A 208,596-nucleotide genomic window follows, 5' to 3' on the forward strand; every position below is an offset into this window, starting at 1 on the left:
TCTCTCTCTCTCTCTTTCTTGCGCACGCCACTGCGTTGCAACCAGTGATACGGTTTTTGAAAATATTTTCGTTACGATGAAAAAACTCGTTGGCCAATATAGCTTCGATCTCGTAACGTAAAAAGTTTCGTAAACCTCATACGCCTGAATTCAAGGGTGTGACGTCCCCGGATGATCGTTTACACATGGTTCTTCTTCTGTTCAACATTGTTTCGTCGGAACGTAAGGTATGACGAAATGTACACATACACGAGGCCGTAGTCGTTATGAGTCGCGTAACACCGATTTTTTCAACAAGGTTCTATAGAACTTGGAGTCATTTTCCGGCAATTCTTCTTTTGGAGAAATAAACTTCCGTCTGGAAAGTGCTGTAGCCTTTTCTTCTTTAATTAAGGGTCGGTAAATCGCTGTCAATTTTAGTGTTTTATTACCACGATTCTCGGAAAAGCCCGTGTCGCGGGGGGAGGGGGATGACCCGCAGGCGTGTCACATTTACGATCACCTCCGATCCTAGGCTGTTTTATTGATCATATATCGCCTTAAATGCTCTTATTTGCTTATTCCTTCGTACGAACCATCTGTGTATGTGCTTATGTGTGTGTGTGCCCCTTCTCCCCTCTGTGCACCGTTTCATTTGAATACTTTCCCTGCTTTCTTTCGCGAGACCCCGCTTACGTTACACCACTGTTGTCGGGCTGGATGGCCCGCGTTCTGAATGTTTTTCGATTCCCTCTATTGCCACTTGATCTTTTTAACATACTTTTTAGCTTCACGTCGAACCCAATATTTTTCATACTACATATATATTATTCCCTTGCGTAATTATATCCAATCGGACGACGCGTTATCTAGGGTACACGGATAATAAATGGTGTTCCACGTATCATTTATAATATGCAATTCGATCCGGTCATCAATCTGAATTACGTCTATCCCACGCATCTCCAGGGTTCGAAGTTGGCGTCCCGAGCGCGCGAAACTATGTTTCGTACTGCGTATATGTATCTGAAAATTCATATTTTAGACCCGGGCAAAAACAACCGTGCTGACCGGAAAACTTTTCCGCGACATATTCGTGTTGTCGCGATTCGACGTCAACTCCGTTTTTATCGGGAATTAAAAATTCATGGTACACTACCGTGCTCCTCTCGGGGCCACCGTCCTCTTCAAAGGAACAAGGAGAAACGGAGGGAGACAGAAAGACAGAGATAGAGACCCCACGAGACCCCAGCGGCTCGTAATCGCCAAGAAAGAAGCCACTCGTCCATCTTCGTTCCCGACACTCTCATTTTCTTCCAGGCTCGCTATCTCTCGGTACACTGAAACACACAGAGGATTTATTATCTGTTACGTCGGTGCAACGTCTTTTGAGGCAGGTTAGGGTGCTTAAGCCGACATTAGGCCCCGTCCGAGGTCTTACCCCCTAGGGGCGGCCCCCAGCGTTTCTATCGCCCGTCCAGCCAAGAGAAATCGGTTGATGTCGCGACGCGCGAAATCCAACCATCTCGTGTACTGTCCGGTAAATCACTAATTGAGCATTAACTGTTCGCCAGTGTTCACTGCTAGGCTTCGATATACCCGTTTCATTACGTTTTCATACGTAAGGGAAGGTTGCCGAATTGGGACCATCGCCTAAGTTGGACCACTACTGTAACTTGTGTGTAAGTAATTCAGGCCTTGTGATATCACCACTGTCATACACATATTGTCTATCATAAGGCCCAAATTGCTTACGCATGACAAGTTACAGAAGTGGTCTAACCTAAACGATGGTAAAAAATCAGCAACCGTACCCTAACGCACAAAAGAACAAAGAACGTATAATCGCGTCGAATCCGCGCGCCACGGTTCCAAAACACAAAATTCAGCTACGCTGCGACGCGAACGTTTAGAGAAATCTCGGGAAAGGGTGGCGACACGCGCGAGCACGCGAACTGATATCGTTTTCAAGGTTGTGAATGGATGTTTTAAACGACCTACATGTGGGCCAGTGGGTCAAGTCGAGCACATTAGCGAGGACACGAAGTAGATCGACCGTGTCGAAATTGTACTCCGCGAGTACGCGCCTCGTGTTCAACGGGGCCCGGCCGCCCGATGTGTCGTACACACTTGGGCGCAGCAATTAAAAGTCCGATAAGACCGTGGTTTAGATGTCGAACCTCGGTTTTTTTTCCTCGCTATCGGCAGAGATAAGTCCACGGGACCCAGACATCAAGATTAGATTTACCCCGCTGCACCGATCATTATCGTTTCAGTGTCGTAGTCGCGAATTATATATGTATACCTAGATCACAAGACGGGACACACGCGATGTCTGAATATAGTGCGCCGTTCACTGTACGGTAGGTAGGTAGCTTTCCCTTTTACGGTCAGATCAGACGAGAAAAAAAAACAATCTACTTGCCCGGCACTTTCTTCCTAGCCTGGTTAAGTAATGACTATTAATGGGGATCAAGTATACCGGCGAATTAATACCGACTACTGATCGACGAATGGCTTGTTATTTCATCCATTAATTCGTAATTGGACGGGAAACGAATATACAAAAATGACTTATAAAAAAGTTTCTACGCGGCAGGGACGTCCCGATAGAAAACGAAACGAGTACCTACCACCCTTTCAATTTTTCCCACCGAAATGATAATGATCGATCGCAACGATACCAACGACGTGCGCACGTTGGATAGAATCACACGAAGCTGTAGGATAATCCCAACAGACGATTCCATTCCACCGTGAACGGGTAAGATTTATGCGTCTAATATGACCGGTATTAATTCATAAATCCGTACGGGGTATTACCATCTACGAAACTACGCGCGATTCATAAATCCCGAGATTTATGCGCGCAACACGCTAAGCACTCGAGATGGAAAACGCTCGCTTGCTGGCGCGCGCGCTCGGTCTGCACAAGTTAAATTAACCTTGAAGCGATTCAATTGCTCGAATAAAATTGCAAATCTTTCGTTACTTTTAACCCGTTGCCCGTTGTTATTAAATTCCGAGCCGTGCGCTTCGGCCGCGTCCCGATGAAATCGCGAAAAACGTATCGCGTTCGGACGGCAGGGGGATAGGGCCGGAACGTAAGATCGGTGAACGAGTTGGATGAAAAATTTTACCAGGGCAACCCGTCGTCAACGGTCACTCTCCTCCCTAACGGGCGAAGAGCGTATTCGGAGGAAGGAAAAGAAAGAAAAAAGAAAAGAAAAAGAAGAAAAAGAAAACAATTTGCAATTCCACTGTGACATCAGAGACGAAGATCTTTTAGCCGTGGAGGAGACCGGAGAGGTCGTCGCTAGAGGAGGAGGTGGCGGAGAAAGAGAAAGAGAGGAGGTGGAGGAGGAGGCACACACCACGGGTTCGCTTTTGCCTGAGCGTACCCGTTCGTTCACCCTAGCGGGGGCACCAACCTGGCTTTACTTCAGTTACACGCCGAGAGAGCCGGCCGCCTCTATATAGGTATATAATACATTCTCGCGTGTACTTACACCTAGTATAGGTAGGTATACGGAGTGTACAGAGAGTGTCCCGGTCGAGCATGATGCGGTTCCACGGCCCTTTACAAGCGAGGCGGGGTACCGACTTGCCCCGTTCTCCAAAGAGAAAGATCGAGACGCGCCCGGAGAGAAAGAGAGAGAGATAGAGAGAGAAAGGGACAAGGGGCAAGCCCTTGGTGTTCGATCGCTTTCGACGAGCAACGGATCGCTACTTTCGAAGGAAATTTTATATACCTCCTCACCATCCCCCTCACGCCTTCGATACCCCGCGACCATATGATATCGACCGCGCACGATGAGCAACAATTTCTTCATTAATATTTTCTTTTTCTTCGTGTTTTTTTGTTTAGGTTCGACTTCGGAGCCCCGATCAACAGCGATGGCCTGTTGAAACTATGGCGGGAACGCGCCACGTTTCATTTTTTGCATAATTTTCACGATGATGCAGAATTTTGCTGTATTCGGCTGCTTGTTCGTTTGTTCGTGCTTGTGGAAGGGGTCCTTGACCGAACCCGCGGCGATTCGAAAACGCTGACTACTCATAATAATGATGACGCTTACTTGTACTCGCGAGGGAATCGCTCGAGTGGCTGAATTCATTGGGTTTTCATCGTACGTATAATTATTTATTCATTTATATGTAGACTTAACTCTTTAACGTTGTATAAATAAATTATTAAACTTAAACGTCGATATATGTATGATATATCGGTTGCGAAGCATTTAATGTATATAGGGTTGAAAATCGGTAGTGATCGTATAAGATAGTTCAAGGGTATCGACCGGTATGTGTGCTGACCATTCTGATGGACACTGGTTCTGTCACTGTATCGGTTGGACTGGATCTCTGCTGCTGATGGGAGTAGCTCACTTCCATACCAATTTCGTCCAAATCTTCTTCCTCTTCTTCATGGGTATCCGATTCCTCCTCCTCCTCCCCTTCTCCCTCTTCTTCCTCCTCCTCTTCTTCCTCTTCCACGGATCCTCTGAACTGTTCATAATTGTTAATATGTACTTCGGTCCTTAATTTACTTCCGAGGATGCAATAATATAGGAAACTTATTTATCTCGTATCTTGTACAGCAATATTTTTCAACCGCACGGCTGTTTTCCAATCCGACAGTCGGTAACAACGTTATGCAGAAATTAACGATCACAGCATATGGTAAAAGTTATTTTTTCTCGAACACAATATTATTTTATAGTACAATGTGCTTTGTTTTACCGAAGAATGCATTAATTTGTAAGAATATGTCATAAAATATTATCAAATACATAAACAAAGAGTGAGATATATAACGAAAGCGGAAGTGAGGTTAACTTACGTCGCTGACTGTCTTGCCAATAGGAATATGATCGTATCCTTGTATTCGAACGTGTTCTCTCTAGAAACATTAAAATATAAGAAATACAGAAAATTATCCATTTAATATTTACAACTGATGCGTGTCAATTGACATGACACTAACCCATGCTTGGTGTTCTGCTTCGAGTGCAGCTACCTCGCTTTCATCGTCACATGGCCTATCGGCGTTAAACCACAACGGATCCGTGGCTCTGGGTTGTAAATGTGGCCATAATGGCATAATCGACATGTTGAAATTTAATATTACACGCAATATTTAACAATGCACGAAGGATCGATCTTTCACTTGCCAAATTACGAAACATACACAAACATTCTGGGCGTGCGCACGAACTTTGGCGCGTATCATTCAGACTTCAAATGCAGCCTTATTGCAACTAACGGAACATGTATTTATGCAACTGTTTCAGCTACAAACAATTGTATTTACTGTTCCGTACCATTCGTTAACTTTCATTGATTAAAACACAGACTTTACTTTATGTACTTCCATATTAACCACAAAACATTAAAGACAGGTTATAGTTCATTGTGGCGTCACTATCAACGTGTGTTCAAAGTACAAAGAACAAACAATCTGGGAATAGTAATGGCACTATTTGCGTTTAAATTAATAATATATAATATTCGCAATGTGTAGAAAAATGTTTGCGACAATGAAATTCAAAATATTCTACTAAACCGAGTAAACTAAAGGCGTATCACGCACTGTCACAATACCTTAAAGCTAGTCCATAAACCTAACTCGACTGTGGCGCTTCTCGTTGGTACACGCGTTCACTACATCGTCAGATCTACAGTGCCATCTGTTAGCGTATTTTGGAAATTATCCCACCACATTTTAGTGTTCCGTGTTTACCCGCGAAAACCATCATGCTTAGTCTTCGTCATTTTACGTCCACGGCGATGGAGGAAACCGAGAAAGTTGCGTGCAGTTTATTAATGGATCTCTGAGAGGTTGCTTGTTCCGTTCACGCAGAAAAATCTGCGAACGTGTTCATTTAATTTATCATAATCGCATTCGAGCAATCTCATTAGATAAAAACCGTATTCATCGCGTGACATAACCTCGCAAAGGTGAGCAAAGGTGAGTGATACAATTGATTATTTTGTGCGCGTCAGATTAAAAGAATGCGCTGTGAGATTATCTTAAATTGACAGAATTTTTCTTATATAGACGGTATTCTTTATACTTTATATTCTCTTGTTTATTCTCCTTTATGATTCTCGATGTAGAAATTAAAGGCAAAGTCGATCGACCTACATTGACAGCTGCAATCACGTTACTAGAATGCAGTAAGAAAGTCCTATGCGTCCTATGTAATAGAACTTTCACCTACTTTTATCTGAATGTAATCCCTTCACTTTTCGAAGATTCTTAATATGACGTCGATAATTTTTCATTCAGTGTTGTAATTTAGAAAGTGAATAGTCATCCGGGAGTTCTAAGACAATAAAAACCACAATATTCGTTCTTTAGAAATTTATATAAACGACATATGTTACGGGTACATGACGCAAAGATAGTTGAAACGATAAGAACTGAATGCATCGTTAAAGTCTACGTATACATATACTTTATCGCAACGTGTTCTGTCGAATCGAATTTTACATTCATAAATTCTCCACGTAAATCACGGGGTCGACGTTTCTATCTCGCGTTAATTACCCACAATTAAGTGTCATCGATTCAATTGAAACCAATATCGCCCGCTCCCGGTCATTCAATTTTGCATTACCTAACGGCACTTGCGATATCCACTGATTGTAGGATGCTCGAAGCAACAACACATTTCCGCGATTAACGCGACAAAAGCGTTCATAATGTTACTGGCATGCTCCTTTGTCTCGTTTTTAACAAGTCGATGTGTTCCTTCGTCTTCCGTGAATTAATCGATAATGGGAACATGTTCTTCCGGGAAAATTATAATACGTATTCTTTCTCGCGTGGAATCCTGGAATTTCAATATAAGAATTCCAGAGCAACGGCAAATTGTCGGTCGGCGTAGGACTTCGTAGGTCATCCTTCTCTATTTTTGTTAATTCATTTCGCACACGAAAGCGAATTATTAAAGCTGCTTAAATTCAAGTTATAAAACCATGATTGGTGTTCGAGACACGAGTTCCTGTTTTTCAACGGTGTCGCTCATCCCTATCATCACTTCTAATCGCGCGTGGTTAATGCGGTGAAATTGTTAACCGCGGGTAATAATCGTGTGTCATTTTATCACGCAAAAACCTACATTGCTTTGAATATTCTACTTCAGCAAGGTTTTTTTCAGCTAACGTTCCCGCGTGAACATTTCCAACTTTCGGAAATTGATCGATTTCTGTATTTTTTTTTTCTTTGTTACTGATCGAAGCGCGGACAATAGTGTTTGTTCAACTTCTCAAGGATATCAAACTACAAGGTGTAATTATCCGATACATACTAATCGTCGTTTCAAAATACGCAGAACAGCCGTATTTCCGTTACCGCTGAAATCGTTTCACCAGTAAAATAACGATACGCGCCGAGATGGTGTTTCTTCGCCGACAGAACTAGATGAATTGTTTGTAAACATTTCGTTGCATTCGACGTAACTATTATTCAACGGCTTAAGTGTATCGATTAGGCTAAACATAATCAGTCGACCGAGCAACAAAAAAAATGTTCATTCCGAAAAGATAAGTTAGGGCACACTTACGAGGCAGCGTCAGTCTAGTGTGTTGCACGATTATTTTTTCACCTTTACAAACAGAATTCATTATCAATTTTTTTTATCTGAACAGTACGCAAATAACCGCGATTTTTCTTGCAAATAGTCGAAGATAAACTTTTCACCAGTTGTTGTTTTCCGAAGCATATCTTCGCGAACGATACTGGTCTCGTATAAACATAATGCCACCCTGACGATTGTTGCGCGTGACGTATTTTCGCGAACTGTAGTTTCTTTTTTTCTCTTGAAACATATTATGTTTCATTTCCACGATACGCAAGTAGATAGAGTTCTGTTGTAGCGTCGCGTTCAAAACTACTTATGGCTTTTTTATCGATCTTTATTTATTTCGCCAAATCTGAACGCGCGGTTTGGCCAGACCATTCTTCGTTCCTGCAGATATTTATTTAACAGGCAGAGATATTTCCAAAGTAACTCGTCGGCATGTTTGCCATTCGCGCACCTGTAACGCCAAAACTTACGTTATTACATACGTATTTACTACTTTCATACGTAAACGGCGCTCATTGGTCCGGTGAATCTTTGGCCTTTTACTTATCAAGGTCCTGGGGTCTCATCGATACCGTTGCCGCTTGCAATGAATGTGAAAAGTAGACGCGTTATATTATCGTTCGCCGACACTTTTATATCAAGCTTTTGAAATTCGCAGAATCTGCGAGAACATAACGTACGAACGATTTTAGTTGATTCTACCTGAGAGCTTCTTGGTCCGTTGCTCGGGAAAGGATACGCCAAGGCCGGCTTAAGATCTTTAAACGCCCTAAGCATTTAGAAGATCGTGGTATCTCAAATTTAGAAGATTGTGGTATCTCTATATACGTATACTGGCTGCCAAATGTTTTCGGCCAAACTGTAATTTCCATCATACCTGTGTCATAACTTTTGTCAGTCCCGTATTTGTTAGAAACAGGAGAACAGATTATTTTTACAGAAAAAAATGTTGAGTATCACTAAATCTAAAGAAACAATGTATCCTCAATATGGGTGTATCAAGAGTTTATTCGTATTGTATATTTTTTTTTTTAAATACGTTGAAATTACTCCATGGTAAATCTAGCAATTGAATGTTTCTGTGGTGCCCCCCTTCCTTTGATGCCCTAGCAATGTGTTTAGTTTGCTTAATGTAATAAATTCAGCCCTGGGATAAACGCCCTCGGTGTACAAGTATGAACGCTAGTAAGGAACGTTAGTCGCGCTACATCGGCCCGCTGAATCTATACCCGAAGAAATCCGCTTTAGAAAGTCCGTCGACTCGTGTTTTTCTTTTTTTATTGTTGCTCTATCTCTTTGTTCTCTCGGGCCGACCGACAGTCATGAACTCATTTCTTCTGGTACTTACTTCTGTTCCAAACTCGTTCACGGCTAGCCTGGCAAGCTGCCGAACGGGAACGAATGACTTCACTAAAAACGACAATGTTAATTAAGAATGAGGCAAACAAAAACAGTGCACGATCGTCGGTAGGATTTTATGAATCGTATAAAAACCGAACGTGGTAACGGTTTTCCAAATAACCGGTGGAATATTCTGCGATCGCCTTCAAATTACGTAATAGATTCTCGTTCGGTAGCTGTACGGAGACGACGGTTTGCAGAGGAATCGAAGTGGTAGACATTTAAATTGAATGTAAATGTTCCTTGTAAGACTTTGCGGTCTTTCGCTGTTGGACAGTTATATTTTGATTCGCGGTGAATATCAGATTCTTCATTCTACTCGGCATCGATTACATCTCGCGCGCGCAAATACGGTAAAATACTGTGTATAGGTACGACACGTAATTCGAACGGGGCGATGAAGCGTGCAACAGGTGTCTTCCAGTACGGTAGCGAATTTCGTTCTGTTTGTCGGTACTGAAAAAACTTGATTCGCTGGTTAACGTGCTCGGAAACAATATTTTATCGCATCATGATCCCCCGTTCCTTTCCCACCGCTTATCGTGCCAATAATGATCAGTGGTAGTAGGCCTGTATATAAACGGGTACCTCGGTGGAATTGGAGAAGCGTCTGTCACCGATCACTGTTCGGTACTAGATATTTGTTCGACCTTCGAGCAGAACAACATGACATCGTCGTGTACCGAACACCCGGAAAAATGTTAATGTATACCGGCGTTGTGAGAATTGTTGTCCACGGAACAAGGACAAGCGCCGATAAGTTCTCGATGACGGTTAAAGCCTTACAATTATCCTCCGTCATTCACGAAGGTCTTTCAATTTCGTTGCCTTCGAGCGTTTTTAAAACGGAAGGGAATTTTCTTCTTTTTTTTTTTTTGTTGCGTAGATGTCTCATAATCACATGGCGCACATGATGAATAATGCTTCGGGGGGACATACGTCTCATGACGCTGACATGTCTCATGCAGGCATAGATCACTCGAACATGCACGGTGGTATGGGACACGATTCAATGGATCACGATCATATGTCGCATGGAACTATGGATCATAATGATCACGCTGGACACACTGTTGCCACCGCCACAGAAGCATGTGCAAACATGGGGATGCACGGTATGTCGGTACGTATCTCATCTATGGGCCGCCCATGGACACAAATTGCAGAGCATGAAACGATGGTCACATTCGCAGATGACATTCCACGGGGGATATTGCGAAAAAGTATTATTTGAATCCTGGAATATCTCCTCGGTCGGTGGCCTCGTTGGATCCATGATCGGTATCATGATCATGGCCGCGCTCTACGAGGGTTTGAAGTATTATCGGGAGTACCTATTTTGGAAGACGTATAATGCCCTACAATATAGAAGCGTCACGATGCCAGCAGAAAAGAATGTTGTGGCCGAGGATAATCGAGTCGTACAGTAAGTTTCGTACTCTTTCTCAGTCCATTCAAAAATTCGTTACATCCTCCAAGATCCGCAGAGACCTGGTACTCATTGTTCAACTTGATTTTATTTTTTCTTTTTTTAGTATGGTTGGAGAAGTAATTCACAAACAACCGTAAGTAAATGGAAACGAAAATTATATTTGTTTATTTAATGATTTTTTTTTATTTCAATAGAGCTTGTTTGTGAAACTATATTCTTTACGATTTTTATGTCTTTGTGCATGCGGAATATTGTACATTTCCTTTTTATAATTGGAAATCAATTTTATTCTTTCTTTATACATACATACTTTACATGCTTGTTCTTTTTGGGGCAACTCTTCTTTCCTGTTTATGCATTTTAACATGGCACAGTAGCTCTATATCTTATTATTTCAATGGATCCAAATTCGATTAGAAATTAATTGATTTCATATAAATTTGTGCAGGCCCACAATGTTGTCATGGATGCATACATTTCAAACATTCTTACACATAGTGCAAATCGTGCTGTCATATTTCCTCATGCTGATCTTCATGACTTACAATGTCTGGTTGGGCTTTGCTGTAGTACTTGGTGCAGCAATTGGTTACTTCTTGTTTGGATGGAAAAAATCTGTTATTGTAGATGTTACAGAACATTGTCATTAGCCGTTTATATAATTACAATGTAATATTGTATTATCATGTCAAAAATGTACATATCTGTACATTGTCATAAAGTTCATACTGATCAAAGGAACTGTGGAAGAATTAATTTTATGCAGTAAGCATCTACAAAAAGTATAATTCCTTCAAATTTATGATGTTTACAGAAATATACAAACGAAAAGTTTTTAGTTTAAGTTTATTCTCATGCATAAATATTTTATGCATACAGAATGCAATGTTCAGTTGTTTGTTGAAAAAGATAGTATTGTTTAATTATTATCGATTAGAAAATATCTATAAAAGGCAAATTCGTATACAAAAATACTGGAAGATTGATCTCTGATATGGACGACTGTAGCACATTTAATTTGTAAATACTGTTAAAAAATTTTAATAAGAAAAGTATCGTAAGATACGCGCATCCATTTCTCCAAACTTTAACACTCTTAATCCTAATTTTTTATAGTAACATTTTATACACGTTTATTATTCGATCGAGTGTAATGTTTGGAAAAAAGCGTGCAGTGGCATTTTGAATATTGCATACACCATGATGTATCATTACAATATAACATTATTGATGACTGTGTTATTAAAAATTAATTTAAAACTATTGTTATTCGTAAAATATAAAATAATATAAATACATATTCACTTGTGTGATTAAAAATCTAAGTGAGGTATCAAAGACACTTTTGCTAATATATTTTATCAATTTGAAATAAGCACAGAATATCTTTATTTTTTTCTTGCAAAATTGATTTTCAGGATATAAAATTTATAAAGTGTAAACGCACATTAAGTCATATTATTAAATTCTTGGAATAAATAATGTGTACTATAATAAATGCAACATATACTGTACAGAGGTGATTTTTGTAAAATTATTAATGAAATGTTTATAAAATTATTAATGAAATTCACAACGGATGATACAAAATGTATTTAGTTATTGCAGAATTTTCACCTTGATATGATTAAACTTCATATGTAGTTCGCATTTGAACCACCGCATTATTCAATATGATGCTAGAAATTTATATATCCCACATGTAGCTATACAAAAAGCACCAGCATGCACGTCACATATATAATTAATGCGAGCTTTGTCATTGGAAACCATCTTTAAATTACAATGACGTTACATACTCCTTATTGTTAGTATGTAAAGCATTACTAAAGCATTAGGTAGCTTTTAAATGAGTTACATTACTTTAGAAATGCATTTCATACATACAGTATTGTACAAAAAGCTTTGTCAGTTTTGTAACATTATTAATTTCGTAGGAAAATCTTTAAACACCAACTGCAGAACATTCCAAGAGCAGTAGAGTATGCTTTAGTGTATATATATATACATATATATATATTTCAAAATCATACATATATGATATAAACATAATAATTTAAAGGATTTTCTGGTAAATATATATTACACCACTGCCCTTAGTTTGCACTGCAAGGATAAGGCAAATTTAGATTACAAAGCTAAATTACAATTTATATCTATTCCTTATTTATAAAGCTGTTGATGATAATGATTATTACTATTGTTTTATCACAAGCCAATGGTGTACGAAACACTTAAAATACTGTCTGTAGCTCGTGAGCTGCACAAAGCGTGATACGAGTAGGACGTTCAATTTGACCTTACACTTTACAGTCGCATTCTGGAAAGATCAATCATAAAATATTATCTTTCCCGTACAATCTTGTAACTTTAATTCAAGTATTTTTAAAGAACTGAAAAAATTCAACTCAACAGAAGTAGACGAATCCGTCCAGTTTGTAAATGTATCGTATGGACGTTGTGTTCATTGGCAACATAAAAAGTACTGATTGCTACTAATAATTAAACACCATAAAGAAAAATATATGAATGCACAGACAGAAAATTATTTTTAATAATAAAAATCACCTTATTGTGATGAAAGTATTGCAGACAGGTAAGATATCTCTTCAAATTATTTTGTTAGACCTAGAAGAAGAACTGTGTTATGTGTAGAATTCCCACTCCCATGGTAATATTAAAGATTACCTTCATATCAAATTAATACATACATACATAGTTGTATATGTAAAGGGTTTAGATTTTTTCTAATAATGTTGCCAATGGTTCCACTTAGTTTTTAAGAAATAGTTAATTTGTTAAAACAGAAGCAAAATTTCATGTAGGTCAAAGAAAAGAGAATAAAATCCTTATACTTATGTAATGTAATGTCCATATCTGTCCTAAATACAATAATCACTTGCAAAAGTTGGTTCAATTTCTATCATAGTGTACTCTTTACAAGTATAAACAAATTTCATACGTCCATTCCAAGAATGCAAGTTTGCATTACAAGGATTATTTGTAGTGTTTATTTCCTTACCACACCTTTCAATTACCTGATCATAATTGGAATCTTTAGAATTGTATTTCATGCATTATGTTATGGAAACATAAAAAATATTTAAAATCTTTTATCTGTAACCTACTCAGCACCAGATATTGGCATACAACAACTCGAACGATGAGGAGACTGTTGCTTTGAAAGGTCAACTGTGTCTTCTACCAATGGACGTTCTAATCTAGCTTCTAGTTGTGCCCAAGCAGCAACAGCTACACCAAATGCAGCTTCAACATTGGTTGCATCTTTTGCAGATGTTTCTACCAATGGAGGATCTCCATTTTCTGTACACCAAGCTTTAGCTTCTTCTGTGGAGACTTGTTTCTCAGAATCTGGAACATCCACCTACAAAAGTTACTTCATTAAATATCACTATTAATTGTATTTATTCCTTCTTCAATAATTCTGCTTACTTTATTTCCAACAACTATGAAGGGAAATGTAGATTCTTCTTGAACATCAGCATAATAAAGAAATTCAGATCTCCAGAGGGCTAAATTTTTAAAGCTTGTCCTATCATCGACTGCATAAGTCAACAGACAAATATCAGAGCCTCTATAAAATGGGGTTCTAAGAGTTTTAAATCTCTCTTGTCCAGCTGTATCCCATATCTGAAGTGTGTATGCCTCTCCATTGATCTTAATGTCTTTGTTTAAAAATTCTACTCCAATGGTATGAAAACTATGTTCATCAAAGTGATTTGACACAAATCTGTTCATAAGGCATGACTTGCCTACACCACCATCACCCAGAATCACTACTTTTAAAAGTGTTGATCTTTGAGAATTACGATTTTGCAGATTTCCACCTCTTGGTGTACCTACTGTGTTCGAACTGTTTGCTGACATTTTTAATTCTTCACTTTTTTAATATAATACAAAGACTATACATTCAAAAATACAATATATGTTTGCCTTTCTCATATGTCAATATTCTTAATACTAAATAATCCAATCCTTCGTTTCTCGAACGTCGATCGTATTCGATGATTTCCTGTCAATGTAGAAATCAGCTGATTATGATGCTAAATAAATTAATTCACTTTCCTTACACCACATACATTTTGCGTCTGTAGACTGGCACTAACAATTCGTAAGCTTTTTGTTCTTCATACACGGTCAACAATCACACCATTTTAAGTATTTTAATACTGTGATCTTTGTTTCACAACGGAGCATAACCTTCTCATTTTATACTAGAACTTGAACGACTATTTAAAAATACAATTTTAATTTTGACCAATGAGATCGTAATTTAGAATTTTGCCGAGGCTGTGTACATTTTCTTCTTAGATTTTAATTTAACTAATCATACCAAGTCAAATACCTGATAAAGATGCCCTTTGATATCGAGTCACAATCATCGCCAAATTAAATTGCAGTTTCTCCGATTGGATATGTGTTGTTTGTTTACTCAAAAACATTTGATTATTGTAAATAATAGAACCGATCCTTTGATCTGTTCAAATAACTAAAATCTGTCACTGTCCCTGAACATTTTTGTTGAGCGCAAAGCATTTGACACTTTGCAGACGACGAAAGAAACGCCCATGTTGGATGTTGAATGCATAAGACAAAACATGGCTACCTGAAATTATAAATAATATCAATCTCGTGCACGTGGGACAATACTGCATACAACAACTGACTAATAATAACTTTCACGATAGTAACAGTAAATATAACATTCTACTGTCGCACATAATTTCAATCATGAATTGTCATAAACGTGGGGGTATACATTACTTGAATTATTTTTAAATGGTAATTCACAAAAGTATCTGGAAAATTATATCACCATTATAAAGTAGCACATACTACTTATAAAATTGGCATTCCTTGCCGAATAAAACACATAAAACAGAATTATTTCAGTAAGGAAAATGATTCTATATACATTTTAATCGATCGCATGTTACTGTTCACTATATTAATATATTTATTGAATTAGTAAAAACACTTTTTGCATAAAGTGTAGAATTACATGTGCCCTATGTGTGTAGAAATTATATATAATTATTTATTATTGGTTGACTATCTTTCAATAATTTGAATTATGTTTCACTTCAAATCGGAAGATGGCACTTTGGCGTTTCAAAGATTATTTCTCATACCTTTAGATGTCGTACCCGTCCATCGCGATGTAGAGTAATGTTCTAACAGGACCGTAATTTTAATTCTGAACAAATGTTTAAAAGTAGTTGGAGGACGATTACCTTTACGTTATTGTATTTATTTTCATAGTTAAATTTAATATCTAAATTCCATCACACTGAAGAAAATCGAACATTGTAAGAATACATATACATCCTTACAAAGCTTCATAAGCATTATGCATTTTGTTTTGTATTCGTATCAATAAATAATGGGAACGAATTTATTCCTTTCTTTATTTGATATACGATTTTCAGCTACAATATTTTTTATAGAAAATGGCAAATCCTCCTTCAAATGTTGACCAATCCTATTTTTGGAATTCAGGAGTTTCTCAACCACAAAACATGGGGTATTATTCTGTACCACCTCCAAATTTTCCACCTCCAAACTTTAGGCAACCTCCACCATCTTATAATATACCTATTCCCACTATACCTGAAAATAAACCAACCAATTTTATGTCTTCCTACCCACCTACGACAACATGTTACCAAAGTGAAGTTCCAAATTCTTACCCTGATGTATCTTATCAAAATCAAACCCAGCCACAATGTAGCAATCAGAGCTATGGATTTTCTGGTTATTCTCAACCAGTAGTGGAAAATGTTAATTCAAATTGGAATGATGGAACTGCATATCATAATAATACCAACAATGAATGGAATACGAACGTCTATTCGTGTGATTGGAGTAAGTCCCAAGATAATAAAAGTTCTTGGTATGAAACAAATAAAGTACAAGGAGATGACAGGAAGTCTACATCTGATAAATATAATGATGGCTCCAAAAATAAGAGATCTGAATGGAAGTACAGAGATAAGGCATCTTCCAATAGTCATACAAGCAGTAGAAAACGTTCTAGAAGCCCTGAGAATAGATCAAGATCCAGTAGATCACCATACAGATCAAGATATGATTCTCAGAGAGATAGACATTCAAAGTATCATAGAAATAAATCAACTTCTAGAGAGCGGTCGCACAATGAAGACTCTACTGATAGAAGATCATCCTACAGAAGAAATTCTGCACATGTGTCACGCTCTAAAAGATTATACACAAGTCACAGAAGCAGGAAGAGATCAAGATCTCAAGAATCTTACACATCTAGAGCTGCTACCCCAAATAATTGTTCCTCTAGTAAAAAAGACCCAACTGAAAGGGAATTGCTTCTTGAAAAATATAGGTAATATAGGCCTTTGAAGTTACTTTTATAAAAATACTAGTTGCTATCGTAGAATTCTTTACAGGCAGGATTATTGTGCAACCAGTAAAGATATGGAAAGGAAAATGGATGAATTGTCTGCAATGGGACCTGAAGGTATAATGGAAAATGCAAGAAAAGTTTGGACACGTACAGCACCAGCAGATTTATATTATAGTAGAGACGATATTAATCCAAAAGTAATGAGAGGCACACCAAAGTTGCATGAATTGTGTGAATTGTTCAGAAAAGTGTTGATGGATAGAGCTACAGCTGCAAGAGCCTTGCAGGTACATTTATTGTCATAAATATAACTAGAAATTCATGCAGATTCAAAATTGTTTCCAATTTCGTACGTGCAGCCTCCTTATGATCCACCTCCAAGAAAAACCAGAGCTCGTCTATGTAGACACAAATCAGAAGTCTGTAGCAGCAGCTCCTCTTCTGATAGTGATAGTTCAATGGATGAAGATGATAGAACAATGGAAGAACTAATGGCAAAGAAACAGCACCCACAAAGATTACATCCTGAAATGTGGTTCAATGATCCAGGAGAGGTAAGTACACCTCTTTTAATGTCAGATGATATTCAGTTGCATAAATAGTACATTATAATATTGAGGATTTTTCAGATGAATGATGGACCATTATGTAGATGTAGTGCAAAATCAAGGAGGTCTGGAATTCGTCACGGTATTTATGCTGGAGAAGGTGCAATAAACAAGTGTAACTTAAATTCAAACAATGCAGATAGTTTGTATCATTATCGAATAACTATTAGCCCACCAACGAATTTTCTTACTAAAACTCCGACAATTATCAAGCACGACGAACATGAATTTATATTTGAAGGATTTTCTATGCTCTCTCATTTTCCACTTGTAAAATTGCCAACGTGCAAAGTGATAAGATTTAATATAGAATATACAATTTTGTACATAGACGAAAAGTTACCAGAAAATTTTACCATTCAAGAACTGGATTTTTTTCGTAAGCCCCATTTTACTGTATTTGATCGATTATTTTCGATTGTGTTTATGTAGTTAGTAAAGATTATTTTAATTTTCAGAAACTTACTTATTTAAGGAAATATTAGAGCTTGTTGACTTCGACCTACAGGCAGCGCAAGATAAATCTGGCTGTGGACAGTTTCATTTTATGCCTCGATTCGTACGCGATTTAGCGGATAATGGACAAGAAATCTTATCCATGAATGAGGTTCTAAATTATTTAATAAAAAGTAGTAAATTGTTAATAGATCCAAATGATCTACCTAGGTTGGTAGAGGTGCCACAATATAAATGGCAAAATTTTGCTGACGAAGTGAAGGGTATGATTGTTACATACCCTGGAAAAAAGCCATGTAGCGTTCGTGTAGATCAATTGGACAGGAATCAAACTGATCAGTCTCCTAGTATAATCGCCTACCCTGAAATTGTTCATTTTGGAATCAGACCACCTCAGCTTAGCTATGCAGGAAATGCGGAGTAAGTAATGTTTCTTGTAAAATGATTTGTCAAATGAAACAGTGTCTAAATTTTTTTATTTCTTATTTCAGTTACCAAAAAGCATGGAGGGATTACGTAAAATTTCGTCACTTATTAGCCAACATGCCGAAACCATCGTTTGAGGATAAGCGAAAATTGGAGGCGAAAGAGAATAAACTCCAAGAATTGAGGACTCAAAGTAAAATGAAACGCGATGTTACCGTGGATGTTAGCTCTGAAGGATTTTACAGAACTGGAATAATGTGTGATATAGTGCAGCATGCTATGTTAATTCCTGTACTTGTTTGTCATCTACGGTTCCATAAATCTCTGGACAATTTAGAACATACATTAGGTTATGAATTTAAGAATAGATATCTTCTTCAACTAGCGTTAACGCATCCCAGTTACCGTGAAAACTTTGGTACAAATCCAGACCACGCCCGAAATTCTTTGACCAATTGTGGAATAAGACAGCCCGAGTACGGGGACCGGCGAATACATTACATGAACACACGTAAACGTGGTATTAATACATTGATCAATATAATGTCAAGATTCGGTGCGAGAACGGAAACGGAATCCTCGATAGCGCACAATGAAAGATTGGAATTCTTGGGAGATGCGGTCGTTGAGTTTCTTACATCCATTCACTTGTTTCATATGTTTCCTAATTTGGAAGAAGGAGGTTTAGCAACATATAGAGCAGCAATTGTTCAGAATCAACATCTCGCTGTACTAGCAAAGAAATTGAATTTAGAAGAATACATGCTCTATGCGCATGGTAGTGATCTTTGCCATGACTTGGAATTGAGACATGCGATGGCTAATTGTTTTGAGGCATTGATGGGTTCATTGTTCCTCGATGGGGGCATAGAAGTAGCTGATCGAGTATTTGGAGAAACGTTGTTTAAAGATGAGGAAGATCTTATGAAAGTTTGGGTGAATTATCCTAAACATCCTTTGCAAGAGCAAGAACCAACAGGTGACAGGCAATGGATACCGAGTTTTGAATTGTTACAGGTAGGTCTATATGCGATAAGTATTTGGCACTATCGGAATTCTATTATAAAATATTAACGTTTTATTTCTTCGTATAGAAATTAACAAAATTTGAAGAATCCATTGGCATTGAGTTCACTCACATTCGTCTTCTAGCAAGAGCTTTTACTGACCGTAGTATAGGATACACGAACTTAACGTTGGGTTCTAATCAACGCTTAGAATTTTTAGGGGATACTGTATTACAACTTATAGTTTCAGAATATTTATACAAATATTTCCCGGAACATCATGAGGGTCATTTATCTGTAAGTATTATAACGATATTTTTTTCATGAATTGTAACATAACTTTTTTTTTATATTTTACAGCTTTTACGAAGTTCTCTTGTAAATAATAAAACGCAAGCCGTTGTCTGTGATGACTTAGGAATGACTCAGTATGCACTTTACGGTAATCCAAAGGCCGAGTTGAAAACAAAAGACCGAGCTGACTTGCTCGAAGCATTTTTAGGAGCGCTTTATGTTGATAAAGGTTTAGAACATTGTCATGTGTTCTGCGACGTATGCTTCTTTCCACGTTTACAAGATTTTATCATGAATCAAGATTGGAATGATCCAAAGAGTAAACTACAACAGTGTTGTTTAACATTAAGAACAATGGATGGCGGGGAACCTGATATTCCTGTGTACAAGTAAGTTGTAGTAAGGTTTCAAATTAAAGTACAGTATCAAAAAATAATAATTGCTGTTTTATTACAGAGTAATTGAATGTAAAGGTCCGACAAATACGAGAGTATATACTGTTGCTGTATATTTCCAAGGAAAACGATTGGCAAAAGCGTCAGGTCATAGTATACAAGAAGCAGAAATGAATTCAGCCAAAGAAGCTTTAGAAAAATCACAAGGTACAAAGTTAATTAGTATCAAGACTGAAATTTGGAAATATAATTTATACTCGGCTAATATTCTCTTTACAGATTTGTTCCCACAGTTGGATCACCAAAAACGCGTTATAGCTAAAAGTATGAAAATGCAGCAGTGGCCAAACAAACACAAATCTCGGGGACGATCTATGAAACCCACAGATAAACACGATGATTCAGAGTTCAGTCAGCGGTCCAAACGAAGTCGTAGTGAAACGTAACTACTCATTAAAATGAATGTATCATAATATATTGTAATAGTGGATGCAATAAAGCTTGAACAATTATGTTACAATCATTTTATTTTTTTTAACTAAAAATTTGATATTGAGAAACATGTATATTCAAATTTGTGAAGACTCTTTTTTAAATGGTATGAATTTAGATGTAGAATCGTATTCTACTAATGTGGGACTCTGCTGATATAACAAATCTTTATTCTCTGCAAGAATCTTGTCACTTACTGAGATACTAGACAGAATAGACACCAGATCCCAGTGTTTCGTTAAGAGTGCATGGTCTAACGTAAATAAACCATCTTGAATGCAAAGTATTTGAGTACAAGTGGCTGTACTACGAAGTTGCATTCCTACATCATGAACAATGGTTTTTAGGTACATTTCGTACTCATTTATACAAACAATTTCTAAAAAAAAATTAAGTAAATGTATAAAAGTGTAACTGGTTACAGATTCTGTTATCAGACTTATGGTTACTAGAAATGCCTTACCCAATGTAAATTCTGGAGGAGAAAAATGTACACACCTAATTGTATATATCATAGGTATATTAGGATCTGATGGTCGTAATAGACCTTTTACTGCCAATTCATATGCAGCTTGACTTTGCATATCTATTCCACATAATCTGCAAATATGTAAAAGGATATTTGTTATTAAGTCCTGATGGTATCAAGCACTGTTAAATGCATATTAACGTCCCACATACTCAAACATTTTTCTTTGGTGAGAAGATTGCATTGAACTACACACTCTGTCAATGTGACCATGTTTCACATGCTTATAGGTAGATTTTTCTACTATTTTTCCAGTATAAAAATAATTATCTGTTGCTTGACCTAATATTCCTTTTACTTTGTAAAACCTTGTGCACTTGGCATTTCGTAGTTTAAAAGCCAATTTATTGCCATCATTAATGCCACAGACCATAACACCAGAAGTATCCATGCCTGTCAATTTTGTGGCTGATAATCTAAAGTCATTCGGTTGATATCTAGGTCCAACTACCAATGGATTATCTGCATAACTCTCGCGTACAACAACTTTCATAAACTGATTTGTTGGTCCTTCTATAGCTACATGTTGCATTGGAGGTCTCACACGTTGATTATTTAGATCTAGAGACACCAGTGTAAGTAATCAAAATATACTTGTATAGGACTTTATAGTGAAGATGGTAAATATTGTTACCTATGCATAACTTAGAAATCACTGTTGCTTTCATTTGTGAAAAGCTGGAACTTGTGGGCTTATAAAGGATAAATATTCCGTTTAATGCTTGGTACAACTTTCTTGCATCCTGTACGTATTTTTGCACTGTATTTGACATGTTAATATAATTTCTAGCATCCCTAGGAGGCCACTATATAATAATGATTGTATGTACAAATAAACTCAACTGTCCATGATGATATAACTTTAATATATAGTATACATAACGTAACGACAGCCTAGACACTTTGTATCAATATTATTAATATCAATTAATATTAATTAACATGTATTTAGTATTTAGTATTTAATGAATTGGATCTCAAAACATACCATGAGGATTCAGTTCCAGTTTCCACTACTAGGTGGTTACCATAATTTTGAACATTTTTCGAGTTCGCAATTTTTCTGCGCTATTTTAAAAACTTTCTGAATTTATTGTTTTTATTTAGCGAGAGTGGAAGAGCGAGCCGCTTATGTACTGTGATTTATTGCATTATAATTTATATGTATATATGTATATTCCAATAAACATTCGTCAGGTAATATAAGCTTCATTTCATCGAATTGTCTTAAATATAACTGAATAAATATTGTGCAATCCTATACTAATTACAGTTGTCTGGTTCAACAGGTTACTATAGAATATATTGTAAAATCATGTATGTAAGTAGTACTTAAGGCAATTGTTGTTAAATTTATAGAAAGTCATAAAACCTCTGGTGTAGGCGCCAGAGACCCCGTGTGGTGAGAACGTGGGGTCACAGAACCCCCGCAGGTGGCGCCAGTGACCCGTGTGGCGAGAACGTGGGGTCACAGAACCCCCGCAAGGCAGCGCGAGAGACCTGTGGGGTGAGATCGTGGGGTCACAGAACCCCGCAAAGGTGGCGCCACAGACCCGTGTGGTGCGAACGGGGGGTCACCGAACCCCCGCAAGGTGGCGCCACAGACACCGTGTGATGATAACGTGGGGTCACAGGACCCCCCTGCAGGAGGCGCAGTCATCCTAGTCCGCTTCAGCTTAGATACGCATATGTTGGCATGTATCAACAAACCCTGCCCTTTGAATTGTAAATTACGAGTTATAAAACTGATAATTGTTGCAGTTTTATTGAGTCTTTGTTAAAACACTTATCGAATTTCCATGATGACCTTTATGACGTTTGTAATACGGTATGTATATGTGAATACATACATATTTTGATAATGGTAACCTGTAATTGCATGTAGAATATTTTGTTTTGACTTTAAATCTGTGCATCGATAGAAGTAAATAGAAATATATGTAATAGAAAACGATAACTTTTACATTAATGCCACTTATAGTTTGGTATAATTACAATTGCAATCGCAACTTGTTTTTTGCGTACATGTTTCCGATAAATTGATGTCATAGATAATTAAAATTGAGAATATCTAATATAAAGTGTTCTGAACCAAGTAAGCTTGACCAAATAAATTAGAAAACTTGGTTTTTGTTAGTTCACAGTAACTTTTAATCTCTACTAAAATTAAAATAGAAACGATTTGAGTCAACGAAGATAAGTTGAAACTGTAGGGATCTTGCGAAATGAAATTGAAAAAGTATTATCACAATCACGATTTTTCTCTTCATTTAATTATCAATGCTTATTTATTATAGATCCTACATATGTTCTTTGAAAACAAGAGGAATGCAATTATAACACAAAGATAAACAACTAAAGTAAACAAAACAAGGAGAATAAAAACAAAAATAATTTTAAATAGTTAAAATTTATCAATCAATATGGTTAACCCAGATTTATTAGAGACTCCAGTACCTTTGAAAAACATACAACAATATTTGAAAATTGCAGCCACTCATGACCAACGAGATCCTGTTGTTAGCTACTGGTGTATGTAATTGGTCATGCGATAATATTCTTCAATATACATCAATGCAAATTATTGCATGTCACAACAATTTAATTGTGTATTACGATTATAGGTCGACTATATGCTCTTCAAACTGGATTAAAACTTTCAACCAAGACAAGCGAAGAAACTAATTTTCTGTTAAAATTAATGGACTGGTTGGAAACTACTAAAAAGGAATCACGAGAAAATGAAGCTATTACAAATGAAGTAGCTGCGCAAGCACATTTAGAAAATTGGGCACTCAAGCTTTTTCTTTATGCTGATAAAAATGATAGAGCTGCTAACTTTAACAAGAACATTGTTCAGAGTTATTTCACAGCAGGTCTCTTGTATGATGTCTTGACTGTATTTGGTGAACTAACCGAGGAGGCCACACAAAACAGGAAATATGCTAAATGGAGAGCAACCTATATTCATACTTGTTTAAAGAATGGAGAAACACCTGTACCTGGACCTGCAGAGGATAATGCTGAAGATATTGATAGTGGTAATAGTTTGGACATGGACGTATCAATTGTTATTACAAATATATAACTGTCAAAATAGTGATATTTCTTTCTTTTTTTTTTTAAGTCGAAGCAGATGATGATACTAGTACAGGAAAATCAAAAGAAGGAGAAGCAGCATTAAATTTAAACAGAGCAAGCGACGTGCCTAACACTGACTCGTTCGATGCAATGAAAAGTGCATCTAACAAAGAGAGTATTGGAGAATGGTCTTCCACAGTGAAAGATGACTACTGCCCGACGACGGGAACAGAAGGTAAAGCGCAAAAAACTAACTCGTTCAATTTGTGTGCGATTACTTGAACGTTAAGTATCCGTATGCTTTAGGAGGAGTTGAATTGTCGGTGGAGCAAATGAGCAAGGCACAGAAATGTATTAAGTGGGCTGGAAGCGCTTTAAATTACGATGATATACCTACAGCTGTGTTAAACCTGCGAAAAGCTATACATATTTTAACCACTGGACAAGAGCTCGAATAAACTGGATTAGTTGGTCTTCGCACTAGAATCGGCAATTGCTTTGATGTTGCAATCGTTATGTTGACAGTAATATAAACATATATGTTTACAGTTTAATTGCCACATAAGTAAAAATAATAAGTTATTTATTATTATTACATTAATACAACCATGCCGAATATGATGGTTGCTTCTCTCATTTTCTCTTTGGTTTAATATACTTATCCTTGTACACGTACGAAATCGTAAATTGAAATGATGGTGGCATTTAACTTGGTTATTATAAAATACGGTCAATCTAAGTGTTACGATGCACGGAATACGTTGATAATATTTCATATTGCGTCGTAAATATAAATCAATGAATTTCTTAATACCTTTTTCGTTTTCGTTCTCATGGGAGGAAAGGAAAGTATTGTAAAGGTTGGATTCCACTGAGGCAACATTCTGGCAACATTATGTATACTACATAGCTGTATAGGAGAGTCGCGTTCAAACTCGGTGGACATCGCAGCGGCAAACACATATTTGTGGAATAGAAAAAACGCCTTATAACATGTCACATGCAGCAACGGTGTTGCCGTATCGTATCGTCTCGTTAGAAATTGCATTAAACATTCGTGTCAAAAGTCTCGTCGGTCGCATACCACCAGCATATATGTTGCCATGCGTGTGCTCCGATCGAATCGAGCCTTAATGAATATCGGTAAAAACAGAAAGAACTGATATTGAGCAGATTTTTTCTTTGTAAATATGATACATTTACGCGTTTATACGTTGAGCTGTTTAACCCCGCGTCTGTGTGCTTTATAAGAAGTGTAAAATTCGTAAATAAAGTTACGTATGTATATAATACGATACCGTAATTATGGTTTTCTCGCATTGAAAATATTTTGTGCTGTTCTTACGCGCTAAAAAGTACTGATCATTTTCGAGAACAAACAGTATTCTTGATTAATTCAATATTTTTCTAGGGATTGTAAGATGCCGATGCATTAGTAATTACAGGACAAAACGTGCTGTACCCTTATTTTCACATTATTTCCTCGATGTAACCTCGAGTTGGAATATTAACAATATACACAATCTCAACGAAATCTGAAATCGAGAACACGCGTCGCCTTGGTTATCGTAGCAATGAATAACGATCCCGTGGTAACTGAACGCGTTTTATTTTGGTCGATCGTCATTTTCGCACTATTTAACAATAATTAGTTGGTGTTCGTTCATACGTTTCTATCAACTTGAAGGAGTTGCATAAACGGAAAAACAAGAAAACAATAGGTGCAATATATTGCCGACATTAATTCTCATTTAAGGACATTGTACATCTTAATACGATATCGCGAAGAACACATTAAGTCGAATGGCAGTTAAATACCTTGTGTTTGAGCTAATGTTTTGTGTCACACCCTTCGTGAGTAAATATATCAAAATCGGTGGTTGTGTGGTCATCAATCGAAACACGATACTTTTGCTCTTTCGAACTTGAAATTTCAGATTCCAAAATCGAATATTTCAGATAACGCGGGTTTCGCGGTCTTTAGGTGTTTGACACCTTTTTTTCTTCGGGAAAGGAACTTGCCAGAACAGAGGAAAGATGGGTGGTGTTAGCATAAGAATGCTTCGAAAGAGCATGCTTCGCGAGCCGAACGAATTACGCCGAAACACAATTGTTATCTCGTGTAGGCACTCGCAGAGAATCGATCGGTTTTCGTTCGGTTCACAGAAAATGGAAGATCGTCTGGCTCGCTCGCTTTCTCTGTTAACGATAATTTTTAACGCGACTGTCGAGATTATTGGTACCGTGCGCGTAATAAAACTGCCACGGTAACCAAAATTTCGCGTTGACGCGTACGCGTTAAACAATTCTCTGTGTTCAATCCTGCTTTTTGGTTTTATCGTCCACACCGTTGGCTGTTACGGACTGTGCATCCTCCCGCCTAAGTTGCCAATCTATCACTAGGCGTCCCGTCAGCATGAAGAAAAATACCTGTGAAAGAACGGTCAAATTATGAAAGTAACTTCGTCTATTTAATATTTAATAGTTGGAAATTTCACTGCATCTCTCTCTGCTCTTACCAAAGCTGGGGCGATCCTCTCGAATTTATCGTTGACCATGTAATGAGAATACACGGCCATTAACATCAATAAAAGCAACACCGCGTTCGATGCATTCTTTACCTTGTCTGAAAAGATCGGAATAAAAAGTGGGCGAAAATGGTATTTGAAAAAAATATTCCTAGTATGTTTATACAACACGTAACCTTCATATATAATATATACTTATATACAATAAAGGGGAAAAAGTAACGGACGCAGAGGGCGCGCGGTAAACAACGGAAGAGGAAAAGAAAATGTTTTCTTACGGCTAGGTACGATCGCCATTGCGAGGCCACAGATGATCTCGAGCGAACCGACAACTCTTCTGTACCATTTGCTCGGTACTTTGAAGTTCAGGGTCTCGGACAGAGGAAATACTTTCGCGTACTTGACGTACTCCTTCCTCTGGGAACATAGGAACGCAATCGGCTAATGAAACGCTGCAGCTGTAAAAAAAAAGAGGGCCAGCGGGCGAATACAAGGAGTAAGGTACTCGTCGAACGGTTTACGATGAAAATTATCACAATTGCTGGCTGGTAAACACCGAACTCTGGCACTTGCGATATTTGGCGCGTCACCAAAACGATCATGGTTTACTATAACTTTGGGCATTGAGTAACAACATGAGACGAAAATAATCTTTTCACGAGTCACACCCGAACAAGCCGAATTACATTAATATTTAATCGTGGATTTAAGAGAAATCAGATATTTAAATTTGAACGGGGACGACTTGCAGAAAGAAACAAAACTCAAAGCCTCGGAACAACCGTTTTAATTCCGATTATGTTTCTTTTTTCGTTTAGTATGGTCGGCTTCATATTTTTTTTCGCGTAGGTTTCCTTAAAGTATTTAACAGCATAGAAAAAGAGATGACTAACGAAAAGCGGAGCAGAGAATCGCATCGTAGAATATTTTTCTTTTTCAAACGAAATCAATGGTTCAACAACTCGTGGGAAACGCAATTACGATAAACAAAACAAAAATACGTGCAATGTGGTGAGAAATGCATTGTCGAAGCGACGTAAAAAAAGAAAGGAATGATTGACAAAATCGACGGCGCGCGATCGCGGATACATGCTTACGATAATAGACGTTTCGAGTAGGACGGAGAAGAGACAGAGCGGAATAGCCACAACAGTCGACTACGACGTGGGAAAAGGTAGAGAAGGAAGGACAGCCGGTGCGAGACGATGATAACAAGGCGAGGTCGACATTAATACATACAGAGAAACACGAACGAGGAGGGAATCGCGGTGAAACTGGCGGGGCCTCGTTATGATGGGGTGAATAACTGTTACATAATTATACTCCCAAGAGTGAGCTCTGACTCACCAGATCCTTGTGAAGATCCTTGCTGATGTGCGAGGTCAGCTTCATGGTGCCGACGAAAACAAAAAATATTCCAAGAAGAACCGAGAGCGATTTTACGACGATCGAGCCCATATTTCGGGAACGCGAGGCTGTTAGCGACACGAACGGTGGGTAGTACGGAAGAATCGATTCGGAATCTGGACTGGACGAACGACGAGATGCAGCCGCGATTCAGGGTAATGCGCGACGTAGGGACGCTCGGTAGACCTGACCGCCCCTTAGCTATACATATCGATGGATTTTCGAAACTTATTTTCACCAGCGCTCTGTAGAATTATTCAAATCTTACAAAACGACAGCTATGTACACGATATATCGGTGTTCATACTTCCTCCTGTCTCTTTTTCCCATTCTCTTTCTCTTTCTGTCTCGGTTTTGCTCGGTCTATTCCGACTGCGACAGCGCAGACCGCGCGCAACGCTAGGACGGTCTGCGTCGCGTTGCGTTACCTTGTTGCCCTGTAACCTAATTGGTGGGGTTTCTAGAGTCCGAGTTCATTGCACGCAAAGGTCTATTAAGTTTTGCCCGTAATGTGGATCTCGTTTACGTCGTGTTATTTTATTAATCTTTATTGCCTATTCTGGTAACGCATCAGCCGACCGCCCGTGAATTCATTTCAGAGGGTTCATTTAGAGAAACACACAATAGATCTAGGTGGTCGAGAGCGCACGTTTTGCCAAAAGCACGAGTCAGAAATTTATATTTCATTAACGGTTCAACAAAATACTGCTGTTGGTCGTTTTATTTTAAATAAACGATTTACACGCATGATCGCATCGCATCCAGTACGGTGCTATACCAATTTGCCCCTGAATACTATACATATACACAACGTATTTACAATATTTCATTAAAGTACTGATCAGCGCGAGCATTTTAGCGTGAGCAAGTAAGGTTTCATTCTAACGAATTGCAAATGCGAAAAATTCCAGTTCAAGGCATATCTCTGTTATTGCTGTTCTCGTAGAAACATAATAACATTGACGCGCGCCCTCCTCCTGCATCAACGAACCAGTATAGAGCGGCGTTCATCACGGTCGCCTGCACACATTTTTACATTATTATATTTACATTACAGAATTCCATTCCATTTTGTAACTAACGTCTGGTCAGCTATTATTAACACTGCGATTATTATTTATAAGAACAGTCATGTCCGCGTTACTGTTTGCTAAGCACACGGGTTTCCTGCGTCGTCGTGCAAACATAATTATTTTGCCCTGAACGTTCACAGACGTGGCCTTTCCGTTCGTACTATTCACTTTATCCGCCGACCTAATTGACTCATTTAGTAATTTCTGTTCTCTTACCGTACCTTTACCAAATTCGTTCTCATCCCCTGTTTTCTGATCTAAATTGCCTTTAACATTGTTTTCTTTCACCTTCTCTTCTTCACTAGCGATCTTACAGTCATTACTAATAGTTTTGCCGTCGATGTCGTCGCTATTACTCTTATTGTAATTATTGTGGTTACACCTACCATTAGTCTTATCACCATCTGAATCTTTGGAAGTGCTTACACTAAAGTTTTCATCGTTACCGTTACTTTCTTTTTCCCCAGACTGGATGGCATCACTTTGAGGAGTATTATCTGACTGGGTACTTCCTAAAAGACCTTCCGTTCTCAAGCTAACCGATGTTTTAGCGATTGCGAGATCAATCAAGAAATTATTTTCTAATACACTGACGTCAGTGTGCAATGCACAATTACTCTGCACCGCAAAGCCGTTCGTATTTTCCACGGCTGTTGTCACTGTTTGATTTTCGATACAATCGTTCCCGACAGAATCTTTGGGAACTTGTTGAAACGCATCCCTCAATTCGACTACTGTGTCCACCTTTTTATCTGCATGATGTACTTCAAGTGGCAAAGATTTCTCCACATTCGATTCGGTGAAGTTCGTCGAGCTAGGCTCCTCGAGTGTAATTTTGTACGTAAAATCATCATTTACTGATGTGTGTACCTTTGTACCGGCGAAGATGTGTTTTTTCTCTAGATCTTTGTCTAGATCTTCACTGCCAGGGGCGTAATCACGAATGAATTTTTCTATATTTTCTACGTTTTCCGTATTTTCGCTGTTTTCAATATTCGCAATATTCTCGACAATCTGGATATTCTCAACATTCTGGATATTCACGACATTCTCGACATTCGGGATATTCTCGACATTTTCGACATTCTCGATGTCCTCGATATTCTCAATGTTTTCATGACACTGTTCGCCCAACGATGTAACAACCGTGACCTGTTGTAAAACATCGCTATAAAGTGGCTGTAATTCATGAACCGATTCAGTTTTGACACTTTCGTCAATTTCCGAGTTCTTGTTTGCTATATCAAGCGAAACGGAGGATGCTGCTTCATCGATGCTCCTCCGAGAATCTTTTGATCTTCCGCGTTTCTTGTTTATGTTATTATTGCTGCTAATTGTATCGTCTCCTTCCTCGATCTTTTTCGAATCTTGTTTCTGGCGTTTCCGTAATTCACGATACACTTTCGAGGGGTTTTCGTTTTCCGTGAATTCGCGTTGATCCACTAGTCGGTCGATTTTCTTCAAGCAGTTGTTAGTTTCAGCGCTCCTTCCGCGTTTTGAGGTTTCCAAATGACGCGTACGTTCGGTGAGTTTTTCTGTGATAGAGTTTCGATGTGACGAGTACACATTGGACTCGTCTAACCTCTTGTCGCCCCGTTTCGTTAATTTATCCACAGGCTTAAATCTTCGAGATTCATAATTGTCGTACCGATCGCTGATGTATGCGTTGTCTGTGTTCCGCTCAGTCGTGGAACGTTTGGCTGAGACACGAGAATCGTACCATTCTTTCTTCATTGCTTTCGATTTGTCCACGCAATCGTAACGCTTCTCTATTTTTTCCCCGTGATCGGTGTACTTGTTGCATTTGTCTCTGGCGTACTTTTCCTCCCGGTATTTGGAGTACGAAGATTTATTTCCACGTGATCGATGATCCTTCGTTTCATTGACACGGCGATCCTCTTTTTGCTTGATTCGATGATATTCAATACTGCTAATCCGATAATCGTCTTTCCTCGATACCTCGGAGCTGCGATGGCTTGCATTCCTATCATCTAATGTACACGTTGAGCTTCCGGTCGGCTCGTAATGTCGTTTTGAGAAATATTCGTTAAGTTGCTTTTTATTGTAAAATGCATCGTTTTCGTCCTTTGTACTTCTTCTTTCACCGTTCTTAATTGGATCAATGGGACGACGGCTACGTTTCTCACTTTTTATACTAGAATTGTAAACATGTTCTCCATCTGAATGTGCAGTACGTCGCAACGCACAAGATTTATTGAAAGACTCAAATTTGTTATTGTTCGTGAAATCACGCTTTTCATTGGACATGTCAATAGTATCTTTACGAGTATCTACATCTTTTGACTCTGGTATATATTCCTCACTATCGGATTTAATGCGTTTCGCACCCACCCTTCCATTCTCGTTAACAATTTCATCGATTCTTCTCTTACCCGTGTAATTTCTATTGTCACATGGAAAATTTGTAGCAGTGTAATGTTCATCCTCAGAATATTGCTTTAGAGTGGGAGACTGCAGTTCTCTTGGAATGGGGGAATTAATCTTGCGTAGAGAACCATTTTCTTTATCACTTTCAGTTACGTATCCTTCAGTGGACACAACATTATTATTGTTACTGAATATGCTCGTTTGTTTATCTATTCTTTCCAAATTCTGCTCTTCCACCATTCTTTTACGCAGTCGTTCGCCAAACACTGTGAGGGGCTTTAAAGTGGGTGCGGTTATATTACAATCTTTGGGTAGATTATATGATACATCTGTTTCGAACAATGCATGATTATCTTGATTCAATGGTAAAGAAGTCTTGGCGGGCTTGCAACGAGTGCCTGCATTGATGTCACGAAATGTCGATTTACGGATAATGTGATCATTCGTTTTGATATACGCGCCCTTCCTGAATGTAAAATCGTCAACCCTGTAACAATTGTTTCAGGTTACGAAAATATCGTTAGGGTGACATAAGAAAAACTTCTTACTTACTTTCTTCTCAAATCATCGATCATCTTGTCCTTTCGTGCAATTTCTGCTTTTGCAGTCTTCAATAACGACGACAAATTGGTCTCCAAATTTTCGTTAACCTTTCGAAAATCTTCTAACTTTATTGTAAGTTCAGCAACGTGTTTCTTTAATTCTGCGTATTCGCGCGTAATATTTTCCTGTGTGCTTATTTCGGGTACGGACTATGGTGTCATATGAATTCAAGATGTGAAACATAACCTAACTTTAGAAAGAAAAGAAGAAAGTGCTGCACCTAGGATACTCACAGTTTCGTCAAACTTCGTATTGAAACTCGGTAAATCTTCATAAATATCTATATCATCCTCCATCTTTTTTTATTCTCCAATGCATGAAGTTGATCGAAAGGCATTCATCCTGCCGCTCCGGAATTATCGTCCATGCGAAGTATCGCGCCAATACTTCTATTCGTATGCACATGTGATGTACGTGAATACGAGCCACAAGCTTGTACAAAAGGACAAGGTATATTTATGTAGCATCATTCTTGACCTTTGTTGTAGTCGAATACGGCCGAGTACGTAAACTTATAATAAAGAATTATTTCGTTAATGTACGCCTTCTTACATAATTGTCGAGTATTTTAAAAATCATGTTTAAAAGTAACCAAAACGAATGAAACATACAGTAAATACATTAGATAACCATAGGTATTAACGTCCCATGAATATTATCAATACAATTGTATTAATCATTACAGTTGCTTTATACGTTTTTTTGTTCTACACCTTTATTTATTATCCTTCCCAGGATGGATAGAATCAACTATTGTAAGTAAAGAAATTTTTCCAAATGCAAAAATACGGGGAATATACACGGTGACCATCAACTATAAGAACAACAGATAGAGTTTCGTTGAACGATGCGACGAGTGTATACTCGATTACGGCATTACAGAGCATGGTAACGTTTTTCCTGGTAGAAGACACGTTCGCGCAGGCGCGTTTCGTATTTAGTCAGTGGTTCTCTGACCGGTTTCACTGAGCGTGACTGAGCGTGACAGTAAGCGACATGCAGTGGTTTTAACGGTACGTTTCAAGTGTGTCGCGTTGCAACATACAAATTGTTTCTAAGCCGGGTATGATATCAAGAAATAGATCAAGGCCCGCTTGCATGCAAGAATCGCGTGATTTGTGTATATTCGTAGATCGAAAACAATGAGATAGGAAACGCTGTAGTCGCTTACGGAAAGATGTTGACACGAGTGGTTTAAGATGGAACGACAGCGACCGACGCGACGGTATCGAGATGATCTGTGCTGTGGGTCCGGCTTGAGTAACTCAAGTATCTATACGTGTGAACGCGCGTGCGCTTGCGCGTGTGTGTAGGCTGGTATTCGCGCGAGCATAAGCGCGCTCGCGCTTGCGCGCACACTATGTACTCTGTACGGCCGTTGGATCGCGATGCTTACACATTTATGCTTAGATTATTGTGACCGAAATCTCGTGGTTTGTTAATTCTGTGATGATTTATATACGCTTGCACCGATGCAGTGATTGGTGATGCTAAATTCAGGATGCGTGATGTTTCTGGAATGGAAAGTGTAGAATGTGCGTCGTTGGAGCAGTTTTCCCCGATGTCAACTGAGTCGCGGCCACGAGGAGTGGAGTAGTCGCCAAAAGTGTGTCCCACATTCAAGAAAAAAAAGAACGACCAATTCTACAGAGGTTCGTACGTCTCGATGAACCGGTGATAATGAATATCTGTTTTAAATAAGCGTACTAAAAACGTAGGACAAAAGTAAATGGTCTTTGTTGTCTCTGCGATATAGTATATTGTGGTAAGCGCTCTCGCTTTGCTACACGTCTTTGATACGTGTATACGTAGGATATACACGTATGTACATACATTTATACATATACTTGTATCAACACCTGTGGTCAGTACGGTTTCTTAAACGTTCAGAACGTCAGCTTCCGAATTTTCTACGTGCATACTAATCTGCTAGTGATGGACGTTATCAGTAGCGCGTACATCTGCAGCTTTATGTTTTCGAAGATTTAGAAATTTGCGCATTATCTTTTGACGGGTTGACGCATCGAGTGAAAGTTGTAACCGAACGGCAAGGATTGGTTTTCATATCTGGTCGATCGAGACTATACTATAATTGCAAACGACCGAAAATCGTAACACAGTAATAGTTATGGATTAAACGTTATATCTCGTAAGCAAATAAAAGGAAAAAAGGCGAGACAATATCGCGCGTAAGAATGGTCTCGCTAAAGGCTTTCTGCGTCTTTTATAAATTTTTCGTGAGCTCATTCCCGCGATACTGCTCGAAGAAGAGCTCTTTTGAAAGATGTTCCAAAAGATTGCTGAATAATGAAACGAACCATCACGATTCATTTCTTTGACGTACGGGCTTGCGGGAAGAAGCTTGGGAGGAAAAAAGTGAAGGCTTTTCGAAAGAACGAACTGTGGGTACGTACAAACTTTGCAGTGGCTTATGCGTTCGTTCAACAAACTCGAACGAAGTAAGCAGGAAGCGGTTACTTAAGGGCAATAAACAGACTACCTCGTTCGAACATTTACTCTCGACTTGGATCTTCGGCAACTCGGATGCCGTAACTTTATTGTATATTTATAAATGCGATAAGCTTGCACGGTGATCATTTCTCACGGTTAAACTCACAATTTCCGTAGATCTCTACCAAATTGCTGTTTTGCCGCTCACCGGTTGCTTATACCGTGGAACACGAAGGGTCTGTTCGGTGTCTACGGTTGTAATGCCTAACGAAGTTACGGAAGAAGCCCTAAAATGAAAATGAGATTCGTTTCTCTAGTATTACGATGCCGTGACAACAAATGATATTTTATATTCATGTGAAAACTAGAGTAAAAACGTTTTTTGTGTTCTTGTAGATAATTCAAGTTGTAAGTATTATATAGTCGGTACTAATGGTAATAATAATCACAATAGGAGTAATAATGATCATAGTTTGCTATAAAAAATGTTGTTCATTAATTAGATGAACAAGCCGGGATTAGATAACAATCTGAACATTCGCTAATGATCCAAGAGAATTTCACTTTTTAATGCGACTGTACGGTAACGTAATAATCCGTGATGGATTGTCAAGGTTGTACCTCGGCTTGCTTTTTTATTTGTAATCATTCCGCGAAGGTATTTTGAGGTGATTTCGCAAAGACATTTTAATATCTATTAGAAACGTGTGTAAAACGACGACATTTACAAGGAACATTAAACCATATGATATACACGAGATGAAACGGAGAGTGAGGGAACGGATGAGATGAGACGAAACGGAACGAGACGAAACGGAGCGCAGCGAAGCTATCAGAGACGGCGGATCGGAGCAAACTATATCGTGCGGGATGACCAGAGGACAGGACAGAATAACCAGAGAATCGGAGGAAAAGAAAGAGAAGGGGAAAGAGAAAGTAGGGATAGAGAAGGAACGATGGGGGAAGGGGAACTACGGTGGGATTAAGAATGGTGGGGATACGGTGAAGCGAGAGAAGCGTGTTCTCCCACTCTTGAGGCCCAAGCATTTCCGAGTCCGTTCGCGTCGGCCAGTTGGTTGGTAATTACGCGACGAGAAATACGTTGGTAGTATTATGCGTAAAACTCGCTCGACTCGAAAGAGGACCGGAAAAATATTTCGTGTTTTTGGTAGAAAGAACAGATCGGGAAGGTATGGGATCGCGGGTCGATGGAAGTTCGCGAAATCGACGGTGTTTTCGGTAACAAGCCCCCACCCGTAACACCAAGCACGTTGAACGGTTACTATTTTCCCAAGGTAGAGAAAAATGTTCGCTCGCGACGATATTCAAGAGATATTTTTTCACGTTATCGAGTCGGTTCTACCAGATGATCGATCGACCTTATGGATCGTTCAGACGTGTATATTGTGTAAAAATTGCGCGTGGAGTGATCGTTGACGACTTCCATGAGTATAATATAGATTTAAAGCGCATTCGCAGTACATACGCGCAAAGATACTTTGGCGTTTCGCGATACGAATTACTGTCTTATTTTCAAGCTGAAAAATCTGTGCTTTCTTTCTTCGTTTCTTTTTTAATTATTATTATTATTCTTTCGCGGCATCAAGTTCAATTTGGATCAGCGTATTCGCATGTTTTGTGTCCACAGCGTTTACCTCGACCGCATTACGGGAATGACAGTCTCGGAAGAGTAAGTACGATGACGCACCTACCTGCTTTCCGTCTTTCTTCTTTCCTCTTTTTTTTTTTCCCTTGACGAAGCGTCTACCTAGAATCTTTGATCGCGTTCATTGCACAAATCTACCTCGTTTCACGCGTCTACGAATCTGCGTATATGTATTTTCTTGCATGCATGTTCGACTGCGCATAAATTGATTGTATATCTCTATTTTTCCCGTCGAATGCTACACGCTTTTTCGTGAACGTAAGTAACGGCTTGAGAACGTTCTCTGTCGAAAATTGTGCAGAGTAACAATCCTACACTTTCGTTCTCCCCGTTGATTATGCAAGTGTGACAGATAAGTAGCTGATTGCGAAGTTAGATATCGGGGGCTGATATTGGCGAGAAATTGGCACTTTAAAGAAATCGGAGGGAAAGGAGGACGTTCATTCTGGGAAATCGAAGAATCGAATGTAACGATGACCGTGAAATTATTATCGGTCAATGAATGGTTTAAGATCTGAAATATATTGTTTTTCAGAGAAGGGAGGGGGAATGTTTGTCTCGACGATAAAACGTAAGAAAATTATTGGATCGTCGTTGTCGGCATCGGCGGCGGCGGCGGCTCGTGAAAAAGTTCGCTCGTGGGAGATATTGGGTGGGGAGGAAAACGGGAATTGGTTCAGTCGGTGTTTGAAAGAATCGCGATCACGGTGCCGAGGGTGGTTCTACATGCTGCGTGGAGGGTACTCGAGCGTGTTCGAGTTACTCAAGCGCGCTTTTAAGGTTTTAAAACCGGGCACAGTCGGAGAAGAGATAGGAATGCATGGTATGCGGACTCGCTCGTGGACAGCGTACCGCTCCCGAGCTGGCCCGATTCGATTCGACGAGGATTCCCGAGGAACGTCGAGCCGGGTCGATCGTATCCGATCCGAACCGATTCCTTGCACCTCGGCACGTCTGTATATACCTCCGAGTGTCCCTTCGGCATCGCTTCTCCGTCGCTTTGGGTTAACTACATATACACTCAATCGTGGATTTTCGAACGGTTCGCGATTATCGATTTATCGAACGTTGCGAAAATGGGTTCACACCGGGGATTCACGACTTTTCTCCTTGTTTCAACCCTGATCCAAATAAGCGAATGCGCTTTGTCACGGTTCTTCTACCGATTAACGCCGGCAGTATCGGAAAGAGAAGGAAAAAGAGACAACAAGTAGTTGTGACGCTTGGACAAGATAACAGGTGGCGTAACGAGAAATATTAGTCATTTCGAAAAGTAGCTCTGACAACTCGCAAAACGAGAGATGCGAAACACGTGATTCTGTCCACGGTTTACGTACCAGAGAAACTGAATGTGGGCAACACTAGAATTGTACAAAAAGTATATGGATTTCTCTGTTGTTTTTTTCTTTTCGTTCGATAATTGATTCGCGGTTGTGTTTTGTTCTTTTCCGCAGGATGGCCACAGAGCTGGCGAATAAAAAAGCCGAGCGGGAGGCTCTGCGGGGCGTGATTCAACAGTGGAATGCGAATCGGTTGGATTTGTTCGAGCTTTCGGAACCGAACGAGGTGAGTATCCGATTATTTATGGAGGGTACAACATAGAAATCACACGTGTGCAAATTTTCGAACGTTCACCGGATGATTTTCTTCGCAGGACTTGGAGTTTCACGGGGTGATGCGATTTTACTTTCAAGATAGCGGTCAGAAGGTCGCGACCAAATGCATTAGAGTAGCATCGGACGCAACGAGTCAAGCGGTGATCGAAACGCTTATCGAGAAATTTCGACCGGACATGCGAATGCTCTCGGTTCCGGAGTACGCTCTGTATGAGATTCACGAGAACGGTGGTAAGTGTCTGTGTGATGTCGGCAGAAAACCCTTTTGCTTCATTCCCGTTCGACACACGTACCGATCGCAACATTACATATTCGCTTGTAGAGGAACGGAAGCTTGGCCTCGACGAGAAACCTTTACTGGTCCAATTGAACTGGCACATCGACGATCGCGAGGGACGTTTCCTTCTGCGACGAATCGACGACAAGACAAACGCCCAGGGCGTTGGTTTCTCGTCCGCGGACGGATCCAGCTTCCGTAGGAAACTAAGCAAACGTGAGAAGAAACAGATGAAGAAGCAAGAGAAGCTCAGCCGGCTGAAGAGCGTGGAACAGGACGAAAACGCGGCGCCTGCCGATCAGAACGGCGTGGCGGAGAAACTTTACACGGGTAAGCGGATAAAGTCAGGTTATTAGATTTTAGGGCGTTCGATTCTACGTACATATGTCGATGCGTCGTTGTAAACTTGTCGGTGATGTGTTAGCGGTCTTATTCTTGAGCCAGACTTATTTACGTCGATGCCAGTTATGCGCTTCGTTATTACCGTTCCAATATCGACGATCGGCGGCACCTTTCCGAGACAATCATGGTTCAGAAACATATACTAATTATTTAATATACATTCTATGTACGTGAAATACGCGGGAGGTTCACGAGCGATAAGGATTTAATGTGTATATATATGTGTGTAACACCGTCGAGTTGCACAAGTTTGTTCGATGAAACTATTTGAACGGGTATTACCGCCGGTGTACGTCTGCGAGCGATAGAACGTTATCGACGTGTCGATATCGTTGCGATTCCAACGTATATTTTATGACTTATTCGCACGATAAACTGTAAGGTCCGTGGGTGTTTTTAGAGAGGGAAGAGATGCGAAACAGGGTGAAACGGAACCAGGCACCAGCCGTCCGTCCGCGTGTGTGTATGTGTGTATACGTGTAACGATTTAAACATGGGTATCCTGGAAGGATAATAAGGACAGCTCCGTTGTCGTTTTCAGAATTGCCGGAAACAAGCTTTACGAGAAGCATCTCGAATCCGGAAGCGGTAATGCGAAGACGACGCCAGCAGAAACTGGAAAGAAAATTACAGCAGTTTCGCAGCAAAGACGGCGGCCCGGACACAGGCGGAACATTGAAGATATACGGGGAGGCGCTCTGCAAGGACGTCCCGTATAAAACGTTGCTTCTGAGCGTACGGGACTCGGCTGTTCAGGTTGTACGGGAGATGCTCTCCAAGTACGGATTGGAAAAGGTCGATCCGCAGCAGTATTGTCTGGTGCAGGTCAGCTAATAATTCGTTAATTAAGTTGCTTTTACGCTGCTCGAAACAATTAGGGGATCGCCTAACAAATAGAATTTCTAGAAAGAAACAAACGAAGAGAATGCTATACCTATATAATGCCAGTATGATTTAGTTTTGATTTTATAAACAATCATCCTAGAATTCTACGCCGTATATCTGCGATATACGATCCTCTAAATTCTTTCGACCAGTATACATATTTCTGTTCCGTAATCCGTTTCCATGATCGATCGTTCACATTTGACTTAATGGCTCAGGTGAACAGCGAGAACACCGGCGGTGGAACGCAACAGGAATATATTTTGGACGACGACGAATGCCCTCTCGCCATTCTTATGAATCATCCTTCGGCACGCGGTAAGCTGGATTTTATTATATCCGGAAAAATCTTTCACGGGACCGTTGACGACCAATGATTCCCGAGGATCGATTTGTCGATGTTTGGGTACTAATTTGAAAAAGTCTGGTAGCCGTCTGATAGTGGATTGCGATTCGAGATCGGATATTAAAAATACGGGGAAGAACCCTGATGAAAATCAATCAACGAAGGGAACGGAAGAAAACACCGTGTGACGGACGACGCCCGATACACACGGATACCTCGCGTTAGGTTGCTTTTATTAGTTCGTTTGTACCGAGTTGCGCTGGTCGGTGACGACTGACGGGGTCGACGAGTCGACGGACGAGAACGCATGCGCTTTGACCCTTCTCTCCGTTCGTTCGTTTGTTCGTGCGACGAACCAACGATCGCCCGCACACACACGATACACGCTTCGTCTCCACCAATGTTCAAGTTCAGTCGCGCTAAACGCTCACGCGGTTCAACTTCGTGTTCCGGTTTCGTCGTTCTCCTGGACGCCCCGGAACCATAGAGTGTCGGGACCAACCTCCGTGAACGACACGGAGAACGAACTGACGACGCTAAAGGATCCGTTCCCCCTCGAAAGGATCGATACACGATTTTCGTTTCCAAATATACACAAGTTTCGGTGGAACGTATAACATACACAAGTAACGATGAAACGAAATCGTTTGGCCGATGATACGCGACACCGTGCGTTATCGACCGCGAAGCAGTATCGTTGCGAGAAAGTTTGGACGGATGGTACGCGGTAAAGCCCGTCGAGAAACCGTGTGTTTTCGGTTCTCCGCACGATACGGAATACGCCACTACGAAAATGGGGTGATCGTGTGAACACCGCCGCGTCGATCCAAGTGCAACCTGCCCGGATGTGAAAACGCGCGCGGCGTGTGTGTATATGTGTACGTGTGTCTGTTATCGGAATCTTTTTTTTCCGGGAATCTGGAAGTTTACCTTTCGATCCGCGCCGATACTTATGACTTTGAATCGAAGCATGTAAGATAACGAAAGAAGAAGGGGGAGCGAGATAGCATTCCGGGTAGCGGCGGGGGGCCGCCGAAATTTCATGCGATAATCGTACAGAGACGAGAAATGAAGAAGGGACCTGATGAAACGTAGAGGACCAACATTTTAATAAATTATCGTCGACTGTTAAAAAGGGGACCAGGGAGGAAACTATTTAGGGACCATTGCACCTAGAATCGGTGCTATTTTTTACGCAACATGATGGATTGGGGAATTAGACGTAAGATTTATTACCTTGTTCTTACGGTTGCCCCTGTTTTCGTAATTGTAGACCAGACCTTCGTACACCAGTTGTGATCGATTTCTGTGTAACCTTTGCACGGAGTTTATCGACTTGATGCAGCCCCCAGCCACGTATATACCGTGTTCGTTTACGATAGAATCGAAGTTTCTATATCGCGTGAAAAATTCGCTCGTCACGATTGCGCCAACCTCGATCTGACTTCGATTAAGATACTTAAACATTATCCGTGAACAGATTTCCAAATTGATCTTTCGTTCGTATTGTAAATTCTTCGTTCTTGTCTTCGTCACGTTTCTCTAGGCATCAGTTCGATCCGTATTTGTTTTCGTGAAGCTTCCGATGTTTCAACAGTGACGTTGTTTTAACCGTGTCGACGCACGTGGACGAACTATGTAGGTCAGCTGGACACGCGACACCCAAAGACATCAGAAATCGGCGTCGATATTTAGCGACAACGATAAAACACGCACGATTCTTGTCGTTTCAATCCTGCGTGACTGAATTGCGTTTGTTTCGAGTATATCCTGTGGTGTCGAAGAACCATGGATGAGAATATCAGTCAGAAAAAACTTCTTTTTCATTTTCCGTTCCCGTTTTCGCATCCGATCGAGCGTCTCTTAAAATTTAGATGAAGAACAACTCGTGAAGCTACCATGTTACTTTCACGAATACAATTTGCGACATTTGATTCAAATTCCTGCCCAATCTTTGTTGTACAAACATAAAAATAGAATGTACAGTAAATCATTGATGAGTGTTCGAAGGTTCCACGGCACTGAACGTTTAGACATCATCCCCACCAATGGGAGCTTGACTGGTTCTACGGTACCTCCTCTCCCCAGTGGTGGGGATGTCGTTTGAAGATTCAGTGCCGTGGAGTCTTCGAACACTCGTTAATGATTTACTATAATGTCTTGTTTATCGATGTTCCATTCCCCTTGCTAGGTTAATTAGTCCCTTAACTCATAGGAGTTAACGTGTACACAGGAACACTGTATCTCGTATTTGTATACATATATATAGATGTACATAACAACGCGTTTTTTTTTCTGGCATGGTTTTTAGGTTCAATTATGTTCCATGTACGGAGAAGACCGGCGGATTACGTGCCCCGGAAGCGAAAGAAAAAACCTAACGGCAAATGGAACGAGCTCGATCACAGGTTCGTGAAAGGATAATACGCGTTAATGTACTCTCACGAGCAAACTCTGCCTCCTTTAGGGGAAAAAGCAATATAGGGATAAGGGCTACCTACCGCTTGATAAATTTATTTCAAATACTGAAATATTGGCATAAATTTCAGTAACTCCGAAACCAAGTGGTGGGACATCTTTCCCTTATGTCACTTTTTTCCTTTAGAGGAAACCGTGTTTGTTCGTCAGTGTATGTAGTGCACAGAGACCCGTCAGATTAAATATAAGAACAGAGGAGGACACAAGCGAGCGTTGTGTAGTAAATTTCCGGAATTCGACATCCGTAGGTACGAGGACGAGAGATTACCGTTCTTGTTGGAATTGAATCCGGACGGTAGCGATATTCCCCACGGGACCGGAGCCAGACACCGGTTGCAGCCCAACGTGACAGAGGTGGGTTCGGAAAGGCCGATAGGTCCGCAGGCGGTTCAAGCACAAACACTCACGTTGACTGGGCCCACTGTGATGCCGCGACACTGTGTCATAGCTTTCACCGAGAATATCGTCACTCTGACACCTTGCTCCAGAGACGCCCACACGTACGTTAACAATCAGAGGATCCATCAGACAACGATACTTCAGGTAATGTGTGTCACGTGATAATGTTTCGACGATTTTCTTTTTGCGTGTAGTGTTGTTCGTTTTCTCTAACAAAATAACACATCCACGTTCGTAGAATGGCGCGATCGTGAAATTCGGCAGACTACACACCTTTCGATTCATCGATCCAGCGCCCGAGGATCGTATCAGGCAACGTCATGATTCCGGAAGGCAGATCGAGTACGGCTACGAACGGTAAGGGATCATTGAAATCAACGAAACACGGTTGTGCTTGTTCCCCGTTGTTCCCCCGCTTGTAATCCGATATACACACGGACACGCGTGACTCGAGGCATGAGACAGAGAGAGAAAGAACGATGGTTACTGAACGAATAGACACGCAGTGAGTCTGGGTAAGTGAGTCGATACGGATGCGTACGGGATCGGGAAGAGCAAGCGAATTAGTCTTGGTCACGGCACACGAGATCACGTTCAAGAGGATACAAGGTGAGAGTAGATGTGAATGTAGTAGTCGAGTAGAGAGGAAAAGAACAAGTACAAGTTCAAACAGAGAAAAGAGTACTGGTGCCCCAGAGTGTGTTTTGTATATGTTGTTTTTTTTTTGTATAAACACGGAATGTTACTGTTCCTGTATTCGAGTCTTTTTTTTGTTGTTTTTCTTTTTTTTTTTTTTCACTTGGTTTCTTTTGTTGGACTTTCGCTTCTCCCCGTTGGGTTTTTCTTTTCCTGCACGCGGCCTGCTTTTGTACCGTAGACGATCCCCAGAGTTGACCATTCAAGAGACGAGCATGGAAAGATACGGTTCTTCTGTGCCCGGCACACCGAACGGCGGGCAACAGATGAACCAGGCGCAAGGCCAACGGAGCCAGGATCAAACTTCCCATATGTCTAGTCAGAGCAAGTCAACGCCCCTCACCGGCACTGTTGTTTGCCATCCCCGAAGCCCGAACCATGGTGCAGAATCCACGCACAATTACGAGACCACCTTCGATCTGGACGGGAATGTCGAGACTGCGAGTCTGACCAGCAGCAGGGATGGTAACAGGTAACAGGCTGCTTTACCATCAAGGGACCAAACAAAAAAATCAAAAAACATGAGAAAAAACTGTGGGTATAGGGATACGCAAGAGGGTGTGTGTATAGGTGTAGGTGGTAGAGCGGGCGCGCGTGCGTGGAAACCTTTTGTCGAGTTTCGATCATTCTTCCGCGGCTCTGTGTAACAAGAGAAACACCACCTCGGGAACTGCGCGCGACGACGACGACGACGACGGCGTCACGCGGTTACGACTTAAACATTGTTAACGGGGACACACTTTTCTGTCTCGACAGGACATTGCAAAACGATCGACAACAACCACGTGGAACGGATCCGATACTGCCGGCGGTGCTGGAGTTTCTCGAGGAAACAGAGGAGACGTTTTTCCACGCGGTGATCACGGACGTGGAACCGTCCGCGCCGCAGTTTAAGCTCGCCCCGACGTATACGCTCTATTTGGCGGCGCGATACCGCGCGAGCACCCATTACAGGCCGGAATTACAGCCCACGGAGAGAGCGCATAGATTAACGGTGATGTTAAGTAATGTCGCCGGTATGATACACCGGGTGATCCAGGTGAAAATTGCGCCAAATGGTTGGAAAACGCGCCAAATGGTAAATCACGGGTCTGATAACAATTGTTGTCTCGTCGACAGGAACGGTACATGGACGCGTCATCGCTGGCTCTGTGGTTAGCAAACGGTTCGGAGTTGTTGCACATGCTGAAGAACGATCGTCACGTCGGTGCGTTCTCGACCAGGGCCCAGGATATCCTGACGGAGGCGGTTCACGAGGCGTTCGCGTCGTTGGTACGTTGTATCTCGCTCGAGCTAGCGCCGGCGATGTCACAGTTCATGGCCGACGCCGACGAACCCGCCAAGGAGGCCGGCGTATTGCAGATCTTCTCGAGTACGATGGCACTGTTGAGGCGGTGCCGTGTGAACGCCGCCCTGACCATTCAGTTGTTCAGTCATCTATTTCACACGATAAACGCGACCGCATTCAATGCGCTGGTCTCGAACGCGAATCTGTGCGTGAGGTGGTTCGGTCGCCGACTGAAAGCCAGATTGAACGCTCTCGAGACATGGGCGGAGAGGCAGGGACTCGAGCTGGCGAGTCAATGTCATCTGGCGACGATCATGCAGGCCACCCATCTGCTGCAAGCGCCGAAATACAACGCGGAGGAATTGGCGACGTTGAGCTCGACCTGTTTCAAGCTAAATTCCCTTCAGGTTAGGGCGTTGTTGCAGAAATATCAGCCGGCCGCGGATGAGCCGAGACTTCCCGCGGAGCTGATCGAAAATGTAGTCAGAGTAAGTGGGGATCGATGAATGATGGTCGTTGACTGTCTTTTCCTCGACTCGTCCTGTTACATTGCGTTTGAATATTCAGGTGACGGAAGGTGTGGCCGACACGCTCGCGCGCGCCGATGGCAGGGAGATTCGACTCGAGGAAGAATCCACTCTCGGCCTGGCTCTTCTTCTTCCCGAGGATGGATACAGTTGCGAGGTGATCCGAGGTGTGCCGCCGGGCCTCGCGGAATTTTTAGCACCCTTACAACGGGACGGTTTGTGTCGAATGGCGGCGCAGCCGACGAGCAGCGGATACTGGACCATATATATGATAGATCATCATAACAACGTGAGTCCTTTCGTTCGATCCTTTCAGGGGAGACTCTGTCGATGATCGTCGACGGGACGCTTTAATGAAACATTTGAGTTTTTGTCGCAGTTTCGCAGTCCCAGCGCGATGAGCAACCGGTCTGGAAGCTATTCCTGTAACGTCGGACCTAATCCGGTTCAGCCGGAGATTCACGTGATAAAGTTACACAAATCAACCAACGGAATGGGCTTGAGTATCGTCGCGGCGAAAGTATGCTATCATTCATCTTGTCTCCCACACATGTTTGTCAGTGTTTCGCGTTATATATTTTATTAGAAAATATGATCGTGATTCTGATTGCGTTTTACAGGGTGCCGGTCAAGATAGACTCGGAATATACATCAAAAGCGTTGTCGCGGGCGGTGCCGCCGATGCTGTGAGTACCGATTAGTGCCATAATAATCACACGAATTAATTATAATATACCATAGCCAATATTCTCTGAACTTCCTTTCACGATTGTGTCGCGACGATATTCGCAGGACGGTAGATTAACGGCTGGCGATCAGTTGCTGAAGGTGGACGGTCAGAGCCTGGTTGGAATCACGCAAGAAAAGTGAGTGCAGATTATTCGCCGACGAGTCAACGATATATTTATTTTTTTTTGTCGTAATATGCAGCCACACTTTACATTTTCCTCAGAGCTGCCGAGTACTTGGTGCGTACCGGTCCCATAGTGACCCTCGAAGTTGCCAAACAAGGTGCCATATACCATGGACTGGCCACTCTGTTATCCCAACCCTCGCCAGTCATGACCAGAGGTACGAATGTTCATCCTCTTGTACGTCTTATTCCGCTTTTTCTCTCATGCATACCTACCCACCACACAGATATTCTACTTCATTCGACGAGACTTTGGCGGTTTCGGGTTTGCCTCTGCCAACAACTGTCCGTAATAACCTTCAAAGCTCCCATCGAGAAACGTAGTATCGCGAGGCGAGCAAACGGATCTCTTTTTGTCGTATCGATCGCGAATCAGCTTCGTTCCTCGATTGACCGTTATGGAAAAAATATTCCACGATGCTTTGACGCTTCACTAAACGACCGTGATTCTCGCCTCCGCGCGTTACGCGTCTCAACCCGGCTCGTGCGTTAAACTCTTAGCCCAGTAACGCAATTCCGAATAACGCTTCACTAACGCTTCACTAACTCATTATTCTCAAGCAGTGCACAAGGTTCGACCCAAGTCCGAGCACTTGGACGCTTCTTCGATGGTACAGGAAACGAACGGACAGCCATCCACGTCGCATTCGATGGGTAATTTGTTGACCGTGCCAAGACGCTCGATAGACTCAGGGACACGTACGATCCACGACCAAATACCACCAGCACCAGGTGCGAATCTATCTCCGAGTCCTCAGGGGCGAACTTCCTACGGTTACGATTCCGTGTGCGATCCTTCCCGCGTCTCGAACAGAACGGACGACCCGTGTCGTCGCGTTTCACTGAATGATTTTGAATTGTGTGTTCCACACGGCGATAAGTCGACGCCTCGATGTATCGACCCGACAATCGAGGCTGACGACCACGACGCCGCGACGATACACGTGAAATGTCCGTTGCGGATGGAAAGAGACGAAGCTGCTCTCGTCACGGTTCCGTGGTCCACGCAAGACACTCCGTCTTGGCGTGCACGAGGAGCCGGTCCTCCTCCGTTCTCACACGATAATTCGCAGGATTTGATCGATTCGAGCGTCCGTCAGCTCTGTCCGCCCGTTCACTCCCGGATCAGTGTTCCGAGCACGACGACCGCGACCAGCATGCCCGCGCGTGACACTCCGGAATTTTCCACCGCGGTGAACAACACTCTCGACAAAAGCTTGTCTCTCGACTCTATACCGTATATCGATCAAACCCCCGAAATTCTGCCGCACGAGCCGACGGTCGAATCTGACGAATTCGACGAATTAGTCGAACTGGACGAATTGAACATGTTGGACGAACTGGACGAACGTTTGTCGAACGGTCACGAGGGTGGCACCACAATCTCGCGAGTCTGTTCTATGGACTCGCTTCGCCGATTCGAGTCGATTGTCATCGGCGAGACTGAGAAAAAATGTAAATCAACAATGAAGAAAGACAGACAGCGATTAGCGAAGGAAGAATATCTCGAACCTGAATGTCCAATTGTACGAGAACGAAACGTCGATGGCAAGTCAGAGAACGATGACGGTGATAGGATGAAAAAATCGACAAATCGTGGAGCGAGAATTGGGAAACAAGTTGTGACTCCCAAGAAATTTACCACGATCCCGGAATTGAATCTCGACCTGTCCGGCCTAGACAGCGACACTTCGAGCGACGTGTCGAGCTTCGACAAGTGTTGGAAATCACCGGAAGATGTACGCCTCGGGTGCGGTAGAGTGGCGGCTCTGGCGAAACATTTTTCGAAGCTCGCCAACGCGAACACGATCGGGGCAGTCGGGCTGGCTGGTGCGTACCGGAAATGTGCGTCCGAACCGAACTTCGTCTCGCGTGAAGTGTACGAGATACGGTCGAGGCATCGTTTTCCGGCGGTCGACAAAGAGTATCTGTCCGAATTGAATTTAAGACGAAGGATGTCTTCGATTCGTGGTGACAACGACCGTGATTCACGGTCTGCTCGTCGTGGATCGGAGGAAAACCGAACGAGCAGCAGAGACAGGCTGTCGTTGTCGGAACAACGACGGATCATAGAACAGCTCGAGAAAATGTCGAATCTCGACGACGCGAGCGGTCCATGGCCATCTTGCCAATCGAGCGAAAACATCGTCGTGTCCTCGACTAACCTCGTCGGACTCGATTCGACGATCGACAGTAGATTGTCGAGGCAATTTTCTAGTTCCTATCCAGTAGCCCTGGAGAAGTCAGGCCTGCCACCAGACGGGACCAATTTACAACGACGTTCACAAAGTTCCTTCGCCCAGGATGCATCCTCACACGTAAACGTTAATAGCGCAGGGGATAAGATTCGTGCGGGATTTTCTTTGGTTGCTTGTCAATGGAACGACGCTTCAGTCGACGAATCAGGACGGAGTAAACGACAGAACGATAAAACTCGGCCACGTGTTGACGAAGAGGTAATTTCGTGTAAGGACATTGACGTCTCGCGACACCACCGCACCGAGGATACCTCAAGGTGTCTTGTTCTTGTCGACAACAATTTGTCACGGAGCACGAGACAAGGTGTTCCAGAAACGAACAATTGTCGATCGAATAATTTCAGCCGAATCGAAAATAAAATAACGAACAACGACGAGGACCAAGAGAACGCGTCGCCCGATCCGATCGACGAGACAAAGGCGAATGGGTCGAACTTGTATCGACGGAAGTTGAGCGATCGGACAATACGCACGAGACTAGATCGAAGCTCTGTGCAGGTCGATTTAATTTTACGTAAGCAACCGAAAGAATGCTCGAGTTTCTTGAATTTCTTTGACGTGCCTGCCGCGGAAATTTGAACGTCATAGACGGCCCACGCTTGTGAATATTCACCTATATACGTATAGAGAAACTGAGAAAGCTCGGTGCCGAGCTTTACACGCCAATTCGTCCAACTATTCACCACGCATGATAAAAAAATCCGTGTCGTTGAACGATGATTTCGTTTGTTTTCGTTAATTTTCCGTTGTTCCCGTGCGTAACAAGATTCGAGCGATAGAACGGCTGAATGCAAAGCAAAACTGCAAAAAATGCTGACCCGTTCACTGTTTCACCGTAGACGCTGTCTGTCGCCTATATACGTACTATTTATTTTCCTTTAAAGGTTATTTTTATCAATCTCACGAACGTATTATAGTTGGTTTTCTTGACTTTGTCGAGACGTTGTTCGAATGAATGCTGCACTATGCCAACAGACTAAACGTTGTCAATGCACGAGAATACCTCTCCACAGTGACGGGCTAATAACCAATTGGACAATACGAGAATGTGATCCAGCTTAATTTCGTGCACAATTGTGTCTTACTTATCGTTGTTCGTTTAACGCACTATCGCTTTCGTTTACGTCTATTCGGGCGGTTCACACGAGTGCTTTTGTCGTAGGTGCACGTCGCATGCTGCCCGTTTGCACATTCATGCTTGTTTTATCTGTCTGTCTGTTTTTCTTTCTATCGTCTCGTACGAGTTCGATCGCGGAGCTGAAACAAACGTATTTTCTGCATCTTGTGCTTATCGCAGGGCCTCGTCGCATGAGTGAACGAGACTTACCTTCACGGCTTGGACGCGACACAACTGCTCCGCAGCAACAAATTCATACCAGCAAGTCCGTGCCAGCGTTGCACAGTAAGTAATTTCACGGCGACCTAATCTCACCCAACCAACGTGTCCCCCTCTTTCTTTCTCGAACACTCTATCTCTTTTTATATCGCACTCTTCGTTACATTTGTATTCGATTGACGAATATGTTTAACTTGAACGTTTCGAAGCTATCATTTGATGATTAAACAGTTCCGTTATAAAATTACTCTGGGCGTCGATATTTAGATAACAGATTATGTTGTATTCTGTAGAGTAGAGCTGGGCAATTGCTGCCCCGAGAGCGGAATTCTCTCTCCCTGGTTACTCCCAGTGTGGTCCTCTGCCGCAACTCGAAGGAGCCACCGGAGGGACCATAGTGGAGATAACCCTAGAGGAGGAATTTTGCTCTCGGAGCAGTAATTGCCCAGTTCGCTGCTCTAGAGTATTTATTTGTTACTTCAAATAAAGAACAGGTAGAAGGAAGGGGAAAATCTTATGGATTAATTACTTGTATGCAGATGTGGGCACCGAAGGAAAGCAGCAACACGAGGTATTCAATCCTGGTTACAGTAGAACGTCGTCCAGTAACAGCGTCACTCCACCAGTTGCTCAACCGCCTTCAATATCAGCGATCAACGGCACGACATCGCTACGTTCTCGGTAAATATCGTTTTCATTTTTTTTTCTTCTAATTTGTTACACTTTCACTCTTGGACCGCATAACGATATTTCCTCGTCTTTGTTTCGCAATAGCTCGAGTCATAACCTGAATGACCCGATAAGAATCGGAACGTTGCCACCGAGCGGTCTCGTGAGTAGACAACAATCATCGCCAAATTTGAATCCCTGTCCTCCGACTACCGGGAGTAGCAACAGTACGAACGCGCTCGGAATCGCCCCTCCGAATGCTTTGCACACCAACGAAGCCGAGAGGTTTTACCAGAATCTGAGCGTGTACAGAAGTCAAGACGCATTGGCGAAACAACGATGCAGCCCGTCGCAACATTTGGAGGAAAGGTACTGAAATCTCGTTCACGTTCGTTTTGCTGCCGAAACTATGCGATTAATGATCTTTCAACAAGGCCGAACGTTTTTCTCGTTTTTCTAGAAACCCTTTGCAATTGCAAAAGAGTTCGAGGGGTTCTCAGAGTTCGTTGAATCGGCCAGGCACGTTCGAAACGAACCAGCCAAGAGACAGACCGATATCCGCCTATGTCTCTCAAGTCCAGCAACAGTCTTATCTCGGTAACCAATCGCAGCAGCAAGGCACCGGACCGCCTCCGAGGTCGCAGTCCTCGCGAGACATAATACGACAAGAGGCGAAGCTTCAGGAAATGCAAGAGGAGGTGAGAAGGCGGGAATTGCGTGGCAATGTACCAGCTCCGGTTCCGGTCTCGGTCCCGATGCCCGTCCCGAGTCTGGGCCCGACCGCTCAGTATCGTCCTGCTGCGTACAACGTAAAATCACCGGTTAACCCTCAGTCCACGAATTCGGTGGTGAGACCGATAAAATCGATCGGTTCTTCGCCGAACGCGGGAGCGAATCCATCGGTGACCGCATCCGCTGCGATCATAGCACCGACATCTGGCCATACAGCTAGACAAACGCCCGGTACGAATTACGGCTACATGGACTCGCAATATGGCCATTACGTGGTTCAGTACGGAAAGTCTCCGCCGTCCCATCAGCATCAGCATTTACATCAACACCAGTATCAGCATCAACACCAGCATCAGCATCAGCTACAGTCACCAGGTCAGCTTCAGCCTCAACATATGCATCAACACCAACACCAACATCAGCATCAGCATCAGAGCATGCAGCAACCGAGTCTGGGACACGTTCAATATAGCGCGCCACCGTCCAGGGGAAAAGCTGACACGACGCGTTTGCAGCCAAACGGCGGGATGCCGGAATACACGGATCCGAATCGACATTTTACCATCGGATCGCAATATTACTTGAATGGCAGCTCTGACCTACGAAACGATCAGTATTCCTGCGAAACTGGCATGAACAGAACGCAAACGATGCCGGAACCAGTCAATTCCGTTCAGCCCAATGAAATCACGCCGATACGACCAGCCCTCCCGGAAGAAACTTTCAGGGAGAGCCCTCCGCCACCACCCCCGAACACGTCCACGCATCCCCTTTACCAGAAGCAGTCGGACACGAGGTACAGTTCCTTGATACGCTTTTAGCCTTTGCGATCAGAGGAAAACGCCGGCACGTTTAATGACCAGTTGTTTTCTCGGCCAACAGGTACAACGCGAGTATGCAAGACCCACCCCGAGGGGGATACTATACAGCGAATGGAACCGCGGGAACGATGTTGCAGCCGCGACAGTATCAGTATAGCGCCACGAACCCATGGCAGCGAGAAGAAAAGGAGAAGGTACGATAGACTAGTAAGAATCACATAAAATAGAAACAGCTTCATTGATAAGCACAAAGAGAAAAACAAAACGGACGACACGCGTTGGTACGTGCGGCGAGCTTGTCAAACTTGTTGATACTGTACGTTTACGAACGGTCAAAGGTAAACAAAAAAAAATGTTATCTTTGTAAAATTATTTAGGAACAAGCGCTCAGAAGAGAAGCCGCGAGGCAGTGGCGGGATCAACAAATAGCCGATCTGAGCGCGTTACCTCACAGAACCTCGCAACAGGACGAGCAACTTCGGGCTCTTCAGTTAGAAAGAGATTTCCAAAAGAGAGCCGAGGAAGCTGCCAATCAACAGGACGACGACGAAGAAAGCAACGATCTGGATGCCGAGAGTCTACAGCGAGTTCACGGTTTGCTTCGCGCGGCGAACATTCAGGACCGGAATAATTTGCAGGAACAGCAGAATCCAAGTTTGTCCAGGGCGAATGTTACCAGTCAACCCGTACGAGGAACTCATGCTCTGCAAACACTTAACGTTGCGCCTCCCACTGGGACTCAGCAATCGTCCCAGAATGTTTCAAACATTCCCATGTCACAGCAAGAGAATTCGGCGGCGTTGCATCTGTCGCAAAATCTTCAACGCGAGCAACCTAACCAAATGCAAAACAACGTTGGACAAATGCCGATGTCCTCTTTGATTCACATGGCTGTTTCTCAGAAGTCCTCTTTGCCTGCTTCCTCTCAGTCTACACACGAGGACAAAGAAGCGCAGCGTAGACAAGATGAACTTAAACGAAAACAAATGGAATTTGACGAAACTCTGAAGAAGAAAGAAGAAGAAGCTAAACAGCAGCAGCAACAGCCACATCCACAAGCATATCAGCAACAGCAGCAGCCGCAATCCCAACACAAAAATCAACAGCAACCATTGCACCCTAGTATATTGCGATTAGAGAACTTGGTTATCAATGGGCCTAATGTATCTTGTAAGTAAAATCTACGATGCGATCGATGGAAATAAAAAGAAATAAAGGGAGACCTATTTATACATGTACTTTCTAGCAAGTCAAAATGGGAACAACGAAGCACCTTTGCCACCGGAACGGGGTTCCAGTTACGCGGTTATGTCGCAACAGGGTGCTCTCAGATCGAGTAACATAAATGCGTCTAGTATAATGCAATTGACCCATACCCAACAACCAACGTCCATTAAGAGGGTCTCATTCCACGACTCAAACGCAAACATGGAATCGATGCAGCGAAACGTTCCGTCTGGAAATTTAATCGGCACCGCTCCATCCACGATCATGGACATTATCGCAGAGGATCCAAATGTAAGATCCGCCGATTCTAATGTGTTCCTATTTTTACTGCGTCAAAAGATTCATTTCGTATGATTTCAATCCCATGGTTTTAGAATTTCATCAGCGATGCAGAAAGTTTACTGGCATCCCCAAAGACACCAGAGGGATCCAGCATGCCGCTTCAGGGTAACACGCCCGGTGTAATAGGCGCTCAGGAGGTTTACAAGTAACGTTATGTCGTTCCTATCGCATTGTCGCTTTTACCGTTTGTTGATTACTGTCCGATACACGATTGAAGGTCTTTATCGTTCAATTGGTCTGTTCAGGGATCCAAGACAGAGACGATTGGCAGAGAAGCAAAAACTACAGCAGAATGCCCCAGTTGGACCCGTCCCTGAAAAACTCAGTTTCAAAGAAAAAATGAAAATGTTTGCTATGGAAACCGGCGAGGATGGAACACCGCGGGACAAAGTAAAAATTTCCCGTGCTCAGCGCGAGATCGATAACATAGGAAACTCGACCACTTTAAACAGCAATAAGAATAATAACAACAACAATAACGGAGGCAGTAATCCTACGACCGTCAGTAACAACAACCACAACAATAGAAATTAAGACTGAAAATCTAAATCAGTTTTCGTCACGAATGCTTGGTTTTTATCATATACCACACCTGGTAGAGACAAAGCACGATCCACCTTCGAATATCAAACTGTCGAGGATGACATCAGAGAGCATTCACGTGTGTTTTGCCTTCCTCTACGATTACGTTACTCGACATGACACGCGAGGTTTCATGTATATACGTCGTTCCATATATCGTTCGCAACCGTCCTTAACTGCAACAAATTCCGGCCGAGAATGCGAACGAGACTAAATAGCGATAGAATTATTAAGGATAAAGGTGTTCGCACAGCTTAATCGTTCCTCGATTTCGCCAATGGTCGATACAACACTCGACGTACTCGATTTGTCTCGTTGTTTTCTACTTCTTCACGCTTTACTTCTTCTTGTTTGGACTATTGATTCCATGAACGTAACGAAGCTGTGCCCAACGAATGCAATTCATGCGAGAAAATATCGTTCTGAGGCTCAGAACTTTTGTGTACGTCCACTTTATCTATGGCAGCAAACAATAGAAAGAGAGTAGAGTATTTTACGAATGTACATAGGTAGTATTAACTTAACTTTTAAAACTACTTGTTGTTTACGATGTTGCTTCGTATTTATATTCGATACCGCATTTACCGTACCTAAGTGATACGGAGTTTCTTGGCGTTACGCATACATACATGTAGGTTTTTCGTTATCGAGTCACAAGGCAATATAGCTTTAACGCGATAGAACGTGCTTAAACGGACTCATCGAACCCGGCAGCTTTAAAGTAGAGAAAATATGTATGATGCGCGTCCAGTCTAAGGAAATGCACGTATCTATCTTTGAGTGCGGTCATATATTATTGCATTTATAGACCTAACTACTCGATAACTATACCTTTTCCATTTTCGTATCGTTTCGGTTCAGTTCACGCTGTCGGTGGTCGTGCGACATTCCATTTTGTGCCTTTTAATATTAACTACGAGTAACCAGACAAGTAATATTTTTCCTTCGAATGATTTAAGGAAAAATTATTCAAGCCTAGAAAACGACCAACTGTGACATTGTTTTCGGTACCCCTGTTCGTTAAATTGTTTTTCGCCAACAGAACGAGCATTTGGAGGATTGGAGAACTCGCGCATATAGTTTCGTCGAACCGTCGAGAAGACGACAAAACAAACATAGAATATATGTAGAAAGTAAAGAAAATTGTCCTTGTTGTGTATAGCAAACGTATAATATATCTGCACTATATTTTTTGCTAATGTGTATTTTCACGTTTCGTCGAGGCGAAATCAATTCGTTGATGACTTATAAAAGAAAGAAAAATGAAACGAGTACTCTACGATTGTAAATCCTTCGCAGGTATCGTTGCAATTTATTCTATACGTTACTGATAATGCGTTTAGAGATCGTATATTTTCTGATTATTGTAAACGAAAATAGGATGTGAATAAGAGATATGAAAAACAAGTCACTTGTAATTCTAATAGTAATCGTGAAAAAAAAATAATGCTAGGCAAAATTGAAACTTCAGAATGGAAAATATAATTTCTGTTATTAACTTAGAGAAGAAAAAAAAGTATTCCCGGCGTAGTTGATAAGCTACGAAAATTTGTGGAAAATATAGCGTACGAATAAATTTAATTTGTCTCTAGTAAAGTACTTATTCGAAGTTCTAAGGCTACCTCCTGTAGCTTCGCGACAATTGCTCGCTGGAAACTGAAGCATGTTCAAGAGATCGATTGGTGCCCTCCCCCCAAGAACATGTTGCCAATGAAACAATGTTTTTTCGGTATATGTATATACCTATATACTGACGTTTGTCGCGATAGCTGGAAGCGGTTCGCGTTCAATAGAGAGCGCAGACGCGCGTTACGGTTTAGCTGACATTGACTGGAAATTTGCCGAGGGAGGCGGCATCGTCGCGTCAGTCAGCACGAAGAATTTCTTAGTGTTCGCGGTGTTCCCTCGATTCGTGAGGTAGAATCTGCTGTCTTGATCCAAATTTAGTTAAGTCGCAGCAGTTGAGTCGACTGGATCGCAATCGGCTCCACAGTCTTCTTCGAACTTCTTACTTATTACAGTGCCGAACTCTGTTAGTCCGAATTCACTTTGAACAAGTTCACGGTACCGTTTCAGAAGAATCGATTCAGGTAAAGGAGGAATCGGCCGAAACGCGTGTGTCTACACACAACATTTCACGAAAGAAAGTAAAAGAATAATCGACCAAACGAAAACGGAAGAAAAAAGTTCACGTGCGATTTCCATCACCAATATACCACACAGAAAGACAGGTAAGTGGATTTCTCTCATTTGAATCGAGATGTTTGATTTTATGGTGGTCTTACTCAAAGAATTTCACATTCAATACGAATTGAACTTCAGCCAGTTTGAATTTTCTCGAAAATATTTAACTCGTAGATGCTACAACAGAAGGCAACGTTTGGGTTGCTTCGGAATTCTATTTTCACGATAGATAAAGAGTTTCTTAAGTCAATTTGTATTGGTCCGTCGTCGTCGTCGTCGAAGAGACGTGCAAGGAAAGTAACCATAGGTATATTCTGAACGCGTGTGTCTACGAACAAGCAAAGGAACGTACAGATTTCATTTGTACCGAATAGTTTTGCAAATGTTATATGCGACCACTGTATACGTGGCATCTACGTGGGTAGCTTGATCTTCTGTAATTTGGAGTTACGATGAATTTTACTTGACTCTTCGTGTGTGTTCCTCCTCTCTCTCTCTCTCTCTCTCTCTCTCTCTCTCTCTCTCTCTCTCGCATTCAACCAACCTATGCGATCGATACGTTCACATGGCTCGTTTGTTAAGCAACCATCTTTTTTGTGCATTGCAAATGCATAAGGCATGGTCCCAATTTTACCGTGACTTCGTGTTGTTAATTTAACAGAAATCATTAAATTCCAACACTCATAAATCCTGCTCTAGCCGAGACTCTGCCTCAATTAGTAGGAATGTAAGGTCCATTCATGTTTCGTGCATCGATCAAATTTTGGGAACGAATAGGCGAACACGAGCGGTATAATCATTCAATCAGTTCTCTATTACACCGATGTGTATCTTGAGGATTATACACTTTCCACCGGAATTCCCGTCTCCCGTTATCGGATCTTTATCGTTAAAATTAATATTCTTTAAGTGTTCCGAGATAATTACATTGTCAAAGGTCGTATGGCGATTGAAAATCTTTAAACGAATAAAGTTGTTTATATTTTACAAACGGGTAACTAAATGTTTTTAGTGATAAACGTGAACGTTGCATGGTATAGAGGCTCCACGTTTCAGAAGGAGAACACAAGTGTGTGCTTCTTTTCATAGTCGTAAGAAAGATTTATGCATTATTCTCAATGGTATGTAAACGCAACGGGTATTCTTGGTCTCTGCGTTTCTCAGCAGAACTGCATTCAAATTCCATGTCAGGCGGGGGGGGGACATCGGAAATGTCTGATACGGAGGAATCGACTAGACGGTATATTAACGCATTCCCCCGGCGCGGCATCGTTATCAATGACTTTCGTGTTGCCGAAATAGAAATGTATTTTAAGGGAAACCGAGTGTTTTCCAGGTCCTATTGGCGCTTTGGCATCGAACCAAATATTGTCGCCAGCGAAGCCTATGTACGAAGGCGAGTTGCCGAGCAGACGGAAAATATGTCCTATGTCCTATAAGAATCGATCGGTCCTTGAAATCTGCTGTTTTCAGCATACCAGTGTTTCTTTTTGAGCATCGAACAGTGTGGCTTCACTTGACCAAATCTCACGAAGCAAAATCAGTGTACCATTATTATTATTAATATTATTATTTTGTACATTAAGAAAATAAAACTATATGTTATTGTGTCGAATCACTCGTATCCTAAGATCGAGAAAAGAATGTTCGGTCCATGATTCGTCGCACTATAGGCATCCAGTGATCGAAAAACCTTTGTGTAGGTGGTTCTGGATTTGTGCAATGTAAAATTTCATTCTCCTAAAAAAAAAGTCACCAAATTCGTTCGTAATGGTTACATCGAGTCACGTAATTCGACGCGACGCGTATCAGTATGCATTTGCTAATTACTCTTATCGCATAACTGCAACCACAGATAAATCGTTTCCGCGGAAAACTAGATTCTCGGTCGCTAGATATAAAATGATAATTGGTCTGTCACGATTCAGTGGATATGTAAATTATGTATATATCAATCGTTCGAAAGTCCGAAACAAGAGTGTCTAGTAAACGTTCAACTTGTTTTATATTTATCGTTTCTGGTTTCGATATTTTTTTTACTTTTCTTTTTTTTTTTGCACGGCGGATGAATTATAAATTTTACTTGGTGCAATAACTGGTTATGCTCTTGGGTAGGTATTGCGTAATCTTCGATCTGATTTCGTATTTCGTCGCATACAGTTTATCATCGAAACGAAATTATACTCGTAGATAAGCACAGCGACACAACGTAGTCGATTCAAAACGGTCTGAACCCGTCAAAACAGAAAGTAATGAAACGGTTTTCCATCGATTAGTGGCGTATGACTCGCGGTTTGTTATTCTGTTGGATCCACTTTTTTTTCTTTACGAATTTGAATCGAGCAAAGCATTGGGAGATGAAATAGCGTGGTGTGATTGATAGAAACGGGTTGAAGGGATAGATGGCAGGTCAAAGAGACAGAGGGGAATCTAACGCATCATCCGGATAGGTACCATGAAACGCCGTGGGGGCAGGGCATTCGTACGGAGTTAAAACTCATTCCTCCGGTGATGCGTAGCTAACTGAACAAATTAAGGCGAGAAGTTGAGCACAGTCGGAACGGGAGAAGCGATACGACATGCCGCTGCCGCAACGAGACACGACGAGGGGACATGGATGTGCGTAGAGCCACAGTCAAGTTAACCAGTGGGGGGACAAACGCGATGCGAAACGTGAAAAAAAAATTGAACTGCGTGCAACAGTGTGCATGCAGGGAGTATGAAAACGGCAGAAGGGGAAGGGATGAGGAAGGACAGAAAGGGTAGGGTAAGGAGGGGTAAGGACGAGAAAACGATACGCGAACGAGAAGAAACGACGATTGCATGCCGGAAGAGCCTTCGTAGCCAAAGGGTTAGGAAGTCAGACAACGTTTGAGATTGCGGGCAAGAGCTGTCTTTCCAAAGGAGTTAACTTACAATCGAACAAACACCATTCAAACGAAAATAGACCGTACGTCGTTGCGCTTCAAGCATTTCTGGGGTAAGCACGCTCGATTATCATACCGTGACAGTCATATTTCCTGTCGAGACGGCGCGCCATCACGCAAAACGTGCTGCATTGTGAGCCTATTCTAAGAGAAAACTGACAGCCATCTTCCTAAAAACAAAAAATCGACGTCTTCATAAAAGATTTTCGATTCTTCACACGTTCTATCGATCTTGTTGGATCGAGCTTTTTTTCCTTTAGAAAACCGGTCTCAAACCAAAGACGGAAATATATCTGTAAAGAACGACGTGGAAAGACACGACACGTTACTTGTATCGGCAAAAGAGAAATTCGTTTATTCATTAAGAATAAGAATCTATAGCACACCACTGTTTGTAACGAGATTTGCTAGACGTAGTGTGCGAACGATAGTTTAACTGTGAAGGTATAGATGGCGCTGAGATATCTTATCTGTAAAATTCGAAACGTTCGAATAAAAGTAATGGTGGCTGTGTTTTTCGTTTCTAGTCCTACAGTTTTCATGAAGTAAAAGCTTTCTGAATCTCCTTTTATTTGAGTATGTTCGCAGACGTTTCGTCCTCGGTTTTTGTGTTAAGTCCTTTAACTATCTTACTAGTCGTCTGTGTTACGACGGTTTCATAATGGAGAGGGTGAAAGAAGTACACATGTGAAGGTAATACAGAATAAATGGGTAGATCATACATAGTTTTTATAATCGTGGAATGAGAAGCGATTCAAAGAATATAAGGGGCTTAATACAATACATATGACGAAGAATCTCATTCGATCGCTAAGTATGCATGTATACTTGACTGCGGTCGACCAATTCGACGGAGATTTTTCAACAGTGCTCGAAACGCGCAATATCTAAATGCAATCCTTCGCGTTTTCTTTTGTAAAGCATGTAATGTACACACGAGTGGGGCTACAGATTACTTGAAATTCGATCACAAAGGTGACCTCCGATGTCAACTATATCGATTGTTTTCCGGATCGTATTCGCGGTGCATCGTATTTCGCAGCACGCACTAAGCATAGAGAGAGAGAGAGAGAGAGAGAGTGATAGGTTAAGGCAAACAATAAAGTATATAATTGATTACAGGAAATCTGCAGTTCCCTCAAATTTTCTACGCAGTATTCAGTTTCTTGTCACAGTTTGTTTCCGAAGGCCGTTGCTTTGAAAAACGTGAAATCTCTATGTGAAATCGTGCTTAGAGCGTGATATGTAACCTACGCTACGTGACGTTTTAATTTGAGCCCCCCCCCCTTCCCAATTAGCTTCTTTGCGGTCTCCCTCTCCGTGGATATGGTTTATCTATTGCATTAAGCGTTCCAAGTATGCGTACAACTTTACGTAATGATCAACGATATATCTATATGCATATATACATATATATACCGGCGTTCAGTCGATCAATCGTCCCCTGCTCGCCGCGGCGATCTATAAAGCATATTATCTCGACCGTTGAGAACGATTTGCTGCGTATTGCTGTTTTGTGTGTTGCTCCGAACAGCGCCACGGTTGTTGTGTCTGGTGGAAACGGAACGGGACTACTGATTAGGAAGTCGGCCCGGTCAGCCCGGCTCGACTCGAACATCGGTTTTCAGATTGAAAGTATGAACGGAGCTGAGCCTTGGTCCTACCCTCCGAAACAAGCTTTGTACGACCCATCCCTCGAGAAAGATGCTTGCGGTGTTGGATTCATCGTGGCTATAGATGGAAAGAAATCGCACAAGGTAACTGTTTTTTTCGAGTACACTTTCTTGTCATGGTGTCTGCAAAGACAAAAGAGAAATTCCCGATAATGCCAAGTAAAAGAACGGTTGTTGTTCGTTGGGTCAAGTTTTACATTTTTTTTCTCTTGTTCTGTCGCGGCGTCGTTCACCATTTTGTTTAAGGTACCACAATCTAATTGGAGCAATCCTTTGCAATGTGTTTGCAGATCGTCCGCGATGCGGAGATTCTATCAGCGCGCATGAACCATCGCGGTGCGTGTGCCTGCGATAACGACACCGGAGACGGTGCCGGTGTACTTTGCGCAATTCCGCACGAGTATTACGCCGATGAAGTTCGGTAAGAGAGATAACTTGGATTCATGGTCCCCGATCCTTTTTTTTTTTTTTTTTATCGGTTTATCGCTGTCTGACGTGCATACCGCCATCACCAGCAGTCCACGGTTCAGTTTCATCATCGTCCGTCGCGAGTTCACGGCAGCGTAATTTGTAGGTTATCACCGCGTTACATCTATACATCGAAGGGGATTATTACGTGTTTACATTCTTATCCAATTACTGTGTGTTCGTCCATCGTTCCGCATCGTTACTGAACAATATCCGCCCCGACAAGACCATTATGTACACTCTGTTCTGTTCGTTTTCCATTTTCAATAATTTATTCATTCTTGTCGGATATGCGTCTCGTGTCTCGTTTTCTTGTGTCCATCTTGTATTTGCTGTCACGTTCACGGCCAACTTTGCTCGTTTAACGTATATCAGTGGGGTTCTTATTCGTAATAACTCTAATACTTTTCATTTTCTGAACAATATTGTTGGCCGACAAGCAAAAATGGAGAGTATACGGAAGAGATTACTTGACACGAGATGTACATATTATACATATGTATATTCCATACCGGATATCAATCTCATCGATAAGGAAGAGAACTGAGAACTACATGGTTGTTTCCACTTACCGCGATAATATTCCACCAATTCAAGATCTCTGCGCCGATAAACGATTCCGACTATCATTTATGTGCTGTTGCACACAGAAACGTCCGTTACTTTCGACGTTTACGGTGGATAAACCAATACCAAAAATAACATGTTATTCGCGACTGTACCCTTTGAATAAGAATCTGTTTGTTTCTTCCAGTGAAAAGGAAAATGTCGAGTTACCCCCGTTCGGCCGTTATGCCACTGGTATACTGTTTCTGGACAAAAATACCCACGAAGAAACGGAGGCAGCTTTTGAAAAGTTAACCGAAGAATGCGGTTTAAGGGTATGAAAATATTCAAGTTTCTGTACTTTATCCCGTTTGTGTTCGTACGTGCGTATATTACTCATCGAATGCTTCGTTCTCCAGGTAATTTCTTGGCGTGACGTTCCAACCGATAACTCACGGATTGGTCAAGTGGCCCGAAAATGCGAGCCGTATATGCGCCAAGTTTTTGTTACCGGTGATCAGGATGATAGTACCCTGGAACGTCAGGTAAAAAAAACAATTGTAAAATAATAAATTTCAGTTTTTTGTCACGAGTATGGCAGAGGTTGTTGTGTCATTAACGACGATGCTTTTAAGTAAGAAATCGCTCAGAAATAAATACTGTAGCATTTGCAAAGTTCGGTTGATTCTCCAAGAGACATAGATATAACCAGGTGTTCCTCTGAATTACAGGTTTTCATTCTGAGAAAAAGATCCTCTCATTCCATACCACGACCGGGAATTAGATATTACATATGCTCACTCTCTATACGAACGATTGTATACAAAGGCCAACTGACGGCCGATCAACTGTGGCTTTATTTTTTGGATTTGATGGTGAATATAAAGAGACATTATACGTGAACTATGGTTGCAATGGTATTCGTGAAATATTGATTTATTTGTTTCCATTTCAGTCCCCGAAATTCGAGACGTATTTAGCATTGGTTCACACAAGGTTCTCCACGAACACGTTTCCTAGTTGGGAAAGGGCCCATCCTCTTCGGTAAGCGATTACACCAATGAAACTTGTGTTCATATATCCTACCGGTTGCCATCGATCGAACGAACGAAGAAGTAACGCTTGTTTCGCGTTTCCCATAGATTGTTGGCGCACAACGGTGAAATCAACACGTTAAGGGGAAACGTAAACTTCATGAAGGCCCGAGAAGGAGTGATGAGTAGTAAGTTGTACGGTGAGCAATTGAAACAGCTGTATCCTGTGGTGGAACCGAATTTGTCGGATTCCGGAGCTGCTGATTGCGTTCTGGAATTCCTGGTGATGGTTGGGCAACGATCGTTGCCGGAGGTATGAAACAGACGCGTTACGTACACGTACATATTTGCGGTATCCAAGGATCGAGCTAACCGTGAGATAATATCGTCTTCAGGCTGTGATGACAATGGTCCCGGAAGCTTGGCAGAACGATCTGACGATGGCGACCGAGAAACGGGACTTTTATCATTGGGCTGCTTGCGCGATGGAACCTTGGGATGGACCTGCCCTCTTGACCTTCACCGACGGACGTTACGTCGGAGCTATTCTCGACAGGTAGAAACTAACGTTTTTTTTCACCACGATACGGTTCAAAGAGACATCCGCCTTCTGCGTATTTGCTTCACTCGGCTCGAGCACGCAGAACTCCTTGATCGGTGTTTTCTGCTGGAGCTTTATCGAAATGAAATCGTGAAATTGCTATGTTAAGCTCACCAGTGGTACAGGGAGCTGAAGGATGCGCCACCAACGCTATATACATATGTATATATGTACATATATATATATATTCGCATCGAAATTAACGCGCGCGATAATTTAATAGCGAGATGCCTTTAAGTCTCGACGACGAAACTGGAGAAAAGTAGAAGATATCATTGGGAAGGGATAAATAGGATAGATAGACGCGTGTTTATACATATATTGCGTAATATGTATACATATATTGATCATACATGTATACATAACATATAAACGAGTGCTAACAGGAAGGCAATGCGAGAAAACGAACAAGAATATAGTCACAGTCGATAGTAACACGCGACACTGAGGTGGTAATACAAAAGACTTTTTTGAATTTTTGTTTGGCAGAAACGGCCTGCGCCCGTCGCGCTTCTACGTCACTAAGGATAACATGATGGTGATGGCGTCCGAAGTGGGCGTCTATGATACTCCGCCCAGCAATGTAATCCTGAAGGTAAAACGAGGAAGTAAAACACGTGTCACACTGGACAGGCCTACATTCCGGAGAAGTTCTCCAGTCGAATTTTACTTGGCGAGCGTTCACATCCACGCGCTCTCTTATACATGTTCCTTCTCTATTCTGTACGACATACAACATATTTCAGCTTTAGGGGGAAGACCATGCAAGGAGGGAACGTTTCTTAACTTGCGGATCGATTTTGGATCGAGTCGCGGGGAACGCGTAATCGAAGGAAGCGGGGCTCGTCTGTTTTTAGATAACCGATACCAGAAAAACGACAATTTTTTGCTTATCTTATGATCTGTTTAACCGCCTCTAACACTACGGTCACGCACACCTCTTTGTTGTTCACGATCCTTTCCTCTTTCATCCCCCTCCCCCCTTGCTTTCATACCACCCTTCTTACCTTTTTAAGAAGTTCGCGCGCGCGACCGATTCGGCGCGTACAATGACGCAATTGTACGATCCAGAGGACAGTTGATCGTTCGTGAATAAATCAACAGCAAGATCTACCCATGAAAAATCGGTCTCGCGCGTATATCTGTCCACGTTTCACCTGCTTGTCGAATTAATCTTACAGGGGAGAAGTATACTGTCGGTAAATAACGGACGGATTCTCCTCACTGTTCAATTTAGCTACGTCCCCGGTCCGTCATGACTCGTTCTACATTATCGCTTTAGTATTTTCGCAATTAGAGGATCATATTGTATTTTATTTATTTTTTAAACATGTCATATTGTGATGTATAATTTGTCATTTAGGAAGTAGGTTTGTATAGTCCGTAGGGTCGTCATCGAGTGCCGTCGTTGTGACCATTGAATTCGTGTGGTACATGCTGTTCAACGATGAATTTATTTGCATCTCGTTTTATTTACAGAGCCGCTTGAAGCCCGGCCGTATGCTGTTGGTAGACACGCACGAGAAAAGGATCATACAAGACGTCGAACTGAAGCTGCATATCGCTAGAAACAGACCCCATTCGAAGTGGCTAAAAGAGCAGGTATACCCCAACATATGTTGTTTTCGTTTTGTTGTGCGATTAAAAATATTTCCTCGATTCAGACGAACCCATATTGAAGGCTGTGACGTTCCCTTTAATCGGTCTCTAACCTTCCCAACCCCCTTGTTCACAATCTGTTCCGATCACTCTAATACAAAAGGATATTCTTTGTGTTCTTTTTTACTGCAAACCTCCTTACACACGGCGAATTGTGCCACGTTAATGGCATGTAGATGGTAAGTTCCGTATTCATCACTTTCTTCGTTCACATTCATTGCATACGTAGCGTTCTTCTTCGTATAGATCAGCGGTTCTCAACGTCTTTCCACTTACGTACCACTTGGCAGCCAATTTCCTTAAATTGTACCCCATGATATTAGAAAAGGGATTGTATAATTTTGTGCATACTTCTGTGTTATTCAATTTGTGTTTTTCGTGTACCCCAGGTTGGGAACCGCTGGTATAGATGGTTGTTTACGATTGTTCGAACAAACGTTCTCCATGGAGCAGCATTATATATTTATATCGGTGAACTTTTTGTTTCCGTTCGCGGACAGATCACAATGGAGGAATTACGGGCGGCTGACGTGGTCGATGCGAACCTCGCAAAAGAAAAAGCGGCATTGGAGCAATCGATCGGAATAAACAACGCCACGAACGACGCGAATCCGATATCCGCTGTGAATCGTGTGTGGGGAGGCGACAAGAGGCTCTCCCTGTATGGATATACGCTAGAAACAATTAACATGCTACTGCTACCGATGATGCAATCCAAGTATGTAGTTTTTTTCTCTTATCGCGGAATTTTCTTCGTCGACCAAGAGATCTCTTGTACTCTTGTCGCGGATTTCGCCGCACATGTTAAGCAACCATGTTGACATTATTGTTCAGGAAAGAAGCATTGGGCTCGATGGGTAATGATGCGCCGCTCGCTTGTCTTTCGCAGTTTCAACCGCTCATTTACGAGTATTTCAAGCAACTGTTCGCCCAGGTATAATCGCCTCTTACTCGTTTCACGGCTTCATGTTGTTCGTTTCAACGTCGTCGATTTTATCATTATCATATAAAAAATCATCTCTTCAGGTTACGAATCCTCCCATCGATCCGTTCCGAGAGAAAATCGTTATGTCCATGCTCTGTCCGATCGGCCCCGAGAGCAACATCTTGGAACCGAACGAACGGCAAGTTCACAGGTTATTTTTGCCGCAACCGATACTGTCTTTGGCAGACTTAGAGGTAATCAAGCGAACCAAGTTTCGCGGATGGAAAAGCCGAACGATCGACACCACATACCCCGTGGAAGACGGCCCGTACGCCTTGCTCGGCACTTTGGACCGTATCAGCCGGGAAGCAGATCTGGCCGCGAAAGAAGGCTATCAGTTTCTCATTCTGTCCGATCGACAGGGAGGGCCGGACAGGTGAGCGAGAATTCAGGGTTTGGTGTGTACACGTGTACCCTGAGCAATTTCAAATATACAGGGTGAGGCACCTAAAACTGGACAGACACCTCGCCTAAATATCTTGGCTGTTTACTGGCGATAGACATAAATATGTTGGAGCAAACTTAAATGGTATCAAGGCGCACATAATTTGATGTAGATAATTTCTTGATAGGTGAACGCGTAGAGGTCATATGAAGGTCAACTTCGTTTTTTTAAATAGAAAGACATGTTGTTTTACGTACCATCTAATAGAGCGTTCTAAACTACGTAAAATGACTTTATTTATGAACTCAAATGTATTTATGACGTCTATACTAATGGTTAAGCATGCATCTACAATTCTCTGTTGTATAGCTGGCAGTAAAATAATTTGAGCTGATCATATTTCGTGGTTCACCCTGTATATATACATATGTATATGTTGATTTTGATTGGCATCGTGGGATGTATTCGCAGAGTGCCTGTGAGCAGCCTTCTGGCTCTAGGTGCGGTGCATCACCATTTAATCGAAGAACGACAGCGCATGAAGGTTGGCCTGATCCTCGAGACCGGCGAGGCGAGGGAAGTGCACCACGTTTGTTTGCTGCTCGGTTACGGAGCGGACGCGATCTGTCCATACGTTGTATTCGAAATGGCGAGAAATCTTCGAGCGGACGGTGTACTTGACTCGTCGTTAACCGACAATGCTTTAAGCGCGGTAAGCACCCAGAGTGTTTCCATTCTCGGTGTATTCATAGACACCCAGCCAACAGATGGTCGTTGTTTGCGTTGGACTTTGTTTGATCTTCTTTTAAAATTTCATTTGTAGAACTACGCGGAAGCGATGGAGAGAGGCATAGCGAAGGTAATGGCCAAAATGGGAATCTCCACGTTACAGTCGTACAAAGGAGCTCAAATCTTCGAAGCTGTCGGTCTGTCCGACGAGGTGATAGAGAAATGTTTCAAGGTAGGTTGATCCAGCTTCAAAAGAAATATCATTTATGTTCCGTTGAACCCGTAGTGATCGATGGAAAATACGATAAAAGGGTACATATGATTAGAAATTGGATCCAATTAATGAAAAATGGTTCGTGATTATAAATATTTTCGATGATGTTCAATGTTCGTCGTACCGGTTCGATTTCGACTCGACGAATAACGATCTGTTCTCTAAGCTACGTTTAATTTCTCACAGGGTACACAGTCTCGGATCGGTGGGGTCACCTTCGATATTTTGGCGAAAGAAGCGTTCGAGAGGCATCAGATTACATATTGCAAAAATCCAATGGATCTGCTTGTCATTCGAAATCCAGGAATTTATCATTGGCGATCCGGTGGAGAGAAACACATAAATGACCCGGACAGCATCGCCAATTTACAGGTACGTTTTGATTGGATGCGCGCATAGAATTAAGTGATTTAAGTTTTTCAATCCACACTCCACGTTCTTTTCGTTGGATTTTTTCTAGGATTATGTCAGTTCGAAGAATCAGAATGCTTATGGAAAATACAAAAGCACGACAATGGAAATGGTGAGGGCTTGCACGCTGCGTGGTCAGTTGGAATTCGTGGAAACGCCGGAAAACGTTATACCCATTGAACAAGTTGAACCCGCGTCCGAAATCGTGAAGCGATTCGCAACCGGTGCAATGAGCTTTGGTAGTATCTCAATAGAGGCGCATACAACACTGGCGATCGCGATGAATCGTATCGGTGGCAAATCGAATACCGGCGAAGGGGGCGAGAACGCCGACAGGTAAGAGAAAGCTTTAAACAACAGAATATAAATATACAGCGAGAGTCCAAACTAAGTATACACCTTTCAGAGGTGAGATTCGTATAATACTTCTGTAGTATCCTACTATTGCAAGATCATGGCAGTAATACAGTTGGTTATGATTTCCTTAACGTTTTCGGGATGAATAGGTAGCCAAAAAATTCGAAGATATGTTATGATTTGAGTTAGCAAGGCAGCAGATGGTTTTTATTCATAGAGCTATGGACAAATTTGGATGTTTAAATATTTTATAATCAAATTCAGCTGCGAGTGTATTCATGGGTCTTTTAGTAAGTCCTCCTTTACAGCCACCAGATCTCAATGTAACAGAGCATCTATGCGACATATTAGATTCTAAATAGAGAGGAATAAATATTAATTAATCAAATATTTTTAAAGTATATACTCACTTTTGACTCTCGCTGTACATGCACGTGAAATAAATAAGGGAAGAGGATCTGTGCCGCTTTCAGATACCTCGATCAAGATCCAAAATTCAATAAACGATCAGCCATTAAGCAAGTCGCCAGCGGTCGTTTCGGTGTAACCTCGAGCTATTTAGCGAACGCCGACGATCTCCAAATTAAAATGGCGCAAGGAGCGAAGCCGGGAGAAGGTGGTGAACTGCCTGGCTACAAGGTAAGGGAGAAGGATGGGTTGTAGTGAATGATACCGTGGAGACTGACCATATTAAGACAAGGGTTTCATGTATATCGAACTTGTTGCGCGCAGGTGACCGCTGAAATAGCTGCAACCAGACACTCGGTGCCCGGCGTGGGACTAATCTCGCCACCGCCTCATCACGATATCTATTCAATCGAGGATCTGGCAGAACTAATTTATGATTTGAAGTGCGCCAATCCTAAGGCTCGTATTTCCGTCAAGCTGGTATCCGAAGTAGGAGTGGGCGTTGTCGCAGCAGGCGTGGCAAAGGTAACATTGTCGGATATCCTCGACATCGAATTCTCTCGGTTACTATTTTCTTGCTTTACTTTTGTTACGTCTCTTTGTCAATTTTTTGGAATACCTCTGTATAATCTTCGTTGTCTTCTTCTGGTTGTGACGAAAATAGGGAAAAGCTGAACATATCGTAATATCCGGTCACGATGGTGGAACTGGTGCGAGCAGTTGGACAGGAATAAAATCCGCCGGTTTACCATGGGAATTAGGAGTCGCCGAAACCCATCAGGTCTTAACCTTGAACAATCTTCGCTCCCGAGTTGTCGTTCAAGCGGATGGACAGTTGCGCACAGGATTCGACATCGTGGTGGCGGCTCTGTTGGGCGCGGACGAGTTTGGTTTCAGCACGGCGCCATTGATCTCCATGGGTTGTACCATGATGAGGAAATGTCATCTGAACACATGCCCCGTGGGTATCGCGACGCAAGATCCCGTGCTCCGAAAGAAATTCGAGGGAAACCCGGAACATGTTATCAACTTTTTCTTTGCCTTGGCGGAAGAGGTATGGTATTAACTAAATTAAATCGTACGAGATTGAAGATATAAGGATTTCTTCAACGATAATCATAAAGCAGAATAAGAAAATTATTCCTTGTTCGTACGTGCCTAGGTACGCTCATACATGGCCAGCTTGGGAATTCGTAAGTTTCAAGATCTAATTGGACGTACAGATCTCTTGAGGGTTCGGAAAAATCTCACAATTGAGAAAGCTAAAACGCTAAATCTCGACAATATTCTGCGCAGTGCGCTTGAACTCCGACCAGGAGTCAACATTAAAGGCGGATCCGTGAAGCAAGACTTTCAGCTGGAAAACAGACTGGACAATCGTGTGATCCACTTGGCGAGGGACGTGTTGAGTGGAAAACAGAGTCACGTCGATATCGAGTTGACCATCAACAACGAAAGCCGGGCGTTCGCATCAACTTTAAGCTATCACATTTCAAAGTAAACAGGCTATTTCACTTCCACTAGATCCCGTTGTCCTCAACGATCACGAATAATTTGGGTATTATTAATCAGTGTCTCGGTCGTAGGTTGTACGGTGAGGATGGTCTTCCCAAGGGTAGTATAAACATAAAAATGAAGGGTTCTGCGGGACAGAGTTTTTGCGCTTTCATGACCAAAGGTGTCCACGTTACTCTAGAAGGGGACGCGAACGACTACGTTGGAAAGGTGAGACAATTCATTCCTCTCGAAACAATAATGTATGGCAAGTCCGTCGATCACACGGCAAGCGTAATTGCAACCTTTTTTTAGGGTCTTTGCGGGGGAGAAATCATCATATATCCACCAAAGGAATCGAGTTTTGCATCCGGGGGAAATGTAATCGTTGGCAATGTTTGCCTTTACGGTGCAACTTCCGGAAGAGCATATTTTCGGGGAATCGCTGCCGAGAGGTTTAGTGTTCGGAACAGTGGAGCGACAGTTGTGGTAGAGGGTGTGGGTGATCACGGATGCGAATATATGACCGGAGGGTGCGCGGTCATACTGGGGCTTACCGGAAGAAATTTCGCTGCCGGGATGTCCGGAGGAATAGCATACGTACTGGATGAGGATGGATCTTTCAGAAGGTATCCTCGTGGTCACTTAGATGAATTTGATTATCCTTCCCTATCTCGACTACGCTCAAGTTCTGCTGTTTTAGTAAATGCAATCCAGAAATGGTGGAGTTGGTTCCGTTGACTAAGCCAGAAGATATAAATTACGTAAAAGGTCTTCTCGAAGAATTTGTTGAAAAGACCGGTTCCCTGATCGCGAAGGATCTGTTAATAATGTGGCCCGAAACGACCGCGCGATTTGTCAAGGTGAGGTACACACGCTAGCTTTTGAAAACAATCCGTACGACAATGGTCACCATATGGGTAAGCGTTGCAAAACAGCTGTCATTGAATATTTTCTTTCCTCCCCAAGGTATTTCCCTACGAGTATCAACGTGCGTTGAAGCAACAACTTGAAGAAGAGAAAGAAACACAACCAATTATGAACGGAAATTCTCAGGTGTCGAAAACCCAAGTGAAGGATATAGAGGATGCCGTCGTGGATGTTGACATGGAGCAACGGAAATTAGACAAAATAAAGTAGGTGCACCGAGAAAGGGTTGAAATAGATCGACAAGAAACAAGAGATCGTTTTTTAGTAGATTTCCTATCCGATCGTACCATTGTGTGTGACTCTTGTAATATCATTCTTAGGGGATTTATGAAGTATAAGAGACACACGGGGATGTATCGACCCGTTGAAAGCCGATTAGTCGACTGGGACGAAATCTACAATTTCCCAGGAGTTCGCAAAGGGCTACGAGTTCAAGCAGCGAGATGCATGGAATGCGGGGTGCCATTCTGTCAGAGTAGTCACGGTTGCCCATTAGGAAACATTATTCCAAAATGGAACGATCTTATTTTCCAGTCGAACTGGAAGGAAGCTTTGAATCAGTTGCTACAGACCAATAACTTTCCAGGTTGGTGCGAAAAATGTATATTATTCTTCTGTTCGATATTGTTCGAACGATTTCGACAATATTAATTGACCGCGACGCGGTTGTTTTACCAAGGTGATCGAAAAAAAAAAACTAACGAATCGAAATGGCACTAGAATTCACAGGCAGAGTTTGCCCCGCTCCGTGCGAAGGTGCCTGCGTTCTGGGGATATCGGAACCGCCCGTCACTATAAAGAATATTGAGTGTGCGATAATTGATCATGCGTTCGAGCAAGGCTGGATTGTACCACATCCACCTAAAACGAGATCCGGCCGACGAGTTGCCGTGGTTGGTTCTGGTCCGGCTGGCTTAGCCGCAGCCCATCAGTTGAACAAGGCAGGCCATCTGGTAACAGTGTTCGAGAGGAACGATCGAATAGGTGGTCTATTGCAATATGGAATACCAACTATGAAGTTGTCGAAACAGGTAGTACAAAGAAGAGTGTCCCTTTTAGCCGCGGAGGGGATCACCTTCAAAACAGGCATCGATGTTGGAAAGGATATTTCCGCCAAGGTTAGACGAATTTAAATTTACCGTCGATTCAATCACAATCTAATATTATCTTCCCGCTTTTTTTTTATTGTGTCCATTTACCCGTTTGTAATATCGTTCATACTTTTGTTCACATCGCAGGAATTACGCGAACAGTATGACGCGTTGTTGCTCTGCACCGGCGCGACGTGGCCAAGAGACTTACCGATACCCGGTCGACAACTCGACGGTATTCACTTCGCCGTGAGCTTCTTGGAGCACTGGCAGAAAAAACAAATGGGAAACGATGCACCGCTTGATATGCGTCTAATGGCTAAAGAGAAAGACGTTATCATAATAGGTGGCGGTGACACCGGTTGCGACTGTATAGCCACGTCATTGCGACAGGTATGATTTTTGTCATATTTTGTAACCCTCGAAAATATAACAAAATGATCGATTAACTTGTCTCTCTCGTAGGGTGCCAAAACGATCACAACCTTTGAAATTTTACCGGAACCACCGAGTAAGAGAGCGTCAGATAATCCGTGGCCCCAGTTTCCTCGTGTGTTCAAGGTAGATTATGGCCATGAAGAGGTTTCACTCAAGTTCGGACGGGATCCGCGTCAATTCAGTACTTTAAGTAAAGTAAGTACAGAAGTAAGAGTAACAAAGAAATTTCTCGATCACGATGCAAATTCGCCACGAACGGAAATCGCGTTGTGTGTAAAAAATACGTTTCGCACATTTCCAACAGGAATTCCTAGACGATGGAAATGGCCACGTGAGTGGTATCAAGACAGTCTCAGTTTCGTGGACAATGGAAAACGGCCGTTGGAAGATGGAAGAGGTTGCTGGCACGGAAAAGGTAAAAATCGCTATGTCGAATTTATTCGACTCTTGACTCGAGAGTTCGATAATCTTCCATCTTCTTCTCATGTTCGTTCTCTTTTTTAATCGGGTCTCCTTTCTAGGTATATAAATGCGATTTAGTGTTACTTGCAATGGGATTTTTGGGCCCTGAAAAGTACGTCGCGACGGAACTAGAAACGTCTATGGACGAAAGGGGGAATTATAAAACACCGATTGGTAAATACGAAACAAATTCCCCTGGAACGTACGCAGCTGGAGGTAAGCTTCATCCGTTTTTTCTCGTGAGAATAGCTGACAATTCACTCGGTTAGGAAATGCTAATGTGAACTTCACGTTACGAATCCTACACAGATTGCCGACGTGGACAATCGTTGGTTGTTTGGGCAATCACAGAGGGCAGACATGCTGCGAGGGAGATAGATCTGGCCTTGATGGGGTCGACCGGGCTGCCCGTAGCTGGTGGCGTTATAACCAGCGTTGTGGCCTGAACGGGCTACTGCTTGTCACACGGACGATCAGAGTCTGTCATCTTGTTTCTCTTTCCATTCCTTCTTAACCCTCCGAATAACGACCCTCTGCGATTGCGATGCGGGCGGGTACCGTTGAACGAGCAAGGGAGAAAAACGGTCTACGCGGGAACCAGTCGAGATCAGTATTATCGTCGTATGTTATTCACGGATGTTCGAACGCGACATATCAGAGATGCTGCGGATATTAATTGTAACGATCATTCCGTTGACCGGTCGTTTATTATCGAAAGAAAAAAAAAAGAAATATATATATATATATGTACCGACTGTTTGCCGCTACGTTCGCCGTGTAATCGTATGTAATTAGCGTTCCAATCTGTCGAGAGGAAATACTCGTAGATGTATTACGAAATCTACCTCGTATCGTCGTTTACGTTGAATTATTTTCTTTCATGAGGTAACAGAAATTCCTCCAAGCTTAATAATATGGCCTTTCGTCGAGCTATGCGATCGTACGAAGAGTAATCGTTTTCATCGAGACGATCAATTTCTGCGAATCCACATTCGAAAAAAGTTCAAACGTTGTACTTTGAGGCTGACATCGAACTGCGTCACGCAAAACGCGAACGTTACCGTTTTCACGTGTCGCATTAGATCTTCTGATTTTTTTGTAATTTTTTGTAGTTTAGTACATCGGTAGTGTACTGTAACGCGGTATACGCGTACACTCACCCAGTTAAAACAAATCTCTGTCCTATGGTATTTATTTGTGAAAGCGCAATCACGCGCCCGTCTAGAGATTTTGTAACCGTGTACAAATGCTTCATGTACCAACGAAGTAACTAGATCCGTTTCTTGCGCGCATCATTGTAAAGTATACGCAACAGAAGAAACACATTATGACAATAAATTAAGTAAATAAATAAAGAAACGCTGCGATCAGAAAAAATTTCTCCATAGAGACATTCTCTAGGTCCTAGGTAGGTAAACACGGAACACTAACAATCCGAGTGAATTTGTCTAAATAATAGTTTTGTTTCGAAAGAGTTTGCTGATAATTTCAAATGAAACGAACGAGACGCGCGAAAAATGATTCGTCCGAGTTTTGAAGTAAACGCTATTACACGTTATGTTCCTTCGGGATTTCCACAATCTAAATGGAAAGAATTTGTATGGGAGGAGCAGATCGAGCACCTGATCACTTCGATTTGCGACGAAATAGTGAACAGAGCAGCGAGTGTGATCCGTGAACATAACCTACAAAGAACGTCGTTTAAATTTACAAGTAGATGCCTTCGTGTGCTTTGGCTGCGTATATTTGATGCAAGTATCGATCTAACAATAAATGAAATCACTAAACGCCGAAACACGATCCAGATTATTTTTCAACTCGAATATCCATTTATTTCATAGTGGTTGTCTCCGTTTTGTTTGGACCTTTATCCGAAACTAAACGATATCTCTGAAAAATCGTCGTATCTACTAGCTGCTGTTGACATTCAACCGCAACCATCCTCAATAGATTGCTGGATATTCGATGGAGCATCGAAACTTTCCCTCATTGAGTCATCGCATTTTCATAGAGACAGTGATATTCGAGTGTCATCCTCAACAACAGATACTAATGTTGTTCCTTTACGAAATGAATTTTACAAAGAAGCAAAGCAAACAAGTAATATTAAAAATACAAGATTGAGTTACTATGTGGCAAGAACATCCACCTCGAGGAGGAAGAGAAAGAAAAGTACGAAGGTTTAAAACGTTTTAAGAGACACAAGCATCAGATAATCCTGAAAAGAAAAAGTCAGTAAAAAGTTAATTTTAGAAGTTTTGTGATTTTCCTGTTCATACGTAAAATTTATGTACTCTTCGTGAAGAAATGGGAAAATTATGGATCGAATGGAAATTAATCGAATACATAGCGAAGTTATCCGTTGTATCATTTCTATTTTCTGTGAACGTTCACACAATTGAAACGATTACACATCTTGGTAAGAATCTCAGAAATATAGCGTTGCCATATATTAAAACTTTCGAAACTTTTTATTTCCTCTTATTTATTAGTAAGATCACAATTTAAAATCAACATCACATATAGGCGGCAAAGAGTTCAAGAAAAAAGCAAACACCTTGCAACATTAAATATTTGAACGAAGGTACGGTATAAACTGTATTACTCAATTCAAAATAGGACGTGAACAAAACTCCCTTTCAAAAAAAAAAAAAAAAAAAAATAGAAAGACGAATTACAGGTCATGAATAAGCAAGCATCTTCAAAAGTTGGCCCAACTCGCGATTTTTTTTCTGGTCACCTTTCCGCCTTGTTTCTAAGCAAGCACTACCTAACGATAATAACATATATATCGATATATATATATATATGTATATATATAAAAAAATTAAATATTCTATGCGATATATTTCTACTGTCTTTACGTTATTTCTAATTTGTTTTACCGAAGTACAAAATATACGTAACAGTATTTCGTATTCTGTTTCCTACGTAATCGATAATAACCATACAAACACTACTTATGTCTCTCTTTCTTGTTTCCCTCCAAATCAACTGAGAAAATCATTTCGCTCGACGACTTGAGATCCCCACGGTTCATAAAGCGATTAATTCGATTTTTCAGCACCTTATCGGTATTCTCGTTGTTTCAAAGATAAACGCACGCGCAACTCCTCCACTACGAAAACTTATTCTGCAATGTTCAATATTTTTATTATCTATCGCTGATCAGTCTTGTAAATTCATAAGAGCACACGTGTACGTGCGCCTGGACGCGACACGTGCACACTTACACACACAGACACACACACATAGAGATGTACATACAATTCATGTAATATAATTAAATTTTATCTCGTGCGCGCATTAACTGTATTTGTGGAAGACCACTGTAATTTTTCTTCGAATGCAACTTTCGATTTTCGAAAGAAATACTTTCACTCGAAACAATCAACTATATAATAGTCTGTTTAAACAGCAAATGCACGCAATATTTTCCGTACAAAACATTGTCCCGTCGATATTGTCGTAATACAAACGTAATTGCATTGAACAAAATTATCCATCGAGATGTCGGAACGACAAAGATAACGAAAAGCGCAGCACATGGTATAAGAACAACTTGGACGAATCGTACAAAGAAATTTTTCAGGGTTAAAATTTCGCGCGTCGTCTGTTCGTCGATCAACAATACAAGTTTCCCTGTTTAACGAGAATACGTTTTCACTTTGAGATTCCGAAAGCATCAAGTTACGTGAATATTCCGTTTCACCAAGCGAAACACTTGGGTATTAAATACTGAATTATTAATTCGTTAAGAATGAATTGATGGTTGACTACAGAGTAATTGCATTTCGAAATGATGCAACTGCTTCCAGCATGTGAAACCCCATTATTTTCAAAGTTCCGGCCGATGTACAAAGTAAAGAAATTGCGCGTTGAAACGGTTTTCACCTTGAACGTTTCTGAAATTCGTATTTCGTTTTACCTATCACAATAGTCGAAACGCGTAAGGTCTAGTCTCTTTAAACCGATTGCGACGTTAACGGCTAAAACCACAGCCAAATTGCACGATCCTCCTTCACAGGCATCGCAGGACAGAGAAATTGCGACGACGACGGTACAATTTCCAAACTTATTTCCCATCAATTTTATGTGCATTCATCGTGACTTACACACATTCTGGGATCCAGATCCAGATCCCCAGGACCCAGCCGCGCGCTAACCGGATGGTGGCCCTTAAAACGGCCTCGCTTGGTCACGATGTCCGGTGATTCGAAACCGCGTAACTGCGTTTAAAGCAAAAGCCATGGGCTTCAGTATAATCGTGTTTACCGATAGAAATTGAATGACACGGAATTACACGCCCGACGAATCGCTCATTGCGCTTGCTGGTATGATCTGTACAATTTCTTTTTTTCCAATGTAAAATCCCTACTGATCATAACGGTGCCCCCTCTGGTGAGATTTCTAGACAGAAAGACAGATTGAAATTGAGAATCGATTCGGTACAGAGAAATATCTGTGTACGTTTCTGAACATTTTTGTCACTCCTCTATTATTATCGTATCGGGGCGAGCCAAACTTACTTTAAAAATTGAGGTAAAAGGATATGCCAAGACGTGTGATCCTGTTTCAGCGTCAGGTAAAGTTCAAAAGTGGACACCGCGTTCGGATCGCATTGTATTTTCGATAGTTTCCGGCACACACTGTCCGTTTCGAAACTGATGAACAGGGTGCAGCCTCTGTGATGGACAAATACAAAAATTGAAAGTGACACGAAGTTAAATCGAGCGAAAAAAAAAAAATAGCAACCGCACGACGTACCTGAGGCCGCAAGGTTCATTCTCAGCCATACTGAGGACCTCTCTGGCTATCCTGGACAAGAGATCAGCAGGTAGAAGAACTTCTCCGCACGCCAGCTGAGCATGTTTTGCCCTTCTCAACTCGACTTCGAGTCGTTTCGCCAAAGCCTGGCAAGCTCCGTCCAATTCGTCGGTCGCTGTTTCAACTGCAATCGACCAATAAATAACCGATTACGATTTCCCGTGATTTATGATGTCCGTTAAAAGATTTCCATCGTCTAGCCTCAGGGGCGAGAGACTCCCTGTACACGCAGTGTAAGTTTGCAGTTTGTAGTCAGCCAAGGAACACTTACCACCGGCAAGGAAACTGTCAAGTAAGTAGTGTTACGTGAAAACAAAGGAAAAATCATAACACCCTGAATTGGAGTCGTAGGTCTCCATAACAACGGGGGAGAGCAGAGTGGGGGAGAAGCTGAACTACTCATGAGCGCTCGTGTGTGGACAGCCTACTGCTGATCTCTACTTAGTTAGTGCGCCTATGAGGAACGCACACTACATCACACTACACAGAATACAAGCAGGGACACAGCGACGTGTCTCTATACGGTGTATCTGTAGATAGAACCAGCGGTTAAGTGCTCCCTGCCGTGCTATTCGACATCACCCAACGCCGCGTATGTAACACGTATACATATATGTATACATGCCGGTGAATAGAATCGAGTTGCGCTCCACAAGAGACTATAGCTTTCGCGTTATTGCGCTACCGTACTCGTCGAAAATCCACTGACATTCTACCAGAAAGTTAGAATGCTCTGAACAAACATTTTTCTTTCCAGTTTGTACGTTTTCTTGACTATTGTTTTTCTTAACTCAATAAACTTTTCACAATTATGACTTTTCACCCTCGCCTGGGGGAAGTTTGGAAATCCTTATATTATTGGAATTTAAAGAAACGAACAGGACAATTATCAAAGCCTGATAACAAGAAACAAAAGCCGAACGAAATCGTGATTCTATCATCGTAGAAAATCAGCTGATACGAACGCAGTTCGCACCGGGAGACTATCGGTTACGGTTATATTATCCATCTTGTCGAATAACGCGCACGCAATTTGTCTTTCAGAAGAAAACGAAAAAAAGACAAACAAATGGAAATATTTATTTACCTCTTGTGTTGCTGAAATTTACGTTCACGGGACACGGCAGAACCTCCATATTCGAAAAACGTTACACGGAACACGATTAACGTCGATCTTTCTCGAGTACGACACAGAGAACACTGTTTCTCTCGAGGTTACGAGTTCGTTTCGGTTCTTTCCGCGATATCAGTTTTGCGGCAGACTTTGCAAAATTCTAACCGCAACAGAATCACTTTTTTCTAAACATTTAAATGCAAAGAATATCTTTTACCCTTCGACTTTCACTCTGATCATACACTTTCATTGAACGACACGGAAGCAGTAACCTTCGCGACTTTTATTCGAACAACTGATTCACCGGCTCCGATGACGCGTTATATATGGACAGTCCCCCACTCCCTAGATTTCTCCCTTCCACCGGCCTCCGACAAGCCGCCTAGCAACACCGGCTACGTGCTGTTTCTCACTACCTCCACTTCGGCTGTTTCCGCTTCTTCTCGTTCGGTTATCTTCGGCTCTTAATACCGTTTCCCCTTGCCATCACCAACCCAACAAGTTAGCTCGTTTCAATTTGACCGCAAGTTGCTTACTACCGGCGTTCTCGATTTTCGTTTACCTTTTTCCCATTTCCCCCCATTTTCCCATTTCTCTACTACGCTCGAGGACTTTCTCTTGTTGGTTCTAATTTACCAATTTGACGATCATTTTCGTTTAGTACAATCTTAAATGCACAGGTATACGAAACTTGACTAAAATGAACGATGACGTGAAACTCGAACTGTATTTCATATTCCTGCGAGTATTCGTGATCAATTAGTACGTTTCATACACTAGTCTGCTCTTATTGGTAGCTTCGTAAAATCATTTACAATTTCGTCGTGGAATATGTATGGTAAAAAACCATTTACGAGTTATGGTTTCTTTGTCTTGCCCTTCCCCCCCTCCTTTCCAGCGTTCCCCTCCATCCTCCGTGCTCTTTTCTTTACCTCACTCTCAACCTACTGTTTTCTCTGTCTCATCTTTATTCGTTGCTCTCTTTGCCGGATGACTTGTTCTTTACTTGTTCTGCCTTATTTTGTTCTCGGTCTGGTTTATCGGCGGTAGCTGGAATCAAGAACCACCAGCAAACATATATTGTGCATGTATATGTATATATATATCATCATGTTTATACACTGAGTGGATCCTTTGAAAGTAATATATGAAATCCATATTCGTACATTTAACAGTCTAGAAAACGTTGAAGCACTTTTTCTTGGGCTACTAAGTTTTCTAAATTATTGCTTCAATACGCACGGAGGAGTATGGGTAAATGAAAAGTTACTGAAGCTGAAATTACACAATTCAAGTAACGTAAGACCGTCCAAGGTACGAGTAACGTGTGAGGTGAATAATGTGTAACAATGAGTAAATGAAAATCGAGATTTATACGGTAAAACGGTTAGGTTAGGACACGACAATGGAAATAGAACGCGATAGATTGAGAAAGAATCGTGAAAGGAAATATTAAAATACACAGTCGAATCTCAATGTACGTAAATTCAGCCGGTCGTTTATCTTTGACAGCGTGTTTAGAAATATATACAGGGAAATGATTTTACCACCGCTAAAAATGAATGCATAGATATATTACATAAGTGGCCGATGAAAATTTACTTGTACTCGATATTACGCGACACTCATCCATATTTCCGAGCGTTTCGTTTCTCTCATTTCTTTAGTCCTTAAGCTGTTTACAAAAATAGAACTGACATCGGCGCGATACGACTGTTATTATCGCGTGCATTATTCTACTAATACACATTGTTTATGCATACGTTTATAGAAAAGAAACAACATCCCTTTTCAATGGTTACATTTGATATAATTAATTGTGTAGTTTATTCGTTGAGTGCAATCGATGCTTCGATGACACATTGGTTTAGTTAACGAATATGTAGATATATATGTCTATAAATGTAATACCGTCTACTCAGTTTTGTAACAATTTTTCGGTATTACGTATTGCTACTACAGTACTACATGTATTGCATATACGTACGTACACATATAAGTTTATTTTCACAACAGGTCAAATAAAAATTCAGTATTTTCTGTTCTTATGTATGATGCAATATTGGCAGAGGTTGATTGGGCTATTCCTTCGTTGAATACATCCAAACACATTGTTTTCGATTATTGCATCATTTTTATAGCTCCGTATACGTAAGCATGATTTTGTCTTTATGCATCTGCACTTGACGTAAAGTGCTTATTTTTACACTGTACTGTTGGATCAATTTTGGTATTATCTTTACAATGATATAAATAAGTGTGTATATGTATATGTGTAAGTAATACTGTCCTTCTAGCTGTAAAGTCAGATGTATGATTTGCTTGATTTTGCTTGATAACAAAGTTTACCACATTTTTTGTCGGAAGTAGATTTATTAAAGATTATGTTCAAAAGAAACCGGTTACGATTATACGGATATGTTTGGTTTGGTTCTTCGACTTATCAGGTTGAAGTGTACTTTTATCATGAAAAGACGATCGTATTTTGAAATATTCTTTGATGGACAGATTACAAATAAATGATTTCTTTATTGTAGTGTTACTACTCGTTATTGCAAAAATAAATGATAAACCAAAGAAATTCAATGACATAGATATCTTATTGAAACGTTGAAGATGCAATCGAGAGCAAAACTGTACGTAAACTGGTACGTAAACTGCCTCTTATGCGAAACGTTCGAGCGCGTTCGAGGTTGCATTATAAACTTTTGTTCTTACCGCGCCATCTACTAACCATCGATTATTGTGTTAACTTCGGATAACCGAAAATGTCGACGACAGCGTGTGACGTGTAGTTTACGGTTGTTAGATTGTTAACAAAATGGAATACTTTAAAAGTAGCTTAAAATCTGTTTTAGGCTCTACTCCCGTGGAAAATGAACCATCGGGCGCAGACACGGTATATTCGTTTTTTTAATCGATAATTGCTTTTATATTTTAATCTCGTAGGCGTATCGCATAAGAGTTTGAAATGATTAGATATCTAATAAAGAATGAAGTATTCGTTTGTTATTTGGTTGCAGTACTTTTAGAAAACGTTGAAATCTTTATTGTTTCTTTCCTTTTTTTTTCTCAGAACTCTTTATTTCATTTGGAACAATTGATGCAGGTGGAACGCTTGGTAGACAGGTTACAGTCTTCAACACTGTTAAACGACAGACGTGATGCTTGTCGAGCACTTAAAGCTCTTTCACGTACTTATCGTGTTGAGGTAGGAGCACAGGGCATGGATGCATTGAGACAAACATTAGAAGTTGATAGAACCGATTGTGAAATTATTGGTCTTGCATTGGATACACTTTGCAATATAACTAATCCCAGAACATTTGATGAAGAAGGTGATGAACATAATGGAAAAGATACATGTGTTTATATAAGTTACATTTCATTTCATAGTTGTCCTTTTCAGTGGACAAACATGGACCTACAAACAAAGTCGGGGAACAATTTACAGAAATATTTATCAAAAACTCTGACAGCATTGGATTAGTACTGACACTTTTAGAAGAATTCGACTTTAATGTTAGATGGCCAGCATTGAAGTTACTGATGCACTTGTTGACCAACAGACCAAAGGATATACAAGAAATAATTTTAGTCAGTCCTATGGGTGTTTCAAAATTAATGGATCTTCTGGGAGATAGCAGAGAAGTCATACGTAACGATGTATATTTTCATAAAACTAAAATATACAAAACATTTCTACATTTCCATAATTTGTCACATACATAAATGATAAGAAAGAAAATTGTTATAGGTATTACTGCTTCTCATTCAGTTAACAAAAGCCAATGCAAACATACAAAAAATTGTGGCTTTTGAGAATGCATTTGACAGAATTTTTGATGTTATTGCACAAGAGGGTAATGCAGAAGGTGGTATTGTAGTGGAAGATTGTTTGTTGCTGATGTTGAACCTTTTAAGGGGTAACGTCAGTAACCAAAATTTTTTTAAAGAAGGTAATACAAATAAAATGAAACGATACAACTGGTATATATTTGTTTGGTGTAAGTTTTTGTTAGTGCAAGCAATGACAGTATCCTTATTGTCTTATCATAGGTAGTTATATCCAGAAACTGATACCGATGTTTCAAATACCACCCGAAACAGAAGATAATCCTTTGGGTGGATGGAGTTCACAGAAGGTATCGAATGTTCATTGCATGGTACAAGTGGTTCGTGCATTGGTAGCACCAAGTGGACCTGCTCAGGTAGTTACCATAACCAGTATAAGTCTGTGCACATCCTTTTCATTTTCTTGGGAGTAATTCTTACCGCAAAATACGTTTGAAGGCGGTAGCAAGTTGTCAACGAATCATGAGAGCGTGCGGATTACTGCAAGCTTTATGCAACATATTGATGGCCAGTGGTGTGCCCGCGGACGTGTTAACAGAGACAATTAATACAGTCGCCGAAGTTATCCGAGGAAACGCCAGTAATCAAGAATTTCTAGCTGGAGTAATGGCACCTAGTAGTCCTCCCAGGTACAATTCTGCTGAAAGATGTGTCCGTATGCATCGTGTTAAGATTTTACGATTCTTTGTAAAGATGTCTCGATTTCTAGACCTGCGATCGTTGTTTTACTTATGTCGATGGTAAACGAGAAGCAACCGTTCGTGCTGAGATGTTCCGTTCTCTATTGTTTCCAGTGTTTTTTATATAAAAATGAGATGGGACAAAGTCAGTTGATTCAGACGTTATTGCCGCAGGGTAATGAGATGCCATCTTTGACAACAGGTTTGTCAGCAGCTACATTATTCCTGCTTACATATCGACTATTTTCGCTATAACGCATAACAGATGTGAAATATTTGATGAATTTAATATTGCTAGGACAGTTGTTGTGCGGAGGTTTATTCTCCCCCGATTCTTTGTCAAATTGGTTTTCCGCCGTGGCGTTATCGCATGCATTGATCGACGATGGCACGCAGAAGGAACAGTTACTCCGTGTACTTCTTGCGACTAATATCGGAAAGCCACCAGTGACCCTAATGCAACAATGCGTCATGTTGCTGCAACAAGGCAACAAAACGCAATGCAAATTAGGGCTTTTAATGCTACTTTGCAGGTGGACCGCGCACTGTCCAGCAGCGGTGAAATCATTTTTACTTATCGATTCTTCTGTAGCTTATTTAACTGCGTTATTGTCGTCACAGGAGAATAACGATGATTTACAAGAAACATTGTTGCAAAGTATGTGCGCCATATTGATTGGATTGTGCATACATTTTAATGATAACAGTGTTTCGAATTACACAAAGGTATTATCACATAAAATTTCAAAGTACGTAATAAAAATGTGGTAGTTGGACATGTATAACTTAATGTTGTATTTTCAGGAAAAACTGTGCGATTTAGTTGAAAATCGAATTGGATTAGAAAGGTTTCAGGATGCAATCGGTGGCCTGGCTAGACACGAGGTATATTCAAGAACGTTAAAACATCCTCAACCTTCGGCGAAAAATCCTTCGGAACTTTTATTGGACCATGAATTCTGTAGACTGTCGAAAGCATTAGAAGGTAGTTACCATTAACTTCCACCGGATTCAGAAAATAACTTTGTTTTCCTTGGATCCAACCGCATGATGTATTTTTTAGGTATGATAACAAAGTCAGTTGTAGATACGAGCAGTTTGCATCATAGAAATCAAATTACAACACCGCTACCGCCAGACTCTGTACTGGTAGCTCAGTATAAGGAAGTTATTCGAGAACAAGATTTACAAATACAAAAACTGAATCACATTACGGAATCACTTGCCAAGGAAAAGCACGAACTCGAAGTACGGTACAGTAACTTTTTGCAACACAGCACTCACATATGAAATTTCAATAAATGTGAACCAATTTTGTAACAGTTCGATCACTTCCTACCTTTACAGTTACAAATACATGATCTTCGGTCTACCATTCATCACTTGAAAGATCAAAATTTAGTGTTGCGAGTAGCACAAACTAACATGTTGTCGGAAGGAACAGAATCTACCGACGCAGTGGCTAATGTAGATTCCGCGAAGGAGCTAGAGAAAAGCAGAAACGTTATTAAAGAGTTGGAAAATCACTTGACAGAGTATGCTTCTACGATAAAGGACTATAAACAGAGACTCGAAGAAAAAGACGAGACTGGTATTGAACAGAAATTAAAAGAAAAATCTGAAGAATTGGAGAAGTTGAAAAAGGATCAAGAAGATCTTTTCGAACTTTTAACGGATCAAGATAGTAAAATTACGCTATACAAGGAAAGGTTGATCGCATTAGGAGAAAAGGTATCTTTACTAAAACACATTTTCTTAACTATTTTCAGCATTTCATGCAACTTTTCATATTAATGTACTTTTTGTTAGGTTGATACAGATGAAAGTTCAGTAGAACTTGATACTGACGATCAACCAGAATCAACCAATTCGATAGATCGAATCAATTAATATGATCCTGAGAATTCACACTTATTATAATAATAATGGAAATGAACAGATTTTTATTTCAGTGGTACCGTTTTATCTCTCATTCTCCTAATTTTCCTGATTACTCTAGAAAGGTTATTTTGTTGTTGCGCTATGATAATAACGCCAAATGACAAGCATTAAAAATAGAATATGTACATGTATTGATGGTCAAAATAGGTGTCCACTAGAGTAACGTTACGGGCGGGTTTGATCAGTCTTTTTCCATTCCTTAGCTGGCTATTTTATACCATGATATTGAATTATATTATATCGAAAAATACAGAACATTGGCACAAATTACAACCACATTACATTTTTTCCTATCAGTGGTTGCAGTGTTTGTGATGAATATACATATAATTTTACAATATGTAATTACAAGTGTTAGATCATTAATATAATGTCCATATACATTATATTAACAAATCTAAAAGCAGTAACGAGCATGTAATTATATATCTATAGATTAATTTTGTCATTCACATGTCCACTTATTTTTATTGATACTAAGAGATGTTATTAATACTGGTAGTTTACTGTGATAAAATGTAGGACTTCAGATCGGGATAAAGATCTGTAGCCTAATAATGATAAATTATAAGTATGGAAGTATTTTTACCTACATAGGTATTAGCAAAGATTTCCTCTCTGGTATTGCTAATTACATGTATTAGTGAAATGGTATCACGTTTCCGCGACACGGCGCCACTGTACTAGTTAAATTACCCCTCCATTTTTATGAATTCAATGTTTACTTACACTTTACAGAACAAACATTTTCCCGTAGAAGTTTTTAAGTACCGCGTTATTAATTATTGACGGACTAATAACAACAACAAAACAGTGTCAGGAGTGTATACGTTGTACAAAAATCTAGAATTTCATTTCGAGTCGGATGGACAATAATTTTGTAACCTATTTCGTACGATGAGAAATGGGTTCATTTAAGCGATCCAAATTAAAAAGTAAATCAAAGTTAGTTGAGAAATCACGTAAGATAATTCGTAAAGAGAGTAGGAGGCAAAAGAAAATTAATAAAGCAAGTTATTTCAATAAGAAAAAAGAGTCACGTAGTGAACGTTCACATACTAACGAACGTGTAAACGATGATAATGTTGTCGACAAGATCAACATCGATTCACAGACGAAATCTCCGAAAGAGCAAAAACAACTGAAACTTGAGCGCAAAAAGAAGAATCAGAAAAAGAAACTACTTAAAGAAGCAAACCTAAGTGAAGATAAAGTCATTAAAAGATTAGAAAAACAATTAAAGCTGAATAAAAAAAAGAAGGAATCAATCCCCAAATCTTTTGCAGCAGACGGTTTAGATTGTATCCTTTTTTATTTCGTTTCATAAGTTACTTTGTATTTTATATGTTTTAAAATCAGTCTTTATATTTTATTCCTTTTATAATCTTAATCATTACTCCTAGCTAAAGTGGTATCTATCTAATCCTTAATATGTATATAGATCTTTTGGATTTTTGCTTACAAAAGGATAGAAAATGTATGGTGGAAACAGAGAAACATCTTTTAGAAGATGAATTTGATAATGATTTTAAAACAGATTTGTCTGTTGTTCTTGAGGAAAGGACCAAGGAAAATGTTCACAAAAATGAGGAGGAAAGCGATCTAGAAAATGAAAATGAAAACACAAGAGAACATTGTTCACTAAATACAGAAGATTTAGAAATATTTGATACTAATAAACCAGAGTTTGAAGTTAGGCAGAATAAAAAGTATAACAATGTTAGCAATAAAAATGATAATGCTTGGGAAGATATTTATGGTAGGAAAAGAGATAGCGAAGGTAATGTTATACATGAGTCAACTAAGTATATACCTCCTGCTGCACGAGTTAATGCAGATAATGCAGTTAGGGATGATGAAAAATTACTTTCTTTAAAGAGGAAGTTAAAAGGCTGTTTGAATAGAGTAGCAGAACATAATATGCATACTATAGCTAATCAGGTAATAGTACATTTGAACACAAAATATAAATGTTAAAACAGCAACTTTGTTCTGTAATAAAATTATAATGTTTTACAGATAGAAGAAATGTATATGACTAACAGTCGCAATAATATGAACTATTTGTTTACGAATCTAACGTTTGAAGCTGTAGTTACAGAAACACTTGCTCCAAATCGTCTAGTTTGTGAACATATGATGTTAATTGCCATTTTACATGCTAATATCGGAGTTGAAATTGGTGCTCATTTCTTGGAAAACCTTGTAAAAAGATTCATTGAAATGACGAATGCGCCACAGGATGTAGAAAACAAAAAATTGGATAATGTGACATTAATGATTTCACATCTATATAATTTTAAAGTACAGAAACTGTGCAGATTAATTATCAACTAAAACCGACATGATACTAAAACTATACTTAAATGAATACTTCTGACTTGTTTAATTTTAATGCAGGTGTATGGACACAAGCTTCTCTATCAGATACTCGATAGACTTACAACTAAATTTACAGAGAAAGAGATCGAGTTGATATTGCTTATTTTGAAAACTGTAGGGTTTGCACTTAGGAAAGATGATCCAATTGCTCTAAAAGAATTCATACAAAGTTTACAACAAACAGCTAGTCATAGACATGAACAGAGGTAAGTTTTATATGATGATCGATTTGAAATTGTACAAACATTTAATTGAAAGCACATTGTCACTTCACAGTTCAAGAGTTAGATTTATGTTGGACGTTTTGTTAGCGATAAAGAATAATAACGTTAGTAAAATACCCCAATACGATCCTTCGCATGTGGAGCATTTAAAAAAGGTTATAAAAAATGTAATACGCAAAGGCAATACTATATCGCAATTCAATGTTTCGTTGGAGGATTTGTTGAACGGTAATCTTGTTTATTTCTTCATAATTACGATAGTATGGACAAAAAAACAATTTCAGAAAAGTTTTACTTATGTGGTTTTTACTGTAGCCCATGAAAACGGAAAATGGTGGGTTGTTGGTTCTGCATGGTCTGGATCAAATAGTACAGCTAATCAAAAAATTATAAAAAGTCAAAAACAGCTTCGTTTTGGTAAAAAAATACTAGAATTGGCAGAAAAACAAAGAATGAACACGGATACAAGAAGAAATATCTTTTGTATTCTTATGACAGCCGAAGACTACTTAGATGCTTTTGAAAAGCTTCATCATCTTGGCTTGAAAGATCAAGAAGAAGACGAAATTGTACACGTTTTAATACATTGTTGCTTACAAGAAAACAAATTTAATCCCTACTATGCTGTATTAGCGCAAAAATTTTGTGAATATAATCGAAAATATCAGGTACAGTGTTACTATTTATACACATAGATATAGAATATAGAAATATTTAACTTAGTTATAATGTTTTAGCTCACGATACAATACGCTGTATGGGATAAACTGAAAATTCTAGAAACACACGAAGCAAAACAGTTAAGCAATCTGGCCCGATTCTTAACTCATTTATTGATTGAAAAGTCTCTTGCTTTATCAGTTTTAAAAGTAATTATTGTGCATTACATTACATCTTATTTACACTGCGGAATACAAAGTGATATTTGTAATTTGATTTTTTGCAGATTGTACAGTTCACAGAATTAGACAAACATACCATGAAACTACTCAGACAAATAGTACTAGGCGTTCTTCTACACAAAAATGAACAAACTTGTCTAGAAGTGTTCGAAAAAATATCAATCTCCCCTCGATTACAACCTTTCAGAGAAGGCCTTCGTTTATTCATAAATTATTTTGTAATAAAAAACATAGATTCAGCAAGCATGTTAGAAGAGAAGAAAATAATATTAAAAAGAAGAGTTGAAATGGCAGATAAAATACTGAGTTTACACGGATCAAAAGTGAAATTTTGAAATAATTACTTAATAAATCAATAACATAATAAATCTTCTCTATAAAGTAAATATCGTAAAACCGTATTTGGAACTTGCATTGGTATGTATGCGTGTGCGTTCGCGTGCAACACGAGTGTTCGTATGATAATACTATGTCAATAAGTAAAATATTAGATGTTACTAAGCACTTTATTATGTTATTTTGAAAATTTAATTTTTAATAATATAAATTCATGGAGTACAGTTTTAGAATAGAATTTTCACATTGCATCGTTTATGAATCGAGGTTCCTAAGCGTTTCCTTGCAACGTTTGAACGTGTCCTCGTATTTCGCATCCAAAGGACCAGTACATCCGTAGCCACCCAACCGATGAATACGAAGATAGTCGTCGCAATTAATCACACCATCTCCGTTGCAATCCTATGAATGAAAAAAAAACGGTCAATGGAAATAACGGATGCTTGTGCACTAATTGCGTATCCTATTTACTTTTCTCGAGAAAATACCTGAGCAAATTTATCCATATAGCCTTGTACTGTGCGAACCGCACAGTGTGGATTGTTTACGCATTGAGGGTATGCTGTACAAAAAAATGTGATTTAATCGTATTGAGTGTTGTATAAAAATTATTCCGATTACGTGAATCGACGGTATGTATTTTGTACCAACCCTCACTGTCCGGACTTCCATCGAGTTTTAGCTTGCCCCCATCGGCCCAATAGCTCCACGTTATGCGATATGGTCCACAGACAGGACCATCGCAACCTGATGTAAGATTACATCCCGAAGCAGCTTCACATATACATCTGAAGCAATTGTCGAAGATTACAACACCTTGTGCTTCTGAAACCTGTTGTCCTAATGAAAGATAATCGTGTTATTTAAAACTTCCAATCGTGATACTTATTGAATATTGTATGAGTACAAGAGAAAGAGAACAAGAAAGAAATAATGAAACATTGCAAATTTAGCAAGGATTATGAATAATCAAAGGTATGCCAATGTTTATAAGAAAACAAATATGATTATTTTTAGGATTTCGTGTGTATTAACTTGAACTTGTCGGAAGTTACACCTTACAAGAATCGGTTGGAAGTAATGCTGGCCGTAATGTAATGCATACATATACATATATACATACATGTATACGGAACCGGATTCCAACCCAACAAAATTCTATATTCCATAAAAGGTAAAGTTTGACTTAAATTTTGTTATGCTCTTAATGTTCTTTTCTTGAAAATTGACAACGTTTTTTCAGCTGTTTAGAGCATTTAAAGAATTCAAATATTTTTATAGAAAATGTCGAAAATTATTAAATGTTTACGTCTTAAAATATAGTGTTTCAAAATACAAACGATGTGTTAGGCAAACATATACAATGACCAAAAAATCTTAACGATGAATCGGTGGATTGATCACTTGTAAATCGAACTATTCGAACGAATACTGTCATAGCGAAATTTTGTTTTTTACGTTCTAATTGTCAAAAATACTTGATATTCACTTACCATAAATTAGTAATACAGACAAAATTGTTGCAATCGACATACTAGATGAGGGTACCATTTTTCTAGGACGTTCGTTTCGTCGCTCTTTGTCAGAGTTAAAGAATATCCTTGACACCGTATGTATTTCGAAATTCCCTGTCAATGTTTGAAACAGCACTGACGTGATACTACGTCGTTCCGTTCTTTTATATACAACAGAGTTGTAGCGGATGGCGGCAAGCCGGCGGTGAACGTATGTTAACGACTGCAGAAGTGGGGACTTGAACAGAGGTCAGTGGCAAGGACTGCTGTCCTCTGGGAACGATTGTCACTGAAAAACGAGGATTGGTACCTTTTGGAATTCAAGTCGTCGCGGCATCGAGGTACAAGAGAAAGAACAAAAATGAAACTGGTATCCATCTAGTTGCGTACAGGTTTCAAATCGGCGAGAAAGAAGGAACGGCCAACATTTCTAATTTCGTCGTACATCCTCATTCCGTGATTCCGTAACAAAGAACTGCTGCTTGCTCATTTTGTTTCTGAAACTAGAAGTCATGTGTGTACGTATATCCGTAGGCAGCCTAATACATATGAGTCATCTTAGAATCATTCAGTAAAAATCATCACTTCATCCGTAGATGACTAATCACGAATCCTTTCCGATTTGCGCCTTTGCAATTTTTTGTTTTTAGATAGAAATATTTCCAAAATGTTGCGCATTAAACAGATACGATTTCATTTTACAATACTCCAATGAATATTCTTCACGCCCATCTCGGTTGCGTCCTCCCTATATGTATATACACATATTCATACATACATATATAGGGATAGGGACTATATATGGGCTGATATAAGCATGTTGCTCGGGTCGGAGAACTCAGAGAACCTATGTTAAAACCGGATTTTGAGTTCGAGCAAGGTAATACTGTCGAATGCACGAAGAAGTTCATCGATTCTACAACGCTTCGCTTAAACCCCCTATGTTCGTGCCTCATCTCTATTCAACACAGTGGTGCAAAATGTTTTTCTTTTTGTTTTCGGTGTAGCGAACACGTATGGAACACAAACGATATGGAAGTATATAGTAAATTTCGGGTATTCACATGGAAAATATTAATACTTTCGGCTGTATGTAATAAGATCGTAGAACGTATAAACATAATAAATTATGTCGTGGATATTTTCTCAATTTGTATGGTCGTTGTTTCATTTTGTTAGAATCCAATCTCAATTTTCTATTTTTTCAAAAAGTTTTTATTATGAATTGTTTATATCGTACCGCTGTTGATCGCGTAATGGAAAACACATATCTCGAGCATGTAATTGTAAAAATAATAAATAAATAATTGCATGACAATGACGTGTTTACGCTTATACGCATTGGTTCTGCAGGAAGTAATTAAAATTCTGATGAAAATAGTCTATACGCTTTCCAACACAGAATAAGTACAAATATTAGTAGTTCATACAGCTACTGCACCACTACTAATTCGTGTACTATTATTGACAGTAAGCACTTATACATTTTGAAACAGATACAACATATATATGTAAATTTGAAACAGGTTTGTAATGTCGATATTAACCCTCGCCCAGCCGATATCGGGTCATTTTGGCCCAGGTTTACGTCTTCAGTGTAACAGAGAGAATTCACAAAATGATAACAATGATGTATCATTGGATGGAGATACTATATCAGGTCGTGATACATAATTTTACGTAAACAATGTATATAAATAAATGATATTTATAAAATATTTACATAGCTTAACACATTCCCTAAAGTATGTATAATGAAAGTTCTGCTATGGACCAAAATGACTCGGTATCAGCCTGCCGCGTCGCTGTTTCGATCGGCCGTTCGAGGGTTAAGGTAGTAGAATTCAAATAAACACTCCATTTAAAGCTTTGTTAATATATTACCATTGAAGTAGCATTAGCAGTTCTTCAGGATCATTCAATAACAAATTATATATACAAACAATGGTTATTATTTATTAAGTTTATATTAAAAGTAACGGACACAAATAGTTGCTTATATTTTATTGAATGACTCAATGTCGACGGATTGAACTAAATCTTCAAAACTTTCGATTTGTTCTACCAGTAAATCCACAGACACCTTGTCATCCTCAATGACGCACATTATTCTGAATTTATGAATACCATAACCCACAGCGACTAGTTTAGCTGAAAACACAAAATCATAATAGGCATGGGAAGAGCTAATGAAAGTACTACAATTAAATTCAAATCAAGAGGCATCAACTCACAAGCTCCCCAAACTAGCCCATCCATCTGTATAGATCTAACAGCATCCTCCATGGCTTTCATGTCTGTATCATCTCCCCATGGTTTTACATCCAACACGAGACTAGATTTGGCAATTAATGCTGGTTTCTTTGACTTTTTTTCCGCATATGCTTTTAATCTTTCTTCTCTAATTCTCACAGCTTCCGCATCTTCTTCGTCATCCGAACCAAAGAGGTCTACATCATCTTCATTCTTAGCTGTTGTCGTATTACTAACATTACTGCTACTTGAGAGAATAGATGCTTTCTTTTCTCCAGGAAGTACTTTCAAGTCATAGGACTTTATGTGGTTGTACCATCGTAGAACATGCGGATTTGAAGATGTCGGAGTCTTTCCTAGAGCTTCTAAAACTGCTACATCAGCCTGAGTAGGTTGCCACCTTCATACAATGTAATACAATGCTCTATAGTTGACATATTAGGTTACTTTAAATGGTCGTTACTTTAAGTAGAAGATAGGAACGAAATCTGTGACAGACGAGATAATAAAAAAAAAACGACTCGCAATCGTAAGAATATCTATAGTGCAAAACCATAGTCAAAGTTTTACACGAATACAAATAGATAATGATCCTTTTAAACTGTAAATACCTTTGTATGCTGGAAATACAGAAGTTTGACAACATTTAAAAACACAGAAACTAAACACTAAGAAAAAAATTAATCGGACATATTAAGCATAAAACAATGAAAGAGATCACACTAAGTGATATTGATACTATTACATTCGAGAGTATACTTTGTCAAACTGTTATGCAGAAGAGAAAGCAAAAAAAGATGTGCGGCTTTAAAATGCCGACAAGTGGAACACGTGTACTGCGATAAAATCCTATAATGATAAAAGTAGACTTACCCTTCGATATAGCTGTGATCCGCTAAGTAAGAATTTAAATCTTTAACACCCTTATCAGTTTTGAGATCACCAACAGCCATCGCGAAAATTTAGGTAACTAGAAAGTACTTGATAGAAGCCGACAGTAACGAAGCACTTTACTTGCTTACCGGAAGAGAAAGCTACACGCGGTGAAAAGTTGATGATCCGTTGCGTCGATGCAAGGTGACGTCATTCCGGTACATTATTCTTGGGAAATAAAAAAGTAACTACACGCATAGTGACTACTTAAAAATCTACCACAATTAACGTATGTAGTAAAGTCTGATGAAATGAATTATCTATCAAAATTTAATTGTCCACTTTTTTGGTTTCATTATCTCATTAATATTTCATTGTTTATTACTGTTAAGAAATGTATTGTACTGAGACTTTGCACGTATTATATGCTTTTCTCAACGTTATTGCATTTTGCTATAACAATATTTAATTTGTTCGTTTCTTTATGAAATATATCTACGATTCATTTTCGATAATATATTCAAGATGTTGTGTCTATTCATTATATCGGTTCAAAATATGTATTTAAATGTATCCGTGTGCATTTCCTACGTAAATATTTGTATAAGACATTTGTAATTACGCGATTAATTTATTCTTAGCAAAGTTTATAAAAAGTGTGTTCAAAAATAAACCGTTACTGTAAGAGCTGTCCAATGTTTAAAATTAAGTAAGAGTAGAGTCCTATTTCGGATCATTTGCGTCGTCCGTTTGCTCTAGGCATTCTTTAGAGTTTGGGAGGAATTAGGGCGACGAAACATTGTTTTGGTAATTGTTGCCCAGATACAGTTAATTTTATCATTCTGAAACAGTAGTGTTTCATTGTATAAATTCGTGTCACTGTATTATCTGCTTTTTTCGAGAAATCTAGATCTATCCGTTGACGTAGAATTATATAGGTTAGTACAACCGACTCAATGATCAAAGCTTCAACTATGACTTTTTCTTACATAACAGCGTAATATCGACGTGTGAAGAGTGTTTGAGCCAAAATGTTACGGCTCCCAGTAATAAGATTGTCTACGGGGTTACAAAATGGTAGGCCCTTTGTCTTGGGATTGCATACAACATCCTCAAAGTTGCAGCAAGAATTAGTTGAAGTGTTCATTGATGATAAGCCTGTCCATGTTCCACCTGGTACAACTGTTCTCCAGGTAAAGTAATCACTTCTACGTTACTTAATAGATTTTAGATAACTGATCATTTTTTTACAATCTTACAAAACTTTACAAAATCACAATAATGGGTTACTACTTCTATTTACATCTAATTGTATTTGTTAGGCAGCTGCAAAAGTTGGAGTAGAAATTCCCAGATTTTGTTATCATGAACGTTTAGCTGTAGCAGGAAATTGTAGGATGTGTCTTGTGGAAATTGAAAAACAGGTCAAGGTATTTGGTATCCTTTTTCATTACTAAAAATCCTATGATTCATGTAATAAAAACCAGTTATTAATTACATCTTTGTGTGAATGTGTTTAGCCTGTTGCTGCTTGTGCCATGCCCGTAATGAAAGGTTGGAGAGTGAAAACTAATTCAGATTTAACTCGTAAAGCCCGTGAAGGTGTTATGGAATTTCTATTGGTGAATCATCCTTTGGATTGTCCTATTTGTGATCAAGGAGGCGAATGTGATTTGCAAGATCAAAGTATGGCATTTGGTAGTGACCGAAGTCGGTTTATCGATATTGATTATAGTGGCAAGAGAGCAGTAGAGGACAAGGATATTGGACCTCTAGTTAAAACAGTTATGACACGTTGCATCCATTGTACAAGATGTATTCGTTTTGCCTCTGAAGTAGCTGGTGTTGACGATTTAGGGACCACAGGTCGTGGAAATGATATGCAAGTATGTTAAGTAGTTGCAAATCTGTTTTTTTTGTAGTCAGTATCGTTGACATATGTTTATGCTAAAATTATTTCTAATTAATTGTAACAGGTTGGAACTTATGTAGAAAAAATGTTCCTGTCAGAGTTATCTGGTAATATCATCGATCTATGTCCTGTCGGTGCATTAACCAGTAAGCCGTATGCTTTCGTTGCTCGTCCGTGGGAAACACGTCGTACAGACAGCATCGATGTTTTAGATGCTGTCGGTAGTAATATAGTGATTTCGCATAGAACAGGTGAAGTTTTGAGAATTCTACCAAGGGTAAACGAAGTTAGTATCGTTTTCCATAATTATTGCTTAAAGAGTACTTATAACTTTTAATTACACAATACTGTGTAGGAAATAAATGAAGAGTGGCTATCCGATAAGGCACGTTTCTCTTACGACGGACTTAAGCGCCAGAGACTCATTACTCCTATGATGAAAATCAATGGAAAATTGGAAGCTGTGGAATGGGAAGATGCTCTAGTAGCAGGTATATCGTAGTTGTACTTTAATCGTAGTTGCACTTCTAAGAAGGATGTACGTATATAGTGTAGCTATGCTTGAATTTTTTAATATATTGTTTAATTTAAACCGTTGTACTCATTTTCAGTTGGCCAAGTTATACAAAATATACCTCCGAATACATGTGCAGCAATCGCTGGAAAACTGGCTGACGCTGAGTCTCTTGTAGCGTTAAAGGATCTGGTAAATAGGCTTGGTGGTGAAACTTTAGCAACGGAGCAAAGTTTTCCAAAACATGGCGCCGGTATTGATATAAGAAGCAATTACTTACTGAATAATACGATCGCTGCAATCGAGGAGGCTGATGTAGTACTGTTAATTGGGACTAATCCGAGGTACGAAGCACCATTGGTAAACACACGTTTAAGGAAAGGATATATTCATGGTGAACAAACTATTGCTTTGATTGGTCCGAAAGTAGATTTAACATATGATTATGAAGTAAGTGCTACAATATGTTACAATACATAGCTACAAATTTGTTATTACTTTGATCTTAACCGTTCTCAAGAACTAAAATTTCACTCGCATTTTAGCATTTGGGTCAATCTCCTGAAATTATAACACAATTAAGAAATGGTACTCATCCATTTTCTAACACCTTGAAAACTGCTAAAAAACCTCTAGTCATTTTGGGTGTCGATCAATTAACCAGGAAAGATGGAGAGAAAATCTTATCTGAAACGCAATTACTAGCGCAATCTTTAGGAGGAAAATCGAAAGTGAGAAAGACTTGTTTTAAAATGGTCATATACATACACAGAGTAATTCTTAGCAAATCTCAAATTTCAAATTCCGCCAGTTTTAGGAATTTCATGATGAATCAATCATCTGAACGGAATGTTTGGAGATTTTTCGAGGGAATACTGTACAATAGATACATTGTATCATTATACTTGTTTCTAGGCTCCTGAAGAATGGAAAGTTCTAAATATCCTACATACGAATGCGTCACAAGTAGCTGCATTGGATGTAGGTTATTCTGCGTCTGTAGAGGAAGTTAAGCAGCTAAAATTAAAAATTCTTTTCTTATTGGGCGCTGATGATGCGAATATAAAGAAAGAAGACTTTGCAGATACCTTTATTGTATACATAGGTACGTGCGAGAATATATTTTGTGCGCAATATTAACTCGCAAAATGTCACTTATTTACGATTAAATTTTTGTAGGTAGCCATGGCGATGAAGGAGCCTCGATTGCGGACGTTATACTTCCTGGAGCTGCATACACCGAGAAAGTTGCGACCTACGTGAATACAGAAGGCCGCGCTCAACAGACTTGTGCCGCAATTACACCACCGGGCATGGCACGTCCGGATTGGAAGATAATACGAGCTCTTTCCGAGGTAACTTTTAACGTCTTTACATATTTACGTAAAACTTTAAAAATTAACCTAATGAAATGCTTCCCCAGATTTGCGGCGTTTGCTTGCCTTATGATAACTTGATGGATGTTAGGTCTAGACTCGAAGAAATGGCACCACATTTAGTTAAATACGGCATCGTGGAAGCAGCTAATTATTTTGTTCAAGCATCGGAATTATCAAAGGTATTTAAATAACAGTTAAATATCAATAAATTACATCGGTAGAAGAAAATTATATCAACATGAACGCTTGCTAATGTAGGAGTCTAGCAAATCTTTGTCCACGGAACCACTGGAAGTTAAACAAAAGGCACTGGATCAGTTTTTCATGACAGATACGGTATCTCGTTCTTCACCTACTATGGCAAAGTGTGTGCAGGCAGTTCTGAGGCAACGAGAGAGTACTTCGTAAACGGTTAATCATAATATGAAAATAGGAACTCATGATAGATGTGTAATAGTACTGAAAAAATATTCCAAATATGGTGCTTTTATTAGGAGCGCGTAAAAATGAAAATATCCCTTGTAACTGCTGCGTTAAATGACGCGGCAGATTTTATTCAACAGAATACAAACATTAACTCCATAGTGATACAGTGAAAATTCAATCTACTTGTCTAATCATTTCATGTATATTATAATGTTCTGTATTGATATATTAATGCTTTCTATTATATTCAACCCATGTTTTTTTTTTAAACAAATTATAAGTTCGCAGCCATTAGCTCGGTATTACCTTCAGGTTGCAATACTTTACCGAAGATAATACCAATTGCCCGGATCTCACCACGAGGAGGTTGCTGCGAGTGGAGACCCAAGGAAGATAGATGGAAACACAAGTTCCATCTATCCAACTTTCACGATAATCTTACAACCAACTTTGATATCTAAATACGCTTATACTATAAATATCGAAATCCCTCGGCGGATGGCTTCTTTCTTAAGTTTATTGCATTAAAATAAATCAAAATAAAGCACAATTAATTAGAATAAATCAAAATAAAACATAGTTAATTAAAACGAATCATAATGAAACTCAAGTAATTAAAATAGATGAAAATAAAACACAGTTAATTAAAATAAATCAAAATGAAACACAGTTAATTAAAATAAATTAAAATAAATCACAATAAAAAAAAAAACGAACCCCTGAGTCGAGTTCGGATAATAGAGAGGACCCCTTGAACCCCCTTGGCCAGTGTCCGCCAGTGGTCAACAATCGTCGGAAGACCTCGACAAGGTCCGCGGACGCGAGTGAACTGAGGATTTTTCATTACGCGCTCGTATTTAGAGGTCACAGCGACCGCGAGCTTGCGCGGACAGGTGCGCAAACATTGAGTGTACTGGAAACTCGAGCGCGCCACAAATTATTTCTCGATTAATTTATTATATCTAATCAGGTAATTGTTATAACAATTACCTCTCTGAGGAATATTGTTAAACATTCTGTCAGCTGTCTTATAAGCAAATTGTTATTGTTTATAACAAATATAAATCGAAATATACAGAAACTTTCAAGATATGAACCGTGTAATGAACTTTTACGTGTAATAAATTTTACTTCATTGCAAACTATTAAACAATGATTATATCTTAATGTTGATGGCAACTGTTAACTAAATAGTAGAGTTTTATGTGAGAATATCGTAAAAATTTGTCGAAAATGGGAATTCTTCGATCGACGGTTGACTGTTTTTGTCCTTGACAATAATTGTTACAGCTTTTGGAATAGAATTTTTGGCTAACATTAATTCGCAAAAAATTATTTTGCACAAATTAAATATTTTTGATAACATCTTCCATTAATTACAAGAACATTGTTAAAATCACAATTGTTTGTAACGGTTGACACTGTACCTCGTCATGCGTACCCCGTTTAGTTTACTTTGAACAACTTATCCAACGTTATGCTGATAGCTTTCGTCTTGACCAAGCATTCAGTTTGAAGCTGAAAGAACGTAGATTAATCTCCTATCATTAACAATAACAATAAACGACTAGAACACTGTTAAAATCGCATTTAATCGCGGAATACCACTATTTTTTCGACCGGTGGCGCCGCCGGTGGCAATTCGTTCAAACTGATAGCCAAATCATACCGACAGGTGAGTGAAAATTCCTAGTGATGGAAAAATGCGAATATCGCAGTAATTAAGCGCTCAAAGTGAACGTCGTTAGTCACAAACTATTCCTGAGGGATTAATGCATCGACCCAATAGTGCAGAACCCCAGAATTAGTAAAATTATTTATGCCTGTATTACCGCAGCCCCTTATGGAACGGCAACCCTAATTACACAGAGTTCGATTGCATTTACACCGCTGAACGGGCATCATTTTCCTCGTCACGCATTAAATTCGAAGTTTTAAGAACGTAGATTAGTCCTTTCTAGCGGCTGTGAACCAGTAATTACAAGAACATTATTAAAATCACATTTATTTGCAACGGTTGACACTGTACCTCGTCATGTGTACCGGGGATAGTTCACTTTGAACAACTTATCCAACGTTATGTTGACAACGTTCGTCTTGACCAAGCACTCAATTTGAAGCTGAAAGAACGTAGATTAATCCCCTGTCATTGACAATAACAATAAATGACTAGAACACTGTTAAAATCGCATTTAATCACGGAATACCACTATTTTTTCGACCGGTGGCGCCAAAGGTGGCAATTCGCTCAAACTGCTAGCCAAATTATACCGACAGGTGAGTGAAAATTCCTAGTGATGGAAAAATGCGAATATCTCAGTAATTAAACGCTCAAAAAGAACGGCGTTAGTCTCAAATTATTCCTAAGGACTTACTGCAACGACCCAATACTGCAGAACCTGAGAATTAGGAAAATTATTTATGCCTTCATTACCGCAGATCCTTATGGAGCAGCAAACCTAATGTCAACAGATTACGGTCGCATTAACATTGCTGAACGGGCATCATTTTTCTTCGTCACGCATTAGATTCGAAGTCCAAAGAACGTTCATTAGTACTCTCTAACGATTGGGATCCAGAAATTACAATGACATTGTTAAAATCACAATTATTTGTAACGGTTGACACTCTTTCTCATCAAGCGTACCCCGGTTAGTTCACTTTGGACAGCACGTACACCGTTATACGGACAGCTTTTGTTTAGCTGAAGCACTCAATTTGTAGCTGAAAGTACGTAGATTAATCTCCTGTCATTGAAAATAACAATAAACGACCAGAACACTGTTAAAATCGCATTTAATTGCGGAATACCACTATTTTTTTGACCGCTGGCGCCACCCGTGGCGAACAGCTGAAACTGCTAGCCAATTATATGGCTAGTAGTTTCAGGGATTCGCCACGGGTGGCGCCACCGTTTAAAAAAATAGTGGTATTCCGCAATTAAATGTGATTTTAACAGTGTTCTGGTCGTTTATTGTTATTTTCAATGACAGGAAATTAATCTACATTCTTTCAGCTTCAAACTGAATGCTTGATCAAGACGTAACTTGTCCATAGAACGTTGGAAGAGCTATTTAAAGTGAACTAAACGGGGTACGCATCGCGAGATAGAGTGTCAACCGTTGCAAACAATTGAGATTTTAACAATGTTCTTGTAATTATTGGTTCCCAGGCGCTAGGGAGTACTTATCTACGTTCTTAAAACTTCAAATTTAAAGCGTGATGAGGAAAAATGATGCCCGTTCAGCAGTGAAAATGCAATCGAAATTTGTTACAATTAGGATTGCCGCTCCATAAGGGTCAGCGTTAATACAGACATAAATAATTTTACTTATTCTGGGGTTCTGGACTATTGGATCGATGTATTAAGTGCTGAGGAACAATTTGAGACCAATGACGTTCATTTTAAGCGCTTAATTACTGAGATATTCGCATTTTTCCATCACTCGGAATTTTCACTCACCTGTCGGTATAATTTGGCTAGCAGTTTGAGCGAATTGCCACCCGTGGCGCCACCGGTCGAAAAAATAGTGGTATTCCGTGATTAAATGCGATTTTAGCAGTGTTCTAGTCGTTTATTGTTATTGTCAATGACAGGGGATTAATCTACGTACTTTCAGCTTTAAATTGAGTGCTCGGTCAAGACCAACGTTGTCAACATAACGTTGGATAAGTTGTTCAAAGTGAACTATCCCCGGTACACATGACGAGGTACAGTGTCAACCGTTGCAAATAAATGTGATTTTAATAATGTTCTTGTAATTACTGGTTCACAGCCGCTAGAAAGGACTAATCTACGTTCTTAAAACTTCGAATTTAATGCGTGACGAGGAAAATGATGCCCGTTCAGCGGTGTAAATGCGATCGAACTCTGTGTAATTAGGGTTGCCGCTCCATAAGGGGCTGCGGTAATACAGGCATAAATAATTTTACTAATTCTGGGGTTCTGCACTATTGGGTCGATGCATTAATCCCTCAGGAATAGTTTGTGACTAACGACGTTCACTTTGAGCGCTTAATTACTGCGATATTCGCATTTTTCCATCACTAGGAATTTTCACTCACCTGTCGGTATGTTTTGGCTAGCAGTTTGAGCGAATTGCCACCGGTGGCGCCACCGGTCGAAAAAATAGTGGTATTCCGCGATTAAATGCGATTTTAACAGTGTTCTAGTCGTTTATTGTTATTGTTAATGATAGGAGATTAATCTACGTTCTTTCAGCTTCAAACTGAATGCTTGGTCAAGACGGAAGCTGTCGGCATAACGTTGGTAGAGTTGTTCAAAGTGAATTAAACGGGGTACGCATAGCGAGATACAGTCTATGCATTCAGTATACCATTGAATATAGCGACTTTAGAGGGAATTCTGATTTCCGTTGTAGTCCACCCAGTTGTGGAGCGTGCTGGCGGTAGGAGCGTGGATCTGGTGGATATTGGTGGATATCTATTTTGACTGTCCGATGTATCTATATTCGCAAGTATTTAAAGAAAGGTGAGTTATTAAAGGTGTTTTTAGATCATCATTTTTCACATTGGAACCGTGGAAGGTGAAAAGTGAATTTAAATGTTGGAAAATTTTGTGAACCGCTAACATGCTGTTGAAAGTGTCACAAAGTTTCATGGTAGTTGCCATTAGGAAGAGGTAACTATTGTTGTATATTTGATTTAAATTAATCGTTTATAATTATAACCTTATACAATTCGTTATTTTGTGAAACTGCGTGTGAATAACGTACGTGGTTTTATGTTATTAAGCGCAAACAACATTTGTTACAGTGCAATGCAAAGGCAGACTGTGTCTTTCTTGAGTAGACGCAGTTTTTCGTCTCAAAAGATTTTTAATCCTAATATAACACGCAAATCAATTGTTACACCGTTTCCTCCACTGACCGAACCTATTCCTAACTTACCTAAGGCAGTTTATGCTACTACAAAAGAGGAACATCAAATCACTAAAGTCACAACTTTGTCCAATGGTCTGAGAGTTGCTTCTGAAAATCGGTTTGGCCAGTTTTGCACAGTTGGTGGTGAGTGTGGAAGACTTTTCAACAAACTTTACCCAATCTTATTCTCTCTGTTACATAGTATTGCTTTACAGTATTACTTGAGTCTGGCCCTAGATATGAAGTTGCATTTCCTAGCGGTATCTCTCATTTTTTAGAAAAATTAGCATTTGGAGTAAGTTTTCTAATATACAGTAGGGAATTGGCATTTGAGGAATAAAAAATTAACAACCTACTTTTGCAGTCAACAAAAACATATGAAAGTAAGGATCAAATAATGCTGGCAATGGAAAAACATGGTGGAATATGCGATTGTCAAGCATCTAGGGATACACTTGTATATGCTGCTTCAGCAGAACGTCAAGGACTGGATACAGTTGTAGAAATACTAGGCGATGTCGCTTTGAGACCGAACATAACACAGGAAGAAGTAAGAAATTCTCATGTATTAAACTGTCTTAAAAATTACACAGTAATATAAAACAGTCTCTGTACATTCAAACTGATTATAAAAAGGTGACAATGTTGATGTTAAGCTGTTATTTCTAGTTAACCACTGCAAAAAAAATGATCCGATTTGAACTGGAATCTTTACTAACAAGGCCAGAACAAGAACCGATACTTATGGATATGATCCATGCAGTAAGTAAAAGAATTGAATTTATGGAGCAATAAAACAGCAGATTAGATAAAGGTCAGAAACTAAGGTTTAAATAAACTTATTTTCCAGGCTGCATATAGAAACAACACACTTGGTCTTCCAAAAATATGCCCAGAAGAAAACATTGACCATATAGATAGGAAGGTATTGTTTGAGTATTTGAAACACCATTTCACACCAAACAGAATGGTTGTAGCTGGAGTAGGTGTGGAACATGAACATCTTGTTTCAGCAGTTCAAAAGTAATGATAAGTAAATGTTTTAGGTATTCGTCAGTATGAATTATAATATCATTACAGCAATTTTGGTCAATTGGAAATCTGTAAATTAGTTTATTTATTTTATGAAGCCTAAGGTATATCATTTTGCTTCAGTGCAAACAGAGATTTTCAAATCAGGATGACGTTCCTACTGTTCTAGACATTTCGTTGAAAAACAAACTATTTGGGAAGAAGAAGAAAGGAAAAAGGAGAGTAACTTGATATCTTCGGAAAAAGAAAGGCTATTAATTGCAGTTGATGCGTCTATTGCTCAATATACCGGAGGCTACATACTAGTAGTTATCTCTTTCAGTCAAACACAAAAGTAACTGACTATATGGGCTAATACTTAAAAATTGAAAACTGTACAATTCTACAGGAGGAATGTAACGTACCCGTATACGCAGGACCAAGCGGTTTACCAGAATTGTCCCACGTAGTAATAGGCTTGGAAGGTTGTTCTCATCAGGATCCCGATTTTGTAGCGATGTGCGTTTTAAATATGATGATGGGTGGAGGTGGCAGCTTTAGCGCCGGTGGACCAGGCAAGGGCATGTACACTCGTTTGTATACAAACGTGCTCAACAGGTGCAGTTTAGAATATATTTCATTGATGTAAGAATAACGTAAGTTAAGACAAAATCACAGTAGAATATCGTACCGCAGATATCATTGGTTATACAGTGCAACTGCATACAATCATGCATACAGTGACACAGGACTTTTTTGTATTCATGCATCTTGTACACCGTCTCACGTCAAGGAAATGGTCGAAGTGATTGTGCACGAAATGGTCGCTATGATTAGTAATATTACAGACAGCGAGCTCGAAGTATGGTTCCATTACTATAAATTTTCATTCGTATATCTTAATGGTTGCATTTATCGATAATTGAAATTTGTTTACTTTTTATAAATCAGAGAGCGAAAAAGCAACTACAGTCTATGTTGCTCATGAATCTAGAACAAAGACCCGTTGTCTTTGAAGATATTGGCAGACAAGTTTTAGCCACTGGATCTAGAAAACGACCGGAGTATTTTATACAAGCAATCGGTGAGTCGAACGCAAACGAAATAAAGTAACGTGTGAACTGTAGAGTTCTTTTATAGACTTTTCTGTTTGACAATATTGGGTAAACTGTAACAGAACTTTTATATTTAGCGATTTGAGGCATATGTAAAATCATTGTGTTCGCTTAATTTCTAAGTAGTACACTAACCCTTGTTTTGTTTTGTAAACCGGTTTCTTTGCATTCAACGAAGGTTTCATGAAAATGATTTCTTGACTTTGAAATCTCCGATGATATGCCTCTATTTAGAACAAAAACGAATTTATCGTAAGATACTTCATTCGACATAGATCAACTGTGGTCTAAAATACTTTTTCAACGGCTTCTAATTTTCGAGATATTTTTGTAGTACGATTAAAATGGAAGATCTTATATATATTTATATTCTGTATCGCAATTGACGCCTTGAGTAGAATATGCAACATGAAACTCTTCATTCGTATTGTTTGTAGATGGAATATCAAAAGACGACATAAGTAATATAGCACGACGTCTACTCAAATCACCTCCTAGTGTAGCAGCTCGAGGAGAAGTGAGAACAGTTCCTTCTATCGGAGATATTCAGACTGGATTGACTGATGAGCAAGGACGATTACCCGGTTCTCGTAACAGACTGTCACTTTTTCGTTAGAAAATAATTTCTCTGAGATTCATATGTTTCTGCTAGGTGATTATTTGAAAATACTGTGTGAATGATGCTCGAAGTATGCTTCTTTATATTGAAATACAAACTAAAGTACAGTTCACCTAATTATCAAAACTGAAAGTTTCATAAGTTTGACTTGTCCAACATAAAAATTATAATTTATTTGTGTTGTGCACTTTATTTGTGAATTCAACCCTGTTGTTAACGTAGCAGGAACATTACGTGTATATACTATTTAGACGATGTATCGTGTGTATTATAATACATGATTGTAAGATCGATGAACGATGTACTACAAAGTGAAATATATGCGGAGCGAATTCGTAAGTAAGAATAAACAACTTTACAGTTTTCAATACAGTTTCATGCCCAAAGCGGTCACGTTTACAATTGTTTAATGAAGAGGTTTTTAAATAAAACGAACTTCAGAATTAACGATTACTGTAATAAAAATAAAAAAATTTTCATCCGACATTCTTTATTTGTGTTCGATTTTCATTGTATGCGTTTTGTTTTCACGCATGAAATAAATATGCGTGGTGGAATTGATCGACATTGAAGTTAAGCTTCAGTTTCTTCCAATGTTTTCAAGAAGGAGGCTTTCTTTTGTGCCACACGATTCTTTCTTTCCGACAGGGATAATTTTGCACGATTCCATCGTTTCTTTACAGGGGCTTCTTTCCTCGCTACCTTCGTGTGTTCCGGATTTGCACGTATCTCTTCGTGGGCACGTTTATAGATACCTTCGATCTGTTAACAGAAACAATTGTTATTGAGTTATTAACAAAAATAATTATGCTAATAATAATGTTACACTGGTCGATGGGGAAAATGCGATTATATACACATTTATCTCGTGTAACCATTGCAGTTGTTTTAGTCCAACTGCGACACTGTCGAGATCATAAAGCCTGACAGTAATTATTAGTTGGACGAATTCAATATACGTGAAGCCGCGAAAACACTTACATTGTCAGCAGCGATGCCATTTTTAATGTAATGCGAAAATTGCCGTTTGAATAGTTGATCATCACTTTCCTCTAACAATTTCATATAATTTGCAACGTGTTGCCCAAAAATGTGTTGCCGATGAACATCGGCATTGAACGATTTCGACTCGCTGTCGTATCCAGGAAATCTCTTGGTGCTAATCATGAAAGGAAAATAAAGAAAGAAAGGTAATTTAATAACGATGCCTAGTTATCTTTTTCACGTTTATTAATTCAATTTTACATTATCAGAGACACGTTTTCTAATCCCTTTTTGTCTATGCAATGATTGGATACTGTATTGTAGAACACAAAACAGTATCACAACTTGCTATGACTCAGATGACGCGCATGTGTCTTAAAATCATCACAACTTTATATACCTGTATTATTTAATATAGTGCTCGCCAGATGTAACTTGGTCGTAAAATCAGTCGGGTGCTAAAGTAAACATTTTATTGCTGTACAATGTTAATTCAGGTGAGATACTGTTGACTTTTTTTTTTATTATTGACTACAGCCTATGAAAAATTAAAGTTCATTCAAATATTCTAAATAAATAGAATTTACAATGACCCTAGTAGTAAATTAACTGTAGTTACAATTAGCAGATACACTTTTCTGTTTTATTGCTAGGATCCCTACCACCTGTAAGTCGCATAAGGTCTCGAGTGCCGCGGTATCAATCGATCCCGTTACTCCATGTGTTAGTTTACGACCACGCTACATTTTGGCGGACTATATATTTTCAATACTCTGTAAAGAATTTTAAATAAAATTTTGTAAACCATACCTGTGTGGAATGTTTAGGCCACCATCGACAGCACCTTTCATGGCACCAAAAACTCTAGCACCTGTGGTAGTTCGCATAAGGCCAGTGTCTAAATAACACCTGAATGCCCCAGGTCCATCATTCAATTCTTCAACATTATATTCGTCACCAGTTACTTCTGTTGTACCAGCATATAATGTGTCTAAGCCCAACTTTTTTAACAGCTACAGAAGAAATATTCAATGATATCAGTTCAACTGCACATGTATGTTATTTTAATAGTTCAATTTTATGTACTTATACTTTCAGAATTAAACAATAGGGAACAATTGTGTTTTCTTCAGTTATGCATCAAAGCGAGCTGAGTGTTTCATCATTGAATAGATGTTGTTTAAGTAAATAGAAATTAATAATATGTAAGAAGCTTACTCTGCGAGCCAAGAGAAGACCAGTGCAATATGCAGAGGCATAATTGGTAAGGCCAACTTTAATACCATACTTTGGAAGTTCATGGCTATAAGCTGCACATACTATTCTGTCCCCTTCAATTCTTGAATATGCCACCTATTGAAACATCTTTATACAATACACTCTGTATCAATAAACAAATATGTTGAAATATGTACAAAAAAAAAACAAATTAAATATATTTACCTGGCATGTTATGTCTTTATTTGATAGACGTACAATTAGTCTATATTTTGGTGTATTGTATTTATTTTTATCCTGAATTGTTAATCGTTTACGGGCATAATAATCAGTCTTTCCCTCACGTCGCCTTTTGAATTTTACTTGATAACGTTTGAAATACTGCTTGTTTTTCACAACTTTTACAAAGCCCTAAAATGTAATAGAAAGAACTTAATACCACAAAATGATATCTATATTTTGCTTTCTACTTATACACAATATTCAGTGCCATAAGGAAAAAATATTTTCATTACTTTGTCAAAGTGAGCTAAGGTAGTCATCATGTGAAATTTCTACTATTGACAACTAAACCTACTAAAAGTTTGTTACATCACCGAGTCGTATAATGCTTATGCGGGTGAAAAAGAATCGGCTGATCGCGATTTATATAGAGCCAAAAATCAAATCCAAGTCTTTTATTTTCCGGGCGACTGGCACAACTAAGCTATCGCCATCTGCGATTCTTTTCTCCCTATCCATGTAACGTACAGAAAGATAACTGCCATCGTGTTGTACAACTTATACTCAGATAAAATTTATATAAATAAATATACTTTGTACTGAACATTACAATATAAGCGTTAATTAGACAATAATAAGCAATAATTAGACTTTGTAATACTACTTCACGGTTACTCTACAAATGTAGGATCCGTTTGCATCTTTGTACACGTTACAAATTGTGCATAATATGTAAGGCATAATAAATAATATAATAGCATTATACATAACGTACAATCATATGATTAAAATATAAGTACATGTACGTTGCAATGAAGAAGAACAAGATTTGTTCACCTTTAATTTACAAGTATAATAATTGTTTGGCTTGGCCATATATCGTAATAACTATTAAAAGAAAAAGTATATTCTTAATGATAAAAAATTGAATCATGAAGAAAATTATAATGATAGAAATATGAAATTTCTACGTGTAGATCAAAATATGTTTCGTGGTCACCATGCGTTCGGACGCTGAACCTTTGTAGAGTTAGACAATCTCTCTTTGAATCCTACTGAATTGCAGTCATCCAACATTTTTAACGTTACTCAATGACTTATTTCGATGACAAAGAATCTTATTTATTGAACTACATGAATCTTGAGCACATTTTACTTACCATTTTTATACAAAATACGGACACAACAGTGCGTGGAACAAAACCTCCCAAGGTTCCACGTCGAAGAAGGAAGTGCCGCCTGGTGCCCTGATGCTTCTGCGTTTTCACGAAAGAGCCATCTATGAATTGGTTTCGATTATCATTAGATACAAATGTCCCTAGCTAGCTCATAATCTCTAGACTAAATTCCAGGAATTGTACCATAAACGAGCGCCAATCACTGACGAGCTTTCTCCATCAATCGTCCGTTCACTTGGCGAGTTTATATTTATGTACTCCAATAGTTAAAATAACGGTAACATCTAATTGTAAGAATACTTTTTGTATATATAACAGAATACGTATGTATATAATATAAAATTTAAATATTGAAGAGGAAACAATTTATTTCCTTCTTATTAAATGTCTCGCAAATTAATATTTTTCAAGTTGTTATTTTACTGAGAGGTTACAAAGTGAAATTATAAAATAATTAAATATAAAAAGTAAAACCACCAGAGTGGGATTCGAATGGGGTCTCCCGACTGTTGCTCACACGTTTAGGTTGCCGGACATCGCGTCGGAAACGTGAATTTTCGGCCCAGTGAGATTCCCGAACAGGGTCTCCAAAGTTTCCTCATTCTTTACGTTGCCGGGTGACAGGTAGTCGGCGGAAACGCTCGACGGCCAGCTCACACAAATAGAAGCAAAGTATGTTTGTGTAGCAGAAAACGTGGTGGTGAAACCAAATTCCACAATTTTGGCATCACTGGGCTGGATATAGGTACACACTTTTTGATCACCTTACTATCTCCGTTATTTTTAGAGATATTAAAAAAGTTTATAAGCGGAAGTTATTGAGTATTGAAACATTTTACTAAAACAATATTACATACACCGCATTTTTTGTGATAAAAATATGAGAGTCAAATACGACACCTTCCTTGCTGGGCGGCGGCAACAGAGGTGAATATTCAGTACACACACATGTATGAGAAATACGTGTGAGCGAGGGGAGTTGCCAATATGCAATAAAAGGGACTCCTTTTAGCCATGGTTGTATGACCGTGAATTTAACGAATGTCTACTATACATACATCCGAATACTGAATCTGATATATTAAAAAATTTGTTGCTTTTTTTTTATTAATTTCTGCACATTTTCATTGTACATTGGGATCATGCTTTGGATGCCGGTACTTTTTATTCCAATTAACATTATGCAATGTCAATAATTGTTATTCGAGCGTGCAGGATAAAAAAGGTGTCTGTCAAAAATTTGTCACAAAATGCACCCTGACTTTAAAAAATTGAAGAAAGAAAATTCATGTGAAAAGAGTCGTCTGACCATAAGAATTCATTTGTAGTACAACATGTGTACCTTTCATCTGCTTTATCAAGTAGCATACATAAAAGACAGAACAAAAACTTCATCTTGAATTTGAAAGTTCACATTCATTTAGTACTTTTTTAATAGCTCCAAATGTGTAAGTTCACTTTTGAAAGCTGTGAATAGGTATCTCTTTTATATCCTGTATAACATACATGATTAAAAACTGCATACTTTCTCAAATTCGTAATTCTTGAGCATCATTCATTCCCCAGTCACTTAAATCCTCATCCCAACCACTGTTTTCTTCGTTCATATCTAGTCCAGTTAATACATGAATGTCAAATACACTTTTTGATGCTGTCTGTGGTTGTTGTATATGCAAGACCTGTGTCTTTTTAATTACAGGCTCCATATCTGTGAAGAAATCATATTCTTCCTTGGTCGAATTTATCAATTTTGAGTTCTTGATATCAAGCTCTGAAATATCAGATAAAATGGTCGGTTTCTTTGAAAACTTAGGGTCAAGTGTGTTAGTGATGTTTACATCTGATGCTGAATTAGCTTCAACTGTTAACGTTGAACTAACGGCCGAAGTATCATTAGACTCGCCAATTGTATCGGAAGATGATGAAATATGATGACGAATATTTCCAGGAACAGTTTCTTGTGTGTCCCAATCAGACCATGTGTATTCTTCCTCTGTTATCAAAGAAACGATCTCCTTTTTATCCTCACCTCCATCTGGCGATGGTCTCTCTGGTAAATCAACTGTGCTCTCGCTATTACCCGCGGCAGCTGCAAATTCAACGATATTTGTAAAAGGCGAAATAATTTGATTATTTTGCCCGTTTTCGGTAATTTTATTTGGCCGACCGTCCGTAAATAATTTTCCTCTGTTTCCACCAACTACAGTGGCCGCGCCGAGGATTGGAACTATATCGGCTAATGCTTTTAAAGTTTCAGATACAAGATGATCATTTGTGTCTTTAATTCCAACAAGCAATTCAGGTAGTACTTGCGATTTTAATTCGTCCACTTGAAATGTGTGAACAAAGGAATTCAAATGTGACAGCAGTACCAAACGTATAGATGCATCTCTTATACAGAACATCTGCAGCAGTTTGGGTACTAAGTATGCTTTGAATGTTGAAACTGTAAACAGATTATTGTCCATATCGTCCTTCCCATCTACAAGCAAATACATCTTGGTAATAATAATTACTAACAATAAGCTCTGCGTTTCTTTAAAAACTTGTTACCTCTTGGTTTTAAGATGAATGGCAAAAGCTTTTCTTGAGCAGTCGAATCTAATAAGACCATTCTTGAGAGTAGCAATCGACCCAGTTGTTCCGCGACAATACTTTCAGGAAATGTTCTTAATTGTGCTATTAAATTTCTGTCATACAATTAGATATTTTTAATATATATCTACAGCTTTGTTCACTTTCATTAATAATATTTACCCAAAAAATATTTCTTTTTCTTGATTACTTTTTAATGGTAATTCCTCTAAAAATGCATGTATTCTCATAAAGTCATGAGTGAAAAAGGGATGTTGGAGAACACTTGATAATTCACTCCTTAAACATGGATCTGAATTCTGTAGATTCTCTTTACAAAACTGCTTAAACTCTAGGAGGCTTGGCACATCTTCTGCAATAATATGAAACATTTACTGTAACAGACATCTGATTAATTATTCAAAGAGTTGCTTACCTGAATTCTTTAATCTAAGAATGTCTTCAGCTAAAATACCAAATGCATATGCATCAATTGCTGTACAATTGTTCGATGAGATAGTTGTATCTTCATCGGATGATACTGCTTTCTCGTATCTATAACTTCTTATTTTCTTTAAATAAGTAGATGTTAATTCTTTGAATTTACATAGACATTCTAATCCACCAAGTTTCCAACATCCTTCAGATGTTACATAGATAACACTTCCACAAATATTGTTGTGTGATGCAAATGCCTTTTCATGAAGGAATACAAGTGCACGTAAAATGCTATACAAACCCATGCATATTTGCAATGTATTTTGTGTTTCTATCATTTGAATCAGAGGTTTAACTTGTTCAGTTGTAAGAAAAAATTTGTTGCCTTTGGACCACGATGAAATATACTTAAGTATACAAGGATGCCTGTATAACATTAGATTCTGAAAAATATATTTATTACTACTACGTATGTTGTTTAGATAGCTAAATCTTATATGTGATTGGTCACATTTGGTCTAATAAAATTTAAGATAATCGATAAACTAATGATAACCTTTGAAGCTTTCTCTAACGGAGAAGGATTTCCGAAATTCGGACTATAATGCAAAGACGGTTCGCTGACAAATAAAGAAACTGTTCGAATACCATGGTCATTCACGCGGGCAGTATAGTGCACCCAAAAGTCTGTTATTTCCACTGATTTCTCGTCAATTTCTAGCCCGTTGCGGGCACTTATTTCATTCCCCATTAACTTTGTTAATCCTCCAAAAGGAAGGAAACCTCTGTTACCAAACAACAATAAAAACCATCAAATTAACAATACGAATGTCATTTTTATTAGAGAGAATTATCAAAATTTTGTTACTTGTTTCACAATCATCGAAACCTGGTACTAGTTCACGAACTCTTAACCATTGTGAATAAGAGTTGAATATTTTTGATAATTTTGCTATGATACACAACACTTATGTAGGTGGGAAACACTACTTCTCCAACAGTTGTTTCGTCATTGTATTTACAGCAGGCGTATATACTTACTGACAGATAGTGTCACACGCACAATTTGCGATTTTAGCGCCGTCAATAACATTTTCAGAAGTAGGTCAAATTTGGTGTAATATTTAAAAAAAAGGTGTATTATTTGTACAATTTTAGCACAATACTGTTATAGAATAATAAAATTTATATTTTCGGGAGGGAAGAATTATAAAATAGTAACAAATTCAAATCAAACGTGTTTCAACGTTTTTCGAATACTTTTTAGTAATACATACTTTTAACAGTAGTTGTTTTATTAAGTGTTAGCAGATACTTCAATAAATTAACTTATTAATTATAAATACGTAAAATTATACATACTTTATAACTTACAGATAGGTAGGAGGGTCTGTCATACACTTATTATTACATATACTTTGAAAATTTTCAAATGGTACCGATTGTATCGTAATATGTATTCATTTTATTATTTTTATAACGCAAATCCTAATAGCTTGTTTTTGCACTGTTCGAAAAGGTAATATTCATTTTTAAAAGAAAATACGCAGCGATACATATGTATTTTGTCAAAAATAATAATGATTATCACCACCCAGATACCACATGACGCCTCGAAGACATCCATTTTACGGCTATTTTAAGCCTAAGGCGTTTTTAATCCGTTTTTAAGACGTTGAGGGCGTTTTGTGCTATCTGGGCATACAACCAACATTCATACATTCAATTTTTGTACTAATCATATGCACACTTTCGCATAAGTATAACATTTATACCATGAGGCATTTCTAAACCACAGAAATCATGAGTCACTGAAAATACTTATTGACAAAACAGTATGTACTTTCTCTATGCTTGAATGTCAAAATATATTACAATTTTATATTAAATCCTTCAATATCATTATTTAGTTACAGTATAATCAGGACAGACCTTAGAGACTGTGCTCAATTCAGTACTTTTCACATGCACTTTAGCAAAAAGATCATGTCGCATACAAGCGATTAGGTATACAAGCAATTCCTGAATAGATTATATTCGAATCTATGATGAAATCTGATTTGGTACATCTTACTTACGCATCTCTCTTTCTTCATTTTGCGTAGTTAATCATTGAATATGCACTTGTAAGAATAATGTTCAATCATTTATGAATGACAATTTCGACAGTAATGATGTTATTCTCCAGGTGATAATATCAATAATAAATACAACAATGATTATAATTGTACAAGAGGTCTTATACAGTGTATGAATATTGTGTAACTGTTATATAAAATTCGCATAGAATTTTGTACTGTACGATAATAACAAAAAGAAAAGGAAGAGAGGAAGGGACGGTAACGACGACGTTAATGATGACGATATAACGATGACACCGACGACGACGACGATGATGACGATGATGACGACGACGACGACGACGACGACAACGAAGACGATTATGATGATGACGACGTCGAAATCGATTGAATATTCTAATCACATTGTACGTAATAAGAATATTAATAAAATATAGTAATAAGAATAAACTGAAATAATATCTTTGAAAATGCAGGTGATACAGATTTCTGTCAAAACAAACCATTAATATATGTAAGTAGGAATACAATTCCGATGGAAAAATATTGCTGTAGTAATAAATAACTTGCAATAATAAAAATAATAGTAGTAGTAGTACTTAATGAAAAAATCCTAATAACAATAACTAAAGCAAGTGTAATAACACCTAATACCTATTGATCAGCGGTTGTGACTCCAATAATTGTAGTAGCAATAACAGCTATACTAATAGTTTATTCAATCTTCCTATTACTACTTTTGCTACAATTAATACTATTTCTATTACTTCTACTGGTATTGCTGCTATAATTACTACTATTACTGCTGATATAGCAATTACTTCTGCTACTACTATTACTACTATTAAGTGTTAGTGTTATGGACGTTCAGAATGCTGACATATGATGTGAAGAAATGAAAGATAGGAAATATATTACTGAAACGTATCCTTATTCTTTTTATTAGCATTAATCTTATTATTAAAAATGTCGTTACTTTTCCCCGAAAATATTACATTTTTTTAAATTATTTGAAACTATCCAAAAAGATGCATATTTGTGTGGCAGTATGTCGAAGGCACCATGTCTTGTGTTTTTTAATTAAAGGTGAGCTACAGTATCATAGTTCGCGTTTAAATATCGTCAAGGCCATTGAAATTCTTTCTGAGTCACGTACGGTAAAAATAAATTATTTAACAAATCATTTTCTGTAACAGTCACATTAAAAAATGGTTAAAACTATTGCCTCCGTATAGTTCGTATCATCTTGACGTTTTTTTTTACGCAATACGTGCATTACTGTTTATATTCAAAGTCGAGAATAACAACCGACAATAATAATTGGCAGTATATCAAATTTTTCATTCCTCATACTTCGATAATATGTTTTTGTATCTAACATCTTCTAAATGAATATTCGTGTTAATTAATGAAACTAGTAAATATGAATTCTTATAAATACTACTGTCTACATTGATTGGTTTAATGATTATAATAGTAGTAATAGTAGCAATAACAATGTTGTTGCCGACAACGACGAAGATGAAGGCGACGACGACGACGGCGGCGGCAACGGCAACGACGGGAATGGTGACGGCTGCAACGACGACAGCAATTGCAACGGCGTTAATTGCAAGAGTAACCATCATAATAATGACACCAATACTAGCATTCATTGTAATGAAATAATAGCGATGATCATGGTAATAGGTGGTAATAGTAGCAGTGACAGTTGTAATGACAATGACAATATCATATTATGTACTGCAATATAGAAATATAGTAGAAATAATAATGATAATGATGATAATAACGATCATATTAAAAATAAAATATAATGATAGTGACAATAATAATAGTTATGATGAGGATGATTATTGGTGATTTGATGATGAATGACGACGACAATAATTGAACCGCAACTAAAGTAGAAAATCTACAATTCTCTTTCTACGACCTGTACCATGAAACACTGTTGCGACCTAATGGAACATTATGCACGGAAAACCGACTTTGTTTCAAATTTTTTCAAGCGATATGATATATTATTACATTTTTAGTTATTGATAGTGTTTCTGAGCGTGTCTAGGTCATGATAACATATTCAGTAACTATAAACAATTGTTGCACTATTTATTTTTCACAAGCTTCGTCATGACCGCACATTATATTAATAAACGATTAATGTACACGAACTTTTTTACTTGTCACACTGTATGAGGGACAACGTCATGCAGATCTATACGACCATCGCATGGGCAATTTGAAATTTCGATATACATAAAACAGTCTTCTTTATCGACGTTTGTTTTTCGTTTCCCCACTTTAATGGTGCTCTACAAAATGTAGCAACGGTCGTGCTATATCTTTGTCGAACTACATTTCCGAAAAATTGGCTTTTACATTATCGTATACCACAGACCGCCGTCGTGTCCATATACAGAAATACGAGTCTTGTGCACATTTATTATCTTCATATTCAATGTAATTAATTGGTAGGGTGATCGATTAACACCAAGAAGCGATACGTTGTGCGTACCAGTCCAACTGTGTTGCTTCTCTGACTTCCATTTCCCATTGAATCGAGCAACGCATTAGAATTCCTTTCGTTTCCAGAGTAATCCGTAGACTGCGTTTAGACAATGTCAAGTATGTCTTTGATGTATCGATTAGGTTTATTTTCTCGAGCTATGTTTTTTTTTCTCTCCATGTTTCTAATGTTCATTGCAGCGTTTCGGGTCGTACGCACTACTTTCTCGAACAAAAAGGGAATGTTCGATGACGTGATTTGTTCGTAGAATTTATGACACGCAACTTCGTAATAATTAATTCGAAGAAGCATTGGCGTGTGTACAATGACAATACCGCCCACTTTTTTTTTCTTCGATGCGCCAAAGTTAAATACTTCTAACTAGATATATAGCCAAGTATCGAATACGTCTCCTGATCGCGCGAGCTTCTTTAAAATGGCAAATACAATATCATTTGGAGCATCGTCTTTTCCATGTACAAAAACAACTTAATCGTTATAATTTACCTTTCAATCGACGTCATGTCATTATGTAATTATAAATAATATTTCTCAAGCGGCAGAATAAACAGCCTGTTTCACATTCACTCATTTTGTTGGTTCACTTCTTCTTTATTGTCATTGTCCTGTTGATTTACGTTTGCTTTAGTGCTTCCTTGTTGAGCACTAGATCCGTTGTCGCTGATTTTATCATTGTGAGAATCCGTTTTCTCGTTCGTATCCATTTTCACGTTCCCTAAAGAACCAAAAAATAAAAACATAAGCGATGTTGCTTCAAGACGCTGTTTAACTTTCAAGATTAATACATCGTAAAGTTGTATCGAAAACGAACCTTGAGTAGAATAGTATTGTTGTTGCATTTTCATGTTACGTTGTTGCTGTTGTTGCTGTTGATGCAAATTCGGTCTGTGACGATTAATTTGAGATTGCGGTGGCTGTTGCTGTTGTTGTGACGGCATGCAATTAGGTTGTTGTTGAGTTGGATTGTTTGGATTTGGGCCGGGTGTAAACGGGACAACTGGTCTCTGAATAGGCGGTGGATATCGTTGTTGCGACGGCTGAATACCGGCGCGTGGTGGCATTCCCATGCCACGTACGTTTTGCTGTAAAACCTGCAATTTCGTTGACGTTGCTAATTTCGTTACAAGGACACACTTACAAATTCTATAATTATATTATAAATATATTGATTCTACGAAATTTAAATATAATTTAGCCTTCGTTTTATTAATAATAGCTTCGAATTAGATAACTGGTTAATGATAATTGAGATAAGCGTAAGAGCGATACATACGTAGTTATTGTAACTGCTTACCAAAGCAGATTGACTAACACCCTGATACTGTTGGTACTTGTGGTGTTGCGTCGGGCTTGGTTGCGGTTGTTGGGACGAAGATTGTTGTTTACAGTTTCTCGATTTAGGGGATGGTATTTGTGGCGCTGTTGTGTGGCAAAGAATTAATATTACCGCACACTCGAAAAATATACATAGCTTTCGAATATAACAAGGAACAGGAATGAAACTTACTGGAACTGAAAACCGACGCAAGAACATCTTGTTGATTTCCCGATGGACTCTTTAATTGTCTAGGTTGTTCCTGTGGTTGATGTTTGCTGAGAAAAGTAGGACCAGCGTTGGCTGGTCCTGGAAGTCCGCCCGTAGGATTGCGAAACTGCTGAGCAGCCGCAGCTGCGGCGATCTGTAAACCGGAACTGGATAAAAAGCCAGAGCCGAAGTTTTGTAGTCCAACGGGTGTGGCGCTACCAGTTGCTAAACTTTGGCTATGCTGACCGAATCCTTGCAGCCCGTAATGGGTGCCGGTTTGTTGCGTAGCGCCTCCCGGTTGATAAAAACCTGTCTGCGAGCCCGGGAATACATCTGAAAGCGTGCATATGGAATCACCGTATAGGATCACTTAAACGATGATATTTTGTTGTACTGCAAAAAGTTAGTCGTGAGACTAGGCATATTTAATATTTACCAGCCGAAGTGGCGCTATAATAGCTATTGGCTGAAGCTTGTACGTTCGGACCGGGTCTCTGCACCAATTGGGAATTGCCCATGTAACTGCCACTTACTCCCAGTACTTGATTTGGATCGTACGGTATGTACGTTAACTGAAGGACGCACAAAAGAAAAAGGTAGAAAGATGAAATATAAAACAATATATAGACATCTTTCGTAGAAAATGCGTTAAATGTTTTTGTACCAACAGTTAGTTAGTCTCGATTAGATCATTAAATACGAAGTCAAACATACTGGATTTGGTTGAGGGGCAGATGGCGCTTGAAAATGTGGAGCTTTCGTTCCAATAGCGCCAATGGGCTGCGACGACGGTTTCACACTTGCCGACATCAAAGAATTCGAAGAGGAACTGATAAGAACTGTATTTGGATTGTTACTGAGCTGTTGATTTTGTCCAAACGGTGGAGCAGCAGCTGCAGTCTACAAAAAGAATGCATGTTATCGTTACAAGCAACCTTTCTCGAAACACTATCCACGAAACAGAATACATTATATTATGCTACTTACGATGCGATACTGAGAAAGATTGCTTTGATACATCTCCGGAGTAGGTGCATTTGGCGCGTGCGGAGGCGGTGGCGGAGGTTGTTGCAAGTAGACGTTTTGCTGGCTAAATGAGTTCTGAAGAGACGGTGCATACGGTGGATACTGAGTGAACGGAGATCGGCTCTGATCCAACTGAAAGGCTCCGTATAGACCTCCTGCCTGAGCCGGAAGTTGACCAGAACCTGTGTTAAACAATACGGCTGGTGGGGAGGGTATAGCAGACATGCTGCCGTATTGCGCAGCTTGTGAGCCTGGGTATTGTGGGAACTCCTGAATGGAAAAAAAAAACAGAAAGAAAAAGAAAACTATGGTTAATCAGGTCACGTGAAAGTACGTTTGGCGAACAATTTCTTTCTTATCAAACATTATGCTATTTTTTTCTTTATTTTCAACAGCAACAAAAAATGCACCTGATAGTTTATGTGAGAGGGTTGTCCTGTGGAGTTGAACGGAGGTGGACTCAACGGTCCTTGCAGACTGACAGGAGGATGACCGATAGGACTCTGACCTGCTCCGATTGGGCTTGGCCCGGGAACTGTCGAACCAGATTGACCGCTACTGCTCCCCGAGGATTGTTGCTGCGGCTTCACCTGCGGGGGAACCAGCTGCGCATCAGGCAAAGAGTCAGCATCTTCCCACAGGGGACATGGTATTTCGTTATTTAATTTTTTTTTTCTATTTACATCACTATCAACTGCCGTTTTAATTGATGATGACCGAATCACGCGGATTTCGGGAAGCAACATTTTCTTCTTTAATCTGCTTCCGAACTGTGGTGAAAATAGTTAGGTTCATCGCTAACTGCGTAAGCTTGACGATACAGAGGGTATATGTAACTTGACAGAGAGAAAGGATAAAAAATATTAGGGGAGAAAAATGTATAATCGAAATGACGGTGACAGAAACGGGGTAACGGTGAAACTGACAAGTTAACGCCTTATTAATGGCAATTAGTGTTATTAGAAACAATATTTGCATCGCGACTACTACCTGCATATGTTATACAACCAAGTGTTACGGAACTGTTTGTGTTAGAAAATTGGCCGTTCTCTGGATTAACCCTCGCCGAACGATACACGAGCCCCGTTGGGACCCCGTTACCGACTCTACTAAGCATTTAAATTTCCGGCCAAGACGTTCGGTACTTGACGACATATTAGGAAAGCGTCCTATTGACGGGACTATCCTCGGTGGATTAAAAACCGTTAGTCGAGATCGGTCGGGCTGATGGTATGAACACGAGTTTGAAATATTTAGGCGACTGAATCAGTATTTGCAAGGGTTAGGAAAGAAACAGATCCAATTCTATGCGCGTCAGCCACTTACCTTTCTGATTTTCACCATGATAACTACTTAAGGGAATTTTTTTTTCGTTTGAATACGCATCAGGAAATTTTCATTTCCGGATAAGGTGACAAAAAAAATATATGAACAAACAAGAAAATATAATTACTCGAAATTCTGTCGAGCATCGAGTCAATTTCTAGTGATGTAATAGCTCAGATACGCATGCATGATAACTATGACAATTAATGTGCGCGAAATGATTTCTCACCTTGCACACGTTCGTCGAAGTGGTTATTTCGTTTTTCATGTTATTTTGATTGTATTGTTGATGAGGACTGTAACTATCGTCGACGTCCGTACTTTCGAACGCTTGCGGGAACGTGTTTGCGCTACTGACGACATTGCCATCCTCGTGCTCTACCACCGTTGGCATCGGTGGCGCGTTCTCCCAGACTTTCTTTACCGATGCGATTTTCAAGTTCAACTCGGCGGTGGAGGGAGAAATGGTATTCTGACCGGTGGCCATATGCATAGACCGAGGCATTCCCAAGCTTTTGTTCTTATCCTCGGTCAGCTGCGAGAGATCCGAATCGAACGTGAAGTCGAGCTTCATGTCGGCGTTATCTTCGTTTTTATTGAAGGACAGAGGCATTTGAATCGGTTCTTGATTCTTGTCTTTCATCAAATCGTTTGGTTTGTTCGAGAACGCGACAGGTAGGCTCTGCTGTTGTTGTTGTTGCTGTTGCTGCTGCTGTTGCATTCCAGCCGTGTTACCGCCATCCTCTTCCATATCACTGCGTTTCTCCACGCGTTGCTGTTGATTCTTTATATGATTCGGAAATTTCGTCTTCACGGCGAGATCGGAAGGAGCCGCCTTCGTGGTCTTCGAGTAATTTGTATTCTCGAATATCAACGTTTGTACCGGAGGCGAGGAAACGTCGGAGACGGAGTTCTTTTCTGAAAGTTGTTCCTTCAAAGACTTGCTGGGTTTCTCGCCGTTCGGCGAATTTCTTTGACTGCTGTTCCCAGAATTCGTTTGCTCGTTGATCTCATGGCCGTGAATATGACCGTGATCGTTTTGCGTTGACATACCGGGTATCAATTGTATATCGGTGACGACCGACGACGGTGAATTCGATCGCAATTGACTGGTCGTGAACGGTTTGTCCCAAGCGTTAACGGACGGTGGAGGAGCTGGTCCACTCGAGGAGTCTTTACCGTAACTGTTACCCGAATTGTTACTTTTATTTGACTCGTTCGACTCGGATGGGCACATCTGTTGTTGTTTCGCTAAACGTTGCTTCTGGAATCTCGGGGCAAGACTTCTCGTTCTGTCGTGTTGCTTCTGTAACATATTTACCGGTTGCGGAATGGTCTGACCCAACAGAGGTGGTATATTTTGCACCTGCTGCAACGAAGAAGACGTTTGCGAACCGCCGCCGCCACCGCCGCCACCACCACCACCGCCGTTTGCCTTACATTTCGAACGGTCACGCTCTCTGTCCTTTTCTTTTTCCCGTTTTATAGGTTTCGTCGTTTCTTCTTTCTGACCATGTCTAGAGTCCTTTACGTTTTTCTTGGAACGAACCTCTTGGAAACCGTCAGAATCAATCTTGTCCTCGACACCGTTCGACCCATCCTCTATGCAATTGCCTGTCTCTATTTCATAATCGACGGTTTTCTTATCCTTTAGCTGGGACTTCTTGTGGATATCGTTCAGGGCCTGGCTAACCAAATTCGGATCGCTCAATTTTATTTCATCTATGCGATTCACCGTGCTATCTTTTGCGGTGGATTTATTCAATATCGTCGCGTTGCTACCGGATGTCTGACTTCTCGAACGTCCGTTCTGAACTTGAGCGGATTGCATCAATGGTGGAATGCTGATCGAGTGATTCTTCTGATTGACAAAACCGAGATTCTGTAACTTTCGCTTTTCCGCGCCTGGCGCCCGTGACGTTGAATTGGAAGACTTCGCGGTTTTCTCACGTTGCTCGCGGTTACCGCCGCCGTGCTCGTTTCTGCGCGAGTGCACGTTTGATCCCATGATATTTTGGTTGCCACCAGAATTAACACGTGTGCCGAATTGTTTACGACTGCTTCGCATCTCCTTATGCTCCTCCACGTGTTCCTCGCTGTTCTCCGAAGTGGTCTCCCAATCCTCGTTCCCTACATCGGACGAGTTTTGTTTCGACACGTTACTATTGCTTCCACGATATCGTAATTCCCGATTGTCTCTTCCCTGCAACAAACAGAATCAAGTTGAATCGAGTCGCGATCAACGACATCCGAATATAGTTTGGCGAGACTAATATCTTCACAGAATAAGAAAAAAAAAAAAAGGTTTCGTTAAGAATCGAATTTCTAACTTTTTCACTTACCCTTCTGCTCCCGCTTCGATTTCTCTTCGAGCGTGGTTCTTCTTTACGACCGTGTACCTTCTGGGGGACAGCATTATTGCTCATATGATTCACGTCCTGTTTATTGCAAACTTGTTGATTCTGTTGGGGCTGCTGCTGCTGCTGCTGCTGCTGGGATTGCTGGATCGGGGACTTAGCACGCTTTCCGGTTATTCCAGCTGTAAGCGCCTGTTGCTTCGCGATTATTTTATCGTCGGTCGACTCGAGCTGCGAGGACACAATGGAATTCGATTCTTTTTCCGCGGCGAGCGCCGTCGGATTCTGACGCACTGTGGTCTGTTTCTCGTCGGCGGTCCGATCGCATGAAAAAGGGCTTTTACTGGACGGTGGCCCGTAATTTTCTATTCGATTCCCGGCACCCGTTGCGCTCCGATGTCGAAAACCGCCACGGCCGCGACGAGAAGGTTCGCCAGACGGGGCGAAGCCTTCGTGGCTCAATTTACCATCGTATCCCCGTTTCTCGGTACGTTGTTGCGACTGCGGATAATCGGTTCGTTTCTCGTCCCGACTGGACACCTCTCGATTCCGTTCTTCTTTTTCCGCTTTTTGACTGGGCTTCGGCGATCTGGCCGATTTCTTCTCGTCCTTTCCCGACTCGGTCGAACAGGATATCTCATCGGCGCTGTTCTCAGAGTCGGTGTGCCCGCACGAGCCACTTCTAGCGGAGGCTGGCCTGCCGGTCGGTTTGGGTCCGCTTCTTCGTCCCCTTGGTTCGGAACCACGCCAAGGTCGTGTGTACATACTGTACGTTCCAGTCCATTGGCGTCCACCTCGGGATTCACGAACTCTCGAATTCGAGCCGCCGCTACTGGTTCGGTTTCGAATACCCTTCTCTCGTTTTTCCTCTTTCATCTGCTGTTCCGTCATATCCTCGTTCAAAACGTCCTCCCTCTTGTCCAAGCTTAATTTCTCGAAATTCTGCTTCAAGTCGTCCGCCTCTTTATCGTTCTTGATCGCCTCCAAGCTTTTCTCTTCTTCCTTCTCGAATGTCGGGGAAACAGCATCGGCCCACGCTTTAGGTGAATTGTCACCCCTTTCCAATGTTCGATTGCTGTCGTTTATACGCTCCACTTTCCAGCTCCATACGTCCGCGTCCTTCTTCGCATCGACGAGCGATTCCTTTGTCTGATCCTTTTTGTCTTGCTCGGAACTCGTTCGTTTCAATTGGGTTAAATTACGTTTCTCACTTTTCAATTCGTCGGCCTCGATTCTTTCTTTAGTCACAGGCCCGAGTGGTTGTCTTCTATCACGTTCTCTTTCCCGAGCGTCCTCGTGATATGTTTCGCGTTTAGTTTCCTCATAATCGGCGACCTCATTCACCCAAGGACTGCAATCACGTAGCTTGTGCGAATCATCCTCGCGCAAAGATGTCTTTGATTCGCGGGAGGTACGACTATCGCGAGAATCCGGTCTTTGTGGACGCTCGTTGCGTTCCACACGATCGTCCCTTTGCGGTTCACGACGATTATCGATTGATCTATCTTGCGGGAGACGTTCTTCTCGCCATTCGGCGCTCTCCGATCGTTCTCTTGGATCTCGATCCCGTTCACGTTCACGGTCGCGATCACGATCACGATCACGATCCCGCTGCTCGCGTTCACGGTCGCGATCACGGTCACGATCGCGATCACGATCCCGTTCACGCTCACGCTCGCGTTCACGTTCGCGATCACGATCGCGATCTCGCTCGCGATCACGGTCGCGGTCTTCGAAAGAATCCTGTTGACGATAATACAGATTTCACTTTAGCACTATACAAACAGAATGGTTATGAATGAGATTTCTATCAATAAATTAAGAATAAAAAAATATTAAATACCTTTCCATAATTATCGTAATCTTTTTTAAGTTTGTTATCTCTTTCTCGAGTCTCCCTTATATCTCTGGTTGCTCGACCATCGCGACCGTCTCTAGTTTCTCTAGTTTCTCGAGTTTCTCTGATATCTCTCACCTCCAGATTGTCTTTTGGATCCCGATCTTTATTTTCGTCGAAATACCGTTCACGTTCCCACGAGTCACGAGAATGTCTATCGTCGTAATCATGATCTCTGTAGTTACGGGCGTACTCGTCATTATAACCGCCAGATTTCCGAGTATCGTACGGTCGATGCGGTGGATGCCGATATCGATCATCACGGAGAAGGGAACCACGGTAATCGCGGGACGGTGGTCGTTCGTCGTCCATTGAAATAGAAATGTCAGAATCCGTTCTGCTACGACGTTGCGGTGGTGCGCTGCCGTGCGACTGCTTCAAGTTGTTATCTACTAAGGCAAATTTCATCGAAATGTTATACGCATTATTATTCAACAGAGTATGTATTAAGGAAGTATTTTTATATTGGTAGCCACTTACTTAAAGAACTGTGATTATGAAGCCATCTGCCAGGATCGTATTGTTGGGAGAATGGAACAGGCTGAGCAGATGATCTTTCGGTATTCGGGGAAATTCGATTGAATCCGGCACCACTTCTCTCCGCCTGCTGCTTTTGAAATCGAGGTGGTAAATTCGTTTGAAAAAGACGGGAAAATGACGGCAAGTGCTCACGATCCCTTGTATCGCGTTGATCGCGATCACGATCTCTTGTATCTCTTTGATCACGATCACGTTCACGATCGCGATCGCGATCGCGATCGCGATCACGTTCACGTTCACGTTCACGTTCACGTTCACGATCGCGATCACGTTCACGCTCGCGATCACGCTCACGATCCCGATCCCGATCACGTTCCCTTTCTCTCTCCCTTTCGCGTTCACTACGCACACTGTCCTGTTGTCTCATGAAACCCGGGCGGTCGACTTGTCGAAAATCTGATATTAACTGATCACGAGAATCTCTGTTGTATTTCGAACCGTCTCGGTTTTCACGTGATTCACGGATCGAGGATTTCTCATCTTTCATCTCGGACGGCACGACGCAAGACCGGTCTCGATCTCTGGTCTCCCTTTCGCGCTCCCAATCGGGTACCGGGATTTGAACGGGTGGAACACTTATTAAACTTTTCGCTTCGTTCGACTGTTTTTCTTTTAATTTTTGCTCGACATCTTGTTGTTTCTTAGCTGCCGCTTGTCTACTTGACTCTTCGTACAGTTTCTCCGCCTCTTCTTTACGTTGTTGTGCACGCTCGGTAACAGATGCCACTTCGACTCTCACTACTCGCCGTTTCTCGTTCCACCCTTCGTCGTCTTCCACACCTGTTTAAAGCGCAAGAAATTTAAATGGGAATAAATAAATACACGTGTGCTGCCGCAATCAGTGTTACACGGAACTGGATCGTGTGACAATAAGGAAATGGCAAGTTGTCACCGCAACCATTAGCATCTCATTTTATAATATTATTCGACGAGGCATGAATGAAGTACTTCGACAGGGAGTAAGCAGGTAGATAAGGCAAGTGTGCAGATAAAATTACTTAACGTTTACCGTACAAGTAACACGTAGTCGCACCGATACTTTTGTAAGTACGAGCTGCCGATTTGTTTCATCGTCGTTTATTCTACAACTTATTTAGAACTTGTCAATGCGCAGATTCAAATCAAAGGTACTTGTTCGCATTGTTCATGCCGACAAATTATTTCGATAGCTTGTACTTACAAAAGTATCGGTTTCGACATTACTTAGGTTTGAGCCTCCTTACTACTGCATTCGCCTAAATGTTCTTACCTCTCAAAGAATGCACAATGTGCAATTGTGACGGACCGCCGTAACTACCAGATCCATTGGATCCACGATAGTCACGTGGTAAGGAGTTCTGAGTCCATGAACGATGAGCCGGTTGATCGCGAGATTCTTTTGGCTCTCGATTATCGTGAATATCACGTGTCTTATCTTCTGCCGAAATTTCTTCAATTTTTTCCTCTATAATATCCTTTTTCTCGTCTTTCTTCAGTGGTTCATTATCGCCTTCGTCATCGCTAAAAGTAAGCTTTTTATTATAATCGATGTCATCTTGTTCTGCCCAACCGGCATCGCGAGAAATGTCATCCATTCGGGTAAGGTCTTCTTCTTTGATAATTGGTCGGGTAACAATTTCTTCCTCTGGAAGGCGTTCGCGTTCACGTTCGCGTTCGCGTTCACGTTCGCGTTCACGTTCGCGTTCGCGTTCTTGTTGACGCTGAGGTGGGGCAGGGAATCGTTCTGCGGGGTAATTAAATCGTGGCCTGGGTCCCGTTGGGCCAGCGTTCGGTGGAAACTGCGGGGGGAATCCACCAGTAAAATTTCCTCTATACATCTGTAATTTTTTTTTTATGTAAACATGTAACAGAAATGGCAAGACTCAGGTTAGACAACCGAAGTCACTACACGTGTGACTTACTAGTTTTGCATAATACTGATAATAACGGGGACTTACAAATGGAGGAATAAGTCCTCTATAGTGATGTAAATTTGGACCGACTTGATGAGAGCCAGAGTTCAAAGCGGTCTGACTGTTCGGGGCACTGTGAGGGCCTGCCTGGGCCATGGCCATGTTGGGAGACTGGACCAAGTTCTGTCGTCCGCCAGATACGTCGGCATGTCCTCCCGATCCAGTGATGTTCAACGGGGGGCCCTGGACTCCCGAAGTGGTCCCACTTCCGGGACCAGCCGTCGCCAACCCTGCACCACTGGCTGTACGACTTCCACCTTGTATCCAACTTCCTTCCGCTAGTAAAGAAACATGTATACATATATATATTATGGTCTTTCACATATCTTGTTTAGTAATATCTACTATGCTACATGTTTCTGTGGGCGCAATATTCTATTTTCAAATGAATAAATTAATTACTTTGTGGTCGTAAGCTTGGCCCGGGTCCGTATTGAGCATTTAATTCTCGATTTGTTTGTTGCTGTTGTTGTAAATGTTGTTGACCTCCCGGTGCACCGCCTAAATATTGGTGAAAAAACTGAACGTGAATAGAAGTGAAATGGAAATAGAATAAATTTAAAACTGAGTTAAGTTTTATACCGTCTCCTGATCTGCTCATTATCGCGCTCCATGATGATTTGATGTTCGCATCGGAACTGTACGAAGCCTGCGAAACGTTTTGTTGTCCTGGCAGTAAAGGATGCAGTGACGCTGTTACAGTTGTCCCCACTACACATTGTGCCGGTGAAGAATTTGACTGACAATGAAAACAGTAATGTCAGTACTTGACATTGTTTTATGAAATGGTACATTCAGTAAATATGTTTAAAGTGTTGATTTGTTAATTTATAACCATAATATATCTCTGCAAGAACTATACTAATATATTTACAGTGGTTGTGTCTGATGAAGTTGAAGCTGTGGTAGTTGTAGCAGTAGTGGTTGTCGTTGTTGTATCTTTGGTAGTAGCCCAACCACTTCCTCCACTTGGTACAAGACTGACGGCTGGATCACTACTACTATGCTCACTTTTCAAACTAGGCAAATTGGCAGGAGGTCGCCGTGCCGAAGGCACCTTTCCAAGACTTTGCATTCCATGTTTGCGTGGTAATGTGTTTTTCTGTTGTTGTTGCTCCAAAGATTCACCCTGTATCCATAGCAAAGCAAATATTAATTTCATTATCTACCAACCTACTAATAAGTGTTATACAATGCTCTGTTGTGATTTAAATCCAATGAAAAAAAGAAAATGTTCATATTTCAAACATAAAAGAGACAACAGAAAAGTATAATAAAATTATACGACTGCATACTCTATATTCTCTGTACAAGCTATTGATGTCTAATGATTGGAACTTGGATTTTCCTTTCTCCCCCTTCGACGCAAGCCCTGACAGAGTAGACATGCTGTCTGCAGGCAACCATTTAGTACCAATCAGACCCAAAGAACGAACCTTTTATCTGAAATCACAATATATATCACAAATTTTGTAAATATTTCTAAGGTAGTAGTATATTTTTGGGTATATATTTTCTCTAATAGATACAGAAAGAAATAATTGAATATAAAAATACATTTTCAATAAGAGCAATGAATAAAATCCTGAATTAAAATAATCATTAGGGAATTGTTATGATGTGCCCTGCTACGTAGTAGAGATTTTATAAAAGGAATACATACAATGAAACCAAAATATGCAACAATGAATGCATGCAATTGAACTAAAATATGACAAACATTAATACTATTGTTGGGGAAATTTATTAAAAAATTATTTAAAAAATCACTTTTGCAATATAGTAACTGAAATGAAAGAAATACAACTAAAATCAATTATACGACAGAGAGTAACGCATCGATGAACTACACAATGAAAAGGTTGACAAGAACGTTCGATGCGGAAAGCAAGCGAGTGAACGAGCGAGCAAGAGCAAAAGGAGGGGTGGGGGGGTAACAGAGAGACAGACAGAGAGAGAGAACAGAAAGACAGCCAGACAGACACAGCAGCAGACAGATAGGCAGGCAGGCAGACAGAGGCAGACAGACAGACAGAAAGACAGAGTAAGAGAGAGAAAGGCTGACAGGAGAGAGTCGGATAGTTTTGTTATGTTGAAAAAAAAATGACAAAGAGGAATGTAAGCAGAAAAAAATAATGAAAAGATTGTAAAAATGGTAGAGCATTATCGTAGAAGGAGTAAAATCTGCTGATTGAGAAAAAAAGGAATAGGCGCAATGTAACGTTCCGACCCAACCCCTCGATCGCGATGTCAAAGTCACGAAAATTCAAAACAAAAAGATTCGTATCGAAACAATCACATATTTGGATAATCACAAACGATTCGTGGAACAGAACGGTTTGTAAACTACGAGAATACACGCCTAACCATATGAAACGGGAAGAAGCACTCGAGGCTGATGCTCACAGGACGAAGTTGTATAGCAAGGTTTCCACGTAGAAAAAAGACTCGGACGAGGAAGCGAATCGAGGAAATAAGAACTTACCTTGGTCCGTCCAAATGGGTTTCTAATTCACAAAAGGGTTAATTCCCAGTTAAACTAATTAATGTTCCGATTGCCGCGGATTACAACAGTTACAAGTGTACCGCGCCTGTGAGACACAGATACTTCTTTTCCACAATTCGTCCAAGATGGCGAATGCGCGACTTTCGGCTCTTCTTCCGCGATCAATACAATTACGTCATACGACCAGAGAGCCGTTTGCACAGACGCGCCACTCGTCTGGATTTTCTTGTCACTGCTATACGATGACTTTCACTACAACTGTATTTCCTTCTTACTGTATATATAAAGTAACTTGTAATTCTCAATTTAAATAACTTTAAATGCGCGTTTTACGCGTTAAATCTACACCACGGTACTCAATATCTTTTTTTACCTAACCGTTACATATGACGAGAAACGAGCGGAACATTCAACAGAAATAAGTGGCGCTGCTTCTATGATTCCTTGCTTAAGACCAAAGTCAAATTGATTACAAATACTTCGAGCTTATTTGCAAATTATGACCTGTATTTTGATTCCTCATTAAAAACACTTAATTTTCTCACAGACGTATATATATTGTAATTTTCTAATTTAGTTGCAGCTTGTTTCGGGACAATATACGGGAAATACATGAAATTCATTTGAAAATAAATGCATACATTTGATTTCGTCGGTACTTCTATGAAATTCAAGATGGCTGTATTTATGGTGCATGCTTCCAATCAAATTTTTTATCCTTACGTGTGGATATATCGTTAGGAGTGTAAAATGTCTATAATAATAAATGACATTTTTCAATTTGAACAAAACAATGGTAGATAATTCCATAAAAAATGGTGAGTAAATATGCATCATTCTTTTTATTATAAGTATGTTTTTTATGCTTATGTTTGATCCTTACAGTTTCAAAACCTATATAAATGACGTTCTTTTTTCAGAGTGTCACTTTGCACACTGATGTCGGTGACATAAAAATAGAATTATTTTGCGAATTATGCCCAAAAACGTGCGAGGTAATTCTTTTCAGTCTGTTTTTGTAATAAACATCACCAGCATGTGTGCAATCCATTAATCTTTCAAGCAATTTATCGTTCTAGAATTTTCTTGCTTTGTGCGCCAGCGACTATTACGATAATTGTTTATTTCACCGTAATATAAAAGGATTTATTGTACAAACGGGGGATCCTACGCAAACCGGTAAAGGTGGAACATCAATATGGAATCGTAAATTTGAAGATGAATTCAAGGAGGAACTGAAACATAACACGAGAGGTCTTGTATCTATGGCTAACAATGGCCCAAATACAAATGGAAGCCAATTTTTTATTACATATGCAGCCCAACCACATTTAGATCTGAAGTATACATTATTTGGAAAGTAATTATATTTTGTCAGAATTTACATTGACATCTACGTAAATAGCACTTGAACTATCATAATTTTTGTTTATTTTCAGGGTAATAGATGGATTAGAGACTCTAGAACAATTAGAAAAATTACCAGTGAACCCAAAGAATTATAAACCACTTACAGAAATCCGAATAAACAGTGTAACTATACATGCAAATCCTTTAGCAGGTTAGATGTAAGTTGATGTTTTAAAATATAAACAAGGATCATTTAAAACTTTTACAATCATGGATTCTGTTCTTTTTCATATATACCCATTAATCTTTTGTTTCGAGGATCAAATGGACTTTCAAGATAAACGTCCACTTTATGACATTTTCCCATTGTTTCGATTTCATAGGTACCAGTCCTTAAAAACTCCTTTGTCACATTTTCCCCATCTGGATGTTTGATGTATCTAACGTCGAACAGAAACAAATACATAATGACTGTAATTACTATAGAGAAACCACCTTATTCCATCTAATATAATTTGATTACCCGCGACCGATAACTCTTCTACAGCTATATCCTTGTTCTGCTCGTCGTAAATAACCAACAACAGAACCGTTTCTGTAAATAGGTTCCAAACCCCACAATGGAGTGGTGCTGTTGTAACAAACAGTACGAATACCGTAACTATCGCACAAGTAACAAATACGAACATACATGTTTTGCAATACACACCGGTCCAGATGAACGTGTATCAGCCTCTTTTTAATTCCGGTTTGCCGTGATCGTTCGACCGCTAATTTTCCCCGATAGTGACCGGTATCGCGACAAGTAAATCCTAATCCAGCTTCAATCGGATTATCGTCCGTCCTAACGTCCGAGCCCCATAGATGATAGCCTGGCGAGTGGAAACACGTTATTGTACGCACATTTGAATGACGGGAACGGTCGTGTTCGTGTACCTTTTTCACAGCTAAGACTGTACAATGCTCTGTATCCGGCGAGTTTCATGTTATACTTTTTGCCGCATTCCATCAAGGCCGTGTAAATTGTTTGACAGGACGATCGTGGAATGTGTATTTCAAAGCCAAGTTCGCCAACGAAACTAATTCTGATCAATCGTGCCAGATGATTCTTAATTTCGACTACTTTCGTCGTTGAAAATTTCAGGGATTTATCCGAAATGTCGTCTTCTATTAACGATTCCACTATCTTTCGGCTGTGCCGTAAATTTCGTATAGTTGATATCTTTTTGTGAATCACCGATCGATGGAAACGTGAATGATTGTACAATACCTGTTAGGGCCCTGGACGGATAAAATTCCAATTTGTTCGGTAACATCATGTAACGATACATCAAAGTCTTTTTCCTCCACGACTTTGTTTATATGGGCCCACGTGTGATATGCTGACGCTCCGCTTGAAACTTGATAGACAAAACAACGATGATAAAAGTTTTATCGAGTTTCTGGTGGTCAAGCGCAACCGTCGAGACCCTAACATAGAAAAAAAAGAGAAGCGTACCAATGTAGAACGCTTTGTCTTTAAAGATCGGATTCACGATTCCGCTTGAACCAGGTTCCATAATTGTAACCGTGCAATCCATTTCTACTCCTCCAGCATGATTAAGCATGCAAGTGTAAATTGTTTTGTTGAAGTCGCAATGTGTGTTCGCTGTGAACAAGTAATCGATTGCTTTCTGTGCCTCTGGCCCGCAGACATAAAATTTCCCAAGATACGACATGTTGAATAAAGCGGCATCGTTTCGACAAGCGAGAGCTTCTGCGCGTATCTAACAGGAACACCATACATTTTTCTTTGTCCACAGTCACTACCAGCTTTGACCGTAACATCTAAAACTTACTGTATCCTCGAAGGGTGAAAATTCGAAACTGTATTCTTTCTCTAATATTGCGCGATATTCGTCTCTCTTGTTTTTCGATATCGTACTAGAGTATCCGCCATAATCGTACGGCATGATTTGAATTTTTTTATTCGAATAAAACCATCCGGGTCGCTCCCAACCTTGGCGTTCTTCCATGATGGCACCCTCTTCGATAAGTATCTGAAATGTACATGAATTCGTTGCGTCAGAAAATGTACGATCTCGTATCATATTATGGAACAGATACAAGAGAGATTCAGGAACGTTAAGAAGCATTGCGTTTACATCGTGAAAAGGATCCGTCTTAAGATTTCTACCGCTTAACGGTTCGTCGTGTGGGAATACAATGCCATAGTTTTTCGCATAGGCCTCGTGAGATCTTTCGGTCATCCACGACAAATTGCTTCTCTGTTCCGGAATAAATCTGTAAAACGACGGATTGAAGGACAGGAAACGCACGATTATTAATATTATCAGTCGAGAAAGAAATCTAGGTAATCTCGAAGAACCGATTGGCAGCGTTATTTCTACCTTCTGATGTCGTAACTGAACATGTAACTATCCGGTCGACCGTTGATTATCCAACGAGAAATTTGTTCTCCGCATCCACTTCCCAGCATCATGCCGGCGCTATTATATCCGCAAGAATAAAATAGTCCGGAACACCGTGGATCCTCGCCTTTTAAACGCGAACACGAAAGTTCAATTTGTAAATATAAGTTCGATACGTGTTTAATGCCATTTTAATCGGCAATGTTTACCCATTATTGGTTTATGATCGGGCGTGAAACTTTCTGGACCGCATACGGTGCTTTTTATTCCGGTTGTGGATAATTTCGGCATCACGCGAACCATGGAATCCAGATGCGTGTCGAAAATATCCCAGTCCAACTCGTACAGGCTGAACGAGAAGTTTTCCGGTGCCTTTTGTATAAACATTAACGAATGTACGTTACGCTCCACTCGGTTGCAATATATCCATTATCATCGTAAGTGATACCAGACTCGATGGAAAAAACTTACGGACTCTAACATCGCAGGATTCGGTTCGTAACCGCCGATCGCGATGGAGTTCCCTTGAATTCGAAAATATAAACTGATGTCCGGGTCTCTGACATTCGGAAGCTGTTGCTCGACACCATCTATCGATTCGGTGACAATGTAAGCATGTTTAATCGGGATCAATGGTATATCCGTGTTCATTGTGCTCGCCACGTTTTTCGACCAAGCACCGGCAGCGACGAGAACAACATCACATTTTATAATTCCATACGGGGTCTCCACGGCGTGAACCTTCTTCTTGCCGTTCGGAACGATGTCGTGCGTTAAAATCTTCACCACGGGACAGTCTTCTATCACCTGGGCAATTAAAAACGTGTCAATGCAAACGGCATGCTCTCGAGCATTTACGGAAACGTCGTCACTAAGGGATGTTCGATTCCGATTCGAATCTTCAGAAGGTCGATTCTCTTGGGTACTGACACATACACTAACGGCCAAAAGTATGGGACCTAATAAAATATAGAGGGATAATTAAAGAAACAGGAAAATATTATTCTATAAAGAATTAATGAACGGTAACGTTTTAAAACTGATGGGAAGTGTATATTGTACATATGTAACGGAATAATGAATTAATGTTTCTCAATCATGAAGTTTGATTTCATACTTTTGGCCGTTAGTGTGTATGGCAGTGACGTGTTACCCCAGAGAATCGAATCGGAATCGAACGTCCCCTGTTGTTACACACAAACCGAGTCTACCGCGATATACACGCGTTTACCTGACAGCCATTGTTCTTCGCCGATTTAACTAATGCGTTTATCAACATAGTCGGGTCAACGACACCGTCTTTCGACGAGTAAACAGCTGCTTGAAACGCGTTCTCGTCGAGCAACGGGAACAAGTTCTTCGCTTCCCTAGGAGAGATCAGATGTGCCCCGATATCGAACGCTTTCGAACCGTCGATTAGTCTCTTATATTCGGCCAGTCTTTCCTGGAACAAGATTCATTAACGGAATATCAAAGGTGAACAAAAAAGCATGCGTTCAATCTCTATATTCACGTTCGAGTGAGCGATGTAAAGTCCCCCGTTGTTTATCCATCCCGGATCTGTACCGGTCTCTCCTTCCAAAGAGCCAAGCACGGACCGCGTGACGTTCAATAATTCTATTTCAACGTCGTTGGGACCACGTATGCTCCATACAAGTCCCGCGGTGTGCCATGTCGTGCCCGATATTAGTTTCGATTTGTCCAGTAACACGGCATTCACACCGCATTTTCCCAAGTGATAGAGCGCGTTGCAACCAGCGCTACCGCCCCCTAAAAATGATTAGGGTGGTTCATTCAGTTGGAAATATATCACACGATAATTGGTCGAACATCCCACAGGTTCATTCTACTTACCAATTATCACAACGTCTGCGTGGTCCGGCAGCTGCTCTATCGTACAGGATGAACTTCTGCTTCTCCTTGTTACCGATCGTGCGCGATCGACGCATGTCTTATACAACTATATGTACGTAGGAAGAATTTGTTGAAAGACGAAACAAACCCTATCGGACTTACGTGAAACTAAATAGAACACCCCGATACTTGTACCTTACGTTTTATTAGATGGAACATGTTGTGTTTCTCTGGTGGACGTCAACACGCCCGCGAACACTTTAACATTATCCTATCGCACCAACGGGGCCCACACTACGGGTACAATTACACCGAGCCCGCGCGCATACTCTCGCTGCTCTACTGGTCTTTCTCTCTATATTTTATCATTCCGTTGACTGCTTTGCTTCTCTACTTGTACTATCAATAATAACTCATTAATCTCCTCGTACGTTTTTTTTTTTAAACATTAATGTATTTATTGCGATGCCGTACAATTGCGATATACGATGCTCTCTCGTATCTTCTTCCGATAATATTTCAGAAGTACGATAATACTCGAGAAAAAATAAATCCGTCGTTTAACGTAAGTGTGTGACTTTCATCGAGGGAAATTAAAATGTTTTTAATGTCGACTCATGGCGGGAGAGAAGAAAAAAACAAAGAGACGTTAAAGAATTTTCAGGCGTGATCGAGTTCAATGGACGCCCAGCGATACAGTGCTATTCACTTGTATTGTTTCTACACGGCTTTTTCTTTACGGGTATGCGGTGGTTGTACAGCGACACAACCAAGAGGACATTTCGATGTTGTTCGTGCGGTTGACTAAGTGAACCGTATCTATGTGCTTGCGTACGTTTATAATCGCAAAACGTAATCGCTATGCACAATATTTAAGCTGCATATTAGCATGTGTACATATATAATATATATATAATACACGATAAAACTTTCCAGTGCAATTTATAATCGAATAGCAAAAGCGATGCGTACCAACGATTCTATTAAGACCGTAAACGTCCATATATGTAGTTTAATAGAAATCTGAATGAATAATAATATACTCGTTTTAAAGTTTTTATTATTTATCTGTAAACCGAAGCATGATCAGTGTCGATACGAAGCAAATGCGCACTTCGCTACCGTAGTTGTTGATAGTAGATTATGTTTACTTGTTTTTACTCGATACGTTATAATATTACATACACCAACGCGCGCATACATACATACACCCACACATTCACACAGAACAGGCAGTCACGCAGCAATTACTTTTATGTACAATACTTAGGTTTCTTTTTATCCGAAATTTATCAACAAAATAAATAATCGCGTATACAAGTTCAATTCTACTTGATCATCAAAATGTGTTCGTACAAGAGATTTCGAGTTTACATTGAAAAAAATCGAATGATCATTCAATTTTAGTAATAAAAAGCAAAAGCGAGGCAACGATAAACTTTAAGACAGACTTTAGAATTCGTCTAGTTTGAACTGATCCTGATCGTGCGTTGCTGATAAAAACGGTATCCGTCGTTGGGCTATTATAATCGAATGCATGACTTGATTAATCGAATCGAATGATCTTTAGTCTAGTCTCCGAAAAAACACAACGTGTAGAGCATAAACGGTTCATTAGAATCGATTGAACCGTAATTGGTAGAACTTCATTTTGGTACGGATAAATTGTTTCGTTGATAAAAGGGAACGTTAGTACTTACGAACGATACGATGTAAGAGTGAAACGTAGATTTATGTATGTATATATAAATATAATCAAATTTCGTATATATAGGATATACGATCACATGACGAGATCCATATATCGACGAAATTCGATCGAGTCTTTATTGAAATAGAGGTCGAACCCGGGTTTCGTTAAAGCGAAGTGAACTCCTCGCTGCCTATACTCTCAACTTCCTCGGTGTCCGAATTGGTAGCAGCTTGGACGCGTGCATACTCGTCGGTGTCGATACTTTTACAGAAATGTATCGCGTATTTCAATTTCTGGCATAGCACCAACTTGCACGAATACCGTGGCATTTTCAAGAGGAAAAAGCACGTGTAACTTTCAGGAAGAAAATGATCAGGCGGATTGTACTTGTCCATCACCTGAGAAAGTAGTTTCGGAAACATTCGTTACAACCATAGCACAAGATTAGATTTTCGTATGACCAAGAGCAAGAAAGAGAATCGGAAACGGTGGTCTTACCTGCAGTACGAAATCTCGTCCCCGGAAGTCGGCGATCGTGCGCGGCAAGCGGGTTCTGCCCCAGACGAATCGAAGGAACAGAGATCTCTCTTGGTTCGAGAATTCTTCCATTACCTCCCAGAACCACTGTATCAGAGGCGCGCTCGTCTCGATGCCTGTGAACAAGAGTGTGTATCAGTCAAGAACTCTTTCACTGATCCGAAGGACTGCCAGTGGCGCAGTCCAATGTATAACCTAGATAAAGAGTCTCGAATTAGGAATAAAAGATAAAAAAAAAGGTACTTCGCCATTTTTAATTGGAATAAACATGGAAATTTCGAATTTTTATAATAAAATAATACTTCTTTTGGAACGAGTAAACACTTGGCGAACAATTGAGGAGTCCAATGCAACAGGGACCTATACCATAAAATGTTCAAGAATCATATTTTTAATAATTTTGGCACCTCTTGATGTTTTTACTGTATTCACGCTCTTAGATACAGCTGTTTTTCACTATGTACCTATACATACCTTTGTAAGTTGCGACGGACTTCAATAAGGTAAGTGGTATGTCCGGGCTACCGCAGACCATCGTTTCCAATTCCGCTCCGCTGAACAACGCGAGGAACGGCACAGGAATGACTTTTGACATTCCCTCGCGAACGGCGGCCACTTGTGTATCGAATTCGTGAAGTCTATAGTTCAAGGCCAATCGTACGTACTCGTGCTTGTTCGCCGGTGTGATCTTCTGATACCTGAAAATCACAGGTATTTCAGGAGACAGATCCCTACGAGTATTCGTGTGTATGTGTGTATGTGTGTGACGCAACAAGTTTGCGTACCTATTCGAAAGAGGTACATCGTGTCCGACTGCGGATGGCGTGGAGAACGGCATCTCGAGGGTCTGGAACACTTTCTCGTCCGGGTCCATGTCCCGGATGCACAGCAAACCGGGTACATAGTCTCTGTCCACCTCGGTTAAATCGGCTGGCGTCAACGAGCTACCGGCGAGCTGTTTCCACACGGGCTCCGCCAGATTCAAGCTTAACGGGCTACCGGTACGTATCGCTATACCCATCACTATCCCGAGGAAACGGAACATGTTCATGTGCAACGGTGAGTCGGCGGTCGGATTCAACAGAAAGCAATCCCTGTTGGTGCCGTTGTCGTCGCGGCCATTCGGGGTCGGTATGAACAACGGTAGAGACCCGTTTTGCAGCTCGTCGCACATCTCCGCTATACTCTCGCTGTAACCACCGCCGCAATCGTCCACGCTCTCTCCTGTTCGCATAGAATGTTAAAACGATCCATTATCCCGTCGATGGTTACACGTTTCATCTGAAACTGCGAACGACGAACGTTTCCATACAACACATACCGACGAATTTCACCTTCCAGACCCTATGCGGAAAGAAGAGGACGTCTTGCGTGAGCAACGACAGCTTCGAGACCATCTGACCGAAGACCGACTTGATACCGTCCGGTCCAGCCAATCCACCCTTGCCACGGGCTCGTTTCACCTGTATCCGATTCAGCTCTATCACCGGCCCGTGTTGCCGATCCCTGACCATCGTCGCTTGCACCACTTTACGAAAGGTCGCCTCTTTGATACTGTACACCAGTATCGGGGCCAGTTTGCTCAGGCTGAGTGAGCCGGTGATCGGGAACATCGGCAAACACGGGCACAGCAGCTCCGCGAAATGATGCAACAATACCAGCCGGTTGTGCAGCACAGGAAACGGTAAATCCTTGACTAGATCGTACTCCATCGGTGTCACGGCGGGCATTTTCGTTTGCGTCGCTTTCGTGGTGCTCCACGCCAATGTGTGCGCGCTACCGCACGCGACACGCGTGATTTTTTCACCTTGAAGCGCCCGTACCAGCCTCGGTCTTTGAAGGGCGCTCGTCGTACCGTCTCCCAGTTGGCCTTCGTCGTTGTCCCCCCAGGTGAACACTTCTCCCTTGTCGGAGCACGCGACACAATGCAACGAGCCGGTCGCTATAGATATGATTTTCTTTCCTTGAAGCGCCGCTACCTTCCGGGGTCTGCGCACATGATCGTCCGTACCGTGACCCAACCGATGATAATCTCCTTTACCCCTGTACAAAGTTGAACCGGTTAGAGATACAGTGTCAGAGAGAAAGTGAACGAGAAGAAACTAAAGTGTAGAATAAGCGATAACGAAAGGAGAAAAGTGATAGATCGATTGGAAGGAGTGCCAGCGTGTATATTACTCTACCATGTATAAATCGCCCCCGATCTCGTCAAAGCCACCGAGAATTGACTGCCGCATTCGACTTTAACGACCCCAAGGCCTGCCAATGACTCGATTTTCACGGGGACCTTGCAGCCGTCGCTACCGCCTCTGCCCAGTTTCCCGTAATCACCGTCGCCCCAACTCCACACGTTGTCGTCGTCGGTGACGCACAGGGTTTGAGCGTCCCCGCTACCGCAAGCGACGTCGATCACTTTGTAATCCTGCAACGCCTCCACCAGTTTCGGCGTCAATTGGTCCTCGCTGTCCCCGTGGCCGAGACGTCCGTAACGGCCTAATCATCAACAAGCGCAACGCGATACAGGGATAACGTGAACGTCTTAATGACAATTTCGCGTCGCCAGGCGGAAGAAAAGGATTCGAATTTTGGGTTACAAGGGGTTGCTTCACCTTTTCCCCAGGTGTACAGCCAACCGGTACTGGTTATCGCCGCGCTGTGGTTGCCGCCGCAGGCTATGTCCACGATCTCGGTGCCCAGTAGCTCGTCGACCAATTTCGGCCGGTCGAACGACGCTCGGTTACCGTGGCCCAATTTCCCGTCGTCCCCCTCGCCCCAGGAGTAGACGTGACCCTCGGAGCTCAACGCAAGACAGTGTTTACCGCCCGAGTTCACCGCGACTTTCTTCACAAACACGTGCTGGATGGACTCCAAAAGTGTAGGCACCATTACGGAATCGGTTCCACCGATCCCGAGACGTCCGACAGCACCGTACCCTACGAAAACAAGTCATGAATTAATGAAAATCGATTACATGGCTTGTATGTTACACATATAAAATTAAATCGCCCAAGGAAATCATCAGAAAAGCAACTAGATCGTTGATTGTTGGGCGATTAATTTTTTATGATCTGTGGTTCGTAATTTTAGTTTGGAATGTATTTTTTGTAAAATATTCCTTCGTTACTTTTTACCCTGTATACATACATATATATTGTGCTCACCAGTCGCATAGACCTTTCCGTCAGCAGTAACGGCGAACAATGTTTGCTCCCCGCCGGTGAGTTGGATCGGCCTTAAAGCGGACAGACTTTCGCATAGAACCGGCAATTTCACCTTGGCACCCTCCAGACCGCCCAACTGGCCCCGATGATTATGCCCCCAGCCGTAAATCGCCCCGGATCCGTCCCACGATAACGTCCAATCTTCCGGTCGACGATTCAACCACTGCAACAGCTGTTCGTCGTGTTCCTGCTTGAACAGCTCGTGGCTCTCGTGCTCGTTGCTGGTACCTTCCCCGTCGGTGCTCATCTCGGCGATCCGTTTGGTAACTTCTAAGCAGAACGCGCGTGGCAATGGTGTACGGTTCACCAGAGCTTTGGCGACCCTTGCGGACAGGCAGTACCTACGGAACCAGGACCATTTGTGTATCTCCGTGCAACACTGCATCCCGTCCAGCTCGATGTCGGAGGCGAGCGCGACCAAGACTTTAAAGAAATCGCTGTGCATCAATTGTTTCCCGCCTCTGACCAACGGGTCTTCGTACGCGTACTGTTTCAGCAACGCTTGCGGCAACGAGCCGAGCAACGAGGAGAGCGCGATCTCCGGTCGTATACCAGGCCCGGTGGTGTACACCACCTGTAACTTTCTGAGGGCCCACATACGTTGCTGGGCGGACAACACGCTCAGCTGACTGCACTGGGCCAACGTGGCAGCCAATCTGGTCGCGACGTTCTTGTCCAGACCGATCAAACTGTTGTCCAATAGGGACTCGGCGAGACCGATCGCCGGCTGCGAAAGAACCGCCCTGTCCGAGATTAGATCGTGAGGCGCCATCACCGGGTACACCGTGAACCGCCATCCCCAACCGTTCAACGATCCGTCCGACGAGAAACGCCATTTCAATTCGTCACCCGGTATTCGAATTTCGCCGGCCCATTCGCTCCACTCTCGACCAGACTTCACCGCCAGCACACGGTTATTGCTGTCCATGAACGCCAACGGATCGTGTCGTCGTTCGGTGGAGCAACGTCTGTCGAACTCCACCCGTAACGCTTCCGCGCCGGGTATTCGCACGTGACCGGTCAACGTGGTACCATCTATGTACGGATGCGGGCTCTCCTGTACCACCGGTTGCGGCATGTTGCTCCTGTTATTCGAATTCGCCACCGTGTCCTCCAGCTCGGTGATGCAGAGTTCCAGTATCATGCTTCGTATCAAATGATTCGTTTTCGCCAGTGCGATCAACACCGACGATATCGTCTCGCGGGCGCCTTTGCAGACACGATTCGCGACCGCCAGCTTCAGTAACTCGACCAGCATTCTGGCGTCCTCCTCGGTCAGTGTGGACGTGAAATCGTCTAGACCCGGGTCCACGGCGCCGATACCATCGCCGACCACTTGAGCGTTCGAGGTCAAGGTCGCCGCGATCACGCTCATCGCGCTGCTTGACATCTTCGAGGCTCGTGACGAGAGACTCGCTGAACTGGACATCGACGGGAACATGGTCAACGGATAATCCTCGGATTCCGGGCTGGTTCTCGGGTTGCTCATCAGATTGACCACTTCGGCGACGTTCGCTGGTGCCTCACCACCCCCTTGAGCGCTATCCCCGACATTTTGGTAGACCGCGTGTCCTCCCCCGTTACCGATATTCGACTCGTTCATCGTTCCTCCGTCCGCCGACGATGTCGCCTCAGCGAGCACGCTGACAGCGCCACCTGTACCGCTGGCAACGCCACCTGCAACACCTGTTCTCAACGTTGAATGACTCTGCAACGAGGTCACCACCGCTACACGCGCCTGTATTATTCGAAGAGCGTTTATCACGTGTTGCAACGCCTGTTGTTTAGCGACGTTACTTTCCAACGACAATATAATACTCGCGAGAGACGGTCGAGTGTTGTTGCTGCGTTGTATACCGGTGATCTTCGCCAGGTCGTCGTCGTCGTCGTCGTAGCTGCCGTTACTGGTCCCAGCAATCCCGCTGCTACTGCCCTCGCCGTTCACGGTGGTGTTCACTGTAGCAGACGTGGTAGCAGACGTGGCAGCACTCGTGCCACCAACAGCAGTAGCAGTAGTGGACGTGGCACCTATAGCCGCGGTGCTGTACGCGTTTTTCGAGCAAGATGGAACAGACAATACCCCCGTATCCGTGACCGTACTCTTGAATCTGAGCAATGTCTGACCAAGAGGATCCTTGCTGGTCGGGAACGCGACCGGTTCCTGATTGTTAGCTGCCGGCTGATCGGTCAGTACCCAGGCGATGCTGTGACTGGAGCCGCAAGACACCCGATTCACTCTTGTGTCGTCCAGCTCGTGCACCAACGACGGTTTCTTGTTCACGATAGTCGAACCGTTTCCCTGCTGTCCGTGATCGTTATCGCCCCAAGCGAACACCTGACCGTTGTCCGTTACCGCGAGACAGTGGAGAGCACCGACCGCGACGTGGACCACCTTCTTCCCGCGTAGTCCCTCGACTAGCGTCGGTTTACGGACGTGATGATCGTTACCGTGACCCAGACGGAAATAATCACCCTTGCCCCAGGTCCACACCTCGCCGTACTTGGTTAACGCCAGGGAGAACTGTGCCCCGCATTCGATCTGCACGACGCTTAATCCAGTCAGACGGTCGATCAGCAATGGTGTATAGCAACCGTCGCTACCGCCACGGCCGAGCTTGCCGAAGTCCCCGTCGCCCCACGAATATACCAATCCGTCAGCGGTTAACGCCATCGTTTGGGCGTCCCTGCTACCGCACGCCACCTGTATCACCCGTTGACAGAGTAACGATTGCACGAGTTTCGGTTTCAGTTGCGTCGACGTGTCGCCGTGGCCTAAACGACCGTACTCGCCCAGGCCCCATGTGTACAGCTCCCCGCTGCTGGTGATTGCGGCTGAATGACCGGAACCGCATGCGATGTCACGGATCCTCTTCGATTTCAACGCCTCGATCAGTCTGGGCTTGTCCAGCGATAAACAATTCCCGTGGCCCAGCTTGCCGTCCTCTCCCTCGCCCCACGAGAATACCTTGCCGTCCTGAGTGAGCGCTAATGCGTGCTTACCGCCCGAATGAACCGCCACCTTTTTGATCACGTACTGGCTGAGAAACGGGATCGGTTTCGGCTCGCCCACGTTGCTGTCGTCGCCCAAACCGAGTCTACCGTTCGTACCTTCTCCACACGCGTACAGTTTACCCTCTTGGCTGACCACGAACAACGTTTTGCTACCACCAGCGATGTGAACTGGCTTTAATTTCGAGAGAACCTCGCTGTACACTGGTAACTTTATCTTCGATCCTTTCAATCCACCCAGTTGATCTTTATCGTTCAATCCCCATACGTAGACGGCCGAATGCTGAGACGCCTCTGTGCCCCGTTGCGTGCACATCTGTTCCTGCACGATCTCCCAGTCGGATGCCAGAAACGAGACCGAGGTGGCCAGTTGATTCTCAAAGATCTTTTTCTTACCAACAATACGTAGACCGTGTATCTTGCAATCGATACCCCCGTTACGACACTGTTTTATCGTGATCTCGATGTACGGATAATACTCCTTGGTGTCGTGCAGCAACAGCACGCTGGTGTCCGTGTGACGCACGCTGATCGTCGCCAGTTCCACCAAACGACTGAACGAATCGCCCACGGACACACCGATCAACGACGGCATGTAACTACCGTCCTGCGGGTTCACCAGTATCTTCAACGAATGAACCAACACGCCCGGGAACATCTCCAAACGTATCCAATGTTTACCCTGCAAACCGAAACTCTGCCAGTATCTGCCGGAATCGAGCAATCTGGTCGCCCAATTCTCGCGCGACGACACGCTCAACGTGCGTATACACTTTGAACAATCGTCGATCAACGATGACTCCGTTAAATCCTGTCTGTGATACCTTCCAGGCTTACCGGCGTACACAGCGGCCGATCCCGGTTCCACGATCCGACTGAATCCGTGTCGATGGCAACGTTTCGTGTAGAAACAGTTCTCGCAAAGATTATAATTCTCGCAGTATTTGCACTTGAACCGAGGCCCCGAGATCGGTAACAGATGGCAGGAATTACAAGAGACCGAGTGATGACAGGACGGTACCCTTTCCATCTCTATCACGCAACCGGTCCAACCGCTCTGCTGAGGGAAATCCACGGACACGTCCTTTCCGTTGTTTATTATACCGGTAACGATCCCCACGCTCTGATGATTCACCGATCCCCATTTATATTTAGGCACGGTCACGGACGCTTTAACTCGGACCTTGTCGCCGATCTTCAACGCAGCTGGTCCCGGTATCGTCGGCGGATGTCCTAGAAGTTCTATATGAATGAACCTCACCCAATACGTACCGCCTTTACGTTGCCAGGCGACCTGAACGTTCAGATCGTGCAAACCTTCGGGATCGATCTTTATCACCTGACCAACGTCCCCGTATTCGACCTCCTCGTAGCTTTTGCAACATCGAACCAACATGCCCGGAGTCAGATTGTCGCGCACGTAGATCGCGTACTCGTCCACCGAGAGAAAGTCCGATCGTTTCATGTAATTAGGCGGCATCAACGACGAGACAACGTCGTGCGTTGACAGTGAATCGTCGATATTCTCGCTGGTCGAGTCCTCCGGATCGGACAACCCGTATACGCTGGATATCGTTTCGCTGTCGCTCAGAGCGGCATCGGGATTCTCCAATAGCCAAGCGACCACACTCTCGGCGGTGATGTAACCGACACCGGTGCTAAGGCTTTTGATCGCGAATTCGACGCTTCGTTTTGGGAAACCCATTTCCGTGAGCTGCGCCACCAATGGGCTCATCGGCGGTGGACTTTTTCGACCGTTGCTTCGGCAGTGTTTCTTCTGACTGGAGGTCAACGACACCAACGAACAATCGGATACAGGTGAATCGGGTTCGGATAGATGACCACCGACACGCTGAACAGGGGAATGGCTCAATTCGGAGGCGAGATACTGCGAGACCGTTAACGCAGCTTCCTCCAGTTCCCTGCGTTTGAAGATAGGCTTCAACGGTTGCGGTCTAGTCGCGCGTACTAACATCTCTTGAAACAATGTCACGCGTTTCTCACGGCAGCCACCGTCCCCGTTGTCTTCGGTGTTGTTCACGTTCACGTTTTCGTTCACGTTCTCGTTCTCGTCCTCGTTCATGTTCTCGTTCGCGTTCTTGTTCAGATTCTCGTTACGATTGTCGTTGTCGTTGTCGACGTTATCGTTACCGTTCAATGTATCGCCGAACCAACGTCCAGCCTGATGGTTCCCTTCCTCGCCGTTGTTAGCCTTCTCCTTATTGTTACCAACAACGTCATCGTCATCGTCATCGTCATCATTATCGTCATCATCGTCCTCGTCGTCGTCGTCGTTCTCGTTGTTGTCGTCATTATTATCAACGTCATCGTCGATCTCGTCGTCGTCCCTCGCGTGGCTACTGTCACCAGCGTCGAGACGGGCACGAAGATGAATGTGTGGACGTCGGCCACGGCTGCATCCACGTCCACAGACGCGTCTGCTGTGTTGTCCTTCGCAATTATTCTCGCCGCTTCTTCGATCTTCGGGGCCACCATTACCAGCAATGACATCGTCGTCATCGTCGTCGTTCATCGTCACCTCGTTCTTCTTCTTGATCGGTTGCCGCAAGATCTTCCTTAATTTCGTCTGATGATCCAGAACGGTTTTGCCGGCGTTCAACGCCGCGAGCTGTTGCTGTTGCGTCCGGAGAACGGATGAGTTCACAGCGCCTGCTATCACGGGCATACCGTTCGGTCGTTTGTCCATCCCACGGTGTCCCAATAACAGATTCGCCCAGGTGGAGAGAAACGTGTCCGGCATCGGCATACGATCCAAACGGAACTTCTCGTCGATACGTTTCACCACAAAGAACGGAACCTTCTTTCGTGTATCGCTGTCGTGCATCTGGACCAGTACCTTGGCGTGTCTCGTGAACTTGCATATTGTACCGATTTGTCCGTCCAGCTCGACCAGACCACCGATCCTCGGTCTGTCGTCAAGGCCACCGATAACGACCAACGCAGCCATCACAGTTTGCTGTATGCTCACGCTATTCTCGCCACCGTTCTCGTTCACCTGTATATGAAACAACGGTCCGTCGCTCAACAGATCCGATGCCAGGGACAATTTCGACGATAGAAACGCGTTCAGGGTACCGTTCCATCGTGGCACGGTGTGCAGATATCTGACCAGCGAGACAAGCTCCTCGACGATCGTCGAACTATAAGAGGCTGTTAACGAGACGCGACATTTGTTCGTGTACGGTTCGGTGGTCGAGCTGAGATCGCAGGTGAGCGCGATCCTACCTATTATACGAAACGTTCTCTCCAGAAACGGTATCGCGTTAGGATTGTCCGTGGACCAGGACGGTAGAACGGTGGTCAGGAATCGTACCGCCATTATCTGCTTCTCCAAGTTCGAGTTATTCTCCTCGGCGATCACGCCCAACAGAAAATCGATCCACGCTTTGGTGCTCAATGATTTACACAGTTCCGGTGAATTCGCGATCGCCCTTAGCAAGCTAAGACTGGCCCAGCTCTCGTGATATTCCTGCAACATTAATGACTCTTTATGTGAATCAGACTTGTGGGCGGTCGCGGTCACGCCTCGTAAAACTGACGCCAGTGTCTTAATGGCGCTCGGTGTCACCTTGTCGGCCACTATACCGCAACAGAGCAACAGAACGCGTAGCAGACTAACCGAGGCGGTTTTCAGACACGTGGTCGGATGTATGTCACCGTACGTTTCCCCTGTTGTTCCCTTCTCCGTTTTCGCGGGATCGAGGGACGTGTCGAGATCATCGGTATCGGTGTCCGGCGGTGTTGGCGGTTCGGCCAATTTCAGATCGTACTTGCCCTCCTTGCCCATACGATACGAGTTCGTGTTCCCGTTTTCCCATTGGACGCGTACCCAACCGTCTACGCCAGGCTCGCAGATCACACGACCCTCTCCGGGTGACGGACCGTCTTGATCACCCCATTTCCAATCTACTCCGCGTACCACGCGTACACCGACCTTCATTAAAGCGGCCAACTCCATACCGGTCAGCTGAACGTTGGGCGGTTTGCTCTTCTCCAATGTGTCCTCGTATATAGCCGTTGTCGCGTCCTTCGACTTGACCTCGTCGGTGGTCTTGGTCCCGGTTCCCGTTGTCGCAGCGGCCACAGCGATCGACGAGGTCGTAGTCCCCGGCACCGTGAGTCCGATTTGTCTGAGCAACGTCAAAACGCTGGACAATGTGCCCGAGTTGATCAACAGACCAATTTCATTCGAGTGCTGATAGTTCGTCAACATGCCCAGAATCGTCAACAGGAATCTAGCCCTGGGCAGTTTCCGCAACCACGTGTACTTTCCTTGATTCAAGCTGCTCTTATCGCTGATCTTCGGTTTGCTCGGCAATTCCGCCTGTACCACGTACGCCCGTAACGCTTTCACCGCCCACGATGTCACCTCCGCCTCGGCCAGAATGATACGGGACTTTTGATACGGTGTTATCGAACGAATGTTGTCCAGGCAATGATTGATCGTCCCCACGCCGAGACGTTTGTTCTCGTGTGTCAAACCCAGCCAACCGTTCAGCAACGTGTATTTCACCGATGTGATCAAGCTGTCCTTCCCGAGCAATCGTTGCATCATCAGGATCCCCTGTTCCCGTAATTTCGCCCGTTGCGTTTGACAGTACATCGCACGACGTAGCGTCTCCACGTCGCCACTGTCCTCCGTGACCACGAAGTTTATTATACTGGCCATCAGTTCGGCGGCGTCGATGTTCAACGGTCGCTGTTTGATCCTCTCGATCATCCGACCGATCGTTTTCCGTGTGCCGTTCTCCGTGGTGTTCTCCAGCTTCAACGGGGAGGCAGGACATGGTCTGGCAGTGGCCTCTTTCGGCGTGGTAGTGGCGGTACTGTCCTCTACGTTTCTACGCACCATGTCCCGTATCACCGTGCGCACAGCCCTCTTGAATCTCGGCACCGTGTGCAACAGTTTAGCGTCTCGTAGCCCCTTGATCTCGTAACTGGTCGCCGATCTGACCTCGTGCAGAAGAAATCGGCATTTCTCTTGGGCGGCAGCGCACACCTCCTTGTAGCTACGGTTCTGTTGCTGTCTGATACGTATCAGATTCCATTTGGTCTGATGCACCGCTCTAATCATGTCGGCCAACGGTCTCGGTAATTTCGCGTGATTACCGTTCCCGGTGGTGGTCTCTTGATCGATCAAACCGATCGCCAGATACCCAAGACCTAGATGCTTTATTATCACCGCCATTAATAGTCGACCGACCTCCTCGACCGGATGATCGCACGTGAACTCGATGTGCGCCAACAGATTGTTCGCCTTCGAGTAACGATCGACGATCGTCAAGAACGTCTGTACCTGGGACTCGGTTTTATGAGTTTCGGCGAGAGCGTACGTGAACGCAGTGACACGATCGTCCTTCTCCTTCTGGGGTTCGTTTCGGATCCGTACAGGAATCGGTGGTTCGGTCGGCGAGTTCGCCGCGGTCGAGGTGTTGCTCCTCGCCTCGCCTTTCTCCTCCTCGTACGGATTCGGCGGTTGCAGCACCTGTAAACCACCCCTGAAGATGTCCACGTTCAACCAGGTGGCGCATTCCTCCTCAGCCGGTTGCAACGGCAAGCTCTGGCGCATTCTGTACGCGTGCAGACCGAACAGAAAGCCCAGGGCGCGTTCGGTGTCCAGCAAAGCGGAACAGACGTCCGTCGCATCGACGGTGATCTCGGCGTTCTCAGGCTCCGAGTGGCAATAATGGCCGACGAAATATGAATCCATCATGGATCGCGGTGGCAGCTGTTGTCCCCGTGTCCATGACGACACACCGTGACTGGAGTAAGGATTTCCAGTGTCCCAACTGAATCCTGTCTTCTCGCAGAGACTACCTTCCGTGGTGGAGTTACCGGTTGTCGCACCAGCCGCCGTCTCGAATCGTACCACGTCCTGTACATCGTACACGTTGTTGTTCACCACCACCCATAAACCACCGTCCCGATTATGATTCTCCAGATCGGCCCAACGGATCACCGACGGCTCGTCCGTGATCGAGACTTTGTTCCCGTGTTGCGGAGCTATGATGCCCGGCCAGGAAAGCTCGTCCGCCTCGTTTCTATCGATCCCCGGCATCAGTTTGTTCAAACGATCCAGCGACTCCAGCATCGGTCCCAGGATCTCGATCCAGTCCATCTGTAGCAACAACATCGGATAATCGACTTGCAATAGGATAAGACAGGTGACCAGTTCAGGGAGCAGTACGTGAACGATGTCGTTCTTAAGAACGGTACAGACGTACACAAATTGCTTGACGCTAGCGTTCGCCAATTCGGCGGCCGATAACGCGATCTCGGTCACGTGCACCGATATCTGTGTAATGTACTTGCTGAACAACGATTCCGAGCCGAGCATCTCCTGATCCCGTAGATTCTCCGTGCGCGATTGATGAACGCACTCGTAGAGCCGTGCGATCAGCAACCGTTGGAACTTCAACAGAAGATTCAGGCTTGGCGAGGCGTCGTTACGCTGTTGCCCTGACGATTCTTCGTTACCGCGAAGAATCTGTTCCTGCTGCTGCTGCTGCAACCGCGACTGCGTTGTACACGTGCCGTTCTTGATCAATTGTTTCACCAGCTGCAACAACGAGATACTGGTGTTATTCTTCTCGGAGCTCAGTTCTTTTGCCTGTTTCACAGAGTCGCTGGATTTGCTAGCGTTCGTCGACGCGTTCATCGCGAGAAACTCCTTTTCGTCGCACAGCTCGCTCATCTCCGCTTTGATCGCGGTTCTAAGCGCCAATTCCAAACCGCCGTCGGCCATCAAACTTGAGACCAGTAGATCGGCCATGAATCGTTGCCCATTCTCTGTTCCGTTCCCATCCTCCGTGTTCCCGTTCGATTTCGACAGAAAGCTCGAGAGGGTCTTCGCCCGTTCGTTCGCGGTCGGCAACAGTATGCTCCAACCGGTTTGAAGAACCGCCTGCGCCGCCTCTTGAATCGTCGCCAGGATCCCGGTGCCGCTCGCTAGCTGCACGCAACGTTGCTTCAACGAATTTAACAACGTTGTCCCGGCAAGCCCTACCGCTTTACCGTCAATGTTGTGCGTGATCATGGTGTGCAGCTGCAAACGGAGCAAATTCAACGCCGCCACCGCCAAACATTCTCGATCCTGGGTGGGCGGCCGCGTGCCTGGCAATCCCTCGCAGGTCTTGCTTAACAGAACGTCCAGAAGCCGAAACGTGTCTTCGCATACGTCCACGACGAAGGCTACTCGGGTCGCGACCGACCAGGCCGAGGTGCACCAAGCGAAACTCTGGTTCGGCCCGCATGCCAATCCTATCACGTTCTTACCGGACAAGGTCAGACAGAGTGTCGGCTCGGCCACGACGCATAGACCAGCTGATCCTCCGTCAACGCTAGCACGTGCAAGCTACCCACGCACAGGTCCTTCACCTTTTTCGTTTTCAACGCCTCGATCACCTTTGGATATCCAACGTGTTCTTCGTTCCCGTGGCCCAAACGATAAGCCTCGCCCTTTCCCCATGTGTACACCTCTCCGTAGGCGGTTAAAGCCGCAGAGAATTGACCGCCGCAATACACTTTCGCGACGTTTATATCCAACAACTTGTCCACGATCTTCGGCGTTTTCGAGCCGTCGCAACCACCTCTGCCCAGCTTCCCGTAATCACCGTCCCCCCATGAAAACACTATGCCGGACGCGGTGACGCACAACGTATGCGAGTCCCCGCTGCCGCACGCCACGTACACGATCATGTGACCGTTCAGACCTGTGACCAACATCGGTACCGTCACGTCCTCCGAATTTCCATGACCCAGTCTACCGTAATTTCCTCGTCCCCAGGTGTACAGTTCGCCGTTCGACGTGAGCGCCGCCGAATATGTGCTGCCGCACGTTATAAAGGTGATGTTCTTGTCGACCAACGCCTCGATTAATTTTGGCTCGTCGTACCAAGTACGATCGCCGTGTCCTAATCGTCCGCCGTCACCGTTTCCCCACGAGTAGACAAGATTCTCTTGCGTCAACGCCAAATAGTGCTTGCCGTCCGAGTGCGAGGCGATCATCGTGACCGGTTTATCCGAGAAACCGTGCACCCTCTGCGGGTATTGCGTCTCCGATCCGTAATACATCATGTACACGTTGCCGCTGATCGACAGAATCATCAGAGCTCGTTCGGTGCAACAGAGCTGCTTGATACCAAGCTCCGCGATCGCGTCGCAATAAAACGGGGACGCGCCGTTTCCGAATTTCACACTGCCCCATGCCAGAACCTCTTGGAACGTTTGATTCTGATTCTTTGGGAAACGATCGGTCACCAACGGCGGCAACAGAGGCGCGGCCAGTCTACTCAGGTTACACATTATGATCACTGCCGCTTTTCGTAAATCAACGGACGTGCTATCGTCCTCGGGTAGCCTCAGGTATTTCAGCAGAACCTCGCACGGACCCGGTGCTACGTTTTCATCCGATCGTCTTGATTTCGATGCCGGGATTGTGTTCAACCGTCTCAATACTGGTATCAACGGCGCCGTGCTTCCAGGCGGCATTACACGATTGTCTTGATGCTTGTGCTTCCCGCTCAGATGAAGTAACAAACAAACAGAGTCCAACAAATTGGACAGGGTGGCCCTTTGCGTAACCAATTCCAGTAGCAAGCAAAGAGCCGTGTGTTGATCCGTCAACGGTACAGGGCACCACGATCTTCCGCTCACTATGTCCCTGGAAAAGAAGTTTACCAATGCTAGAGCACCGCAATTATTTCATCGAGACAACGGCAAATATGGCAAATTCAAAATAGAAACGATTGAGAATTTTACGGTTCTGTACCCTGTGACAACTTGTCGTAAGAATTTTGCCGATCGTTCCACCACTTCCAGCCAAACTTGAGAAACGTTCGTCTCGTCGAAAAGCGTCGCTTCCGGCAACGATTGCAAAGCTTCCAGCGATTCCGAGAGAAGCTCGCTGCAAAACTCGATGTCTTCGCCGGACCTCCAAGCCCGTCTTAAGTAAGCGAATGAAAAATTTAGGGCGGCGCGTGAGCCAACTCGCGCTAAACCCAACGTTGCCTTCTCGTTCGGTCTCATCCTGAAATTATTGTACACATTATTGATCAGAAACATATTAATAAAAGCAACCGTTACACGGTCCATCCAGCTGACTTACTATACAATATGCAATCGCAAACGCGCCACTAAATAATTCGCTCCAAGTAAAAACAAGTACATACATGACATGCCCAACTAGTTCTAATATTCCTATGTCACTTTCGATTACCATACATTTTTTGCAATTTAGTAGTAGGTTTCGATGCTGTCTGAATGTCTTTGGTTTCCTGCGGTTTGTGACGCACGAGGGCCATCAGATAACGGCGTGCTACCACCAGCCGTTGTTTCAATCGTGTCGAGGATAACGTACTGTTTGCGACATCGTGACATAATTTTCTTTGCTCCTCGATCAACGAATCGATACATTCGGTTAAATCTGACAGGGCTGTGAAATTTCATGACTATTACAATCGTTAGAAAAGATACGATAACACAAGTAACCGACAGTTATAGAATAGCTGTTTACATGGTTGAGGACCCCAGAGCCATGAGTTCATTGTGCGTCTAACTGGAGCAGTTCTCTCTGCAAGAGCGTTTGCTCTTGTTGCTTCCTCTTCGTCCAATTTCTGACAAGGTCCACAGTTACAGCCATGTTGTGGACCGCAAATACCATCGCAACATAAACATGACAACACTCTCATATTACAATAATAATGGCCACTTTCACCTACAAACATCGGACAGCTATGAATTACCCTGAATTACTGTTATGTAAAACAGATCACACAGAATTTTAAATCAAATTTCAAATTGTTCTATATATTATTATTGTTATTATTTTTAGTATTATTATTATTCATATACCTTTTTTAGCTGTTATACCCGCCGCATTAATTAGACCATCACTAAAAGAACCTACGATTTCACCATCTCGTATCATTTCGTTCCAAAGTTCGGACAAACCATCGCGATAAAGTAAACGCTTCAAGTCTGTTTTGAGCCATTTTGCATCCAAACGGATCTCTGGCCTTACAATGATATCCAATTGAACACTCATGTTGATTTACCTATTAGCATTAAATTTATAAAACTGGTCATCTCATAATTAACTTCTCGACAGAGAAATACACGACTGAAAAGTCGTACCTTCTGTGTCTAATTATTCCGTTATATTGTTACTCTTCAGAACACATTAACGATAAGACGTTGTCACTCATTCCATGTGTATTGTTTTTCAGATCAGGTTTTAAACCATCATATTTCCAATCGTGTGAATATTTCAAATTAGTTCGGATAAAATTTAATTGTTAAGTAAGTTTCAATGTATTGCGAGGCCGCTTATCATAGGTTAGTTAAAATAATTATAGACAAAATCTTTGGTAGCTCGGTTAAATGTACTTGAGAGCTTGCAGTACATGCATTTCGTCTTGTTCTAAATCAACCTAAATTTTCTAAAATCACTCATTGTTTTTCGATGATATCTTGATGATAGTATATTTGACAAGTAGTAATAACGATCACTGATTTATAAATACTCGAAACTGTCATTGTTACGAATCGAAAATCCGACGATTCCTTGATATTATTCTTTGGAATCACGGCATCCTTTGGCTGAATTTTTGCTGGAAATATGTTGTGTTGAATCTTCACGTTTCTATCGATCGTCAAAAAAACGAGACGACATTCACGAATGGTAAACGAAGTCGCGATAATTGGTGAACGATAACAAACGACGCAAGGAATACATCACTGATTATTCGAATAGATAGTTAATCATAAGATGATTATCAAAGTTTTCATTCGCAATGCCTGTTTACAGAATACACTGCTTACACGAGGATGCGTGCATTAACATCGCACGAGTACTTTGCGACACAATGTACATAATATCGAAGCTGTTGACACTCTTGAAAGTTTGTTGAACTGAAATTTCTGATACGTCGAAAGACGAATATTAATTGAAGGTCTATCACAATGTTCCACGGCGCAAGGTGTTGTTCTATTATACGTCAAATTGGAAAGTATGGTGAGAAATGAAAATAAAAAATATCACTATGCGATAGGTTATATCGTTCATTTTCGGAATGTATAGAATCGCAGCTGTAACTATGAAGCTTACACGTTATTACAAGATTAATTGTACTTGTAGGACAACAAAGATATACTCGATACTCGATAGATACGTTTAGAAGAAATTCGAGTCAATCGCAAATAGAAGAGTTATCATATAAGGCAGCCCTTTGTCGAGCATGCGGACAACCGACGGCGGCAACACATCCTCATCTAATAAAAGATGGGGAAGTTGTACCAGGCATTCAATTTCAGGAGTTTAGAGAAAGACGGAATAAATTAATGGAGAATATCGTCTCGCATGGTTGTGTTGCAAATGCAGGAAAATCGCACATCGTAATTATTCCATCATCATCCAAAGTGTACATGTCAGAGAAAATCCCGTATGTTTTTCGACAAAATACAGACTTTTTATATTTTACTGGTTGTCAAGAACCCGACAGTATTTTGATAATTACAGCAAAGAATGAAAATTTTGAAACCGTGCTGTTTGTAAGACAGCGGAATGAGCATTCTGAATTGTGGGATGGCCCTAGGACCGGAGTTGAAGATGCACTTAGATTGTTTGGTGTTGACTTGGCACTTCCTGTAACAGAGTTTGAACAGTTTTTTATCTCTTTTATAAACGAAAACAAAACAAGCATTATTTGGTATGAGAATATGGATATAGTGCAACCAAATTTACATACAAAGTTACACAAATTAATTAAAGCAGCAAGTAGTCAGAAATTTATTTCCCCTACAAACATAATACACAAAATCAGATTAATTAAATCGCAATCAGAAATTGATTTAATGAAAGAAAGCTGTAAGATTGTTTCAGCAGCTATATCTAGAACTATAGAAATATCAAAACCAAAAATGAGCGAGCATCAACTGTTTGCAACTGTAGACTATGAATGTCGCATGAAGGGTGCAGAGTTCCTAGCATATCCACCAGTTGTGGCATCGGGTAAAAATGCCAATATTATTCACTATATTATTAACAACCAAATCATTCAAGACAAAGATATGGTCTTAATGGATGCAGGTGTGTTTAATACCCTTTGCAGATAGAAACTGTTTTTCTTTAGATAATATACTTCATATTTTATACTTTTAAAATCTTTCTAGGATGTGAATATCATGGTTATTCATCTGATGTAACTAGAACATGGCCAATTAGTGGCACATTCACAGAAGAACAAAGACTTTTGTATGAGATTGTGTTAGACATTCAGAACATATTAATTTGTAAACTGAGAGAAATGCCTACCTTGGATGAATTATTTCGTGATATGTGCTCTTTACTAGGCAAAAGATTGCAAGAAATTGGACTAATACCAAAACATTTAAGCGGAGATAAATTACTTGCTGCTGCATATATTTATTGCCCGCATCATGTAAGCCATTATTTAGGAATGGACGTGCATGACACAGGAAAAATTTCAAGGAACATAAAACTTCAACCAGGAATGATAGTGACTGTAGAACCAGGTATAACGTATTCAAAAACATTCTATTGCTTCATTGTAAATTAGTTTTTTTCCATTTGCAGGTATATATGTAAATCTGACAAACCAATTTGCACCATCTCAATTTCATGGTTTGGGTATACGCGTTGAAGACGATGTTTTAATAACAGAGACTGGTCCAGTAATTTTAACTGAAAGCTGTCCAAAAGGAGTTGCAGAAATAGAAGCTTTAGCAAGTCTGAACCTTTAGTTACTATGGTAACTATCAATTGTTTCTATTGATTCGTTAAATTACTGTTACAGTATGATTCTTCATGTAATTAATATAATTTGATCATTTTGTTTTATTTCAGATTATAGAAATAATACAATAAAAACATTTATGCAGGAGATTGTATGGAATTGTATACATTTCTATGTTATTCGAAAATTTGTTTAAGTGGAAATAATCGGATATTATATACTTGTAGCCAATAAAGAATAACTAAAAGAAACAGTAATACGGTATACACGAAAAGTGCTAGAAACATGAACATTTAAATATGAGATCGTTTACAAATCAGTAAACAAATACCATAATTGTAAATACATAAAATTGCGTATAGTAATAATGAAAAAGCAATAAAGTTACCACACAGTCTTCGTAAAATATCGAACTGATAGATATTTGTTGTATGTATACTAATGTTTCATGTACATTGACACAGTAATTGGACGTAAAATATCGTTATTGTTATTACTGTTATTGTTACTGTTGTTGTATAAATTGAAAAAATATTCGAAACACTATAAGCTCCTTCGTATTTCTCGACTGATGTGAGTATCTTTAAACATCAACAAGATTTCTTAGTTGTATATCAGCTTGCTTTAAAACAATGAAATTCATCAACTGCTTCACACGTAGGCGTGACCAAACGAGGTGATCGTGTAATGCATGTATTTGAGCTGCTGCAAGTGCAGCACTTTCTGGATAGGCAACTGTGGTACAACCAATTCCTAAACATAAAATACGATTAATAGCAGAAGTTTAAACAGATTACTATTCCAATCAAACATGCAATTACAATTTACCTGAAGGTACATTAATCGACGACCATAAATCCTGCGAAATGTTTTCTGGTTTAAAAGGCGGACAATTAATAACAGGCAAAACCGTGTTTCCAGACAGTACTGGACCCAATCCATTGCTTCTCCCTGCTACAGCTATTAGCACCACCTATGAGACAGAAAAGCGACTTGCGATAATTTAGAAATAAACAGTACACACTCATAAATATCAGTCTTTTTATCACTGTTTTGGTGATTGGATGTTTTCACAACATCTACGTTCAAAAGATTTATAGACGGTCGTAGGTTCGAATATGACCGCTGATACATGGAAAATGAAGAATCAACCAATGTCGCTGTTCCGATAGTATTGTTCATGTTTTTGATTAATGTAAACACGCATATTTTTCTACGAAATAAGTTTGTTCTCGTTTGTATAAACTACTATATGGGAAATACGAACTGCTATGATTTTATGTAGACAAGATACAACAAAATGTGTAAACCTTTTACAGTCTTACAATTGAAGCTGCACAAAAAAAACAAATATATAAAATAATTTCAATGTATACCTTTTCAGGAGTACCTTCATACTCTGAAAGAATACGTAATGTTTCTTGGGTTCCTTTGTGTGCACTGCACACACGAAGTTGAACTTTTAAACCTAGAGACTTTGCATGTTCTGCTATTTTTTTACAATGCTTTATGTCAGATGGTGAACCCATTAAAATAACAACCAGACTATTACATGGAGGAATAAGATAGTCCAATTGATCTGCCACCCATTTAAAATTACGTTTTACAGTATCCAAGTCTTCTTGAGTGACAGTAGTTAAATTTCGGTATACCTGAGAGAAATCATGTTATACCATAACAATGAACTACATTGAAACAATCAAAATAATACTGCTCAGTACTTGTTTATCTTTCATCAGCCTTTTATCACCAGATGGCCAAAGTCTCCAAGAGTCACTATCAATTATGTCTGCTACCATAATTTCACCATTTACATCCACACCAAATTCTATCTTCATATCTACAAGAGCGCAGTCTCTAGTTGCCCATGCTCTTTCCAGAATTTCGAACACAGCTACAGTAGTATGTTGCATTATGTCAAATTCATCTTTTCCTATTGTAAGACCATTCAACTTAAAAGCAGCAGAAATAACTTGTTCTTCTGACCATTGAGGATCATGATTAGCATCATCTTTAAAGAATGTTTCTTGCAATGGTGGATTGAATCTATATCCTTCTGGAACCCCTACAAAATGATAAACAAATATATTAATAACCCAAATCTTATTTCATAGAACAAGTTACTAATTTCTATATTATTTTTGTACCTGAATGTCTTTTGAGAAAGCTACCAGTAGCCAATCGTCTAGTAACCCATTCTATTGGAACCATTTCACACTTTCTGGCAATAAAAGTTATATTATTAACCACCTCAACAAATGCAGTTTTTACTCCAGCTTCCTTTAACAATTGAAAAACTTTAGCTGTAGTAGCTGTGCTGATAGCAGCTTTGCCTTCCAAATCATGAGATTTTACACCGTCTCCAGCAGTAATACGATCTTTGCTTTGTAACAGGCACAGAGCAGAATCATTTATAAGTTCAAAGACCTGTTTGGTCTTCCCTTCAATAATCAAATTTCCTCGTTTGTGTTCTGTAAATCATAGATAAAACTTATGAAAAAGATTAAACGCAAAAAAAACGCACGTGTGATTTTTTTCTCTGTACGCGGAAAATTATTTTCTAAAATATGAAACATTGAATTTTTTGTATTAATAAATCATCCTTTACAAGAGCTTTATGTAGTAGAACTATATTTATGAAATTATTGATAGCAATATATTTTGACATCACACGTTAGTGTATAAATATTCGAAAAAAAAATAAATTCGTATTTTCTTACAGCGGTTCCATTACTTCATTTTAAATCATTAATCTTTGTGTTTCGGCTACTTCTCTCTCAAAATAGAATCAAATGTATCGATACCAGGAAAATAAACTGAGATTCTGAACACGCATTACGAATCAAAAGTAAAAATCATTCGAAAGTATTTTATTTATATTTTTAAAAAAACAATCGAATTTTTAGAAAATTTCGAAAAATTTTGAATGAAAGTTGAACACTTAATACTATACATGAAGCGTGAGTATTATCATAGTGATTATTTTATTACTTACCAGTCATGTTTCCTCTAATTCGTTTACCTCGCGAATGCCACCGTCCCTCTTCTTGTAGAATCGAGTCTTGATCGAGGACTTTAACAATCCCCACTTTCAAAATTCTTCTCCGTTTGATTGGTGTAAATATGCATATAAATCATCTTTATATATCGTGTTAAATGGTCTGTAAGTGTGTGAATGGCGTCCGTGATATGGACAGAAATGTTTGGAAGAACATCACAACGAAATACATCTGAATTCAAAAAGTTTGGAAAAATATGTAGGAACTTCGCTAATGATTTGTTCATCTACAGAATAATAATAAATTAATGTTTAGAAATTGTCATGAAAAAACATATTGATCATCAAATTGAAATAAAACAAAAGAAATATATATTAAGTTTACTAGGTACTATGAAGAACAACAATCAACTTTACGAATATCGTTATCGTTATATAATCCTAGATTCATGCGTAATGTGTTTTGCGAAAATATAGACTATGATCAACCCGATCTCCAATGCAAACAAAAAATTCTGATCATAGAAACTAAAACAATAACGGTCGAGTAAGTTTGATATATGTATTCTGTTTCGATATTGAGCAATGAGCTGTGAACATCTTTTTTTAAGCTTCCCTAAATTATATTCACTTTTCAAATTAGCATAAACAAGAGATTGACAAGTTTATAAGTAAGATAATAGCTAAATGAGCTAACTCCCCCAGTCAAAAGCAGGTTTCCATTGGTCTACGCATTCATTCGTGCTGTGGCAGCCAGTCGAGGATCATAATTCATGCGGATCTCTTTCGTGCTGACAGCAGAACATCACGAACGCTCAAACGTTTGACGCACGTGGTATGTAAACGCATGCTTTAAAATCTTTATACATTAATGAAATTCTTTTTAAAACGACTTTCGACTATAATAAAACCATAACTTTACGCGTCAACGTTACAGAGAAGATTTATTCAAAATATTTAAGTTTAAACCCAATAGATATATGTTAATTCCTTTAGATGAATTGGATAGTACACCAAGAATGTCGTTCAACAAGTGGGTACAGCCTTGAATAGAAATTCTATGATACAATCACAAACCGAAGTTATTTAATTTGATTGAACCTTGAATAAGATGGGAAAGTTATTATCATAGTTAGACCTCAATTGCATTCAATTAAGTATACATATATGCGCGTGTATGGTATGTATGAATCAATGCGTGCGTGCATGTTGAGCGTATCGTAGCAAAGGGAACGAATTGTAAGTAAGAAGCGTATCAGGTTCGAAAGAAAAATTACTTGAAAATTACGCTTTTATAGTTAATACTAATAAATATTTAAATTCGTTTGCAATACAAAAAACATAATTTCCTTTTCTTTTTATACACATTTGTTAATGGCTCATTCATATATCAATTGTAGCTGTTGAGAATAAAAGTTTTTGTTGCAACAAGGTTTACAGTATTTTTCCAATACTATAGCAACTTATGAGACTAACTTACAAGTGTTTTCCACACCTAACGATGTCAATGTGATACAATGACGACATCAGTTGCGAAATACTGATTAAGCAAGCATATAGAAAAAAATAAGCTAGTAACATTGAAAGATGAGTTCTATCAGCTCATCAGGGGTCAATAGTTTACAAGAGCATTACTGATTATTCAGCAGAGATCTTGAGGGGGTCTGGTACATGTTTTTCAACATAAGATTAATATTGTTTTTTGTAACTTTTGTGTAATATTGCATCCATTGTAGAGCATAGTTACTAAATTCATAAAAGACATTATGCTTTAATTAAACGTAATAGTGCAAATTGTTTACCAGAAGATTATTATTTTTCACAATGGAAATCAAATTAATGAATGTGTGGTTTACAGATTACAATAAAGATGTCTTGCAACGCGCAAGCAGGATCTTGCACTGCCATTATGTCTATAGAGAGTAACAAGAGCAAGAGGATACACAGCAAAGGAGAGATGAGAGGTCAGCAAATGTCAGGCCTTACTCACGAATGTGGAGTCTTTGGGTGTATTGCTGCTGGTGATTGGCCATCTCAAATCGATGTTGCTCAAGTAATTTGTTTAGGTATATTAAATTGTAAACATACATAGTATTATCTGCTTTTTAAAAAAATCGTCGATTCTGTCTCAGAGGCAATGTATCTCTAGGTTTAGTTGCCCTACAACACAGAGGCCAAGAAAGTGCTGGAATTGTCACTAGTGAGGGTGTTTGTTCAAAGTCCTTTCGTGTTCACAAGGGTATGGGAATGATTAACAACATTTTTAATGACGAAAATATGAAGAAACTCAGCGGAAATCTTGGAATTGGTCATACTAGATACAGCACAAGCGCGGCGAGCGAAGAAGTCAATTGTCAACCATTTGTAGTTCATACCGCACACGGAGCATTGGCGGTAGCTCATAACGGGGAACTAGTTAATACGGAATCGTTGAGGAAGATGGTAACGCTATATATATAAGAACAGCAAGTATAATGCACTTATGCTTTTTTAAATTTATCAGTATAATCCTCTGATTTACTTTTACGCTTAGGTATTAGGTCGTGGAGTTGGCTTATCGACTTATTCGGATTCTGAATTAATTACGCAAGCTCTTTGCTTGAATCCTCCCGAAGGTGAAGTGAATGGTCCAGATTGGCCAGCACGCATAAAGCATCTCATGCAATTAGCGCCATTATCATATTCTTTAGTAATCATGCAAAGAGACAAGATATATGGTGTGAGGGATCCCTATGGAAATCGTCCATTATGTCTTGGGAAAATTGTACCAATTGGTAATCTGGGTATGTCGATATAGAGAGAAATATGTTCTATTTATGTGTTACTCGGTGCATTATTTCGTTATCTGTTGCGAGTAACGTGGTTTACTTTAAATTTTCTCATGTAGCAGGAAATGAGTCAGACGACGACGATGAAGCCGAAGGTTGGGTCATTTCTTCAGAATCATGTGGATTCTTAAGTATCGGAGCACGATATGTGCGTGAGGTATTTCCTGGGGAAATTGTAGAGCTGACACGCGAAGGTATTAAAACTATAGACATTGTCGATAGACCGGACAAAAAGCCACAGGCCTTTTGTATATTTGAGTATGTTTATTTTGCACGCAGCGACAGTATTTTCGAAGGTAAAATATAAGAATTGAAAAGAAGATTGTGTGAAAAAAAACTGTGATATGTGTTGTCAAGTCCTCTTACTTTACTTAACAGGACAAATGGTATACTCTGTCCGCATGCAATGTGGACGAGAACTTGCTCTAGAATCTCCGGTAGAAGCAGACATAGTTAGTTCAGTACCTGAATCAGGAACTGCAGCCGCGCATGGATATGCCAGACAGGTGAATACACTAAATACTATGCGAATGAATAACTTAACTTAAAACTTTTCAAGTTACACAGATCTATATAAATTTTTGAATGGTCCTGAAGAAGTGTTTTCACTTTATAGTCTCAAATACCTTTTGCGGAAGTATTGTGCAAAAACAGATACGTTGGCAGAACATTTATTCAGCCTAGTACACGACTCAGGCAACTTGGTGTAGCAAAAAAGTTTGGAGCTTTGTCAGAAAATGTAAAAGGAAGGAAGCTAATTCTTATTGACGATTCGATCGTTAGAGGAAATACTATTGGACCTATTATCAAATTGCTGCGTGATGCAGGAGCAAAGGAAGTATGTATTATAACAATTTTTAATATCGTGCACGCTTTGTGATACATCTACTTGTGATTGTTTGTCAATTTACGAAAAATAAATGGACTTCTAAATGTATTTTTCTAGGTTCACATTAGAATAGCATCGCCCCCGTTAAAATATCCATGCTATATGGGAATCAACATACCAACAAGGGAAGAATTAATCGCGAATAGATTAGATAACATAAAACTAGCAAAACATGTTGGCGCTGACAGTTTAACGTACCTTTCAGTAGATGGGCTTGTCAAAGCTGTAAGATTTGGTATGGATAATCGAGAAAGCAATTACATTGGTCACTGTACTGCTTGCTTAACTGGAGACTATCCTGACGAGCTTCCCGGTGATTTAAATTGGTGAAAAAATGAAACCGTACTTATACATCTACAGACAACGAATCATACATTATTATACTGCGTATTACGTACGTTGTTTATTTTTACATTAATGTCAAAATTACTTCACAAAATCTACTTTAATGTAACTTAACGCATAGTCACTATACAAGATCAACCATGACTGTACAATTTCAAAAATAATTCAGTATTTAAAAGAACAATGTAGATAAGACATACATAATAATAAAGAAAGCCTGAAAATATTGCGACATGTAGGAGTCATGTTACTATCAAAATTTTATTAAAATTTTCAATTAAATAAAGGGTACCAACAAAGAATTTAATAAATGTTATTCCAATTATGTAGTTATTAGTTATATTTAATTACCACCATCTATATGAGATCATTGCAAGAAATATGGTGAATCATATAGAAAATAAAAAATCAGTAAGTTACAAGTTACAGTTATTGATAAGTACAAGCAATACATACGTAATACATTTAGCCAATGTACATTTGCGTCAATTCTTTTTAGCGTTTGTATGTTCTCCCGCAACCGCTTTCAATTGTTCTGAAATTTCTTTCATCTTTGCTTCTCGTTTCAGCTGTTTCAGACTTTTATTATTAGTTGAGTCTGTTTGATTAACTTCTACTTCAGATTTTTCAGTTACTTCTGTTCCACATATATCGTTTACATTTTCGTTTTCATTTCTAGAAATCTCTAAAGTATTTAAGGTGTCGACAACATTTGATATATCTGGCTCCTCTGATTTTTCTTCTGTGCTTAATAATTTTTCCTCTTTCTTGTCACGTGACTTCCTACCTTTCACCAAAGGTCGAGTCTTTTTATCTTTTATTCTTTGGGTATTACGAGCCTTGCTTACATTCTTCTTTCTATACAACTTAGTTTTATGTGTCTTTACAGATTTATTTGTATCACAACCACCATTTTCTAGCATCGACGATTGTGGATTTAATAATGTTTTGAAATTCTTAAGGCTGCTTTTGTAACCACTTTCAATTCTACTTAAAGTTTCATTCATCATTTCTTTGGAAAAAGTAGGCTTAGAATGAAATTGATCATTGTAGTAACTTGAATTTTCTTCAAATTGAACACAAGTATCTTCAAACTTATTTAAAGTACCAGTGTCTTCTTTATGTTTATACATAGCAAAAGGATTATCTTCGTCGGATTCAGAATTTAACATTATACCCTGAGATTTCTTCTGTTGCCTAATTCTCTGCTTCTCCAAATATTGGTATAGGGCACTTAATCTATTACTTCTCATAGCATTCCAAAAGGAAAGAGCTGAAACATACAAGATATTAAGAAATATAAACTTTATTATAATAATAAATTTCATCAAATCAAAGGACTACTATGGGATCATACCTTCTTCCTGATATTGACATGGTACTCCAGCTTGTTGAAGAGTATTTAAATTTGGAATGCACTGGTAATGTTCTGAATCCCCGAGTACTTCTGTTCTAGATTTTATAAAAATTCGTTGCATCTTTAAAACTTTCCTGGTTTTAGTAAAATATTTAACATTTGGGACAACATCAAAAACAGGATCGTTTGGTATACAATTCTCGTTCTTCTCAAAAAACATATATGTACCGCTAACGTCTTCGTAAGTACCTTCATAAAACTAAAATCATTAATTTATCAATATTGTAGCAGAGAACTTCTATTTGTCCAGTGTATAACACAGTTTAAAATTACCTTTCCATTGATCTGCATTATTGGATGTTCACTGTCTATACCGATCATATCTAATTGCAATTGCTCCTCACTAAACACATTACCGTCCACAAGTCCTTCAAATTCTACATATACAAGGATTTCATCCTCGTCTTCGCACACTTCATCGTCGGATCCCATTTCAATTGTCACTGATTGTGACTTATTATCATACAATTCTTCCTAAAAGTATATTCAATTTGCAAAAAACAACCGACTGAGGGAAAAATTATCCACTCTACTGGTGACAGTGGTGACTGGGACTGTGGGACAATCAGGGACAATACGAGGATCTCTTGCCAAAATAACATATGATAGTGGAGACTTTTTAAACACCTACTGAAATACTGAAACTTATGATTAAAAGTTTTCTTCAGTCGTATCGAATTATCTATGGAATCTCCCTGAATCAAGATTATGCATTAACAATCTATGATTGCGGTGTTTTTAATTAATCTTTAGTTTCATAATACGTAACGATAATTGCAGTGAAATAGACGTGTGATACCATCTACGGTCAAAAGTCTAAACTACTACCCAATTAATACCAAACTCTTATCGCTAGATGACACGTGTAAAAGTCGAAGAAAATAGTGATGGGTCCGCAAATCGTTCAAATGTATTTGGAGTTCTGGCAACCAATAAAAAGTAACGTAATTTACTTTGTATTGTTTTTATTATTATTCACATTATTATAATATATAATATGTACAGAATACTACAATTTATACATATATACATATATACAGAAGTATTCTAACATTCGTTTTACACCCTTTTCCTTAAGCCGCTTGTTGATTTAATTATCCCAGATTTTCAGCTCCTTCATATTTCAGACGATACGAGTTTTCAAACACTTATGATATCCATGTATACCATAATATTCCCATTAGGTGACTGATGAAATTAGTAGGTAACACATATTTGAAGAAGAAATTGCAGTGCCTAAAGAATATCATGTCATGATAACTGATATTTGCAATACAATTGTGTACATGGACTAGCATTAATAATGAAGTAGAATTATTGGTTGTAATATCAAGTATTTCATTAGCTAATCTATTGTTAACAATATTTCACGAGTGGAACAGGTACAAGTAAAAGCATTATAATACTTTATTATGTCTTTTAAAACTTCTTGCACTGACTCTTTTTTGTCAACTGTTGATTTAAATATGTGTTTTTATAAAATACTTTACAAAGTTTTTAATTCAATTGCACATAGTATGTCAACCACAGAATTGAAATGAAAAATACATCAATATGTTAATTCCATTGAAAGTAATTCTACTTATAAAAGATAGGAGGCAAAAGTTGTGTATAAATTCGTGAGGCCTCAGTTCCATCCTCATCCTCGCTCTTCGGCGAGAAATATTGTCAATTGGAAAAGAAATAGATTGCAGGAACACAACTTATCCACTGTTTAACAACAACAGTTTGTTAAGTGTTGAATCCTGCAATGTATTTCTTTTCCTGCACAAAATATTTCCTGAGGATACTTTGTAGCATTCACTTTCCAATACTCCAAAGGATTACTCTGCCTATGTACATATGGTTCCTTCATGTAAGAGTCCAGTTCAGCTGCTGGGCCAACCTGTTCTGTGTGATAACAATTGTGTGCACTGACTCTGGTATCGAAATTAGCCCAAAAGCATGTACTTCTTTCAATATTATAATCAGTGTTGAATGATTTATCATCAGTTTCTGTGGGTATTGTACTGTTTCCAATAATCAATTTTTTTGCATTTTCCACACCATTACTCGTCATGAATCCTAGCATTTTGAATCTTGGGTCTAACATACTTGATATGCTATAAACAGAATTACTCTCAATGTCACCAAAATATCTATTCACCATTTCTCGTAATTTCGTGGCTAATACATGTTTGCTTGAATTTAAGAGCACATTTAATTGATTTACAGAGACTAATACTTTTGAAATTGGAACATGTGTTTCAGAACATAATTCTGTAGTTAATAAAAAAAAGGGTTCCAATACTGTCAAACAGTCAATCATCATTTCCCATTCACCCGCGGTTAAAAGTTCGAACGGAACGTCAAAATATGATAATGCTGCTGTTACAGCATGCTTTTGCTCCAGTAATCTTGCAAACATTTCGTATGTGGAATTCCATCGAGTTTCGGTCTCTAAAATTAATTTATTCTTTTCTATACTAAGTGTATTTTGAATTTCAGTTAATTTATCTTTTGCAAAGTAATTCGATTTAAAATGTGATACTATGCAACAACATTTCTGGCGAATAATATTTAAAGGTTCAAATACACTTAAACTTTTTTTAACTACTAAATTTAATATGTGAGCAAAACATGAAATGTTTGTGACACCACTGTCAAAATGTTGAACTGCAGCAAGCATATTTGTATCATTATCAGTGACAATGTATTTTACTTTACTTTCTATGTTCCACTGGCGAAATATTACTTTCAATGTATTTGCTAAAACAGCACCAGTTTGATTTTCACTAACTTTTTCTGTTTGAAGTGTATATGACTTCAAATTGAATTGTTCATTAATAAAATGACATGTAACCGTTAAAAAGCTATCAACATTAATACTTGTCCACATGTCAGTAGTAATGCAAATATCAGATACCTCGTTTAATTCTTGTTGCACCTGCTGTTTCTTTTTTTCGTACGCGTTCTCCACCATCTTCTTTAACAGTTTCCTATTGGGGAGATTATATTCTGGATCCAGATTTTTAGTATAGGCTCGAAAGCCCTCATCCTCCACAATACTAAATGGCTGCAAATCCTTAACGACTACATCAACAAGTGCCTTGTCCAATTTTAATTTCTTGTCATCTGTATCTAAAAACAAATGATTAAAGTTATATGAAATTCCACTATAATTACATTTGACTGCAGTAATTTATGCACATACTTTATTAGACTCAAATAATGTGAATGTACTCTCCTCTTACCAGCATACAGCGGTGCAGGTGGTACATGTAATAACGACAACGGCGACGACAACAAGAACGAAGTTGATGAATTCGGGCCCGTCTCGGATTCTGAATTTTCAAGCCCATGTGCCGTTTTCATATGACGGATCATCGGCGTCGTCGATCTTCCCGCTTTAAACATTTTGTGACATATATTACACATGGAAAGATTATCACTTATAAGTTTAAAATGCTGCCACACCCACGATCGTTTCGACATCTAAAAAAATGTAATTGAAATTTATGTATTACCATAAAACTATTTTTACACATGTACAATTTACTAGCCATTATCGTAGTCCTCCCAGAGATATAGCGTGTTTATAAATTAACACATCGAGTGGCGGCACCGATTGATGCCGAGCTGAGCTCCATTTCTTTCCTTATTTCTTAAATCGCTGTTCCGACGCTCGGAACATGTTTACTCGACCGCTCATCTGAGTTCACATCACATTATATATGTACGAACATTCCACTGACTAAATGTAACGAACTTTTTTGAAATGATATGGTAGTAGCGAACAGCGTGAATTGTAGTGAACGTGTTAATGTCAGTTAATGTTGGTATTGCTTTTATCGAATGTGTACATATGCATACTTTATGATTATCTAATAGTTTCTGCATTAAACAATATAGATTAAACAATGGTGAGACATAATAATCAGTTACCAGAAAATCTTCCACAATTGCAAAATCTTATTAAACGAGATCCAGAGTCTTACAAGGAAGAGGTTAGTTTTCTGATACAATATCATGAGTGCACGTGTGGTTTTGATTATTCAAAATAATTATTTATTTAAATGCAAACATTGCCATTACATTTTTATGTTTCTTGCAGTTTCTTCAACAGCATCAACATTACAAATCCATTTTGGAAGTGTTTCGTTTAATACCTAATAAATTTAATAAGAGTCTCGATGAAATAGTCATCTTCCTGGCACAGGTGAATTTTTTTTATTAATTATTTTCATTATTTTCTTATACTGTAAGATTTCCAGAAATAAGAGATATTATTTCTCTTACAGGTATGATAAACAAATTCTATGAAAAAAAGTGTATGGATAGTTTCTTCTTATAGCATTATTGTAATTGGTAATTATTAAAAAGTTCCTAAGGATACTAATCATGGAGAAATACTTGGAATATCTTAAGGGTAGAATTATATGTCGAAATAATGTTATTAAACAGCTGTATTCTTTAATTGGTTATTTGGATGAACCAATGCCTTATAGCATATTTGTGTATGGTCATGTAGCAACTGGAAAATCTTTAGTAGTGCAAAATATGCTTTCCTTTTTAAAATATAATACTGCCATTATTAATTGTATTGAACATGTGAATAGCAAGCACATATTCAATTACATATTAAATGATTTATCTTCAAACTCAAATAAGATTGCAGTCAGTGCTAAACTGCAACACAAATGCGATAACATTGTAGATTTTGTAACAAATCTTAGAGAAATTTCCATGAATGATACTCGTCCGATTATGATTGTGTTTGATAAATGCGAAAAACTGAGAGACATTGATTCCAATTTGCTACCTATGTTTTCAAGATTGCAAGAATTATCAAAAATTAATGTTTGCGTAATATTTATAAGTGAATTAGTATGGGAAAAGTTTCGTGTAAAAATCGGTAGTTACGAACCGATTAAAATTCATTTTTCTCAGTACATGCAAAACGAATTTTCTAAAATATTACTTAAATACAAGTCATGCAATTACGAAGATACATTTTACAAAAACTATGTAAATTTATTTCTCTCTGTGTTTCTACGATTCTGTCGAGATCTTAATGAACTTCGTTACATGGCCAAGATAAATTTTTCTAAGTACATACAACCTATCGAAACAGATGAATCTAAAAAGGATGATACTGCCATGCTGTGGAGGAACATTTCCACTGTTTTCAAAACAAATTTAGAACTTATTTATCTACGAGTTTCATCAGAAGATTTTTCAAAACATAGCCAATTATCCAAAGAAATTGAATCGACAACAAAATTGGCATTAAGTTTTGAGTTACCGTATTATGCAAAGTACATATTAATTGCTTCGTATCTTGCGTCATATAATCCTGCCAAAGAAGACAAACATCTCTTTATGAAACAAAAGGTTAAGAGAAAAAGAAAAAATGTTGTCAAGAAAACGGCGTCAAAATTTGGTGTTAACTGCGGCCCGCACAACTTTCCAATTTCTAGAATGCTTGCTATTTTTTGTACGATTCTTGACGAGAAAGTTGATATAAATGCCAGTTTACTGGCTCAGATTCCATCAATGTGTCAACTTGGGTTATTAAGTTTTGTAGGAAATTATAGTTTGGATGAATCGAAACTTAAGTGTTGCGTATCCTACGATTTTATTCTCGTAATAGCTAAAACTGTTGGATTTACCATACAGAACTACATACACAGTTTCACGCACTAAACACTCTACATTTTTCGCGAAACATATTACTGTATAAGCAAATTATCAGTGTGCAGAGTTTTTCTTTTGTATCTACTGATTTATGTTTAACGAATAAAGAGTTTTATAATATGTAAATACATTGTTTTTTGTAGAGTTAAGACACCGCTAGTACAGACAACTATTGCTGATTCATTAAAACATAGTTTAATTACATTTTCGTTATTTTAATACAGGTGGCCCACTGTTATCCAAATATTCTAGAATCGTTTCCTCAGGAAATCATTGATGTATTGCAAACCTACAATACAGTACTTGACAATGAAATGCGATTAGTAAGTATGCTACATAACAAACAACTACTGCATTGAAGTAATGGTTTCTGAGTTATAATACTGAATTAATCGGTCATTTTTTTATAGACATTTTGCAAAGCATTGATTCAACTCCGTAATAAATCTCTTTTGGAACCGACTGTACTTCTGAGTCTATTCTTTCAACTTTTGAGGTGTCAGAATAAAAATTTGAGGCAATTTCTGGAGACACATATTATTGCTGATATTAAAAATATCAATGCTAAACAGAAGAATGCGAAAATTAACACAACTTTACAAAATTTTATGTTTTCAATGTTGAAAGATTCTAATGTCAGAGCCGCAAAAATGTCTGCGGATATTATGGTAGAATTATACAAAAAAAATATTTGGAATGACGCAAAAACTGTTAATGTCCTGGCAACGGGATGTTTCGCCAAAACGACTAAAGTTATGGTCACTTGTTTAAAATTTTTTTTGGGAACCAGTATAGCAGAAAGTGAACATGACGATAGCGATAGCGATAGCGAACCGAATATCAAAGAAATTATAATGGCTAATAAAGTAAACAAGAAGACAAAGAAACGTGAGAAACAATTAACAAAAGCAAAACAATTATTAGCGGTAAGTCGATTACTATCATAAAACCCTTGGTGCCATTGTGATCATTGAAACTTATAATGTGTATTCAATTTTCGAATATTTTAGAAGTCTAAGAAGAAAGCATCAAAAGCACCAGTATATAATTTTTCGGCATTACATTTGATTCATGATCCGCAAGGTTTTGCAGAGAAACTGTTTAAGCAGTTAGAAAAGAATAACGACAGATTTGAAATTAAACTGTTAACTTTGGACGTAATTTCTAGGCTCATCGGTCTACACAATTTATTTCTACTAAATTTTTATCCTTATCTTCAAAGATTTCTGCAACCACATCAAAGAGGTGAATTTTCAATTAATCAAAAAATGATCTTTACGATTAAATAAAATTTAATGATTTGTTATCTTTAATTACTGTAGAGGTAACGAAACTTTTGCAATTTGTTGCTCAATCCTGTCATGAACTCGTACCACCTGATGTATTGGAACCCGTGGTGAAAACTTTAGCAAACAATTTCGTTACGGAACGAAATTCCGCCGATGTTATGGCTATTGGGTATGTAATTTCACAGCTCCATGGCCATTCTAGAAACGAATTATTGTCATAGTGCGTTATTGATTCAGTATAAAATTCTAAATTGCAGCTTGAATGCCATTCGAGAAATATGCACACGATGTCCTCTGGTTATGAATGCAGATTTATTACAAGATTTAGCGCGATATAAGCTATACAGAGAACGTAGTGTGATGATGGCTGCGCGTTCATTAATCGGTTTATTCAGAAACACAATGCCAGAGTTACTCCACAAAAATGACAGGGGTCGGCCCACAGAAACAACTGTGTCTTTAGAAACGCCAAAATATGGACATGTATCTGCTAACGATTTTATACCAGGAGCTGAAATTTTGATAGACAATAATTCTTCTGAAAACCAAAGAAATTTTGAAATAGATAGTGAAAATGACGTAAGTAACAACTTGTTTACAAGTAATAATATTGTAATTAACAAAATCTTGATTGTAGGACAACGACGATGAATGGATCGATGTAAATCACAGTAGTGATAATGAAGGTGATAATGATAACGATAGTTATAAGCGTGTTGATAACGACAATGACGATGAGGATAACGATGACGACGACGACGATGACGACGACGATAACGATGACGATGACGATAATGACAACTATGGTGAGGAAACATCAGTTACTGCAGATACCAAAAACGATAATAAAGATTTGGTGTTAGGTAGTACCAGTATCAAATCTGATACAGAAATAAATAGTAGGAATGATAAAAATACAGATAAAGAGGGCAAGGCAGAGAACGATAGTGTCGTTCGGAATAAGGAAAACCCAAAAAGGAAAAAAAAGGGTCGTTCAATGAAGAAATTAGAACGAAAACGATTAAAGCTGAAGACAAAAGAAAATTCAAGATCGGTGGAAAAAGAAATTATAACTGCCGAGAAGAAGGAAAAGGCATCCCTAATATCTACCGAACGTTTATTAACCGATCAGGATTTTATGACAATAGATATGGCATTAGCAAAGCAACAAGTAACATACGCTAAACGCGGCCTAAAACGATCTCACGCAAACGATACTGAACGTGGAGATTTTGTTAAATTGGCAGACATCGAGAATATATACAAGAAACGGAAACACGATAAAGAAGCTCGTATTGAATCCGTTAAGGTTTGTTGTAGTACAACATGTAGAACATTAAATTATATTGATCCTTTCACATTCACTAGTGACCGACACCGAACTTTTCGTTTACGATTTGTTAGACACGGGTAACCGACATTTTAATGTAGCATAATGCAATTGACGTGGACGAAAAGTCAGCTAAAATACCCTCAGCAGTGTATTTGTTAATTATTTTCGTAATTACGGTTATACCCTGGAAATCATTAGTACAAGTTAATTCCTTTTATTTTCAGAAAGGACAAGAGGGCAGAGAAAGATTTGGCTACAAAGATGGACGACAGAATCCACTCTGTAGTACAACGAATCGTGAAAAAAAGAAAACAAAAGCTTTCCAAATGTTGAAACATAAGGTGAAAGGAAAAGTGAAACGTTCTTTTAAAGAAAAGCAAATTGCTTTAAGGAATCATTTATTGAAACAGAAGAGAATGAAATGATTACAGATGTACAAATGGTTATGTGCATTACACAAGATGCATGGATATCTGGTATTCATTGCATATACAGAGAAAATATGTATACAAATTATATTATTGGTACATTGTTAAGATGTATGAACATGATTTATTAAATGTAGAAATTTGTTATACCTGTTTCATGCAGATTTTATAATTATTTAGATCCCAAAATGTTCCTATTTTATTGAATACATAAAAATCGTGGTATACAGTAGCATTACAGTTACTTAATAGTAAATTTTCCTTATTTCCCCATCAAAGAGATCAACAGATATTGATTACGAATCGAAAAATATTTATATCTTTTTGATAGAATACGAAATAAAGTGAAACAATGTTCCACGAGCACGCAATTTAAACAAAATTTCAAATTGTTTAAACAACACTGACGCTATCTGGCGACAATAGCTTACGACTAGTTAGCGTGTAATAGCTTTTTCGGACCAGATTTAGCATTATTAAAAGATTAATAGTAAAGAAAAACACCACAGTCGACAATTGCTAATGAACAAATTCGATTCAGGGAAATTCAATATACAATCTGACATCATTTGAAAAAATATTGAAATATCTTAAATCACACGATTTTTCTGTATGTACTTTTAAAATGCATTGCGTTACCATCAAATATTACCACGTAGGTACATGTGGTGTATACATTGTATGTCAGTGTTCTGTCATGTTCTGTCGTTGACTTTTCGGTGGGGGCAGCGTGATTACAATTTGATCTGAATTGACATGCGTTCCTGTGAATTGACTAGTTTTCGTCGAAAATTGTTTGCAACCTATGTATAGAATTAAATGCCGGCAAGTGCATCAGTTTTGTTTTCATTTGAAATATTAAATTATTAATGTATCTACCGGACTAATAGTGCTGTAGGTTATCACAGATCCCCAAAAAATATTTCACGCTTGGTGAAACATGTTGATAAATCAAGATCCACAGTGGAGTGGCGATACAGCGTCTGAAATTCAGATGTTTCCAGATCTTGAATTAATGGGTATGGTATATTATATACAATATACCCTTTTCAGATGAATTAATTTTACAGGAATTTAAGTAAGGTTACTTTCATATGTTTTTGTTTGCAAAGCGTCAAATCCAGAAAATTCAAATTATAAAAATTACTATGTCATATTCGATTTATCTAGTTTTTCTGTTGTTGTCTAATTACAATATTGTAAGTGGTTGACATAATGTCTTAATGATAATTGTTATTGTTTTTGTTGTGTCTCTTTCTTATTTTCTGTCATTTTTCATTGTTTCGAAAAAAGTTACAACTTAAAGGAAGAATTCATATTCTTTCTTGTATCTTTTTGCAGATGACGATTATTCACCTCTTCCGGATGATTTGTTACAGTCTTTAAGTTCTGAATTAGGTGTTCCACTTTTCTTGGAAAATGAAATATCTATGGAAGCAGAAAATGACTTCAATCATCAAATCACAAATGATATTTCTTTAGGGGAACCTGCACTTTGTTTTGAAGATTTTGACATGCAACAAAATTCAGGTAAAACTGGAACACATTCTACATTAACAAACTGATGCTTGATTATAAAATTATACATGTACTAATCTTGTGTCATTTTTAATCACAGATTCAAATTTAAGTAACAATGTAAAAATGGAAATTAAGTTGGAACCTGTAAGTCCTTATGTGCAATTGCCATTGTCTCCTGCACTAAGTCATTCAGAGTCTAGTAGATCTGAAGTAGATGCTGACTCTGTTAATTTCTTATGCAATTTTAAGGTATACCTGTTACGTCAAAACTAATTTTATTGATAATTTTTAGTAATTAAATATTCTGTGCATTGATCTATTATAGTCGACTCCAGAGACACCACCAATTTCACCACCTCAAAATAGTTCACCATCCATGTCTCCAGAACCCCTATTAAATACAACTGTTGCAAGACAAGTAAGACTTATGCCTCTTAAATCTCAGGATGAAAAGTGCAAAAAATTTATCATTTCCAAAGCAAATTCAACCAAACATATTCAAGTTCAGCCAAAAAAGATTAATGTGCAGTCTGTAACCGATGGTAAAACAATATTCTGTTACAAGTAATTTCATAACATTTTTTTATGAAATTATGCTATATACTTATATTTGTGTACCTTATACTTTCTAGAACAGCCCCAGAATGCTATATTATTGAGCACGCAAAATTTTGTCGCGCTCGCGCAAGAAGTTAAGCAGAACTATACGTCGTATCCTTTCATGACTCATTTATTGCCAACCAATGAAAATATTAAAGCTCAAAATTCGGTACAGGTTTCACCAGTACAAATAAAAGCAGAAGCAAGTATGGTACAAATACCGCAAGAAAACACTATGAATACTGCTGATGTTTACATGTCAGGAAGAGAATCCACTGTCGGTGTCGGTGATGCGTCTTTGATTTTTAGAAATGATACGACTGGCCGTACCTCTATAGTTGTGAAGAAAGACTCATCTGGCTGTAGACCAATAGTAATTAAAACAGAAAATTCAAGTTATGCTCCAATCGTTATTAAAAACGAAACTCAAGATGCTAATTTCACTGGACGACAAGAAAATGAAATAAAGGCATTGAAAAGGCAACAAAGAATGATAAAAAACAGGGAGTCCGCTTGCCTTTCGCGAAAAAAGAAGAAAGAGTATGTAACTGCGTTGGAAAAACAAATTTCTGACTTGCAGGAAGAAAATAAGCAATTGAAAATGGTGAGAATTTTTGTACAATCATTTATTTATTATACTCTGGCCGTTCTGAGAACGAGGAAATTTGTAGAGTGTATGATAAATGGAAAAAAACTAGGCTTTCATTCTCAGAACAGTCTAACATTTAAGTAACTCATGGTTAGGGTAGGTCATTTAACCAAGTTGCATTTGTATTAGGAGAATTCAAACTTGAAGCAGAAACTCTCAACGTTAGAGAATACAATGGGTACTAATAACAAACTTGGGAGTACAATTCTCGCTGCAAAGAAGAAGAATGTTGCTATTCTTTTGGGAATGGTGTTTATGGTATCCTTTAATGTCAATACTTTTAGGTAAATTGTCAAGGACGTTTATGATTGTGTTATTAAAATTGATAAATGTTTCTAATCTACAATTATTCACACCATGTTAAAGCCGTTTTTATTTCTTATAACAGTGTCCTCTCGAAAAGCAATCAGTTGAATGTATTACCTGTGGACGTCTCTACTAATAAACAGTATACACGACAAGGAAGAACATTGCTCTGGACACCTACCGATGAAATCCAGGAAGAGGATGAAGAAAGCTTCCGTAAAAACACATCAATGCCTCAACCTATGTGTCCAATGTACATAAATAAAAGCGAATCGATTCGGTTAGATTACGAATTAAGACGATGGATCGGTGGTGAATCTGATCAAGATAATTGGACTACACCGAAAAATGCAAAGTTTGATGCAAAATTTATGGGTGAACTTTTATCTTCGCCATACGCAGTACAGAAAAAGACTAAAGATAAATATAATTTGCCACGAAGGAGCAAATCCGAAATACTTCGAAAGACAACAGGCTCTTCGATATCAAATGCGGTCGAAGTCTTTTCGCCGACGTTAAAAGAGCATGCTTCGTTATTCGAAGCTCTAGGCAGAAGAGAAGATACGTTTTACGTTGTTTGGTTCAGCGGAGAGCATTTGCTTTTACCAGCTTCGAGGAAAAACAGTACGGGCAGACCAAGAATGTCGTTGGTTCTTCCTGCCCTGCCTATGAACGGTAACTGATATTCTGTAAAAAGATAGTCCATTAGGATAGAAAAGTCTGTATGGGTAAGATATCATTCGATTTATTCTTTTTGCAGAAACTTTTTCAACGCCTGCCAATCATATAACTATGATGCAAATTGATTGTGAAGTAACAAATACGCAATTGTTGCATTTACAACAATCGGTTATACCTAATCATTTAAAAAACAATCATAGGCCTGGAAATGATACACATCAAACTCATGCGACTAATGATGTATCTGATAATGTAACAGACGATACAACTAAAAATTACAAACCGTATTTTATTAAGGAGTCTGATCAGAAGGATTTCCACAAAAAGAATTTGAAAGATACTTATCTGGATAAAAATAGCGATGATTATAATAAGACACCCGCTTATATTTTAAAGCAGAAATTTGTTTCGGAATTTAATTTGGAAGAGGTAAAAACTGACATGTTGAGAAGTTCGCGGAAAACGGAATCACAGGAGAACAAAAATAAGACTGTCCTTAGTACATGAACCATTTGTGTTCATCGTTTTTTTTCTGTTTTATAATGTACAAGAATACGAAAGATACTGCTCGCTGGTCTACACTATCGTATGTAATGGAAGGTACATGGAAGTAGTTAATAACATTATTGCATAAATCGTAAGGCACAACGGATTCAACGTAAAAATCATCTTTTGAAAAGTCAATGGTAAGAATGTTTATAATATACACATTTGCATAAAGAATAACAAGTGTGAGTATATAAATGCAAATATATTTAAGCACAATTAGTAATTTGTAGATAAATAATATATTTAATACTGTGAATTATATACGTTAAAATAGAACTTTATTAAAAGGTATCCAAGTAAAACGTCACGGGAAAAGTGTGAAAGATTTAATGAATTAATTTCATACACTGTGACCATGATTTTTCTCCGCAATAAGTACGCATATTTAGATCTAACTTTTCAACAAATAGAAATGTTTGGTACATACCTAAATTTTATGTATGCACGAAACGAATTTGTCAGTGTTGAATGTGACGTATTTATAATTATTACACGATAAAAGTAAAAGAACTAGCAAGGGACAAACTAATCTTAAAATGGAACATTTCGTTATAATCGGTACCAACACAATGCAAAATTAATAATAAATAAATAAGTTTATTTATCTTTCGCATCTGCAATATGTGTAAACCTTTAAAAAGAACAGGAAACTAGGAGTATTTATTTTAAAACCGGTGTAGAACCACCAAGGTACACTCTGAGATCTGTTATTGTGGACTGTATTAATTTAGCTTTGATAAATGGTTTTCCGAGTCTTTGATGCGCCGTATACCGATGACATCCACCGAAGGAGTAATAATAGTCACCACCTGTAATAAAGAAAAGTGGCATTACACAGGATGGAACTGAAATACAATTTTACTTAGATTTAATGGAAATAAAGTATGTTGAAAATCACGTTAACCTTCACTGCCTTTAATCCATAGAATATCGATCGGTGGTACAGACGATTCCGACTTGAAATCTTGTAGTGTGTTCATTAAACTTTTAACCTTTTCCTCGTCGACGACGGGAGATATAGGTCTGATAATGACATCCATCGGAACGTCGTATATTTCAGCATTTTTATCGGAATGAACACTTGTGGAAGTACCGTTATTCATCTCGAAAACTGGATTTGAGAACTAAAAAATGAACATCAAGGGAGAAAAAGAAACGATCAAAACAGAAACAATAAAGTTCTTAAATAGCACGTGAAAGTGTTACAATATAATGTAATCTTGCGATGAATCATCAAGGAAACGGGCGGGAGCTGTTATGCCTTACAGTTTCAGGAATGGCAAGAGAGGGGATACAATATCAAAGCAGGTGGAGAATATGATGATTACTTGAATATCTGTAATCTGTAAGTTGTACAGATATTTTTGAATGACATAAGGTGAAAATGAAATTATCAATACCTTTTAAAGATAATATCATACTTTTTGTACTGGTTGATTGGCTAAGAACAAAATAATGGATTTTGCCAAATTTGTGTATGCATGGGCTTGAATACTGTCTGGAGCAGACAACACAATTGGTTTGCCAGTGTCACAACTTTCTGCAATGTCTTTGGAAAGAGGTACTGTTTGCAAGACTTGTATATCTGAAGAAAAATATGAAAAGCTATAGTGGTGTATCAACATGTATAAATGTTAACAAACTTAATACCAAGTTCTTTAGCCATAGTTTTAACTCCACTGCCATAAAGAGTTATTTCATTGTTGCACTTGGGACACATCAGGCTGTTCATGTTTTCTACAATTCCAGCAATTGGAACATTCAATCGTTTAAACATATTGGCTCCCCTTCTAGTGACATCCAAAGCTGCCTTCTGAGGTGTAGTTACTAACAGTGCTCCGGTAATTGGGAGATTCTGTATTAATGAAAGATGTGTATCTCCTGTTCCTGGTGGAGTATCAATAACAAGATAATCCAAGGGATCCCATGCTACTTGGTATAAAAGTTTTTCGATTGCACTCATAACCATCAAGCCTCTCCAAATTACAGGAGATTTATCGTCAATTAATAAGCCCATAGACATGCTATATATGAGAGAAAATATAATAGCGATAACTATGGGTTCACGAAAAATACAAAACAAGATTTTTACCATTTCACCCCATAATTTACAACTGGTTCTATGAGATTGGCCTTATTAACTACAGGAGATTGTTGTACATTCATCATTAAGGGTACAGATGGTCCAAATATGTCGGCATCAAGTAAACCGACAGACTTTTGTGGTTCAAGAATTTTTAGAGCAGTTGTTAAATTCACTGCGGTTGTAGATTTTCCAACACCTCCCTTCCCCGAAGAAACAACAACGATCTGTTTAACGCCTTTTAAGGGTCTTTGTTTCGGAAGACCGCGTGTCATTATCTCTTTTCGTTTCGTTTCGATTTCCTTTTGCTTCCGTTCATCGAGACGCATAGTGTGACTCTGCAACGAAATAAATGTGTTTATGCGTTAGACACTGCGTTACTACTCGTACTACAATACGTATCGACTCTGCCACGTGCGTTTTAAGCAATTAAGTGACATTAACTTGTCGAACTGAATGGAGCATATCATAGATAATATAAAAAGGTGCACGTACTAATGTCAGCGAACGGTAAATATTTGCTTTCCCATAATTACATCGAAGATGTGCGAAACATTTGTTAAAGGCTAAAACTAACGGCAACATTCTAGATACCACCAATAATGTACATACGTACGGATGTGCGATGTTGGATGTGTGTATATACACACATACATACTTAGTGCTGCATATATGCATACATGTATGTAGCATGTACCTATAGAATTGTTTGACGACACTGGCAGTTTCTAACCTGACATTTCGAATAGCGTAATTGTTAATTCGTTTGAAGTCATGTTCTTGAAGGACATTTCGTAGGATCTTTAAAAATGTACTTGTAGTTCAATTTTCGACATTTCAATGTTTCATGTACGTGTATTTTAACACAGTACATTTTTATTAGTTTTGTTTGCAGCGATTGAAAATTTTGATGTTTTCCACTGAAAGTGACCGAGATGTTTTACGCGAGGGCGGTACAGTTTTTCGTTACCGTGAAGCACATATTAGAAATGTGATTGATCTTACGCCTCTTTTTAATATAATTATGTTAATGTAAGTCCTTATGTTGCTTTCGACCAAGCTTGATGATTAACATCCAATTCGTACAACTCTCGGATCTATATACTGGTGGATACGAATTTTCTGTTTCTTGAACTATCTTCGTAACGAATTTATTATCGTTACGCTACCGTTAACCTAGATTTTCAATTGTAATACATACATATCGACTTTCATGTATCGAATAAATCACATTACGTGAAACGTTCGACAAAGTTTAGTTTTGTCAAAGGTTTCTGTGTTTATGCGTTTCCGTCGGTGTAATCGTTCAATTCGTTTAAATTACATTAATTTGATACAAAATTCATAATACAAACAAAAATATACGTATTATAGTTGTTCTACTTGATCGATTCGATTCATAATTTGATCAATCAATATAGTATTATTTAATGTCTTTCACGCGTTAAAACAACAAAAGAGTTGTGTGTTATGAGTAAACTGACTAGTAAATAGAAGGAAAAGGAAATCGGGAATTAAAATTCAGTGTATCGTGTTGAAAGCTGTGTAATCTGACAAAATTATGAAGTTTGCATGTGACGGTGTATTTAATGTAATATGTATTTTTCGTGAACAAACATTCTTCTCTATAAACACGTATGTATTTCTTGTTATTGCGATCAGTTTCATATCATTAGATCTTATACAGTTGAATTTCTAAATAGTGTGTATCAAGTGTAACACAATGTAAGGTTAAGTTCTTATTTACACAGATAAAACGTACCGTATTAACAAGTCAAGGTGCACGGAATATGGGCCTAAACGCAGCCGTACAAGCTTTAAAGTAAGTAAACAAATAAGCAATAGTATTTAAAGCTTGGTGGAAATATATGTTTAGGTGTTGGCAGAGATTTATTCGAGTCCTGTGTTTATTAGAAAAGCTGAGCCACTAAAGGATAAAGTTCAACGTTGTAAAGACCTTTTAAATGATAGCGATGCATGGGTATGTCAGCAACAATTACAGAAGATCTATCAACAAGTTCTTATATTGGATCTGGAATATGCATTGGATAGAAAGGTGGAGCAGGAACTTTGGAATCTGGGATTTAAGAATTACATAGCAACTTTGCAATTACAAGCAAAGGATAGAAAGAATCCAAAACGAGGAGAATCGCAGGCTTTGCTTAGTTGGTGCTTGGAAGCAGCCAGTGGTTTTTATTTGACATTACTACAAGAAATTTGTACAGCATTTGATCTGGATTTACCATTCAGAAGGTAACTGGATGAAATCAGTTTTTTAGAGATTGAAATTCAATAGATACATGTAATTTTTTGAAATAACAAATTTTATATGATATGCGTTTGTTAGGAAGGGCTATGTTTATGGATGTACGTCACCATGGAAAGCTGTTGAGAATCTGTCAGTGCCTCACAAATCTTCGTGTTTCTATGCATGCCAGTATTGTCTTGTACATTTAGGGGATATTGCCCGCTATAGAAACGAGAGTAAGCAAGCGGAACTCTTCTACAGACATGCTGTGTCATTGTCACCATCCAGCGGACAACCATATAACCAGCTGGCCCTTTTGGAAGCATCGCGTGGCAACAAATTAGGAACCGTGTTTCATTATACGCGGTCCGTTGCTGTGAAACATCCGTTTCCTGTCGCTACAACAAATCTGGCAAAAACCCTATCTTCCGCTTTAAACGACACCACGATAAGCATTGAAGGAAAAACTAAATTATCTTCCCAGGAGTACATAGCAGTCTTCTTAAAACTACATGGTATTATTCACAATCTTGGAAACCTGACGGTCGCATCGACGTACACGAAATTGTTGACGGAAACATTGACAGCTTTGGTGGCAACGGAAAGTTTCAGCTCCTGGATGCTCGTACAAATGTTTGTAATTAATTTGTATGCCTTGGAACATGCAACAAGTGTAGTCGTGGGTAGCACTGAACCATTGAGAAACGAACAATTAACGTTCGATGAAAGAATAGCTCGAGATTGTATTTTAGATCTCATAGCAGGAAGTCTGTCCGCGTTGTTGTTGCCCGTCTACACTATTAAGAATTCTATCGTCGAGTACTTCGCTTTGCCTTCTATAAAACTGTGCCTTGATTGGATTCACACAAAGCCCACAGTTTTGGAAGAAGTTGCGTTCACATCGAGACTTCAAATCTGGCCCAGCCTTTGTGTACTATTAAATGCCTTACAGAATTGTGTGGTCGATTTCCCTTACGATCAGTATGTTAAGGTACCACTGCCAGAAGATCGTGATTTACAAGGCTTCTTACCGTTGGAGAAAAGTTTCGAGTGTTTGAAATTTACGAGCACCGATTTAGAAGGTGACGTGGAGGCTTCCAATAAATTACGCGCGGTCCGTATTTTACGTTTGGGTCACTCGTTGGCACAGTATAGAATCAATGGTTCCGCGTTGATTGCTATTGCGGTAGGAGGAGACACCGGTGACAACAAATTCAGTTCATTGAGCGAAGGGAACGGACCGAGTAACGAGTTGATGAAAGAACTGGAAGAACTTAGTTTGAACAAAGAAAGACCGTTTGTCGTATCGGCTAGTCCGGTTCTCTCGGAATCTGCCAGTAGTAAAGGTTCCACCGATGTTGACACGTTATTGGAGAATACTTTGGACAAGAGAATAGGTATACTGAAGCCTCAGGGTTCGTTGGAACGTAGTAAGGATTCGTTGACCGCCAATACGGAATGTAACAATTTTGAAGTTAATGTGATGGTACCTGCATCAAGAAAACCACGACAGAATATAGCGATGCAAGCTATTATGCGTCGCGCCGAAACTGAACAGAAACAAGTTACATTCAAGAATGTATCTCCGTTGGTCGTCGAGGAGGAAAATGAAAAAAAAGTTAAGGCGAGTTCAACGTCACCGGCGAAGAGTGTGCCTGCAGGAAACAAGAATACCCCAATTATTGGAGAAACATCGAAGCCGGGCAATGTACCTATCGTATCCACGAGTTCATTGACCACTGTTCATAATCGGTTACCGTTGATGCCTTTTCCAATGACTACCGTACAAAATCCGATTGTTTCCCCGTCGAATCAAGCTAAACCAGTGAAACAACAACTCGCTGTCTCGCAACCAACGCAAATAAATCTTCTTCCTACGAAAGAGCAACAAACTTCTGGGAACGTACCCACGATACCACCGGGTATATCACAGTGCGTCGGGATGGTTTGTTATCAGGGTCCATCTTTCAGTGCACAAAGTCCACAATTTGCGAAAAATTATATGGCAAATCACATGGGAAGTCTATCGAACTATCCGATTCAAGGACATTTCACCAGTTCAGGACAACAATCGATGGCCCAGAATGTTAGTTTACAACAACACGTTTCGAATCAAAGCAGACCTTTGCATCAGAGAATGCAGGTTCACAGTATACCCCAGAGCTCGTTGATACATCAAAATGTTGGACATCTTCAATCGTCCGGCCAACAGAATATAGTGCCAACGGTGGCGCGTAACATTAATTCTCAACAGGCTGGAAATGTTGCTCTACAGCAGAATATAAGTATGCAACAGCAGAGTCATGCTTTGGACGTGCAACAGCAAAACCTAAACATGGCCGTGCAACAGCAAAATGTTGGTAAACCCAGTCTTAGATCGAACACGGTACCATTACATAATCCAGTTAGTTTAAATAGTTCAGCCATTGCGAATGCTTCTACGTTATCGACGTTAAATACATATCAGAAGAATCTTCATCAAATCGCTTCTGCGGTACCGTCGAACGTACCGAGTCTACCGGGTAGTTCGTTGAGTCCGACCACCACTTCAAGCTTTCCATTTAATTTTAATCAAAGCGACATTGCTCACAATGTTTTCGGCCAAGTGCCGCAGAAACAATTATCATCGTCGTCCTCGATGTACAATAAAAGTCCGGATGTTCTAGAATTTTCGTTTCCCAATCAGATGGGCATGTCGAAGAGTCAATCTCAGCTCGCAAACAATTATCCATTGTTTCATAATTACGAGTCTGCAAACTTCAGTTTGTGGAAAGACGGTCAGCAATCGCAGCTGTCAGTACCTTGCTGGAGCACAAATAGCGGGGGTACACAGTTGCACGGCAAAGATGCAACGGTCGTCGAGAATTTTCGTAATTGGGAGGACACAATCAGTCCCGGAAACACAATTTCACAAATTCCATTGAAAACTTCTAATTACCAGCCTGATTCGCAACATAACAAACATTTCGGTGGCGCAAATAACTTCGAGCATTCCGGGTCTCTGGATGTATGTATTTATTTGTACATCAAAATCCAATGTATCGCTATTGTAAAACAATTCCTGGGGATCTGGTTCGCAAGCCTGTAATGTTTCGAATCAAGATCAAACAAAAACTCGACTCAGTCAGCAGTCTTTGTGGTCTGGACCTGGTCCGTCTCCTCTGGAACGACTTCTGGAACAACAAAAATCATTACGCGAAGGAGGTACCTGAAGGAAAGCAATACAGATATTCTATCGAAATACATTGGAAAAGGAATTACTCAATTTGCGGATTCAGCTAACGAAGGGAGTCTAGCAAAACAACATACCACAATAAATATCGATCGTTCGACGAGAATGTAAAATTTGTTACAATGCAACAGCTGCTGAGAGGTTTTGTAGCCGCTTAGGAATTCGTTTAAATAAAACGAATAACACATACGTCCAAAGCGTTATGAAATACGCTCTAGAAATACATAGGTATCAATTACTTACGTTACTTATTGCGCGCATGGTAGAAAATGAAAATATTCTAATGGTGCGTGTCGCACTATCGAGTGTTTCAGAATAGTCATTTTAAATTTATTAATGCGCATTTCATGGAAATATTTCGAATCATTTGAAAGAACGGAAGTATTGAACGGTGAACTAATTCGTTGTCAATGAACCACGTATCAAAGATGAGCGGTACATAGATTCCATTAAGCAAACAACTTGTGAAAGCTGTGTAAATGTACATTGCGAAAGGTAGAGATGTTCTGGTCAATCGGCCAATTTAATGTTTACATTCTTCGTAACAAAATCAAAATGACTTTATTGTTTTTTTTAGACATGACGTAAACGTAAAAACACAATTTCCTTTGTACACATGCGTTAGACGCAGTCGTAATCGTTATTCTACATTTTGTATCGTATTACATTCAGCTATGCTATTGCGTATTTCGGTTTTTGACTTCCGAACATACGCACACAATTACGTTCGTCGATTTATTTTACGACAGTTATGTACTACTCTTCGACTTAGATAACATTTCATAATTTATATAAAGAAAAACCTTCCCTGATGTAAACATGCGAAGTAGTTTGTTCTTTACGACGACAAAGTTAAAAGTAGAACAATTTTCAAGACCGACCATGTAAACAATTCTTCAGATTTAAATAAATTGAACGATGTGAAATACAGCGTCTGCGAAAGAACTCAGTGTAACACGTGCACAGCAACAATAATTTTACCCGAGAGATTGAAATTATAGGTTTGTTTATTTGCAAATACACGATGTTAAAAGTTTAACAACAATTGTGTCCGAATTCAATCATATTAGATTTATATTTGTTTATTCTTATTATTTAATACTGTCTTATAAAATAAAGATTCGTTCCGTTTGACAATCAACGTACCTACACGAATAATCAGTCAGTAATGGGAATTTGTCGTGAAATATTGATAAATTTCGCTTGGTAAGCAACGTATTAAAATAATGTAATAATCATATTAGATATGAGAATAACGTAATTATATAAACAAAATGGTAATTTACAGCATATATCACTTTTTAATTATAGGTAAAACTGTAATTGGCTATTAGAACTTGTTGAAAGAAACAAAGAACTTTTAACAGACACATATCATGGAAATAATTTCGTTTTGTAACATTTAATTCTTTGGTTTGTCAAGTAATAATTCCATTTACGGCTATACAGTCTTTTAAGTAGCTGACATCTCAAAAGGTTAGCGCGCTAACTACTCAGAATGTTATTGCATTTGTCACAATATATTAACTTTGTTACAGTTTTGTGTTCATACCACAACTTACTTAATATAATTTTAATATTTTTAGGCAACTGTGAATTTGAACTAGATGGTTGTATATCATTCTTTCTATAACGTGTTCTTTAACCGATTTTTATGTACAGTTTCAAAACATGCTGCATAAGTCTTAACATATTTGTAGGATCCGACGTTATTATATTTTATTTCGCTACGTCACAGGTACATTCCCTTACCAAGAAGGTACAGTTGAAATTGTTCCCCTTTATCATAGGTTGCATTACACTGCATTGAATACAGAAGTCATAGTTGGTTGCTTGGGATGGTTGGCGTAACTTCACCTGTTGTGAGTATAGAACAATCATTATATATTCTTTGCTGTTTAGTAACTATTATAATGAAAATCTTAAGCCACTCTTATTATAAGTAGCATTACCACTCCATGGCGCTGGAAACGGAGTGTACCAACTCCAACTGTGAAATCATAATGAAGTAGGACAGGTGAATCCAAACTGGATATTTGTTGCACGCTACATTTTAAACGGCCGTTGCTGCGTATAGTGTAATTTAAAAAAACCAAGCCTCTGTCTTTTACTAAAAATACAAAGTCAAAATCGTTTGGCAATGTAGCTGTCATTATTGTAGATCTTATAGGAAAAATTTGAGACAGCTGATGTCCCTGAAATATTTCAGAATCAAATGAGAAACTGAAGTGCTTAAGTTTTTATAATATATAAAGGTTTTAATACCTCTGAAAAATTATCCGTGTGACATTGCCTCAAATGTGTTTCTAGATTATTGTATGTACCTTTAAATTTACATATACCGATTGAACACCAATAAGTATGTTTAGCGTATGTTCTTTGTACTATATCTTCTGTCTGTGTACATCTGTGGTATACAGTACAATGTTTAACTGCTTCAAAATCTGTTTGAACTGAAGCATATACAGTGTTTTTAGTTTTATCAAATGTTTGCTTTACAGTTTCTATTTCCTGTTCTATAGAGAGCTGAAAATGAAAAATATAGTAATGTAAAATAATCCATGAAAGCTTTGTATTATTATAATACTGCAAATAGTAGTTTTCACTAATTGTATGATAATGATGTTGTTTTAATACAAATACAAAAACTCAGTTACAACTGTGTGTCTATGAATAAAAACTTGTGTAAAAGTTTTCAGCAACTGCTAGTTTTAAATATGTAAGTATTGTCATGACTAAATCATAAAACTCTCAATTACACAGGTATAATAATGTATACTTTATAAATATTTGTACACTTTAATGCTAGTAAGTTCAAACTGATATCGTAAAAAGAAACATTTGAAATACTAAACCTTTATGTCATTTAGTTTAATAACTAAATCTTCCGCAACAAAATTTCTTGTTTGTACAAATTCTTGTTTGCACATAGGACAAATATTCAAAGTTTTTCTACAAAAAGTGCAAATATGATGCCCTATTATGCACTGCACAATCAAAGTCTTTGGTATCTCCAAACATACAGAACACTGAAGTAACTCTTCTAATATGTAGTACCACTGTTGCAAACATGAACAACAATAGAGTATATTATTGCTAACAAATTAAATATTATACATACATATATTAAACAATTTCTTAAGTAATTAATATTACATGTGATGCAAATGTGTTAAAAAAAATGGAATATGCAAAGCTTAGAGAATATACATACATAAGTTCTCATACATAATTCAAATAAAATTATGATTTGATTATATGTGTAAAGAACCAATATTTTCATCATTTTTAATAGTCAAGCAGTAAACAGTATGTATATATATACCTTCGCTTCTTCCATTTCTCTGCTTGGAAGTTTTATTTTACGTTGTACCGCGGGACGCTAAATCGTGAAATTCGAAATGTACACATGTACACCGCCAAACAACGTAACCATAGTACAATTTATTCATACAGAAGCGAAACCTGCATCGTAAAATTTATAATTTACATGTGATCTCAGAATTTGGTGACCTTGAAATGTTACTTAAAGATGGCATTGCCATTAAATGAATTGTAAAAGTTGGAATTGGTTGGAATGGATATGGATTTCCTAATTTGTAACACATGGCGAATGTCAAATCCCAATTTATTTCTACTTTATGGATATCCTATTCTGTTTACCAAAGAATAGATAATCTAGATATAATATTGGCTATGTAGCACTGTGTAGTTCCATCTTTTTCTAAACTGCAATGTCGCCAGTGTCGCCTATTGTTATGTCTACCAATGTCTACAGTAGACAGTCTACTGAATCAGTACCACTGATTACTGATTATTACTGATCTACTCTTTGTGTTTATGTCATTACTTTCAATTACTTTCCTCTATCTACTTATAGCTGAGATTAAAAACTTTTATGCACTTGTATTTTGAATTGCAACAGAGCGATGCTCATGACGATGATATTGTGCTAAATTATAAATGTTCAAGAAATTTTTAAATTCAAACAAGTTTATTATTGTACATACTTCATAACGTCTCCTGGTAGTCAGGAGTGGAATAGACTACAAAAGAGTAACAAATGTTGGAAGCTATTTTGTATACAATGGCAGGTTTTGGAAGATTCAAACTATACATAGATTCAGGAAACTTTTTACGTGTGAGGTAAAACAATCATCTGCTTCATAGTATTGTTGTAGTTGAAATAAATATTTCCGTAAGAAAATATTTTGTAAGTTATAATATAACCCCTTAATAAAAGTTGAATAATCCTTGCACGTGCGTGTAAATCTTTATTTTATTAATGGTGTTATATCTTTTACTTATTATACTTTGATTCATTATTGTAGCATTTGTAACAGCAGTTTGTACTTCAGCTATGATGCTGTGTTCCAGTGTGCACTTTCTTTGTGACGTGCTGTATTAGCCAACTGAATGCCTCTTTTTATTGTTTTAGAAGCTGTTTAGGAAAATTCTATCAAAATGCTTTAAAATATACAACAAAAGAAAACGAACTTCCACCAAAGCCAAAGAGACCAGTATCATGTTTTATTATGTATTTAAACAGTGTCAGGTCAAAGTTAAAAGAAGAAAATCCTGACCTGAAAGCTATTCACTTAGCGCAGAAAGCTTCTCAAGCATGGGCTCAGTTAAATCCAAATTATAAAGAACATCTCAGAAACGAATACATACAAAACTATGAAACATACGTTGTGAAAGTAAAAGAGTATGAAAATTCATTAACCGAGGAACAAAAGAAGCTGTTAAAAGAAAGTAAAACTAGATATAAGTTGGCAAACAGAGGATTGGATGTTAAAGAGGTAAGTATAATTACATATTAGATTCTTCACTGACTAATGTTCTTATTTTTATCGATTGACTGAAGACAGATTTAATTACAGAAATTGAAAACATTTCAAAAGCCAAAAAGACCAATGACTTCATTTTTTATATATGTGAAGTCAAAGCAGAACGAGCGAAAACCAAACATAACACAACGGGTATAATTCTTAATATTCATCTTTATTCTTAACGTTGTTGTGCATGGTATAAGTCACTTGATACTAATGGTTGTTTAAAAAAACTAGAAGATTGAGATGAATTTTTTTCACTACAGAGTGTGGTACAACTGGATAAGAGGTGATTCCTGTACTCTGCACACAAAGATGCATTGAAAGGGTAGAATAAACATTTCTAGAAAACCAAACCTGGAAATTTTCAAGTTTTTGTACATAGAATCATCTCCTGTCAAGCAATGCTTTTGTAAACTGCATATTCATAACACACTCTACTATTCTTTTTTTCATGATTTTATCACTTTGTGCTAATAATGACAAAATGTATTCAAATCTATAGAATTGGTAGTTTGTATAATTTATTTCTTGATGTTTTATTAGGTTTGGATGAAAGATGTAGCAGAACAATGGTATGCTATGTCGGATATAGAGAGAGCGAAGTATAATACTGAGGCATCAGGATTAAAGAAACAGTACAACCAAGAGTTGCTCAAGTGGGAAAAGGAAATGATAGAGTTAGGTCACCTAGATATTGTTCGAGTTGAGACAGGAGGTACGAAAGTTAAGCATTGACATAATTTATATTGACATCTTCCTTCTGTACACGATTAATCAGTAATACATTTATATTGACAACCATAAACGTTATTGAATCATCACTATGTTTTGTATGGGAAAATTAAGGAATATGGAAGTTTTCCTGAGGTTATGAACTAACTTAAAATGTCTAACTTAATCACTTAAATCATTCATGAAGCTACTAGTGTACACATCAGTTTCATAAAAATGTTAAAGAGTTATATTCGATGTATTGCCATGTATCTTTATTTTCTATAAAACCTTTACAAAATTCCCCCGAATAAGCGTGTTTTGTGTACTTCTGCTTGACTTAGTATTCTAAAATATCGATCTTGCGTAAACAATGAAAAAAGGCATAATGCATTAGACTGAAACTAAAAATGTATACAGCCAAATCTTCCACTACCAGATGGAGCAGCGTTACAAACTTTTTAACTCGATAAGTCACTTCGGGTTTAATATTACATAAGATCAAAGCGGTGCACAAAAGACTACCGCCTTCTGTCTCCCGTGTATTTGTACAGCCGTACAAACGACCCAGCATCATCAGAAGGCATGGCATAACGATTGTCTGAAATATTTAATCATGTATTATCAAAGATATATGCTGCAGAAAAAATGTATAATACTGTATACTATACTGGATTTACACTGTAAAAATGCATGATTACCTCTCCAAATAAGTAATCCAATTCTAAAACAAGTAATATGTTAAGAATAAAAGCTAGTAGCATATAATATGTACGATTTATTAGCAATATAGGTGGCAGAAGTTTCATTCGAGCAAGAGTATTATGAACATTCTTGGCTTCTGTTCTTATGTCATTACATTTATCTTTTGGAGAGGTCAATATACCATTCCGAATATCATCAGACTCAAGAATATCTGCATTCTTAATTCGATCATCTGTATTTGTACAGAAAAGTAATAGTTGCAGATGTTGCATATAAGCCTCATGTGATTTTATATTACCTTACCTGATATTGTACCATTTATGTCTGGTTGTAATGTATCCTCTTGCATGTTTCTATAGATAAACGAGGTTTGACTAGATGTATCTAAGTATAAAGTTGAAGGCATGATATAACAATTGGTTGCTAACAATATGCCATGTAATTAATACAAGCCAATCTTTTCTAAACTAGTGCCAATTCTAGTTTCCCTAATTTTAAGGTATTTAAAACATTCGAGACACACTTATTATTACAAAACTATCCTCAGTAGTCAGTAATGTTTACCGTTTGTATACAACCCACATGTAAAGGTATCAGTTAAAGGGGTATGATATTGTATGACGCATATGCTGGATCATTGATCTCGAATGTGTTAAGATTTGGCATGTTGATAACTGTATGATTTTGATTAACTTCTTAGTCAATTTGTAAAAATATTGAAATGTCTTGACATTAATATTCTTTTGGTAAAGATATTCATCTAATTTTGTTTTTATACTGATCTCATAACCAAATCTAATATTGTTTACCTTCCAATTTTGTATCACCATTTAGGCCAGTGATTTTTAACAAACGTTTTTCTGAATTCTCTAAAATTCGCTTTCTTCTTGCATCTCGCTTAGCTTTCATGCCTTCCATATTTTTCATTGTATTCCAGCCAGACGTTGGAAGTTAAATTTGTATATTTTCCTAAATAAAAGTAACTCGTTAGTTTTATTATTTAACTAGTACGTTTATAACAGAAAGATGAAGGGAATGTAAAATTACTTTTGAAATCTAGAAGACCGAATTTTTGTGTACAATATTTTGGTTTATCATGTTACAATATATTCGTAACCGCGTGTATAGTTGAGTAAAATTCTACGTTATAATGGTAACGTGAAATAAACGTAACCAGCAAACAGCAACTGTTCATATAATAATATTAATTTTTCTATTCGTACTCGTTCATTTCATGACTTTCTTGATTCTTTAAACGCATGAACAAATCAACTGGATTGCGAAGGTATCGTGCATAACAATTTAACATTTTTGAAATTATTCTGGATTGAATTGCAACGTGTTGCAATTTCACAGTAGTGCGTAACTGCGAATCATCGAATTGACGGTTGAACAGTGGTGTTGATCGTGTTGATGACAGATGTTGAGTTGTAATTCAGTTTCTTTTCTACGATATGATGTTTAGTTGATACGTTATGTTCGTTAAACTTTAGACGACACGAGAAGACTACCGTTCAAACAGATCCAGAATAGGTAATCTTAGCGAAAGTGTATTATTTGAGTAAATATTGGTAAATATGTTCATGCACAATGCAAAGTAAAAGATATGACATAAACGTAACTTAAGGTACGTATCGCAAAAGATCGTTGTCGTTGTTCGCCGTATCGTATATGCATGCGATTGTGTGCGATGAAAACGCGGCGTATATTTAAGGCATTCTAGCAAGTACGCTTGCATTTTTGATGAAATCCGGCTGGGCTTCGCGGCTTTTTGGCGGGTTAAAGGTTTTGTCAGTATTTTACTTGTTATTTGAAAGATTTAACAAAACGTGAGGATGGGAGATAAAGACGGCGGTAAGTGTAAAATACATTATATCGTTTCTCTGTTAACTTTCTTGATAGCTTTTTCTATTTAAAACTATCGGACGTTCGTTCAAAGGACGCTTTCTGTGCCATGGTAAACAAGATTGCATTTCGCAAGAATTTTCGATAGATTTATTTCTGTTAGACAGTAACATTTATTTCCCAACGTCGTTGAGTTCGACATCTTGATGTCTAATTGAGATCGAAAGGACATGAAAGAACTGTTTTTGTGTCGTGAAATAGAATATGTAAGAAGCGAGATCTTTACTCGTTGACCGGCAGGTTATATCACTGCAAAGAGTAGAACGTTTTTGCCGGTCGAAAGTTTAGTTTTCTCGCTGATCTTTCATTCTGTGTTACGTCGAAAATGTCATTTTATCGGGCATTTTTCACAATCCTGTAAGAAGTAATCTTCTGACTGTATAACAAAGCAGTCACGGATCTATTTTGTCTATTGAACTCTTCTATCCGTCGTGATAGTCATTTATGCATCGCACGTGTTTCGTTAATGCGTTCTACGCCGGTTCCAGAAACATTCGACGATGCCGTGGAGGAAAGAGTTATCAACGAAGAATACAAAATATGGAAGAAAAATACTCCCTTTTTATACGACCTCGTGATGACACACGCTCTCGAATGGCCTTCCCTGACTGCTCAATGGCTGCCCGACGTAACCAGACCAGAGGGAAAAGATTACTCTGTGCACCGTCTTATTTTGGGTACACATACCTCAGATGAGCAGAATCATTTGCTCATCGCTAGCGTTCAATTGCCAAACGAAGATGCTCAGTTTGACGCGTCGCATTACGACAATGAGAAAGGTGAATTTGGTGGATTTGGGTCGGTTAGCGGGAAGATAGAGATCGAAATAAAGATAAATCATGAAGGAGAAGTAAACAGGGCACGGTACATGCCGCAAAATCCTTGTGTTATCGCCACCAAGACACCTTCCAGCGACGTTCTCGTCTTCGATTACACAAAACATCCTAGTAAACCGGATCCGAATGGCGAGTGTCAACCTGACCTGAGGTAAGCGAGAAGAAGAACGTACCTGTCCGAATAAGAATCGTGAGCCTAAAAATTCTTCTAAATGTTTGATTGGTTGTCGCTGATAGACTGAGGGGACATCAGAAGGAAGGCTACGGCCTGTCGTGGAATCCCAACCTCAACGGATATTTGTTAAGCGCGTCCGATGATCACACGATCTGTTTGTGGGACATTAACGCGCCGCCGAAAGAAAATCGTGTTATAGACGCGAAAACGATATTCACCGGCCACACCGCTGTCGTCGAAGATGTGGCATGGCATTTGTTGCACGAATCTTTGTTCGGCTCGGTGGCGGACGACCAGAAGTTAATGATTTGGGACACAAGGTAACGACGCGTTATCATCTACGATACGAATAAATCTGAATAATATTATGCTATATTAGTTGTAAACAATGTGCATTCTTTTTCGTAGGTGTAACAATACAAGCAAACCAAGTCATACGGTCGATGCTCATACCGCGGAAGTGAATTGTTTAAGTTTCAATCCATACTCAGAGTTCATCCTCGCGACCGGAAGCGCTGATAAAACGGTAGCACTCTGGGATCTGAGAAATCTGAAGCTGAAACTCCATTCTTTCGAGTCTCATAAGGACGAAATCTTTCAAGTTCAGTGGTCGCCGCATAACGAAACTATACTGGCAAGTAGCGGTACGGATAGGCGTCTGCATGTATGGGATCTCAGTAAGATTGGCGAAGAACAGTCCAGCGAAGATGCCGAAGACGGTCCACCCGAGTTGCTGGTACATCGATTATACGACATTCGTTTCTGTCTGTCTGCCTCTCTCTCTCTCACTCTCTGTAGATCAGTTGCATACTGGCACGTGCCTGCCGACAGCTTTGCACTGTCAATGATAGCAATTCATTTGTTTTGTATATTGCAGTTTATACACGGTGGCCATACCGCCAAAATCAGCGATTTTTCATGGAATCCAAACGAACCGTGGGTCATATGTTCAGTGTCGGAAGATAATATAATGCAGGTGTGGCAAATGGCAGAAAACATTTACAACGACGAAGAACCGGACACGCCTGCGAGCGAACTCGAAGCTGGTGCTTCATAATGCGTAAGAACTAATCAATTAAATTATTTGATCATGAAACTTTCCAAGGATCCATGCGGTCTCACCCACGTGAAATCGATCATTCGTGCTCTAGTGTAAGGAAGACGTTAATATGAATTTGTACGTTAAAACGAAAAGAACATCAGGAAGCAATAATGTCTATTTTTACTACCGATCTTGACGCCCGTTTATACATACACTCTAAGATCGTTAAGGTACAGATTGGAGAAGGCTTCTCCGAACGCAGCTGCAATTCCTCCGCATTCGTTGGGCTCGTCTAATTCCATCAGGCTGTTCCCTGCTGAAATATACACACGTGATGGTAGACAAGAGCGTGTCTCAGTTGATGCTCTATGCCTTTGGCGTCCCGTATTGTAGGTATTAAAAAATTAATCGTGGTCTCGCGATCGCGTTAAATTCGACTGTTTTCAATAAAGGATAAACGACACATCGGAATTTTCAATGGAAAATAAATATGCGAGGAAGGTACTTGGTTCCACTAACAACGAAACGAAGTTATTACTTCCCTGTTATCATTTCTTATACCGCGTACGCGCATCCTTTCAATGTGTACAGACGATCAAAGCAGCGATCCTGCGTCTGGCTAAATCCGCGTCGTCACACGAGCCAATCGAGAATTATCGATGATGTCTCGACGATGTTTCTTTTTTTTTTTCTCTCCTGCACTCGTCATCGTATCTCGTCTCGCGGTCCTTATCGACAAATTCCGTCGAGAATCATCTACAAGTGAAAGTAAGTTAAGGTAAAAACTCGGTGAAAAGAAGAGACGAAAAGTGGTCGTGTATCTGACACGCTTGTGATGTGAATACTTTTTATCATTTTCCCTGCATTTGTATCGTAGATACAGATGGCTTTGGATGTGTTTCAATACTTTAAATAATAAAATCGACCGTACGTATACGTGACTTTTCTTTATTGTTTTTCCCCATATTAGTTTCTCCACATTTTTTTCTTTTATTTCTTTTTCAGTAAATACAATAGCATCGACGCCCAGATTGGAAAGAAGCTGAAACGATATTTTGGCACTTGGTACAGAACGACGCGAGTAAATAAAGATATTACTCGTGAACGGTGGTCGTGTGTCTTCGTAAGAAACTTTGTTCCCAGAGTCCATTAAACAATTATACGGCCGTGTTCGATAGCTCGTTATAGATCTCGTCGAGCAACGAATGTTCGCAAACGGTGTCCGGTCTATGCAGCGACAAAGTGTCGACATCGACGATGTCGTCCAAGCTCGTGACTCTGAAAATGGTGGGTCGGGGATGGAGTAGGGGGTGGGAAAAAGTGAATATATTAATTCAAACGGTGAACAATGCTCACTAGAATCGTATCGAATTAATCGGACCGTTGGGTGGCATTACCAAAATCTGCGTGTTAAATACACGTCGTTTATAGAGCGCGATCTCTGCCTGTTGTGCATGCAAAAGGAACGTTTAGCAAAAATCGATAAAAAAAATATAGGCAGACACGGAAATCGAATCTCCGATTCCGGCCACGGAATCATCCCCGTTACCTTTTGTTCACGTTTTGTCGTTTAATGCCGTCGAGTAAGTTTGCGATCGACGGTGTTAACGTTGGTCGGAATATCTGTGCGTGCGTGCGAGAGAGAGAGAACAAAAAAACAGACAAACGAGAGTAACGGATCAGAATATTCAAAGGAATACACATTTGTGCCGGTGATTATTGAGTGTAAATTATGAAAATGGTCTAAATTAAAAAAAAAATTGAACGTATCACTTGTTTGGTGTTACATCGACTTACGTTACAATAATATGAAAGCATTTTTGCAGAATATTTAATCGACTTAGACCACTTTCATAATCACCGGCGTAAATTTATAAGGACTATAAAAAAAAAAAGAAAGAATCCTCACCGTGACTGGAGCGCTGCGCATTTCACGAAGATCGATGTTTCTGAACAGATCGTGAACGAGAAGCTCTTCAATGTTTTTTCGCCGATTACACGGTTCAGCGAACAGAAATTTCAATAACTCGATCACCTGTGTGCGTGCGTGAACGGTTTTCATTAGCGTTATAAAAATAGAGTAGAATAAAGTACATATAAACAGAAGAAACGAAAGAGAGATATAGAGAGATACAGATGGAAAGAAAAAGAAAAAAAACGAAAGAAAGAATTTTCGGTAGAGAAAGAGAGAGAGAGAGAGAGAGAGAGAGAGAGAGAGAGAGAGAGAGAGAGAGAGAGAGAGAGATATATAGAAGAGAAAAAATAGAGATTTGTACTTGTGGATACATTTCAAGATCCGAGAGATGCATGGAATTCGGTTTAAACGATCGTAATTCGTAACCAGCGCACATTTCAAATAGCATATGACCTAGAAAGGAGATTCGACGCAGCGTCAGATTATGTTTGGTCAAGTAATAATCGGCGATGATTTTTTTTTCTTCTTTGTAACGGTATCGATCGTGAGATCGGGTCAAGATTTGATATTACCGAACGATATCATGTCGACAGAGGTGGTCTGCGAGACACGCGATGTGATCACAGGATGTATACGGCTGGTGAAACCGAGAAGGGTGTTCTCGAGGCCCGCGAGCCTCGCGACACCGTTCTGCACGAGTACGTTCCCCGAGTGTAGATGCATCACCATCGGGAATTCCCGTTCCTTCAAAAAGATCAACGCCTCTAACACTTGGCGTCCCATTTGTTGTATCTGCGGCAACGGGAGTCCTTTGCCTCGTGAACCGTACTTTTGGCCCCAATCCTCGTTCCAGCCGGTTCTCTCTATCTGTTGGGTATATAGCGAAGGATGGAGTTATATTTTACATACCAGATATATACAGGGTAAGTCGATAAGAACTACTATCTGAAATAACTCGTTACTTATTGGTTGGTATTAGAAAACGTTTTAATGAATTATGTAGCATTTTAGGGGACGCAACTGATGAATACAATTTGATTTCTTTTACCTCTTTTCTTTTTTAGATTTTAAGGTGACCTTGAGTTTTATCAGAGTCAATGTATCTTTTTTTTTAAATACCATCATGCTAATGGTCGCTGAATTCGTCCTTCCATCGACAACAAGGTGGTATTATGAAAAAGGATAGAGTTCAATGGGTCTACTGCCACACCATTACTTCCATACTCACCCCGTATATCAAGTCCTTCAGGCTGCCCTGGCTGATCGGTTGAACAACGATCACGTAATTCTCGTCTTCGTACTCGAGGAAATCAATGTCGAACACGGGGCATATGTACGGATGCTGCAAGGCCAAGAACAGGTCGTTCAGAATATTCTTTGTCAGTGGTGAGACAGTCAACGGGCAATTTCTGTTCAACGGGGCCAACGTGATCAACCGATCGGTCTTCAGGGAAGTGTCCCTCACCGCGAACCAATGTTTGTCCACTCTCGAGCCTGAAACATCGCGCGAAAACGGAATGATCTTGTCCAACATCTATGGATGTATACGTACGTACGTGTCTCTCTGTGTGTGTGTGTATAGGGTGCATTGTGAACAATAATGTCGCGTCGGGTAAGAGAAAAGTGGGTTCTAAGAGGTTCGGGGGTGGGGATCGAGAGCTTACCGAGATTATTCAGCTGCTTCACCAGACTATAGCGCGGCGTTCTTCGGATGTAAGCTTGGCAAATTGATAAAGCACGGTCTCGTGATCTTTTCTCCATCTCCATGTACTCGCCAACGTCCTCGCAGACCGACGGCCCGTGGTCCAATGCCGTGTAACTATGCCTCCCATTTCTGTCCACGGACATACCGGGTTAAAATTCGATCAGATTTTTCGGATTTTCCGATCCGATTGTTAGAGTCGTCCTATTACTATCGTCTACAAGTTTTTTCTTATTTTTCCTTTGACTCTCTGTCCTTCAGGCAATTTGTCGCGCTATCGTTTCGACGGTTCGCGCGCGGACCCCGTATGCTCAATTCGAAAAAATAGAAGAATCAACGGAAAATTAAAAACAAAAAAAAAAAGAAAAAAAAGGTGGAGAACAATACCTGACGAGTGTGTTTGAGTCGCCGCTCGACGCTGCGATACGACGGCGTTCAGCAGCGATATCTCGTACGGACGAACGGTTTCTCGAGGGATGCCAATAATGAAATAGATTCTCGAACCAACGACTACAAACTGGATCGGTTTCGTTGACGTTGCCAGCGAGTAGCCATCCTTCCCTACGAGCGCAAGCCAAGGGTTTCATCCAATAAGATCACGAATCACGGATTAATCCCGATATATCGTCGATGTAATTCGCAATCTGCCACCCCCACCCCCAGCAAACTTTTGCTTGTCCCTAGAATCGCGTCTCAATTCCATTGAGAATGTTTTCGCAATATCAAATGGGTATCGTGTCACGGACACAGTTCCTAATCAGAACCAAATTCCTGATCCAGTTTAGTACATGTTGAATTTTATACGTAAAATTCGTGTGTAATGCGGATATATATGATTTAGGTGATCAGATAATTGCTCCCTTTGCACTTATTACTTTAATAGTTAAATTACAAATTTAGTTCTATTTACTATTTCTGCACTTCTGTTAATATCAAATTAAAGGATGAAACCTAGATTTATTAGAAGAACAACAATTCTATTGATTTTGGTTAATTTTTCCACTTATACGTTAAGAAAAACGCGGCGTTAGTTATTCTTAAGTGATCAGAAACTGGGTTCGTAACGGTAGGTGTTCGTTTATCGGTGACGGATGGGTGGTATGGGAGAAAGCGAATACGAAATGAAACGAGACGAGACAAAAGGAAACGTCACCGGAGCGAACGTTGCCGTGTCGTAGGTATTCGTTTTCCTCGAAGTCGCAAATTTTGCGACAAGTTTCTGTGTCGGTCGTCGAGACCGTTCGTTGCCATCGATCGAAGACTCACAGGGGTTCGGAGATCAGCTTACTTATCGCCCGTGAAGACTGAGAGGTTCATTCTCGGTTCATTTAGACGGTATGGCGCGTGTACGTAAAATGTTTGTAAATAAACACGGTCGAGTATCGTGTGTCTGTGTGTTTGTGTACGAATATATGGCGTTGTGCAGTTTCACAGAATTCTCCGGGAGCTCGATCGATGACAACGAACGAATCCCTGTATTTCGATCAAGGAACATCGGCTACTACTGGAAAGGCATGTGCTAAAAAAAAAAACAAGAAATTAGGAAAAGGAATGGCCCAGCTGGCAACACGAATCCTATCCAGCTATCGTTGTCTAAAATCGGTTATCTCGGCTAGTATACAGGGTGGACCACGAAACGTGATCAGCTTATTCTACTGCTAACTGTTCGATCGAAAATCGTTTCGTCTAATATAACATAATTCAAAGAGAGGGTTAAGATGGTTGCACTAAATTTTTTGTCAACCCTTTTTCCCGTAGTTTTCAAGGTCATCTTCGGATTTTTTTATACACGAACCTATAATTTAAAAAAAAAAAAACATTTGTTATGGTGCTAATTGAGTTTGGCTTAGTATGCGCTAAAAGATGGGCGTAAAAAAATTACAAGTTTCTCTACAAAAAACAACCGAAGATGACCTTGAAAACTTTGGAAAAATAAGGTTGATAAAAACTTTGGTACAATCACCTTAAAGTTCTCTTTTTCTTATACTTAGGCTTTTTACTTTTTTTCTTTTCTTAATCACCTGACGTCAGTTTCTTTGCAACCTCGTGCGGCGGACACGCGATTGAACAATATTTTGGCTAGATTGTCGATTTTATTGGTCAGCTGATAGCCCTTCTCATCGTCGCTGTCCTCGTCCTCGATGCTTGCGCTCCTTCCGCGACGTAGCGTCCCACGAGCGGACACCATAGCCTCGGAGTCCAGCTCGATGGCGCTCTGGGTTCGACGGTTAACAGCGCGACGTTTTCGCCGCGTACGCGGACGTTCCTGCCAGAACCGATCGTGCCCGGTGACATCCGATTCCTTGTGATCGTCATCGCGTTTGTTCAGGTTCTGATAAAGATTGAACATGTTTTTCTCGTCTCGGGTACGTGATCCTGGAATACGCAATCCTATCCCCCCCCCCCTAATCGTCCGAAGAAGAAGAAACCTTCTGGTTGCTCCCCTTGTTTTCCGGAGTTGTGCTTCCGGAACTTACTTGTCGCACAGAACTTCCGGGCTAGGCGCACAGGTTCTGCGTGCCCTTTCGACGAACGGCTGCTGAAAGGAAAACTTTACACCTTACCCTCTCCTCCCTTTAGTCATCTTTCTCTCAGGCGTCTGTTTACGGTGACAGTGAAACGTCGAATGAGTCTGTGGCATGCATTGATACCCGTTTTTATTGGACGTTTGTCGCGCCGGATCCTGGTACAATGCCTACGCCTTGCGTCCACATATCAATGGTCCAGTTCACGTAGTTTTCTTCCTTTTTTTTTTATTCTTTCGATCGTTCGTTCCGTTGCCCTCCTTTCGGTGCCCGTCTATTATATCAACGAAAGTGAAACGCGACCGCGCGTAAACGTGTAACCACCAGCAGCATTCAACCGACGGTTCCTTGTGTCATATTGCCCTCGGTGGAAGAAGCTGCCGAAATATCAGCTACCCTTTCGGGTCTAGGCGATCTGATAGGCTGTGTGTGTACGGGGAAAAAAGTACGATATAGGGATAAATAAAAATTTGGGGCTTAGAATGCTAGAGTGCGTTGATCGGCACAATGACACTACGAGACGAACATATATGCGCGCGCGCGCGCCACCCACGCCAACGCGACCACCTAACCGCCTGACCCGACCGAACCACCGACGAACACTGGGGGCCACCGCCGTCACTCTGTGACTCTCGTTGCCGTCGCCTGGAACCCAGCCCGGCCTGACACACATTTCCCGCATTGCTGCTGGTTCAGCGGCCGATATACATACATATACACACATAGAGTCCGCCTGTCCCTGCGCAATCACGATCCGCCGCCGTATCCCCTCTACGCGACCCTTTGCACCTTTTTCGAATCTCTCTCTCACTGTCCCTTGGCCGTTCAACGTCTCCGACGACTTTTTACGGATTCATCTCTACCGTGACCCCATGTTGCACGAGCGATCACTACTCTCTCCTTTATCCGAACGAGAACACGGAGAACGAATGTCGTGGCAGCGGCTATCGTTTAGGGGTAAAGAAATTCCAATAAATATGCGAACGGAATAAAGTTCGAGTTGTGGTCGTGTTGATTATAACATCGTATCTAATCGTTCACGAACGATAAAGCTTACTAGAGAACGTTTTTTTTTCAGGGCATTCAGGGCAAAGTAGCAGAAAGCAATTCGTTGTAGGAAAGCGTGAAGATCTGTGTGGTGCCCACACAAAAATAGTTCCAACTATGGGCGAGATACAGACTATATAGTCGTTTCTGTAATTTCGTTTTACAAAGGTCTCGTCGAGTCTTACGACGTAACCGTCCGAAGAAAATATGAATCCAATTAGATTTGGCGAAAACTAGGCCAACGGAACGCGTTTCAGATTCCTCCGACCCCAACGTTGAACTCGAAGACCGTACTCGAACTTTAATCTCGCATCGCAGTTTTACGGCTGCTCTCAGGGTCGTTTGAAAAGTGAAAAAAAAAAAATAAAAAACAAAAATTTAAGAAAGAATCTAGAGAGAATGTTGTGTTCGAACTAGCTACAGCGGTGATATTCAATTTTGGTTTACTCTTTCCGTTCGGTGAACAATAATATTTACAATGTAATAAGTCGGGGTGGTATCCATTCAGTTCCACTCTGGGGTTAGTTGAATTTGTTCGTCTTTTCCCGTGCGATCAGCGCTTTGTACTGTAACGGCCAACTGTTTATTGCTCTTCCATTGTAGATCTACAAGTAAATGGTATATGCGTTAAACGAAACGACCTCGGTACGAAATTATTAAGTAATTATCTCGATGTGTTAGAGGCACGCAACAGTACCGCAGATCTTACCTGTGATACAAATTCCAAGGCTGTGCGTCGGGAAAATTCATGTTCTGCACGAACTCCCCATTTATATTCAATTTTTGGCGCATCGTTTTGTTCGACAACTGTCTTATCGATATATTTTTGTGCGACGAACACCTTTGAAAAAAAGAAACCGAATACGTTTTGCATAAATAAACAGTTAACGATTTGTTACTCATGGTAACCCAGCCTATGTATTTTTACCTCAGTTACCATATGTCTCACATTACCAAAGTACGAATGATTCTGACCTTCTGTACAATTAATACCCAAATTTTCAAGAAACTTCCACAGAGATTCTGAAACATACAGCAACAAATGGAAAGTCACTTCTACCGAGTATATCTATCAACGACATTGTTAATTACCTTCGGTACAAAACTCCTCACTCATAAAGATGTGAGTGAGCACCAAAAATAACAATACTTGTTGACTGCCTTTGGTTCCCACTGGAGAAACATGAGGCAATGTGTTCCTTATCTCATTTATCAGCATGTATTTGCTACCTTCTAATTCCACTAGTTGATACCCAAATATCTGTTGATCGAAATATTTGTATGCAGAACATTTTAGATAATACATAAAATAAAAGTCTGTTTATACCTTCGATAGAAGATCTCTTGCTTTAGTCATTACACGATGAAAGTTTTTCCCTTGGCCTCCAAACACACTCTTGATTATACGTGCTTTATTCATAATATTTTTTCCCCTGTCTAATATGAAAAGGTATCTTATTAAGCTGTTTACAAGTTGATTTTCTTCTTCAGAAACTATACGATCTGGTGGAGAGTCTCGCAATCTTTCATCATAGCACGTTGTTCTTTCCCCAGGAGATTCCCTTCGAACAACACGTGACGACGAAGCATTTCTTGTGCTCGTGCTTGCAACAGGCTGCGACAGACTCGTAAAGTTGCTGCGTCCTTTGCTGACGCGTGATTGCGACAAACATCTGTCATTCAAGAAGTTAGATTTGTTTTTTCGTGGTAATCCTACCATTCAAAAGACACATTAGAACATCACTTCGTATGCTTGTAAAGAATGAGAAGAGTGGAGAAGAGCATTTGTTACTTACCCATTTTATGAAATAAACAAAGGAAAGATATGTAGTGTATTCACAAGAATTCGCCAAGTGAACGTACACAAACGCTCGTGGCGCCATTTGTAGCAACTCGCTCCAATCGGTACAGTAGATAAATCACCTCACATCGTGACCCAAGGAATCTGTAGAATTCTGTCACATGCATCCAGAGCTCAAGCCCCCTTACTTTTCAGTGCAATATAATATGTACATATATATTCTGTCACTTATCTATAAGATAACTTATTCTAAATGCATTGTTAATGGACATTTTAATAATGTTACTTTTTCCACGTTCCTTTTTATATCCTTTTTATTTGATAACGTGATATAAAAATCTTAATACATACGCACAATCATTTACCTTCTGACAATTGGTGAATTTTTATATATAACTTATTTATTTAGAATAATTTTACTTATTGGGAGTAATTAAATAATTAACTTCAACCTAACTAGAGCTCAGCTAGTCAAACTTTCTCCAAAAAAAAAGTTTTTATTCATTATTTAACTGGTAATATCTGTCAGATTGTATTTCATAAACTTTGGCGCCATTGTCAAATTGGCGGGATATATTTATTATAGATGGCGTTCGAGAACCATTGGAGAATTGAAAACTTCGGCAGAAGACGACAGCAAAGTTAATATTTTTCATCTAAAACGAATTGGAATATCATATTTTCGGTGATAGTGTGTGCCTCTTTGTTTCCCTTTCATGATAGTCATTCCCTCCTGAATTAATCTCGGGTGCATATAAGACAAATGTATTGAAATATAATTTGGCGGTAAATATTCTATTTCGTTCAAATAGAACGTGGGCGAACAGAGAGGCGACCAATCCTCACATTCTTCACCAACCGACGCACCAATCACAGGCCTCATACATACCCGAGTCAACCAATGATAGCCAGTCAGCAGCCTAACGGTCATTCGTCTCAGGGGAGCTGGACTGATTAGACGTGTAGTGATCTGGCTCGTGGCGAAGTAAGTATTATTACTTTTCACTTTAACTTCTTTATGTTATTAGTATCTTCGGTAGCACTCTATCGTTACTTTCGTTAATATCTATACAATTCACTCTAAATAATCGTAAATTATCTCGTTATTTCTGGATAAAGTGAACTGGTTTCACGATTTCTGTTCTCCCCCGGTACCAATTAGTATTTACGCAGTTTTTGTTTAATTTGCAATCTTTAGCAACACTCCTCGAGTCAGTAATTGTTTTGTTGTGATTCAGTCATTGTTAATTTAGTATAATTACTTGGTATTAACGTTTATTTTCTGTTTTAGAATTCTGGCTAGAAAGGACGCGCCAACGATGCCAATCCCATTAGACGCAATTTGGAGGGAAATAGGTGAATTCTGGTGATGTATTACAACAAAATAGTTTATATTCCACTAGATATTTTGATTTTAGTACACTTTTATTGTTTTGACCGTAAACTTGATCGCGATTTTCTGATTAACTGTGCTGAAAGCAAACAAGAATTTTTTCGAGAAATATTTCGTGTTCAAACACGCAATTGAAGTATGCAATATGGCTTCTTTTTTGACCATTAGGAAATTTAAACGGGAATGTTCCAGAAGTTTCAATTCGAAATACTCGTAGTTTACTGCATCTCGGTCGCGAAATTGTTTGAATTTTAATAATTTTTCGAGTTTATCATTACGATGTCACCGTATTTGTATTTATATACGGTTTCGGGTGTAAGTTTAATTATACATATAGTAGCTGCGTAGTTTACGATGCTCAACGAAGCTTTAATACTTGCAACGATTTTCTCAATATTCATAAAATTCGGTACGCGATGTAGACAGAAATAAAGAACATTCTTAAACTCTAACAACAAATGTCTTTAATATAATATATTAATAACAAATATATATCAGTAATGAATATAATATATTGAAACATTTGAGAATTATTTTGGAATATTTTTTTACATTAATGTAGTAAAATTACATTAATGTAAAAATACGGTACATTTGCGTAGTTAAATTCATATTTGAATATTTATCGTTGAATGACAGTATTTTCATGATATAAACACTTGGTAGTATATAAAAATAAAAAGGATAAGCCGGTGCACGTGCGCCGTATTGTATTTCTTTTCCCCCCTTTTTTTTCCACAGTATTTGGTGGCCGCGTGCAAGGCGGTCGAGTCGAGTCAGTGTTTGTTTACATCGAAGTTTTTTCTGTTTATGCGGAGCGAACTGGCACCGATTAGGATCTCACCGGAGATGTGTTATGGTCCTCGCGGAACTAGAGTCAGTGTTGTTGCGTACAATCTCATATTATTTTCAGAGTTTCGGGACACTCTTTGCTTTGTGTGTCGCGAAAGTAGAATCATTTGTTCGCCGGTTAGGATTTTCGGTCGCGATAGTTTTTTATTTTCATTTTTTTTCTACTTGAAAATGCTCGTTCGCGAAAGTAGAGTCAGTGCATCACTGAAGTGGATGTTTTTGGGCGAAGCTCTACAAATAGAGATTGTAAGTATCCTTATATTTTATTACTTACACTCTTTAACTGAAACAGCTAGAATTTTGAGAAGAGGTTATAACGAGTTCTGTTCCTTTTTTTTCAGATTTATCAGATGCTGCATGAATGTCCACTACAGTGGATGTCCTCGGACGAAGCTACACCGTTTTTTGAGATTCTTCGAGTGTCATAGGGAGTTCTTCAGTCATCGGGTGAGTGCATGTTTTTATTCCTCCAGTCCCCAATCATGTCGTAGGACAATTGGTCCGAAACGGCACGGGCGACTGGTTGTATACGTGCTTTTGGCGAGTACAGTGAACACGGATATGCAATCCTACGATTGCATATCCGCGAGTAGTAACATGCATGTGTTGTGTTTCTTAGTTAGGTTATGGTCTTCTTGTACGCCGCGTTTATTATTAGTAATATAATTCATAACTATTTTGTATTAAAAGAGTATGAGTTGAATATTTTATGTTCGGCTTAAAGGCGAACATCATACAGACGAAATCACATTGGTTATGATGTACTTTCTTTAAGTGTTCAATTTAACACGAGATATTAATCTTTGATATTTCAATAGAGATCATTCTATTGCTTAAACAGTTGTTATTTTTTCATGAATTGAGTATATATTGAGAACGTGGTAGTATGTTATTTAGTTCGCTAGAAAATGCAGTAATGTGATGATGATATGTGCAATAATTTTAGTATAGTCATTTTAATACAATCGTTTGATATCATTTACGAATGTAGAACGAAATACGATCTATGTAAGGAAAATTGCAGAATATAGAAAATACAATGTATTCACAATAG

At 39.8% G+C, this 208,596-nt stretch overlaps 40 protein-coding genes and 1 long non-coding RNA gene across 54 annotated transcripts; 18 read left to right on the top strand and 23 right to left on the bottom strand.

The window, feature by feature from the left end:
- Positions 1-4,214: 4,214 nt before the first annotated feature.
- On the bottom strand, positions 4,215-5,163 carry LOC107186064 (anaphase-promoting complex subunit 15-like). Its single transcript, XM_015573862.1, has 3 exons — positions 4,967-5,163; positions 4,823-4,882; positions 4,215-4,488 (listed from the first exon to the last, which is right to left on the bottom strand). The coding sequence occupies exons 1-3, from the start codon at positions 5,090-5,092 to the stop codon at positions 4,267-4,269; spliced, it is 408 nt and encodes a 135-aa protein (XP_015429348.1). The 5' UTR covers positions 5,093-5,163; the 3' UTR covers positions 4,215-4,266.
- Positions 5,164-5,743: 580 nt separating this feature from the next.
- On the top strand, positions 5,744-11,143 carry LOC107186058 (high affinity copper uptake protein 1). Its single transcript, XM_015573854.1, has 5 exons — positions 5,744-5,950; positions 9,862-10,098; positions 10,169-10,401; positions 10,511-10,540; positions 10,856-11,143. Exons 2-5 carry the CDS (start codon positions 9,862-9,864, stop codon positions 11,055-11,057), a joined length of 702 nt encoding a protein of 233 aa, XP_015429340.1. The 5' UTR covers positions 5,744-5,950; the 3' UTR covers positions 11,058-11,143.
- Positions 11,144-12,951: 1,808 nt separating this feature from the next.
- On the bottom strand, positions 12,952-14,367 carry LOC107186054 (ras-related protein Rab-9A). The gene is made up of 3 exons (XM_015573851.1): positions 13,861-14,367; positions 13,536-13,792; positions 12,952-13,035 (listed from the first exon to the last, which is right to left on the bottom strand). The coding sequence occupies exons 1-3, from the start codon at positions 14,293-14,295 to the stop codon at positions 13,017-13,019; spliced, it is 711 nt and encodes a 236-aa protein (XP_015429337.1). The 5' UTR covers positions 14,296-14,367; the 3' UTR covers positions 12,952-13,016.
- A 1,240-nt stretch (positions 14,368-15,607) lies between these two features.
- On the top strand, positions 15,608-20,548 carry LOC107186050 (ribonuclease 3). Of its 3 annotated transcripts, none has more exons than XM_015573846.1 (11): positions 15,608-15,737; positions 15,858-16,786; positions 16,851-17,094; positions 17,167-17,361; positions 17,437-17,794; positions 17,874-18,291; positions 18,363-19,314; positions 19,392-19,601; positions 19,665-19,987; positions 20,055-20,200; positions 20,273-20,548. In XM_015573846.1, exons 2-11 carry the CDS (start codon positions 15,879-15,881, stop codon positions 20,437-20,439), a joined length of 3,921 nt encoding a protein of 1,306 aa, XP_015429332.1. In that variant the 5' UTR covers positions 15,608-15,737; positions 15,858-15,878; the 3' UTR covers positions 20,440-20,548. The 3 variants fall into 3 exon arrangements, with proteins under 3 accessions (XP_015429332.1, XP_015429333.1, XP_015429330.1); XM_015573847.1 differs by having other exon boundaries at positions 15,876-16,786; XM_015573844.1 differs by lacking the exon at positions 15,608-15,737 and having other exon boundaries at positions 15,794-16,786.
- Positions 20,528-21,950, bottom strand: LOC107186032 (probable tRNA pseudouridine synthase 2). Its single transcript, XM_015573826.1, has 5 exons — positions 21,649-21,950; positions 21,167-21,575; positions 20,949-21,085; positions 20,579-20,864; positions 20,528-20,531 (listed from the first exon to the last, which is right to left on the bottom strand). Exons 1-5 carry the CDS (start codon positions 21,785-21,787, stop codon positions 20,528-20,530), a joined length of 975 nt encoding a protein of 324 aa, XP_015429312.1. The 5' UTR covers positions 21,788-21,950.
- A 744-nt stretch (positions 21,951-22,694) lies between these two features.
- LOC107186085 (vacuolar protein sorting-associated protein VTA1 homolog) lies at positions 22,695-24,589 on the top strand. Its single transcript, XM_015573890.1, has 5 exons — positions 22,695-22,842; positions 23,312-23,546; positions 23,639-24,055; positions 24,142-24,330; positions 24,402-24,589. The coding sequence occupies exons 2-5, from the start codon at positions 23,438-23,440 to the stop codon at positions 24,551-24,553; spliced, it is 867 nt and encodes a 288-aa protein (XP_015429376.1). The 5' UTR covers positions 22,695-22,842; positions 23,312-23,437; the 3' UTR covers positions 24,554-24,589.
- A 1,814-nt stretch (positions 24,590-26,403) lies between these two features.
- Positions 26,404-28,570, bottom strand: LOC107186086 (transmembrane protein 35). The gene is made up of 4 exons (XM_015573891.1): positions 27,971-28,570; positions 26,902-27,040; positions 26,615-26,721; positions 26,404-26,525 (listed from the first exon to the last, which is right to left on the bottom strand). The coding sequence occupies exons 1-4, from the start codon at positions 28,079-28,081 to the stop codon at positions 26,412-26,414; spliced, it is 471 nt and encodes a 156-aa protein (XP_015429377.1). The 5' UTR covers positions 28,082-28,570; the 3' UTR covers positions 26,404-26,411.
- Positions 28,571-28,958: 388 nt separating this feature from the next.
- LOC107186087 (uncharacterized protein PF11_0213-like) lies at positions 28,959-32,496 on the bottom strand. The gene is made up of 3 exons (XM_015573893.1): positions 32,328-32,496; positions 32,044-32,243; positions 28,959-31,978 (listed from the first exon to the last, which is right to left on the bottom strand). The coding sequence occupies exons 1-3, from the start codon at positions 32,388-32,390 to the stop codon at positions 29,119-29,121; spliced, it is 3,123 nt and encodes a 1,040-aa protein (XP_015429379.1). The 5' UTR covers positions 32,391-32,496; the 3' UTR covers positions 28,959-29,118.
- Positions 32,497-34,451: 1,955 nt separating this feature from the next.
- Positions 34,452-54,392, top strand: LOC107186078 (afadin). Of its 5 annotated transcripts, none has more exons than XM_015573883.1 (27): positions 34,452-34,500; positions 37,666-37,777; positions 37,866-38,058; positions 38,150-38,434; positions 39,048-39,331; positions 39,610-39,709; positions 42,049-42,145; positions 42,464-42,758; positions 42,853-42,971; positions 43,492-43,782; positions 44,067-44,349; positions 44,430-45,086; positions 45,166-45,414; positions 45,505-45,645; positions 45,746-45,811; positions 45,918-45,991; positions 46,078-46,196; positions 46,600-46,770; positions 49,594-49,698; positions 50,172-50,313; positions 50,407-50,670; positions 50,762-51,829; positions 51,916-52,048; positions 52,232-53,024; positions 53,101-53,372; positions 53,456-53,568; positions 53,669-54,392. In XM_015573883.1, the coding sequence occupies exons 2-27, from the start codon at positions 37,667-37,669 to the stop codon at positions 53,955-53,957; spliced, it is 6,714 nt and encodes a 2,237-aa protein (XP_015429369.1). In that variant the 5' UTR covers positions 34,452-34,500; position 37,666; the 3' UTR covers positions 53,958-54,392. The 5 variants fall into 5 exon arrangements, with proteins under 5 accessions (XP_015429369.1, XP_015429365.1, XP_015429368.1 ...); XM_015573879.1 differs by lacking the exon at positions 34,452-34,500 and adding an exon at positions 36,173-36,235; XM_015573882.1 differs by lacking the exon at positions 34,452-34,500 and adding an exon at positions 36,173-36,235 and having other exon boundaries at positions 46,603-46,770.
- Positions 54,393-55,957: 1,565 nt separating this feature from the next.
- Positions 55,958-74,856, top strand: LOC107186077 (putative glutamate synthase [NADPH]). 2 transcript variants are annotated; one of them, XM_015573877.1, is made up of 34 exons: positions 55,958-56,236; positions 60,745-60,873; positions 61,080-61,210; positions 62,012-62,138; positions 62,223-62,348; positions 62,535-62,678; positions 62,759-62,847; positions 62,946-63,150; positions 63,233-63,393; positions 63,928-64,033; positions 64,918-65,040; positions 65,274-65,276; positions 65,598-65,815; positions 65,932-66,031; positions 66,124-66,458; positions 66,939-67,179; positions 67,291-67,428; positions 67,657-67,842; positions 67,931-68,217; positions 68,712-68,877; positions 68,971-69,171; positions 69,311-69,700; positions 69,809-70,143; positions 70,233-70,371; positions 70,456-70,769; positions 70,844-71,003; positions 71,110-71,276; positions 71,391-71,656; positions 71,791-72,188; positions 72,309-72,554; positions 72,627-72,794; positions 72,904-73,014; positions 73,121-73,277; positions 73,371-74,856. In XM_015573877.1, exons 2-34 carry the CDS (start codon positions 60,754-60,756, stop codon positions 73,505-73,507), a joined length of 6,195 nt encoding a protein of 2,064 aa, XP_015429363.1. In that variant the 5' UTR covers positions 55,958-56,236; positions 60,745-60,753; the 3' UTR covers positions 73,508-74,856. The 2 variants fall into 2 exon arrangements, with proteins under 2 accessions (XP_015429363.1, XP_015429364.1); XM_015573878.1 differs by lacking the exon at positions 65,274-65,276.
- A 530-nt stretch (positions 74,857-75,386) lies between these two features.
- LOC107186053 (protein charybde-like) lies at positions 75,387-79,282 on the bottom strand. The gene is made up of 4 exons (XM_015573850.1): positions 78,976-79,282; positions 77,829-78,012; positions 77,591-77,746; positions 75,387-77,471 (listed from the first exon to the last, which is right to left on the bottom strand). The coding sequence occupies exons 1-4, from the start codon at positions 79,022-79,024 to the stop codon at positions 77,381-77,383; spliced, it is 480 nt and encodes a 159-aa protein (XP_015429336.1). The 5' UTR covers positions 79,025-79,282; the 3' UTR covers positions 75,387-77,380.
- Positions 79,283-81,766: 2,484 nt separating this feature from the next.
- On the top strand, positions 81,767-85,427 carry LOC107186033 (general vesicular transport factor p115). The gene is made up of 12 exons (XM_015573827.1): positions 81,767-81,901; positions 82,112-82,340; positions 82,412-82,668; positions 82,760-82,961; positions 83,062-83,213; positions 83,296-83,486; positions 83,567-83,739; positions 83,836-84,263; positions 84,342-84,522; positions 84,601-84,785; positions 84,885-85,268; positions 85,347-85,427. The coding sequence occupies exons 1-12, from the start codon at positions 81,824-81,826 to the stop codon at positions 85,425-85,427; spliced, it is 2,541 nt and encodes an 846-aa protein (XP_015429313.1). The 5' UTR covers positions 81,767-81,823.
- Positions 85,428-86,220: 793 nt separating this feature from the next.
- On the top strand, positions 86,221-89,321 carry LOC107186049 (nucleolar MIF4G domain-containing protein 1). The gene is made up of 8 exons (XM_015573843.1): positions 86,221-86,779; positions 86,920-87,419; positions 87,498-87,782; positions 87,879-88,066; positions 88,137-88,312; positions 88,400-88,752; positions 88,822-88,953; positions 89,031-89,321. Exons 1-8 carry the CDS (start codon positions 86,383-86,385, stop codon positions 89,319-89,321), a joined length of 2,322 nt encoding a protein of 773 aa, XP_015429329.1. The 5' UTR covers positions 86,221-86,382.
- Positions 89,322-89,505: 184 nt separating this feature from the next.
- Positions 89,506-91,033, bottom strand: LOC107186055 (lysozyme-like). Its single transcript, XM_015573852.1, has 4 exons — positions 90,816-91,033; positions 89,974-90,162; positions 89,811-89,884; positions 89,506-89,724 (listed from the first exon to the last, which is right to left on the bottom strand). The coding sequence occupies exons 1-4, from the start codon at positions 90,871-90,873 to the stop codon at positions 89,578-89,580; spliced, it is 468 nt and encodes a 155-aa protein (XP_015429338.1). The 5' UTR covers positions 90,874-91,033; the 3' UTR covers positions 89,506-89,577.
- A 1,677-nt stretch (positions 91,034-92,710) lies between these two features.
- LOC107186057 (elongation factor 1-beta') lies at positions 92,711-94,111 on the bottom strand. The gene is made up of 3 exons (XM_015573853.1): positions 93,963-94,111; positions 93,071-93,489; positions 92,711-92,987 (listed from the first exon to the last, which is right to left on the bottom strand). Exons 1-3 carry the CDS (start codon positions 94,040-94,042, stop codon positions 92,833-92,835), a joined length of 654 nt encoding a protein of 217 aa, XP_015429339.1. The 5' UTR covers positions 94,043-94,111; the 3' UTR covers positions 92,711-92,832.
- A 594-nt stretch (positions 94,112-94,705) lies between these two features.
- On the top strand, positions 94,706-98,419 carry LOC107186052 (NADH-ubiquinone oxidoreductase 75 kDa subunit, mitochondrial). The gene is made up of 12 exons (XM_015573849.1): positions 94,706-94,769; positions 94,959-95,155; positions 95,285-95,392; positions 95,483-95,848; positions 95,939-96,160; positions 96,230-96,365; positions 96,486-96,838; positions 96,934-97,119; positions 97,304-97,493; positions 97,568-97,743; positions 97,812-97,946; positions 98,026-98,419. Exons 2-12 carry the CDS (start codon positions 94,994-94,996, stop codon positions 98,173-98,175), a joined length of 2,184 nt encoding a protein of 727 aa, XP_015429335.1. The 5' UTR covers positions 94,706-94,769; positions 94,959-94,993; the 3' UTR covers positions 98,176-98,419.
- Positions 98,420-102,589: 4,170 nt separating this feature from the next.
- Positions 102,590-106,421, top strand: LOC107186040 (mitochondrial-processing peptidase subunit alpha). Of its 2 annotated transcripts, none has more exons than XM_015573835.1 (11): positions 102,590-102,685; positions 102,970-103,220; positions 103,292-103,371; positions 103,441-103,626; positions 103,746-103,838; positions 103,927-104,099; positions 104,278-104,413; positions 104,497-104,705; positions 104,784-104,949; positions 105,039-105,171; positions 105,640-106,421. In XM_015573835.1, the coding sequence occupies exons 1-11, from the start codon at positions 102,654-102,656 to the stop codon at positions 105,816-105,818; spliced, it is 1,638 nt and encodes a 545-aa protein (XP_015429321.1). In that variant the 5' UTR covers positions 102,590-102,653; the 3' UTR covers positions 105,819-106,421. The 2 variants fall into 2 exon arrangements, with proteins under 2 accessions (XP_015429321.1, XP_015429320.1); XM_015573834.1 differs by lacking the exon at positions 102,590-102,685 and adding an exon at positions 102,710-102,835.
- Positions 106,272-109,505, bottom strand: LOC107186041 (60S ribosomal protein L5). The gene is made up of 6 exons (XM_015573836.1): positions 109,406-109,505; positions 108,249-108,434; positions 108,024-108,158; positions 107,616-107,818; positions 106,803-106,980; positions 106,272-106,583 (listed from the first exon to the last, which is right to left on the bottom strand). The coding sequence occupies exons 1-6, from the start codon at positions 109,406-109,408 to the stop codon at positions 106,395-106,397; spliced, it is 894 nt and encodes a 297-aa protein (XP_015429322.1). The 5' UTR covers positions 109,409-109,505; the 3' UTR covers positions 106,272-106,394.
- A 1,447-nt stretch (positions 109,506-110,952) lies between these two features.
- On the bottom strand, positions 110,953-113,456 carry LOC107186034 (protein-associating with the carboxyl-terminal domain of ezrin). Its single transcript, XM_015573828.1, has 6 exons — positions 113,304-113,456; positions 112,992-113,220; positions 112,434-112,878; positions 112,181-112,370; positions 111,977-112,113; positions 110,953-111,905 (listed from the first exon to the last, which is right to left on the bottom strand). Exons 2-6 carry the CDS (start codon positions 113,184-113,186, stop codon positions 110,953-110,955), a joined length of 1,920 nt encoding a protein of 639 aa, XP_015429314.1. The 5' UTR covers positions 113,187-113,220; positions 113,304-113,456.
- A 3,019-nt stretch (positions 113,457-116,475) lies between these two features.
- Positions 116,476-130,576, bottom strand: LOC107186072 (protein PRRC2C). Of its 5 annotated transcripts, XR_001516174.1 has the most exons (20): positions 130,155-130,576; positions 128,965-129,112; positions 128,544-128,798; positions 128,252-128,408; positions 128,072-128,170; positions 127,655-127,947; positions 126,967-127,534; positions 125,658-126,497; positions 125,124-125,569; positions 123,266-125,023; positions 121,153-123,126; positions 120,008-120,202; positions 119,559-119,867; positions 119,286-119,471; positions 119,008-119,143; positions 118,554-118,904; positions 118,320-118,465; positions 117,858-118,137; positions 117,533-117,761; positions 116,476-117,454 (listed from the first exon to the last, which is right to left on the bottom strand). XR_001516174.1 is itself a non-coding variant. In XM_015573871.1 (19 exons), exons 2-19 carry the CDS (start codon positions 129,055-129,057, stop codon positions 117,610-117,612), a joined length of 8,235 nt encoding a protein of 2,744 aa, XP_015429357.1. In that variant the 5' UTR covers positions 129,058-129,112; positions 130,155-130,576; the 3' UTR covers positions 116,476-117,609. The 5 variants fall into 5 exon arrangements, 4 of the variants coding, with proteins under 4 accessions (XP_015429357.1, XP_015429358.1, XP_015429359.1 ...); XM_015573871.1 differs by having other exon boundaries at positions 116,476-117,761; positions 125,124-125,566; XM_015573872.1 differs by having other exon boundaries at positions 116,476-117,761; positions 120,008-120,187.
- A 313-nt stretch (positions 130,577-130,889) lies between these two features.
- Positions 130,890-131,751, top strand: LOC107186062 (peptidyl-prolyl cis-trans isomerase-like 3). Of its 2 annotated transcripts, none has more exons than XM_015573859.1 (4): positions 130,890-130,993; positions 131,096-131,170; positions 131,255-131,535; positions 131,615-131,751. In XM_015573859.1, the coding sequence occupies exons 1-4, from the start codon at positions 130,991-130,993 to the stop codon at positions 131,739-131,741; spliced, it is 486 nt and encodes a 161-aa protein (XP_015429345.1). In that variant the 5' UTR covers positions 130,890-130,990; the 3' UTR covers positions 131,742-131,751. The 2 variants fall into 2 exon arrangements, with proteins under 2 accessions (XP_015429345.1, XP_015429346.1); XM_015573860.1 differs by having other exon boundaries at positions 131,255-131,517.
- A 42-nt stretch (positions 131,752-131,793) lies between these two features.
- Positions 131,794-136,009, bottom strand: LOC107186035 (sarcosine dehydrogenase, mitochondrial). The gene is made up of 15 exons (XM_015573829.1): positions 135,986-136,009; positions 135,791-135,896; positions 135,450-135,706; positions 135,168-135,380; positions 134,408-134,743; positions 134,146-134,308; positions 133,916-134,063; positions 133,670-133,808; positions 133,364-133,564; positions 133,024-133,291; positions 132,796-132,925; positions 132,462-132,718; positions 132,235-132,397; positions 132,049-132,156; positions 131,794-131,965 (listed from the first exon to the last, which is right to left on the bottom strand). Exons 1-15 carry the CDS (start codon positions 136,007-136,009, stop codon positions 131,794-131,796), a joined length of 2,685 nt encoding a protein of 894 aa, XP_015429315.1.
- A 1,263-nt stretch (positions 136,010-137,272) lies between these two features.
- LOC107186068 (E3 ubiquitin-protein ligase HERC2) lies at positions 137,273-154,325 on the bottom strand. Its single transcript, XM_015573865.1, is given in 15 exon segments — positions 137,273-137,881; positions 137,982-138,136; positions 138,495-138,718; positions 138,806-139,244; positions 139,342-140,063; positions 140,204-140,513; positions 140,630-140,953; positions 141,182-143,105; positions 143,313-146,249; positions 146,760-151,580; positions 151,583-152,933; positions 153,042-153,299; positions 153,494-153,704; positions 153,786-153,986; positions 154,124-154,325. Coding segments are annotated over 15 exon segments (14,304 nt in total). The 5' UTR covers positions 154,317-154,325; the 3' UTR covers positions 137,273-137,647.
- Positions 154,326-155,160: 835 nt separating this feature from the next.
- Positions 155,161-157,125, top strand: LOC107186065 (probable Xaa-Pro aminopeptidase 3). The gene is made up of 4 exons (XM_015573863.1): positions 155,161-155,285; positions 155,409-156,359; positions 156,443-156,805; positions 156,867-157,125. Exons 1-4 carry the CDS (start codon positions 155,234-155,236, stop codon positions 157,031-157,033), a joined length of 1,533 nt encoding a protein of 510 aa, XP_015429349.1. The 5' UTR covers positions 155,161-155,233; the 3' UTR covers positions 157,034-157,125.
- Positions 157,126-157,333: 208 nt separating this feature from the next.
- On the bottom strand, positions 157,334-160,361 carry LOC107186069 (multifunctional protein ADE2). Its single transcript, XM_015573866.1, has 6 exons — positions 160,022-160,361; positions 159,174-159,497; positions 158,748-159,091; positions 158,403-158,678; positions 157,855-157,999; positions 157,334-157,779 (listed from the first exon to the last, which is right to left on the bottom strand). The coding sequence occupies exons 1-6, from the start codon at positions 160,026-160,028 to the stop codon at positions 157,610-157,612; spliced, it is 1,266 nt and encodes a 421-aa protein (XP_015429352.1). The 5' UTR covers positions 160,029-160,361; the 3' UTR covers positions 157,334-157,609.
- Positions 160,362-160,792: 431 nt separating this feature from the next.
- LOC107186066 (amidophosphoribosyltransferase-like) lies at positions 160,793-164,375 on the top strand. Its single transcript, XM_015573864.1, has 8 exons — positions 160,793-160,859; positions 161,883-162,090; positions 162,174-162,466; positions 162,558-162,807; positions 162,912-163,148; positions 163,231-163,358; positions 163,469-163,690; positions 163,799-164,375. Exons 2-8 carry the CDS (start codon positions 161,895-161,897, stop codon positions 164,069-164,071), a joined length of 1,599 nt encoding a protein of 532 aa, XP_015429350.1. The 5' UTR covers positions 160,793-160,859; positions 161,883-161,894; the 3' UTR covers positions 164,072-164,375.
- A 285-nt stretch (positions 164,376-164,660) lies between these two features.
- On the bottom strand, positions 164,661-166,018 carry LOC107186037. The gene is made up of 4 exons (XM_015573830.1): positions 165,777-166,018; positions 165,444-165,702; positions 164,746-165,359; positions 164,661-164,684 (listed from the first exon to the last, which is right to left on the bottom strand). The coding sequence occupies exons 1-4, from the start codon at positions 165,933-165,935 to the stop codon at positions 164,661-164,663; spliced, it is 1,056 nt and encodes a 351-aa protein (XP_015429316.1). The 5' UTR covers positions 165,936-166,018.
- Positions 166,019-166,586: 568 nt separating this feature from the next.
- LOC107186045 (zinc finger BED domain-containing protein 4) lies at positions 166,587-169,131 on the bottom strand. The gene is made up of 4 exons (XM_015573841.1): positions 169,046-169,131; positions 168,737-168,977; positions 168,409-168,623; positions 166,587-166,739 (listed from the first exon to the last, which is right to left on the bottom strand). The coding sequence occupies exons 1-4, from the start codon at positions 169,046-169,048 to the stop codon at positions 166,701-166,703; spliced, it is 498 nt and encodes a 165-aa protein (XP_015429327.1). The 5' UTR covers positions 169,049-169,131; the 3' UTR covers positions 166,587-166,700.
- Positions 169,132-169,297: 166 nt separating this feature from the next.
- LOC107186048 (protein SDA1 homolog) lies at positions 169,298-174,293 on the top strand. Its single transcript, XM_015573842.1, has 9 exons — positions 169,298-169,489; positions 169,597-169,701; positions 171,404-171,502; positions 171,590-172,105; positions 172,190-172,424; positions 172,502-172,637; positions 172,726-173,047; positions 173,106-173,777; positions 174,026-174,293. Exons 1-9 carry the CDS (start codon positions 169,403-169,405, stop codon positions 174,224-174,226), a joined length of 2,373 nt encoding a protein of 790 aa, XP_015429328.1. The 5' UTR covers positions 169,298-169,402; the 3' UTR covers positions 174,227-174,293.
- On the top strand, positions 169,884-171,245 carry LOC107186044 (origin recognition complex subunit 5). Its single transcript, XM_015573840.1, has one exon. The coding sequence runs from the start codon at positions 169,884-169,886 to the stop codon at positions 171,186-171,188; it is 1,305 nt and encodes a 434-aa protein (XP_015429326.1). The 3' UTR covers positions 171,189-171,245.
- Positions 174,294-175,169: 876 nt separating the features above from the next.
- LOC107186059 (cyclic AMP-dependent transcription factor ATF-6 alpha) lies at positions 175,170-178,549 on the top strand. The gene is made up of 8 exons (XM_015573855.1): positions 175,170-175,248; positions 175,571-175,759; positions 175,848-175,999; positions 176,076-176,292; positions 176,383-176,954; positions 177,129-177,283; positions 177,388-177,980; positions 178,066-178,549. The coding sequence occupies exons 1-8, from the start codon at positions 175,170-175,172 to the stop codon at positions 178,491-178,493; spliced, it is 2,385 nt and encodes a 794-aa protein (XP_015429341.1). The 3' UTR covers positions 178,494-178,549.
- A 540-nt stretch (positions 178,550-179,089) lies between these two features.
- LOC107186082 (sulfiredoxin-1) lies at positions 179,090-179,864 on the bottom strand. The gene is made up of 2 exons (XM_015573889.1): positions 179,440-179,864; positions 179,090-179,344 (listed from the first exon to the last, which is right to left on the bottom strand). Exons 1-2 carry the CDS (start codon positions 179,636-179,638, stop codon positions 179,196-179,198), a joined length of 348 nt encoding a protein of 115 aa, XP_015429375.1. The 5' UTR covers positions 179,639-179,864; the 3' UTR covers positions 179,090-179,195.
- Position 179,865: 1 nt separating this feature from the next.
- LOC107186080 (iron-sulfur protein NUBPL) lies at positions 179,866-180,950 on the bottom strand. Its single transcript, XM_015573887.1, has 3 exons — positions 180,628-180,950; positions 180,186-180,559; positions 179,866-180,120 (listed from the first exon to the last, which is right to left on the bottom strand). Exons 1-3 carry the CDS (start codon positions 180,945-180,947, stop codon positions 179,951-179,953), a joined length of 864 nt encoding a protein of 287 aa, XP_015429373.1. The 5' UTR covers positions 180,948-180,950; the 3' UTR covers positions 179,866-179,950.
- A 158-nt stretch (positions 180,951-181,108) lies between these two features.
- Positions 181,109-186,471, top strand: LOC107186079 (protein SMG7-like). The gene is given in 5 exon segments (XM_015573886.1): positions 181,109-181,128; positions 182,370-182,440; positions 182,533-182,871; positions 182,966-185,876; positions 185,878-186,471. Coding segments are annotated over 4 exon segments (3,483 nt in total). The 5' UTR covers positions 181,109-181,128; positions 182,370-182,408; the 3' UTR covers positions 186,079-186,471.
- A 1,403-nt stretch (positions 186,472-187,874) lies between these two features.
- Positions 187,875-188,472, bottom strand: LOC107186084. Its single transcript, XR_001516175.1, has 3 exons — positions 188,364-188,472; positions 188,051-188,293; positions 187,875-187,955 (listed from the first exon to the last, which is right to left on the bottom strand). It is a non-coding gene; the product is annotated as an uncharacterized LOC107186084 (long non-coding RNA).
- A 10-nt stretch (positions 188,473-188,482) lies between these two features.
- On the bottom strand, positions 188,483-189,451 carry LOC107186038 (E3 ubiquitin-protein ligase sina-like). Its single transcript, XM_015573831.1, has 4 exons — positions 189,424-189,451; positions 188,954-189,157; positions 188,565-188,624; positions 188,483-188,491 (listed from the first exon to the last, which is right to left on the bottom strand). The coding sequence occupies exons 1-4, from the start codon at positions 189,436-189,438 to the stop codon at positions 188,483-188,485; spliced, it is 288 nt and encodes a 95-aa protein (XP_015429317.1). The 5' UTR covers positions 189,439-189,451.
- Positions 189,452-190,024: 573 nt separating this feature from the next.
- LOC107186039 (transcription factor A, mitochondrial-like) lies at positions 190,025-191,668 on the top strand. The gene is made up of 4 exons (XM_015573832.1): positions 190,025-190,244; positions 190,537-190,900; positions 190,982-191,080; positions 191,477-191,668. The coding sequence occupies exons 1-4, from the start codon at positions 190,162-190,164 to the stop codon at positions 191,666-191,668; spliced, it is 738 nt and encodes a 245-aa protein (XP_015429318.1). The 5' UTR covers positions 190,025-190,161.
- A 229-nt stretch (positions 191,669-191,897) lies between these two features.
- LOC107186081 lies at positions 191,898-193,723 on the bottom strand. Its single transcript, XM_015573888.1, has 5 exons — positions 193,397-193,723; positions 193,159-193,318; positions 192,653-192,733; positions 192,346-192,581; positions 191,898-192,245 (listed from the first exon to the last, which is right to left on the bottom strand). Exons 2-5 carry the CDS (start codon positions 193,274-193,276, stop codon positions 191,985-191,987), a joined length of 696 nt encoding a protein of 231 aa, XP_015429374.1. The 5' UTR covers positions 193,277-193,318; positions 193,397-193,723; the 3' UTR covers positions 191,898-191,984.
- A 368-nt stretch (positions 193,724-194,091) lies between these two features.
- On the top strand, positions 194,092-196,772 carry LOC107186043 (probable histone-binding protein Caf1). Its single transcript, XM_015573839.1, has 5 exons — positions 194,092-194,203; positions 194,743-195,241; positions 195,328-195,585; positions 195,674-196,001; positions 196,143-196,772. The coding sequence occupies exons 1-5, from the start codon at positions 194,185-194,187 to the stop codon at positions 196,320-196,322; spliced, it is 1,284 nt and encodes a 427-aa protein (XP_015429325.1). The 5' UTR covers positions 194,092-194,184; the 3' UTR covers positions 196,323-196,772.
- A 499-nt stretch (positions 196,773-197,271) lies between these two features.
- Positions 197,272-203,123, bottom strand: LOC107186051 (slowpoke-binding protein). The gene is made up of 8 exons (XM_015573848.1): positions 201,946-203,123; positions 199,887-200,056; positions 199,451-199,716; positions 198,795-199,089; positions 198,584-198,675; positions 198,217-198,342; positions 197,857-197,930; positions 197,272-197,585 (listed from the first exon to the last, which is right to left on the bottom strand). Exons 1-8 carry the CDS (start codon positions 202,272-202,274, stop codon positions 197,465-197,467), a joined length of 1,473 nt encoding a protein of 490 aa, XP_015429334.1. The 5' UTR covers positions 202,275-203,123; the 3' UTR covers positions 197,272-197,464.
- A 755-nt stretch (positions 203,124-203,878) lies between these two features.
- On the bottom strand, positions 203,879-205,370 carry LOC107186063 (melanoma-associated antigen G1-like). The gene is made up of 6 exons (XM_015573861.1): positions 205,293-205,370; positions 204,824-205,209; positions 204,589-204,757; positions 204,425-204,519; positions 204,206-204,337; positions 203,879-204,101 (listed from the first exon to the last, which is right to left on the bottom strand). Exons 1-6 carry the CDS (start codon positions 205,294-205,296, stop codon positions 204,018-204,020), a joined length of 870 nt encoding a protein of 289 aa, XP_015429347.1. The 5' UTR covers positions 205,297-205,370; the 3' UTR covers positions 203,879-204,017.
- Positions 205,371-208,596: the final 3,226 nt, after the last annotated feature.

This window comes from Dufourea novaeangliae, unplaced genomic scaffold (assembly GCF_001272555.1).
Source record: "Dufourea novaeangliae isolate 0120121106 unplaced genomic scaffold, ASM127255v1 scaffold75, whole genome shotgun sequence".
In the NCBI taxonomy this organism is placed as follows: Eukaryota; Metazoa; Arthropoda; class Insecta; order Hymenoptera; family Halictidae; genus Dufourea; species Dufourea novaeangliae.

Excerpts from the sequence above, each read along its gene's own strand:
- LOC107186064 (XM_015573862.1), bottom strand. The coding sequence starts at position 5,092 with ATGTCGATTATGCCATTATGGCCACATTTACAACCCAGAGCCACGGAT. Across the intron at positions 4,883-4,966 it reads AAGCAGAACACCAAGCATGG|AGAGAACACGTTCGAATACA; the intron begins GTTAGTGTCATG and ends TAATGTTTCTAG. Across the intron at positions 4,489-4,822 it reads TTGGCAAGACAGTCAGCGAC|TTCAGAGGATCCGTGGAAGA; the intron begins GTAAGTTAACCT and ends AATTATGAACAG.
- LOC107186058 (XM_015573854.1), top strand. The coding sequence starts at position 9,862 with ATGTCTCATAATCACATGGCGCACATGATGAATAATGCTTCGGGGGGA. Across the intron at positions 10,402-10,510 it reads GAGGATAATCGAGTCGTACA|TATGGTTGGAGAAGTAATTC; the intron begins GTAAGTTTCGTA and ends TTCTTTTTTTAG. Across the intron at positions 10,541-10,855 it reads GAAGTAATTCACAAACAACC|GCCCACAATGTTGTCATGGA; the intron begins GTAAGTAAATGG and ends AAATTTGTGCAG.
- LOC107186054 (XM_015573851.1), bottom strand. The coding sequence starts at position 14,295 with ATGTCAGCAAACAGTTCGAACACAGTAGGTACACCAAGAGGTGGAAAT. Across the intron at positions 13,793-13,860 it reads TCATAGTTGTTGGAAATAAA|GTGGATGTTCCAGATTCTGA; the intron begins GTAAGCAGAATT and ends TAACTTTTGTAG.
- LOC107186050 (XM_015573846.1), top strand. The coding sequence starts at position 15,879 with ATGGCAAATCCTCCTTCAAATGTTGACCAATCCTATTTTTGGAATTCA. Across the intron at positions 17,795-17,873 it reads TCAAGAACTGGATTTTTTTC|AAACTTACTTATTTAAGGAA; the intron begins GTAAGCCCCATT and ends TTTAATTTTCAG. Across the intron at positions 18,292-18,362 it reads AGCTATGCAGGAAATGCGGA|TTACCAAAAAGCATGGAGGG; the intron begins GTAAGTAATGTT and ends TTCTTATTTCAG.
- LOC107186032 (XM_015573826.1), bottom strand. The coding sequence starts at position 21,787 with ATGTCAAATACAGTGCAAAAATACGTACAGGATGCAAGAAAGTTGTAC. Across the intron at positions 21,576-21,648 it reads GATTTCTAAGTTATGCATAG|ATCTAAATAATCAACGTGTG; the intron begins GTAACAATATTT and ends TGGTGTCTCTAG. Across the intron at positions 20,865-20,948 it reads TCCTCCAGAATTTACATTGG|AAATTGTTTGTATAAATGAG; the intron begins GTAAGGCATTTC and ends ATTTTTTTTTAG.
- LOC107186085 (XM_015573890.1), top strand. The coding sequence starts at position 23,438 with ATGGTTAACCCAGATTTATTAGAGACTCCAGTACCTTTGAAAAACATA. Across the intron at positions 23,547-23,638 it reads TCCTGTTGTTAGCTACTGGT|GTCGACTATATGCTCTTCAA; the intron begins GTATGTAATTGG and ends TTACGATTATAG. Across the intron at positions 24,331-24,401 it reads CCCGACGACGGGAACAGAAG|GAGGAGTTGAATTGTCGGTG; the intron begins GTAAAGCGCAAA and ends CGTATGCTTTAG.
- LOC107186086 (XM_015573891.1), bottom strand. The coding sequence starts at position 28,081 with ATGGGCTCGATCGTCGTAAAATCGCTCTCGGTTCTTCTTGGAATATTT. Across the intron at positions 26,722-26,901 it reads AATGGCGATCGTACCTAGCC|ACAAGGTAAAGAATGCATCG; the intron begins GTAAGAAAACAT and ends CGATCTTTTCAG. Across the intron at positions 26,526-26,614 it reads AGAGGATCGCCCCAGCTTTG|GTATTTTTCTTCATGCTGAC; the intron begins GTAAGAGCAGAG and ends GTTCTTTCACAG.
- LOC107186087 (XM_015573893.1), bottom strand. The coding sequence starts at position 32,390 with ATGGAGGATGATATAGATATTTATGAAGATTTACCGAGTTTCAATACG. Across the intron at positions 32,244-32,327 it reads ATACGAAGTTTGACGAAACT|TCCGTACCCGAAATAAGCAC; the intron begins GTGAGTATCCTA and ends ATGACACCATAG. Across the intron at positions 31,979-32,043 it reads ATCGATGATTTGAGAAGAAA|GGTTGACGATTTTACATTCA; the intron begins GTAAGTAAGAAG and ends CAATTGTTACAG.
- LOC107186078 (XM_015573879.1), top strand. The coding sequence starts at position 36,177 with ATGTTTTGTGTCCACAGCGTTTACCTCGACCGCATTACGGGAATGACA. Across the intron at positions 45,087-45,165 it reads TGATCGAAAATGTAGTCAGA|GTGACGGAAGGTGTGGCCGA; the intron begins GTAAGTGGGGAT and ends TTGAATATTCAG. Across the intron at positions 53,025-53,100 it reads CAATGGGCCTAATGTATCTT|CAAGTCAAAATGGGAACAAC; the intron begins GTAAGTAAAATC and ends TGTACTTTCTAG.
- LOC107186077 (XM_015573877.1), top strand. The coding sequence starts at position 60,754 with ATGAACGGAGCTGAGCCTTGGTCCTACCCTCCGAAACAAGCTTTGTAC. Across the intron at positions 60,874-61,079 it reads ATGGAAAGAAATCGCACAAG|ATCGTCCGCGATGCGGAGAT; the intron begins GTAACTGTTTTT and ends ATGTGTTTGCAG. Across the intron at positions 67,429-67,656 it reads TGATAGAGAAATGTTTCAAG|GGTACACAGTCTCGGATCGG; the intron begins GTAGGTTGATCC and ends AATTTCTCACAG.
- LOC107186053 (XM_015573850.1), bottom strand. The coding sequence starts at position 79,024 with ATGGAGGTTCTGCCGTGTCCCGTGAACGTAAATTTCAGCAACACAAGA. Across the intron at positions 78,013-78,975 it reads AAATTTCAGCAACACAAGAG|TTGAAACAGCGACCGACGAA; the intron begins GTAAATAAATAT and ends GGTCGATTGCAG. Across the intron at positions 77,472-77,590 it reads CTTTTACCTCAATTTTTAAA|AAATCTCACCAGAGGGGGCA; the intron begins GTAAGTTTGGCT and ends CTTTCTGTCTAG.
- LOC107186033 (XM_015573827.1), top strand. The coding sequence starts at position 81,824 with ATGGAATACTTTAAAAGTAGCTTAAAATCTGTTTTAGGCTCTACTCCC. Across the intron at positions 82,962-83,061 it reads CCAAAATTTTTTTAAAGAAG|GTAGTTATATCCAGAAACTG; the intron begins GTAATACAAATA and ends GTCTTATCATAG. Across the intron at positions 84,264-84,341 it reads GTGTTTCGAATTACACAAAG|GAAAAACTGTGCGATTTAGT; the intron begins GTATTATCACAT and ends TTGTATTTTCAG.
- LOC107186049 (XM_015573843.1), top strand. The coding sequence starts at position 86,383 with ATGGGTTCATTTAAGCGATCCAAATTAAAAAGTAAATCAAAGTTAGTT. Across the intron at positions 86,780-86,919 it reads TGCAGCAGACGGTTTAGATT|ATCTTTTGGATTTTTGCTTA; the intron begins GTATCCTTTTTT and ends ATATGTATATAG. Across the intron at positions 88,753-88,821 it reads AATATAATCGAAAATATCAG|CTCACGATACAATACGCTGT; the intron begins GTACAGTGTTAC and ends ATAATGTTTTAG.
- LOC107186055 (XM_015573852.1), bottom strand. The coding sequence starts at position 90,873 with ATGGTACCCTCATCTAGTATGTCGATTGCAACAATTTTGTCTGTATTA. Across the intron at positions 89,885-89,973 it reads TGGAAGTCCGGACAGTGAGG|CATACCCTCAATGCGTAAAC; the intron begins GTTGGTACAAAA and ends TTTTTTGTACAG. Across the intron at positions 89,725-89,810 it reads ATATGGATAAATTTGCTCAG|GATTGCAACGGAGATGGTGT; the intron begins GTATTTTCTCGA and ends TTTCATTCATAG.
- LOC107186057 (XM_015573853.1), bottom strand. The coding sequence starts at position 94,042 with ATGGCTGTTGGTGATCTCAAAACTGATAAGGGTGTTAAAGATTTAAAT. Across the intron at positions 93,490-93,962 it reads GATCACAGCTATATCGAAGG|GTGGCAACCTACTCAGGCTG; the intron begins GTAAGTCTACTT and ends CATTGTATGAAG. Across the intron at positions 92,988-93,070 it reads TGGGCTAGTTTGGGGAGCTT|CTAAACTAGTCGCTGTGGGT; the intron begins GTGAGTTGATGC and ends TTGTGTTTTCAG.
- LOC107186052 (XM_015573849.1), top strand. The coding sequence starts at position 94,994 with ATGTTACGGCTCCCAGTAATAAGATTGTCTACGGGGTTACAAAATGGT. Across the intron at positions 96,839-96,933 it reads ATTTAACATATGATTATGAA|CATTTGGGTCAATCTCCTGA; the intron begins GTAAGTGCTACA and ends CTCGCATTTTAG. Across the intron at positions 97,947-98,025 it reads AAGCATCGGAATTATCAAAG|GAGTCTAGCAAATCTTTGTC; the intron begins GTATTTAAATAA and ends TTGCTAATGTAG.
- LOC107186040 (XM_015573834.1), top strand. The coding sequence starts at position 102,786 with ATGCTGTTGAAAGTGTCACAAAGTTTCATGGTAGTTGCCATTAGGAAG. Across the intron at positions 103,221-103,291 it reads CCAGTTTTGCACAGTTGGTG|TATTACTTGAGTCTGGCCCT; the intron begins GTGAGTGTGGAA and ends ATTGCTTTACAG. Across the intron at positions 103,627-103,745 it reads CGAACATAACACAGGAAGAA|TTAACCACTGCAAAAAAAAT; the intron begins GTAAGAAATTCT and ends TGTTATTTCTAG.
- LOC107186041 (XM_015573836.1), bottom strand. Across the intron at positions 108,159-108,248 it reads ATAAAGACATAACATGCCAG|GTGGCATATTCAAGAATTGA; the intron begins GTAAATATATTT and ends ATGTTTCAATAG. Across the intron at positions 106,981-107,615 it reads GGCCTAAACATTCCACACAG|CACCAAGAGATTTCCTGGAT; the intron begins GTATGGTTTACA and ends TTTCATGATTAG.
- LOC107186034 (XM_015573828.1), bottom strand. The coding sequence starts at position 113,186 with ATGGGGAATGAAATAAGTGCCCGCAACGGGCTAGAAATTGACGAGAAA. Across the intron at positions 112,114-112,180 it reads GAAAAAGAAATATTTTTTGG|AAATTTAATAGCACAATTAA; the intron begins GTAAATATTATT and ends ATTGTATGACAG. Across the intron at positions 111,906-111,976 it reads ATTCATCTTAAAACCAAGAG|ATGGGAAGGACGATATGGAC; the intron begins GTAACAAGTTTT and ends ATTTGCTTGTAG.
- LOC107186072 (XM_015573870.1), bottom strand. The coding sequence starts at position 129,057 with ATGTCTACTCTGTCAGGGCTTGCGTCGAAGGGGGAGAAAGGAAAATCC. Across the intron at positions 120,203-121,152 it reads CTTCGACGAACGTGTGCAAG|CTGGTTCCCCCGCAGGTGAA; the intron begins GTGAGAAATCAT and ends CCTGATGCGCAG. Across the intron at positions 118,905-119,007 it reads TTATAGCGCCACTTCGGCTG|ATGTATTCCCGGGCTCGCAG; the intron begins GTAAATATTAAA and ends GCACGCTTTCAG.
- LOC107186062 (XM_015573859.1), top strand. Across the intron at positions 131,171-131,254 it reads TATGCCCAAAAACGTGCGAG|AATTTTCTTGCTTTGTGCGC; the intron begins GTAATTCTTTTC and ends TTATCGTTCTAG. Across the intron at positions 131,536-131,614 it reads AAGTATACATTATTTGGAAA|GGTAATAGATGGATTAGAGA; the intron begins GTAATTATATTT and ends GTTTATTTTCAG.
- LOC107186035 (XM_015573829.1), bottom strand. The coding sequence starts at position 136,009 with ATGTTCCATCTAATAAAACGTAAG. Across the intron at positions 134,064-134,145 it reads CGATCATAAACCAATAATGG|GCGAGGATCCACGGTGTTCC; the intron begins GTAAACATTGCC and ends CGCGTTTAAAAG. Across the intron at positions 131,966-132,048 it reads AGAAGAGTTATCGGTCGCGG|ATACATCAAACATCCAGATG; the intron begins GTAATCAAATTA and ends GTTCGACGTTAG.
- LOC107186065 (XM_015573863.1), top strand. The coding sequence starts at position 155,234 with ATGTTCCACGGCGCAAGGTGTTGTTCTATTATACGTCAAATTGGAAAG. Across the intron at positions 155,286-155,408 it reads ACGTCAAATTGGAAAGTATG|GACAACAAAGATATACTCGA; the intron begins GTGAGAAATGAA and ends TTGTACTTGTAG. Across the intron at positions 156,806-156,866 it reads GATAGTGACTGTAGAACCAG|GTATATATGTAAATCTGACA; the intron begins GTATAACGTATT and ends TTCCATTTGCAG.
- LOC107186069 (XM_015573866.1), bottom strand. Across the intron at positions 159,092-159,173 it reads CTTTCTCAAAAGACATTCAG|GGGTTCCAGAAGGATATAGA; the intron begins GTACAAAAATAA and ends ATCATTTTGTAG. Across the intron at positions 158,679-158,747 it reads GGCTGATGAAAGATAAACAA|GTATACCGAAATTTAACTAC; the intron begins GTACTGAGCAGT and ends GATTTCTCTCAG.
- LOC107186066 (XM_015573864.1), top strand. The coding sequence starts at position 161,895 with ATGTCTTGCAACGCGCAAGCAGGATCTTGCACTGCCATTATGTCTATA. Across the intron at positions 162,467-162,557 it reads CGGAATCGTTGAGGAAGATG|GTATTAGGTCGTGGAGTTGG; the intron begins GTAACGCTATAT and ends TTTTACGCTTAG. Across the intron at positions 163,691-163,798 it reads GTGATGCAGGAGCAAAGGAA|GTTCACATTAGAATAGCATC; the intron begins GTATGTATTATA and ends GTATTTTTCTAG.
- LOC107186037 (XM_015573830.1), bottom strand. The coding sequence starts at position 165,935 with ATGGGATCCGACGATGAAGTGTGCGAAGACGAGGATGAAATCCTTGTA. Across the intron at positions 165,703-165,776 it reads TAATGCAGATCAATGGAAAG|TTTTATGAAGGTACTTACGA; the intron begins GTAATTTTAAAC and ends TAATGATTTTAG. Across the intron at positions 165,360-165,443 it reads ATGTCAATATCAGGAAGAAG|CTCTTTCCTTTTGGAATGCT; the intron begins GTATGATCCCAT and ends TGTATGTTTCAG.
- LOC107186045 (XM_015573841.1), bottom strand. Across the intron at positions 168,624-168,736 it reads ACCTGCACCGCTGTATGCTG|ATACAGATGACAAGAAATTA; the intron begins GTAAGAGGAGAG and ends ATTTGTTTTTAG. Across the intron at positions 166,740-168,408 it reads TGCAACAAGAATTAAACGAG|GCACTGCAATTTCTTCTTCA; the intron begins GTATCTGATATT and ends GATATTCTTTAG.
- LOC107186048 (XM_015573842.1), top strand. The coding sequence starts at position 169,403 with ATGGTGAGACATAATAATCAGTTACCAGAAAATCTTCCACAATTGCAA. Across the intron at positions 172,425-172,501 it reads TCTGCAACCACATCAAAGAG|AGGTAACGAAACTTTTGCAA; the intron begins GTGAATTTTCAA and ends TAATTACTGTAG. Across the intron at positions 173,048-173,105 it reads AAATAGATAGTGAAAATGAC|GACAACGACGATGAATGGAT; the intron begins GTAAGTAACAAC and ends TCTTGATTGTAG.
- LOC107186044 (XM_015573840.1), top strand. The coding sequence starts at position 169,884 with ATGGAGAAATACTTGGAATATCTTAAGGGTAGAATTATATGTCGAAAT.
- LOC107186059 (XM_015573855.1), top strand. The coding sequence starts at position 175,170 with ATGTTGATAAATCAAGATCCACAGTGGAGTGGCGATACAGCGTCTGAA. Across the intron at positions 176,955-177,128 it reads AAAATAAGCAATTGAAAATG|GAGAATTCAAACTTGAAGCA; the intron begins GTGAGAATTTTT and ends CATTTGTATTAG. Across the intron at positions 177,981-178,065 it reads TCCTGCCCTGCCTATGAACG|AAACTTTTTCAACGCCTGCC; the intron begins GTAACTGATATT and ends TTCTTTTTGCAG.
- LOC107186082 (XM_015573889.1), bottom strand. The coding sequence starts at position 179,638 with ATGAATAACGGTACTTCCACAAGTGTTCATTCCGATAAAAATGCTGAA. Across the intron at positions 179,345-179,439 it reads ATGGATTAAAGGCAGTGAAG|GTGGTGACTATTATTACTCC; the intron begins GTTAACGTGATT and ends TCTTTATTACAG.
- LOC107186080 (XM_015573887.1), bottom strand. The coding sequence starts at position 180,947 with ATGCGTCTCGATGAACGGAAGCAAAAGGAAATCGAAACGAAACGAAAA. Across the intron at positions 180,560-180,627 it reads GTAAATTATGGGGTGAAATG|CATGTCTATGGGCTTATTAA; the intron begins GTAAAAATCTTG and ends TCTCATATATAG. Across the intron at positions 180,121-180,185 it reads AACTATGGCTAAAGAACTTG|ATATACAAGTCTTGCAAACA; the intron begins GTATTAAGTTTG and ends ATTTTTCTTCAG.
- LOC107186038 (XM_015573831.1), bottom strand. Across the intron at positions 188,625-188,953 it reads TTAAACTAAATGACATAAAG|CTCTCTATAGAACAGGAAAT; the intron begins GTTTAGTATTTC and ends TTTCATTTTCAG.
- LOC107186039 (XM_015573832.1), top strand. The coding sequence starts at position 190,162 with ATGTTGGAAGCTATTTTGTATACAATGGCAGGTTTTGGAAGATTCAAA. Across the intron at positions 190,901-190,981 it reads GAGGATTGGATGTTAAAGAG|AAATTGAAAACATTTCAAAA; the intron begins GTAAGTATAATT and ends ATTTAATTACAG. Across the intron at positions 191,081-191,476 it reads AACCAAACATAACACAACGG|GTTTGGATGAAAGATGTAGC; the intron begins GTATAATTCTTA and ends ATGTTTTATTAG.
- LOC107186081 (XM_015573888.1), bottom strand. The coding sequence starts at position 193,276 with ATGAAAAATATGGAAGGCATGAAAGCTAAGCGAGATGCAAGAAGAAAG. Across the intron at positions 192,582-192,652 it reads CATAAATGGTACAATATCAG|ATGATCGAATTAAGAATGCA; the intron begins GTAAGGTAATAT and ends GTACAAATACAG. Across the intron at positions 192,246-192,345 it reads TGGATTACTTATTTGGAGAG|ACAATCGTTATGCCATGCCT; the intron begins GTAATCATGCAT and ends TAAATATTTCAG.
- LOC107186043 (XM_015573839.1), top strand. Across the intron at positions 195,242-195,327 it reads GAGTGTCAACCTGACCTGAG|ACTGAGGGGACATCAGAAGG; the intron begins GTAAGCGAGAAG and ends TGTCGCTGATAG. Across the intron at positions 195,586-195,673 it reads TTAATGATTTGGGACACAAG|GTGTAACAATACAAGCAAAC; the intron begins GTAACGACGCGT and ends TCTTTTTCGTAG.
- LOC107186051 (XM_015573848.1), bottom strand. The coding sequence starts at position 202,274 with ATGTTCAATCTTTATCAGAACCTGAACAAACGCGATGACGATCACAAG. Across the intron at positions 200,057-201,945 it reads TGCAAAGAAACTGACGTCAG|AAATGGGAGGCATAGTTACA; the intron begins GTGATTAAGAAA and ends GTCCGTGGACAG. Across the intron at positions 199,090-199,450 it reads TGAAGGACTTGATATACGGG|ATAGAGAGAACCGGCTGGAA; the intron begins GTGAGTATGGAA and ends TATACCCAACAG.
- LOC107186063 (XM_015573861.1), bottom strand. Across the intron at positions 204,520-204,588 it reads TGAGGAGTTTTGTACCGAAG|AATCTCTGTGGAAGTTTCTT; the intron begins GTAATTAACAAT and ends TGTATGTTTCAG. Across the intron at positions 204,102-204,205 it reads CCTTGGAATTTGTATCACAG|ATCTACAATGGAAGAGCAAT; the intron begins GTAAGATCTGCG and ends ATTTACTTGTAG.